The sequence below is a fragment of the Lycorma delicatula genome, chromosome 12 (assembly GCF_047948215.1).
Source record: "Lycorma delicatula isolate Av1 chromosome 12, ASM4794821v1, whole genome shotgun sequence".
NCBI classification, from domain to species: domain Eukaryota; kingdom Metazoa; phylum Arthropoda; class Insecta; order Hemiptera; family Fulgoridae; genus Lycorma; species Lycorma delicatula.
In genome coordinates, this window is record NC_134466.1 from 37,928,880 (window position 1) to 38,190,888 (window position 262,009).

The 262,009-nt window shown below is 28.7% G+C and overlaps 3 protein-coding genes across 8 annotated transcripts in view; 1 reads left to right on the forward strand and 2 right to left on the reverse strand.

The window, feature by feature from the left end:
• Window positions 1–15,619, reverse strand: part of LOC142333262 (protein takeout-like) — a 25,988-nt gene extending 10,369 nt beyond the window's left edge. The window contains exons 1-5 of the mRNA XM_075380269.1: window positions 15,532–15,619; window positions 14,069–14,181; window positions 11,508–11,600; window positions 7,412–7,559; window positions 4,872–5,005 (exon numbers count right to left, since the gene is read on the reverse strand). Of these exons, the coding sequence (XP_075236384.1) occupies window positions 4,872–5,005; window positions 7,412–7,559; window positions 11,508–11,600; window positions 14,069–14,159 (466 nt within the window). The 5' untranslated portion in view covers window positions 14,160–14,181; window positions 15,532–15,619. The remainder of the gene's footprint in view (window positions 1–4,871; window positions 5,006–7,411; window positions 7,560–11,507; window positions 11,601–14,068; window positions 14,182–15,531) is intronic.
• Window positions 15,620–24,506: 8,887 nt separating this feature from the next.
• Window positions 24,507–47,959, reverse strand: LOC142333129 (ran-specific GTPase-activating protein-like). Its single transcript, XM_075380057.1, has 6 exons — window positions 47,827–47,959; window positions 46,439–46,578; window positions 35,306–35,463; window positions 33,435–33,563; window positions 29,722–29,886; window positions 24,507–25,122 (listed from the first exon to the last, which is right to left on the reverse strand). The coding sequence occupies exons 1-6, from the start codon at window positions 47,845–47,847 to the stop codon at window positions 24,929–24,931; spliced, it is 807 nt and encodes a 268-aa protein (XP_075236172.1). The 5' UTR covers window positions 47,848–47,959; the 3' UTR covers window positions 24,507–24,928.
• Window positions 47,960–48,046: 87 nt separating this feature from the next.
• Ctns (lysosomal cystine transporter cystinosin) lies at window positions 48,047–238,476 on the forward strand. 6 transcript variants are annotated; one of them, XM_075379291.1, is made up of 14 exons: window positions 48,047–48,345; window positions 64,072–64,334; window positions 69,434–69,502; window positions 166,001–166,186; window positions 184,541–184,655; window positions 186,002–186,187; window positions 191,800–191,946; window positions 192,703–192,802; window positions 193,320–193,439; window positions 194,951–195,121; window positions 197,900–198,017; window positions 200,919–201,021; window positions 205,349–205,472; window positions 220,088–225,642. In XM_075379291.1, exons 4-13 carry the CDS (start codon window positions 166,129–166,131, stop codon window positions 205,452–205,454), a joined length of 1,224 nt encoding a protein of 407 aa, XP_075235406.1. In that variant the 5' UTR covers window positions 48,047–48,345; window positions 64,072–64,334; window positions 69,434–69,502; window positions 166,001–166,128; the 3' UTR covers window positions 205,455–205,472; window positions 220,088–225,642. The 6 variants fall into 6 exon arrangements, with proteins under 6 accessions (XP_075235406.1, XP_075235405.1, XP_075235409.1 ...); XM_075379290.1 differs by lacking the exon at window positions 64,072–64,334; XM_075379294.1 differs by lacking the exons at window positions 48,047–48,345; window positions 64,072–64,334; window positions 69,434–69,502; window positions 205,349–205,472 and adding exons at window positions 85,764–86,370; window positions 207,487–207,565.
• The last annotated feature ends 23,533 nt before the right edge of the window (window positions 238,477–262,009 follow it).

The window sequence follows — 262,009 nt, forward strand, 5'->3', positions numbered from 1 at the left end:
CTCGGACGATCTTAACCACCATAAGTGCCATTTGCAATTCTTGATGCCAAAATGAGGACCAACAATTCTTTCCAAACCATTTTTGAATTGAAGTCAACAACCCCAGTCAGGCTGCCAACTTGGGCTGCTTGATGGTGAGCCAATACAGTTATTTTATAATGCCATTCAAGATTAAGATTCCTTTGCTGGTGCCAATTCCAGATGCTCACAAACGGAATTGTTTTTGCCACAATTAATCTGATAAGATGGATGAAAGCATGCCTCCAGCACCAGTGCTAATCACCTCATCAGCACTTAAAATTGTTTACGGCCATTAATTTTTAAGATATCTTATCATCCTCAATGTGTATATAACATCAGATATTAAACACATTTTCTGTATATGAATATTTTGCTAGGCTTTTTATTGCATCTGTTTATAAATTAAAAAATAAATGTTTGTTTGAGTAAATGATTATCATTTATTTTGTGTTGTCATATTAGTAAAAATGAACAAAAATTAGCAATGAGAAGGTTTTTGATTAAAACTAATACCTATTCTATTATATCAGACTGGGAGGAACCCTGTTTTTCTCAATTTTTTTCATTCCAAACATCATCTTGAGCAGCAATATGATAATATTGGTGATTTTCTTACCAAAATAATCAATATGAAAATCGAATTAGCAGTTGATAAATCATTGATTTTCAAACTGATATGAATGTGCTCCTTACATCAATGAAATTTTTCATAAATTAACAGTTGCCAAAACAAAACAACAAAAGCAAATTCTACTTTCAATAAGTTGTCTAGTCACCTAGAGCTAACTATTCTTTGCAATACAGGAGGTTAATGTAAACATTTAAATGAAATCATCCTTTATCTGATTACAATATTTTATCAAATACTTTCAGCATCAAATAAATCACTTATTTATCAATTTAAATTAAGATGATTAGCTGGAAGAAATTCATGCAAAAGTTGGACTCAGTATATTTGGATTATGTAGGCATTAATATTTGTGGTGAAAAGTTTGCATATTTGTAGATAATTTAACAGACTTCCCTAGTAATCTATTAGAAGGCCAGACACTTGATGTAGTGGTTTACTATACTAGCTTTTAGATCAGCTATCTTTGGTTCAATTCCCAGCAGGGAAACATCTACCTCATTAAAATGCTTGTCAAAGTTAGTAGTAATAAAAATAAAAATTAACAATTATATAACTAAAAATTATGTTTCCAGTCATCAACAGTGCTGTAATTTTTTTTTTCTAAAATTTGGTAAATAAATGATTTGTTTGATATAGCCTTACTTGCTCCCTCTATGAATCATGAGACCTTGACATTGGTGAGGGAGCTTGAGTGCTCAGTGATCAGAGTTGCTGGACCGAAGATGCAATCATATCAGAGAGGTATCTGTTGAGAGCCAGACTGAGGAATGATTCCTGAAAGAGGGCAGCATGAACATCATTCAGTCCTCTGAGTACTGTGCAGCTGAAAGCAATGGAAAACTACAGCTGCTTTTTTTCCAAGAAAATGTAGCCCTCTGCATTTTCATATAGCAATGATGCTATATATCATCATATATCATATATATGATGATATAGCATATAAGCCTTCCTTAATAAAATATTCTGGAGGTAAACTAGTCCCTTGTTTGGATCTCCAGGTGGGGACTACTAAGGAAGGGGTCACCAGAAAATTAAAAAATAACATTCTACGAGTTGGAGCGTGGAATGTTAGAAGTCTAAAAAAAAAATGGTAAGTTAGAAAATTTAAAGAGGGAAATGGATACGATAAATGTAGATGTAGTAGGAATTAGTGAGGTTCGGTGGGAAGAGAAAACGACTTTTGGTCAGGTGATTTTAGAATGATTAATTCAGCTTCAAATAATGGGCAAGCAGGAGTAGGTTTCATAATGATGAAAATAAGCGATATAATCATTGTAATAAGGATAAAATCTAAACTTAAACCAACAACAATTGTTAACGTTTATATGCCTACAAGCACCCATGTAGATGATGAGGTAGAGTGTGTATACAAAGAAATTGACAAAGCAATTGAACACATAAAAGGAGATGCAAATTTAATAATAGTTGAAGATTGGAATGCAAGCATTGGAAAAGGCAAGGAAGGTAATATAGTGGGTGAATAAAGGGCTGGGCAAAAGGAATGAAAGAGGGGACCAACTTATATAGTTTAGTACGAAGTATAATTTAGTAATTGCCAACACCCATTTTAAAAATCATAATAGAAGAGTATACACATGGAAAAAGCCGAGCGATACTACAAGGTATCAGATAGATTATATCATGGTTAAGTAAAGATTTAGAAATCTTTTCGTCGACTGCAAAACTTACCCTGGAGCAGACATTGATAGCGACCATAATTTGGTGATAATGAAATGTAGATTGGGGTTTAAAAACCTGAAGAAAAGGTGTCAGATGATTCGATGGAATTTAGAGAAGCTTGATGAAGAGGGGGTAAAGAAGATTTTTGAGGAGGACATCGCAAGAGGTCTGAGTAAAAAAGATAAATTAGAAAATGTAGAAGAAGAATGGAAGAATGTTAAAAAGGAAATTCTTAAATCAGCAGAAGCGAACTTAGGCGGAACAAAGAGAACTGGTAGAAAACCTTGGATTTCAGACAATATTTTGTACCTATGGATGAATGTAGAAAATATAAGAATGCTAGTGATGAAGAAAGTAAAAGGAACTATAGACAATTAAGAAATACTATAAACAGGAAGTGCAAACTAGCGAAAGAAGAGTGGATTAAAGAAAAGTGTTCAGAAGTGGAAAGAGAAATGAACATTGGTAAAATAGACGGTGCATACAGAAAAGTTAAGGAAAATTTTGGGGTACATAAATTAAAATCTAATAATGTGTTAAACAAAGATGGTACACTGATTTATAATACGAAAGGCAAAGGCAATAGGTGGGTGGAATATATAGAAGAGTTATACGGAGGAAATGAATTAGAAAATGGTGTTATACAGGAAGAAGAACAAGTCAAAGAGTGAAAGGGGAGAAACAAGAACAAGGAGGGATCTGAATTTAAGAGAGCATTAAAAGATTTGAATTGCAGAAAGGCTCCTGGAATAGACGTAATACCTGTAGAATTACTGCGCAATGCATGTGAGGAAGCGATTGATAGATTATACAAACTGGTGTGTAATATTTATGAAAAAGGGGAAGTTCTGTCAGACTTCAAAAAGAGTGTTATAGTCACGATACCAAAGAAAGCAGGAGCAGATAAATATGAAGAATACAGAACAATTAGCTTAACTAGCCATGCATCAAAAATCTTAACTAGAATTCTGTACAGAAGAATTGAAGGGAGAGTGGAAATATTAGGAGAAGACCAATTTGGTTTCAGAAAAAGTATAGGGACAATGGAAGCAGTTTTAAGCCTCAGATTAATAGTAGAAGGAAGATTAAAGAAAAACAAACCAACATATTTTGCATTTATAGACCTAGAAAAGGCATTCGATAATGTAGACTGGAATAAAATGTTAAGCATTTAAAAAAAAAATTATGATTCATATATAGATAGAAGAACTATTGCTAACGTTTGCAGGAACCAAACAGCAACAGTAATAATTGAAGAACATAAGAAAGAAGCCGTAATAAGAAAGGGAGTCCGACAAGGATGTTCCCTATCCCTGTTACTTTTTAATCTTTACATAGAACTAGCAGTTAATGATGTTAAAGAACAATTTAGATCCAGAGTAACAGTAAAAGGTGAAAAGATAAAGATGCTACGATTTTCTGATGATATATTAATTCTAGCTGAAAGTAAAAAGGATTTAGAAGAAACAATGAACGGCATGGATGAAGTCCTACGCAAGAACTACCACAAGAAAATAAACAAGAACAAAACGAAATTAATGAAATGTAGTAGAAATAATAAAGATGAACCACTGAATGTGAAAAAAGCAAGAGATAAGATTATGGAGGTAGAAGAATTTTGTTATTTGGGAAGTAGAATTACTAAAGATGGACAAAGCAGGAGCAATATAAAATGTCGAATAACACAGGCAAAACCAGCCTTCAGTCAGAAATATAATTTGTTTACATCAAAAATTAATTTAAATGTCAGGAAAAGATTTTTGAAAGTATATGTTTGGAGCGTTGCTTTATATGGAAGTGAAACTTGGATGATCGGAGTACCTGAGAAGAAAGGGTTAGAACCTTTTGAAATGCAGTTAAAATGGAAAATGTTAAAAATCAGATGGGTGGATAAAGTGACAAATGAAGTGATGAAGCAAATCGATGAAGATAGAAGCATTTCAAAAAATACAGTTAAAAGAAGAGACAGACTTATAGGCCACATATTAAGGCATTCTGGGATAGTCGCTTTAATATTAGAGGGTCAGGTAGAAGGAAAAAATTGTGCAGGCAGGCAAGGTTTGGAATATGTAAAACAAATTGTTAGGGATGTAGGATGTAGAGGATATACTGAAATGAAACAACTAGCACTAGATAGGGAATCTTGGAGACCTGCATCAAACCAGTCAAATGACTGAAGACAAAAAAAAGCCTTACTTGGAAACTCTGGCTGATATACTTCTTAACATAAAAGTAAAGATATTAAGAATATGTAGCAATAAAAATTCTTTCTTCTTTGATGAAATACTTTCATGAATCAGAAAAGCTATTCATAAAATGAAACAACTATTGCCAAAACTACGTTTAATAATTATATTACCTGCCAACAATAAGTTTACCAGACCTGTCAAGTTACTGTATAAGGTTATAACATTTGTAGAAATAATTTCTTTAAAAATAAGGAATTTTTATTTTTTAACGCAAAACAAGAAATAATAATACATAGTCCTTAGATTTCATAAAATAAATTAATAAAATTTAGTTTTTATTAAGTACTCACTGAAATCTAACTGGTTGGTTCCACTACCAAATATTGGCAAATTATTAATTGTACCATTAATTTTGTAGTTTCCTTTTATTGATAATGATTGATGTCTGATATTTAATCTATAGTTAAGCAAATCTGGTGAAACACTGAAAATAATTTTAAAAAATCATTAAATTGACTATTTAAATAAGTTATAAATACTTCAATTTTTTTTTTGTATAAAATCATAACTTATAATAATAAAAATGATTATTGGTTGGTGTTCAGTAAAATAGTCTTATACTAAAATGAGTAATGAATAAAATAGCTATGTGTACTCCTTAAAAATTTCATTTCTATTTTCTCCACATTTGTTTACCTAACAGAAAAAGTACCTTATTTACATAAAAGTAGTATGGTACTTCTGTTTACTGTTTTAAACAGTAACATCTCTAGTTTTTATTATATAAAAAAGAAGTACACATCAGTAATAATGGATTAACTTAAACCTTTTGTAATGCTGTAAATTTCTATAAGATGCAACTGAAAGTTAGCTTTTAAAGAATAAATATATTAATGGCATATGACAAATCAGCTTCTGGTGTACTAGCAATCTTAAAGAAAAATAGAACTGATAACAACAGTTAAGAAACCAGACATATTCTATCATGACTTTAATTCCCATGCTTAACATGTAAATGTGTCTTATTTTGGGACATCCTTTCATGTTCAAATATACTAAAGCTTTTTAAAGTACAGAAAAGTAATCAATAGTTACTTATAAATGTAAAAAAATTATTAATGCACATTTTGATATCTTTATTTTAACTAATGTCTTAGAACGTTTATTTTTTAAAGAAAGGAATCAATGCATTAAAATCAGTTAATTTTTTAAAGATTAAATAAAAAATAAACTACACAGGTAGAATTGATTACCTCTTACTATTATTTAGATTCAAAACTAACAGGCTAAGAGGTTTGTTATAAATTAACGTAATAGATAAGATCTTTTTTTTACTGTTGATGTTGATAATGAGAATTTCGCATTAACACAAAACGAAGAAGTATCTGTCGAAATAAGTAGAGAATGCAAATCACCTGATACATTATCTAGTGAATGCCTAACAATCACAAATGGAAACATGAAAGCGGATTGCAAAAGAAGGAAATAGATGAATTATTTACCACTGATGACCCAGCCACGGGGCCAAAAATATTAAATCATGCTACTAGAACATTAATTTTTCAATGTGGTCCACCTTGTGTTTCAATTTCAAATGATTTTCCAAAAGATGCAGACAAGAGATGTTTTCCGCAACAAATTATGTGAGAACAGTGGCAAATGGAGATAAGAAAATATAAGATGGCTTATATATTTCAAATCTTCAGACAAAAGTTGCTTTCCTGTGACGACAATTTTTTAACAGTAAAGGTTTTTCCGATTAGCGGCACGTAAGTGAATAATTAAAATTTCATGAACGAAACATCGTACATAATAAATGCATGCATTCTTGGACACAAATGTTATCCAGTTTAAAGACAAACAATACAGTTGATCAGGCTCTGCAAAAGCTAATAAATCATAAAACAAAGAGATTGCATGTTTTAAAACGAATTGTCGCATCATTAATGTATTTAGCAGAACATAATTTAGTATTTGAGGTAGCAGTGATACGCTGTATACAGGTCATAATAGTAATTTTTTGGCTCTTGTGGAATTAATTGCAGAATTTGATCCAGTTTTGAAAGATGATTTAATACGATGTTCAGAGAAAAAGCTTATGGGTAAAAAATTAAATTCTTACCTAACTCATATGAATCAAAATGAATTGATTGTTGATATGGAACAACACATTCAAAATAATATTGTAGATCTGATATTACATGCTAAATGTTATTTTATTATACTTGACCGTTGTTAGTCATCAAGAACAAATATCGGTCATTTTTAGATTCTTGTGTGAATTTGGAGGAAATATTAAGGCTTATATAAAGTATTAAGTATATCGAAGACATTGGAAAATCGTATTTTATGGCAATTTATTTATAAAGAATTATTTATATTATGACATACTGTCCCAGAGGAATGTACCTTTTAATTTACTAGAATACGTAGTAGCAAATAAATTAATGGATATTTATCCAAGTACAATTATTGCGTTCAAAGTTTTATTAACTAACTCTGTTACGGTTGCATCAGCAGACGGATCACTTTCAAAATTGAAACTGATAAAGAACTTCTTGCAAAACTCTCAAGAACGTCTTTCTTGCTGGCTATAATTTCCATCGAACATCAAATCGCTAAGAAAATAAATTATGACGATGTTATAAATAACTTTATTAATGAGCGAGTTAGATTAAATCTCATTTAAATTGTATTATTCTGTAATTTATTGATTTTAGAATTGTGGAATGGAATATTAACAATTTATATATTGAACCAATTTATAGAAATTACATTAAGTATTAAAAAACATAATGTGTAATTTTTCGAAGTTTCTTTCATATGAGAGAAGGCCCCGCAAAATATAGCGAGGCCCTGTAATCATAGATATATTAAAATGTTTAATTACCTTAAATTTGTAATATTATAACCTGTAAACCCATAAACTTTCTGATTAGTAAATTTTGAATCCAGTGACACATCTCCAGATCCTTTTATTGTTGAAAATTCAGGTATAGCCATTGGTTCTAATGATGGTATGTCTAAACTTTGTATGCCTGTTAAAAAAACAATTTTTTTTAATTTAAATAAATGATTTTCAATAGAAAAAATTATTTTGTGTAAGAGACGTAAAACTCATGTGCTTTAAATTTTTTTCTCAAAATTAAATTAACAGCATTATTCTTTTATTGAGCTATTCATATCTGATAAATGCTCAGAATTTACTGGACTTTAATTTTAATATACAGAGTGATTCAAAGAAACGGGAAATTTTGAAAGTTGTGTTGGTAGCCGTGGGCGATTGGACTACTTGATAAGTGGCACCAGCCTCTCTAATCTACCCACCGGGTTGGTCTAGAGGTTAATACGTCTTCCCAAATCAGCTGATTTGGAAGTCGAGAGTTACAGCGTTCAAGTCCTAGTAAAGCCAGATATTTTTACATGGATTTGAATACTAGATCGTGGATACCGGTGTTCTTTGGTGGTTGGGTTTTCAATTAACCACACATCTCAGGAATGGTCGAATTGAGAATGTACAAGAATACACTCATACATATCATCCTCTGAAGAATTGTCTAAACGGTAGTTACCGGAGGCTAAACAGGAAAAAGAAAGCCTCTCTAACCTAACCTGCGATTTAGTTGTCATGGGTCCTTGGAGTGGTGCGCAACGTGCATTTGCTATCAAAGCGTTTTACAAAAACAATGACAGTGTGGAGGGAGCGCGTAGAGAATTTCGCCATCAATTTAATCTGGGACGGCACGACCGTGTTCCATCAACACATACAATTAAAACATGGATATCTAATTTTGAGGAAAGCGGTTTGGCAATGAAAAAGAAACCTCCAGGCCGTGAGCGGTTCGCTCACGGCCTGGAGGCCGTGAGGCATTCTGTGGTGTACGGACGAACCGTCCGTACACCACAGAATGTTCAAGCTTTACAAGATGCTGTCACACGAAGTCCACATCGGTCAATCCGTCGTCTCTCAGCATCTTTACGATTGCATAGTTCAAGTGTTCGAAGAATGTTAGTGAAGGACTTGCAATTCCATCCATACAAGTTGCAGATCGTCCAGGAAATGAAACCGAACGATGCAATTGTGCGAGCACAATTCTGTAATGTAATGCTTCAGAGGATAAATGACAACGAAGAGTTTGTTCACGAACTGTGGATGTCAGACGAAGCGCATTTCCACCTCAGTGGATTTGTTAACAAGCAAAATTTCAGATACTGGGCAACAGAAAATCCTACGCAGCTACACCAGCGTCCGTTGCACAGCCAGAAAGTGACCGTGTGGTGTGCTACGTCATATTACGGTGTTATAGGCCCTTATTTTTTTGAGGATGACAACGGTCTTGCGATTACAGTGACGTCGGCTCGTTACGTAGCCATGCTTGAAACCTTTGTTGTGGAACAACAAAAGAGATTTCCACCGATTCTTAACACAGTCTGGTTTCAACAAGACGGAGCAACGTCACATACTGCACGAATATCGATGGCAGCTGTACGCCGATTGTTTGGACAACGTGTCATTTTCACGAAATGGTGACATTAGACGGCCTCCCAGATCGCCTGATCTCTCAGCTTGCGATTACTTTTTGTGGGGTCACCTTAAAAGCAAAGTGTTCCACAGTAGACCTGCTACAACGGAAGAACTGAAGGCAAAGATCCGAGAAGCAATTGCGGAAATTCCAGTCGAGATGTTACGTCAAACCATGAACAATTTAACGAAAAGACTTCGTGAGTGTTTACGTAAAAGAGGAAGTCACCTGCAAGATGTCATCTTTAAAAAATAAACTAAAATGTGTGTATCCTAAAATGGCAACATTTGTACAATTACATGAAATAAAATTCATTTTCTACAAAAAATTTTTCATTAACGTTATTTAATTTTTTAAATTTCCCGTTTCTTTGAATCACTTTGTATTTAAATTCTGATTTTCTGATTACATACAACACTAGCAATTTACTGTAATAATAATGCCCACATCCATCAATAACAAGAGATTAAGTAAAAATTAACATAAAAAAGCTGACATACTGGAATACATAAACTTTGCTTCACTTGTGTTACTGAATGTTGTGTATAATAGTTTATCATATTTTTATAACGTAATTTGGGTTTTACTTTTATGAATGATAAAATTTAATTTTGTTATACCATGAAACAGAAAAGAGATAAAATCTACTCCCAATTGAAAAAATATTATGGAAAGAATAGAAAAGAAGTAAACTTTTGATAGATATGCAATAATCAATGAATGGCATCCTGACCCCTGTAGAGGAAGATACCCACCTTGTGATGATCCCAATCGGCACACAACCCCCTTCATTCCTAGCCCTGATGGGCTTTCGCAGAGGTCATCTTTAAGACCCTCTAAACCTGAAAACACATCATAGACAGTATGGCAGTAGCCATTTCTTCAATAACTGTGGAGAAGGAAATGTTTAGAACAGAGTAAATAATAGCAGATTATAATTTCTAACAAGATAGTACTAGAGATTTTTATGTTTATTTAATCAATCATGTTACAGTTTAACCGTTTAAAAATAATTTGGACTTTTTAACTCAGCATTTAGTTAGAAAATTGTTTTTCAATAAAAAAAAAGGTTTTTACTTCTTTCTTAAAACCAAACTGGAAATATATGTTATTAGAAATGTTATTAAATAATTTATAGGAAAAAATGAAGATTATTTCATATACTTCAGTCACACACTCTTTTTTCACATTTTTCTTTATGCAAATTTAAGTTGATTGCATTATAGATTTGGTAGCAATGTACAGATTAAGTCCATGTGCATAGTTAATTTAGTTTAGCATTTTTATTTCTGAATTTATAAATGAAGCATTTTAATTAAAATTTCTACTTCCTTTTAATAATTATTAACAATAGATCTAGATTATAATTTTTTATTTGCCAAACTATTGTTTTGGGTGTATATGTTTTTATATCTAATATTTTAATTATTTAGATGTTGAAAAATAGAAAAGTGTTACTATAAGATTTTATACATTTATAAGATTAATCTTGGATTTAATCTTAATCTTTTAATTTTTTTAATTAAAGTGGATTTAATTTTTGTATTTTATAGCACCATTTGGGATAATAATTTTATTTTAAGAATGTTTGGAGGATACTAGTTATATAAACATAAGCTAGACTAATTTATACTGATTGAATTTTGGTAGTTTAAAAATGTAGGTATAAAATTATTTATCTAAATTGTAATGTAGATACAGTGGTTAAATACATAAGTATTAGTAAATCCAGATATTTTAGGGATGAAATATAATTATGATCCTGTAATCCATGGCTTAAATTAAAATTTTTCATATTTTATTTTTATTTGTTTGTAAAGATTCTGTAAATAAAGGGATTGTTTTTTCGATGTCCTCCTATCACTCCTTGTAGATGTGCCAGCTCTCTAGACCAGAGGACAGAAAAGATGCTTAAACAAGAAGGGAGATAAGGTGCAACAGAATAGTTTCAAGAAAAACCTTTGATTAACTGCATCCTCTGAAATGAGGAAATTTAAAATATATATATATATATATTCTAAAAAAGATTTTGGTGCTACAAATCACAATAAACTTTACTAATGAAAATAGATACACCCACAAAATTTAATAAAATTAAACATAACATATATAAAATCCTTTCACATATACTTCCAAATGTTTGTCAAGAGGAAAGCCATTATAATTACTATTAAAATATGTTTCACCTGAAATCTAAAAATAATAATATGCTCAATAAACACCTTAAAAATATGCTCATGAATATAAAATAGGAGAAATTTTTTCAGAAAATATAAATCTAATATTACAGAATAATTTTATCCCTACGTAATAAGTCCAAATTTTCATAATTTATTGAATAACTGCTAAAATAATTACACTGAATAAAAAAAAAAAATGTCCACAATTCTTTAATGGTCTATAATTGAAATATCAATAAATTTTTAAATTAGCAGTACCCGATACCAAAAAAAGAATACAAACCTGAAGCAAGAGATGGTCTCAGTGACAAAGCATTACTCTTGATACATTCTTGGTAATTTGGATCTGATTTATGACATATGGTAAATAATTCAGCTGAAAATAATATAAAAAGAAGAGACAAAAATATGTTAGTGAAATTAGGATAGTACTTTTAAAAAAATAATAATTAGTATAAGTTTATATATATCTAACACAATTTTTCTTTGGCACTTAACTAACTGAAGATTTACATAAAAATTTTATGTGAACAGAGAATAAATTTTCCATTTGATATTAAAATCTGTGGTAGACTCAGTGCAAGTTGTCTCACAATACATTATGTCCTGATACTTGGGCTAAACTAAAGACTCTGGAGTTCTATTTTCTGTGTTATCTTTTCCATATTTCTCACACCAGTTTTTTCTGCTCTTTTTGCTTTGCATATCTTTCTATTTCCCATTACATCCTACCAATTCTTAACCTCACTGTTATATTTTTTTTTTGCTCTTTATTTGTACAAAAACATTTTTTTTATTATCTAATACTAATTTGGACAGACATTACACATATTCTCCTACAGATTGAAGTAAGACATACTGATACTATATTCAACAACAGAATCACATTTTGTAATTTTCCCTCATAGAAACACATTTCGCATACAAAACTTATAAAATGAGAATTGTATACATACCTTATAAAAACCAAGATCTCAACACATTTGAACAATATGAAACATGCCACTATAAAATCTAATGAAAGTAACAATTAATTATGAGCAAGAGCAACATAGATTGAATGTATCATTCCATAACATATTTAAGGAGTTTTCAAGTGCTTTTTAAGATTACCTATTAACAGTGGTCCCATTAATTTCACTGAAAAAGATGATATTAATTAGACAATAAAAAAATCTTTAAAAAAAAATCTCTGTGGAGCTCTTTTATTTCTTTGCTGAGATTTAATCTTTCTGCACATCAACAGGCATTTTATACTTTGAGAAGTAAAAAATATGAATTTATGTAACTTTATAATTATTTTTAAACACTATTTCTTGTATCATTATACCAATATATGAAATTGTAAAAAAAAATATTTTACAGAGGTATTTTTTTAAATCTAAAACTATGCACAATCTATCCATCAGAGAGTTTTTTTAAAGCAATTTGATGTTTAAAAAAGTTGAAATTTAATTCAGCTGAGCTGTTGTTTTGAAAAAGAAACTGCCAAATAACCTTGATTAATCAAGTATTGAATAATTATATCAGGGAGGTGAAAGGAGTTTTCAATAGCAACAGGTCCTGTAGAAATAAAACAATGCTCTTGATATGGGCATCATTGAAAGATGGAAGAGAAAATTTCAGAATGCCAATCTCAAAATAAAAGAAGGAGAGGAAGACTCAGAACATTATGAAATGTTCATGTTGGAAAGGCCATGAGTTAACATAATTGAATGAAGAAACTTTACAATTTTGTGATTTGGAGAAAAGACAGCTCTGCAGCTGTCCTACTACTTAATACAGTGTTATAAAAAAGGAGTAAATTTGAAATAAAAAAAAATAGCAAACAGCAATCCAAAACAACGATAAATATTTGAATAGGCACAATTCAAATCCAACACAATTTTAATTGTTATTCTAACTTTTCAATACATATTTAAATAAAAATTTGTCTTACTAAAGAAAACCTCAAGCAATAACATCAGCTAAATCACTGAAGATGAATGCCATAAAAGTGTTTGAAAGTATTGTAACATCTTTTAAAAACTCTACACTTAATAACTTTGCTTTAGTTTGTCATTTAATAAAGTGTTACAAAAAAGTCTATTACTGATCACAGTAGCAAAAACATTACATATAATTTAAAAAATTTTAAATACAGTAAAAAATAATTTAAAAGAATTAAAATGTTTCCAGCATGTTTATGGTTTTTATTTAAGTATAAAAATCAAAGTTGTTGGTTCATATTTAATAATGTAAGACAAACATTGATTAAAATCTTTTGTTTTTAATTACTTTTTTAATATATTTTAACTTTTTTAATTACTATAATTTGAATTTCCCTACTGGGCAGAAACAACTGTATAAATGCATTGGATACATAAATTTATTGTTGTACACTATGTTACAGTCTTTCTTATGATAGGTTGCACCTGAGATATCAATGACAATAGTCAGAGTCGTTTTTTTCTACGTGTAAGGTTGAATATAACATGAATTTCAGTGACTTGGTTTGTAGATATCCATCAGTATATTTAAAGTTGCAAAGGAGACAATAGAAAACCAATTCATTCCTTACTTTACTATTATGTCAGTATGAGTGATGTGGGATAATTGTTACTCTTGGGAATGAACATGCAACCTTTTGGTAGTGACATTGTGTCAGGCCCCCTCTACCGTTATGCTAATTCATGGTTATGGTACCAAACATAAATATGATTATTTGGAAGAAAAGTGATTGAATAGAATAGAATCCACTTAACAGCATATTTTGATATTCCAATAGCATTCATTCATTAAATAACTACTATTCATGACTTGAGTAATAAATCTGATATTAATAAAAGAATAATGAGTACTTACATGAATCTAATGCATTTGTAAAAGGAATAATAATATTTAAGATGAATGAAGCAATTAACACAAATTTAAAAATAAATAAATACTGTTTCATGATAAAAACCACAAAAATCCACCTGAAATTATAAAAATACTAGATCAAGTAAAAAAAAAAAAAATTATACATAATATATATATTATTTGTCTATAAATAAGAAGGATAATTTGAGAATGAGAAGTTATGACATCAGAGGTTAGATAAGGCATCATAGAACTGGTATTTTGTAAAAATGGTTAATTTATAGATTAGGAAATTTTATTACTCTCAACTCGTATTATAGAATGTAAGTAATGTGGCAGATAAGCCACAAAAATAAAGAAACTGTTTTTATAAAGCTCTACATCTTATGAAATAACTAACCTACAAATATTCCCTTTCAAAGGTGTTTCTTTGAGGTGCTCCTCATCACCAGATATGTTTTGCTGCCAGTGTTTGTAGCATAGAATAGTTGTCAACTGGGAAAGTGAATTTGCTTTCATCTGATTTATCACAGCTTTATGGAATTTTTTTTTTTTTGGTTTGTTTTACCTCCAGGTCTGTAGTCAAGCAATTCATTGCTTGACTATGCAGAGGATGAGATAAATATTTTGTAGCATGTGTGATGCCTGACCTGGAATTCAAACCCAGGACCTCCAAGTGAAAGGCTGAGACGCTACCACTCGTGCCTCATAGGCTGGCAGCTTTTTGGATTTAACATTCAATTTTTTTTTTTGGAAAAATAATGAAGTCACAAAGATCAGTAAAGAATGGAAGCTACGAACTCTTTGTAGTTGCCTTACTGATAAAATAATTTGCAACAGATATCATATGGCAAAGGATGTTTTTACGGTACAGGACCCATTGGTTGCATTGATTTATAACAAATAAAGAAACATATTCCTGAACCTTCAATAACTTTCATGGTAGAAATGTGACAGTTTGTATTATAGGATTTGGCACATTCTGCTTATGAGCAATCTTTTGACTATCAAAAAAATATTATTGATTTATTTTAAATTTTCTAATTCTTGCTTTCTTGGACGACTGTAAGATGCTTGTATGTTATTCCTAACTTTGATGGTTAGTTTTTGGGATTGTACTTGAAAATTCATTTCTCATTCTTCTGAGAAATTTCCATTGATCTGGGTGTGTTCCAGTAGAATATATACTGAAATTTTTAAATTATGAGGTTATTTTATAGCCCTTTTTGTTCATTCATAACTGATATCTTCCGAGGCCAATAAAAGCTTTCTCTAAAATCTGTATATTAGTGAATCCTTGTCATAAAATATAATTGTAGTCTTTCATTTAAATAATCTACATACCTATAATAAAAGTTTTATAAATACATTATATACAATTTTTACAAAACCAACATTAAAGATGTGATATTAATTATAATTTTTGTATCTGTAAAATTATTTTTAAAAAATCATACACTACTTACCTTTCAAGAAAATAATTATGATTAAATGAAAAGTATAAAATGTTATACACCAGGTAAAAAACCTGTGCTTCAAGTTCTTTTAAAGTTACTCAAATACTGGCTCTTTTATAGAACAGTAGAGGTAAATGAGCAAAGACTTTTTAAAGGATCATCTATCATCATAGAAAAAGATATATGATAAGAAATTATTTACCTTTATATTAATTTATTTTTTTAAGTCACTGCTACCTGTCAATAGAATAAATGTTCAACAAAACATTTATATTTTAAATATTTTTATTTAACTACCATTAAATAAAAAGATACGGATGTATCTTCTGATTTATTCAACATAAGTGTTTTATTTTATTGTTTTTATTTGTATTGCGTAATATAGTTTTGTCTAAAACATGTTACTCTCAATTGAATATGTTAAACATACATCTTTTTTTGTTGTATACAAGGATTCAATTAAATTTATTGAAAATAAATTTTGTAACAATACAGTATAGCAGTTATTTAAAAAAGGCAGAGAAATTATAAATCACCAAGTAAAATTAACAGGCTTCTTCATAAATTAACTGTCAAGCAACCACATGTTTGAAATATAATAACAGCACATACTTTGTAAAGCTAAAAGATTTAAAAACATTTTAGGATACTTAAAATGTCTTTAGATTAATGTATTAAACCCAACAAAACATGCTAGTCCTCAAGGTTGGAGTTGGGTATGAGCAGCTTCACCCTGTAAAAGTAAAAACATTGCTGCATAACCAAACAGTGTGTCTAACAGTTTCAGATGTTTAGCATATGACAAGCCTCACTAATGACCACTTTAAACCGATTTGATACTGTGCCTATTAAGGAAGGTATGATTTTTGTTGTCTTCGAAACCCCATTTTTTCTACCCCTGGGCCAATGGTTGATATATAAAAAAACTTTACTTAGATAAGTTTTAGGTCCTTATCCAAAGAATAGTAGGAACTTTAAAGTAATTCAATATTTTACTTAATAAGCAAGTTATAGTGATATTTTGTTTTTTTGAAAACATCCCCCCATTTCCATCCTGAAGGTCCAATTTTGACCATTAATGAATTCGATCAAGATTTTGGGTTTTTTATACTTTACATATCAATTTGAAAGTGATTGACAAAATTACAGCAGCTATCATGTCCACAAGAAAGTAAAATATATATAAATGTATATATAAACTTTTGAAGTGATAGTGGTAAGGGGGATGTGAAATGCGAAGATAAGTCAAAATTTTCCAGAATTTGAATAATGGTACCCATTACAATAGGTAGCTTTCTTATGAAATCTACCTAAAATGAATGGTCATTATTTTAAAGATGATTGGAACATTAGGCATGCTGAGTATTAGAAATAAGAAAAGTATAAATATAAAATAAGCAGTCAACAGGTACAATAAAGTAATTTATTGAAAGTATAAATTGCTAAACAATAAAATGAACAAAAGAAACAACAAAAAATGTGCTCATTATTATAAACTCATGATACAAAACAATACAATTTTATTTATTTCTTTTAAAATTACACATACTGAAATATAAAATACAATATTAAGTAATATTGATGGTTAAAAAAATCTTTTACTTTTAACTGCATTTTAAATAATACTGTTGTGTTTTTATAAATATTAAGTTTAATATAGAGTTAACACATAGTTCAATATTAAGTGATTTAAATATTAATATTAGTACTTGTATATATTGTCTTCAGTATACACTATTTTTACTTTTGTAAAAAGATTCACTTTTTACAAAAGGCAAAATGTTCAGTTGTTTCCTTGGGTTACAATTTGGCAAAATTAAACTTATGGGAGTGCAAATTGTATTATCTCATCTCATAGTTAACACACAGAACACTACTAATAATTTCTGAATGTAGAAAGATGTGCAAAGTACTGCAAATTATTTCATTTGAATTAGAGTTAAAACATTATAAAGCTATTCAAATAAGAAAATGTAACAATGAAAGATAGAATCTTTTATGATAAATTACTGGATTTAGTGTGTTTGTGCGCTAACGCGTGTGATTTATTGTTTTTTTTTAATAAAATATTATTTCATGCATCATTACACCAAAATATGTAACATGGAATGTGCATCAAAGTAAATATAATTTGGAACTTTTTAGTGATTTATTAACCTAAATAAATTTTATGAATTGAGAAATTTGAGTGCTTGTATCTATTAATGTACTGATGCAATAAGCTTATCCAAAATATGTAACATGGAATGTGCATCAAAGTAAATATAATTTGGAACTTTTTAGTGATTTATTAACCTAAATAAATTTTATGAATTGAGAAATTTGAGTGCTTGTATCTATTAATGTACTGATGCAATAAGCTTATCCCATCTCATCATTATTCTTAATTTTACTTTACTCTCACTTTCTATGTTTTTCTCTGGAGAGAGTGAGAGACTAAATTTAAGTTAGTTCAATTAACCCTACTTATAATTCTGTATTATTGTTTTGGTAATATTTCTAGGCTTTTTTATCATATGTAATCCCCTTCATAATAAAAGATTTTAAAACAAATAAAAGGGGTGAATCGATAAGATCTGGCAGATTCTATTGTCATTCTGGTGTATGTTTTATTTAAAATAGATGTGAAAGTTATTCCTTTTTTGTTTTGTCTTATATATTCATTGTAATATTCTTTGATTATATTTTGTAAAATTTTGAGTTGTTTTCCTAATTTCTTTCTTTTTTTCTGTATTAATGAATATTAAATAGAGAATACTTGTTATTAATGAATTAAATGAATAATTAATTAAAACTAGCTATTAAAAGTTAACAGAAAATGAATAAATGTACAAAAAATAGAAATAAACAACGCAGACTTCTGTTTTTATATGATGGATTATCTGCAATAAAAATCTCTACAATTGTAGATATTTACTGTACCTCTAAAATAATGTATTGGAATTTTGGACAAAGGAGATTTTGTATGAACATTAATACAGGTTGTATTAGTTGTTAAGAGATTTGAGTTTGTTAATATGTAAGTGTTTGATGACAAAAACTCAAGTGATGTGTAATGAAAAATAGATTAGGTGGTTGGTTTTAAATTGATTTAATTTGTTTATTAAAAAATTAGTAAAGACACGTATTGTGCTAGTGAATATGTAAGTTTCCTTTATTCTATTGTATGTATTTCACCTTGTTTCAAACTGAAGATGCATGCAGACCTTCTGATTTGATTACCATATTGTAATGCCTGATTTATTGAGTTGTTCTTTATGTTGTAAATATTTTTTTTAATTGGTGGGCCAATTCCATTTTTCTCGGTCTTGTTTGATTGGCTTTTGTACCTAAACCATTGATTTAGATTATTTCTCCTAGATATTTAAATTTATTGACTTTGCTGATTTTTAGGGTTATGGGGAAATTCTTGATATTGGTTAGGAATTCTGTCAATCTACTGTCCTTGTGATTTCTTTTGTGTGGTTTCCTTGTTTTATTGCAACAATGTGATTCTCTGAGAAAATTGTAATATCTTTGGTAAAAGCTAGGCAGTTAATTCCAATTTCGTTCATCTTCTTTTTTCACTATTACTTTTGTACTAATCTCTTATTATTTTCTCTTGGATTCAGTTAGAGTTGGAAAAAATTTATTGCCTTTATATTTTTCAGTCTTGGTTGGATACAATTGAAAAATTCTTTGCTAATTAAAAACAAATTTTTATTTTCCCAGCTATAGCAATACTATGTATGTTGCTACAGCAGCAGTTACAGCTAGCAGTAACAGAAACATCTATAGATCAATCTAAAAAAATTAGTCTTTTATTTAAGTTTTCTCCCTTAAGGAGATATTAAAAAAATATTTAAATAAATTTTAAATAATCTGCAAAATAAAATTTTTTCCAATATTGCCTAGTTCAAAAACCTTATTTTTGTCACATGGATGTTTGTGGATATGTATGTTATCCTGTATTTAGTCATAACTCTGGACCCTGTTGCCCAACTTTCTTCAAAAATTGGTCAAAAGGTAGACTGATTTTTTGGTTGAACACCAGTCGGTAGGTAGACAGATACTACCTTCAGGGAGAAAGAATGTGTTAATTTTTTGCAAAAATTTGAAAAAGGGTTAGTGGTATTTTGGCTGAAATAAAATTTCAGATCTTTACTGGGAGGGCACTTCAGCAAAATATTTTTCTTACAAAAATTGAAGTTTTTTTACCAATATCAAAAATGTTTATTTAATATCACCCCTTCCCAAAAAATGGCTTTATATTTTTCTTTTTTTAACTACACCTTACTTTGTTAAAGCTGTATCTTTATATTCACTAAACAATTTTTAAAAGTTTTTTTTTTTAAGTTTATTATCAAAAACTAAAAAAATTAATTTTGTCAAAATGCTTACCCTTGAGTAGGAAGCACCCAAAATGGAAAAAAAATTTCACAATTTCAAATTTTTAATGATCAAAATGTAATTTGTTAAATAATAAAATTTTGTTTTTTAATTTATAAATCTTTTAAGGTATTTTTTTTTCAAAAATGAATTGCGTTGCTGGTTTTTTTGCGATATAAAACTGAAAAAATTGCAAATTTCCTTCAGGAACATTTACAAATACAAAAAATATAATAAACAACTATGCAATTATGCTGATCTATTACGAAACAAATATATGCACACACTTATATATGTGCATATGGTACTTTCTAATGTAAAACAATATATGACATTTTCAGAAATTCAGCTGATCAACTACACACTTGAAAAAATGTGAAATTATAAACCAAAAAAAGGTTACACATAACTAAAAAAAAATACTAATCAAAGAATTTAAATATCTCAGAGAATAGATCAGCTGGAATGCCCCTCAAGAAAAAGGCAAAAAAGAGGTTCTTTAAAAAGAAGTGCTGCTTGCAAGAGAAAAATTATTTACCAGAATTAAATTAATTTTTTGTTTGTTAAATGAGAGTGAATGGCTGATTCTTATAGTATTTTTTATACTGATTTCATATATGTTAATTGATGTTTTCTATCGGGCTCAGTTTTTTTGTAATTGAAATTATTTTTGAAACAAAAAATGCATGGTGAAAGTAATATGACAATACATTACATGTACTTTGTACTCACCCAAAATCTATCTTTTGGATTTTCTGCTGTAATTTGTTAAGGTAGAGCCCTCTTTAGAAGCCAACAGTAGTCAGATAAAATGTTTGGTTTCCATTTTCCCTGGTATCATATTTCCATTGTAGATATCACCCGGTGAAAGCATTCTCCATGTTAATCACTGATAGCACCGAAATTGTTAGGGAAAAACTCCAAATGTGAATGTACGAAATGGATTTTGAATGACATGTTAACTCAAATTCTTTGTAATTTTGAAGACATTTACTCACAAGTTGTCTATAATTATTGGCCTTATGATTTCCAAGGAACTTGTTTACCACATTTTGAAATGATTTCCATGCAGCAACTTCTAACTCATTCAAACATCGGATCACTCACAGTTTTCTTATTTGTGACCCAACAAATGTACCTTCTTTATTTTAGCATTGCTTATATTAAGGAATTCGTGTTTTAGATACTGAAACCCAGCACAATTACGTCCATTGCTTTTCCAAAATTTTTGAACAGACCTGGCTTATGTCTACTGGTAGAAGATGAAACTTTTTCTGGTTTTTCTAATGCCTGACCAACAACATTCTTCTCTCCTACAGTCGTAACTCTCTCTCTCTCTGGCCACTGTTCTTTTATGTAATGGTTTTTCCTATTTCTGCTGTCCCACTCATACAAAAAGCAACAAAACTTAGTGTATCCAAGTTGCAGTCCAAGTAAAAACGCTATTACTTTCAGATCTCCACAAATATTCCTTATACTGAATCCTGCTTAATACAAGATTCATAAAACTCCTTCATGTGAACAGCATATGCTGCTAATGGTACTGATGGGTATTTATTTCCAATGTGAAGCAGAACAGCTTTCAAACTAAGCTTTGGTGAGTCAATAAAATGCGCCAATCATCAGGATGGTACTTATGTCCCAAAGGTTCCAGTAAAGAGTCCATATCATTATAATATACTAAGTTTTTGTACGGAGAGAAGAAATGTTCAAATTCTAATTGTCCGTCGTGGAAACCACTTATTTTAGTACTCGGTTGTAAAAGATGCTAGTATTTCTGCTTGATTCTTTGATAAATTTAGATCACAATCAAGATCATTTAATTCTGACTGATTAATTAAATGGGGTTCATTATATCTATTTTCTAAAAGGTTTGGATCTCTTTCATCACCTGATAAGTCAGCACAAGATTCGACATTTTCATCTTCATCTTAGTTCATGTTTCTCGTGGAACTGGAATTGGAAGCTCTTGGCTATGTGGCACTGGCTGCATGGGAGAGGGAATATCACGGTATTTAACAGTACGTCTAGTTTTACCTGTTATCCCAGATATCTTTATTACACAAAAATAACTGTGGTGTGATCCTTTGGTTCTCTCCAAACCATTGGAATTGCAAATGCATGTGATGAGATCCATTTAGCCAATCAGTCAAAAATGTTACAGAAGAAACACAGCAAATATTAGAAGCCCAACATTTGTCCTAATTGCCTAATTTACATCCAAAATACAGTTCATATGACATCTTTATTAGTGGAGTAATATTTCTTTTCAGAGACTTCGTTAGCTCACCACAGATATAGCAGAAATTATCTGGATGATAATTGATTATCTGAAACAACTGCGAGGCATTGTTAATACATTACAATAACTATTATTGTTTAAAAAGAGACATTTTATTAACATACACTCACTTTACTGAACATATTCCCAGAAATATGAAAGCCAGCTACAAAAGTGAATGTTTCACACGATAACTCGCACCTTGAATGAAAATTAAAAATATTTTTCTAGTCTGCACAACAGTTTATAAGTAAATACAATGACAGAAGTAACTGAGTGGTGATATATTTATAGTAAGATGAGAAGAAAAGAATGTTAAAATCACATTCTTGTTCAATTTTAATTAGTGTGTAAATAATTAATATGACTAATGTCTAACAAATCAATGTGACAATTAAGGGACTGTAATAAAAAAACAAAAGCTATTTAGTTGATAATTAAAATAATAAAATACGTTCACAAAATGCTATGCTTATGGAGTTCATGCAAATACTACCTGAAAATAGGTATGGTAGTTACAAAACAACTAAATGTGATAGAAGAATTCTGATTTCATATTTAAAATGAGCAAAACAATATAAGAATCAGTATTCACCGATTTTGTTAACAATAATTTAACAAAATAATTGTTGATCAGGGTTATACCAGAATAATTCAATTTTTATTATAAATTTGTTTCCACAATTAAGTGATTTTTATTAGTATACAGAATGTTTCTAAAATGGTGGGCTGGTTATATTTTTTCTGATTCTACTTGTAAAACTAAAGAAAAAATATCCTAAAAAAAAAAAATGGTGATTTCTACTTCGTTCTCCTCCGTCCGTCATTTTGTTATTTTTATATAAAAAATTTATATCTCAAGTTTGGATAGATGAATTACATTAATATTTGGTAAACATTTTGTAATAAAGTTTTAAAAACAGAAAAAATCAGGAATTTAATACCTTCACAAATTACAAAATGGAGGCCATGTTTATTTTTCAATCTGTTATATCTCTGTAAATATTAGTTCAAAATCAAAATCAATGTTATTTTCTAAAATATTAAGCCTTTTATTTTGAAAAAAATCACATTTTATTTTTTTTAATCTGTTAACAAATAGCCGAGATGGCAGAATAATTTGTAGATGTAATTTTGGGTCTGTTTTTATGTCTGCCATTTTACAGTCAGTTCTATTAAATATTAATAGTTTTTATTTAATTCTAGTATTGTAAATTAGTATCAAGTTTAAATTATTACAATTAAAAAAATTAATAATAAAATTTAAATAATAAATTATTAATTACTTATACTAATTTAATAATAAATTATTATTTAAATTAGTACAAGTTTTAATCTGCATAACCATCATGTTAAGATTAATCTATGTTTATTTCAATTTGTACTTCTCAAAGTACAGCTGATACAATCACTTAACAAATGGTGATTCAGTATATAATTATTCATGAAGAATGTAAAAACCTTCCAGAACAAATTCTACTAGGAAAAATAAAGAAGAAAATACAAATACACATAGGTTTGAAAATGCTTCATTAAGAGTGCACTGGCAAAAGATTTTACCAATTTCAGCACCTGCGGTAAAATTTAGCCAGACTGTAATTCTTGGGACCCAAAAAAATTAGGGGATAAATTTAATGGTTTTATGTGAAATTCTGACCTGAAAAATAGAAAAAATGTCTTTTGAACTTATTTTAGTAGTATTTTCAGTAGTTTTTCAGAAATCTGGAGTGAAACTGCAGATGGGTAACACAACACGAAAATTTTAAATAAAACTTGAAGCAAATATGATTCTCAGTAAAATTGAATCAATTTCCAAAGAAAATAAATACAAAAATAAAAATTTCAAAATTTATTATAAAAAAAAAAAAAAATAAAACCAGTACGTTTACCACTTAATTGGGTCCCAAGAATTACAGTCAGGATTAATTTTACTGAAAGGCAGAAATCAGGGCAATATCTTTCGCCAGCAGACACTCTAATAAAGCATATATCCAAACTGTTTATATGAATGTTTTTTCTTTATTTTCACAACTAGAAAATGTCCTGAAAGTTTGAAACATTATTCATGGATAACCTTATTATTGTAAGGTGATCCATGTATTTCATATACTATTTTACAGTATTTCATACACTATTTTACTAGTGCATTTTGCGATAAAACTGAAAAAAATTTTAAGAGAGAATTTGATTTAACACTATTTGTTATAAGACATATTGGGGACATACCTTTTTCCAATATAAAAATTAGTATAAATCCATATTTCAGTAAGTCAGAAAGAAGGAATAAAATAAATTCAACTAAATTTTATACATCACAATGTCATTTATTTATAATATTATCTGTTTACACATATCTGGAAAAATTTTATTAAAAAATTCTTGTTTATAAAATATACAGCCTTAATAAATTATAAAAAATAACATATAAAAATATTATTTACTTTCTATGAAAAAAATATTTAACAAATATTTCTTTTATTGGAGATATATATATGTAGTTTCTTCAACTATATAAAATTCACTTATGATATTAACTATATATCAATAAAATGAACACATTACTGATGAATATTAAATTACTTTTTTCCCTTTTTTTTACAGACAGCAATACTGCCACTTAACAGGGCATGCACCTTATAAAAATTATGTTTGATAAAAATTTTACATTCATAAAAAAATATCAATAATATGTAAATCTTATCACAACAACAACAACAACATCATTATTAGTAATAATAATAAAAATAACAGTAATATTTAACTGGAAGAACTTTTTGAAGTTAAATTAGATTCATCATTTTGACTTTTGTTATCCAATAAGTTTGAATTATTTTTTGCATAATCCTTTTTATCAAAATTTAAGGATTCCAAAGCAGTGGCAACTGCTTCAACACCTTCACATTTAACAGTATCGATTTCACTTTTAGTCGCATTTTTTTTTATTGTTACTTCTGGAACATACATTAAAAAAATATTACACAATTCAAAATAAACCACAATTAACATAAATGTTTGCTTTTTTAAGATAAATGATGATCTGTCTAATTGCATACAGTAAATGATAATTAATTAATTGCATAAGACAGTGATTCCCGAACTCTGCACTGTGGCCTCTTCACAGGGGCGCCACAAAATGTTGTAAAAGCTTCATAATTAATTGAACCAAGACATTTATAATTATTAATTTCATGTAATTAACTAAAAAAAAGGATGTTAAATAATGAAAATACACGAGTTTTATTTATTTTTATCTCTTATGAGTAATCATACTTTTACTTAGGGTAGGGCATAATACAAAGATTTTAATTGAAAAAAGGCACCGCAACTTGGAAAAGTTTGGTAACCCCTGGCCTACAATCACAGCACATATGTATTGGCAGAGGCATTTTCAAAGAAGTAGCTGAAAAATCAATTAAAACTTGTTCCCGCTATGATAATCCTTCCATTTACACCTCTTAACTAAATAATTACTTCATTATTCTGAACAATTGAGGGATTATAACAACAAAAAAACCTGTTAAAATTTTACAATGATGATAATAACTCCCCCCCCAAAACAGTAATCACTCAGATCTGTGTGATCGGGTTCTTTCAAAAAGCCCAGTTTTTTCTCTACAAACCTGGACCATGCCAGCCAGATCCATGAATTATAACAAGATCACTTAATTTTAATTTTTATTTATTTTTTATTTTTTAGTAATGTGCCACAGATGTGTAGGAAGTTATCGAGGAAACTCTGGAGGGCACAGATTGAAGAGGAGACCAAGGAGGCATTGAATTGAGGTTGGGGAGGTTGGCGGGGATGAACCTGAGAATAGAGATAAGTGAAATGGCATCTTGAAGGAGATCAAGGCCTTACCCAGACTACAGCGCCAAGAAGTAAGCAAGAATTTACAAAAATTACATAATTATGCTAGTTTTTTCCAAAAGATTAATTCATAATACATAATCAAAAGTCTGATAACATTTCTCAACTGGAATGAAAAAATTGATATCTTGTTAATAAAACCTCTATTTGTAATTAATGCAATGGAAATAGAAATAACAAAGAAAAGCTAAAACAAGAAATACACAACTATCAATAGTGGAACCAGAATTATTTAGTTGACAAAAAGGATTATAAAAAAATTGAACTATTGATTAAATTCAGATAGAATGTTTATCAGAAATTTTTGTATGTACTGATGTTAAGAACTATTGCTACTGCAATATTGGACAACCTTTTTTTTATCATACACCCTAAATGTATTTTATCAACTGCCTGAAAAACAAGATGTCTATTTCTTAAATTTGAAAATTTATGCATTTAAAACAACTTTAATAAACGTTCAATTCATTTGATAATTTAGTGCTTGTTGCAAAAGCACTAAATAATCATGTACATCAATATCTTAACCCACATTAAAAACTTTGATTATTCAACCTGTTTTTATTAATTTTATTTTTCTTCCCCTTCAAAAGTAAACTAACAAAAAGTTCCTCATAATTTCCAAAATAGTACATTTTCTCTGTTTTCCTTGTTTTGATTACCGTATTTATTCGAGTACCCCTACACCTTTTTCTTGGAATTGGAGAGAAAAAAAAAGGGTCCGGGGCTTACTTGAAATATAGCCTTTAGCCAGGATAATTTATGTAAAGTAAACGTTTTCTTAGAAGTACCTAAATTCAATCACATAAATATAGTTACATTAGGCTTTCGTTTATCAATACCGGATGCCGTTTATACAGAATACATCCTTAATTATTAACATCCTGTTCATATGATCGATAGGAACGAAGTTATGGTATTTTTATAAAACTGATTCATTCTGTATAGGCTGAATCCGGTTCTAATGACACTACAGTTACAGTATCAATTACCCGTCGTCGTCTATTCGTCATAGTCATTGTACTGTTTGTATATGTGGACGGTTATGTGCATTTTATCTGTTTAGTATATCTTGTAAAGCTTAATATGGTTTTTTATTTTAATTACGGCATTAAAATGAGTACAAAAGGACAGCGTCTACAATCTTTTACAGTTAATGAAAAACTGCGCGTTATAGAAGAGGCTGAAAAAATTGGAAATCGGGCGGCAGGAAGAAAATTTGAGGTAGATGAAAGCTGCATTCGAGACTGGCGTAAGAAGAAACAACTTCTGGTAAAAGGCACTGGTAATAAAAGGGCTTTTCGTGGCTTAAAACCAAAATACACAGACAGTAAAAAAAATTGTATGACTTTGTTATGGAAAAAAGGAAATGCGGTTATGTTGTCACGACAGAAATGTGTCAATCATATGCTCGTGAAATCGCTAAATCATTGAATAAAGTTGATTTTAAAGCAAGCGATGGATGGATCAATGATTTTTTGCACGAAATGATTTGTCAATAAGATGACAGACGACCATCTCTCAACGACTTCCAGACACTTATGAACAAAAAATATTACATTTTCACAAATACATAATAAATCTTAGAAAAGATAAAGGCTATTTGCCTTCTCAAACAGGAAATGCTGATCAAACCCCCCGTATATTTTGAAATGTCATTTTGACAAAACCGTAAACAAAAAAAGTGAAAAAAGTGTTACGATTCGCACTGGTGGTAATGAAAAACAAGTAGTGTAGTGTTATGCTTTGCATTACTTCTGATGGATCAAAATTACCTCCGTACATTGTTTTTAAAAGAAAAACTCTTCCTACCGTACAGGTAAATGGAGTATTATCAGAGCACAGGAATCGGGTTGGATGGACGAAACCTTAATTTTAGATTGCATTACGTGTGTATGGCAAAAGCAATCAGGAGATTTACTTAATAAAAAAAATACCGGTATGCTAGTAATGGGATAGTTATCGGGGGCATACGACTGATAAAGTGAAAGACATTTTAAATAAGGGTATGACAGACCAAGTAATAATTCCAGGCGGATTGACATCTCTATTACAACCACTAGATGTCTGCATTAAAACAATTGTACAGTAAATGGATGGCTGATGAAAATTTCTTTCTCACGCCTACAGGAAGAATCAAACGCCAGATTTGAACCAGATTTGTTTGGATAAAAGATGCTTGGGAAGGTATTTCCATGGAAATAGTAAGGAAAAGTTTTAAAAAATGCGGAATATCTAATGAACTTGATGGTAGTGAAGACGATTACCTTTGGCAGAGTGACTTTGAGACTACCGGTAACTCTTCTACAGACATTGACAGTGACAGTGATTAATTAAAAATAAAATCCCATATTAAAAAGTGTATTGAAATGATCCTTTTCAACATGATATTTCTTTTCGTTTTACTGGCCTACTGATTCTGAACTAAACTAGTACATGCAGTAATTAATTATTAATGTAATATTAATATTATAATTTAAATGAATGAATTAAATGCTTTACTTTCTGAATATTTTCATATTTTTTTATCATATCTGTTGCACTTTAAAATACCGTTATATACTCAATTTTTTTTTTAGATTTTCAGTCCAGAAAATCGAGGTGCGCGGCTTATTCTTGGGCGGGGAGTACTCGAATAAATATGGTAATTTCCATTATTTTTTAATGATGATGAGGGGACAATTTCTTTGCCAGCAAAGAAGTAATAAGTTTTGAATAATTTCTTGTTTAACTAAAGTTTCCTAATTGCCATCCTTATAATCTGTTTTTGTTTTGATATACAAGCCACTCCCTTATTTTAAACTTTACAATTTTGTACAACAGAAAAAATTACCGACTGCAATCTAATTCAATTAACTTTGTTTTCTTCATATCATTCAATGTTTTATTAAAGTATATTATGTAACGCAAAAGAATTTTTCTTTTCTTCCTTTTATTGACTTATATGTACACTTTTTTTTATATTTTAGCACATGACTAGTCTGCTAACAGGTCAATGGCTAAGCATACAAACATGAAGTCATCAAAATTTAAAAAAAAAAGATATTTATTTCTCTTCTATCATAAGTTACTAAAATTTTGCTGTAATTTTTATATTAAAATAATTCTAAGTAATGAAATGATTTTCATATATTTATAAACTGTCTCAGATTAGCATAGCTCCTTATAAAGAGAAGTTGCAACGCTCAAGTAAAATGAAGTTTGTTTTGCATTTAATATTTGCAATATTAAGAAAGTAATAAGTAAAACAATGATAAACTGAATCTTTTTCATTAAGTGGCAGCATTTGCATTTTGTTGGGAAGAGTGTAAACAAGGCCTGTATAAGCTAGAATAATATCATTGTTGCATATTGATGGAAACACCATAGGGACCCCACTGGCCATGACTCAACGGTACCAAAGTATTGTCAAAGCAATAATTCAGTATTTCATTGATTACAATGTTATTGCTAACCTTAATTTTCTTTTAAATTGGTATTTTTAGGAATAATTGACAGCTCTTACACTGAACACTGTATAAATAAATTAATTATGGCACAGTAATGACATGCCATGTGGCTATGATGTCATTCCATCCCATACTGAGTCACGTATATGTTATTCCTAACACTATTCCTACTAGCGCATTTACACTACTTCCTTAAGTACAGCCATTTAACAGAAAAGATCCAATAAACTTACCTAAAACACTGTCAGAACTATTAGATGTATCAGATTCACTGCTAGTATAATCTTCCTGATTACTTTCATCAATTTCATTGTCATCTTGATGTTTTGAATATATTTCACATTTAGTTGCAACAATTTGTTTAGCTTCCTCAAATGTTTCTTTCCACTTCTTTGCATCTAAAAATAAAAATTAGTAAATGAAGTGATAATTTACAATTGCTATATCCTTAAAATCAATGATCGTCAGCGACAACTCTTCTATGACACTATATTGATTACAGTACTAAACAGAAAATTAATGTCTTACTAGTTTTACAAATTCCCTCAGGCTGTAAACATTATTATAAAACGCGTGCTTTTAAAAATAAGGTCTATTTTTAACTTGCCCCCAAAATATGTGATGTAAACATACGTACATACTTGTGTGATTCAGTTATTTCAATCGTCAACTGTTAGCAACAATAGTTTAGTCATTTTGTTGTTTACATTCATCTGTATATAATGAGTACTAAAATTCAAGACCCTGCCGAATGTGAAATAAAAGGAGTAATCAGATTTTTGATGGGTAAAACAATTCTGGTAACAGAAATTCACAGGCAAATTTGTGTCATTATTATAAGTGATGCTAAAGTAAGTTAGTAGTGTCATTCACCCACCGGGTTGGTCTAGTGGTGAACGCGTCTTCCCAAATCAGCTGATTTGGAAGTCGAGAGTTCCAGCGTTCAAGTCCTAGTAAAGCCAGATATTTTTACACGGATTTGAATACTAGATTGTGGATACCGGTGTTCTTTGGTGGTTGGGTTTCAATTAACATATCTCAGGAATAGTCGAACTGAGAATGTACAAGACTAAACTTCATTTACACTCATGCATATCATCCTCATTCATCCTCTGAAGAATTAACGGTAGTTGCCGGAGGCTAAACAGGAAAAAAGAGAGAGTAGTGTCATTCATTTTGAGAAGGTGAGTGAATATTCATGATGAACGTAGCGCTCAGCCATCATAAAATGATACCAAAAATTTTGATAGAAAAAGTTGAAGAAAAAATAAGAAAACCTTCATCATGTCACAATTGTCTCTGAAGTTTCACGATCTTTGATTATGAAGTTTTGACTAAAAAAATTGGACTATAAAAAATTGTGTACTAGATGGATGATGAAGACATTAAGAGACACTCACACACACACACACACACACACACACACACACACACACACACACACACACAAGGAAAAAGGAGCTGCAACCCATAAATTTTAAAGGTGTTTTGAAAGTGAAAATGAACATTGTTTGATCCCATTGTTACCAGAGATGAAACCTGGATTACTTATTTAAATGTCGAAACAAAACAGCATTCAAAGCAATGGCAGCATTTATCATCTACTACACCAAAGATGTACATACAAGAACATTTGATAAAGAAACCTCTAGCTACTGTTTCATAGGACAAAAAGGGAGTCTTTGCTTGTAAAAGTTTGTGATCAAGGAACTATTGAGAATCCTGGTAAGTATTGCAAAGCATTAAAAGTCTTATAAGAGCTACAAAAAACAAATGACGTGGAATGCTATATAACAGGACTTTTCTTTTGCATAAAAATGCCTGGACACAAATTGGAAATCAGTCTGGGACGATTGGGAAAATTTTGTTGGAAAATCTTCAATCATCCACCCTACAGTCCTGATTTAGTTCCCAGTGATTATTTTATTTCTTTACCTTGTTTCTTAAATCACACAAGCTTGATGAAGTCGAGTTGAAAAATGGTGTTGCTGCATGGTTTAAGTCATTTGTGTATGAATTTCTTGAAGAAAAAATGAAGCTAGTGAAATTCTATAAAAAAAATGTGTTGAAGTTGAAGGCAGCTGTGTACAAAAGTAATAAACAAATGTAGTTTTGATAACATGTATAAAATAGATAAGTTTCAAAAAATTTAACCTTGACAAAAATTTATTCAAATCTTTTTATCATTAATACCTCTGTAAATATATGTAAAATATTAGATAAAATACTAAGCCTTTAATGAATAAAATGAGGCTTCCTTTGTTAAAACTGTATTGTAAAAAATTATGCAGTCTTGACAATTTTGTGCCTATTTATTATCAATACTAAAAATTATTATTAATTCAATTAGTGAAGAAAGAGGAAACAGGACACGTGAGCTTTTTTTTACTTTGATGTCCTGAATTATTCTCTTAAGTTTAGCTAACACTTCCCTGAACATCCTATGTGTTTGGTATTATAATTAGTTTTAAAATAGCTTTCAATTTCTTAAATAGCAGGTCATAAAACTTTTGAATTATTTTTTAATAAATTAAGAAGAAAAAACATAAATTATAAAATAAATATAGACATTTATAAGAAAAATGTAACAATAATAATATGCTGAATGTCCCATGGAGAAATTTTCAGGACATGTGTTTGTTGTTTTTCTGTGTGCTCATGCGTGTGGTATGGTGGGGGTTCTCCCACTCCCTTGTTCATGTGTGCTAATCACACAGTTGGGTTCGTGAAGCGGACATGACATCGGTCGGTTATGTTTTATCACAAGTTTTCTTTTCGTGTTCCAGTATTCAATTACGATCAGTGTCCATCTAATACAATAAAGATATAATTTTTAGTTACATTCAAACTGTGTCATTTTATTATACAGTCCACTTAACTGTTTTATAACCAGCATCCAACATTTTCTGCCGGTGAAAATAATAAAACAAATTCATATTAAGACATGTCTGGAAAACTTTGTTTTCAAGTTACAGCTAACAAAAGATTTTGCTCGGATTTCAGCTTTTCTAATAAAACTAAGTATTACTATAATTTTTGGGAGCCAAATTAAGAAATAAAGTTCATGGTTTCTTATGTAATTTGAGCTGGAAAATAAATAAAATAGGTCCCAGAACTGTAATTCCAGTAGTTTTTATATCCAACATAAAACACAAAATTCAGTGTCAAAAAATTTTTTTTTTTAGATTTGTAGTACAACAGCTTTTAAGTGACTAATAAATGTGAAAGATTTACTACCAAAACTTGTAGAGATTTTAATTCTGAGAAAATTAATGTAAATACAACCAATAAAGACTTTCAAAAATCAGTTTTTTATTGAAACAAAACAGATGAATAATAGACAGAAAATTGAAGTATTCTGTAACTAATAAAAATACACTGCCTAAGTAAACATCAATTAATATAAGTAGTTAAATTAGGCAATAAGTGAAAGTTGTATATGAAGCACACCTCTAATTGTTTTTTTTTAGATACTTGCTATAACTGCATACCTAGCACATCAATATATTTCCTGTTTAATTTAATTCCTTGGAAAGCAATTGATAATAAAACTGAAAACAGTGGCTAAAAAACACTACATTAAATCACACAAAGCCATTCATCTAAATTGGGAGTATGTCAATGGAAATCAGCACATTACTATTGCTTGAAGATTCAGCTTTTTCCATCTCCATTAAAGTGCATTTAATCCCATTGGCCAGTTTGTTAATTACAATATACGCAAATCTTACTATAAAAGATAAAAATGATCACTCAAAATGTATTTATAATTAAACATTTTACTACTTCTGGGCTCACGAATGTTAGAAAAAAGAATATATATATATATATATTTCTGTGGGTAATTTTTTATCAATACTCACACTTTAACAACTGGAAAATTAAAATAATTTGTACGTAAGAGAGCACATAACTGTAGAAATTAACATTAATAAAAATTAATTACTTTCAGCATTAGCAAATCTAATTGCAAGAAGTTCAGGTTTTGGTGTCTCATCAGCAAAATCAGCCAAAACTGTCCACACCCAGGCTCTATCAGAACCACAATTAGGTTTCAATTCCATAAAAGGTGTCACTGAAATAGAGAACAATCAATTTATAAAAATTTCAATTAAAAATATTATTAAAATAATTTACAAAATATTACAAACATTTTTAAAAACTTGCTTTATACTTTTTAGTCATACTTTAATGAAATTATTATCATACATTGCACGAGTTTAATTAGTATGTTAATTTTTATTTCAAAAAATTCTTTATACCTGCACCCTTAATTTATCCCTGAACCAGGGAGGATGTTTGCAAAAGTAATGGCGGAATATTGTATTGTCACCCAACCTTAGTAACTGTGCAAAATTTCATCAGTCGGCAATGTCAGGAAGTATGTTAAATTAAAAATGCAAGATTTGAGGATAAACATAAAAATCCCTTTCGGCATGCTGGAAGGTGGAGGTAGATTTCACCGGTGCTAAGTTGGGGATAAAATATATTTCCACCTTAAAGTTAAGAAAAACTTCAATATTACTCAATACACAATGGTTGCAGGTGAAAAAAGTTTCACATGTTTAGCATATGACAGCCCCATCTTACAATTTCAGCAACATTTTGGTCATCGCTTGCTGTAAGGGTTAGTCACATCAAAAATTGTTATAAACAAAAGTTTTAGGTAATGTTAACAGGACTAACGACCACTTTAAACTGATTTGATATACTGCACCTATTAAGGTAGATGTGGTTTTTTGTCTTCTAAACCCTACTTTTTCCATCCCCTGGGCCAATGGTTGGTGATATCAAAAAATTTACTTAAATAAGTTTTAGGCCCTTATCCAAAGAATAGTAGGAACTTTAAAGGAATTTGATATTTTACTTAATAAGCAAGTTATAGTGATATTTTGTTTTTTCGAAACCCCCATAGTTTGAGTTTGCCCATTAACGAACTTGACCAAGATTTTGGGTTGTTATATTTTACATATCAATTTGAAAGTGATTGTCACAAAATTATGGGCAGTTCTCGTGTCCTAAAGAAAGTGAAATATATATAAACTTCTGAAGTGACAGTGGTTTTGCGGTCTGGGGGATGTGAAACTCGAAGATATGTCAAAATCTTTCCAAAAAAGTTGAATAATGGTATCCATTACAATAGGCAGCTTTCTTTTGAAATCTACCTAAAATTACTGGAAAAAAAAAATTGAAAAACCAATGCGAGTTAAAATAAACCAAGTAATGATCACAATTGTAGAAAATTTTTTTGTTCAATAAGTAGATGGTACTAATCTTCTACAATATTATTTTGAATTATCCTCCAAATACTTTTGGAAGCTACAATATAGTATATAATAATAAAGTTACATGTAATTAAAAATTTGAAAAATTTCTATATTTTAAAAATGCAGTCTTCAAATATAATTTTTTGCAACCCTAATATAGTGAAATATTTCAAAACCTCATTGTATGAATACTACAGAAACTTAGTAACATGACTGCTTAGTGTTAAATTTTCCACAAAGAATATCTAAGTCAACTTTCACAAAATTCAAATCTAATAAAAGGATCAGGAATAATATCCATTATTGTTAACTAGGGACTAATCACAACTTTTTTTCATCACACCTAGTTACAAATAATTTTTTATTACACAAAATCTATTATTATAGTTAAGTTTTTTTTTTTTAATTTTATATTTACAGGCTAATAATTGAAAATATTCATTACCTAATGAACATCTATAGAAAATTTGCTCTGCACACACTTTTATATTTATGTAAAGAATCACACTTACAATTATAAATTATAATAATTTTTTTGAAAAGAACTTACCAAAATGGTTAGCACATATTTTTAATGTTTTATCTCTTCTCATAAGAACCCTAACAGAATTTTTTTCTTTGTGCCGTAATAACTTAACATCACCAGTGCCTCTTTCCTTCCATTCAGGAGGAATTTCATTAGTATCAAACCTAAATAACTTGGCTCTCCTGTAAAAATTTAGAAAAATGTACAATAATTACGGTTTAAATACTGATTTAATTACAACATACAATACAATTCTGAGAATATCTGAAGAATTTTGGTTCTGGAAAAACTAATGAACAATCAAAGAACTTAAAATGGTGAAAAGTACATGTACATTAAACAGATATTAAAAGAATCCTGATTTCACCTAACAAAGAGAAAATACAATATTTAAGTGATAAAAAAATGGTGAAATTATTTTATTATGGATGTAAAACAACAGTAATACAACCTCCACATTTTTTTTCCTGAACTTGCCAAGAAACTACCAATTTGGCAGTAACAAAGTTTAAGCTCTATAAAATATACACAACTTTTTTATATTTTGAATTATAAATTTCAAATTGGATTCTAACAACACATTTTTTTAGCTGAATATTTCAATTTCTGAAAAATTCAGAGCGTTAACAGTCAGTACTTTACTACTACTCCTAAGATTAAATGTGACTAGTCACAAATTTTATCTTTATTTTAGTAATATCCTTCAATTTATTACAGCTATAAAGATGTTCTTGTGTTAAATTACTAGGCTGTGAGGAATGTGGTTTACCACATTTTTTTTGTCATCATTAATAACAATTAAATATTACAATTTACCAACCTTTATCAATGTGACTTCATTGAATACTCCTGCACGACCATTTCAAATACAAGAGCATCAAGCAAATTTGAAATAAATAATAATTCAACTATAACAGGGTTCCCACCAAATTTTAAGATTCATCTTACTGACCAATTTAGTAAATACTTCCTGATTTTCATTATGTTATGCTATTGCCATATACTCCACCAAAATATATACATATTTTATTTTTTTGAAGTACCACTAGGATAAAAAATTTTTCAGTGAAGACTGAGAATTTGTTATCTTATTATTTCATTATGCTACTTTCTTTTACTGTGCAAGTCACTGCCTTTCGACCCACATTGTCCAGTCCAAAATGTTTTTGCACATCACAAAAAGCACAATACATATCTCTCTACCTCTTCTCAACTAACTGAATTTTGGGTGTAAGTTTATATCTAACCACTGGTCATTAAAGTCTTTTTAAATGCGATTTAAAACCAATTAATTACCTAAAATACAACAACAAAAAAAGTCGTGGTGGTTTAAGAGACATTCCAAGAAAACAGTTAACAACCTTTAAATTCTTCAATGGTAACTTTTTGTTAAAATTTCACGAGTGATAAAATTAACTACAATTTGGAATATTCCTCCTTTAATATAAAAGAATAATTAGGGAATCAAGTAAGTAAGAACAGGACACATTAGGCTGCTTGATGCACATATTTGCAATGTGCTGAGCGATGGAGTCGCTGGGAAAGTATATAAAATATATTCTGGCATTACTTAAAAAATACTTTATTAATAACATAATCTTAATTTGGTAATAAAAATGCAATTCTCTTAAAGTTTTTGCAATTTTTCCTAACTTTTCCTGATTCTTTCTAAAAATTCCTGCCTGTGAGAACCATGTATTTATCTATACTTTGGTAATAAAACTAAAAACAACAGTGCAAAGAAAATAGCCAGGCTATTGATTAATACCAAAACCCAACTTTTATAATGTAAATAAATAATTGTACAGGTTTCAACTTAAAAGAGACCCCTTAGCTTAGTCTATAAATAATAGTTGATTGGCAAAACCTTGTAAACATGTTTGACCATGTTCCTGGATTCTCCTGTTAGCTGCACCCTGTCTATTTACTGGATTGAATTGGTAATGTTTGTCTTCAATTCCTGCAGGGTATTGATTGCTCCAATAAACAATTCCTTTTAAGTAACCCACAGAAAGAAGTCTGGACTAATCAGTTAAAGGATCTTGGTGGCCACAATCCTTTAGAAATGATTCTTCCACCGAAAAGATCCTGTAGCATGTATGGCATTATACTGTTTGACATTATGACTTATACTGTTTTGGCTTATATTGATAGATAGTATAACAATTGATAGTGAGCATCAACAGGAAATGTAGTATAGAAAAAAACCACATAGTGCATGATGTATAAAAAAAGTTCTTATATTTAAAGTAAACTGTTAATTGTCAATTGTGTATTTATTTAAATCACTCTGCAACAGGTTATAGGCCCAGGCATATAACTGTGAATGGAGTCGTGAAAATTTTGTTGGATCATTGTCAGAGATGTGATCACATGGATAACTCAATATGGAATCACAGCAGTTTATGAAGTTAAACAAAAATGACTGGAATACTTGGAAATTCCAGGTGAGTATGATATACTGATAGCAAAAAATTTCTTCAACATTACTAATGGAGAAAAACAAAAACCAGATGCTTCAAAAGCTGCAGAATTGAAAATGTATGAAATTTATGATGCATGCACACACGAAGTGTTAGTAATGTGCATGGAATTCACGTCTTTGTGGCATGTTTTAGTGTGTAAGACTGCAAATGAATTGTAGACCAAAATGAAAATAATATATGAGCACCAATCAAATGTGTGTACATCAATTACAGCAGAAATATTTTAATTTGAAGTTCGAAAAAGGTGTTATGAACTTTCTATCAAAAATTAAAAATTTAACTGCTACTATTAAGCAGCAGAAGGAAGAAATACCTGAAAAAATGATAATTACAAAAATAATTATGTCGGATCAGTAAAAACACTTTGTGTCTGCTTGGGAATTTGTGGTTAAAAATCAATAAACTCTAAGCAATTTAACAGCTAGATTACTGATTGTAGAAGAGAATTTAAAATTTAGTGAAGATACTGTGGTATTAACTGCTAAACATGTAAGAATTATTAAAGTTTTATGAAAAATAAAAATAAATTTCTTGTGTCATTTTTGTCATAAGAGCCATATATTAAAACATTGTTGGTTCAACACAGAAATTGTCATTTATATTTTGTCAAACAAAATAAATGATTCAGATGAAAGATTAACCTTAACTGGAGTTTCTAAGGTGAATTTGGATACAGAATGATACCTTGATAGTGGAGCATCTGAGCACGAATCATGATCTAAAGATGTTTGGAAAATATGTACAGCTTAATGAACTGAAACAAATAAGAATAATAGGCGATGGTTCAGTAATCACTGCAATTGGTATTGATATTGTTTTTATTAAATTAAATTGTACGATTGTCAAAAGTTCATAAATATGAAGATGAAAACTGTGCTGTATGTACCAGATTTAAGGATGAATCTTTTCTCACAGAGCAAGACTCTGGATAATAGAGTTTTTATTTGAGGTCAGATGCCTATGAAGCACATCTAATTTGCTAGGAAACAAATCAAATTTGTGCATTGGCTATACAATGAAATAAATTTCTTCGCATTATGCTTTGATTGAATAACCACAATTTTGTAAACTAAGGTGACTGTTGTATAGGTGCTGATTTTTGAGTTCACTCATCTGTAGTGAACTCAAAAAATCTAATCTGGTGGCAAGAAAGTTTAGCACATCAAAATTTTAATCATGTGAAAAGCTTTTTTAATAAAATAGCATTATGTGTGAAGATAAAAATGAAAACTTGTTGTTTTCCCTGCAGGCAGGGAAAACCTGCTTTTTATTGAAAGATGACTATTCACATTATAGACAGGTGTATTTTTTAAACATACGTATAACGGATTATGGTAAGCTTCAACTTTTGGTGAACAATGTGAAAATCAAATGGACATAAAATAAAAATATTAAGAACAGATAATGGATAGGAGTATAATTACAATGTGAGAAAACTTCTGACTCTGCAAGGAAAAAATATATCAAACTACTACTTTTATAATCACAAAGAGATTGGTCATACTATGAACAAGAAATGTGTATGATCATTGAGCAGCTAGAACAATGATGATTGCAAAACATCGAAGTAAGTCGTTTTGGGCTGAAGCAGCAAATATAGCTGCGTATCTGAATAACAGAACTGGGACACGTACAGTAAAAGATATAACACCTTATGAATTATGGAATAGTAAGCATAATTTTGATTTAGAAAAATAAAATCACTGTTTGGTACAGAAGTCTGGGTAAATATACCAAAACAGAAGAGAAAGAAGCTTGATCTTAAAAGTAGAATGGAAATCTTTGTAGGTTATGATGAAAGTACAAAAGGGCTGAAAGTTTGTTTTCCAGACATGAATGTAGTAAGGTTAGAAAGAGATGATATTTTTGTTCCATCTTAACTGAATAATTTCTAGTTTTTTTTATTGTAATGTCAACATGAAGAAAAAAGAAAATACATCTGAAGTTTAATATGTTGAAAAAATAATTAAGGATGTAACTGCAAATAAAAATTTAGGAAGATGTTCCCTGAACATAAAACATAAATAGTCCTACTGATAAAACACAGCTTCTTCCTAGGTATCAGCTGCAGCCTCCAGTTAAATATGATTATGAGATTGTCATTGTTAGTGTGACCAACACTAAAGAGCCAATATCAGATGAAGAAGTAAAGAGTTAGTTTTGCTAAGCAGTGGCAAGAGTGCTATGGAGGTTAAGTTAAAGTCATTAACTGAAAATACTAACATGGGACATTACTGATAAGCCAGAAATATATGACATTATTAAAGCAAATGGGTTTACAGAATTAAACGAGATCAAGAATCAAGCCAAGATAATTCAATTTAAATCTAGGCTAGTTGCCAGAGGATTCATGCAGAAAGGGTCAATATATGATGATTATTCTCCTGTTGCCAAATTAAATGTTTAGATTAATGTTAGCTGTTAGCGTAAATTTTGACTGGCCTGTTATGCAAAGTGATGTCTGTAGCACATTTTCTTTGCATGGCAAACTGAAAGAAAATTAATATTTGTTTACCTGATAATTGCAATTTACCAAATTTTAACATGTGCTAACTTAATAGAGCAATTTATTTATGGCTTAAAAAAGTTCTTTCAATGCTGGTATAATAAATTTCATAAATTCATGACATCTGAGAATTTTGTAAGGTCAAACAAGGTATTGTTTGTATTTCAGATTATCTAATGTTTTAAAAATGTATGTACTAATTTATGTTGATGACTTAATAGTTACAGACCCAAATAAGAAAGAAATTACTTATTTTAAGAATGAAATGTTAAGTAAGTTTAAAAAGAAAGATTTGGGTCAAATTTCATACTATTTAGATATTAATGATGAACAAAGTTTAAAAGATTGCTAATAAATTTGAATCAAAGTAATTACCTGGAAAATGTACTAAAACGCTTCAAAATGTTTGACTGTAAAATTGTCTCTACTGCATTGGATAATAATTTTTATTATAATTATTTGCAGAGAAAAAAACCAGAAAATAAGTGTTGAAAATTAATAGGTTTTATTACATATGCAATGTTAGTGATCAGATCAGAGTTGTGTGCAATTATTAATTTTCTAAACAGATTCTAAAGTTGTGCTAGTAATGATTTATTAATATCTAAAAAGAGTATTGCGTTACATTAAAAGAACTCTTGATTTGAAATTAGTTTATATAAAAATTCTACTACTGATATTATCAAAGGTTCTGTAGATGCTGACTGGGGTGGTGACACCACTGGCAGAAAGGCCACCAGTAGACACAGTTATAAAATGTTTAATAGTCCTGTGTCTTGGTGTTCAAAGAAACAAGTCTTGTGTTGCTCTGTGTTCACAGAGACAGAACATGTGGCCCTAGTCAATGTGTCAGTGAGGCTTGTTGATTCAAAATAGTTTAACTGAATTAGATGTGAAGGAAAATTCAAGTGATTAAGATGTACTTTTATTTGAGGACAATTTTTCTGCTATATGAATATTAGTAAATTTTATAAGCAGCCTAGTTAAAGCTACAGTTAATCGACATTAACTATCATTTTATTCAAGAGAAAATTAAGCAAGGCATAATAAATGTACGTAATGTACCATTGGATGTTTAAGTGGTTAACAAACTTGCTATGCCTCTAGGTAGTGTCACTTGAAAGATTAATAAAATTTATGTTAATGAAAAATAAGAAATGATATTTCTTTTATTAATGATTTTTTTACAGTTCATTATGTTTTGTTCATTAGTAAATTTATGGTGTTATTTTACAATACATATCTAATGATATTATAACTGTAAGGTTGTCAGCTGTATCATACATACATATTTTTGTTTTAACGTTTCAACTGAGGAAGTGTTGTAATAAATTGAAATGTTGGTTACTGAACTTATACATTTGGTTTATATTAATCGATAGTATACATATCAAAAGCGAACAAGCGATAGGAAGCATAGTTGTTAAAAACAATGAAGACAGTACATGCTGTATATGTGGGTTCTTATTTGATTTATTAAATTATATTTAAAGTAAACTGCTGGTCGTAAATTGTGTATTTAAAGCACTCTGCAACAGTTGCCTTAAAACAATACACCATATGCCTATTTTTTGTGAGTGTAGAGATTCAATGAAAATATGCGGATTTTCAGTACTCTAGGTTCACTAGTTCTGACTATTAACATATCCACCAAGGTGAAACCACACTTCATCTAAATTGCCAATGTTACCTCTAATGAAATTCTTGAACCAATGACAGCAGAGAAAACTTTTAGCATAACCAGCATTAGTTACCTCATAGAAAACTTGCATTTGATTATGAATTTGATTCACAATCAAATACATATGGATTGCATACCATATTAAACCTTTCAGCATTTTTATCACTGCAGTGTGGGCTGAACCTAGTGAAATGTTCTTTTCCCATCTTAGCCTCCACAAAGATTTATGAAATCTTGCAACTATTGCTTTAATATCCTGAACAACCTGCGTCGGTCACATTTCTGGTCTAAACTAAACCTGTTATAGAAATTGTTTTAATTAACTTCTAAATAACACTTCTTACTGGTATTTCCTTTTCAAATTTCTCCCCGAACTTTCAAAAACACACAACATGAGATTTTGTCTTTAACATGAATACACATTCTTCAACAGTTAAAACACATTTTAACAAACAACAGACAATTACACAATTCCACCTTCTGCAAAAGCCAATGCTTGACACAGACAGGTAACACTCAAATGTGCAGGCAAATAAACATTCCTCCTCACTCCAGCTCCAGTTGTGCCAACATCTTCCACATTATTTTACTCATCTCACACCAATATATGCATTATAACAAAAAAATATTCGGTATTTACGTATTAACGCCACCGCAACTATAGCTTTATTTAAAAACAAAGTAGTCAATCGGATTTCGGTAGAAAATGGGCCAATATAGAGTTTAACATAAATAAATAAAAATTTATTTTATAAATATAATTTAACCAAACTTAACCTACGCTCCCTAACCTTGACTAATTAACACCGTAATTTTTTGAGTATTTATTTAATAAATTCAGTAATTACAATTATTTATTATTTAAATAATCAAATTGCAATAAGTACTGAATTTATTAAATACGCAAAAAATTACGGTGTTAATTAGTCAAGGTTAGCGAGCGAAGCGAGCGTAGGTTAAGTTTGGTTATAAAATAAATAAATACTAATAATCATTTATATTCTGTTTTGAATCTGTTTCGGCCCATTTTCCACCGAAATCTGATTGATAACTTTGTTTTTAAATAAAGCTGTAGCTGCAGTGGCGTTAATACGTAAGTACCAAATATTCATTTAGTATAAACTAATAAATGATGGGGCCTCTTTTAAGTTTAAGCCCCTGTATGTTTTATTTACTGTCCATAAATTGTACTTGTAGGGTGGAATATAGCCAAATAATATACAAAATTTATTAAATGAGGCATAATATAGCATATATAATAATGCTACATAAATCTTATAAACATTTTTAATTAAACAAATATCATTATCAAAGTTGAAATTAAAGCAAAAAAAAATGCAAATTTAATTTTCATATTTTATTTTACACTTCACTTTTAGCAAAATAACATTCACTATTATTAACGACTCATATGTATACACTATAAAAATAAATACAGGTTGATTGAAGTAAAAAATAAAAGTTTTAGATAACTTCATTAGGATTTATTTTTATATTTTCAACTAACAAACAGGGATTATTTTTTTGTGAAAAATTACAATAAAAAAAAAACTGCAATCCTTAAAAAAAATCTAATCCAGCTGTGGTCACACAAAATAAATCCGAAACAAGATTATCTATTTATCACACAACTTTATTGCTGAAGGGTGGTATGATTTGATTCCATAACCTCAATATCATCAAAATATTTTAACCTCTTTAACACTCATCTTTGGCTTCCACATATATAAAGCATCCAACATTCAGAAATAATTGTCAATGATGAAGCAATATTAAAGTACAATAATTTCTATTACACCATTATAGACAGATGGAATCAAAATATAGATACAAAAATTTTACTATAATGTAACATGTAATCAGCAAACAGTATACCTGCAACAGTATATCACAGTCAACATGTACAAATTTGTATGTCATAAATTTGTGTAAATATGTATATTTTTTTAAAAATATTTTATCTTTATAAAAATTGTAACTCATTAGTATGACAATACCTAAAAATGAAAACCTAGTATTACACACTTAAACAAGAGTTGCAAGATATAATGTAAATTAAGGAAACTTAATATTTATTAATAATTTTATGACATTAATTAAGCAACTTGGAGGTAGTTAAAAATTAAAACTGAATCATCTATACATTCACACTCACTGATCACTACATCAAAATTGGGTTATTTTTTAATATTTCTATATCTCATTGTCAAAAAGATCATGAAACAACACCATAATAAAATAAAAAACATTACTGTATGCAGAGTGGCAAAAATAAAGTTTCAACTGCACAAATAAATAACCACTACTGGCAGATAGCAATAATGAGTTCTCCCAGCTTTCTTTATTTCACAGTACTTTTCCAGATAATAGTAAAATGATTATTAATTAAATATTGTAAATAAATAGCTGCATACTAATCAATTCAGTAACCGTAACCCTGCATATGCACTGAACAAAACTTGAAATCATAAACTCTTCAACATACCATCAGACTTTTTTAAAATTATAAATATTGTAGCCAAAGGATTAAGGGTAATATGAATTTCAAGTTAATACAGTTTTTTACAGTTTCAGTTTTACTTACTGGAAATCTATATTAATAAAACATTCAGGCAATTAAAAAAAAAGTACGGTAAATATTTTTACAGATTCAGTTACAAGACATGGTAGCAAAAGGAGTACTGTGTAATTCAGCTTGTAGTATAAAATATGGTACTTACATATTAACGCCACCGCAGCTACAGCTTTATTTAAAAACGAAGTAGTCAATTGGATTTTGGTGGAAAATGGGCCGATATAAAGTTTAACATAGATTCAAAACAGTCTCTTTATCAATTTTAATAAATGGTTATTTATATTTATTTATTTTGTAAATATCATTTAACCAAACTTAACCTATGCTCGCTAACCTTGACTAATTAACAGGAGTGTTTTGATTATTTAAATAATAAATATTTGCAATAATTTTTGAATTTATTATTAAATAAATACTCAAAAAATTACGGTGTTAATTAGTCAAGGTTATCGAGCAAAGCGAGCATAGGTTAAGTTTGGTAATAAAATAAATAAATATAAATAACCATTTATTAAAATTAATAAAGAGACTGTTCATTTTCCACCAAAATCCAATTGACTACTTTATTTTTAAATAAAGCTGTAGCTGCGGTGGCGTTAATACGTAAGTACCTAAAATATAAATAAACTAAATGTAAAATCAGTATCTTGTTGATCGATTTGAAATAATAAAATAGGTTTACATATGCAGTTTCCATTCATATATATGTTTCAGCTGGTTTTGTCCATTGCATGTATATATTGCATGAAATATTTGCAGTAAAACTTAACATCATATTCATTTTAATTATAATTGATATAACAATATCTATAAATATACGAGGTCTGTTCAAAAAGTAAACCTTTTTTCTCCCTCAAAAACTATTAGAATACAAGCAATTTAAGTAAATGAATTGAATTGTATGACAAAATTCTCATTGTTACAATCAACACTTGTTTTGTTGGTATGGAGCTAGTATTTTTGGTGTTTAAAGACCCAAGTAATGACCTGAACCATTGTCTAATTGAAGTCAGATATAGTAAGAGTTTTGTGTGAAACCTTCAGTGTCACATGAAGACGCAGGGATTGGTTAATTTGATAGTTGAGGGTACGTTATGGTAATTTTCGGTAAATTATGGTAGGTAGTCAAGGTTGGAAGAGGCTACACGCAGGCAATAGTAGGCTGTGTAAATACACTCATGGAAATGTCTACTGAGGGATATGCATCAGTGGCATCATGATAAAGGCAAAACTGAAGATGTGTTAATATCAAGTTTAGAGGGTTTAAAAGACGACCTTCAGTAAAGTCCATTAGGGCTAGGAATAGTGGGGGTGGTATGGCAACTGGGATCATAAGTCTTCCCCCACAGGGATCAGTTACTTTCTTAAGACTGTTGATAACCAGTGATGTATCTTGAATGTAAATCCAGAAACCAAAAGCTTAGCTGTCTCACTGGAAACCATATCTTGCCAAAAGCTAAAGAAAAGTGAAAAGTTAAAATTGAGTCAGTTAAGTGAAAATGAGGCCAAATGTTTGTATATAAGTGGCAGATACATCAAGATAACGCATCTACCCATTTGTCACATTTAATTCCCGGGCTTCTTGTTCAAGCATGGAATTTCTTTGGGTTTGGGATCTGGAAATAACAGACACGGCTTCTTGTGATTTCTGGTTGTTCCCTAAGGACAATTCAGCAATTTGAGTGCTAAGCGGGTATTATGATGAATAAGTATGTATAACAAAAAAGGATTACGGAAACTGTTTCCACCAATGGGTTAAGTATGTAGAGTCACACAAGCACTACTTCAAAAGAGACTACAATTGGAAGTTAATAAGCAAGATATTTTTTGCTGGTCTACAGAGCATTACTTTTTGAACAGACTACATATGCAGCACAATATAACTAAATTATTGAAGAAAAAACCGTGCATTTTAATCAGCTCAACTTCTTCCTCTTCTAGAGTAGGTAAACTGACTTCTGGCAGTGATACAATGGGTTCGAAGTGTGGATCATGCTCTTGATCATCATTTACCTCTCCATTTTGATTACTCTCATGGATATTTGTACTCTAAAAAGTAAATAAATGAAAAATCAAAAAAATTAATACGAATAGTAATTACAAGTTAATCATAGTAATTGTACTACAGTATAGTAATTAAGCTATGATATTCATATTTTAGTGATAAATGTAGTGCACCAACCAAGATTTTTTTCTACACTGATAAGACAAAACATTATTTCTATGTTTAATTAAGACTTTTCAGCTGGGTTGGAGCAGTGGTTCCATGTACTGCCTAAAATTCTTGCAATAAAATTATAAATATGTCCATTAAAATGCACACTCTCACAGTTACAAACACTATATTTTAATAATGTCTATAAACATATGATAAAAAACGAACCTTACACTACTTAGTTGAAAAACTGAAAAATAAATTCTACAATTTGAAGACATATCAGCAGAATTATATAAACCTTGAAAACCCCATTACCATTTAGGCATAACAATTACTAATCGTATTTTGGGGCTTACTGAAAGATGGAGGAGTAACAGAATTGGAGAGTGAGGAAGTACATATTATTATTTCAAAGTGACAAATACATACAATTATTTTAAAAACGCATATCTCACTTTACCGTCAATTCACGAATAGTACCTCTTAATACTACATCACATAAAAAATCTACGGATATAAAAAATAATTAACGATTTCAAAAAAAAAGTAACTTCAAAGTTGCTAAAAATTACAAAGAACGGTTAAAAAGTACAACACCAAATCGTGAAAGTACTTAGCAAAATCCTAACAATACATAATTTTGTTCCACAGTAGCAGCATGTCTTTTGCAAAACACATTTTATTTAAAGAAATTGCGTCCTTTTTTCAAATCTGTCAATAAGGTAAGATCACTGGAATAACTGTCAAGAAATATCAAAAGCTAAATATTGCAGCCAAATACAAATTCACCATGATAATTTAAACGGACATGTTTAAATAAACGGTACAGCAACCGGTATTTACAGGTCGCGCAATCACAAGATCAAGGGTTATCGCAACATCACTATGCTGCGAAAAACTTTAGTAGACATGCAAATTAAACTGTTACAATTCAATAACAATTCTAAAAAATTTAACATGAAAAACTTCATAATCGTAGTAATATAAAAAGTTAAATCTAGTGTTGAACAGGAAACGCGTATACAGCACCACAACAATTCCTAAACAACAAAGAACGTAATTGATTGTAAACAACACAGACTATTTGTGAATGAAGGAACTACGAATTAACACTGGGTAATAATAAGACATTCTCTTACCGTTACTTCTGTTTCAGACATAATATATTAGTAACTACAACAGCTATCAACAAATAAAACTTTGCATTAAGTAAGCACAATCACACAAAACCGTCCAACGTCTGTCAGCAATTACAAGAACTTTGCAGGATGGCCAACAGAATCAGTTTAAACTGAACTATACAAAAAAAATCGTAATATAAATTAATATTCAGTGTACAGTGATTAAAAATGTACGACTTTAAAGTAAAATAGTTTATTTGCGTAAGAACAAATTTGTTCAAATGGAACTGGTTTAAATTAATGATTTAATAAAACTGAAACTGTATTAAAGGACAAAGAACACGTGTAATTCATTATATATATTAAAAGAAACGAAAACTTCGTTTGAATTTGAGCAGGAGTAATGTGATGGTAGATAATAGAAAAAGTACCAAGTAGTACGTCGTATGTACGCTGCTTGAACAAAGTAGATTTTATTTACTTCTGTCCAACAAATGAAGCTTAGTTTACTCAAATTAGAAAGGAAACGTTTTGCGGGTGAATAAGTTTAAATTTTTTTAAAGTAACGTTAACTAGCTGATAATTTTATCACAATAATAAAATAAATAATTAACTATATATCGGTAACTGGATTATTTTCCATAATTTATTTTAGTTGTATCTAAAATTTTTGAATCAAAAATTCCAGCAGCTACTGCATTGCATAATTCTTAATCATTCTTAAATTAAAATCTTAATGTGCTATTCTGTTATAACCTTAACAGGTTTTAATTCATAGTAAGTTGTTATGGTTAATACAATAAAAAAATTCCATTTTATGGCTTAAATGACACTTATCAGTTAATTTACTATACTTTTGGTAGCTATTTTTATTAACATTTAAAATCATTTTAAAACCTGCTCACTTTTAGAGTACCAGAAAAAATGCTTCGTTCAGGAATTAAGGGAAATATTGTGGAACTAAGGAATTAGTGGACTTTGGTGCCGTGATGTATATAACCATGATGGTTATAGTTTTTTTTTTTTGTTTTTTTTTAATCTACTCTGCCTACACCAACTCATCCTACAGCTACTTGACATTATACACTGTAAATCATAAACATGCACATTACACGTAAAAACACTTTACCTAACAAAATCATATAACGACTGATGCAAAGCATTTAGAATTTCAATCATAACTCAAGATGCATCGTAGTATTGATACATGAGTGGCTGAAGGTAATGAGTTGGGCACCAAGGTGAATTGAATTGTATAGTGCCAGTCATGATTGGTTTGTTGTTACAAATTTAACTCATTGTGGGTATCCTAAAATGGTCCTGAGGGACCTGGAAGACTACTTCAGTAAAGCAGTTCCATAATGAGACTGATCCTCATAGAAACTGTAATGGCTGATTCTCATAGAAACAAAATTTCTGTTCAAACTAAATCATAGTTGAAAATCAAATCAGGTTGATTGAAGAAACCCAGTTCAAAGTACCTGACCGGAAAAATGATTAATATGATAAGTCCACAGTTCTTGATTATCAGGTAAATAAAAAAATGGAGTTAGTCAAAAAACATCTCTCTCTTATCGATAAAGCTACTGAGATAAAGTATTTAAACTAACTTTGGCTTACAGCTTAAATAGTTAGTGACGAACATACACCATATTGCTGGGTAAGGCAATGAAGCAGAAGTGTGTTGCTAGATGACGTTTCAACTATCAAGATTTCAATTGTACAAAAATGGTATGCAAAAAACTCCAAAGATATTCTAAATGTAGGATAGTTGATTGTAAGACCTTGAGTATGTAGTAGATGAACATAGCTGATCACTGTGCCAATTTTAATGCTACCAAATTTATGAAGCTATTCAACAGCTTCTGCTCTTGTCATTTTCCTCCCATTTGGATCCTTGAATTTATAGTTGCTGTTCCAAGTGGAATTAAATTGAAGTTTCTTTTCCTTAAGCTGAGATATAGGATGGTGAATGTTATTAGCATCTTGGGAAGAGGTTTTCCCTGCTGTCTTCATAATGACTAGCTACCTTAGTTAGTGGTTTGTGTCCCATGAGAGTATTCACTATTTTGTTTCCTGGAATATTTGTATGTAATTCTCCAGTAACTGATTCAATGGAATATTTTGTTGAAAGACCTGCTGCACCTACCAAGGTATGCCAATTCAATATGTTGGAAATACTTAGAAAAACTGCAAATATTGTATCTGCTTCAAGGATATGACAACTGGCTTATTCACTGGTGCTACTGTGTTCCTAGTAATCAGATTATTTATGTCCAATGGACTGCTGTTGCTGATAGGATTACCCAAACCAAAATAATTCTGACTGGGAAAATTTACATTCATTGAAGCAGTATATTAGCATTTTTTATGTATTCTTAAATCAGGTGCTTATCCCTTGCTTTTCATATATCACTAATTTATCCTGCCAATCAGCAACTGGTGGAAAGCAGCATTTCTCACTCTGGTTACTTTTTCTGGTTCTTTTCCAGAAGATTTACCCTCTCCCTTTTGGTCACTAATTAGACAGCTAGGCTGTCATGGTGACAGACATGAAAAATCAGAAATTTTGGGAGTTTCTGTGCTGTATGTTAATGAGATGTATAGGCTTGAGTTGAAATCAGAAGTTATGAATTTGTAATGCTACTCCTGAGCTATTTAACTCAACTACCCTTTATAAATGTAGCATAGAATCCGTTGTGAATGCACCATGAAACACCAGCTGGCTGTTGCTGAGAATAAGTTCATCAGTTAAAGATAATGTAATGCGACATAAATTTTTATTGAGAGTCAAACAAATAAAGAAGTTGCTTTGTTGTCCATCTACATGGAACACAACAATTTAATTCATGGATTCCTTATATCATTTGCTGATGTTCTAGTTTGTCAGTTAACTACTATTTCATTGCTTTTTGTTACTCTTAACTGTATATGGTATGAGACATTGGAGCAGGAATTTTAACTAGTTTATAACATTGGTGGTCCTTTTGTAATGATATTACCAAAATGTATAAACTGTTTAAATCTTCTATTATTTTGTTACATTTGTTTCTGAATTTTAATTAATTTTCAGTTTCTGTCAGTTTTGGTGGAATCCCTATCTATGCCCTTACCAAAAATTATACTCATTTTTCTAAATCTGTATGTCTACTTCAGTTTATTTATTCATTATTATCATTATTCTTAGCTGATTTTTTTAAATATGCATATTTCTCATAAAAGATTGGCTGTGTTTTATTAAAGTATTGCTACTATAACATAAATGTCATAAGAATATATCAAAGCAAAAAACTTCTGTTGAAATGCATTCTGAACAAGTAACTTTAATGCATTTCTCTAAGTTTAGTGGTATGGTGTATTACTTCAGAGGGTGAATGAGGATGATATGTATGAATGTAAATGAAGTGTAGTCTTGTACTGTCTCAGATCGACCATTCCTGAGATGTGTGGCTAATTGAAACCCAACCACTAAAGAACATCGATATCCATGATCTAATATTCAAATATGAATATTAATATCTAATATTCAAACTGCCTTGCGATGAACCAACCTGTTGATAATTTTTAATAACAGTTTTATTTTTCTGTGACATATGCAAAAATTCTCTCTTCTTTTCCTCTACTATAAAATTACTGACACACTTTTTATTGCTCCACAATGTTTTTCTTTTTAGTTTAAATTTTATTGGATTATAATTAATGATATTGCTACCAGAACTTATCTTGTAGTGATTAAAAAATTATTTTGTCAAATATCAAACAAATCTTATTTATTTTAAATTAGATAAAAAATGGTTTAAAAAACAGTATGTGCTGTTTATCAGTATTTAAATAATATTAAATGAAAAAAATATAATTTTTCTCTTTCTTTTATAATGTTTAGAAATAATGTGTACTGAGACAAGCTTTTTTTTTGTTGTTATTCATGGAATAGAACATCTATATGTTCCTTCTGTGTTACAATATATCTATGTGAAATAATGTGTAATTTATATATTTTAATGTGTATTTTTTTCACATGATCAATGTTGTGTTTATTTCTTTAATACTCTGTTTTTATCAAATTTATCCTGCTTATTTCATATTATTGTTCTATAATGTTGACTTCATGACATTTACTAAGTGTATGTAAAATTGAGACATTGTTAATATTCTTGAGTGCTATTTTTTATTAGAATGATAATTTGCAATGATTGATTCAGTTATTTGTATCAATGAGTGTTCAAGCCTACCCATTTGTTAGTAATGGCTAGTATGTACCAAAATTAGTATACTGTTAGCATTCAGTAAATGTATATAAATGTGTCACTATTAACATTTGATAAGTATTTTATTAAGTTTTCTTTCTTCATTACGGTTTTAGCTGACACAAGTATATATAACATCAAAAACATACAAAATATACTTACATCAAAATAAGTCATCTTATATCTAACATTTGTGTAAAAATTACATGTTTTTGTGTGAGAATTTATACTTGTGGTGCAGATAAATGTGTCAATTGTGGCTGGATTTCAAATTTTTTTATGCAAGTATTATTATTGTTTACTATGGATATGGAGAATTCTCAGAAGTTTACATTCTAGAGTTTATTATCTGCATTGATAATTGTAAGGAATTTTTTTGCTTTTGATGGAAACATGATTTTATCCACATGTCGGTATCAGTAATAGAAAACCCATTTTATGAAATATTGATTTGTTTATTATTTTGTTTAATAATATAAAATGATTAGTACTAAACCAGCGCTATAAAAAATTATTATAGAAATATTAAATTACAGGAATACAGGAAAAATTTACTTAACAAAATAAATAATTAATTTTTTTTTTTCTTCTCATACAGAAATAGTGTTTTATATGAACTTTGCAGGATCTCAAGTATTGAGTGTGAGGTTAGCAAATTTAGTCAAAATCCATTCCTGAAACAATGGTTTCAGAAAAAATAAAAATTATTAAGTAAAAACTTATATCACAAACTATCAAGAAGGAAATGATGAAGCAATAAAGTTACCATCAATTCAGTAAATATAAATTCCTGTTATATGATAAGAAAATTTCTTAAAGCTCAGCCAAATGCAGTTTTGAAATATTATCAGCTTGAGTGTCAATTAAATTGCTTAATTTCTTCAAAATAAAAAATTAATATTTTAAGTAAATAAATATGTATGAATGTAAATATTGTACATATATTTATTTGTGAATCATTTGTTTAGTTTTAATGTTTATTAAAATTTTAAAAATAAATACTGTATATAATGGAGCCAGTAAGGTTTTACATTAGCCATTATATTAATACTGCAAAATAGATTTAAATGCAAGCAAGCTTATAACATTTTTTCCTAACACCTATCTAAAGAATTATTTTTTAGTAATAGTTTAAATATAAATTCAGAGTTATTGTGATATATATGCAAATTTGAATTAGTATTTAATATCTCTGTAATAAGAAAGCATGGTGCGTTAATTTGTGCTCACATTTTTAATTTGAATGAAGTGCACTCAATGAAGTGCATTCATTCTTTAGAACGATTTATACTTCTTGATATAAATGATTTATCTAAAATTATATTTGTTTTGATAATAAAAAAAGAAAACATTTTTGGGGTTAGTGCTCTGTTAAAAAATCAAAACTCAAGAAACAGTTAAAAACGTTCAGAATTTTGAAGCTTTTCGTTGTAAAAGTTTTTGTTGTTATTAGTACACTAAATTCATGAACGTTATTTAGTTGCAATTGGCAAAAACATTTAAAAAATTCATTTGCAATAAATATAAACCAACCAAAGATGTAATAAAACATTTTCCCAGTGGGCCATGGGCCCGCCCTTTTTCTAGCATTAAAAACCTGTAATGACTATAAGTGAAATACAGTTTGGATTTTGTAAGCAGTTAAGATTGCAGAAGGTTCTTTCCTCCTTTAATGTATTTATCCAAAGATGGTCAATCAGGATGTATATATTATATATGCTTTGTTGAAAATAATAAGATATTTGACAGTATATGTCATGGCAAACTAAAGTGGCCTTAAAAGAAAGATCTGGATTACCAAGAACTTTCAACCATCTTTAATTTTCATTATAACAAGGTGACAATATGCACTGACAGATAGAGATCAGAAGAGTAAGAATTCATCTACATTATCTCTCTTCAATGCATACTCTCAGGAAACCTCAAAGAAGACATTGAAGGAGAAATAGCAGGAATTAAAGTTAATGACATTAATATTAATAATATGATACACTGTGACACGGTGATTTTAGCAAATTATATAGAGAATCTCCAGAGGTTGCTGTACACAGTGGTTGGTGGTTGAGTGTAATGATGAATATGGACTAATATTGAATATCAGGAAGATCAAATTCATAAAAATCTCAAAGAGACTTAATGATAACAAAACTTATCATAAAGGGAAATAATATTGAACAAATTAAAAAATATGCATAAATCTGAGTGCAGTTATTGATTTTTCTAACAGCTACTCCCCTGAAGTAAAAACACCATTTTTCTTCTCTATAAAACTAAGGCGTTTTCTGAACTCAGCAATCCTTGTAAATCTTCAGACATTTGAAGTGTGGGTTTTGTAGGCAAATTTTAAGAAAATCTTGGACTGACAGGGTTGAAAACATAAAGTTTTGAGAATAATGGAGAAGCAAGCAGAAACTATAGAAAAGCTTAAAGCGGGAAATGATATCTAGGTTATGTAGTTCAAGGGACAAAATTTATTATTCTATCAATGGTACGACAGTGAGATCTGAGGGAGGAGAGGAACAAGAAGAAGAGAAATATGCATAATCTGTAAGAGTGGGTTGGATGTTCAAGTCACCTGTTCTGAATGCTGTTTCTAAAATTAAGAATTCCACAAGGTTGCTTCACCTATCTTTGATGTGGCACTAGAAGAAAAAAAATATTTAAGTCTGATGTCAGTTGAACTCTTTATAATGCAATACATGACAATGTGTAGGCGTGTTTTATATATAGGGATTACAACAGATAGTTTTTGAAAATTACACTTTAATTAAAGACAGCAAGTTGTAGCATTTGGCATCAATATTTACATAATTACAAAATATTTTAAGTTTACATATTCCAGCTGATAGTGGTATTATGTTATTGTAACTTTATGATTACTATATTTTACATCTTCATTTAATTTTTTATTTTTTTGTATAATTGTAGAATTATGTACCAACTGATTATGTGGGATTCTTAGAAAGTTAAGTGTTGGTAGTTTATTAGATTTTTCCTATTACCATGTGTGGTGTTTGTTTTTTACAGTTATTATTTTGAGATTAATTGGCACAATAGTAAGTATGTATTTTAATGAAATATTTGAATTTTCAGAAAAAAAAACAAAAAATATATACATATATTATTTATATTTATTTATTATATAACTATATTTATATATTATATTATTTATATTATATGGTAATGAGTATGTGATGATATACACATTACCTTTTTAATCTTTCCTTATACTCTGAATTTTTGAAGTCAACAAACGCGTGAAGTTACCAACTAAACGCGTAATGTAATTGCCAAAAGTTGTTTTTAATCTGATCTGAATTAAAAAAAAATAAATTTCAAAGAATTGAAGAAGTGTCATTTCTACATCACTGAGCCAATTTAAAAAAAATACTATTTTATTTACATGGTTGTATACTTCTCATACATTTTCAGCTGGGAGTAGTAAAACTTTATTATTCATAATTACAGCCTTTAGGAAGAAACAGCAGTCACAATTTAATATAAAAAGGAGTTTTTTTTTAAATGTTAAGGTTTACCCCAAGATAATTGAAGATTAATTTGTTTTATTCCGTTTCATGTTAGAATATTAATTTAAAAAAAAATATCAATGACACAAGCATGATATAGATTAGAACATGGTAATGTTTTAATCACTGATAGGTATTATAAGGGTATTATGATAGGTAATGGCTGAAAGGTCACTTTTAAATGTAAATAATGGTAGCAGACATCTTTTATACAAATGATGTATATATAAAATGATATATGAATCTACTTCTTTAACACCTGACTTTACTAATGTATTATTTAAGAGTAAATGTAAATAACAGAAATGCACTACCTCTATACATAAATCAGGTTCATTTATAGTTATTCTGAACTAATGTAGCATTAATATTACACTTATTTTTCTATTAAATATACTACTTAACATATCAAATCAAAAAAATTATACTTGTATAACATATTTATTCTTTGATAAATTTCTGACAATCAAACTGTTATGTTATTTTAACATACCAAAATTTTATGATGGTGTTACTAATTTAAAGATTTGTTTAAAAATAATTAAGCAAATAAAAACTCCTTATCTGGAAAATAAAAATTTGTATTGTTGAAAATTTTTAATTTTTGTCTTTAGAAGTCATATTTAGAATATATCAACAAATATTTCTCTAATCAAAGGATAGAGCTTCTGCTTATAATTTCTAATAGCTTTGAAATAATGTTGTTCCAATGAAATTAGGTTGTTCTTTTTCATGATCCATTCTTTTCTTTATTACCAATATCATTATATGCATCCCATTCATGTCCATGTGACATATCACATAATATGCTCTTTATACTTCTCTTATATAAATTATTTTTAGTAACTATAAAAATTCCTTTTAATATCCCATTGCTATTGGCAATGAGATGATTTAATGCTGTTGAAAAGCGCAACGGCAATACTAGTTGTAAAAATTAAATTTTGAACTCCAATTGTCTTTTTCTGTACCCTTATTTATTGTATGAAGCATCTATAAACTACTTTTGACTAGAAAAATTTATATAAATTTAAGAAAATTTAAACTTAAACCAATACAAATATACATTATTACAATTTAAAAAGTATCTTGTTAAAATAGTTTGCAAATTAAAAATTAATGGCATTAATTTTTTTAAGTCAATGTAGACTACTGAGGTATCTTTGCATATGTAGATCATTCCAGTATGGCAACGAAGTTGTGTTACAAATTTTTTGGTTGTTAGGGTTTATGTTTTCTAAATTTTTAAGTTTTTATTTCTTTTTTTTTTTTGTTATTTGTTGATGTAATTGTAGAAATATGTACCAACTGATGATGTGAGATCCTGCGAAAGTCGACCATTGGTATTAGATTTTAGGTTCTATCTTACTTTGTTTGGTGGTTAAACTGTTGTTTTTTGAGTTTAATTGGCACAGCGGTCAGTACGTTGATGAATTATTTGAATTTTCAAAATGTTACATATATATGTTTTAGGTTTCAGCTGCAATAAATCCATCTACTTAAATTATTACATTTATATTTTGAGGTATACTCTATATTGAAAAGAGGATCATAAAAACAATTTTAGAACTAAGGTACTATAAGTAGTATATTTCTGGAAATAATTAATAATATTAATAATTATTCACTTCAGTGTGTGTTTTTAATAAAATATTTTAAATAACAACCATAATATATAACTGAAAATAACAATCTCCATAATTATTACATGCATAAGAAAAAAAATATATAACATGGATCTCACAACATAAATATCAGTGGGAAAGATATTTCAAATCTATTGTAAATGGTCAGTCCTGTTGTATATTAACATTAAAAAATTTTCACATAATGAATTCAGGGTTGTTATAAGGGATTATTTTTTAAACAAAACTCATTACTCTATTTAAAGAGGTTTTAATTCTTCAATTTGTCTGTATTCTGGCAAATCATTAATATTAGTATCAAGTTCATATATATTTATTATTAGTATGTAAAAATTTAATTTTTAATATTAAGATAATGGAAAACCTCTTCACTCTTTAGGATTGGGTATAATTTATTATTTCTGTGCATTTATTCTGTACATTTGTTAACTTAGTACACTAGATGTATTGCAGATTTGTTTTGTGCTCTTAGGGTACCATAATATGACAGTCTTATCTTTATATGTACTGTAATCTTGCACTATGAAGTGCTACTATTTATTATTAAACCGGAATCCAATATTCTCCAATAATAATTATTACAAAGAACTTATCATTAATGAAAAGATATTTTCAATCTATAATCTACAGAATAATTTTGTGAAGTCTTCCATTTACTTGATTAATGATTCATAATTTTATTATCTAAGCTCTTACTTATAATGATTTTAGAATTTTTATCGGAAGTAGTTTCAGTACGAAGGTTTCATTCATTGTATTGTTATTGCAATTGTTCTTATTTTTACATTTTTATTTCTGTATTTTTATTAAAATTTCTTACAATAAACCATTAATTATTTATTATTTCTATTTGAATCAGTCATTTGAGAAATCCCATAAGTCACTATTTTTCCAAAAAATGAGATTGCTGTATTTTTATTATATTCACACATAGTCACACATTCTAGCGAGTAACAACATTAGTCAGTTGCCATTTCTTCCCATTATAATGCATTTAAAATTTTGTTCACAGGAGAAACTACATTAGTCAATTGACTCTTGTGGTTTCTTAAATGAATAAGATGGCAGTTTTGTGGAAAACTGATTTTCTTTGTTATAATATAATATCTCATCAAAGTTTTATTTTTAAAAAAAAGTGTTTCCTGGTGTAATTACTCGTAAATAGAGTAGAAATAAGGTAAAAGTTGGTACAGAATTACGTAAATTTGAGAAGCAACATAAGTCAACGGAAATGGGAAGCCATTTTCCTTTACTAAAATATAAATTTTTATACTTTTTAATGTGGTAGAAATTAACATAAGGTCTAAAATAATTGTGAAATTTTTCCAGTAATTTAGTCTTATCTGTTGAAAAGATAGAAAGTTTTTTTTGATTTTTCGAAAATTATAATTGCACAACTTATGTGGTTTCTCTAATGACTGATTCATTTATAAGTCTCTTTATCATTTTGATTTATATTGTTATTTAACTTAAAGTTGCTTATTATGTGAATTCATTTATTAAATTTCACAATTATGTTTTTTTAATACAAAAAAAAAATAACAAAAATAGTTTTTGTTTTACTTTCTTATAAAACTATCATTAATTAAAAGTGAATAAGAAAATCAAGTTTTAGGTTTATACCAGTACACTAAATACATATAAATGTAAATAAATAAACTACATATGAATTATATAACTACACATAATATAATTAAAGTATGTTGAATTATTTTACATATACCCAGTGTGTATAATATTTCCGAAAAAGGGGAAGTTCCATCACACTACAAAAAGAGTGTTATAGTCATGATACCAAAGAAAGCAGGAGTAGATAAATATGAAGAATACAGAACAATTAGCTTAACTACTCATGAATCAAAAATCTTAACTAGAATTCTGTATAGAAGAATTGCGAGGATAGGGAAAGAAGTGTTAGGAGAAGACCAATTTGGTTTCAGGAAAAGTATAGGGTCAAGGGAAACAATTTTAGCACTCAGATTAATAGTAGAAGGAATATTAAAGAAAAACAAACCAACATGCATGCCATTTATAGATTTAGAAAAGGCATTTGATAACATAGACTAGAATAAAATGTTCTGCATTTAAAAAAAATTATGGTTCAAGTATAGAGATTTCTAACATTTACAGGAACCAAACTGTAACAGTAATAATCAAAGAACATAAGAAAAAAGCCGTAATAAAAAAGGGAGTCGACAAGGATGTTCCCTATCCTTGTTACTTTTATCTTTACATAGAACTAGGGGTTAATGATAAAGAACAATTTAGATCCGGAGTAACAGTGCAAGGTGGAAAGATAAAGATGCTGTGATTTACTGATGATATAGTAATTCTAGTTGGGATTAAAAAATATTTAGAAAAAACAATGATTGGCATGAATGAAGTCCTATGCAAGAACTACCACATGAAAATAAACAAGAACAAAACGAAAGTAATGAAACGTAGTAGAAATAATGTAGATGGACCACTGAATATAAAAATAGAAAGAGAAAAAATTACAGGGGTAGAAGAATTTTGTTATTTGGAAGTAGAATTACTAAAGATGGACAAAGCAGAAGCAATACAAAATGCCGAATAGCACAGGCAAAATGATCTTTCAGTCAGAAATATAATTTGCTTACATTAAAAATTAATTTAAACATCAGGAAAACATTTTTGAAAGTATATGTTTGGAGCATAGCCTTACATGGAAGTCAAATTTGGACAATTGAAGTATCTGAGAAGAAAAGATTAGAAGCTTTTAAAATGTGGTGCTGTAGGAGAATGTTAAAAATCAGATAAGTGGATAAAGTAACAAATGAAGAGGAATTGTGACAAATTGATGAAGAAAGAAGTATTTGGAAAAAATATAGTTAAAAGAAGAGACAGACTTATAGGCCACATATTAAGGCATCCTGGAATAGTTGCTTTGATATTGGAGGGACAGGTAGATGGAAAAAATTATGCAGGTAGGCAGCACTTGGAATATGTAAAACAAATTTTTAGGGATGTAGGATATATGGAGTATACTGAAATGAAACGACTGGCACTAGATAGGGAATCTTGGAGAGCTGCATCAAACCAGTTAAATGACTGAAGACAAAAAAAAAGCACAGTGTCCCATGAAGAAACGGAGAAACTTTCAGAACATCTTCTACGGGTGAAAATAATGAAAAAAGTTAATATAAACATAAGTCTGGAAATACTTTGTTTTTGAGTTATGGTTAACGAAAGATTTTGCAGATTTCTTCTAATAAAAAGAAACCCTACTGTAATTTTTGGGATCCAAATTAAGGAGTAAATATGGTGTTTCTTATTCCTGTTAAAGCTCATCAGAACTATGAACAGGGGGGTTTTGTGGTGATTGGAAGCATCACAAGGTGGGTGTCTTCCCCTACAGGGGGTTGGGATGGTGTTTCTTATGTAATTTGAGCTGGGAAATAGAATAAAATAGGTCCCAGAACTATAACTCCAGTAGTTTCTATATCTAATGTAAAACATAAAATTTGGTGTCGAAAAACAATTTATTTTTAAGTATGTAGTACAATAGCTTTGTAAAATGACTAATAAATTTGAAAGATTTACTAACAAAACTTAATAGAGAATTGAAATCTGAGAAAATTAATGTAAATATAGCCAATAAAAAGTAAATAACTTTTAAAAATCAGTTTTTATTGAAGCAAAGCAGATGAAAAATTGACAGAAGATTGCATTATTCTTTCTGTACCTAATATAAGTTAATAGACATAACAGAAATTATAAGTATCTGTGTCATAGCCCATGAATATCAAGCATAGAAAAATAAGATAAGTAAAGTAGATTGTTTTATGATATATGATGTAAAAAATGTTTCTTTTCTTTTAAAATTTATTCCTTTTTCTACACAATATCATTTTTTTAAAACATGTACAAACAATTATAGTATTTTGGAAAAGCCAAAAATCACGTCTTATAAATAAATTTACTTTTATAGAATTACAAACTAAAAATTTCTGTAATTAAAAGTAACAGATAATTTTTTTATAATAAATGAAGGTTTATCCACATTGATATGAGTAACAAAACTTAGAAATAGAAACTATGTATATTTTTCATTTTTATGAGTCTATAAAAAAGTTTGAATAATGTCCAAACTGTCCAAATTTTGTTGAGAGTGATTTTTTTTTGTATTATTGGTAAAATCTATTTGTTTTCAGGTTTATGTCACATTTATTACAGAATGAGAAATTTTTAAACCAGATATTATTCTACATCACATGTCTACAAAACATGTCACACATTTTTCATGTCTATCAACTAACTGCATTCCTGTTAGCATTACATTACAGGATACTGACACAATAAATCAATTACATTCCTTGATCTCACCATATCCAAAATTGATTATTTTTGTAATCTAAATCTAAAATATTTATCTTTTTTAGATTTAAAGTATGTTAAATGTTAAGAAAACCTTTGCAACCAACATAATTATTCACAACACAGCTAACTACTACCCACACAACTCAAACATGCGTTTTCCTTGCATATTATCTAGCCAAATTACATACATATTTGTTGGCATACTATATTGAAATATATATATATATATATATATATATATATATATATATATATATATGTTCAATAAAATATAACAAATGGTCCTAGGTAATGGCTAACAAAACACACGTATAAAAAGTATTGCTACATAAGATTAAAAAAAAATTTAAGAGACAGATAATACAGAAAAAGATTGTTTTAAAAGACTAACCAACAATCATAAACTGTCAGTTGTTTAAAATCAAAAAACAAAGTACATTAAGGTTACAAAAAACACAAAATAAAAAAAAACACTGACACATTAGTATTTAAATTAAACTGCAATAATTGTATTAAATACAAAATTTGACAAAATGAAGGTAAATTCACCGATCGATACAAAACATAATGGGACTACACAAAATAGAATCAGATTTTGCTAACAATCACAGAAACAGGACACACTTACAAAGACTAAACCTACAAATAAATTTTACACGTAGCATTTAAAATAATGATCTCAAGATACTTCAATTTGTACAAAATTCTTTACAAAAAAAAATAATGTTTCAAATAAATTTGATAAAATACAACACACATTAAGCAAACAAACACAGTTTAGATAAAATATATTGTTCAATTGTACTCTTACGGTGTTCTAAAATTTTAAGATGCGATGCTATTAATAACATTCACTGAAAAAGTCATTAACCATTAGGTTCACTGAAGAAGGAGCTGGTATTAGCTCTAAAATCTTAAGAAGAAAACTTTCTGTTAATAAGAGAAAAGTTTCAAAATATAATTTTGAAACCTGTAAAAACTGTTAAAAGACTTTTAAATCTACTTTTTGAAAGAAAAATACTGGCCAACTAAACAAAGCATATAGAAGTAACAAATACACAACAGTACTCATGAAAAGTGTCAGCATAATAATTTAGGGAATTAATATATATACACATGTCAAACTATGTTATGTTACATTCCATATTTGAAGCCACATCTTGCTACTTTTTTTGAATAAATTTTTCATGTAAATAGGTATGAATAATTAACTAAACAAATCACTACAAAAAGACGTTATCAAAATCTGACTGTTAGTGGAAATTTTTTTAAGATCATACGATGCTGTTAAAATGGGATTAGAGTGGCTAGATGTGTTGTGGATAAGTATATATTATATATATATATATCAGTTGTCAGGGGTTTCATTAATATTTTAATGTGTTTGTCGACTGCTTTAGGTATGTTAACATCAAGAAAAGTAAGTGATTTTTTTGTTTACATTTTATAGGGCTCAGTTAACTTTTTGAATGTTGTTTGATCTTGGTCACTAAAAGGCCAAGAAAATTTACTTATTTAATTTATTTCTATTCAGCTGAAAATTTTAGCTCTTTAATAATATTTCATACTCTTTTATTAACTTGATGTAGCAAAATATTAACATGATAGTATATTATTATTTTGCAGGGATGTTTGTTGTTTTTTATATGCATTTGTTTTATGCATTACAAAAGATTTCAGCTTTCTGGAAATTATCTTATTTCATTCTGGAAAAAGGGAACTCAGTAGAAGGGCATTGAGTTATTTGTAATGTTTGGTTTGATTTTAAAGTAGATTTTAAAGTAATCTTGATTTGAAACAATTTTCTTTTATATTTTATATTAGAGTTTGATTTTTCTGCTGCTGGGATTTTAGCATAGAGGTTTGTTATCTCGAATGATGATAATGCTGTTATGGAATATGTTTTTTTTTTTTTCATTTTGGGCAAGTCTTATGTATTATGCAGTATTATGTTAAATAAATTCAGTTCAGTTTGTCATTAAAAATTAGTAATAATTTTCACTGTTGTTCATCATTGATAAAATCATAGAAAAGGTTTTATATTGTAGTACTTTATTAGAAGGTGATAGTTGTTATGACCAAATTATTATAATTATTCACAGGAAAGAGAGCCAGTAGTTTGTTTTAGATCACAAACCTTATGCCATTAATTAATATCTCTATGGATTTTGTTAAATGTGATATTCACTCTTAACTGATTTTAGTTATAGATTAAACATAACTTAAGTGGAACTTTCAGAAAAATATACCGTTACCTATATAAAAAATGTCAACTTATTTTTGTTTTTCTTTTATTTATTTAATTTTTTATCATCATTGCATGGTACTGGTTTTTTGTAAAGATATATAACCTGAAGAAATTATGATATTCAAATTACTTTCACACAAAAATTCAAAAAAATTAACTGAAAATTATTCCCATATTCTTCACAATCATAGCTCATATTTGAGAGTAATTTCTGTTATTTGTAAAAATAATAATAATTTTTATTTTGGTGGTAGGTGAAGATGCATTTACATACGCATGGAGTGCCAGGCTCCCACTGGTAATCTTATCAGACTGTCATCAGTAGACTACCAGCAAAACTACCCTCTTTCTACCAGGACTAGACTTAGAACCGTTTTACACATTACTTCAAGTTTAGTCCTCCTATCTTAGCCTGAGACGGCTGCTACCTAGTTTCCATCTAGGTCAAGACTATCCAGATCGCTCAGGTCGGAGCAGTAGAGGCAGTCGGGAGACGGCGAATTTCCTATGGCAGGAGGTAAGCGCAGAAGTACCCGTGATCCATTAAAAATTGGGTTACATAGTATTCTACCTCAACATTCCACCGCTCTGTCCACGGTCTGACCAGAGTGATAAGCCTTGCGGTCCATCTTCCTCTGTTCTCGTGGTCCCAGGTCCTTGTCAGGCGAGGAACGTGCGAATCCGTTCCTTCCCGGCGATGGTCTTTCGGCCTTTGCCTGCTCATCGCCTCCTGTAGGCAGCCTGGTGCTACCTTGTCAAAAGAACAATGGATATAACGCCGGCGACCACCAGAATGACAGGCTCGGAAACCGTCCGTAGGATATACGATACGCGGAAGCGACTTGCAAAGTAGTGTGCGTTTCATCTGCGTGAACTGCCGTCGGTTTCTTCCAAATCTTAACGCTTGGGTTCACACTTCCGCCCCTATTACAGGATGGAATGCACCGTGGACATCAGCAGTCGACGTCTATTGCTCTTCGTCTTCCGCCATTCGCCATGAACCGGATGAGAGCGGTTATAGCTCTTGCGGCTTTCTCGGCGGCTCTGCGTATTGGTCAGCCGTGCTGAGTTTCCGGTTGATCATCATACTGATTACTTCGTGGCCAGCTTGTTCTCGACAACCTCATTCCCGACTCGCAAGTGGAGAAGGTTGTCATTACGCTTCTTCGTTAAAACCATAATCTCCGTCATACTGAGGGCTAGGGGCGTCCATGGTCGTCCAGTCAGGCGCTGACCCATCGCTTGACTGAGCCTCAGTTGGGCGCGATCCACGTCGCGGTCTGCAACAAGTAGCGTAACCTCGTCAGCGTACCCAAGCAAGACCGACTCTTCCGGCATCTCCAGCCTCAGCAAGCCGTTGTAGATAGCAGGGCCGAGAATCGAACCCTGCGCCCCTCATGGATCCACGCCGCCCTACCACAGTCTCAAAGATGAGATCGGTTGCTCAGGTATACGTCCACCAATCTGAGGTATAGAGGTATGTAGAACAAATGCTTCAAGGCCCGAAGCATATCGCTCCACCGTGCAAAGTTGAACGCGTTTTTCACGTCCAACATAACGAGAAGGACCACACGGCGGGAAAAATGATTGTAGTCTTCTGCTCGGCTCACTCCCTCAACAATCTTTTGGTCTGCATCTAGGGTCGACCAAACTTGTCGGAAACCGTATTCGTTGGGCGACAGGCCACTTGCCTGATTCATCGTCGCAGCTAGTCTCTATCTTAATAGCTTCTCCAATACTTTGCCAGCTGTATCAAGCACACATAATAGAAGGACAGAAATTCCAGATCTCCTCTGCCCTTGAGGATCAGCACAAGACGTGTGTTCTTCCATCTGGCACTGAAGGCCTCAGTCTCTATGCGTCTGGAGGCTAAAATATTATTAATAATAATAATAGTTTTGTTCTCATTTTTTACAAATACATATTTCTTGTAACTTGGTAACATTCTTGCACACTTAAAATAAAATAAACACTTATATACTCGTAGATATAAGTAAAATATACACACACACACACACACACCCACACACACACACACCCACACACACACACACACACACACACACACACACATATATATATATATATATATATATAAATAAAAGAAGATTACCTAACACATTCTTGATTTATTACGATTTTTGGATTGTTAAAGAATGAGAACTTGGTACCCAAGGAAATTCTTTATGGGAGTTGCCACCTTATAAGTGAACAAATGTGAAAATTAAAATTATTGTTTACTCCAGGTGGTATTATAATATGCAACTTTTCGAAAGAGAGAAAAAAATAGAAATAATAATGGTGTAAAATTATTCATGGTGTGCGCTATGATGATTTGGATTTCTGAATTTGTATTTAGTTACTTTATTAATTTTAATGAATTTACTTTATTGTTTGTTTGTTTGTTTTTTTACGGACATCGACTGCTAGGGTCATTAGCCCTAGCTAATACTTTACTTTACTTTATTATATTTGTCTACCTTATACTTAATTATCATATTTATATTCAGAATATATTTTATTTATACTTATAATACATCTAATTCTTGGTAAATTAGCTTATTTTTGAAAAGAAACTTTCAATAAAATCCTTTTTCAGAAGTCACTTTTTAATGCTGATTTAAATTTTTTAATTACTTGATTGATTACACTGATAAATATAATTTTTGTTTCCTAACCTGTGATACATAATTTAATCTGTTTTTTGATGCTGAAAACGAATATGAACTCAAAATCTTTTTATCACCCACCATTTTTGAAAAATTTTTAAATTTTAATTAAAGGTTTTATTTTCATTTTTCAACGTATATTTAGCATTTTAAGCTCCTATACTGTATTTTGTTAGCTCAGTTTAGTATTGTTTAACTTTGTTAACATAATTTGTAAGCTATAAATAAACAATACTAGATAAAGAATTAAATCATATCATAATCACATATTATGACATCATATCTAATATTCAAGAATGAGCCTTCATGGACAAGATTAATCATGTCTGTGCAGGTCAAAACATGTAGCTGAAAACAATGAGTTTTATTCAGCCTTATTGCTGTCTAAAGTTTGTTAACAGTGCAGTATCATAATGCCTTGAAATTGTGTAAATGATGTGGATGTCTTTTGTTATGTATGTGATGAGTTTACTGTAAAATAAAATAGAAAAAACATTACACCTTTAATTAAAAAAGCATATCATTTGTAATTTCAGTGTAAAATTAGTGATCAAGATTAGACGTGGTCTCCTCATATAGTATGCACTAATTATTCTGTATATTAAAGAGGATGGCTGAAAAGTACACGGAAGGCTTTGACATTTGGTGTACCTATGGTTTGGCGTGAACCAAAGGATCATATGTAACCTATTGTTACTTTTGTTTAACAAGTGTATCTGAAATTTCGAAAAAATCTAAACATACTGTAAAGTATCCTTCATTGTAATCTGCAATCAGGCCTGTACCTCACAGTAAAATTATTCCGGTTCCTGAGCCACCTGTGAATGTATGTTTCGAAAGCAGCGATGAAAAATCAGGCGTATTGAAGAAGACAACAATGATTTTTATTTTGAATTATCTTTCAGTAAGCCACATCTTATATCACAAGGTGAATTAAATGACTTGGTTAGGGAATTAAATTTATCAAAAAATCAAGCTGAAATGTTAGGATCAGGACTGCAAGGTTGGAATCTATTTCAAAAAAATACAAAAAGTTCGGGCTTTTGAGGCCGACAGAAAGAACTTTCTCAGTACTTTATTGATGAAAATAATTTTGTTTATTGCACAAATATTGATGAGCTTATGTTGCACTTAGACAAGTTCATAAACCTGAGAACTGGCGCCTTTTCATAGATTCCTCTAAGTATTGTTTAAAAGTGGTTCTACTACACAACGGTAACAAATATCCTTCGATATTTGTTACCGCTTATGTTATTAATTTTAAATAGACGTACGATGTGATGAAAGACGTTCTTGAAAAAATAAATTATAAAAACATAGTAATGTATGCAAAAAAGCAATTCAAGAAATGGTATCCCACTTAGAGAAACTCTGAAAATTTTTTTTTTTGGTCTATCAGTGTTATTCATTAGACGAATGTTTGTTATTGTTATATATTTTTTTACATATGGTTATTGTTTTATAAATGCAGTGTTTGTTTTTATTGCCTACTCTTATTTAAATAAAAATAAAAACATAAAAATAAAACAAACTATTAAAAAAATAATAAAACCAGTAACATTAGAGTTAAAAAAAAATAAATTTATTAAATTGTACTTTCTAGAGTCGATGCCAAATAAAGCATTAAGTAGTTTTTAATTAGGCTTTGACTACAAATTTAAAGAAGAATGTATATATATGTATATTAGTTGTTTTTAGTAGTTTTAAATCTCTTTAAATATGTTTTACAACGGATAATATTTAACGAAATTCCATTACTGGTGATTTCAAAATTGTCTCCTCCTCATGGTAAAAACGAGAAAAAAAATTATTGGATGATAGTTTTTATAATTTATGAAAGTAATTCATTGCAAAAATTTTAATAACAATAGTAATAAGGGATATTTTTTTATAGCTATGTAAATCAAATTGATTATTATTTCATCATGTTAAACACAAACTGAAGAAAAAATTTATCTGTTCAGTTATGCACTGATTAATCTTTTGTTTTTTGCGATGAACTTTATCCAAGAAGTATGATGTAACAAAAGGCATTTAAATAGACTGATGTAATTTTAGTATGGAGTAGACTAATGTTGAAGTAAAACAACGTTTGTTGTGATATGAAATGATTTTTTTTTTTACTATTTTTAGTTTAAATATACGTGGTCATTTACTTAGATCTGATAGTTTTGTTGTAATTAAATATTTACTATGCTTTTTAATACAGCACTATTGTTTTTATTTTTATCTATACATTACTTTAGTATAACCAATATTATTTTTACTTCCTTGTACAAAGTGAAGGAAGTACTGTCATTGCAAAAAATTTTGGTCTTCAGATTTCTTCGATAATATCCATTTTGTCATCCTTGAATTCATTTTGACTAGTTTCTGCCTGACGACTGTACATAGATGTACGTATGTATGTACATGTACTATCTTGCATAACGCAACAATGATTCGCCGTAGTATGTTGAAATTTTGGATTTAAAACTGTTGTAACATCTAGTTGTGCATCTCCCCTTTTGATTGAAATCTACTGAATTAAAAGTGTCCAAAAAGCCCAAAATCCAAGAAAATTTGGATTTTGGACTTTTTCTTAACTGTAGTAATGCCCTCATTGAGAGTTTTTCAACGATATATCATAAGTGATACTTATTTTCATTGTTTAGAGAGTTATAGCCAAATGAAATCTTAATTAATGAAATATTTGAATCTTAGAAGGCACATCGGTTTGAATCAGACTTCATCTTCTTTTTTATATTTTTAACTTTTTTTAATTTAATTAAAAATTTTTTTTTTTTTTTTTTTATTAAACATATTGATTTATTAATAAATTATTAACCCGTGATTATAAAAAAAAAACTTAAGATAAAAAAAAAATTATTATTGAAATAAAATTAATTTTATGTACTTTTAAAAATGTTAAATGTAATAATTAATTTTGTTTATTTGTTTTTTGTAGGCATTATGTATGGGGCCAGTCTCCGGGGCGCGAGTAGCAGCGTCTCGGCCTTTCATGCGGAGGTCCCAGGTTCGTATACCGGTCAGGCATGACATTTTCACACGCTATAAAAATTGTGTTTCATCTCATACTCTGAAGTATAATACATAACCGTGGTCCTCCAGGACCACCGTTATGGTATATCTATAGGCATTAAATATATGTATATGTAATAGATTTGGTGAAACGTCTGATCTGGTGAATTTATATAATCATATAATTTTTGGATATTTCTATTTAATTGTTTTGGAATTTCTGTTTAATTTTATCTATATTAAAGTTAACTAGAGTAATTGACCCTCACAAGAACAACATATACACTGAGACACACATGCCTGATCTTTAATAAATTGCAATAAAATTCTTATCTTTTAGTTCATTACTCTTCTGATATTGTCGGACAATATTTCTCCCTCAGAGTTGATCATCATTTTGTTTATTTGTATTTTGTTGCTGATCATTTAATCACTCTTTGGTTTGATATAATTCTTCTGATCTTAATTTGTGTACACGTTCTCTAGTTTTCAAATTTTTCTCTCTTTATATTCATCATCCTCTCTTAATTTTTTTATTCTTTCCTTGGTTGTAATATTTTCTTTCTCTTTATATTTATCATCTTCTCTTAATTTTTTTTATTCCTCCCTTGTTCTTAACATTTTCTTCCCCTTCATATTCATCTTCTTGTCGTTTTTTGAGATATATTTCTTCATGTTACCTTTCTTTTTCTGTATGATTGTTTCTTTTTCATTTTTGATTATTCACTAAATAATCTAATAATAAAAACTGAATATTTTATACCGTTAGGTTGAAATTAATATTTGTAATCAGTATACAGGAGTTCGGTAAACAGAATAGTTCAGTAATTATTAACTTTTATTTATACGACATACCAGAAATCTGAAACTTTTGTTAATCAGCAACTCACGAAGATACGAATAAACTCATCAAGTAATATAAGTAATAAATGGACTTTACTCTATCCTAATATTTCATGTAAGATTGTTGTATTTATAATTATATAAATATTTGATGTTAATAAGAACTAATATTTCTGCAATTGTGTAACTGTCCACATTTTTAAAGAACTGGAGGATCATATCTCATTTTCAAATGAATTAAGTTTAAATGAAGTACAACAAAAAATGTGTATATGTAATTTAATAGTTGTACAAGGAAGTCATGTGGTGTCCACATCAGATTTTTATGTTATGCATTACAATGCTTAATACAAAACTTCACAGCCTTCATGGCAAAATGGCAGTGTCTGGCCCTCAAACAAAGTTGTGGATTCAAATCCTCAGTCAGACGTGGCATTTTTCATATAATAAAATCATCCTTCATAACCAGTAATGTATCTGGGTCTACTACCTGCACACCTATTACAAAGAATAAATAATTTTTTCCCCCTGTCTGTTTATATCATAAAATATAGCTCAATTTTTTATAGGAGCTGTGAAGATACATTTTTTATTTCGCGAGAAATTATATGACAGATAAAATATTATTGTTATTAAAACCTATGTGTGTATGTATTTGTTGGAATTCTATATAACTTTATATCTGTATATGTATTATGAAAACCAATATATAATCATGAAATTTAGTTTGATAGTTTGTATATTATAGAGAACTGTTTCTATTAAAAAGAAATTAATTAATTGGAAAAACAATGAATGAAGAAGTGGAAAAATACTAAGAAACTTTTACATTTAAAAAGGGATAGGATTTTACAAAACATTCTATATGTTTATGTTTATTATTTTATAAAAATAATAATAATGAAAATCATGCATTACTTTATTAAACAATTTTGGAAAAAGAAAAATCAATTTCAGCTTGTAAAGAAATGAAAGTTAGACAATTTAAAAGTTGTTTTAAATTATTATTTTTTTCTAAATCATGTATAATCGGAATTGGGAAATGTTCAATATTTATTACAGAGATAAGGGATAAAAAACCTTCCCCCAAAAATACTTTATGTTTTTTTAAAATGTTAATCTTATTTTACGCTGCAGTTTTATTTTTATTTAAGTATGATTAGGTCAACAAAAACTACAACTCAGATATAAAAAATATCACTACACAAACTGTATCTTGATAAAAATGTGTATATGTAACCAAAATTAAAGTGTGATTTAGGGACACAGATAATGAGTTTGAATATTCTGGAATATTACATTATGTACTACTTCTTACACCAACTTTTTTAACTAACTTTCTTAAATTTTCACATGAAAGTATTCTGAATATACGAACAACATCAGGATATCATTTTGTTGTAATAATCTAACATTTATCAATAATGATGTCATAATAACTGATAACTGGAATGGGATCAAGACATGTACGTATCTACATAAACAGCCTATTAATTTGTCATTAATTTTTTAATAAAATTTTTAAAACCAGAAATCAGAATCACTGCAGTCTGAATTAATTCTTTTAACCTTTTTTTTTTTTTTACTTAGAATTTTACAAACTAATTTTTTTCTAAACTCTACAACCAGAGTAAGTTGAACGCATAAGAAAATCAATTTCATTTGGAATAAGCTGTAAATCTTCTTTTGCTTTATGAAGATGATAATTTTTTACCAAATAAACAAAATAAAAACTTAATCAAAACCATCAAAATAGAATTTATTTATGTTTACAAAATTAGAAATAATGTTACAACTTCTGCTACCTTCTGACTATTTTTATCAACCAAATGAAAACTTACATCTAAAAAAATAAGGATGAAAAGAAATTGAAGTTTATGACCAGTGTTCACTCAAGTTCATTGAAAATATATACAGTAAACCTTAAATAAATGACAAGTTATTAGGGTATTTCGAAGAATAAGACCAAAGGCCAGACACAGGAAGTAGAAACATTTGCTGAGACCAAAATTAAATAAAAGTGAGGAAATTCACAATAAAAAGTTATTTTTATTTTACTCAATCATAGGATTATATTAAATTGTTTTTATATTACACATAATTAAAATTATTATTTTTAAGAAAATTGATTAATTATAAAAAAAATATGCGTATAATTATATATACATTTTTAAATTTCAATAGTTAGAGCCAAAAATATCTGTCATTACATACACATAATTAATTTTTTTAGAGTAAATTTCATTTCAACAAATAAAAATTTCCATAAATACATTAACATTTATTCTATATTTTTCAAAATTGTAGCCACATATGGTTATTTGCATTTCCCATCACGGTGAATTTTTTTTTATTTTTGGTTTTTTAGTCAAGTAACCAGAGGCAGGTGCAACCAGTCACGTCGCACATACAAAAACAGTGGCAGTGGTTGTGTTCGTTGAACTGCTGTCATATACCATCACACCCTATAAAAAATCCAAATTAAAAAAAAAAAAAAAAATAGTTTTTAGATATTTATCTGAAGAATATCTGGAAGCCCCAAACTAGTGAATATCTAGCTTAGTATAGTTGGAAGTGAGGAAAATTTGCAGTCATTGTTCAAAATTTGTATCTTTCTTCACCTCTTTCAAGATCAAATTTCAAAAAAATGTTGAGATTGGTTTTTAGATACTTACATATACCAAAAATTTTGGTATATGTACAGTTTTGGTGAAAATTACATACACCAAAAATTAAGTGGATATCTTCATTTGTTACAGAGAAATAAAAAAAAAATTGCTGGATTTAAAAAAAAAATCAAAATCCATTTTAACACTTTCAACTCGGAATTTCAAAAAAATCTAAATAAAAATAAGTTCTTAGATAATCACATGAAGATTACACACACCAAAAATCAAGTTAAAATCTTCATTTGCTTTAGATAAATTTAAAGGAATATTAAATTTCATTGTTACTCTGTTTTAACTCTTTAAACTTGGAATTTCAAAGAATCCTATCTTAGAGTGTACTTACACCTTAAGAAGAAGTTTTATACAATTTTTCATCAGTTTATCTTCAGTAATTTGTGATGGGGATTGCTGAATCAATCAGTCAAGTCAGCACAAGTTGCTTTATAGGTATAGTTAGATTATAAATGAAAAATATTTGAATGCCTAATTTCCAAATATGATTAGGGAAGCTGTAAAACTGATGAAATACATGTTGCAAATTCATTTCATAGTCATATTTCAGACAAAGAGTTATAGCCCGTTTTAAACTGAAATTAATACAAGAGAATTTTTTAGAAATTTGAAAATAAATAAAAAATAAAATTAATTAAGCAGATAAATGTATTATTTTTTAACAATTACTAAATTATGTATTAGTTTGTTTAAAATATTATTTAAATGAAATACTACAAAACCTTGCAGGAAAAATTGTTTGTCCATTCCCAAAAGAATAAGAAGGTACCAATGAACTGAGAATTGTACAATATGCAATAGTTATTAAAAACAATAGTTATAATATGTGCAATAATATATTACAATATGCAATAGTTATAAGTTGTTTATTGTTATTTAACAATATTATCTGAAGCATAAGCATAAAATATCTTTTAAGAGATTATAATAAAGCCATAGATATTACTTATTAAAACTATGATAACAATTATAATTTTACAATTATTTGAAGTTAATTAAATTTGTCCAAGAAGGCTCTAACATTATTAACCTGACTATATGACTGTATGTATTTCCATAAATCTTTTTATAACTTCACTATAATTTTTAATTATCTTTTGATACTCTACTTTGAATTTTATGTTCAATTTAAAAAAAAATTAAAATTAAAAAGAATGAAACAAAAAAATAATACTGCTATCACGATGACATCAGATAATGTGAAGAAAATTAAATTACTACGTTGGTGAAAACAATTGAAGAGGAGATATTGCCAAATAAGAGAGAGAGAATGAAAGAGATGAAAGTTGGACTGTAAGGTTCAGTTTCTATTATATTCATCGACCAAAAACTGCTTCAAGAAAGTAGTATGTGAGCAGTTATATTATCGTGATGGAGAATGAAACTATTTTTCCACAGCTGTGCTCTTTTTTATTCTTTTTATCAGCTTTGTTAAAACTTACTTATAACTACGTTGGTTCACATTTTTCTTTCTGGAACCTATTCTTCCAAAATTACACTCTTGACATTTAAAAAAAAAAACACAGTAAGCATGGCTTTGAATTTTATTTTCCTAATGTATAATTTACACTCTATTCAACTAGTGAACAATATGCAACCCTTTCCACAGTCTAATCAGATGAGGATGAAATGTACGACGTAAAAGAGATGTAGTCTTGAACACACTCAAGCTGACCATTCCTGAGATGTATGGTTAATTGAACCCCAGCTACCAAAGTACACCATCCATTGTCTAGTATTCAAATTCATAAAAACAACTAACTTTTAATAAGATTTGAATATGGAGAACCTTCGACTTTGGTAATTAGCTGTTAAACAATTTGCGATGACGAGTTAACCACTAGACTAGGCTGACTTTCAATTTGAATGTATTTTTTTATCATTCTTGGTTATTATGGTGTTTTCCAGTGTAATGACTATTATTTCATCTCAGGATCATATTGAAAAATTCAGGTTTCTGTACAAGTAGATGGTATTTTTTTGAAAGTTGAGGGTATGCATCAATTTGCTGCAACATATCACTGCAAATCTCCTTTTGGTGTTCTTTTTGTACTATTGTGAGAGCTTTAGGCACCATCTTGGTACATCCATGTTGAGATCCTCATGCAAAATTTTTCATTCACTTGTTTTGTCAATGACTTCAGTTATCATTCAGATATTGAATCAGTGTTCTCAAACGATCTGGCTAATATTTTATTTTTCTCAAAGATCATCCGTTCATTGCCTTCCATGTTCTGATATTCTATACCAGACTATTTGTGTCACTCAAAGACATGTGCACACACAAGACATACGTTTTCCAATAAGCTTCAATATCTATTTGAGAATATTGTGTTCGTGTTTAGTTCAATTTTGGTAAAAATTTCAAATTGACACATTGCTCAATTTAAAAAATTATTTTAATAAAATTATAATTAAATCATTTTAATAAAATTATTCTAATTATTCCAGCACCCAACGTAAAACACAATTACACTAAATTATGACTCATTCAATTAACTGAACAGTCAAGAGTACTGATGTTTATCATGCAGGTTCAAACATATCCAAGGTCTTTTCTGCCAAAGAGTTCATAATCATTTGTTCTCAGTGCTTTCTCCAAAAAGTAGAAGCACAGTCTTCTTATTTAATGACTATTATGTAGTGATTGTACATTAAAACAGAGTAATGAACCTAATTATCAGTCGCTACACAAAATATATCTGAAAAATTGTAGAATTTTTACTGATAATAAGCAGTTTACTCAAATTACTTTTTAAAGTAAATAGTATCTTGTGAATTATTATGAATGATTTTTTTTTTTTGTTGAAAAAATACATAATTATGTTTTATTTATTTTGATTGGAATAATAGACATTCATAAAAGATGATAATTTTCTGATTTAAATAAACAATAGGTTTTTATATTTGTATATATTTTGTTAAATCATATATATATAATTGATATAATTTATAATTAGCTGATATTTTCAAAACCTTTTAATAAGATCATTATTTTTTTTTAGATGAAACATTTAAAAACTAATAGTAATTAGTGAAACAGATTGGAAAAGATGATGAAATTAAATGCAAAAGTTGTTATCAAACAATAAAAATTATTTTTTGAGACAAAAATAACGATTTAATTCTATGATAATGAAAAGATTACTCTTCAATGGTAAAATAATATTAAAAAAAAACTATAATTTTGTTTTAAAGTTTGTCGTAATTAATTTTCAAATGGATTTTATTATCACTTGGCCTCTTTATCAACATTTCGATAACCTTATTTTATCATTAATAATGGAAATTGCAATTATCACAATCTATTATCATATAAATACAAAGTAATAATCTGTATGTGGTACCAGTTTGGTACTACATAGATAAGCAACTAGATCAAACTGAGTATTCTAAAATGTAATTAATTATTTTACGTATGTATCGTAAATATTCTTTTTTAAGAATTGTTTTTATTTTGCTCTTACCAATCAGGATATCACATATATATGAAAATTATTTTAATTAATTTTTTTTGGAGATTGAAGACTCATCAATAAATAAAAAAATAATTTTTATATACAAATATAAATTACACGCTGCAGTTTGGCCCATAATTATCATAATTGCCTACATGGCGGAATTGGTGGCATCTCTTTCAACTAGAATCAGAGTTTCCTAATTTCAAATCTTATAAGCTTATTTTTAGTTAATCTAATTTAGATAGATCAGCCATACAAATTGTCATTAATCAGAATAGAACAATGCTGAAAGTATCAAAAGTATACTGGTAACATTGACTATTTAAATTCAGTCAAAATTAACTCAAAAGTTTGAACAGCATGAAACATGATAACATTTTATACATTACATAGATCACTCTCAACTAAATAGAGCTTTTTCTTTGAAAGGCCTTTTTTGGAGGGAGCACAATATTGAATAATATTAAAGGAGAGAACTTCTTTTACAATGGAGGATCAGGTAGCAATGCTATTCACATCAGTTGTCTTTGAAAGCTTAGGTAACTCCTTTAGTATGTAATTAATTATTATATTCAAATGATATTGAATCTTTTTTTACATATTATTTTTATCAATATAGTGTGTTTTTATATTTTTTTAATGACCAACTGTGTGTTTTTTATATTGATAATGATTTGTATTCATTGTACGTGCAGTTGATCAATAGTTCATCAGATCTCCATGGCCGAAGTGATAATGTTTTAGCTTTCCATCCAGAAGATCTGAAATTTAAATTCACTGACAGATATGGCATTTTTCATTTGCTAGAAAATTCCATATTCAATGTATAATCTTTGAGCTTATATGATGAATTAATCATCAGAAAAACTAAATAAATAAAAAGTATATATATATACACACACACACACTGCAACAATTATATCACAGTTTAATTTTTATAATGGGTTGTTGTGTTTCCTAATGGATTTTTTCTAATTTATTAAATGTTCATGTGCATTAAATTTTTATTTTAAAACCCAACTAATAATCTTCTTTCCTGAAAATGTTATCAATTATATTATATGATTGTTAATCGATCTTTATTATTGTTAAGTATTTTCTCTCTCTAGGTGTATTTTTAAAAATTATTTTATTCTGTATTTTATAGAGATTGCCGTCTATAAATATGTCTAAGGGTTAGGTAAATGTTAAAATGACCAAAGTATTCTATTGGATTGAGTTTTTTTTTACCTGAAGTTATTGGATAACAAAAAAATGTATTAACAAAGAGAAAATGTAACATAAGAAATTCATACAAAAAAGTATTGTTGTTGTTTAGAATGGTCAGATGAGTTGCGGGTAAGTGTGTGCTACTTATAGTAAGTATTCTGTATAGATTTTTTAACTGTGTTTGTTATAAGTTTTGTTTATGTTAGACTAATGAAATTAAGTGATTTGTTTTGTTCATATTATTAAATGAAATGGTAATTTGGGTATAATTTGTTGACAAATGTAAGGAATGTATGAAATTGTAGTTTTTTCTCTTCTTTATAAAAGATGTTTTAAATGTTTTTATTAAAAGTGTTAAATGTTTTTCACTTCTATGGAATTTTGCTATTACAACATGCCAAAAGTAAGCATCCACCCTGCTAAAGGGAAGATATTTATAACATTATTCAACTTTGGTGATGAAGAATCTATTTTTAAATATGGCTTGTCCATTGGTATTTTATTCTTAATTAACACTCCTCTAATTATTCTAGGATGACCTCTAAAATTTATCAGTTGTCATTAGGTTGTATATGTTATAATAGTATATAGTGCACCATTATATAGTATAGTTGTTATAATAGTTGTATAGGTTATAATATACCATTTTTCTCAGGACCCTTTATTCTAAATAGACAGACTATAAATTGATCATTCCTTTTTGTGCTTTATCTCCTTAGTAACTCCATTTGCATCACTCTTCTTCCATTTATATTATAATCATAAATCAGTTGAATGGTTCGAGGCACTTTTCCATTCCATTTCTTTCTGCAATAATATTTTAAATTTAACATATATTATACATTTTAACGTATTTATGAGTTGCTTTATTGGATCACGTTGTGTACACGTTGCATTCGTGCATGGTTTTATGTGTTGTTGATCATGTTATGGTTTTGTGTGTAATTATATATTTGATTTCTCGTTTTTTATTTTATCTTGATCTGATGACAACCTCCAGTGAGTGATTTTCTAGGGATGGAACAGAGTTCCGAAATGAGTTAAAAATAAGTAGATACCATATAGAAAGTTCACACAGACAGATATAAATTAATTATCAGTTGTGACACATTAGTTGACACATTAAGATGAATTTAAAAATATTTATTACATCTTCTTGTTGTTAGGATAATAATTACTATTATCTTTTCTGCTAAGATCACTATAGTTTGTATGTTTAGTACTGCCTACCGTTATTAGCTTCACTTTTTCATCACTTTAGTACAATAAGTTTTCATTATGGAGTGGTTCTGGAATGCATCAACAGATGATAAAAAAATGAAGCTAATAAAGGTAAGCAGTACTAAACATAAAAAAATGTATTACTTCCTTTAATTAACTGCTTTATATATTGTAGCCTTGATTTTCCACTTGAAGGGTTTACCCACTATATTTCTTTAATTTTCTTAATTAACTAATCATGGTCTCCTTAATATATGATCTACTGATGTACTTTTTCTAGTTAGAATTTTCTGCAAGTTTCGTTTTTGTAGATTCATCTTAAATTAACTTTGTTATAAAATTCTGTTAATCTCCTTAGTATCTTTTTAACACTCCAACTTTCAAAAGTTAATAAAAAGGTTAATTCTTTGGTTTTCTGGACCATTTTTTTTTTAGTAATGTTATCATGAAAAATAAATTTAATTTTCTTTCTTATTCCTAAATTTATGTTTTCTTTAAAATTAAGGACAACTCATCTAGTATGCAGTCTTTCCTCATATCTTTTCCATGTAAAATTTTTCCAAAATTTTGTTTGCTATTTCGTATTAAAGATTAACTTCATATTTCCATCAGTCTCTTTCATTTTTAATTTAAAAATTCCTGATTATCTACTAAAAGTATGTTACCAAATGATCTAGCTACAAGCTCAAGCTCATGTTTTTTCTATTTGTAAAGTATTGTTATCTACATTAAATAAAAAAAAACTTTCATACTTCATTAAAACATGCTTTAAAAGTTTTGTTTTGCAACTGTTTTTCTTTAGTTCCTGTATTAGTGGTGTTAATAGTACAATAATTTATTAAAATTTCAATAAAAATTTTTGAAAGCACATTTCTATTTATTTACATTTAATAAGTGATTTGTTTTTTAATCTGTTTTTAAAATGTTCAACAAATGTTTCATGATAATTTACAAATTAATTTTATATTTCCAAGATTTGAATGTTTAGTATAATCCTGTTTCAGTTTTTTATTTTAATTTTAGGCTTATTTTTTCTGGAACTTGATAGAATACCTTCCTGTTACCAACTTATTAGAAGAAATATGCTATAGAAATTTACAGTATGACAAAAATGTCATACCTAGCCTGGATTTGAACCCAAAACCTTTGGATGAAACACACTACCATTTTACTACAGAACTTGACCATGATTTCTTTTTTCTAAAAATTATATTTTTTTGGTATTTCAATTGTTAATTAATTATGGTCATGTGATTAATTTTTTAATTTAGTTATAAATAAATGAATATATCTATATATAATAAGTACATATGAAATAGTCACTAAGATAGTAAATTGAATGTTAACCATTTATTCAGAGAGATTAGATATTTGTAATATTCTAATACCGTCATAAATTTTTGTTATCATTGTCAGTTACTTTTATGGTGTTTAACAAATGGCATTTCATCAGATGATAATAAAAAAATAATAATTATAAGATTTAAAAAATCCTTTTAAATAAATAAGTAAAAAATATAAAATAAAATAAATATATGTATATATATATTTAATTAAAGAGACTGGTGCATCCATTTTCAGTCTAATCACAATGAAAACCAATTTACCAATTACTTATATACCTGGAACACCTCAGGGAGTAATATCCTATAAATTGAACAATATATCGTAAAGCCATGTTTAATTTATCAGTTGGTAATGACAGTAGTTGTCTATACCACAGAAAAAACAAATAATAATGAAAGCAATAAAGAAAATTATACAGCCTTTCTATTTTACATATTTCACGTAATAAAATTAAAACATAAATATTTATAATTACATTCCTACACATGTACAATATATACAAAACATATTACCTTTCTTTAAAGGAGTACTAGTCTTTTTTGATGTTGAACTTCGAGTTTACTGATTTCCTTAAAAAAAGAGTTTGCTCATCATCCGCCTTAAAAAGTCAATTTATTCCTTCTTCCTTTCTAATTTCAGCCTGCCATCTCTTTAGTGATCCATTCCTATCTTTATCTATTCAGAAGAGTCCAGTACATTAATATTTTATTCCATCAACCATTTTCTCTTTTACTCAAATGTAAAGCCTCCTGATAATCTGTACAGTGTGATCCTTTCACAATTTCATTCCTGATTTTATCCCTTCTTTTAATGTTTATCACTTTTTACCAAATGCTTTTTTTCCAAACTTGTATTTTCCTTTCTTGAGTTTTCATAGTGAGCCAAGTTTGACACCTATATGTTAAAACCAAAAAATACAACTGTTAAATACCATACTTTTCCACTTACCTGCTATGTGGTCTTCGTTATTTTTTCAGTAATCATAATCTTTTCCATGAAAGGGCTGCAGATCTTTCAATTTTCTTGGACAGTTTATAAAAAAAAAATAATTTGTTCTAGATATACAATTGTTATAGGCTCCACTTCTTTATCGGCAATAATTTTGATATTTAAGTAATTTAAGACTAAAGCCCACTCTTTATAATCTCTTTCTAATTTCATAATCGTCCTAATTAGTTGCTCTAATGATAATATCATCAGCATTACATCATTTGCAAATTATTAACCCACCTTACATTTATAATAATACATTTTCGATCTCAAGCTAAGCTATGTAAACTTTGTCTAATACAACAATACACACCTTACATTTTTTAAATTCTTTTGTAGAAAAGTAATCAATCCAAAACATGTTAATCATTATACAGAATAAAGGTATTCATAAAAGAATAATTACATGTTGTAATTAACAAATCAAATAAAGTTGGCTAAATCATCATTTATCTAAAAACTAAAATAACCAAATTATCAATTAGTTATTTTTTTTTACTGTTACTTATTTTGGAATTAAACAATACTTGTTTTAGAATTACACAATAATTTCTTTGAAATACTTGGACAGAGCCAAATAAAAATCAGGATAATCTTGAGGGAAACATAAAAATATTATTTAAGATATGTGTTTTCAACTAAATTTAAATGACTTGCTACCAAGTAAAAGAAAAAGAAAAATATAATTAGGACAGATCAGCGATTCTCAGTTGTTTTTTTTTTCACTCATGTGAATTGTGGATCAGAAGTGTACCATAAAATTATTAAATATGTAATGTCATTGGGATAGCAATAAAGTTATATCTCAGAGTGGTAAAGCAATAAAATTACAATATTTTTTTGAAAGTATCTATTTATATTACAAAAAATGTATTACAAGTTTTTTATTTATTAGAAATTTTTTAATCATTTTTTATGAAACATTTAATTTCTTTATAAAGAAATATTTCATTTCATTTACTTACATTACTGATTACAATAATCTTGACCAGACTACAAATTTAGTGAGAAAAATGTAGCTGCATGCTTAAAACAAGTGAAGAGATATCTTTTTTCAGTTGAATGCACTGTAAATCTAGGTCAAAGTTCAGTTTATTCTGAAATTTATTTTTTTACTGTCACTATAGCAGAAAATCTAGTTTTACAAAGATATGTGGTAGAAAAAGAAATTATAAATTACAATGCTTTTCTGGACAGGGATAGATATTAATTTTTAATCTGTAATGAAAATTCACATAACTCTAATTTAGTAAATTCCATTTTCAAACCTCCATAACAAAATAATTCTGTCAAATATTCTGTTTCATTATTAGTTAGGGTTCCAGGGATGATACCCAGTATGAAAGGATTTCATTTCCATAGGAATCAGAATAATCTTCTTTAAAATATTCTTCAAACATTTCAGCAGTCAGTAGGCAATGGCATTTTATATTATTGAAGAGATTATTTTAACACTTCAGTTTTTTGTACCAACACAAGATTTTCCAAATTTGAATAAGCCTATAGGTTTTCATTTGAAACACTATTTCATCACTTGGCATTTTTTGATAAATGCCTTTATTTTGTCTTCTGTTGAAAATCAGTTTTATTTTAACCTTGTGAACTTAAATTTAAGTCAGTATGATGGCTAAAAATATCTCATAAGTAGGCTAGTGTTGAAATTTATATCTCGTTTTTTAATTAATCATGCAGTTCAAAATCAGTATCAACTACGAACACCTGCACCTCTGAGTGAAGCTCACATAATCTGCTTTTTGTTTCTCCTTCAGAAAGCCGTTTCACCTCTGTGTTTAGCAGTGAATATGGTGACTGCCCATTTCAGAACACAGTTTTAAAAATAATCGAGAGTTTAAAACCTAAGATTTAATAAAATTGACCCCCTTGTCAGCCTCCCGAAGAACATGTTTGAATTATTCAAGTTGTTCATTTTACTGCTAAAGCTATTCAAAGGATACTGCAATAAGTGAGGGTACAGTCTTCTGTAACCAATTTTACTTTGGTGGAATACTATATTTTCCTGACATAGCGTGAGCACTGTTGGAATAGAAGCCAATATACTGCTTCCAGTTCAGCCCATTTTCTACAAAAAAGTCATCCACCTCTTTGAATATTTCATCTTGGTAGTTCTTGTTGATAGCTTATCAAAAAATAAATGATCCTCTTTAATTATACTTTCATACTGCATGTAAACCATAAGTCGAACATAGTTTCTCAAAAGTACATTGTGTTCTCATCAAATTGTAAGATAAAAAAATTACTGTTTTTGACTTGGGCTATCATGTTCTTTTTAATGTTTAAAAATCCATGCTTTCAATTATGCGATGCATGGTATCATCCATCAATGGTATCATGTTTAGCTGACAACATTCAGCGTATAATTTTTTTTGGGGCAGGTAACAGCAGAAATTGTATGAGCTTTACCACAGTTTGCTATTCTTAAGATCACCAAGAAAGATACCTTAAATGCTTTTTGAGTACTACCTGTAAAATACATTTTCTTTGTGTATTACATCTTGACAATTTTCAAACAAAAAAATCCTTAGGTTTGTTATCTAATGCTTTGGTTTTAAAGAATTTCAAAGCTGATCAAGGTTGTGGCTTATTGTTTACATCAATGACAGTAAATCCATGTACTCAGGATCATATTTTCTTACAAATTTTGTAGATTTTGACACTGCAAGTTCTGATTCTGAAGTAAAATTTGTTGGTCAGGGTTTTTATCTGACAATGTTTTATCTGTTAATGCTCTATTAAGCCACTTATCCATGTTAATTTATATTTTACGTCAGCTAAACTAACTGAACTAAGCCAAATTAATTGAAGCAATGTACCTAAACAAGTTTATATATATATATATATATATATACATAAGGAAAAAAATCTTTTCGAGATACATATGCCAACATTAACACTTCAATTTTATCAAATGAAAAAGTTGTACAATAACAATATTTTAAAATCAGATTATCAGTGTATGTAAAACACCAGAAGAGACTTTATCTGTCTGTCTGTAGGATAACCACAGTGACCTGCTTAACTGCTGGAGGAAAGTATAACAATCTTTTTACAGTTGTCATTAAAAAACATGTTAATATATGTTGAACATGGTACATTTATGGGACAGACAAATCATTACATGTGTACTAGGGCATGTTTGTACCCAGCGGTGTTGCACTTCATTCTTGCTGGCCAGTTAGTTGATGTTCTTATTGTTGCTATGCACAAATAACTTCCTCAAATTAAAGGAAAAGGAAATTCAAGATATATGCATATATATAATATTTATATTTTTATATTATAATACATCAGAAATGATTGAGAACTTCTGATCAACTGTATTAATAATAGATAAATAGAACTACTAATAATAAATATCTGTTAGACTAATAAGTTTGTTATAATACAAAATTGTTATATTATAATGGCTGTTTTTTGTATTGTTACGTCTGTTTGAATACCAGCTTGACAAGTTCTACATGTCACCAGAGGTAAATGTACCACTGTTTTAGAATTGCTGATAAAGGACATTAATTTATCATTATAATTGCATCTGGTACTTTTGTTTTAGAAAATAAAAAACTAATAATAAATTACAAACATATATTTAAAAAAAAGGTCCATTTTATTTCTTCCAGAACAGTTTATTTATTATTGTTTTTTTACTTCATTTTTAATGAAATTAATTTTGTTTCTCATTACTTTTGTTTAACCACAGAAACCTTTTACTCTGCACTAATATTTAAATTTGAAAATATGTACTGAATACTACAGCCTCAATTACTTGTTTCATCAATTCTATTCTTTGATTTGTTTACTGCTTACAGTTTCTCTGATACCAAATCAACAGGACATAGATATGCCAGATTGATATTTAGTTGTCTTGTTTTCACATCTGAAAGTTAGATGTTGTGAGATGTATTTGAAGTAATTATATTTTAATTGTAATGGCTCAGTAATATTGTAATGATTATTTTTTTTATCTAGAGATGTGGCAAACTAGAACAAATAAGGATTGCTAAGTAGTACTGACAGGCTCTGAATCATCAAAGCTGTAATAGATCATTGAAAACTTCTGGACTTTCATATAAATCATAAAAAAAATAACCTATGTGTTTTAAGATAATGTTCAAGTGTTTTTTGTTCTTTTTGCAATATTTCTATATAATTTTTTGTTCTTCTATGATTCATCTTAAAAGGCTTTTATTTATAATTTTTTAATGAATCATGGATGAAACATTATTGACATTTATTATGTTAGAAAAATATTAAAATTATTAATAATACTTTTCATCCTCATTTATATTATTTAAATATGCTAGTAAAACATATAAAATTTAAAAAAGAAAGCATAAATAAAAAGAAATTAAAATTACTATAAAAATTTAATTTAACATTATTTGACAATCATTTTTATATTATCAATAATGTTTGAACATTTTTTTTGTGCATTAAATATTTTTATTTCTTTTTAACTCCAGTGAAATTAATCCATTCATTAATTATTTGTATAGCAGAGTAACCAGTATTAATACATAGGAAAAATTAAGTAATAAAAAGTCTATTGGTATCTGAATTTTAGTTGAATTTTAAAAATGTACACGGTTTGCTTACCAAGTGCGTACATTTAAAAAAAAAAGAAATAGATGATAACGTGGTGTAGTAAATTTTGTAGTTATAATTTCATATTTCCTTTTACTGATAAAATCTTTTTTTACAATTATGCAAACAAAAATTTTATTAAAGTTACATCATACAATATGCAGCTGAATATCTATACATAGTTTTGCATAAAATCGTTATTGAGTTATATTTTGTATCGTACTACGTACAATATAAAAGACATGAAATTCCCTCCAATCAGTCGGAGTTGCTCAGTTAGTCCATGACTTGACGTGCACGCTATTTCGTGGTTGTTGTCAGAACTAATTCATTCTACCTCTGAGCTGAGAACGAAGAGGGTTACAGTTTATCTTATCTGTGATAATATTTAATTTAAGCTTAATTTAACTGTGATAAATATTGTTTAAATATAAATAATTTAATAATTATTTATATATAATCTTATAATCCAACGGCTCAATTTGAATAATATATTAAACGGTAATTAACAAGTAAGTACAGTATTAGTTATGCTTTTAACTATTGTTTATTTATATTAAAAGTAAAGGTTATGTACTTTTTTTAGACTGTTGTAATAAATACATAATTTAACGTAATAACGAACTTAGAAAAGTAGTACACGTGCTTTTTTGTGTTAATAAAAATAAATAACTGGCACATATTTTTCTATCTAACATGATAGTTTGTAATTTTCATTTAATATTTTTCTAATATTTAGACAACCTAAAATATTACCGCATTATTAATTTAATTTTTAATAATATTAAATTTAAAAAAATTTAATACTTTAATAAATTAAATCAGTCTGTAATGTTTTAATTAAATTTATAAATTGTGTTATTTTTTGTTAAGATAATATTAAATATATTACCCCAACTTCTGAGAATCGTGTAATTTTTTAATTGTATCATGGTAAATTTTAATATACGTACTTACTGCACGATAAATTACTGACTTTGCAAAGAAGGTTATAGAGTTTCTGAAGTCTTGAACGGTTTGTGGCACGGTAACTTGAACGGATTCATCGATTTTCTTATAAAGTATCAATAATATCTTCATTCCAATACCACGATTGAAAATTAAAATATACCAATTAAATAAAAAATACTTTCAAATTTGTGTACCACAGTGAATTAAAATTAAAATAAATCAAATTACTGAGTTACAAAAGAATAAAAACATATTTCTGAAAAAATAAAAATATTATTTAGTTATTAAAATGTTATCGAATTATCAGGGTTTTAAAATAACTATTATTAATAATGCACCTAGATTTTTAGACTAATATTGTGTAAATATTTTAAAATCAGTTTGTATTAAATATTTAGGATTTTTTTAAATATCTTTTAAACTGTGAGTGTACCTTTTCGCCAAAATATTTTGAAAATTTATTTGAAATACATTTTCAATCTGATTCCAAAAACGAGGTCGTTTTTAATTCAACTTAAAGGGTTTTTTTTAGATTCACTTTAAAATAATTATTAAATTTACCAATTTCGAAATTTTGTTTATTTTATTAATGTAAATTGGTTCAAGATAACTTAGTAGGGTTGTTTTAAAAGAAAAACTAGATTGTCTACATAGATAGTTTTGAAGATATTTTTCTGTTACTGCTTAGCATTAGATTTGTATATATAGTTTGATATTCTGATGTAATTATTAATTCATTAATAATTAGTTTTCATGTAGAATTTCAATAAATTTATTTGAAAATACAGAGTAAAGTTTTTTAAACTTATGAATTTTATTCCCGTATGATTTAAATTCGTGCCCGATAGTAGTCTTTACCCGTTTTTTTTTTTCATTTATTTTCTTATTTGACGAAGAATTCTCAAGTTTGCTTTCATAGACTTGATTTCATACCGATGTTTTAAATAAATAAAAAAGTTGTGATTAAAATAAAAATAGTAAACAAGGCCAGATTAAAAAATTGTAATTGATATATGCAAATAATGCTTTTTCAAATTTTTTTAATCTTCATCTTCGCGACAAATTAAAATCAGTAACAACTTAATTTAACCTTAAAAGTTAAAAAATAAAGGTTTTAAAAAATATTGTTTTATAATTCTTACAACTTTTTAAAAATTGGTTTTAATTTTTGTTTGTTTTTATTTATAAAAATATTATTATAGATTTTTGTATAGTTACTGTATTATTCCATATTTATTTTATTTAATATTTCACGCTGAAAAGCATCGGAGATTATGTAGCAAAATTATTCAAAAAAAATAATGTTATTTTTTATATTATTTAAATAGTTATAAAGATTTTTTTTTTTTTTACTGAATCATTTCCGCATCAAGCCGTATTTTTAGATAATCCTATCATGATTTAAACCTAAAATAAATTAAAAAAAAAATTGATTTATTCTGAACCATATCAAGTTTGAATTACTAAGATTCGACCCATTTCACACGTCAAAATAGTTCATTACTATTTTGACATGTACTTTTGAACTAGACATTATCAAAGGGTTAATAGCATTCAAATAACACCAACTGTTTCAACTTGGGAAGTGAAATCTGTAGAGAGATTAGCTCTGAATTTATTTGATAAGATTTTCATGACCGGCTAAATATCCCCTGACCACGACGGATAACGCAAGTAACCAAATAGCGCGGGCGAAGCGGCGACGGGGATGCTCTATTTTTTTTTGGGGGGGGGGGTGCAAATAACCTTAAAATATATACTTAAAAACCATTTTTGAGGTTTATTGAATTTCGATTTTTTTTTAAGGGGCGCGGCAGTTCAACCAACATAGCCACTGTTAACTGTATATGCGATGCTACTGGCTTTACCTTTTCTTTCTTTTTCCTGATTAGGGTCCGGTAATAACCGTAAAGATAATACTTCAGAAGATGATGTGTATGAGTGTAAATGAAGTGTAGTCTTGTACAGTCTCAGTTCGACCATCCTGAGATGTGTGGTTAATTGAAACCTAACCACCAAAGAACTCTGTTATCCACGATCTAGTATTCAAATCCGTGTAAAAATAACTGACCTTACTAGGACCTTGAATTCCAAATCAGCTGATGTGGGAAGAAAAAACAAATTGATTGTGACGAGAAACGCAAGTAAACGTATAGTGCATAACACATTTTTTGCTGCACTTCATTTAAACTTATTTCATTTGAAGTGAGATACGATCGTCCAATTCTTAAATAAAGCGGACAGTTGATAATTGGTAAAATATTAGTTTTTATTAAGATAAAATATTTATACAATTATTAATTCAACAATCATGCACGAAATATTAGGATAGAGTAAAAGTTCCTTTTTCACTCGCATTACTAGATCAGCATTATTCGTAACTTAGTGATAACAAAAATTTTAGATTTCTGGTATGTCGTATAAAAAAAATTAATAATAGTTAAACTATTCCGTTTAGTGAACTCTTGTATACTGGTTACAAATGTTAATTTCGAATTAACGGTTTAAAATATTCAGTTTTTATTATTAAATTATTTGGAGAATAATCAAAAATGAAAAAGAAACAATCATACAGGATAAAGAAAGATAACATGAAGAAATATATCTCAAAAAACGACAAGAAGATGAATATGAAGAGGAAGAAAATGTTAAGAACATGGGAAGAACAAAAAAATTAAAAGAAAATGATAAATATAAAGAGGAAGAAAACGTTAAGACCAAGGTAAGAATAAAAATATTATGAGAAGATGATGAGTATAAAGAGAGAGAAAATTTGAAAAACTAGAGAACGTGTACGTAAATTAACATCAAAGAATTATATCAAAGCAAAGAGGGATTAAATGATTGGCAACAAAAAACAAATAAACGAAACAAAGATCAACACCGACTTAGGGAGAATATTGTCTGGCAATATCAAAGGAGTAATGAACAAAAAGATAAGAATTTTTTTGCAATTTATTTAAGATCGGGCATGTATGCCTTAGTGTATATGTTGTTCTTGTGAGGGTATTCTTCAGTCACACTGTTGTAGTGAATTTTAATATAGATAAAATTAAACAGAAATTCCAGAATAATTAATAAAATGAGATAAAATTGGAAAATCCAAAAATAATAGATTCTAAATTACAATTTTCAATTAATATTAAATAATCAGATGTGTCGTCAACATTATTACATATACACATATGTAATGCCTATTAAATTACATTTACGTATTTTTTAAGGTACATAAAATTTTATTTCACTAATAGTTTTCTGTTTTTTTTTAATTATCTTTGACTTATTATTTATTATAAAACTTTTTTATAATCACGGGTTAATAATTATTAAAACAATTTATTTAGATTAAAAAAAAACAAAACAAAAGGAGATGAAGTCTGATTCGAACCGATGTGTCTTCCATTTACGATCCAAATATTTCATTAATTAAAATTTTAATTTTAATTTCGATTACAATCAAAAAGGGAGGTGCACAACTAGATGTTACAACAGTACTAAATCCAACATTTCAACGATTGGCTAATCGTTTTTGATTTATGCGACATACATACGTACTTACAGTCTTCACGCCGAAACTAGTCAAAATGGATTCAGAGATGGTCAAAATCGATATTTCCGTTGAAATCTGAAAACCGAAAAGTTTCGCGATCACAATACTTGCTTGACATCGTACAAGAAAGTAAAAAAGTTAAAAAAAAGATCCCTTTCGGCACCCCGGAAAACGGAGGTAGATTTCACCGGTGCTAAGTAAGGGATTAAAAAATGTCCACCTTAAAGTTAAGAAAAACTTCAGATTTAATCAATACTACAACGGTTGCATGTGAAAAAGTTTCACATGTTTAGCATGCGACACGCCCAATCTTACAATTCCAGCATTATTTTGCTCATCCCTTGGCGTAAGGGTTGGTCATATCAAAAATTGTGTCAGACAAAGGTTTCAGGTAAACGATCACCTTACACCGATTAGATAGTGCGCCTATTACGGTAGGTATGGTTTCTTTTGTCCTCCAAACCCCATTTTTTCCATCCGCTGGGCCAATGGTTAGTGATGTCAAAATACATTACCTATATAAGTTTTAGACCCTTACCCAAAGAATAGTAGGAATTTTAAACAAATTCGATATTCTACTTAATAACAAAGTTATAGCGATATTTTGTTTTTTCGAAAAAGCCACCCTATTTTCACCCTCATGGACCGATTTTGGCCGTTAACAAACTCGACTGAAATTTTTGGTCGAGTTATTTTTAGAGAACAATTTGAAAGTGATTGGCGCAAAATTACGGCAGTTATCATGTCCACTAGAAAGTGATATATATATATATATATATACATTTTTGAGCTGACGGTGGTTTTGGAAATCTGGGGGATGCGAAACGCGAATATATGTCGAATTTTTCCGGAAATTCGAATCATGGTACCCATTACAATAGGTAGCTTTCTTATGAAATCTACCTAAAAGGAAATGAAATCTGAAGACCGAAATTTTTCGCACACAATACTTCCTTTACTTCGTACAAGGAAGTAAAAATATGGTCCGGAAAAGGGAAATGAAATATAAACCATCTAAAATGGTTAGGAAATGGAAGCGAACAAGAATTCAAAATTTTAGTGGGAAGGATGTGCTTTAGAGCTGATAGTAGTTTGATAATGATAAACGAATTTCCTTCCGCTTAATTAACGAATTTTGTGTTCCTAGTTTCAGCCGAGAAAACAAACCATTACCGTATATTAACATTTTTTGACCTAAAGATGTTTCAATATTCCGAAAACTTTCCTGTTTTGTTTTCTTTTTTTTTCTACTGTTTATTCTATACATAAATTTAAAAGTAATTATATTTTTTATATATATATTTTTTTTGTGCTATACTTTATCGTCACGTTCTACTATAATTGTTTCTAATTATTGTGAACATGTTTATCGGATAAATAATTTTTCCTTTTCTATTTTTTAAATTTATTTTTCTTAAACTATTTTAAAATCCTACATACGTAATATATTTAATTGCAAATTCACGTTTTTAATGTTAATTGATATACCTAAATTCCTTTTGAAAAGAAAGGCCAACATAGAAACACGAATGACGTATAAATTAATGCTGCTTAGATTATTTTATATTTAAATAAAGAACCAAGAAATTAATAAACCACTATTTTCTTCTTCATTTATTTATTATGGATTCATAGTATTTACATACATATATAATAGAACAGGATGTATCCAATTGTAATAGTAGGCGATATAATAGATATTTAAATTATTATTGCCTTTTATTACTCTTTGCTGCTTTTTATTATTATTCGTATGTTTCATTCACTGTAATAGTTGCAAATTTTACAATCTTTTATTAACCTTTAGTAATGGCAATTTGTTAACTGTATGAAGTAAATTATTCATAATATATCAATTATTTTATATCTCTTGTAATACGAGGGTCATTCAATAATAATTAAGGACATAAATAGCTATAGAGGTTAAACAACTGATAAGAAGGTTATGATACTTTCAGAACAGTAAGTTGGTAACTCTGTGATGACTTCTGATCAGCTGTTTGAGTAAAATTATTTTGTTTATAACCTCAAAATCTCATTTTACAAGCATCGTTTTAGATATCCAACTGAAGTTTTAACTTCAGCGCTTGAAACTTTCATAGACATTCTCATCCAAGAAGGTTTTCGGATTACAGTTAATATTGTAGCTGAAAAATGGCAAGAATCGATATACGAGATCTGTAAATAAAGTAATGAGACTGGTTCAGAAAAACTTTTTTTATTTACAATCCACTTATACGTGAACCTTCAAAATAGTTCCTTTGGGAAGCCACGTAACGCTTCAAACGGTTTCCCCACTCTTCATAGCAGCGTTGGAAACTCAGAAACCGGAATATCCTTCGGATGGTCGGTTACATTTTTTTTTAATGTTTTCTACTGTTCAAAAATGGTGTCCTTTGAGGTGTTTTTTTAAAAGTCGGAAACAGGAAAAACTCCCAGGGACTCAAGTCTGGTGAATAAGGGGGTTGAGGAACTACAGGAATTTTTTTTCTTTGCTAAAAACTTATTAATTGAGAGTGAAGTATGACAAGGTGCATTGTCATGATGCAGCATCCAGTTGTCTTTGTTGGCTGCTCTCACCCGGGCAACTCTTTTCCGCAGTCTTTCAAGAATTTCTCGGTAAAGATATTGATTTACATTCTGTCCTGTAGGCAAAAACTCCTTATGGATAATGCCATTACTATAAAGAAACAAATTAGCATAGTTTTGATTTCTGATTTGTTCAATTTTGCTTTTTGGGACGTGGTGAGTTTGAAGTGTGCCACTCCTTGCTCTGGCGTTTTGTTTCTGGGTCGTACTCAATTATCCAAGATTCATCACCAGTAATAACATATTTTTAGAAAATCAGGAACAGTTTATTTCGCCCTAGAAGATCACGGTATACTTCCACCCTGCTGTTTTTTTATTCAACAGTGAGGTTTTTTGGGACCAATTTTACACAAATTTTTTTCATGTCCAATTCGTTTGTCAAAATTTGATGGACTGTGATACGGTTCAAATTCAGTTGTTCTGTAATCATTCTGACAGTTAATCGCCGGTAGTACCGTATCAACTTTGATTCGCTCAACATCGTCGTCACTTTTTGACGTTAACGGTCTTCCAGAGACTGGATCGTCCGCATCTGATTCCCGGCCATCTGAAAAAGCTTCAAACTACCTACAAACTTCGGTTCGTGACAGAGCGTCATCTCTATTTCTTTTCAATTTTGAAAAAGTTTAACACACTGAGTTTAACACAACACTTGATTGCACAACGTTGCTCGTAAGTAGTATTACTAATTTTTGTAACGCACAACAAAAACTAGTTTCACGAAAAGTTTGTTTATGTCTCACGTGATAACAGTAGACTAAAAAATTAATTTCTAATATTAATCAGCTGTTCATATGTTTACTAGTAACTTTACAATGTTGCCACTTTGGCTGCCAAAAAAACCAGTCTCATTACTTTATTTACAGACCTCGTATATCGATTGTTCGTAAATATCAGTTACATTGCTTAATTAGATTAGTGCTAATTTATTTGTGAAAAGGTGGAAATAATATACCAAGCCATAGTCCGGAATTAGGATTATTAATCGATATTGTACTACGAATAAACTTTGCTTGAATTGTAATTTTTTAAAGAAATACTATAGGGCTTTATTCGACCATTTGTAGAATTTAATCTAGATAACCTGTTTTCTGTAGGGTTGTTATGAAATAGCTACTTGTTATTCATAATGACGATAGCGGTACGACACCTGTAAACAATAATTTTCAGAACAGGAAAGGAGGACCAATATTGACTTGAAGCAGACACTCTCGTAGAGCAAGACGTCGTAGATTGATTAGAGACGATATTGTTGATAGTATCAGCGATATCTTGGGGAATGAAGGGGAATCTGACGTTATGGATTTCCAAACAGATATACTATGACAAACTGTACCAACTTTGCGCACGCCAAGGATGACACCAACGGTTTGAATTTAAAAGGAAAGAAACTCTTCCAATTCTCTTTTCTGAGAATCTATTCATTCCGACCGTCAAATAGAGTTGTGGCATTAAAATTACCCATTATAAGTACGGATGGGGAAAGCTGAGCAATTAATCACACTATTTCATCTTCCTTCTAATAAAAATTCGGTAATGCCTGCGGATAGTAATTTGTAGCAGGCGCTTCATTCTGATTGCAATTGTTTGCAGATTTGTGTTTTTTCAACAGTTTTGGTGGTAGTTCTAGACGATGCTGATATGACTACACTTACAACTCTTATGTTTGGCAGTTGTTCTCACCGATAAATATTATATCTTAAGTTAAAACTTTTACCTCGGCTGTAATTGAAAATTGAAATTTTTATCTCGACGGATGTCTGTGGTTAAGTTTGATTCTGTTATCTCACTTATAATTTATTACTCGTTTATTATTTATTATCTCACTTATGATATTATTATCCCACTTATTATTCTTGTTGAACATTTTTATTATTTTTTTAATTTTAGTAATCTATTATTTTATTTATTTGTTTCGTTATCTATCATTGTAGTGGTATACTATAATTGTATCGTTCTTGAGAAATAACGTATATTATTAATGTTTGTACATGACTAGAAGTATCACTGAATAGTCTTATTTTATGATATAATTTTTCAATCGATTTATTTCTAGTTTCAAACTGTATAGGAAATCGATTGTGTTTACGATCGGTTGTGCAGTAGCGCAAAAAAAAAGACTGATATTTTATACGAAGTTTTATGTCATTTTCATTTTTAGTTCGTTATTTAAATATTAGGATATGTTAATTAAGTGGGGAAAGTCGTATAAAAATTAAATTAAAATGTTATTACCTTCTTACAATTTAATATAACTGTAAAATATCGATTTTAATCGACACGTTCATTAGTTTTCATTTTCTAAATTACTAATATCGTTAAGTAAATTATTGATGGATTAACTAATAATACACAGTATTTTTTAAATCCTAATGTTTATCTTATCTAACGCTGTAATAATTATATTTCTACCTGTTTTATAGTTATAATGTTGGCTATGAATTAGTCGATGCATGCAGTTGTTTTAATCCTGCACATTTTTCCTGTACTTTTCATTAATCGTTATTTTCATCTACATGGGTGGGTTTGATTGACTTAATCTGTGAGGAGTCAGATAAACAACATACTGTTCGTTTTTTTATAAGCTGTAGGGATTTAATCCTAGGTTTTGCGAACAGGATCATTAAATATATTTTTCGTTATGCGACAGTAAAGATAAATGCTGTTGTTCAAAGGCGATTTGTCGTAACTCTGCTTGTTTAAGGAGCGGTACTTGTCTCCAATCCAGCAAACTGAAATTGGAAGATGTTGTTTATTTCCTGCACACATGGAATAGTTTTAAGTTTTGTAACAAAGAATTTGCTGTAATCTATTGGAAAAATTTTGTGAGATATATGTGCGGATATGTTTTTCCGTAACTCAGTAATAATAACCTGGAACGGTCTGAACTGGTGGAAATAAATAAATCTCTTTTTTCAAGACCAGGATACAATTTGAGGACTGTTTACTCTCAGCAGTGATTGTTTGCAGAAATTTTCAGAGAAACAAAATAATTTTTCGTATATACGTTTCCCGATCGAACGAAAGATAACTTAGAAATTGTTGATACCGTAACAGACCTGGGGCGAACGTAATTTCTGAATGTTGACAGAGTTACGGGTAATACACGTATTTTACAAGGTTACAAATTTATACATCAAACTGTTAATCGTTCGGTTAATCTCGAGATAAAATTACCGGGGCGCATACAAACGCAGTGGGAAGTCTACGGACAGTGTGAAAAGACTGAATCACAATCTTGCTAAATTCCTATTTATGCGAATTCATGTGGCGCGACGTTCATTGAGAGGGTTCCGTTTGATCAAATTTTGCAGGATATCTCCTTATTTTGGGCTTTACAACAGTTAATATAAGTAAGACTTATTTTTTACTATTACAGTAGGAATTCAGGAAGTGTGTCCGCTCTCGAAAAATAAGATCCTGCAGTTTTCTGGAAAATATGCTCGTGGAAAGATTCAGTGTTTTAAAAATCGTAAAATAGAGATGGAATTAAGCAGAATCAATCGAAAGGATAAACAATATTATAATGTTAAAATTGTTATCTCTGTCAGGCACTAAGTTTTTAGAACCTTATCTTCACTTAGGTGAAGATTACCAAGCAAATCACCAGACCCAGATAGCGTTACAGCGGAAATGATCGAAGCAACGGATTAATTTGGTGTTACCCACCCAATTCTATCCAGATCTGTAAATACCTACGGCTAACCCTGCAAATGACTTGATGAGTGGGTAACCTCAGTGATCATACCCATACATAAAAAGTCTGATGTGGACACTACATAACTTCCTTGTACGCTAATAAATTATAAATATTTTTACTGTTAAAATCTAGTTTTTGTACACGTTTTTTTTAATAAACTTTCGGAACACAGAGACCAATTTATGCTGGGCAAGCATTATTTACACAATATTAATAATAAAAAAAACCATTTATTATAAGGAAGTTGATTACACTCTGTGGACATCAGCAATGGCGGCTCGTAACTAAAATCAGTGGGGGTGCTGCTCCATAAAATTTTTTTTCTGGGCCTTTTCAAGACCATTTAAAGTTTTCTGTAAAATTAAAGATCCGAAAAAATGAATCAAATAGAATAGCTGGAAGCAGGATAATAATCGAATTCTACACTTTATCACATTCAAGAATATGGTACACAGTATGTAAGCACCATATGGTTAAAAACCGTATTCGGTTTAACCGAATAAATAATAAAATTTCAATGCAGATAATATTTATTGGTGTTATTAGATATTAACTTACAATGTCCGCTTAAAAACACTGTAGTCCAATGGTGCTTAATTTAAATTTCTATGTACACAGAAACAAATTCATAATTTGATTTTACCAGTTACCATCACTTTTGCCCTTCCAGCCTCTTTCTGGACAGATTTGGCAGACAAAGAGCCCTTGCTTTTCCCCATCTTCAGATCAGTACTGAAAAAACAACTAAACCGTTTTCATATTCCTTCCATCGACTAAACTAGAAAAGGGAACGAACGTTCCATACACACGCGGAGTAACAAAAACTGTCTTCCACCAGCACTGCGGGAGCGACAGTGCTCTCTCCCACGCAGTCTCGCGTGCAGCTTCCTACGTGCGCATGCGGACAATAGTCAAACACTACGACGCTGGAACTGTGAAGCGCACAGTTCCATACAAAGATTTTTGTATCTTTTTCATAAACCGGCGGGTGGTCGATGATATTAAGCTTAAGGATTATATGTCGTACAAGTATAAAGAAAGAATTAAAGAAAAAAGGACTCGTTAAATATTCTCACGTGGAATAAGGGGTTGTGCAGTTCCACAGTGCTATACGCGAGCCGCCACTGGACATCAATGTATTTAGAATTACTGAACGTAGTAAGAGGTAAAAAAAAGCCAGTAATACAAAAAAGCAAGCTCACATAAAAAAAATTGTTTGAAATATCATTAAATAATTCATGACCTGATGTTTATTACGTTGCTAGAAGTATTTCTTTCAAACTAAACATTTTTTTCTTGTTTACGCTGAATAATTAGCCATTTAAGAGGGCTGCCGTATTTTTTGGGTTGCTGTCTAACACAACTTGGGATTATTTCCCTTTTTGCTTTTCCAACTATTGAAATGGTACTTTCTGAAATACTCCTCACAATTATGTGTGATGTAATATCAATTTGCGAGGTTAAACTTGAGATATAAAATTCCAACCCTTCAGAATTATTTGCTCATCGACGTACCGTTTACTGTTGGGATTAGATACCCGATCTTCTACTAATTGTGGCCCAAATTTAACTGTAGGTTAAATATTGTAGTTTTCAATAATTTAGGCTAAGGAAACTCTCCTGAATGAATTCATATTTTATGTAAATTGATTTTAAGTACTTTACATACTGTAGTCCTATTTGCCAGAGGTGAATTTAATTTCCAGGGCTCATTAAAATTCCCAACGCTTAAAAAATGTATTAAATAGCGTAATTGTTGGCTTTATTATATGCAAAGCGTAGCCATGTTATAAAAATCATAACAGCAGAATGGCAATACCTGCTGAAATGAGATAGATGAAAGGAGTGGTGTAAAGAACTGGGCAGGATACATTTAAGAACATCGCAGTCAGTTACAGCAAGATCCACTGGTATAGTTCATTGAAAAAAGGATATCAGGATGGTTTGATCATGCTGGAAAGGGAAAAAGACTGACGGTTGTAGCGGTGAGGACAGTGGATGAACGTGGAAGGGGAAAATTCAGACTGGAGTAAGATGAATATTACTCGAATATTAATTATCAGAAAATATATTTAGCAGGTAGTAAAAAGATTAGCAATGAACTGAAATATGTTTAAAAAAAAGTGGCTCGAAGGACTCACCGCTGAGACAAAAAAATTACTAGTCTAAAGGATTTCCGGAAGAAAAATTGCAAATTTATTTTATTTATCAAAATATTTGAGGTGAAGTAAGAAGTGTATTTTTTTTTTAACTGTGTTAGGAAAGTAAATTGAAAAATATTTTTTAAAATTATTATTTGTGAAAGTTAAGTTGATAATATAGTAAAATTATTAAGAATTTTCAGTTTAAAATTTTAATTTTATTCCCATAGTTTTCCTTATCGAATTAAATGATAGAAATGTGAATCTATGTAACTTATCTATTTAGGCCACCATAGTATTTTTTTTTTTATTATTTTGTACGCATTAAATATTAGAAGGCTAACCGGTTTGCTGCTTGATCTTGGAATTTTAACAAGTATTACTACTGTGTTGTGTTTTATTACGACTAGTTATAATCATAATACGGTAACTGGATACAAAATTTACAATCACTAAAAAATATAGAAAAAAAACAATGTACTGTATTATTTGTTTTGTAATTTTTACAATCCTGGCAGTTAGAACGAAATGTGTATTAGTAATTAGGAAAAAATATAGTATATGTAGTAAAAAATAATTTTTCCATTTTCTTGGCCAGAGGTACATACATTTTTAAAATTCAAAAAATGGGGAGGATTAGTTTTATTTGTGAATGTATGGGTATATATTGGTATTTATTCGGGTTAATCACTCCTGGTTGAATGGACTAAATATATTTAAATTTGGCATAGTGGGTTCTCGAATAAAATATTGACGTTTTGATTAAAATTTTAAAGGAGTGGGATGATAAAAAGAATTAAGGGATCATATCTCGGGTCATTTACCGGAAACCTTTTCATTGTCGTTATCGATTGTTTTTATAGGTTAAACGGGTCGGTGGTATTTTTACGATTTTATCTCCTTTCTAACGCTAATTTATTAGAGAGACTGTGATCTGGAATTATATAACGTAGAAAAAAATGGCTTCGTGGTGCGATCCCGGAACCTTCCGTCATGAAAGACGTAGGCGATTTCACCTAGCAGTTATGATTTATTAGCAACCAGTTATGATAAATTATATATTTTTTAATACCATGGAGAAATGAATTATTATTTACCTATTTACATATCGATTAAAACTGTCGATAAGTTAACGTAATTCCTTACAAAGATTCTCCAAAAAAATGTACAATATATCGTATGTTGATTAATTGAGAGTAAAATATGATCGCTTCCATTAGAAATTTCTGAATAAATGGATAGTAAATATTGACAAAAACAACCATGAATAGATCTCGTATAACTAGCAAGTGATTGTTATTTTATTAGTCTTGTTACATTTTTACCAATGAGTTTGAAGCTTAATTCGCTTCAAAATAAATTAAAAAAACCAAGATGGTTCTATTTTAATAAGGATTTTCTATGAACCTATGGAAATTCGTAATTTGCAAATAATTTTATTCATAAAAAAACCGTTTTTTTATTCCATTTCAAATTAGAATTTATTTATACGTGTGCAACCAATAAAAGTTTTTTTTTTCAAATACACCATATTTAATTAATCTAACAGTAATTAACTTTTTCTCTTTATTATCGACTAATTTGTACGTTCCAGTTATCAATATTGTTTTTAAAGTTTCATCGGAAAATTTCATCATAGAAGATGTTCCAAAGTAGGGATCCGAGTACAGCCCCTGCGGGACTCCACAGAAGATCTGATGACTTACCACACCATTCACCGTATTAATTTCAGTCTCTCGGATAGATAGCTGGCTGCTTGTGTCACTATGTACTCGCTTACATTCATTCTTTGAAGTGCCCTCAATATAGCTGGCCAAGCTACCGAACCTAAAGCGTTCCTTATATCCAGGAGTATCATTAGTGGGATACGCCTGGTTCTCCAAGTCCCAGCCCTCACCGCAGCAGCCCATGAAACGACTTTGTTGATGGCGTTAATAGTTGACCGCCCCCGCCTAAAGCCAAACTGTTTCTCATGGAGGAGGTTGTTGTTTTCCAGCTCCTCAATTAGTCTATTAGCGATAGGCCTCTCCACGTCTTTGCCCATATTATTAATGAGACTTATAGGGCGATATTCGAGAGCCCCTGGAACTGACTGTTGTTTGGGCAAGAAAACAGTTCTTGAAGCTTTCCAGCAAACAGGAAAAAAGCAATTCTCGACCCCATAACTCGCAATATCTGTCATCTCCCACGGGATGACGGACATCAGACCCTTTATGACTGCAGCTGGCACACCATCGGATCTTGGACAATTTTTGTTTTTTAGTCGTTTAACCGCCACTTCATCCTGGGTGAACCTCCCGCGTTCACCAGGCATTAGCTCCGTGATGCCCGAATCAACCCGCGTGAAAAGCGCTTCCATGTGTCGTGTAGCTTCTATCTTATTAAATACGGGGTCTCCGTCTTAATAAGGTCTTATCTTATTAAGGTCTTCCCAGTCTCTTCATGACTACCTGGTACGCGCGTCCCCAGGGGTCAGCATCTAGTTCACTGCATAGATCCCTCCACTTCTGCCTTTCTGCATGTTTAATCATGAAGTTTAACTGTTTTCTTGCTCGGTATTGTGCAATCGCCGTGTTCAGGTCTCAATCAGCTCCGTATGTTCTCGTTCTAAGTCTCTGCACGCGCCTCTTCATGAATTGCAGAACCCTGCGTTGATCCGCAATATCGGAGGACAACTAATAGACAGGGTGATGTCTGGTAGCTCTTTCAGGGAGCCTGGCCAGCTCAGTAATCATGATCTGTTGTAATGTATCTGGCGTGGCCGGTCTGCCGTCCGTCATTTTTGCAGTAACTTTGCGAACAATGGTCTCTACCTGACGTTCTGAAAGTCTAAAACATAGATGTTTTAGACTAATAAGAATAATGTTTGATTTCTAATAAGAGTCTAAGTATCAAGGATTTCAACAGAAACAGCCAAATGATCACTTGCAGTCTCGACCTGCAAAACCTGCATGCTCACCATGTCTAGTGGAAAGCTACCGTCGATCAATACCAGATCCAGGATAGAGGAATGCCCGCGGGCGTAAAAAGTTGGCGACCCATCATTGATGCACACAAGCCCAGTAGTTCCTAGTGGTTCTTCTAGCGCTAGTTCTCTGTTGTTCGAGGACCCAGCCCGGCCGCTACGGTACGGCAATTGAAGTCACCCACAACAATTGTCCTCTTTGAGGCGTTCATGACCATCCTCTGCAATCCAAGCAGTCTGGCCTCGTACTCCGCGAGCATCACATTCGGGTTTATATAGACCCCAAACAATATAAAGTTACAGAGTTCTATCGCAATGACTCCTGCAGTCCTCAAATATAAGCTATACTCCCAGTTTCCAGTAATTTTCTTGATAGCCACATCCCCAGCAGTATCTGGCACCCATCGAGACCCAGCCGCAGAGTATACGTTAGGCTCAGTGGCAACAACAAAGTTGTATTCTCCAGTGTTAACTGAAGAGTACAACTAACTAGTCATAGGAGAGCAGGCTTCGATGGTTATTTATTAATAAGACTCTAGGCATCGCGCTTCATTCCGCATTCAGCGCAAACGGCATACTCTGCCGTTTACTCTCCTGCTCGTAATGATGGATCCATGTTTCGTCACCAGTGATGATTCTGTCTAAGAAAATGTCCCTTTCGTTACCATAGCGATCCAAATGTTTTTGGCAGATGTCCAAGCGCGTTTGTTTATGCGACTCTGTGAGTTGTTTTGGGACCCATCTTGAACGGACTTTATAAAATCCAAGTCTGTTGTGGATGATTTGGTAGGCAGAATCGTGACTAATTTCCTGACGATGTGCCACTTCATCAATAGTTACTCGTCTGTAAAAGAAAACCATGTCACGTGCACGCTCAATCTTTTCCTTATTTGTGGCGGTAAACGGTCGTCCGGCTCCTTCGTCGTGCGTAACACTAGTGCGACCGTTTTTGAATTTTTTAATTCATTCGTAGACACTCCGTTGCGGCAACACACTGTTCGCCTACTGTACCGAAATTCTTCGATGAATTTCGGCCCTGATACACCCTCCGACCACAAAAAACGGAGCGCTGAACGTTGATTTTCTTTGGTGCAAACAGTAAGCGGAGCAGCCATGGTTAACGTCAGGGCAGCGATAATGGAACTAACCTAGCAGCATCAAACCTTCACAGACATAACAACAATTAAACCACGCATGCGTCATCTACGCAACACGACAGTACTGCCAACATTAACAAAAATATAACTAAATTGCGGATAATAATTGACTTACCCTCGTATACATATATAATTTAATTTTTTTAAATTTTGTCTTTATAAATTAATATTTAAATTAAAAACAAAAAAAAATATTTCCGATTTAATGTAATGATCCTTTCTTTATTTTTCTCAACTTCAAAAATTTAAAGGAGAGAACTTCGAAAACGAAAAGTTTTCGTAGCTTTTGGCTTAGAATTTCATCTTATCCCGAGCCTGTTTGAGCAGGTACGTACGGAGTTTTGGGTAACCAAAAAAGTGCTAAATTTGGAACCGCTTACTGCACAGTACGAATATATAAGATGTTAATAATTATTTTAAAACTGGATTGAAGATTGTTGTCGCTTTTTACAATCCATCTCAAGACATCTCTGTAGAAGTAAGCTGAATGAGACATTTGGATTGGCTCAGGTATGATCGCCACATGCTGTAATTCTCATATCATCAATTCCGTAGAAACTAAAATTATGAAAATAATGACATAAAAAGCATGTTTTTACCTGTCACAGCTGTGACATCTTAGGTATATAAATAGTTGGTATATATATTAGTTATATGGAGTTATGTATATAAAAGTACATAAATTAGGTATATAAAAAATACGAGCGCATTCGAGTGCAACGTTGTGTCAAAATTTTAAAGCAATCTGTGAAGCACTTTCGGAGATTTAAGATTTTGAACAAACGAACATTTACATTTTTATTTATATAGATGAATCCGTAAAATGTTATGAAAACATTAAAAAATTACAAAAACTTATTTTGATTAAATATATATATATATATTGACAGTGTTGTATAAGTAACTGAAATTCTAATTAAATGTAATTGGATGAAGGAGATAAGATGTAAATTTTTGAATTTATAACTAATGTTATTATTGTTATTAAATAATATTATTTAAATTTGTTTCCTGACTCATGTGTATTCTTAATTATGTGTACATGTTTATCTGTAATCTTGAATTTTTGCAAAGACATAATAATATAATTGTGTAACATAATTAAAACACCAGTATTACTCTTATTTTTATGAACTAATAATTATATGAACTAATGACTAATAATTATTATGAATAAATGATTAAATTTTGTGTTCTTAATTTATATTGAAATTTTTAATTTATATTTAATGTATATATTTTTTTTATGTACTATTGTGTAATGTACAAAGGCTATAGGTAGCTGTCCTATTGCACAAAAAATACAAACAAATAAACAAACATTATTATTATTATTCGTTTTTAATTTGTAACCAATAAAAACGGTGTTGTAAAAAATGGTTATTTTAATAAAACAAAAAAAAATAATTTATATCTTATTACATTTTTATTTTACCCACGAAATTAAAGATTAGTTTATTGATTTAGTAATAATAGTATTAAAAAACGTAAGATAATATTGTTTTTTTTTATCTAATATTTTTCTATTAACCGTATATATAATTTCATTTTATTAATGAAATTTTTTCATTTAAAAATTACTCTTTTCAACTAAATTTGAACATATATATATATATATATAAAACTCTGTACATTATATATATATATATATATATATTTTTTATCATAAAATTCAGTATGTGTAACACTGGTGAAATTATACTTGCAACGGATGTTCCTTTTTTTTTTTGTTTACTTTAGAAAGTACCTATATCTTGTTATATAAAATGAAATAAAAGTAGGATAAATCTTTTTTTCAACCATGACCGACTCTACATTTAAAATGCTTAAGCATACCAATGGCCTGCAGCATATAATTATAAAATAGCCAGTGCCTAGATCACGATTTATCGTTCTAAAAGTTAGAATCATTGTCGAGGTTAGCCGATGACCTTGAAATCAAAGTTGTTTCATATTATTCGTCTACCAATGAAACTTGTTTTGTTATTATTGTTGTTTTTTTTTTTTAAATGATAATGATATAAATGATAGCTACAACTAATATACTTGCTTCATTTTCATCGTAAATTAGAACTTGAAAAGTTTACAAAGGGTATTTTTTTAAACTTTTATTAACTTTATAGTGTTTATCAATTATCTATTATTAAATAAAGAAACACGTTTTTTAATATACAGAAAATAATAATGATAGAAATTTACTGTTTATATCTAAAAACCGCATAAACTATCTACTTTTAAATATATTCGTAGATTACTTGACGTTACCATTTTAAATTTAAACAACATAAAAGAAATCAACATTTTAAATACCTAACAATCAAACAAACACACAATACAAACAGACATAAATATATATATGTATAGGGTGATTTAAAAAGGACTTCACAACCTTAAAAGCATATAAAAATTTATTAAGATAACTTACAAATTCGGTTGAGGTCTCATTTCATAGAAAGACATATGCATTTAGTCACCCAACATTCCCTTTCTTTCGATATGACTTCCATTTGTAATGCGACTGCGACATATACATCCTACCTGAAGTCGATTTCGTTTCAGACTGTAGCCAGCAAGTCGGGCGTTACCTATGCAGCTGCAGCCTTTATTTGAAGTTTTATCTTAACAAGATCAGCAGGCAAAGGCGGTACATAAGTTGATCTTTAATGAAACCCCATCAGAAAAAATCGGGCGGGATAAAATCTGGGGAGCTAGGTGGACATGCAATTTGACCTTAACGACCGAACCACTGACCTGGGAATCGAGTATCAATGACCAGAATCTCGGAATTGTAGGCAGTAGTGAGGTGGTGCCCCGTCTTGCTAATAATAATGGCGTCCATCTTGGTTCTCATCATCTAACTGAGGAATAAGAAAATTTTTGAAGCCCGTCCAGATAAGCGATACCATGCCTCCTGGAAGAAGAACAGTTTTTTTTGCACAAAAAACACTGATTTTATGGCTATCACGAATCTGCTGCAAAGTTTCGTGAAGTTATTGGCTACCACATATTCAGCAGTTATGGGTGTTCACCTTGCCGCTAATGTGAAACGTTGACTCATTAAAAATTACATTGTCTAAAAATGTATTGTTGTCTGCAATTCTATCCATAATTTCCACACAAAACTGCAGCCAAGCAATTTTGCCGTCATCTGTAATGTGTTGAACCACGATTAGTTTGTACGGCTTCAAGTGCAATCGTTTACGTAATACGTAAACGATTGCAGTCCTTGTGATTTTGTATGTTTAACAGAACAAGCTGTCTCAACGAAGGTTTGATGCCAAGAGTAAATTATATGCCTACTAGGAGGTTCCCTGCCGTAAATCTCTACGAAAATTACGTTGAACTGCAGCTGCTCTGCAAATAGTGAAATCAGAACATATAACTAGCACGTCCGCATCAGTAAATGTATCCATTTTTAACAACACTGGTGGCCAAAATCGTTACTAATGAATTACGTGAGTCAAATCTTGATGTGTTTTGCTATGAATTGAGACCTCAACCGAATCTAAGTTATCTAAATAAATTTTTATAATCATTTAAAGTTGTAAAATCCTTTTATATATATATATATATATATATATATATAGTGTGTGTGTGGGGGGGGGGCGTGCTTATATATTATAGACTAAATAAAATAAATAACTGTTCATTTGTATAAAATTGATCAAGATATGCCCTACACACGCGCACGCAGTAAAAAAAAACTCGCAAAAACAGACCAGAATTTTGGCGAAACTACTCGTGGGTCCTACACCACGACAATGCGTCCACACACTCAGCTTTGTCAATTCGTCAGTTTTGTGTCAAAAATCAGATGACTGTCTCTCTCAGCCTCAGATAATTAAAATCGATGATGAAAGGACGCCGTTTTGACATTAAAGCAAATTCGTCACGAACGTTAAAGGACATTTCAAATGAAGCTAACAAGAACGCTTTGTGAAGTCGAAACACCGCTGGGAAATGTGTATGAATAGGTGAGGGGGAGAACTTTGAAGTAGAAAAGGACCAATAATAAGTAAAATTATTAATAAAAATTAAAAAAATAAAGTTCGGTTATTTTCTAAACCCGACCTCGTACATAAATTTCCCTGTAATTAAAATCAGAATTTTCTAAAAATTGTATTATTTTTTAGATTATCAAATGCTTTGTCCAGCTTTGTAAAAGCCGTATGAGTTTTAGCTTTATTATTTTTATTAAGCCTACTAAAATTTCCTTTCTAAAATTTTAATCTATATGAAATTGTGAAAATCTTTTACGATAGAGTAATATTTTTTATATGCCACTAAAAAAAAAAGTTCTTTTTTTTAATGCCATAACTCTCTGCAACAACAAAGAGATTTAAATCTCATCAAGATTTAATGGTTCTCTTTAAATTAAATTCAACTGAAAAAAAACACCGAATTTCATGTTTTTAGTATACAAAATCAACCCACTGGGTTGGTCTAGTGGTGAACGCGACTTCCCAAATCAGCTAATTTGGAAGTCGAGAGTTCCAGCGTTCAAGTCCTAGTAAAGTCAGTTATTTTTACAGATTTGAATACCAGCTCGTAGATACCGGTGTTCTTTGGTGGTGGAATTTCAATTAACCACACATCTCAGGAATGGTCGAACTGAGATTGTACAAGACTACACTTCATTTACACTCATACATATATCATCCTCTGAAGTATTATCTGAACGATAATTACCGGCTAAACAAGAAAAAGAAAGAAAGTATAAAAAATTAGTTAAATTGTATATTGTATTTGTTTTAAACTTAATTTATTTTGTTTTCTTAATTACAAAATATTCTGTTTTAATTTTTTATTAATGTAAACATTATTTTACGACTTATATTTTAAAACTACATATTTGCCAAGTATTATGCCATGTATTTAATAAAAATATTTATTTTTTAACTAAGTATCAAAAAAATATAACGGTTTTACATATATTTATAAATGTATATAATATACATATATTTTTTAATTTAAATAATTCAAAACGAAATACTTAATAGTTTTAACTTGTAATAGTTCGCATTGTATAAATTTTTTTATAATTTGTTTGGTTATTTATTTTAGAAATGTGTTAGTGTTCCATTTTGCCAAATCCTACGACGATTTATAGATGACACGTGGATTGTATATTATATATCTTATTGTGTAACGCTGGTTTTCTTAGCTATTTTAGCTCAGCTTGCAAAAAAAAAGTTAAAATCAACTTTTTTTATAATATTTTTAATAAACTACGAAATTTCATGGCTTGAAGTATTTTTATTAAAATGCATCATCGTTAGTTTTTATTTATTTTGCTTATTATTAACATCGTTTTACCAGGCAAATAATATGGAAGTAAAAAATAAACGTTATAATTTACGTTATTATGTTATAATTTTAATTACATTCAGTGTACAAATAATGTTTTTTATAAAAATAATTGTATCTCTTTTCTGTACAATAAAAATTGTATAATTTTCAGCGAATTTTCTTATAAATTTACGTCTAATTTTTTTAATCTTTAAACAATTTTCTGTTTAGCGTAATACCTTTTTAAAATAATTTAAAAAATATATAATTATAGTAACGTAATACTCAGAATCTGGGTTACAGAAATTTATTTTAAAACTTAAAATAAGTTACAATAATTTTAAAATATTAAAAAATAAATTATTTGTAACGATAAATTAACTCAAAAAGGTGGTGTGTATGTATGTATGTATATATAAAAAATGTGTGTGTGTGTGTCTCTGTATTTTTTACCGATGGAATATGGCTAGAATAGCTGTATTAAACTTCAGCAAACATATTCTAATTTCATCCATGAACAATCCTCTCCTCCATTCTTCGATCGTCTATCCGACCTGTTGTTGAGCGAAGCGAAGTCTGGCCACCCTCTCTTGTTGGATAAATAGTGGTTTTTTTGTAGTCACCCGGCTGCTTAATCCGAACTCCATAAGTTTTCTTCTAACTGTTCGGTCAGATATTACGACACGAGTAGCTTCTCGGAATTGTTTATTTAGTTCAACGCTTGTAATTTGACGGTTTTTTTCAAAGTAACATTTTCGTAAAACGATCGCTTCTGCAATCAGTACAGCGCGGACCAACTTGCCCAGCTCTCGTTTTGTGATTACCGGTCTCATTGAATCGTTTCAGAATTCGACTTACAGTTGATCGACATATTCCTAATAACTGAGTAACATATCTCTGACTATAACCTTCATCAAGTAACAGCTTCTATTTCACTTAAATTTTTAGTTCTGTTCTTAATTATGTACCTTACTCGCTGTGAAGTGTGCAAGAAATAGAAATAAAAATCTTCAACAAAGATTAAAGATCAGGCTTGAACTAATAAAACACAAGAAACAGACCGCTGTATGCTGTTAAGAGTACAAATAATGATATATGAAATGTTTTTTGATTTGTATGGCATTTCTCCCGCCACCACCCTATTCGGTCGCCCTAAAGCATAAGACCGAATGTCTGTGCCACAAACGGCTACTGAGCCTCGAATCAGTTTAGCGACCAGTGTCCTAACTAGCTCCTGGAACTAACCTAATTGCGTGAGCAAACTAAGCACGGTACCACACACCACTTGCTTCGTAGCCCACCGCTCACTTGTTATATATTCTAAAATGGGTAGGCGCATCCCGTCAACTACTAAAATATATATGACATTCAATAAATTAAATTTAGCACGTCAAGACAGCAATTCGCTGCCATGCCAGCGAATTGCTGGCAAGCAAGTACCTGTCCACCGATATTAAAGGGCTTGGAGCTTTAATTGTCTGATGGCCAGCCATAACTCTCAGGTAGCTTCCACAGCAGTGAGGTGGGAGTCTTTCCCTTAAATAAACTATTTATGCCGGTTGAACAAGGCAACGGCATCAAGGAATACCCACACGGTCCGACATTGCGGCTCACGCCACATTGCCCGCCGCTTATGAGTGGCCAATTTTCCCCTTAACTTCTAAGTTTCAGGGTGGCCTGAGTTCTGGTCCCCCCAAGAGCTGGGCAGTCGAGCATCATATGTTCGTTCGACTGGACCTCCTCGTAGACTACTTAGATATGAAATGTTTAAATAATTTACATATGAAAAACCATTGTTGTCTAAACAAATCAGCTGATATTATTTTAGAACAGCTGATAGGAGTTAGAAGACTAGTAATACAAAACAATATTACCATTTCACTGGCGATCATAACTAAATTAATGATACACAATTAAAGTTATTTAAAGTAATGCATTAATTTATATATATATATATATATATATATATATATATATATATAAATTAAAAAAAAATATATATATACGAATATGAATGGTACAAGTCGAAAGAAAAGGTTAGCTAATGGTTTATTCTGCACTACTTAAATCTTTCTCACTGGATTGGATTCCTTTTTTAATAAAAATAAATGTTAGAATAATAATAATAATTTTCAATTTGATCACCGGTGTAAAATTTTAAAAAAATTTCAGTTTTTTTTTTTTAATTTAATGGGAATATTCAGCTTATTTTAATGATACTTTAAAATAAATTTGTTAAAAAGATTTTGTAGAGCAGGGAAAAGGTCCAATAGAAAAGGAATAGATGTATAATAGAGTATTAGCGTACGGTGTTGTAGAAAGAAAAAAGTAACATGGCCTGGAAATTCAATCGCGGGTTTATTTAAAAATAGACCGACTAGTAAAAAATACACTTGGACCCGTTGATTATTTTACTACGTATAGTCCATGCAGTGTAGTGGTCTGTTAACCTAGTAATAATATTCTATATTAAATGTTCAGAGTGTCTTAAAAAGAAATGTAATCTTTTATTTTTTTGTTAATTAGAGTAATCGCGTTTATCTTTAATTAGTCGTTTTACACGTTAATGATTTAATTAATTGTAATTGTTTCGTTTTAAAAACATTGTTATTCTCTAATCTACAAGGTAAAAATTACTTTATACCAGCATAGCATACACACTCACACACACACACACACACACATTACTTTTTTATCACATTTCTATTTTACACATGAATAGATTAAAAACCCGTAATAACTGTATGCACTTTATGCATACAGTTATCTGCACTTTATGTATTACTTATGTCAATTTAAATAATTTCCGATCTCCGTGGCGGAGCGGTAGAGTCTCAGCATTTCACCCGGAGAATGCTGGGTTCGAATCCCGATCAGGAATGGAATTTTTTCATACGCTACAAAATTCGATTTCCGTATTCCACGCACAAGCTTTCGAGAGCGTATCTGGCGAAATCGTCAAGGAAAAAAATAAGGAAATTTTGTTGTAATTATCTGTCTGCATTACTTCAACCACGTGGATAATATTTCACGTTGCTTTTCACAAGATCATGAAAGAATTGAGTTCACGAGATCGTGAAAGAGAGAGGTAGAGATGAAAAGAATTTTGTACATGAAAATTATAAAGTAAATTTAACAAATCGATTTAAAAAATAAATAAATACAATAACAGCCACTTAACGTAAAAAAAAAATATTTTGTATTCACTTATTATTTAAATTGTTGATTTAAAAACATATTGAAAAAAAGATATATATATATATATATATATATATATTAACTAGAGATGAAAGTTTAAAAATCGTTTATAAAAGAAAAAAAATCTGAACTTAATTTGTGCATTTCAATTACTAAATAATCATCATCATTATGTAATTGTAGAAATATGTGAATTTATTAAAATTAAATGTAACAAGATAAAAAATTTCGTTACTTACAAACGTTTTCTTATGGAACAGCATCTGCTTTTAAAAAAAAGTTATTAAATTACTTTTAACTAATTGTAGAAATAAACGTGGAAAAATGGACTTGAAAAAATCATTAAAAAGATTTAATAAATTGAATCTTAAAAATTATCAAAAATAATTTTTAGATAATAAATCTCACTACTATATAAAGACAACGTTTTTTTTTTCTCTTTTTCCAATAATTGCGAAAACTGTTCAACCAGTCATTATGAAATTTTAACCACAACTTTCTTGTAATCTCCAGAATATTTCCACATTTCAAAACTCACCAATCTCACTACTATATAAATCATAAATAAAAAAATCTGATGTGGACACATATGACTTCCATGTACGATATTAAATTACATATACATATTTTTTCTGCACTTCATTTAAACTAATTTCATTTGAAAGTGAGATATGATCCTCCAATTCTTTAATAAAGTGGGCAGTTACACAATTGCTGAAACTAGAGAACGCGTACAAAAATTAAGATCAGAAGAATTATATCAAACCAAAGAGCGATTCAATGATCGGTAACAAAAAGCAAATAAACGAAATGATGATCAACTCCAACTAAGGGAAAATATTGACCAACAAAGGAGTATCAAAGGAGTAATGAGTTGAAGATAAAAATTTTTTGCAGTTTATTAAAGATCGGGCATGTATGTCTCAGTGTATATGTTGTTCTTGTGAGGGTCTATTTTCCAGTCACTATGTAGTTAACTTCAATGTAGATAAAATTAAACAGAAATTCCAGAATAATTAAATAAAATTAAACAGAGATTAAACTAGAAAATCCAAAAATAAAACGATTCTAAATTATAATTTTCAATTAATATTAAAAAATCAGGTGTTTCACCAAATCTAATACACATACACATATGTAATAATGTTGATTAAATTACATATACACATTTTTAAAAGTACAAACATTTTATTTCATTAATCACTTCTATCATTTATCTTCTTTTTTTTCTTTTTTTATTGTTATTATTTAATGTAAAACTTTTTTTTTTACAATAACGAGTTAAGAATTATTAATAAATAAATATATTTAAATTAAAAAGTTAAAAAAAAATAAATTAAAAAAAAAGAAAAGGAGAGAGAAGTCTGATTCGAACCGATGCGATGTGCATTTCCTTGTAAGATCCAAATATTTCATTAATTAAAATTTTATTTGGCTATAACTCTGGAACCAATGAAAATAAGTACCACTTATGATATATTATTGAAAAGTTCTGATTGACGGCTTATTACTGCAGTTAAGAAAAATACCAAAATCCAAATATTTTAGACTTTTTTGGTTCAATCGATTGCAATCAAAAAGGGAGGTGCACAACTAGATTTTACAACAATCCTAAACCCAAAATTTCAACATCCTACGGATAGTCGTTTTTGAGTTATACGAGATACGTACGTACAAGGCGAAAGATTTATTCGTAATGAAGCGAGACCAAGTATCGTACGTATAGACGTCACGCCGAAACTAGTCAAAATGGATTCAGGGATGGTCAAAATGGATATTTCCGTTGAAATCTGTAAAAACGAAATTTTTCGCGATCACAATACTTCTTTTACTTCGTACAATGAAGTAAAAACGTGTAAATAAATAACTTTTTTTTTTCAATTTAATGTCATTGTCTATATCGATAAATATCCTCTATATCGATTGTCATTGTGTATAAAGATCGTTATCTATGTCAACATCCATTTCTTCAGACAGTTATTATGTGATTTACTAAATTTAATGTTATTGTCTATAAAAGACCAATTTGTATGTATCATTATAGTTTATGTAAAAACAGATTAGCTTGGTAATAAAACTAAACGTAATGACTATATATATATATATATATATATATATATATATATATATATATATATATATATATTATTAATATATATTAACAAAGTGTTGATGATTTGAAGATTACTGAGTTTCAATATCGACCTTTTCAGAAAATTATTATGTGTTAATGTTATTTTCTAATCTGTTGGTATGCGAGAACTCATTCTCATGCGAGCAAAGAAGCACTCTGTAGATTTGTATGTCCTGTACTAAGAAGTTTCATCAAGATATGCCTTTGCACGTAATTGGCATAGTTTCGGCTTTCAATTTGGTATTAATATTTTCATAACACCTAGGTCGGCGAGGTTACAGATAGGAAGAACTGCTAAGGATAATGGAATTTATGTTCGTAGACAGTGTGAATCTACACCAGAACGTTCTTAATATCTAAGATCCGAGAGAATCTCGGTTCAAGATCGAGTTTGAAATATATGTAGCTCTCAAATCAGTTTTTTATTAACAATATGAAATTGAGTGAATTCTGAAATTGAAATATGTTCAAATAAATAAGATGATTAAAATATGTAACCATTGCAGTGCCAAAAATGGAATCATGAAACTTCTGGATTTTACGTTTATTTGGAAAATTAGTTTTTGTAAAACTTCAATATTTTTTCAGATTTCATTAAAAATTTGTTTTTGGGAATTCATCCTTTATCTAAACATTTTAATTTATCTGGTAAGTTGTGAGTAATCATAACTCTGAGAACAACATCCCAAACATAATTATCAAAAACATTATTTCCAATTTTTGGAGTTATACGCATATAGTGCGTGTCGGAGGATCCTGGTTATTAAAATAAAATAAAACCGATTTTAAAAGCAAAAAAAAAATTTTTCAGTTCTTCTTTAGATTTTTACTTTTAAAAGCCGGAAGAAAGTTTAAAATAAAAAATTACCACTTTATTAACACTTTGAAATTAATTTTTAAAAAGTGAGGGAGTTTTTAATTCTACCCCTTATATTATTTTTTTTTTAAAGTATGCTCAAACCTTACTCTTTACCAAACGGTCTTATTTTGTATTAGATAATTCATTTACAATATATGATTGAAGATTTTACGTAGGAAGATGGAGTGGATAATGGAAAACGTTTTAGCGTATGAAAAAATACATTTGACCGGAATTTTGAACCCGAGATATTTCGGATAAAAAGTGATAAAAGGGAATTTTCGATAAAACCGTATTCTTCTTTCGCATTAACTATTACTGTTCAATTTCCTTTAGAGACCATTTTTCAGCCACATTTCACCAGCCCATTTTTCACCAGTTTTCAGCCATTCTGAAGAACCATCGAAAAATGCTTGGCCTTTTGTGTGTGAAGGTTTCATCTACGTATATAATTGGACGATTTTCTTCTCTGAACCGCGTTATGGAACGCAGATAATGAAATCCTAATCTCGTATATTATGATATACGAGACATGTTAGAACTAACAGAAAAATTTTGATCTAGAATTATGATTCTAGATCAAAATTTTTCTGTTGTGTTCAGCTCTTTTCAACCGGAAGCCTAAATTTTTCACGACTACATGAAGAGTTCAAAATCCCCCTTCAAACGTTATTTGCTCTTTTTCTAATGGCAAATGTTTCCTCAGAAGCGGCATTTTCCATACCTAAAGTAAAACTTATTCACCGACCTCCGAATAACACCTTTGTTGAAATCGTCCAGATCAGTTTTCAACTTCTTCCTTGGTCTCTTTTTACGAATAGTGAATTCACTCCCATTAGTTTCGTGTTGTTCTCGTTTATTTAAAATGCTCTGAAGCAATCTAACGGATACACGGTCGCGTTAGAAACTCGAGTTTGAATTTGTTTAAAATTGTTTTTGTCTTTCTTCGGCTTCTTTTTTCATAAAATTATAAATGTTGAGAATAACAACTGCTCGAGTCTGACTTTTGATAATCTTTCTCCCAATTTTACCGGTTTTTGCAGACATTGTGAGTTTATGTTTACAATACAATAAATTAAATTTACTAACGATTCAAATAAAGTTAATTAAAAAAAAAAAGACTTTTCTTTAAGGACAGTAATATAAAGTTATTATAACAAATAACAGCTCCGAACAAAGGTCGATTATGAAAGTATTAAATCCAGTTATTGTTTTTAAAAAACGTGTACAATGTTTTCAGAAAAGTAAGTAAACACGACGTTTTACGCTTGGATTTCTGATCTCAACTGACATCTTGTTTCCCCCCTACCTCAAATTATTGCTGCGATGCTACGGAGCATCTAATTTCTTTTCGCCACCACTGAACAAATAAGCTGTAATAGTAACGTAGATATCATACAACGCTTCCAAACCAAAGAAACGAGAACAGTTGCAGAGGCGCCATGGTTCACACGGACGATGAAATTCACGAATATCTGTCGCTTCCGATGGTTTGTGAGGTTGAGAGACAGCACGTGTTAAAATAACAACAACGTTTAGAAAGTTATGTCAACCATTTACCTATCAACTTGCTTGATAACAGCGGGGACGTCCGAAGGTAGAAACATCTCGATATGCTCGACCTAGGGGCTACGGAATGATAATTTTCAGTTGCTATCACCAAATCTAGTGATGTTATTTTTGTTTGCTTCTTTACTTTTTTGTCTATAGCTACATGTTGTTTTGTTCTGGTCAATCTCTACATTGATACAGATCTATGGACTCGCTGTCGGTTGATTATTTTTTTTAGTTTTTATGGGCTATTTATTTGTTGAGCGTTTGTTTTTGTGGACTACGAAGTGACGGCAGATATCGTTTACTAATGAAATTTAAGAACATTGCTGCTTACTGATAATTTTTGTTATGGATTGACTTATTAAGGGAGTTCTTTAATAATCCTTATCATATGCTTATTTTCAAAAGATTTACTTATGATTCCACTTAAGGAGTAGATTGTAAATATACTAGAGAATAAAAATAAAACATTCTAAAATACACTTAAATATTTTGAATTTTTAGTTTATAAATTCATATTTTCTTTTTTCCTGTCAAATTTTCTTTCACATTTCTCTGATTTATTTTAATTCTATATTTTATTACTTTTAGTGATTATCCTTTTACTTTTAATGACTATGTTTAACAATCGAAATGCTACTTAGTTTTAGATTTTTAATTGTCTCTTAACGTTTTTAATTTTTCATGTTTTTACGAATTTATTATCATTATTGTTCAGCATATCTTGTTATTTAACCTTCAGTAGATTTAAAGAAATTAATATTTTACATATGTTATCATCATCATTTGCATATTGGTTATCTACCCTGAGGTAGCTCCCTAGCGTTTTATCCTTCACCATTTTCCTTCATTTGCAAAATCAGAAAATCTATGTAATAATATCTTCTTGCTGTGTACCATTTTGTTATATTATAATGTAGTTTATAAAAATTACACAAATTGCCTTTACTCATGAATTATTTTCCAGAGTTAAGTGGTTGGGGATTACGAAAAGAATGGTTTAATTGAAACGTAGTTGCCTGACTGCAATAACGTTTTTACTCAACTTCTTGTTTACTCACATAGTAAGAAAAAGTATAGAACGGGTTTCTAGTGATTAGCTTAGACAGTTGTGGCAAGTAAAAGCTGCGCATGCGCGACGATTTGGCAACGTTACGCTCGGTTGAATAGAGTGGTGGCTTTTTATGAATACAGCCAATACCTATGGAAACCACCGGGTTTAGGGGTCTAGTAGTTAACGCGTCTTCCCAAATCAGCTGATTTGGAAGTCGAGAGTTACAGCGTTCAAGTCCTAGTAAAGCCAGTTATTTTTACATGGATTTGAATACTAGATTGTGGATACCGGTGTTCTTTGGTGGTTGGGTTTCGTAACAACACTTCTCAGGAATGGTCGAACTGAGAATGTACAAGATTACACTTCATTCATCCTCTGAAAACGGTAGTTATCGGAGGCTAAACAGGAAAAAGAAAGGCAATACCTGTGAGGAAACGAGGTTATCTCCCACCAGACTCTAACGTTGAATTCTGAGAAGTACAGCAGTAGTAATTCTATACTATAAGCCAGTTTTGATGTATAACGAAAAAGGTATGATGTGTCCAATTGAATCTTTAGCGATCTAGTCAGTATTATACCATTTTACAAGCTCAATAACATTATATCGACAAATCTTTAAATAATTTTAATTTAAAAAACATTAAAATTTTTTGCATCTTCATAGAAAGTGTAAAAATAATTTAAATCAACGCCTTCTAAATTGTTACTTTTTGTACTTTTTTTATTTTTTCGAATACTAACGTGTTTATTTTATTAGTGCTCCATGTACTGACAATTTTTTATATATTTCTATTAACAGTAAGTAATTTTTAAAAAAATATTGCACATTAATGCCCTGTTTTGTTTATGTATGCATATATATATATATATATATATATATATATATATATATATATATATATTTACATTTTTTTTATTAGGTTTTACTACAGTTTCTTTTGTCTTGACGGGACAAATTATGGGCAAAATTCATTTTAATTTTTTTCAGAGCTGCGCGCATCAGTTGTAACAAAAATATATTCATAAATCAATTTGTGAAATTTTTTTTGTATTATTATATACATGTGTATTAATTATACAATATATTCATATATGTGTACATATTTAAACGAAAACAATTAGGTGATAACTTGTTTTGTTTTAGATTAATAGTATTTTTTTTTTTTTTTACTTTTTATAATCTGTCTTTCATAGAAATCCATTCTTTGTAAATTTAATTTGTATTTACTTCTTGACCGTTGGTTAAACGTAATTTAATTCTCATAAGGTTAGTCAGGTGTCCATTTTCGAGTCTGTTTCGGTATTTTGTTTTTATGGAATTCATAACAGAAAATCCACGTTCGCAGCCTGCGCTGAATGCTTGAAAAGTTACCATAATGTTATATAAAAAGGAAAGGTTAGAAAATTCAGGGTTAGTTTGGACAAACGTATCGCTAAAAGTCTTGAACAAATCTAATTTAGTTTTTCCAGAATTATAAATTTCATTTCTGAGTATACGTCTCATATTTTATCTATATCAACGTTTTTATTTGTCATAAATTCTATATATTATTTTTTTGAAAGCTGTATTATATCTTGCTTTCTGAAATGACATTTTTTTCTGAATCAATAATAATTTCATTATCAAATGCTTGCCAATCTTTTAATTCTTCATCTGGAAATCTGCTCTCTAAGTGAACATACACGTTCAATAAATCGAATTATAGCTATGTATCGATATCATTTTGACGTTCCGATAATATTTCTTTTACATTGTCACTCCAAAAGATTTCGTATCCCAAGTATTGGGTTGTTAGTTTAATTGTAATTTTTACAAATCGATGAACATCAATAATTGTTAGATCACCTTTATGTGTTTGCACAATGATGTAAGCTTGTCTAATACATCTTTCAGAGCAAATATTGCTACCCGGTATTGTGAATTAGTCAGAATTTTTTCACAATATTTACAAATGGGGTAATTGCGGTCTGCTATCTGACTTCTATCTAACACTCAATTAATGTATCGTAATTATTTAGTAAAGCACCAACTGCGAAATGCCTAGATAACCGTCTTTATACATTTTAATGGTTTATATAACATCATGCTCTAACACTTCAGCTAATTCTTAAAATTTTTCTTTTTGATGCTAGATCGATGAAACATCGTATACACAGTTCTAATGAAATTTTCTATATCCTGCGTAATAGGTACATTTTTCCATGCATCATTGAATCTAAAATGTTCCTTGTGTGGTACACAGTGTTGTTCACTTAAATGTAATATTTATTTTTTGAGAATTGCTGCTAGCCCATTTTTTTTCCAGAGCATAACGCAGGCTCCATTACTCGTAAATATTACAATTTTTTGTGTGATGAACTGCCGATAACTGAATAGAATGTTTTTATTGTAAATAGTAGTTATAAAATTTCGTTAGAAAATCACGGTGTATGCTACTCTGTAGTCTCAAATAAACGCGTCATTGAGTACAACTTACGTATTTAAATCAGCTGATTGTAGATGCACGGGGAATAAATTTCTGTGTGCAATTTATTGCAATATATCTAAAATCATTGCGCGGCCGTAGGCACCGGCGCAGCTTAGAGGGAACTTCAGTTTTGGGCTTATTTCTACTAGTGAATAACCACAATTACCATTTCCGAAATATATACTTTCTTTTAACTATTTTATTACGGGGCGTTTTTCTGTAAAGAACTATATATATTTTTTTTAAATTTAATCCCATTAGTTAATTGCATTTTATGCCGGTTTTTCCAGATTTTATTGCATCTCTTTAATTTATTTGCTTCTGTTGTAAGATAAATAGAACTTTTAATCTTTTCTAGATATTGCTTAAATTTTTTATTTATTTTATTGATTTTTTATTTATTTAATTTTTTTTTTTAATTTTAAAAACCAACTATATATTAAGTAAATTTAGATAGATCATAACAGCATTGCATTAAACGGATTTGAATACTAGATCGTGGATACCGGTGTTCTTTGGTGGTTGGGTTTCAATTAACCACACATCTCAGGAATGGTCGAACTGAGAATGTACAAGACTACACTTCATTTACACTCATACATATCATCCTCATTCACACTCTGAAGAATTATCTAAACGGTAGTTACCGGAGGCTAAATAGGAGAAAAAAAAACAGGGGAAAGAGAGAGCATTGCATTAAAGGTAAGCCTTAAGTGTGTACAACAAATCTTGAGAGTTTTTATGGTTTCGCATTAATTTATCCAAAACGGTCTTTCCATTTCAACAAAAAATCAATACAGAAGTTCAGATGACGAGTGCATTTTGTTATATGCAGAGTACTTAAAGATAAGTAAAAATATATACTTAAGTAAAAACACTTAATTTTGCTTAGATAAAAGTTAATTTCTTTTAGAAAATTGTGTTTTTAAAAACGTTATTATTTTAAATAATTAATTAATAAATTAATTCAATTAAATTACCAAACCATCTTTAGACTCGTGTGTGTGTGTGTGTGTGTGTGTGTGTGTGTGTGTGCGCGCGCGCGTGTGTGCGCGCGCACACACACACACACACGTACATTTAAAACTAAATAATACTTTTTTTTAATTCTTCTATAGATTTCGATTTTTTGAACTAGGAGCCTAATTAATTCGCTACCAAATTAAAATTTTTTTACATTTAAAGAAAAATTTTAAAGTAGTATTTTTTGTTTTTTTGTTTTGGGTGGATTTTTTTTATTATGATTTTTTTTAAAGTTAATTTTTTTTTTTTTTTTATCTGGAATTTTACGGGCATCGACTGCTAAGGTCATTAGCCCTCGTCACAATCTTTAAAAGAAATTACTATCACCATCTGGATCGTCATATGTAAGGGTGTAAAGGGCCCTTACATTTTATTTAAAAGCACAAACTACACAAAACATTTAAGACATAAAAGACAAGGACAATCAAAAACATCTACGGGGTGTAAAGGGCCCCGATATTAAAATTTGAGATAAGGATCTCAAAAGACCATGAAATTAAAATTAAACTTATCAATACATATATATATATATATATATATATATATATATATATATATATATAAACTACCGCTTAGAGTATCTTTTACCACAGCTTTAAACTTTCATTTTATAGACTTTTAACAAGTCTACTGGCGTGTAGAAATGCAACTATATTTTCTTCATTTCCATTATCCAGATCAGCACTAATATTATTTGTAAGACGGAACCTCTTTCTGAGGTCCTCATATATAGTACACTCTTCTATTAGATGCTTGATTGTCAGTGTTTTATTACAAACACCGCACATTGGTCTCACTTCGCCGGTTAACAAATATAAATTTGTTAATCGCGTGTGACCGATTCTAAGTCTGGTCACCGCTACTTGTTCACGGCGAGTCAACTTAAAGTCGCTTTTCCATTTATAAGGAGAAGTTTTTACTGAGTTTAATTTTGTATTTAAACTCCTCCATTCAGCGTTCCACTTGTTTCTTACTATGTTTGTTAGACGGTTTTTAACATCTGCTACTCTTACAGGAAATGCATCCAAATCATCGCAGACTGTTGCCTTTCTGGCAGCTTCGTCTGCGATTTCATTGCCTGTATACCAGCATGCCCCGGAGTCCATACAAATACGCATCGCTGTCTCCTCGTTGTTTTAGAACGTATAAAATGGACAGGATGTTTGCAATTAGGACATCCTTAATGTTTTTGTTCCGAATTGCGACAAGTGCACTTAATGAATCGGAACATATTAGCACTCTCTCTTCGCAATAGTGTTCAGTGTAGCGAAGAGCTTGCTGAATTGCAGTGAGTTCTGCCGTGTAGACACTGGCCACATCTGGCAGTTTCCAAAAGTGGGCTTCTTCATTTACATATATTGAGCATCCAACACCATGTTCGGTTTTAGAACCGTCAGTATAAATTCTAATATGTTCTTCGTAGCTACTGACGGTTGCCAAAAATTCCTGCTGGATGATCACTGCTGGTTTCTTTTTTATTTCTCCTTGAGAGAGATCCAAACTTGTATTTACCGCTGGCAAGAGCCATGGCGGTATTTCTCTAGTAAAAATTGCAATTTCTACTAGAGAAATGGCAATTTCATATTTATTTCTTAATTCTTGGTACCTAATTCCGGCTGGTCTGGAATAGGTAGCACGACGTTCGTATAATGCAGCCATGGGATGATTCGTAAACAATTTATTATTTATATGAGCAGGATAAGCCCATATATTTGCTGCGTATCTTAACAAGAGGATCTCCCTTCTATAATGTAGTGGCATTATTCCGGCTTCAGACATCAGACTAGCCGCCGGACTTGTGCGGAAAGCGCCTGTTGCATATCTTATTCCGCTATTATGAACTACGTTTAACTTTTTTAAATGCGACTTTCTAGCGGATGAATATACGATACATCCGTAGTCTAGTTTAGATTGAACCAATGCTTTATACAATCTCAATAATGTCTCTTTGTCTGAGCCCCAATTTAAGTTCGATAAACATTTTATAATGTTTAGGGCTCTTTTGCATCTATCACTCAAGTCCTGTATATGTAATCCCCATGTAAGGGATTTATCCAATACTAGTCCTAAATATCTTACGCTGTCTTTATATTGTATTGGATTATCATCAATTGTCAACGCAGGACTTTGATGAGGAATTCTCTTCCTACAAAAGTGTACACAGCACGTTTTTTCTGGTGAGAATTGGACTCCGTTACTCTTTGCAACTTCATTTAGAGCATTGATCGCTCGTTGCAATTTGTACCTCACCATAGCAGTCTTGTTGCTGGCATACACAATTGCCAGATCATCAACATAGACGCTTTTTCTGATTTCTGCTGGAATGGCTAATATCAATTTATTGATGGCAATGGTAAACAAGGTACCGCTCAACGGCGAACCTTGTGGTATGCCATTTTCCAAATTTCTTACAGATGAATATTCGCTACTGACTCGTACTTGGAAAGTACGGTCATTCATATAGTTGCTGAGCAGTATAGGCAGATTGCCACGAATTCCCCATTCATGTATCTGGAGCATTATACCATGACGCCAGGTCATATCGAAAGCCTTCTGAAGATCAAAGAAGACTCCGACACAATGTTTCCTTTTAATGAAGCTGTTATATATAACGTCCTCTAAGCTTATCATTTGATCATTTTAAAGTTAATATCTTATTTTTTTATTAATATGGATAGGATTAGAAAAAGGCAAATTTTATTAAAAAAAAGTCATTCAAAGTTAACTCGTAGGAAAAGAACCAATATTTTGTTTAAAGGAATGATTATGAACACCGCATTTTTTTAAAAGTTCTTTTTTTTAAATGGAGATGAAGTCTGATTCGAACCGATTTGCCTTCCCCTTATAAGATATTAATATTTCATTAATGTAAATTTAATTTGGCTATAACTCTGGAATCAATGAAAATAAGTACCATTTATGATATATCGATGAAAAGCACTCATTGACGGCTTATTACTGCAGTTAAGAAAACGTCAAAAATCCCAATATTTTGTACTTTTTTGGACAATTTTGGTTTAGTCGATTGCAATCAAAAGGGGAGGTGCACAACTAGATGTTACAACAGTCCTAAATCCAAAATTTTAACATCTAATCGTTTTTGAGTTATGCGAGATACGTACGTAAAGACGTCACGTCAAACTAGTCAAAATGGATTCAGGGATGGTCAAAATGGATATTTCCGTTGAAATCTGAAAACCGAAATTTTTCGCGATCATAATACTTCCTTTACTTCGTACAAGGAAGTAAAAATGAGACCGGGTAATTCACTACATTATATTGATTACATTAATTTCAATTTTCAATTATTTGGTTTTTTTTCTTTATATCGTCAAATAAGCTTGAAACTTGTCCGTGGAATATGGAAGTGGAATTTTTTAGCATATGAGAACTGCCATGCCTGATTGGGATTTGTACCCGGGACCTCCAGATGAATGGCCGAGGCGCTAACACTCCGCCACGGAGATCGACAGTGTATATTATTATTTAAATATTAATATTACACTATACTTCGATTTTTTGTTAAAAATTAAACCAATTAAATTAACTTAAACGATTACAGAATAAATTTCTTAATTCGTAATAAATCATAAAACAATTTAATTTCTCATTATTATTGTAATCACTGTCAAAAATTAATTAAACTAAATAATCAGTTATTTAATACAACAAGTCGTTTATTCTCGATGATGACTACCGTAACAGTTTTTATCTTTTATATGTTTTATTGTATATAATAATGTTTATTTTTATGTATAAACCAAAATTATCGATTAGTTATGCATTATTATGCTGCATTATTTATTACCTTTTTTTAAATCAATAAAATTTATAGAAGTTGTTGAATATACACGCGCGCATACACAGTTCTATATTTATATAAAATTGTAAATCATAATTAAAAGTTAATAAGTGAACCGTGCAAGGATTTATTCATTAAATACAATACGACTAACGAATGAAGCCTGTCAATATAATCAGAAATTTATGTCATAACTTTTCTCAGATTTATTTTATCCATATTTTAGATTGCATACCTTTTACATTACATTTGTGTAGCAATTATTTGAATTAATCCAAAAATATTACCGAACGAAACGTTTCAACAAAAAAAAAAAAAATTAAATTAATATTTTACTCTTTTAAAAACTACATTGTTTTAAAAGTAAAAAATGTTCAAAAGAAAAAATTTAACTATATTCTATTTAACATGAAAAGAAATAGCTGATAAAGGTCACAAACACTGCTACTCTTTCCATAATGGACATTCTCATCAATAGCTTTTAACTCAATTAATTGAAATCAGTTGTAATAATTTTCATCAAAATAATATAGTTTATTTTTTATGCAATACAAATTAAATGTTTGATTTATTATTAGTTTTTCTTTTAAAAATATCACTTTTTTTACAACCTACGTATTTCAAAATTATTAAAAGAGATATTTAATTTGTTTTACGACAAGTGTAAATGCTCTTTATGAAGGTAATTTCTTATTAATTGCTTCACTATAAGGTGAATGAGGTATTCATTCAAGCTCTTCATTCCCTTTAAAATAATAACGGTAAATAGTAATGTTATATACAGAGTGATCACGAAGTTCTCCCTAGACTTAACCTATTCTACTCGTGAAAATAATGGAAAAAGTTCATATAAACATATGTCCTAAAATGCTTCGTTTGTGAGCTACGGCTAGTGAAATATTTCGCTCGGATTTCAGCTACTCTGGTGAAATGAGATCGTACTGAAATTTTTAGGATGTTAATTAAGAGAGATAAATAGTGATTCCTTATGGTTTTTGATCTGAAAAATTGAATAAAATAGGTCCCAGAAATGTATCTGCAGTAGGTTTTGAGAAATCTGGGGTGAAAACAAATAAATTGTGGTAAAAAATCTTCTAAAATCTAAATAAATCTTCTAAAATCTAAATCTTCTAAAATAGCGAATTTTATTTGAAACTGTATAATTCTTGGCACGCTTCTATAATACTTTTGTTGCTATTTTTAGTTCTTAAGGGTTATCCTTAAGTTCCTGAGCCACATACATAGTGCGGAAATTAATTCCTCACGAGAATGTATTTTTGTTTTGTATACAATATTTTTCATCCATCCTGAGAAATAAAAATCTAAACTTGTTAGATCAGGTGATCTTAGTGGCCAGGTATGTGGATCTCCATGTCCGATGCATTTCTCAGGAAAATGATGATTTAAATGACTAGAAAAGGCAAAAGAGAAGTGGGGAGGCGTCCCATCGTGCTGGAAATATACTTGGAATGTCAGCGCTAGAGGAACATCTTTCAAGCAGCTGCGGTAATTCTTAAAAAAAAGTGCAAGTAAACCTTAGCATTTATGCCGCCTGATAATATGAACGATCCAAACATCTGATTTTAAAGAAGGACGCAGCACCATACATTGACGCAGTTTCTTGGGTTGGACGGTCTTTCATTGGTCTCTTCACGAACTGCTAAGAAAAATTTGCAAAAACCTTTGTCTTTTTTGAATAGCTCCATTCATCCTTGTTACGGTTCGGCTAGGTGTTAACATTCAGTACTACTTATGAAATCATTTAAAAATCATTTTTTATTTCATCAAGTAAAGGAAGTATTGTGATCACGAAAAATTTCGGTTTTCAGATTTCAACGGAAATATCCATTTTAACCATCCCTAAATCCAATTTGGTTAGTTCGGGGTGACATCTGTACATACGTATGTATCTCAAATAACTCAAAAACGATGAGTCGTAGGATGTTGAAATTTTGGATTTAGAAGTGTTGTAACATCTAGTTGTGCACCTCTCCTTTTGATTGCAATCGACTGAACCAAAAGTGTTTAAAAAAGCCAAAAATCCAAAATATTTGGATTTTGGACTTTTCCTTAATTGCAGTAATAAGCTCTCATTGAGAGATTTTCAACGGTATACTTATTTTCAATAGTTCCAGAGTTATAGCCAAATGAAATTTTAAGTAATGAAATATTGAGATCTTATAAGGAGAAGGCATATCGGTTCGAATCAGACTTCATCTCCTTTTTTTTAACGGGTTTTTTTAAAAATATATTAATTTATTAATAATTATTAATCCGGGATTTTAAAAAGATTTTACAATAAATAATTATTCAATTAAAACAATAAATATATATATATATATATATATGAAAAAAAATCAGAAGTTATTCGTGAAATAACATTTTATGCACATTTAAAAATGTGTATATGTAATTATTACATATGTGTATATGTAATAGATTTGGTGAAACTTTCTGATTATGTAATATTAACTGAAAATTATAATTTAGAATCGTATTATTTTTGGATTTTCTAGTTTAATTTTATTTATTTATTTATTTTGGAATTTCTGTTTAATTTTATCGTAAACAGATTGACATTAAAAAGTAACATTAAAGGTAACTACAGAGTGACTGAAGAATACCCTCACAAGAACAACATATACACTAAGGCATACATGCCCGATCTTAAATAAATTGCAAAAAATTCTTATCTTTTTGTTCATTACTCCTTTGATACTGCCAGACAATATTCTCCTAAGTCAGAGTTCATCATCATGTCGTTATTTGTTTTTTGTTGCCAATCATTTAATCGCTCTTTGGTTTGATATAATTCTTCTGATTTTGTGTATACGTTCTCTAGTTTTCAAATTTTCTCTCTTTTTATATTTATCATCCTCTCTTAATCTTTTATTCTTTCCTTGGTCTTACCGTTTTCTTCCTCTTTATATTTATCATCTTCTTTTAATCTTTTTATTCTTTCTTTGCGTTTAATATTTTCTTCCTTTTTATTATTTTTTTTATTTTAACATTTTCTGATCTAGTAATATGAGTAATAAACGGACTCTTACTCTCTCCTAATATTTCATGTAAGATTGTTGAATTAATAATTGTTAAAATATTTGATATTAATAAAAACTAATATTTCAACAATCGTGTATCTGTCCACTTTATTAAAGAATTGGAAGACGTATCTAACTTTTAAATGATATATGTTTAAATGGAAGTGCAACAAAGAATGTGTGTATGTAATTTAATAGGCTTGCTTACAAGGAAGTTATGTGGTGTTCACATCAGATTTTTTATTATTATTGTAATATTTTAGCATAGTATTGCTATTTTATTTATTTTTTAATCATTTAATGACTGTATATTTTATTTAAATAACTTTCTATTTAATGTTTTCTTTTATAAGCGTAACTGAGATAAAAAGTAGTTTTATCAGTTTGACTTACCATTTGAATCATTTTTACCGTTGTAATGAATCATTCTTTATTAGATAAACAAAATTCCAACTGCTCAGTAATATTGTTATTATTTCTTAGATTGGTTAATGTTCATTTACCCGACAGATGGTTCATTTACTCATCAGATGACACGTGCCGCTTTGTATCTATTTTCTTTCTCCCCCAATTATTTATTCTCTTCTCATTCCTCCCTGACTTATTAAAAAAGTTACATGATGCTTTAAGATTCAATTAAAAACTTAATTAAATATACTGTTGTTTTAGAATGCGATTGGTATTTAGATATTTGGAATTTAATTAATATCACAGTAAATTTATCTTTCATTTTTTTTACCACCCTTAAATTAACTCGCTTTTGGACTACGTATGTAACATTCATGGTATGGAACCTTTCAGTCAAATTTTGAAGCACTTTCGCTTATCCATTCGCTCTGAAATTTTGCATACAGGTTTGCTCCTGATGACAACACATTTTAACATCATTTTCAAGTAGCTAAGATGCATTAACTAGTGAAAAAAATGCCCCTTAATAAAGTGAAAAGGTTGTCCCTTGAACCTACGCAACCTCGTCTACATGCATATTTTTTTATTGAAAAAATTATTCATTTTTGTGATATTTAAGTTTCAATTAATTAAATTGAACGAAAGTATTTTTTTCTACGGCTGAGGCAAAAATTCAAATTTCATGTAACCGTTACATTCATATGTATGTCTGATGATTCATGATACTTATGAGCTACTAAATAAAAGTCATTACTCCTCTTCGATCATAAGTGATAAGTGTGCATTTTCCCCCACGTAGATTACAAACTAAGATCAAAATAACCTTAAAATTGCAACAAAAAAATCAGAAGATGAAAAAAGTACAAAAAATCAAAAAAGTAATTTTACTGCCGACAGAACTTGAATACGCGACTGCGCACACACGGTGAAAAAAATTTCCCGCAACTTTTGTTAAACTATGGCTGAAGTTTGGAAATCCGGAATTTCCTTTAGTGTATTGAGTGACATTACTGACTGGTTCAGTGTATGAATGCATGAGAAATTGTAATATGTGAGACTAAAGACCTTAGATTTGTGCTGTTTGTGATGCTTGAAGTGTATGATATATACAGTAATATTTTAAGAAATATGAACTTTTAAAGCTGCGTATACTCTTGTCTGCGGTATTGGAAATTGGAGACTTGAAAACTTAGAAAGATCGCTCAAACCTGTGCGCAAGCGAAGCTGTAAAGTATAAACTTATGCAGACTAAAATGTAGAAAATATATAAAAAAGACTTTTTAAAAAGCACTCTTATGTTAAATGCATAAAAAATTACAGAATAAAAAATATGTAAAAAAAAAAAACATTTTAAACACCACTCTTAGATTAAACGCAATAAAAGATAAAAAATAATTTTACGACGGTTTCTCAGAATGGATTTGACAACACTTTAGTTGTGGTATGTAAGGTTATATGAAAGTTATAGCCTCAAATTAGAGAATGGCTTAAAGAATTGGGGGCTCATGTCAAAGTACAAATCGTTGCTCCCAACGTGAATTGTAGACCATTCATCACGCATATGAAAAAATTGGCGAAAAGATCAAATTTTAATTTGAAGCTATAACTTTCACATAATCTTGCTTATCATCATCAAAGCTTGTTTTCAAATCCATTCTCAGATACCGTCCTAAAATTATTTTTTATCTTTTAGTCCATTTAATTTAAGAGTGGTGTTTAAAATTTTTTTTACATATTTTTTATTGATATGTCAACCGACATAATTGTTAGTGAAGAGTTAAGTTTTCCGCCAATCATGCCGCGTTTACTTTTCGGTATTCCCACTACTGTAACTGAAGTCAGTTTTCGTCCCCCCCCCCCCCCACCACGCATCAAAATATATATTGTTTTCAATTATTCATGTTCAAATAATGAGAATATTAGGATGGTAGATCTATTTGTATCTCCCTAGTTCCAGTACTATTGAACCGATTTTCATGAAATATAGGTTGATTCAGGAGAAAAGGGAAGAAATAATTTGGGAAATAATTGTAGAGCTTAAAATGAGTAAAGAAGTTTATATAAACATATTTGCAAAAACGCTTTGTTGTAAAGTTACGGCTAGCGAAAAATTTCACTCGGATTTCAGTTACCCCCGTGAGATGAGGTCATACTGAAATTTTTAAGGAGTAAACTTGGTTTCTTATGTTTATTGACTTGAGAAATCTAATAAAATAGGTCTCAGAACTGTATCTCCCGTAGTTCTCATGAAATCTAACGTAAAACAGGTTTTTTTTTAGATTCGAAATACGTAAAAATATACAAATAAATGCAAATAATAAATACAAATAAATGAGTAAATTTTATTATCGAAAGTTATAAAGAATTTATTTCTGTCTAGAAAATTTTAAGTTTTGTTCAGTTTTGTTTTTAATAAGAATTTTTTTTTTTATAGAGTTTATTACATAAGTTTTCTCAGAATTAAATTCTCTACAAGTTTTTATAATGGTAATTTAACAAGTTAGTGCACTTCAGACTAAAAAAAAACCTGTTTTTCATGACCGAATGTTTTTGTTTTACGTTGATTTCATGAGAACTACAGGAGATACAGTTCTGGGATCTATTTTATTCGATTTTTCAGGTCAATAAACATAAGAAACTATCAAGTTTACCCCTTACATAAAGCCTTAAAATTGCAGTATGACTTTATTTCACCGGGGGAACTGAAATCCAGGAGAAATTATTCGCTTGCCGTAACTCAATACAAAGCATTTTCGGACATTTGTTTTTATGAGCTATTTTTTTTTTTTTGTTTCAAGCTATAGAATCAGATCCTAAATTATTCCCTTTCCTCCCGAATCGCTTTGAATAAAACGATTCTTTTTTTAGTTGTGTGAGAATAAGACCTATGACTGTATGAAAAAATGGTGGATTATTTTCTATATGAAAAATTAATTCAATGAATTAAAAAAAATATTATTTTCTTTACTAATAGCTTTACATTTTTTCCCTTGATGTGTTTAAACCTTAATTACGTACTTAATAATAATGATTTTTTAAGTGTTACAACTATGTTTTAAGTGTATTTAATTTATCCGTGACGTAGTAATTTTTACCCCTATTACTGTAAACACTTTTTAGTTTATCAAGACGAACTCAAAAACTTTTATTTATTACCGATTTATTTAAAAATATACATGTTATTGAATTTAATTTTTTCTAAAAGAAATTGTAGCCAATAAAAAAACATATTCGTTGTGATATTGGCGGGTAACGCTGTGTAGCCTGTAAAATACCTTTTACCCGTCCTTCGTACGGCTAACCGGCTATAAATACTAGTTTTAGATGGGGGCCGACTTTTCTGAAACCTGTATACTTCAGAACACTCAAAGTTTCGAGTCTATTTCTGGTAAACTGTTGCTTTGAAGAAATTACAATACACTGATAGATTTTACAAATTGAGCAGGCTTTAATATTAATATTATTCTCACAAGCATGTGAATAATGAGAACAGTGAGGGTCTAAGGGGCGCAGCCCCTGACCAGTCAGGAAGGGCTAGCGAAACGAGCCCTGACCAGCTAGTAAATTAAAAAAAATATATTATTTCCTGGCATCATAGTTCTAGAACTACGCTACAAGAATTAAACTATAGTAATCAATCAGAAAATAGGGTATAGGTTTTTTTTACATTTTTTTGACGTTTATTGACCCAGGGACGCCAAAAAATAAGAAAAAGATAGGAGGTAATGTTCATTCGTACATACGTATGTATTTGTATTTAAATTCTAATAACGTTTGACTGGATAAACCGATTTTGATAAAAATGTAGCATAAAAACTCGTGTAAATGGGAAAATTTATTGGTAAAAGTTTGGGGTCAGTATTTCCAAGGAGTGGTGGTAGATAGTTTCTTTAGGAGTTGATTTTCTCAAAACTTTGCAAACATAACCCCACTTTATATTAAGATCAGTATATGCGTTTCTTACCATTAAAAAAAAAATTTCCCGCTAATTCTTTCCCTTCGTCCAAAATCGAAAAAAGCTCTTTATTGTACATTTTTTAACCGAATTTTTTTTTTGTCTTCTTAAGCATAGTAGTAGTGCAAACGATCAAAAAAATACTTTGGGGTCATTGGTATGGTAGGAAAGCCAATCAAAGTTAAAAAATATTGATTTTTAATAATTTTTTTTTATTTATTTAAACTTTTAATAATATTACAAAAAAATTTAATCTTTATTCACTCCCAAAATAGAAATTTTAGGTAAATTTTTATTGGCTGACATTTTTCAGTGGATTTTTTTTTTAGTTTAGAAAATAAAAACAAATAAAAAAAAAATTTGCATGGTAGACAAATCAAAAAAATTGTTGGTTGTGATTTTTTGGGTGGGAAGCAGAAAAAAGTAAACAATATCTACTTTTTAATTTTTATTAAATTTTTTTCATGTATCATTATTTTTCCATTATATAAAAATAAATAACCAATACCAGGAAACTTTAAACAAATTTGTTGTTAGTTTTTTAATCGTTTGTGCCGTTATTAAGAAATGAATTATTAGCTCTAAACTAATTGGTAAAGATATAATGCAACTAGAATAGTTAAAACTATCTTTAGTCATTAACACTGATAAAACCATTTGTAAATAATCACGACAATAATAAAAATATATTTTTTTAAATAATTACTTTTAAATGCATATTTTATTAATTTTGGATTTAAGTAAAATTTTATTTTTATAATATTAGTTATATAATTAGTTTATTTATTTTGTCAGTTGTATAATTTCGCTTGATTACTTCTTTTTTATTTCCAAAGTCCCGATTTTTATGGTAGCATCCGAAGCATCCTTTCATCCGAAGGGTTCTGGGTTCGAGTTACGAATAAATATTTTTATTCTCTATATAATTCGTACATCATAAAGTAATTGTAATTAGGAGTTACTTAACAAATAATTAATGAGTTTTCTTTTTATATTTTTACTTCTAATTTCCCTGTTGTCTAACTATTTCAAGTAAATTTTCAGTCATTACGTAACCATTTTAATTCTACGAGTATCCTCCGCTGGACTTCCCCAGTACTATATTCATATTGAATTTACAAAATTGGAAATAGATTTTTAGTAATTATGTGTGAGCTGTTGCTGTCAGAGTTATCGCTATTCCCAAACTAATCGGATAAAATACAATATTTCGATAAAGGATGTCTTCTCAAAATCAAATTTTTAATGAAATCAGGAGGATATTGAAGTTGTTAAAAAACTGATAAAAAAAATAGCACAGCAGTTTCATAATTTAATTTTTTGGCATTTCAGTGATTACATATTTCAGTCATTTTACTTATTTGAATAACTTTCAAATTCAGTTACAACAAATTTTAGGATGATAATCAAAAGCTGATTTGAGAGCTAACATATTTCTCCAAGGTTGAACTCGATTTTGAACCGAGTATATACGTTGTTCCTCAAGTCTTTCAGAATCCTCTGGCGTTGATTGAAGTTGTCTGCTATCATAAATTCTTGATTTAGGATGACGTTCTTCTTCCGCTCTGTGACTGACTCGTCTACCTAGTCTTTATGAAAATATTAATACCGAATTAAAAGTCGAATCTATGCCAATTATGTGTATGGATTACCCTGATAGAACTTCTCATCAGGGTATTCTACCCGAAATTTCTCGAAAACTACTAACAATACAGTTCTTAAATTTTTTGAAACCTTTTTCAAGCCTTATTTCATACAGGGCGTTAAAATAAGAGGGCCATACAGGGTGTTAAAGCTTAAAAGAGGCTACATCCCTTAGATTAGTCTGTAAATAATAGTATATAGGGAAAAACCTAAATAATAATTTACAAAAAGTGTTGAAAAATGTGTCGATTCACTTGTATGCACTTGTCAACTCGTTTGACCGTGTTCCTGGCTGCTCTTGTTAGCTGTCTGTTTCCTGGATAGCATTGGTAATGTTTGTTTTCAATTTCTGCAGGATGTGTTAATTGCTCCTATAAAAAATTTATTTTAAGTAACCCCAGAGAAGGAAGCTTGGACTAGTCAGATCAGAGGTTCTTGGTGACCACAATCCTTTAGAAATGATTGTTCCATCAAAAAACTCCTCGAGTATCTCCACAGTAGAGCGACCTGTATGGCAAATGGTGCTGTCCTGTTGCAATCAGCAGTCACGCTCTTGCAGAAGGCTATGAATTTTTGGATAATTTCTTGATTGACAGCATCATCCACAGTTTTTTTTTTTACAAAAAACAAGGGTTCTATTATTCGTCGGCTTTAAACCGCACACCACGCGCCTATTTTTTGTGGGTATAGGGGAGATTCAAAGAAGATGTGCGGGTTTTCAGTACCACAGGTCCGGTAATTCTAACTACTAACATATCATCTAAGGTAAAACCACGGTTCATCTGTGAAAAAACACTTTATGTAAAACGCCAATGTTTCCTCTAATGAAGTTCTTGAATCGTGGACAGTAGTAAACTCTTTTAGCATAATCAGCATTACTTAGCTCATGGAAAACCTGCATTCGATACGGATAATATTTCTTCATTATTCTCCTCACTGCAGTATGATCTGAATCTAATGAAATGTTCTTTTCCCAGCTTTGTTTTCGCAAAGATTTACTAGGAGATCTTGTAACTGCCGTTTTAATGTCCTGTACGACCTGCATCGTTAAAACTTACCTGTTTGGGCATGCTCCGGTCTATCGCCGAACCTATCTCAAGAAACATTTTACGTAACATCTGAAAAATACTTTTCACTGTGCTTCCTTTCCAAATTTTTCTCTAAATTTTTGTCGACACACAACATGAGATTTCGTCTCGAAATAATTTTCCATCACGAATACACGATCTTCAACAGTTAACCGCATTTTAACAAACAACACACGATTACGAAGTTTTATTTAACTCGATACACACTGGCAATACTCAAATGTGCATGCAATGAACAGTCCTCCCCATTCCAGCTCCAGTCGTGCCAACATCTTTCACATTATTTTACCCATATCACACCAATATATGAATTTTAACAAAAATATGCATTTAGTATAAATTATTTAATGATGGGGGCCTCTTTTAAGCTGAACACTCTGTATAAAACCACTAAATTTACCACTTAATTAGGATTTGAAAAATTATAGTCTGGCTTAATTTCACAGAAGGCACAGAAATCAGAGCGAAATCTTTCACCAGCCGACACTCGATAACAAAACGATTCCAAACTTAAACTTTCTTTTTTATTTTCATAAGTAGAACTTGTCCTGAAAGTTTGTTACATACTTCGTGAATTCTTTATGTACGAGGGCAAGTCAATTATTATCCGCAATGTAGTTTATAAATTTTATTACAATACAAATAGGAAACTTACATGGTACATCATTTTTCAACATAGTCTCCCTGCATTTCAACGCACTTGGTCCATCGTTGCACAAGCTTCCTGATGCTCTCATAAAAGAAGGTTTTCGGTTGAGCTGCGAGCCAGGAATGCACCGATTCTTTCACCGTTTCATCCGAGGTAAATCGGCGGCCCCTTAATGCCTATTTGAGTGGACCAAACAAGTGGTAGTCAGAAGGGGCAAGAACAGGACTATACGGAGTATGAGCCAGTACTTCAAAATTGAGTTTCTAGAGCGTTTCAGAAGTGCGGGCAGCAGTATGTGGACGGGCATTGTCGTGTAACAACACAACACCTTTCGACAGCAGTCCACGGCGTTTGCTTCAAATTGCAGGCTTCAGCTTGGCAGTAAGCATATCACTGTAGCGCACTGTTTATTGTCGTGCTCCTTTTCTAATAATGTTCCAGTACTGGGCCTTGTGAGTCCCAAAAAACCGTAAGCATCAGTTTTCCTGCGGACAGTTGGATTTTGAACTTTTTTTTTGCAGGACGAATTTGGATTTTTCCATTCCGTACTCTGCCGTTTACTCTCCTGCTCGTAATGATGGATCCATGTTTCATCACCAGTGATGATTCTGTCTAAGAAGATGTCCCTTTCGTTACCATAGCGATCCAAATGTTTTTGACAGATGTCCAAGCGCGTTTGTTTATGCGACTGTGTGAGTTGTTTTGGGACCCATCTTGCACGGACTTTATGAAACCCAAGTCTGTTGTGGATGATTTGGTAGGCAGAATCGTGACTAATTTCCTGACGATGTGCCACTTCATCAGTAGTTACTCGTCTGTCTAAGAAAACCATGTCACGTGCACGCTCAATGTTTTCCTCCTTTGTGGCGGTAAACGGTCGTCCGGCTCCTTTGTCGTGCGTAATACTAGTGCGATCATTTTTGAAGTTTTCAATCCATTCGTAGACACTCCGTTGTGGCAACACACTGTTCCCGTACTGTACCGAAATTCTTCGATGAATTTCGGCCCCTGATACACTTTCCGACCACAAAAAACGGATCGCTGAACGTTGATTTTCTTTGGTGCAAACTGAAAGCGGAGCAGCCATGCTTAACGGCAGGGCAGCGATAATGGAACTAACCTAGCAGCATCAAACCTGGACAGACATAACAACAATTAAACCACGCAAGTGTCATCTACATAACACGACAGTACTACCAATATAAACAAAAATATAACTAAATTGCGGATAATAATTGACTTACCCTCGTATATATAGATTCTACATACTTTTTGAATGGTGAAACTTTTCGTAAATTTATTCATTAATTAAATTATTATTTTTTAATTAATTATATAATAATTTTCACTTACCAACAGTTTTTATTATTATGTCCGAGCACTTTCGGATATGAAACCGCCATCAAGAACATTTACGTGTTATGCATTATAATTATTTCCTTCACAAATTAATATATTAAATGAATTTCTCAATTGTTATCAACAACAATTGAGAACTTCATACTGCCATGACGGACAATGTCGACATTATTTTTATCTTTTGACGATGAATTGTTGTATTTATAATTTTTGTTTTTAAAATGCAAAATTCATTTAATATATAAATTTGTGAAGGAAATAATTATAATGCATATCATGTAAATGTCCCTGATGATAGATTAATATTCGAAAGCGCTCGGACATAATAATAAAAATTGTTGGTAAGTGGAAATTATTATATAATTAATTTATATCAATACAAACGGGCCACGATTAATAATAAAATTATTATTTTGTAATTATCACGTTCGAAGAAAGTAATTTAATTTTTCTTAATAAGTCGTTCAAATTAAACTGTTTAAACTTTTTAAAATGGCGTGCTGTTATATCGTTGAAGGTCTCTAATGATGAGTCAACTTTGCAATTTTAATTAGAGGTGAATATCGTTAATATGTCGCTCTCTTTATTTAGGGATAGAATTTAAATTTCTGATATATTACTTTTCAATATAAAGAGTTATAAAACCTTGAAACTCGTTTCTTGTACACAATAATATTATAATTAACTTGTAAATGAATTTAGCTCACTATTATTATTTGTGTTTATCACTGTTACCACAGAATAATGTATCGGGCTGCAAGTAAGGAAGTAATTACCATTCAATTGCTGTTTTTAATTAATTATCTAATTATTTAATAAAGAATCGTTCAAGAATGTATTTATTATTAAATTAAACGATTTACTGTAAAACAGTTATTAGTTTATGGGGTTTTAAATAATATCCTTTTGTATAAATTAATTGAAATATATTATTTTAATTTCAGTAATACCAGGTGAGCAACTTAATACTCACCTTACCAGGTGAGTAATACCAATGTCGCAACTCAGCTGCGACATTTTATGAAAAAATTAAAACGTAAAATAAATTAAATTCTGTATTTACATTGTTTAAAGTTTACATATTTAGCATACTTTCACAAAAGATGTTCGAAGTAAGCGTTCTGCGCAGCAGTGCACTTTTGTACTAGTCATATTAAGAGTTAAACACCAAACGCAAAACGTCGTTGTCAATATCGTCAATTTCTTGTTAAATATTCGCTTTCAGTACATCGATAGTTTGGAGATTTGATTTATAAACTCTCTCATTCAAGTAGTCCCAAACAAAAAAAGACACAACTAGGCAAATCTAACGAACACGTAGGCCAACGCTTTCTGCTGATAGTTCATTCTTTTGTAAAAGCCGCATTAATGCGTGTACAACTTATTTCCCTATCCTTCCTTCATGTTAAAATTAATATTTAGGCAACCGCCTATGGACACCCGGCGCCAACCAACTTTACGCCATTTTTTAACCAAATCGTATATGCAACTCTTTGCTGGGATACTGGCATTCGGACAATTTTGCGAGGATATTTGATGCGTTTCTTGAAAGGATCCAGAACACATGTAAACTTTCACGAAAACAAGCCTTTCGTCTATCGAATAATATATAATTTTTGTATAACTGTAAAGAGTGAAAATATACTGCAATGAAGTATGAACAATTTCCAACTGGCAACAAAGGACGAGAGAAATAATCTACACTATTAATAGTGTGTTAAAGGTGGCCTCAAATAACCGGCTCTTTTAAGTTGCTCACCGTGTATTTGAAAGCGATTTCTTCTTGAAGAATGACTTTAATGTAGATAGAACATTTATCGTAATTACAATTTTTAAAATACGTTATTTTTTTTGTTTTAATTACACCGGGTATCCAAAAAATAACTCCGCAGTTTTAAATGAAATTTATTTTATTAGATTTAGAATTACTATGTGTTTTATTACAAGAAAGAACAAACTTCTTTTCATCTGTTGATATATAACTCAATATGAGTGAGCAACACTGCTTACAGCCCTGCAGAATTCAAACCACCGGGTTGGTCTAGTGGTGAGCGCGTCTTCCCAAATCAGCTGATTTGGAAGCCGAGAGTTCCAGCGTTCAAGTCCTAGTAAAGCCAGTTATTTTTACATGGATTTGAATGCTAGATTGTGGATACCGGTGTTCTTTGGTGGTTGGGTTTCAATTAACCACACATCTCAGGATTGGTCGAACTGAGAATGTACAAGACTATACTTCATTTACACTCATACATATCATCCTCATTCATCCTCTGAAGTATTATCTAAACGGTAGTTACCGGAGGCTAAATAGGAAAAAGAAAGAAAAGCCCTGCAGAATTCAAACCGAAAAATCCAACACATTCCACACTCAGGCGAGCGTGTTTGCAGAAATCGCTTCCACGGCTGCTGTTATTCTTTGGCAGATAGTCAAGTCAAATGATTGGATTTTTCTTTGACTTCTACGTAGCCCAAAAAGAAGAAATCCATCGGAATCAAATCTGGATTTCGCGATGGACAAGCGATGAGAGTTTCTCTGCTTATCCGGCCTTCTGGGAAACCTGACAAGTTGAGCACAATTCGGCCAACTTCTGCGTGATGTGTAGGAACTCCATCCTGATGGAAAATTAGACCCTTCATAACTTAAATCTGCAGTAACATGAAGTTCTTTAACATGTTCGAGTACACTATGCCCATAATAGTCTGCTCATGGAAAAACATACAAAAGTAGTAATACACATAACCAAAATTGATGCTAATAATAACAGTGGCCATAGCAGCGTTAAAATTGAGCCCAAATAACTAAGTTCGTACTTAGTTTTTATATTTACATAAATATTAATTGTTAAATTTGTTAAATACTTTGTGAAACATTCATTTGTACAACACGTTGTTTTGATCAATGTTTTAACCATAGTTTTCCTTCATCCATCCAGATAAATTCCATGGGCATTTTCTATCTTTTTACCAGTGAAATAGTAGCGACGTCTTAAATAATATTACAACAATTAATTCAAAATGTCAAGTAATCCAGAATATTTGAAAATGTATCTTTCGGCAGCAGGAATATATAGGTAAATTGTTTATACCATTGGTAACACTGAATTTTTTTCTTAACAGTAACACGTCCTCTTAAAACACATACTTAATTTGCAATGATTTTTGTTATAAAGTTATATTCATAAATGAGTTTATCAACGAAACAACAAGGTATTTTTTTAAATTTAAAACAATTAATTGTTAATTAATTAAGACAATTAATTTGTCTATTCTTCCGAATAGACAAATTATTTCAACATTTATATGTTTATTATCGTAGGTAGATGTGTATTATCTTTTGACTAGACCGAATATTAAATGTTTTTTAACATTTAATAAAAAAACTGTAGGAAGTAAAACTCTTGGTTAGGTCATCTTTCTGTGTTAAAAGGTCGAACTTGTTGACATTAAAAAAATTCTCCTATAAAATTATTGCGTAAAGATCTTTCAGGTCAAAATACCAAAAAATTATAATGTTACAAAATGAGTGTTAAAAAACAGATAAAATCTGAATGGAATAATTACTGCGAGTTTTTCCAATCGTTTATTAAAATACATACTATATATATACAGTATTAGGCAGTTTTTATTTCTGCTATAAAACGTGGTTTAACATACAGCTAATCAGTTTAAATTAGTGTAAAACCGCAAATACTTCACGAATTGTCTTTATCAGAGGGGAAAATTACTTTGTGCTGGATGTATTATTTCGCTGAAGAAACTATTGAACTGTTTTTTTTTCTTTTTTAATTACGCTACAGATATAAATTCGCTACTAAGATATAACTATATTTATTATTGTTTTTACAGCTTTAAAAAATATATAATTACTTTTAAAAAAATAAGTGCTGTATTACATCAGTCGTAGCCAATGATGTTTTGAAAAAAAATTTTGTTGTTTGCCTTATTTCAATAAGATTTACAGTACCGTTTTTACTTTATGAGAGATTTTAAAATTACTACAATGTCCTATAAATATTATATAGAAGTCCATTAGTCCGGTATCCAACAGTCCGGAATGCCCGATAGTCCGGCATCGCTCCGGAAAATTGTAAAAAGTTTGGTTTTCTCCAAAAGTGTGTCTTTAAAGCAAATAAAAACGCTCGAGAGCTATTCGGAAGTTTTCAGGGTAGTTCGGGATCATTCGGAAGCGCTCGGTATTGTTCGCAAACAATTAGCGGCCGGCTAGTCTCAGCTGTCACAACAAATTCAGGTGCAGTGCAGCTCCGTTAATCAATCGCGAAGCGTCTTCGCCATTTTTTTGTGCGTTGTTGTTTTGTGTCCTTTTACATCGCAGTAAACGTAACTTTTCAAACTGTTTATAAAAAAAGTGATTTTCGTTCTAACTGTATAGTGACCATGTTTTCAAAACCTAAGCCTTCGAGTTCAAAAGGAGAGAAACGAAAACACGTAACACTGACTCTCAATTAGAAACTAGAAATCATCAAACGGCTAGAAAAAGGCGAGAATAGAAATGTTTTAATGAATGAGTTTAATATTGGCTCATCAACTATTTATGACATTAAAAAACAAAAAGATGAACTAATGAAGTTTGCTTCTCAATCGGTAACAACTGAAAAATTGGCTTCTAGACAAACATTAAAAAAACCAAAACTTGAACAGCTAGATAGTGTATTGTTCAAATAGTTTAGTGCAGTACGTTCTGAAGGAAAGCCGGTAACAGGGCCAATGATTGTAGAAAAGGCAAAGAAATTCGGCCAAGATTTAGGAGTTGCTGAAAGTGAATGTAATTATTCTGATGGTTGGCTCAGAAACTTTAAGTTTCGGCATGGAATTCGAAGACTTGATGTAACTGGAGAAACACTTTCAGCAAACCAAAACTCTGCAGAAAAATACAAAGACGAGTTTGAGAAAATCGTGGCTGATAATGATTTAACAACGCCAAACGCTAAACGCCAAAAGTCAGGAAAACAAAAAGACATTCGTAACTTTTTTAAATCTAAGTGAAATATGTTTTACAGTACGTGTACATACATTATATGAAATGTAAAATAAACTTTGTTGTATGTATTTGCATACTGTATTTGTAGTTTAATTATTAACCTAATTGTTCTTATAATTACCGCCCGGTAGACCGGAATTTTCGGTAGTCCGGCACCGAGCCGGTCCCGAACGTGCCGGATTATCGGACTTCTACTGTACTATCCTAAAAAATGTTTTATTACTACACTATCCTACAATAACTATAAAAGAGTTGTAGTTCAATATAAAAAAGCTGACAAGTGTGGGTTGTTTCTGATACACGCCTTACACACACTCACCTTAATTTAAAATATTTATCATTTTATATAGATGTAATACTTTTTCGTTTATTTAATTCAATGATTCTAACTAAAGCGCGCGTGCATACCGTATTTAATTCTCGCGGATGTGGCGATACAAATTTTACAACTTACATAGTACAAATTTCGCTTGTGCGGTCGACAGACACGTGTAGCCGCAAGGCTTAATGCGCCGAGTCAATCGAGCGATCGAGTTCGAAATTTAGCCAGACGCGCAACTTTTGTTACACTTTAAATATTATTAATTTATTTAATTCTACCGCTCACCTGTGACGTCACAACATAGTAGACGACTACAACAGTTTTTTTTTTGGGGGGTGTGCGATTTTTCAATTTTTTTCGCAAATATTTTTATTTTTTAATTTTTAACAAATATACTTAAGAAAAATATAACCTTACTTATGCGAAATTTCGAGATACTGAGGGTGATCTTACTCTACAGCCTCACCCCATTGACCTTTTTAAGTTGAAAATTTAATGGCATCAATGCACCATATAAAGATGTAATCTGACAAAGTTTGTTCAAAATTGGTCCAGTAGTTCTGGATATATAACTTGATTTAGAGGCCAACACCGAAGCTATATATACAGCTAGAGGGATAGCTCTGCTGTAGCGCTATCTAGACGATAAAGTAAAACATGCGCTAAACTGCGAAAGGTATCCACAAGTATGATTAAAAGGAAAAGCTTGTATTGGGGTTGGTAGTACCAACCATTATACAACCGTTTCCTTTATTTACTTTTAAAATAAACTACATTAAATACATTTAAAATAATAGAGGTCCCAGGTTCAAATCCTCCGGTCAGGCATGGCATTTCTCGTACGCTACAATTTTCCATTTTCATATTCCCATGTACAAGCTTCTGTAGTGAATTAATTCAGTCCAAAAAAAAAACATTTTATTGTATTAAATAAATTTTATATTAAATACTTTGGCCTTTCATCCGGAGGTCTCGAGTTCGAATACCGATTAAAGGTGGCATTTTTCTTACGTTAAAAATGTCTATATTCCCACATATAAGTTTCGCAAGCTTCGTGAATTAATTCATCAGGCAAAAATATATTGTATTTATATTTATTTCATTTTTTTTTTTTTTTGCTAGCATGACTTTTAGATAAGTATTTAAACCATCTGAAAATAATGATTGTTTATTTGTCATTAAACCAATTAATGTAAACTAATATAATTTAATAGTAAAAATATTTTCAGTTGATTAATCTTTGCGTTTTATGGAACATTTTTTTAATGGTAAATTCATCTATAACAGTGTTTACATCTGGCACCTAAATCAAACCGGTCTCGGATTTGATTCTTGGGAAGAGACTGTAATTCTTTTAACTGTTTAAATTATCATTTAAATCATTCTCAGAAAAAAGTTGTTTGTTCAAGGTCGTATTAACATGAATAAAATATACTAATTATTATTACTGTTCTGTTCAGTATATTTTGTCAGAATATTTTGTCGTCGCTTGATAATAGCCTTGAACATTTGGTTTCCGTTTATTTTTTTATTATTTTTTTTTTTTTGGATGATATCTCTGTTTTCTTCATTTTTTTTTTTAATACTTTCATTTATAGTCGCATCAACAATTAAAGTCATTAGCGACTTATTAGTGTAATGTAATTGTACCGGTAAATTTGTAATCTTGAACAAACTCAGGTCGACTACTCCTTTAACCCACCGGGTTGGTGTAGTGGTTAACGCGTCTTCCCAAATCAGCTGATTTGGAAGTCGAGAGTTACAGCGTTCAAGTCCTAGTAAAGCCAGTTATTTTTACAAGGATTTGAATACTAGATCGTGGATACCGGTGTTCTTTGTGGTTGGGTTTCAATTAATCACACATCTCAGGAACGGTCGAACTGAGAATGTACAAGACTACACTTCATTTACACTCATACATATCATCCTCATTCATCCTCTGAAGAATTATCTAAACGTTAGTTACCGGAGGCTAAACAGGAAAAAAAAGAGAGGTCGACTACTCCTGAGACTACTAAATAACACCGGTTTCTGCGATCTTGTATTCAAATCCGTTACTTTTATTCGGATTTGAACCTGTGAACTTCGATTATGAAATCAGCTGATTTACAACGACGAGTTTACCACTAGACCAACCCGGTGGGTTAATTATTTATTTTATTATAGCTATATATATTATTTTAAAAGACTATTTTTACGTTTAATTATTTTGTTTAGTTATTATTATATAGAAAGTTAAATAGCTTTTATGTTAAATTATCAGCATATAAAATCCGATTTAAAAAAAAAAATTAAAACACAAAGAAACGCTATACGCATTAAAATGTAATAAAGATATCTGTCTTTTCTTCACTTTATTATTTACTTTTATTTCCATTATTTGTTTTTTAGTTGATTTTGAGTACCGTTGGATCTCGCGGAAGAACTGTTATTTTTTATCTCTTCATTTTTCTTCCTCCAGGATTTTTCACTAAATTTTTTTATTTATTTCTTTTGATCAGATTTATTTTATCTTTTTCTTATTTACGTCTTAAACTTTTATTTTTTTTCTCAAAGTATTTTTTTAATATTTTTAAGTTATTATTTTTCATAATGTGTTATTTTAATATCCACTTCTTGTATGTTTCTTTTTTATTCAATTGCTATTATTTCAAGATTATAGTTGATCAATGTTTTTTTCAAGTTTTTTTTTTTTTTAATGAACTTTGATATTCTCACATTTGTATTTAATATCTCTGGACTTTATTACTGCCATTTAACTCAAAAACAAATTTACTGAAAGTTTTCTTTAGAACTATTATGTGTAAATTAATCTCTAATAAAGTTATTTAAGCAAAACGTAAAATAGTATGTTTTTCGAACGCATTTTTTTTTCTTAAATCTCGAATTTCTCGAAAACTACTGAAAGTACAGTTTTGGGACCAATTTTTTTCAAATTTTCAGATTGTATTTAATATAAAAGCAATAAATTTATTTGTTAATTTAATAACAAATACAGTTTGCCATAATTTTAACGAAGGCACAGAAATCAGGGCGAAAACTTTCGTTAGCTGAAACTCGCTAACGAACGTCCAAACTATATTTACATGAATTTTATTTTCATTTTCACCAGTATAACTTAACCCGAAAATTGTTTAAATCTTGAGTCATTTTGACAAATGTAGTAATGTCTAAATAAAATCCGAATTTTGCTAACTTTTCTTTGTTTTATTCAATTTATCTTACACCACTTTCTTTAGAATTAAATTCTGTACAACTTTTTTATAAAAGTTTTATATATTTATTAACCATTTAATAAAGTTATCTCAATTTATTAGTTTTCACCACAGATTTATCAAAAACTACATTGCAGACACGGTTCTGGGACCTATTTTATCAATTTTTAGATCAAAGCTATAAGAAACCACTAATTTGCGTCTTAATTAACGTCCTAGAAATTTTAGTAAGACCTCTTTTAAGTGGGATAGCTGAAATCCGGGCGAAATATTTCACTAGCCGTACTTACGAACGAAGCATTTTAGGATATATGTTTATATGATGAACTTTTTCCATTATTTTCACCAGTAGATTAGGTTATGAAAGTGCCTGGAAAACTTAGTGTACACTCTGTATACTTACTGAGAAAGAATTAAATTTTATTGTAATTAACATAATCCTGTATTTAATTACCGATTAATATCTTAGATATGATAAATATCATCCTTCTTTCTTTGTAGAGAATTCAGATAAAAAAAAGAAAGACTGAAATTGTATTATCAGTAGCAAAAGAAAGATCGTGAAATTTATAAAATAACAGTGAAAAATAACAATAAAATTGCCCATCACACTTGTTTATTAGTTTCTTTTTTATTGGTGTAGAAAATCGTTATTATTATTTTTATTAGTTAACAATTACTACAAAAAAAACAACTATAACCTTAATTCAAGGTTCTACCTCAGAATATTCGTTTGCTCTACGTTTAAGTTAGGTGTATTTTTAATATATATAACCTATGTTCATATTAAGAAAGCTTTTATTCATTTATCTCCTAGAAGATTTCGTAAAAATTCTTAATCCCCAATAATAATAATAGTTTGTAATTTGTAAAAGGAGGAGGGGAAAGTGTAGTCTATTTTAATTTTACTCAACTGTACATTTACATTTAAAAAGATATATTTTATTAATTTACATAATACCTCTTAACTAAATTCAATGAGAATAATTATTACCTTGAGTGTTTGTTATATGAATTACATTTAATAATAAACAAGTATTAAAGAAGTCTAATGAAGTACTTAATTTTTTTTTTTGTCTTCAGTCATTTGACTTGTTTGATGCATCTATCCAAAGATTCCCTATCTAGTGCCAGTCGTTTCATTTCAGTTACCCCATACATCCTATATCCCTAACAATTTGTTATACCTATTCCAAACGTTGCCTGCCTGCACAATTTATCTCATCTCCCTGTTCCTCCAATATCAAAGCAACTATTCCAGGATGCCTTAAGATGTGGCGTATAAGTCTGTCTATTCTTTTCGTTATATTTTTCCAAATGTTTCTTTCTTCATCGATTTGCCGCAACACCTCTTCGTTTGTCATTTTATCCACCCATCTAATTTTTAACATTCTCCTATACTACCGCATTTCAAAAGGTTCTAACCTTTTCTTCTCAGGTACTCCGATCGTCCAAGTTTCACTTCCATATAAAGCTACACTCCAAACATATACTTTTAAAAATGTTCAAAAATGTTTTCCTGATGTTTAAATTAATTTTTGGTGTAAGTTATACTTCCCACTTAAAGCTTGTTTCGCCTGTGTTATTCGTCACTTTATATCGCTTCTGCTTTGTCCATCTTTCGTAATTCTACTTCCCATATACGAAAATTCTTCTACCTCCATAGTCTTTTATCGTCTTATTTTTATATTTAGCAATCTATCAACCTTATTTCTACTACATTTCATTACTTTCGTTCTGTTCTTGTTTATTTTCATGCGGGAGTTCTTGCGTAGGATTTTATCCATGCATTGTTTCTTCTAATTTATTTTTACATTCGACTAGAATTACTACACCATCAGCAAATCGTAGCATCTTTATCTTTTCACCTTGCACTTTTACTCCGTATCTAAAGAGTTCTTTAACATCAAGTGCTAGTTTTATGTAAAGATTAAAAAGCAACGGGGATAGGAAACATCCTTGTCTGACTCCTTTTATTATTACTGCCTCTTTCTTATGCTCTTTAATTATTACTGTTACAGTTTGGTTCCTGTAAATGTTAGCAATTGTTCTTCTATCTCTATACTTGATCCCTTAATTTTTAAAAATGCTGATCATTTTATTGCAGTCTACGTTATCAAATGCCTTTTTATAAGTCTATAATTGCCATTTTTGTCAGTTTGTTTTTTTTTAATCTTCCTTCTACTATTAATCTGAGCGCTAAAATTTGTTCCCTTGTCCCTATACTTTTGCTGAAACCAAATTGGTCTTCTCCTATCAGTTCTTCCGCTCTCCTCTCAATTTTTTGTACAGAATTCTAGTTAAAATTTTTGATGCACGAGTAGTTAAGGTAATTGTTCTTATTCTTTACATTTATCTGCTCCTGCTTTCCTTGGTATTACGACAATAACATTCTTACGTCTGATGGAACTTCCCCTTTTTCGTAAATATTACACACCAGTTTGTATTATCTATCTATCGCTTTCTCACCTGTACTACGCAGTAATTCTGTACATATAAAATTTGACGTGAAAAAATAATAGTAATTTTTCATGATCATTATTTTAGAAACTAATTTTTTTTTTCAAAATTTCAACAAAATTTTATGGACTTATAACACCGATTTCTTAAGAAATTTTGTAAATATTTGAAAGATTTTTTCATAAAATAAATTGCATCCGCCTTACTGTTACATAAAGAGAAAGTATTTTTCGTTTGTTCCCGATAATCACAATAACTATTGAACCAGTTATTACGCCGGATTATTATTATTTTTTTGTTTTTTAAGGATGAAATGAAGTGGTAATTTTGTTGCGTGTGAAAATGTCATGTCTGACCGGGGATTAAACGCCGAGACGCTACCATTCGCGACAGCACCGTCGGAATATTTACCACAGTTCAAATCTCACTGCTATATAAATCATAAATAAAAAATAAAAACGTATGTGGAATGAAATACTTAGAATGACTTTTACTAAATTAAATGTCGTCGTCTTTAATTATCGTTATTTACATCAATATCGACTTCTTCAGATAGTTACTATGTGATTTACTAAATTAAATGTTGTTATCTTTAAAAGGTAAATTTCTATAATTATCATAATATCCATAAAAAACAAAAATTAGTTTGATAATAAAATTAAAGGAAACGATGACTGTTTACACACTTAAAAAATTGTTAATGGTTTGAGAAATATTGAATTTCGATATCAAAATCAACTTCGAAAGTTTATTTTTTGTTTTACTAAATTTAATGCCATTGTTTAATCAAGAGGCGATCAGCGACAACTCATCCTTACGCGAGCAAAATCTCTGTTGATTTTTGTATTCTGAACTAAGAATTTCCATCAGGGCAAGTTATGAACATAACTGCCATATATTCTACTAACAGTTTGGTATTATTATTTATATAACACCTAGATCGGTGAGGTCACAGATTGAAAACAAAACTTCGCAAAAAAGATGCTAGTCGTAAATAAAATAGGTCATTTACTCACAGAATATATTTAAGCAATAACAATCTTCTTCATCACACACCACATAAAGAAGTGATATCTTTCATTAAGAAATATAATAATAATGGATATTTAATATTAAAATAAAACGTGGGCCAGATAAATTAAAAAAAAATTTATATGAAAGAAAATTCTTTATTTCTCCCAAAAATAAGTTCCGAAACAGCGTTCCGGCACCAGTCCACCCCTTATTATACGTTATCCTTCAAACTAACTCTTTCTTTTCGTGACTTTTCAAATTGTTTTACTCATCTAGTACACCTATCGCTCTTCGGCAGACTTACAAAGTATTCATATAATTTATTTTGTAATTCATATTATTAATTTTACATAGTTTGTATATTTAAATGTTTATATAATATTTCAATGATAAAGCAAGGTCAAACCTTTCCTATATCTGTATAAGGTCGCACGAGATATATGAGGAATTATTACTGTGCGCAATTGTCGCATGAATATTTTTTCTTTACTTTGAATTTACTTGTATTGGTTACAGATTTTTTTTTTTAAAGTAACATTTCGAAAACTATATAAATAGTGTAATTTTCCAGCTTATCTCCCATATTTTTTTATATCCGCTTATTTCCCCCCCCCTCCTACTTTTTAGCCACAATTCTATTTATTTATTTTTTTCAAATAAAACCGTATTTCATAAAGTATAGTGACAATAATATGATTACAAAAAAATCGTTTCCTACCTGATTGAATTTATGTTGTAAAAATACAATTAATTTGTGCTGATACCCTTTTATCAAATAATAAACAATACTGTAAAATTTACGTTTTCTAAGAAAATATATGCATATTAAAATTGATTTAGTAGAATAAATGTAATATTTTTACGTTAAGTAAATTAATGTAATAAAACGTTAAAACAAAAAAAAATTAATGTGAACACCACATGACTTCCTTGTACATCTATTAAATTACATATACAAATTTTTTGCTGCACTTCATTAAAACTTATTTAATTTAAAAGTGAGATACGATCCTCCAATTCTTTAATGAAGTGGACAGTTTCACAATTCCTAAAATATTAGTTTTTATTAACATCAAGTATTTATATAATTATTGATTCAACAATCTTACCTGAAATATTAGAATAGAGTAAAAGTCCCTTTATTACTCTTTAAATAAATTTAAGTCTTATATCTACCTAATACTATGGTTTTCTTTTTTTTTAATTATTATGATGTAACCAACAACAAAATAAAAAATAAAATCAAATAATCAAATGTTTCACCAAATCTGACAGCACATCTTACTTGTACGCCTATTATATAATTACATATACAGAATAACTAATTATATAGTTATAATATGTAATTATAACTATATAATTACATATACAGATTCTTTTAAAATGAAAAGTACATAAAATTTTATTTCATTAATAACTTCTGATATTTTATCATATATTTTTTTTTATTGCTATTATTGAATAATTATTTATTGTACATTTTTTTTTCACAGTGGTTAATAATTATTATTAAATCAATATATTTAAATTAAAGAAAAAGGGAGATGAAGTCTGATTCGAACCGATGTGCCTTCCCCTTATAAGATCCAAATATTTAATTAATTAAAATTTTATTTGGCTATAACTCTGGAACCAATGGAAATAAGTACCACCTATGTGGTACTTATATCGTTGAAAAACTCTCAATGAGTGCTTATTATTGCAGTTAAGAAAAAGTACAAAATTCAATTTTTTTTGTTGAATTTGGTCTTTTTTGGACGCTTTTGGTTCAGTCGATTGCTATCAAAAGGGGAGGTTCACAATTAGTTGTTTCAACAGTCCAAAATCCAAAATTTCAACATACTAATCGTTTTTGAGTTATACGAAATACGTGCATACAGACGTCACGCCGAAACTAGTCAAAATGGATTCAGGGATGGTCAAGATGGATATTTCCGTTGAAATCTGAAAACCGAAATTTTTCGCGATCACAATACTTTCTTTACTTCGTAAAAGAAAGTAAAAAGAAATATAAGGAGGTTAAAAAAATTGTTTAAGTTAATTTCAATTATTTATTAGTTTTAAACACGATTAATTTATAACATAAGCTTGACGTTTGAAACATGCTAATATTGTATGGGAATTTTATAGTAACTTGGATCTTTCGGGTAGAAAGTTACTATCAATTAGTCACGAAAGATGACGTCAAAAAATTAATTAATGAAATGAAAATTAAATTTTATTGCAAATCTTTAAACGCCAGATAAATCCGAGCAAGAGTTAATGGCATACACTCGGAACTTTTTGAAATCCAAAACGTTCTGCAGGGAAGTATCATAAGCGTCACTGCATTCCTTCTTGCAATAAATGACATTATAAAATTATTTTCAGCGCCTATCAGGTAATTATACTTCGATGACTGTAACTTAATGCTAGCAAGATGAAATATTAAAACAACCCATACAATACTTCGAAAAGCCCTTAACGCACTCCAGATTTTCAGTAATAAGACAAGTTTAAAAATATCTACAACTAAAAGACCTTAGTTTTTAGAGCACAAAGGAAAAATGAGAATTTCAACTAAAAAAACGTGCTTTAACGGAAAAAATCCTAATTTTTGTTCGAAGTATTTTCAGGAATTTTTATCCCGGTTTTCCATTTTTATTTATTTTTCCTTTTAGAGTTAATTGATCAAATAAATCAAAATCGATAACTCAAGATTATCGGTGCAATTTATGTACTTTAGAAAAGAATTTAACGAGTGAAGGTCACTTACTGGTATATTTATATCTGCATAAATATATAGTTACATATACAGAAACAACATCTCACTTAAAACTTAAAATTACTGATTGATGATAATGAATTTTGTAGCATGCGAAAAATGCCATGCCTGATCTATGGATTGGAACCCGGGACCTCCAGACGAAAGGCCGAAATGCTACCACTCCTGCTACTAGGATCGACTTTATTGGTTTTTAACTGATGAACTTAATTGTTTTTAACACAACTTATTGTTCAAGATATTTTCATTATATTAACATTTATCATTACTTTCCCGTCTAGATAGAGCTATGCTCTAGAAAAGAAAGTATTGTAATCGGTCCAATTTGAACGTATGCGGTTTTCTTGATGTTTTGACACCTAAGGAACCCAAAAAACCGGATGGAAATTTTCCACATGGAAAATGTTCGTATGTAGCTGTGTGTTCGGTGTTGGCCTCTAAATCATCTTATATCTCCAGGACTACTGGACCGATTTTGACCAAACTTGGTCAGATTACTTCTATATACGAGGCATTGATGCCATTACATTTTCAACTTAAAAAGGTCAAGGGAGTGAGTCTGTAGAGCAAGGTCACCCATCCTCAGTATCTCGAGATTTCACCTAATTAAGGTTATATTTTTCTTAGATACATTTGTTAACAATCAAAAAATAACAGTATTTGTTGCAAAAAGGCATTTTTTTCAAAATCGAACATCCACCCTGTAAAATGCTATTGTAGTCGTCTACTATGTTGTGACGTCACAGGTGAGCGGTAGAATTAAATAAATAAATAATAATAATTAAAGTGTAAAAGGTAACTGGCTAGATCTCTTAACTCGATCGCCCGGTTGACTCGGTATCTGGTATCCTCAATTCTGGTGAATTGCCGACCGTACAAGTTAAACTTGTTCTATGTAAGTTGTTAAATTACATTAGTTTAGTTAGTACCGACCGTCGCCGCTACCGCCCCACCCGCGCGAATTAAATACGATATGCACGCGCGCTTTAGATAGAATCACTTTCTTTTTCCTGTTTAGCCTCCGGTAACTACCGTTTAGACAATTCTTCAGAGGATGATATGTATGAGTGTAAATGAAGTGTACATTCTCAGTTCGACCATTCCTGAGATGTGTGGTTAATCGAAACCCAACCACCAAAGAACACCGGTATCCACGATCTAGTATTCAAATCCGTGTAAAAAATAACTGGCTTTACTAAGACTTGAACGCTGGAACTCTCGTCTTTTCAAATCAGCTGATTTGGAAAGACGCGTTAACCACTAGACCAACCCGGTGGGTTTAGATAGAATCACTAAATTAAATAAACGAAAAAATATTATCCATAATAAATGTTAAATATTTTTAATTAAGTTGTGCGTATATGTGTGTGTAAGCTCTACATCAGAAACGTGTTAGCGTTTTTTTCTTTATTCAATTCATATAACGTGTATAATTTTAACTGTCAATTTTGAATTTTTTTTCTATTTGAAACTTTAAAGTTGTTAAACTCTGATTATTTTATATATCAATCACACATTTTTTAAAAAAAGATTTTTTTAAATGTAATCTTTATCTCTTTGTTTTTGTTATTTTTTTGTAATTTTTGTTGATAAAGATGGAGTATTTGTGATATTTACAGATTTATAAAACACCGTTCGAGATGAATTGAAATAACAATCGAGTGTGATATGTTTAGAGATATGAATTTTTACATCTACCACAGTTAAAAATTTTACGATAATTAATATTTAATAATAAGTTTATCGAATTTTAGATCATATTTTCAAATGATAAAGAAGTTATTTGAATTATTATTGTAACCTAATACGGATTATTTATTGTATGTTATATTACCGTTTAATTCTTCATAAAAAAAAGATTCTTTCTAGTTAAACAAAAACGATAACATTTTATTTTCATCTTTAAAATAACAAACCCGCTAAGTTAAAAATTGTAGAATCTAATTGCATTATAAAATAAATAAATTTCGTAGCTTTTAAATGCTTATATGTCTTGGCTTATAAATATATTATTCGAACCAATGTCTTCGTAAAAATAGTGATTAAATTTACAGATATTTCATAATCTATGTAATAAACGTAAATTGAATATATATATTATTATTGTGTGAAGCAAATCTGGTTTTAGGGCAGTCGTTACTGCCTATCCTTTGCTATGTTAATTTTAGCTGCAGTAAAACTTTGTTATAACGAGAATCAAGGGGCCGATCAAAAATGTTCGTTACATCCGAGTTGCCACCTCGTAACCGTGAATTTTTACGCCCTCATTATCTATTATAATAAAAAAAAATATACTGTATACCTAAGAAGAAGCTGTTTTAAAACAAAATATCGATGTTTTGTTTTATAGACTAACAAATAACGACGCTAATACGTTTTGTTTTTAACCAAAGCTGTTAGCGTTCAATGAATTAACAAAAAAAAAAAAAATGGTATTAAGTGTGCAGTAAAACTTAACAAAATCATTGAGGAAAGCAACAAATGAACACCACGCAAAACTTTCTGTCATACGTCTTTACGTACAAACTATTTATTAAATCTAAAAAAATCATTCTAATCTATTTTTTCTTCATTGTAACAGAATACGTTAAAACTTAATTGCGTATATAAACTAATTAGCCTTAAAATAATCGTTTATTTTTATTTATTAATCTTATACCTGTAATCATCAAAACAGTTGTGTATTTTATTAAAGTACAACTAAACTCTGTTGATTTTTTAAAACATTATTTGGTGTCAATCATTGATACGACTGGGAGAATAGTAGATTCATCTTCGTTTTCAGCTTCAGCTTTGCTATCACCTAAATGACTACGAGTTACCTCAGTAATAATGTCTTCATCAATCGGAATTTCTGTAGTATGTACGTCGTCATCGGTTGCTGCGTGTCATCTATTGATTATTCTTGAACATTCGATTTTTTTTATCGAGTTAAAAATTTGAATCCACTCTGAGAGTTCTATATCGTCTTCATCATGGTAATCTTCCGTCGAAATATGACGTGGATTGAGACCGGATCTTTTAAATTTTTTTCAAATTGTAGCTTGTGATACGTTACACCAAGCCCGCTTCATAAATCTAATAAAACCGTCATTTGGAATTCTTTTTTTCGTCCATGTTCTCAAAAATTGTAAAAGCATTAACTGCCTGTAATGAACTTTAAAACTGTAAATAACTCGTTGATTCATCGGCTGCAGTTTTTCTGTGGTATTAAGCGGTAAAACAAAAACACAAGATTTATATTCTGTAAGATGAGTAGTGACGGATGAGCGGGGTAATAATAAAATTTTTCTGTTTTTTTGCAATTCCAAATCCCATTTATGAATTTCTTGTTCGAAGATCATTGAAGTCATCCATTCTTTAGAATTAGAGACGTAATCGACGGGATGTTTTCTTTTTACATTCTTAAAACATCTTGGATTTCTTGATTTCCTTATTAGTAAAAGTTTTCGTTTTTCTGTCCCAGTCGAATTTGAGCATAACAAAATCGTTAGCCTGACCTTTGACTCTTTTCCACCAATAAATTAAAAAGTTTTATCGGGAGTTAATTTATAAAACAAATCGGTTTAGTCGGCATTAAAAATGTCCTCTTCCCGATTTAATAATAAATTATCATTCACGCAATTGAACTGTCTTTCGCTGTTGGCTTCCCCATTAATTTTTTAAAAAACAATCTGATGTCTGTTTTTTAAAACGGTCTAATCATCCGTTGCTACAAACGAAATCTGCGTAGCCGAGATTTATAGCGAATTTTTTAGCCTGCATTTCTAAAATTGTATCACTGATAGGTACATTTTCACTACTTTTCACTTTAAACCACGATAAGAGGACGCTATCTAAGTCGTCTTTGTCACATAGCATGAGTCATTTTGCTAGCGTGTGATTTTTTTCAAACGTACTCGTAAGTTTCTTGCGACTCTTCCATACTGTTGAAAGTGTGGTTGAAGAAAGTCCATGTTTTTTGCAAACATCTGAATTTGATAGGCCTCGTTCCAGTTCTTGGATTATTTGGATTTTATCATTCACGGACAGTTTTTCCTTTTAACGCCCGACATTTTTCATTAGAAATGAACCGGAGTTGATAGAGTACACTTTTTTAAAATACACTGTACATTTTTTTTATCAAGAAACACTTAAATGAAAACGCATTCGCTGAGGAGACTACAATATTACTGTACTGTATTTGGCTACTGAGTACCCGATCGATCACTTTAACGCAATACTGTTTGTTTAACTGATTCTATGGTACAGTACTGTATTCTTAAACTGAACCGGTGGTGGTAGGACAGGTAAAATTTATCTTTAACCACGACTCTCTTCAGACTCACTTAAATCGTTTAAAATGTGCTATAGAATTCTATGAACCTGTTTGGGTGGTTTTGACGGATCATTGTTTGGTCCCAATCTTTCCTGGAATTTTGAAAACAGGAAAGCCCATGTAATTAAAATAACTACTAGCCTTTGTAATACCGCAATGGAACTTGTATTGTACGTACTGAACAACGTCCTGTTACAAACCTTTTGTTCACCCTTCAGACCTCACATGAACAAGCCTAAGATAAAATATCAGTCTTTACGTATAAATCGTAAATGTATATTTCGTAAATGAAGAAATGGAATTTCCCTTGCGTTGAGATTATATGGTTGTTATTTAACTTTTTTGAATTGCATTATTTAAAAAAAAAGAAAATTCTCTTAATAACTAAGTTTATGATGCGTCGATACCTTGCTAAAATCAAGTTAATTTATCATTGATAAGATAGAAAACCAAACAAATCCCGGAAAGTTGCAAATGAGCTCGATATTCGCGGGTTCCTCTGTATATTGAAGACCCATTATCTCAGAAAATATTAATGTTACAGACTTCGGATTTTTTCTGGATACTTGATACTCTAAGTAGATTAGATGCATCTAGAATTATAACTATAAACCACTTCCCTAATGAAATATAAATTAATTATGTTAATAATTTTTCTTTTTCATTTTTAGGAATTGTTATTTTTTTAATGGATAATTGTTCACATATCTTCATAATTTTAGATGTGTTGAAAGATTGAAAGATATATACATATACAATAATAATATATACATTTTTATACATATAAAGAAATTCAAGTTGTTATCTTCCTGTTCCTAAGATAATGGGTCATAAATATAGAAAAATATTTTTCTGGAAGACAGGATTTAAAAATTAATAAACAAGTTTTTTTTTAAGTTACCTGTTTTAAAACTGCCCAACTTCATAATCCGGGTAATCCTTCGTGATATTTTAGGTTTAACTTTTTATTTCTGCTTCTGTCTTTCTGCTTTCTGTTGCCTTTTTCTTGCAGAAAAAGGCAACTTTGAACTGTTTTTCCGCCTCGGTTACCCATTCCTCGTCAGTCTTTTTTACATTTTTTTTACAGTATTAAGACTCGGATTGATTCCAAGATGCTGCAGAACTTCACACTTGCTAATGTTTCCATTATTAAATGTTAACATGCATTAAGTACTCGAAAGTAAATTGTTTCCTTTTCCATAATAATAAATTTTGGCGGCCGGTTCAAAATTATATCATTGAGAGACTCGTTGGAGTTCTGCGTCTGTCCATGGAGACATTTTTTCAACAAATCCTCATTAGATAAACTTTTAAATATTGGATTCATAGCTTGAAAAACTGACAGATATTGGGAGAGAAGTTTTGTGCGAGTAAGAATAGTTTTTACTAGTAAATTTGCCAGTTTTACTGACAAATAAAAAATGAATCGTGTATAACCAGTTATGAATCATATATCAAATGAATCAAAATATTTTGAAAAATAAACTGAGAAGAAATTCTAAAAAAAAAACAATTTTTTTACTCCTTACCGATTACGATTGCCCTTTTAAACTGTACTTGGAGGAATCAATGAAAAGGCTTTTATTTATTATTGGAAAAATAGTAGTGGTTAAGAAATCGTATGGGGGTTACTAAAGACCGGATTATATGCATTTGCATATTAAGCCCATTCTCATCGGATATTGCTTATTTTCCTTAAAATCTAGTGATGATGCATATTTTCGCTATACTTACAATATTTTTCGGTAGGTACCTAGTTAATAAATGAAATCTTACGTTGTAGCCGGCCAAACCTATTAGCCGCATGGCTCTTAGGCGCACTTAGCAGCTGCGCGTCTATGGTTTTGATAGGATAATATTACGAGGTCAAATAAAACACAGATGCACGCGAGATAAAGACAGACGATACCGTTCTGCATCACGCACGCCTACTGCAGCACTCCTCCCTCTAGGCGATTAAATTACGTAAGTTACTGTTGACGCGCTCATTGAATTAGTTTAGTTTTTTATTTAATTGAGCAAAGTTTAGTGTGTACCATGCCTCCCGAAAAAAAGTGCCTCTTCGTAGATAGCTGACTATAGCTGACTATGGAACATTTACATACGACGGAAATTTTTATATTGTCGAGTTTGCGAGAAAAATATTTCGTGCACAAAAAAGTTTCAAATAAACCAGCATGTCAAGACGTCTTCATATCGCAGGATTGCAAAAGAAAGGCTCACGAGAACAACTTATAATAGCAACAAGTCGCAGTGATTTTCACTTCCAAAGGTAAACAAAAAAACTACTTTAGCATGGATTTATGTGAAGCATTGCTTACAAGTAATATTCCTCTTCACAAACTTACAAATCCTACCTTCAAAGATTTTCTGCGAAAATGTTGCTTGAATCAAAATATACCAGATGATTCAACATTGCGTAAAGATTACATACCGACAATTTACTTACATATTCTGGAAGAAATACGCAATGAACTTAAAGATAGCTATTATTTGGATTTCAGCTGACGAAACTACCGATAGTTGTGTCCGTTACATTGCGAATTTAACTGTCGGTGCATTAAAACTATAACCTTATTCTTCCTATCTGGTGGCCTACAAAGACCTTGAAAAGATAAGTCATTCTACGATCGCCAGATTTGTGAATGAACGTATTAAAAAAATATTTCCTGAATCTTCTGCAGATGAAAGAGTGTTTATATTTCTCTCAGATGTTGCTCCCTATATTATCAAGGCAGCCAAAGCCCTCCCAAGTATTTTATTCCAATTTGATTAATGTGACGTGCTTTGCTCACAGAGTGCATCGATTCACTGAAGAAGTACGATCAACTTTTGGGAAAGTAAATAAATTGATTTCATCAACAAAGAAAGTGTTTCTTAAGGCACCTGCTCGCAATAAGGCCTATAAAGAAAAACTGCCAAATGTGTCTTTGCCTCCGGAACCAGTCATATCTTGATGGGAAACGTGGATTGAAGCTGTACTGATTTACAGTGAACATTTTGAAGCCATCAAAGGTGTAGTAAACGACTTCGATAGTGCAGAGGCTATGGCAGTTTGTCTGTCCAAGGAAGCATTTAACGATTCTAGTATAAAAAAAACATAGCTGTGATTAGCACTCATTTTTCCCACGTACCTGCGAGTATTAAAAAACTTGAAACTCAAGGTTTGGCGTTGATTGAATCTATTCAGTTAATGAATAAAATCCGCCAAATGAGCTCCACATTGCCAGAGGTATTCCCGGGTAAACTTAAAGAAAAATTTGAAAATACTTTGAACAATAACCCAGGCTTTGAACCTTTGTGTCAAATTGATAGTTTCATTAATGGGATGGATGAGCTTTTGCCAGAAACAATAAATGCTAACATAGTACCCAAATTCAAATACTGCCCAGTTACCTCGGTGGATGTGGAACGATCCTTTTCCACTTATAAAAATAATTTGAATGATCAAAGACACAATCTTACTACCAAACATTTGGAATAGTACCTGATTGTTTATATTTACAAAAGTAAAAAACTGTTAAATAATTGTAAATTATCGAATTTATCGATATATTGTTCAACTACTTACTAATTTTATCCTGATTTTTTGAAATAAAAAAAATCTAAAAATTACTACTTTTTTATTATTTAAAGTTACATATTTTGACACTTTTCATGCATATTTTAAGCATTCTTCATACATATTTCAAGCTTTTATGTTGCATATAATCCGCTCTCTAGAGATTACACTCTTTCTATTTAGATTATTCAGTATATGAGATTTTCTATTCAATGTATTAATTTTTAAGATGAAATTACGTAATAGTATGTTGTAAGATAATAAAAACACTAATAATATCTGTTAAAAACAAACACCTAAAAATGACGTTTTGTTTAAGATAAATCTTAATTATCCTAATTATATGATTATGTGTAAAATGTAATATATTTTGGCATGTTCTCATTTAAAAAAAAAAAAACAAAAAAAAATAATAATATGTATTTATTAAAGAATTAAACAAAGCGAAAGCAAGGTCTTAATATAATATTATTGTAAAATAAGTTTTTTTTTTTTGTTTATCAAGTTACATTGGTGCGAGTGATTAAAATGATTGCGTAGATAAACCAGTATTTTATTTTAAATTGTTGTAGTATAAATAAGACTAATTTTGTTTAGATAGTTTATCTATAAATGTTTTTTTTTTTTTTTTTTTAATTAACTAGTTGTCCTTTTTTTAATGTATAATATTTTTTAACAGTACTGCCAATTATTATTATTTTTTGGAAGAATAGTTCGTTCTTTATCATTTTAATAGTTCACAGAGCAAAAAAAAATATCTGACTTCACTGGTTCTAATATGAAATATTTAATGAGAGAAATTCTATAGATTATGTAAAAAAAACGTAATTGTTATTAATTAACGATTATATAATAATTGTGAATTATGTATTATTGTAAAAAATAGAAATAAACAATAGATAAGAAGTAAAACAATGAAAAATGTAAATAATTTTTTTTTTTTTTAATTTACCTGTAACAAATAGTTAAATAATCATAGCACAGATATAACAAGTAAGCTCAATGTCATAAATATTTAAGTTATGCACGCAAATTTAATATGAATTAAACATTCACAGTGAATTGTACTAACATTATTTATGTATATGATATTTCCTTTTAAAAAGTATATCTTTTATTGTCTTTATACAGAGTGTATTAAAAATGTCATCCGATGTTTTAATTGAATAATATGTTTCGTTAAAATCGAGTTAAGAAAAAAATATTTACACACAAATAGAATGTAAAACGCTTATTTCTTCATCTATTAATTTTTAAATAAAAACTTTAATTAAAGAAAGGACTATATAAATTTAATAAAATTGGTACACATATTTAAAATAATATGATCTGAAGGAAATAATTAACTAAAACATAATAATCTTATCTTCTTTTTTTTAATACTTTTATTTATAACCGCATCAACAATTAAAAGTCATTAGCGACAAAAGGCATCAGTATAATGTAATTGCACCGGTAAAAGTGTAGTTTTGAACAAATTCAGGCCAACCATTCCTGAGTCGTGTAGTTAATTGAAACCCAACCATAAAGGACACCGATATCCACGATCCAATATTCAAATCCGGATTAAATCCACTACCTTTATTAGAATTTGAACCTGAGAACTTCGACTTCCAAATCAGCTTATTTAGAACGACGTGTTTACCACTAGATCAACCCATATACGTATAGAAAACAAAAGAGACAGATTTAGTTTTGAGTAAGGAAGAAACAATAAGTGAACTAAAAGAAAAGTTTTCTGCCGAAGTAACGAACCAAACAAAAAAATTACGATTTCCTGATAATGTTATTGTTTCCGTTGAAATTATGGAGTAAATGATATTTAATGGTAGGTTGATACATAATTAAATACCGTTAAAATAAATTTCTCACAATTAACTGAGGTCGTACTTGTCATCTTATGTATTACTTTGAAAGTATTATTATAATCAGGACCGAAATTAACGAATAGATAAATCTTCAGGGCTTGTAATTCGGAGAGTCCCGGCTTCAATATAGAAAAAAATAATAAATTTAAAAATAAATAATAATAAATTATTTTTAATAATATAGAAGAATATTATGTTATTATTTTGTAATAAAATATTTAATGTCAATAAAGTAATAAAAACGGATTAGTGCCATTGGCGGATCCAACGGGTGCCATAGATCATACTTGAAGGTTAACATGGTAGATTTTTTAAAAAGATAAAAAAATAATAAGAAATACCTTCGAAATTTTATAAAAATTCGAAAATGATTTTTTTTTATTTTTAAAAATCAAATATAAATATGATAATTTTGTTTTTTCCTGATGTTGAAAAGGGAATTTCTCAATTACCGTTCAACCTTTGTTTGAAGTTATCCGCAACTAAATAAATAGACCCCCAAATTAAAATTTTGATTAGGGCCCGGTAGAGGCTTATCCAAAATAAAAGTTTGTTTGTCCCGTATGCGTTCCTATACCATTCATCCGATTGCGATACCAAAGTTGTGCGCACGCCCTCGAAGATTTCTGATTTAGTTTGGATCCACTAGGACCACCTAGTGGTCCTAGTTGACCCCAGCTGGGGTCGAGATATTTAGAAAAATTATATTTATGAACCGATTTGGCTCATATACAGAATAAACATTAGTTACGTGAAAATAATTTTTTTTGCAAAAACTAAACCTGCTAGGTGCGCCGGTGTCGAAATATTTAAGAAACAAACAAACAAATATACAAACAGACTTTCTTCTTCTATTTATACGAGTATAAAAGGAAATGGCCTTATGTAAGTCCGCTATAGACTAAAAACTGCTGAACCGATTTACGTGCGGGGGAAAAGTGAAAATGGAAAAAGGAAAAACTCGGAAAAAGGAAATAGGGGAAAATCGAAGAAGGGGAAAAAGGAGAAAAGGGAAAGGGAAGAAGGGGAAAGGAGTGATAGGATAAAAGGGATAAAGTGAAAGGTTAAATTTTGTGAAGTTCCGTAATGTTCATTTTTTCTAATATTTTGTCAAACTTTCACAATTGTGTCATTTAATCTAAATATATACTGAAATCTAGCAATAGCATTGCCAGGTCTGCTAGTTATAAATAATTAGACTTGAATAAAAATAATTTGAATACATTACTATTATTATTATTATTATTTATTAAATTATTATATATTAAAAAAATTGGGTTGAAAACCTATTTTCATTCCGTCTGGGTTTCTACTAGACGGATTTTTTTTTTAGGTCATTCTGCTCGGAATGACTTAAAGATATGCCATCAAGCGTCATCGGATCCCAAACTTGAATCTCCTTTCTCAAAAGAAATTCTCAAAATACCTTTATTTATTCCTTAATTGAGGAATTTTTGAATTGGGTGGTGAGACGTATTATAAATGGAAGGGGTTTTTAGCCAAATTTTTTTAAATTAAAGGTACTAGGTAACTTTTAAAAAAAGTTTTTTTTTAAAAATCATTTAAAATCTTGTGAAATTTGAAAAAATATAATATTTTGAACATTTAAAAAATTCAATTCTGAGATATTTTCCTCGCTTATTACAAAAAGGAATGAAAAATCTTCTTCCTCTTTTATTATTTTTATCTTGTTTTGGATAAAAAAAGAGAAGAAAAAACCTTTCTTTTTATCCATGAAGTAGTAATAAAATTTATTAACTGCCTTCTTGTTACGCGTAATACGTGAGAAAAGTTAACCTTTAATCTTCCTGCTGTATCATAACATTCGTGTCTGTAAAGAACTACAATAAGTTTAGCAATATAAATTGTTTACTTTTCTGGTATCTAATATATAAATATATATATATAGTAATCATTAGTATCATAATGTTTAATAATCATAGTTTTTCTAGGAATGATTGGTAATAAGTCAAAAAATGGTGTATGTAATTTTGTTGGCTTTTGACTGGATAAACCGATTTTGATAAAATTTTATACAGAGATTCGTTTATAAGGAGCAATTTGTTGGTAAAATTTTGGAGTCAGTATCTCCAAAAGGAGAATATTTTGGGGGTCAATTTTCTCAAAATTTTGCAAGCAGAACCCCACTTTATATTAAGCTCAGTACATGCGTGTATCTTACTATTTTTAAAAAAAGTTTGCCTCAAAATTCCCCCTTCCCCAAAATTCGAAAAAAGTATTTTATATATTTTTTAAACCAATTTTTTTTCAATTTCTTCCAAGGCATAATAGTAGTTTAAGCGACCCCCAAAGAAATACTTTGGGGCAGTATTGGGGGGGGGGGGGAGCCAATCAAAGTTTAAAAATATCAATTTTTTAAATTAAAACATTTTTTTTAATTATTTAAACTTTTAATATTGTTAAAATTCTTAATAATAAACTTTTAGTAATAATATTACAATAAAATTTCATCATAATTCACCCCCAGATTCAGTGAAATTTTTGTTAGTTTTCTCTATTTAACGCAGTAAACGTAGAAATATCCAAAAATTTTCTGAAAGTGATTTTGGAGACGAGGAAGCAGAAAAAATAAAAGAAATACTGATTTTTTGAATCTTTAAAACTTTTTTTGGTTTATTTAAACATACAATGATAATTTTACAATAAAACTTCATCATAAATTGCCCCCACCCCAAAAAAGAGATCGTAGATAACTTTTTTCACGTATAATTATATTTTCATTTTATAAAAATAACCAAAGCCAGGAAAGTAATGCTTTACTGAAGAAAAACTTGACAACAATTTTTTTAATGATTTCAGACATTTAGGTTATTGCGTTGTATACGTCTAGTATTTAGTATAACATTATCTATTTGACGCGTACGTACGATAAAAAATTCCATTGAATTTTATTTACGTAGTTATGAATCAGCCTGAAATGTCTATTATTCTATTACATTATCATTATAAAGGGATTAAAATTAAGTCAGTAATTATTAAATTTAGTGGCGTGATATTGAAAAATATTAATTATAAAATTATTTTATTTTTTTAATAACAAAAAATTAAAAAAAGAAAAAATTAATAATTGATTTATTATATATATTTTTAACGATTTCTTATCTAATCTGTATAAAATATGTTTTAATCCAAGTAAAAGTATAAAAGAGACATGTAAAGTTTGTTAGTTACCATTTTGGTATTATTCAATATATAGTACGTTTCTTTATTGCAAAAAAAAATAATAAAAATAAGTAAAATTAATTTATTTATTTATTAAATTAACATTACATGTGTTGTTTTTAAATGCATATAAATTAACAACAAAAAGTATTTCATTTGATTTTATCATAGTAAAAAACATTTGCTGTTGCTAAACGTTAAATCTTTATTTTTTTATTCTTTATTTATAAATTTTTATTATTTTATTAAATGAATTACATGTAATGTTAAATTAATAGCAATAAAATTTATAATTATTATTTTATTTATTTAAAGAATAAATATTTTAATAAAGATCACAAAAAAATTAACATACCTTACCTAACCTAACATGATTTTTTTTTAATAATTTTTTTATATTATTTACTAATTACGATGATTTATGTTGTTTTTTTTTTTTTTTTTTTTTTAATTATTTGTTTAGGGTTTCCATTGCTTAATTATAGAAAAAAAGATTTAAATATTTATTTCAAAATTAAAAATTAAAAAATATTATTAAATATATATATATAAAACATAATTCTTAATAAATAAAGTATATTAATTTTTAATTAATTCTTAAATAGTACTAATGTAATAAATTTTAATTTTTATTCAAAAATAATTATGATTTTGAATGTTTATATATAATTATATAAACTTTAAAATATAATTTCTTTTATTAATAATAAGTAAAAATATACAGTTGTATATTATTTTTTGGAAAATAATAAAGAATTATAATTTTTTTTTTAGACTTATTTTTCGTTAGATTTTTTTTTTGGAAATGCAATTTTAGAATATAAAAATAACTATTTCAGTAAAATGTACCTGTTAAAGAAGAAAAAAACAATCAGTTATTCACTTTTAATATTTTTATTTAGGTGTAATGAGCAATTTTTTAATATAATTTAATTGTAGTTTTTTTTTGTTTTTTTTTAAAAAAAGCATTAATAAATTTTAAAAAGTTATGAATCATTAAATAATGAATTTACATAGGCCTGTATGATATATGTATAATAATGATACTAATAAAAATAGATTTTGGTTAATAATAATAATAATAAATGAAAATATTATTCATTTTAATTTTATTAATTTATTATTATTTGAAAGAAACAATTAAATATTATTTTTTTATAAATAATTATATAATTCATTAATACACAGAAATAAATGATCAATTATTAAATAATGCATTAAAATCAGTAAATTTAAGGTTAAAATAAAAATAAAAAATTTAATTATAGACTAATTCTCTTTTTTTATTAAATTTTTATTTATGCTTTTTTTTACAAAGCATATTTTATTATTATTTTTATTAATGCTAGATGTTATAAAGAACCCTCTCTCTCTCTCTCTCTCTGTATTTCTCTCTCTCTCTCTCTCTCTTGCTCTCTCTCTCTCTCTCGCTCTCTCTCTCTCTCTCTCTCTCTCTATACCCATACTCCTCACCTAAAATATTTTATTATTTATATATTTTATAATTATATATCATCTAATACTTTCCATTATATATTATCATTAAAAAATTTAAATAACCTAACTTAGAACACTTATTGTTAAATTGTTAGGGCATAACATAAGCACACCCACATGTGAAGGATGAATTTTTTTCATATTAAAAATTTAATACATTCATATATATGAGTGTATTAAATTTATATATATATATATACATAAAATAAAATATATGATAAAAATTAAACAAATTCAATTTTATATTTAATTTTATTAATATTTATTTTATTTATTTTTGAAACCTAATAAAATAAATGTAATTATTGTAATTAATAACATAAAATATATATTTACATATATTTTTTTTTATTTTATTACAGGAATACGACTTCTACAGCTACTAGGTTTTTGAAGTGCTAATAGATCTTATACAAAAATATTTTATACATTTTTAACTATTCATCAATATTAATTTATAAATAATAATAACAGTAGTTATAAGATAAACATGTGCCAGTGCGTGAAAACATTGTCAGCAAAATTTATATTTGTACTCTACTGTATTGGTGAGTTTTTATTTATTTAATTTAAAAAAATTTTTTTTTTTAATATTTGAGATTAATCATCAGTATTACTAAATGGGTATCTGCAATTGAGCTGATTCCCTTATATTAGAAATCTTCTCCCTTCTTTTCTATCTTTCTAGCTAAATTTATGAAATTACTAATATATCTTAGAACTCTCGTTCTTGTTAAGATTATTTATAATTTTCATTATATATTGGCCTATCCATCATTTAATGATCATTATAGGAATTTTTCAGTCAATCTCTCCTTCTCGTGATGTCTTCTAGTCTGTTGGTATTTCTATTTTAAAATTTTCTGTTAAGAAACCAAATTTTTAAATCATCTTCTTAATCTTTTTATACATCATCTTCTTTCATTAGCACACTTAAGCACAACTTATTTTGGTATTGGTACATTTATTGTCATCCTATAAAATATGTTTTTTCTTTGATATATTTATGCCCATGATGAAATTTATTTAAAAGAATCAACTTAATTTTTAACAAACTAATAAATTATCAGCTTTGTTAAATGACTAACTAAATTAAATGTACGATATATATTGTTTTTGAATCGCATGCTATCAATTGCATACTTATAGCCATCTTTATAGGCACACAAGATAATCGTAACTGCAACTGAAAGTACTAAAACATAAAGTGTTAAAATCTTATCTAATCAATTTGCTTTGGTTTGTCACTTAAGTCGTCAATAATTCTAGAAAATGGTTTTTGATATTTTCAATACACAAATAAATAAAGTTGGAGATAAGGAGCGATTTTGCTCTATTTTTCCTCCTACATCAAACCATCATCTGGTACATCTTTATTTTCATAGTTTTTTTTTTTGTTTCAGTACAATTCTTTAATTAATGTTACATCTTTTAATCTATCTTTTTTTTTTTTACTAATATCTTCTTTAACTTATCCCACTCAAATGTATTTTCCAAAACACACATTCACACATTATTGCTTACCTCTCTCTATATATATCTCCCACAAATAATTTGTTTTAATCCAATTGCATCACTTGTACTTCTTGTTTATCTTAATCCAGTGTTCTTTTGTAGCCAGTTGCTCTCTTATTTAGGATAGAGGAGAGGAAATTCAGGAATATTCCATTGAATTTTTATGATAGAATTTTCTTCTTTTTTTTGTAATATCTTAAAGAGAGGCATCTCTTACTCAATAGAAATGATATATATATAATGCATTGTTCCCCTCAGAAAAGTGTACATAAGTTTATTGTTACATTATGTTACACAGTATTTCATATTCACTGACTGTGATTCTTATAAATCATTTGAGGTACAAGCAATATTAATCAGTGTTGCTTTTTTTGAGAGTAATGATATTGATTATATAGCCCATCTGAACAAAGTGAAGGTATTTGATCAGTGAAGAAACGTTCATCAGGAATGCACATCACTTTTTGCTTTTTTAGTAAACCTGATATGGAATGCTTTGTTATTTTAGTTTATGATATTTGGTTTTCAAGAATGACTTATGATTCAAATCATCTCCAACATTATGGATGTAGGAATTAACATATACATAAAGAAGTATGAAAATTTCAGCTGCCATATTTTGAAAAACTTAATCTGTTAATTAGAATGACTTTCTTTAAAAACTTGTTACTGCATTTTTTACTGATTGTAATTAGAAATATCTTAATGATCCATTTATCTTTAATTTTAATGATTAATGTAAATGATGATTAATCATTAATGATAAATTATCTAAAAAAACAGATAAATGATTAATCTAAGATATTCATATATCATAGATAGCATTCCAGCCATTTTAACTCAAAATTGTTATAAACAATTTTATCTGATATTTATCTATTGATTTTTTATTATGTATCATAATGGCACAAATTATTAGATTTGCTTTTCCATATGGGAGATTATAGGGCAAGGTTAAATCAACAATATTTTAACACCTCACAGCCAACAATTTGGTTTTGAGGTATAACTAACAACATCTGGTGATCACATTATATGACAAATTATAGTTAAATGTAATATACAAAATGGGCATAGTTCCTATGATTCCAAATACAGTTGCAGTATATGTATCTATATAAGTGGGAGATTTCTGGAATATGATACAAATCAATCAGCCAATCCTAATTTTTCTATGACTCAGTCATTTGTTTGACCGGTTTGATGTTATTCTCCATTCCTTTCTGCTCTATGCTAAAATTTTAACCCTAATGTAATTTCTACACCCTATGACCTCAGCTATATATTTTTTAATTAAATTTTGTTTCTATTTACAATTTGTACTCTACACACTTTGTTTTATCAATTAGTTAACCTAACTTGTTGACTAAATGCTCCTTCGATCTAGTTTGTCTCTTTAGAAGAATTTGCCTCAAATTTCTTTCCGCTCCTGCTCATCTTATAACCTCTTTATATCAAACTTTTTCTGCTCACCTAATTTTTAGCATCGCTGTGACAACAGATAGTACTTTGTCAAAAAGGCAAGTATTCAACATGTTATCAAGACCTTTATGACCAATGCCAATTTTTTAATTATTCAGTACTATAGATTGTTTTTCTATGCATGTTTTTTACCATTCTTTGTTTTTTACCTTTTTTTAATATGTTGAAAATTAATTTTTAACTTTCTATGGCAGTACTTTTTTTTTATTTTGTAAAGACTGTTTGTTAGTAGCCAGTTAGCTATATGGTTTTAGAAAACATGACGTGAAACAAAGTCACTCCCTAAAATAACACATCCATTCTCAAGAATAACAAGTATCCCATGCTAGATCTACTTCAAAAATTGAAGAATAAGGTAGTTTTCTTTCGCTTTCTCATTGAGCAGAATTTACTATTATAATCATCATGCAAAGCACCCAAAAAGTGCAGGAGATATTCAGTTTTATCTATAAACACCTTTATTCTGTTTACCACAGGGACTATGCATCATTACTTACAGAGAAAGCAGAACCTTTTATATTTCAAGCACTTTATTTGCATTTCATTTATAAGAATTAGTGAAATAGATGGTTCGAAATAGTAGATGCATATTACAATGTACCTCTTTCAATTAGGACAATTCATTTTACATATACTAAAAACAGATTTTTTAGTAAGTAGAGGAACAGGAACATTAAGTTGTTTAACGTTATTCAATAATATGAGAATCGTTTTTATAGTATGCTTATTCATTTAATCTTATAGTTCTTCAAAATTTATCAAATCATTACCAGACTTGAATTTAAGCAAAGTATGTAAATTTATTCAATTTTAGTTATCTTCCCTATGCCATCTTTGCCTGGGGTTGTGCTTCTCATGCCATTCTGTTATTTAAAAAACAAAGGAAATCTGTATGTGTAATAGCTTCATTGGATTTGCAAGCTGACGGTAGATGTAAATTTATAGAATTATGGATATTGACTTTGCCTTGTATACCCTCTCGTATATATATATATATATAAATTATAGTCAATAATGTATGTTTATGATCACCCTGATAAGTTTATTGCAAATCTTGATATCCATTCTCATAACACTAGAAGTAATGGTCTGTTACAAATTACGTTCAACACTGTAGTTCGACAAAAACTCTACTTATTACTGGGCTATAAAATTCTATAACAAGATTGATGGTAGTATTAAGAGACTATCCCAGAGGGAATTTAAAAGCCAAATTAAGTCTGAACTTGTTACAACAGCCTTTAATCTTCTGAAGAGGTTTTAGTGTTCTAAGAAAATTTTTGTTTAAATTGAAATATAATGCCATTACCACTGTTGTTGTTTCTATTCTTAGTGTGACTTATTATATTATGAAATTTATATTATTTTATAGATTTATTATTACTGTTTTATTTTATTATGCAGTAACAGTTTTATGAATGATGTTATGTCAATTGTAATGCCTGTTATATGATAAATACAAATAACATATTATATCACAACAAGAATTTATACAAGTACATTAATTTATTGTTTTATACTATGTATCCCATTCTTTTCTATTAGTCTTATTACATTATCTCAGTTTGATACTTCCAAAGCATCTGAGGTATGATACCAATCAGAGTTTTATTCTTTAGAATAAAGATGTATATTATTATGTAGCTAGCTCTTGTGGTGAACAAATGAAGGTGTTACTAGTAGAGAACATTACCCACCGGTTGGTCTAGTGGTGAACTCATCATCGCAAATCAGCTGATTTTAAAATCAAGAGTTCTAAGGTTCAAATCTTAGTATAGACAGTTACTTTTATATGGATTTGAATTCTAGATCATAGATACCGGTTTCTTTGATGGTTGGGTTTCAGTTAACCACACATCTCAGGAATGTTCGACCAGAGACTATACAAGACTACACTTCATTTGCATTCATACATATCATCCTCTGAAGTAATACCATATGGTGGTTCTGGGGGCTAAACAGAAAAAGAAAAGAGCTGAATATCACTTGCATTTTGATCATCTTGGCATGATGATGCATTAATATATTTAGCAAAAAAAAGAAAGCAACTAGAAATTATTTCACTTCTCTCTTTTCTATAACAACCCTAGTATAAGTTGCTTTTTATTATTGAAAATGTTTACAAACTTTTTTGTTAATGGATTTTCAATCTCTTTTAACCTCTTGTATTGTATACTGGTGTAAACTTAAAAATTCAGAACACTGTAGAATGGACTTTCAATTTATCCAGAATGGTTGATGGAGATCATAAGAAATTTCTAATAACAAAGAATTTGAAGAAAAATAAAAAAAATTGTGAAGATAATCCCTGTATAATTACTAAACATCCAGTTTAATTATTGAACCCCTATTATGTATTACTGAACAGAGGGTAATTCGTTTTCAGTAAACAACTTATTTATTCAAACATAAAGTACTTGCTGTAATTTTTGTGACAAGTAAGTACTTGTCACATTGCTGTAATTTAGTCAAAGGTGTTTTAACATGAGAACTTTAACTTCAGTTTATTTTTTTATTACAATTGTATACTAAACAAACAAATAATATTAAAAGTTTGAGTAAGTTTTGTTTATTTATAATTAAAATCGATAAGATATTAAAGTTAAATTCTGGTTAATTTAGTCTTGCATTGATTTCATTCAGATACATGGATCAAGTACTTTGTCAAGAACAAACTATTAGCTTTTTATTTAAAAACTATCCCTTAATAATAAACCCTTGTAACTTTAACTCACTATATAGCAGAAAAATCCAATACATCTTACCTCCACAGTCAAGTGGTAATGTCTTTTGGTAATTAGGGTCTGGTTTTAAATCCCGATCAAGCTAGGAATTTTTTCATACACTACAAAATTCATCTCTTACCCCCAAAAAAAAAAAATATAGAAAGTTGGGTGCCACCTGTAATTGGGACCATACATAAATATCTATTTAATAACTGGATACTTTTATTTGTCAATCACATTATTAATTCTGATATTATTAACCAGATAGTAAAAGTTCAAGTGGATGATGTAATCATTATATAAAGATTTTAGATAATTATAATGGATGTTTGAAAATCCACAACATAACCTGTCAGAGAGGTTTAGTTCAGTAGCTTATAATTTAAGAAAGTTGTCTAACATTTAAATAATAATTTTCTGCAGTTTTATTTTATTAAATAATTTAAAATTTTTTTCTTGACACAAAATTTCAACAGGAATTCTTTTGATCCCATAAGATTCAAATTAATAAACATCTATTACTTATTGCTAGTGTTTATTTTTCTATGCATATATTTTAATAATACGCAAAACAAAATAATTCTGAATTAAAATTAGGTGATATAACACATTAAAATAACTGTCTTGTCTGACTGAATGGAGATTATAACCTAGAAAATAAAGTTATTGAAATTTCGTTTTAGTAAAATTATTTTTAGATTTTTTTTTCTTGCATGAAGAAAGAGTTTCTTCAAAGTCATCTGATGGAACATGAAGTGTACACTGCATAGCTGTCTTTAAATGAAAGTTTCATGTATTTATTACATGAATGACAGTATTGAAATTCTTGTATTTTTTATAGGTACTGCTCTTCACTACATTTATAACAATAGCCTCCACCAATGACTGTTTACCTCTTTTTTTTTCTTTATTCATTATTGTAATTTATGTTCAAAATGGAGTCCATACAGACAACAATATATTTCTAAAATCTATTTGTCTTTGTTTTCCTACTTTAGACAGTAGTCTGTTACTTTACTATTTTTTATTTTATTTCATTTCATTCTAAATAAAAATTTATAATTTATTAAATATTATAACTGAAAAGTTCTTTGGAATTGATAATTAATACTTCTTTCAAAAAATACATCTTAAAGAATGTAAAAAAAAGCCATAATAATTCCTAAAATTTTAGTAAGGTGAGGCTCCTTCAAGCCTCACCTTTTTAGCTCTGAATTAGTTAAAAATAATTGATTTTGCCTTTATTTTAGTACTACCCAGAAAACTTCTTTATAATTGACAATTGGCTGAAAAATTAATTTCCCAAAAGAATGAGCAAAAAAAAAAAAAATAAGTGATTGAAAACTCCTTCTTTTAGGAATTGAAGGATTAAAAAAACCTTTATATTACATTTTGATACAGATCAAAACATTTGGTAGCTGTATGCCTTTTTCAGGAATAATTGTCTCACTTCAGGTCATATACAACAGTTTGATTATGGCAAATAGTATATACGAGCACATATATACATAAATAAAATTTTCAATTTCTTAAACATTCCAACCTTTCATTGAATATTTTAAAATAATAATCGTAATTTTTATATTTAATATTAGTAAACTTACTGAAATAAAATAAAAATATTATTACATTTAGTAAGAATATGTAAAGATAATCTTGTGAAAGTTTTACTCATTTGTTAAATGATCTTTAAGTTGTGTTATTGAATATTATTCTTTAATATAATATAAAAAAAGATTATTTATTTTAAATAATAAACCAAAATTTTAATTCTATTAGTTATAACTAAAGAAATAATAAATAATAAGATTTAATACAATGACTGAACTGGATTGTGTTTTTTAAATTTTATTTTATATTTACAGTTTAATTTGTATGTCAACAGTACTGCTTTTTTATAGACACGAGAAAGTTGTTTTTTTACTTACTACAAAATCAAGTTTCCAATGTTTATAGATCTTGTTTACAAACAAAAAAAAAAATAAAAAAAGTTTGTAAACTTGTTTATAATAATGAAATGTTATTGTAATAGTTATATAATACAATATCATCTAGTGCTATTTTTTTCATACGCTCAAAATTCAATTTCCATATTTCCACACAGCTTCTCTGAAATCTTCTGTGGTGAATTAGAATATCAAAAATATATATATATATATTTTGTCTAAAAATCAAAACAAGGTACCTATAATCTATTAAGTAACAAAAAAGAAAGAAATCTAATATATTGGATTAAATTACCCAATATATTGATCCATTTATGTAGATCTCTTACGAAAAGAGATCCTAACTCAGTGGTCTTGTCTCAGTACATTTTACAAATGCTGACTAGGCTTTGTATAAAACTTTTTTATGAAGATTAAATTTTAGTTTTGAAGTTGCTTCCCCAAATTTAATTATAAATAATATGTAAAATAATTTTTTTCTGTTAGCAAATATTGTGATTTTAAAATTGGACAATGGATAAAAAAAATACAGCCAATTTATATAAAACTGGATACTACACTACACACATTGGATATTGGTTTTATAATTTTTTTCTGTGTTTGGTGATAGTTTTAGTGTTGTGTTTTTATTCTTATGGACTGTATTAGTGTGTAAAAATTTACTTTTTGTATAAATACAATAATAAATTTTTAGAAAATAAAGATAGTATGATATATTTGTGTTAAATAAAACTATTTTATGTTTTTGTGATTTTAAAGTTAATATGTAATGTGGTTTGTGATTTATTTATATTTTTCTCATGGACTGTTTTTTTTTTGTTGTTAATTTTTTTAGTTAATTTTAATATTAATTATTTTCATTTATTTCTGGTGATGTGTCGTAATATTTTAAGATAATTAGTTATACAAGAATCTCTTAAGTTGTCAAGAAGCAAGAAGAATTACAGTTTTACTTGAATAACATTATATATTAATAGTTTTTTTATTATTATGGACTGTACCGTGTGAAGTGTTAATAACTGTGTTTCATGTGACAGAAAATTAGTGTTTATTTATTTGAAGATGTAACTGAAAACTAGAAGCAAGAATGAAGAAAAACCAGTTTTGTAAACATCTGTCAGCCGATTATTGCAATGAAATTGTTGCTACCTTAAGAAACATCTCTTCAACAACAAAAACGTAAAACACTAGTCAGTATTAATTATTATGCATTTCAATTTTTTTAAATAATTTCTTTTGATTTATTATTTTTTTCTGCCTTTAACAAATAGTTTCTATATATATAATTTACAAATTATATTCATAGAGAAGCTCTCACTCACTCATTTATTACTAATTATTTCACTTGCCATTTAGAAAGAAAATTGAAATTTGATAAAGTTATTTCAAAGGAAACCTTTAAGAAAAATAAATAAAAATTATTTTTTTTATTTATAAGCCTAAAGAGCTAAATTAAAACGGGCTGCCAAGACTAGAAAATGGCCGTCAAGACAGGAAGAGATACTGTCAGCTAGTTACCATTTTAATTTGAATACTAGATCATGGATATTGGTGTTCTTTGGTGGTTGGGTTTCAATTAACCACACACCTCAGGAATGGTCAAACTGAGACTACACTTCATTTACACTCAAACATCAACCTCATTCATCCTCTGAATACCTGAATGGTAATTCCCAGAGTCTAAACAGGAAAAAGAGAGTTACCATTTCAAAGTATTAAATTTGTTAAACCACTTTATCTTACTAGATTATAAATTCTCACTGGATAATCAAATTGATTTCATCTGCACCATAGTCTGCAACTATGTACTGTTTTTCTTGTTTATATATTGTTTTCTTTGAATTGTAGTAGCTTGTCATCATTATTAAATATTTACCATGAGCAGGTATTATCCAATTTGAAATATAATCTATCAGCTCTTTCAAAAAATTTGAAAACAAATTTTCAAGGTATCAAAAACTAGCTTACTCAGATAATTAGTTTATATTCATAAATATGAATTATATAAATTGATATTTAGTTATAAAAATAATCTAACTTTGCAATTCATCTAAATTTAGGAATGTGCTACCTTTTTTGTAAAGAAAAAGAAGTTGTTTCTTATTTTTAAAGAGTAACCCCTTTATTAAAAAACTAGCTCCCCATTGCAGCTTTGCCCAAACTATACGGTTACTTGCGTTTCCAGTAGCAGTCAATCTTTTTATTTTATGTTTTTTACTCAAGTAACCGGAGGCAGATGCAGCAGTCACACATAGAATAATGGTGGGAGTGGCTTTGTTAGTTAAGCCACAGTACAGTATACCTTTGCACAAAACCTTTGCAAAAGAGGTCCCGGGTCGAATTCCAGTTAGGCAAGGCATTTTTTACATACTACAAAATTCCATTTCCACATCCCACAGACAAGCTTCAAGCCTATGTAGCGAGATCAGCAAGCAAAACAAAATTAAAAAAAGTTCTTTCCACCAATTTACTTACATTTAAAATTAAAAGGTTTATTTACAGAACCAATATTACTTGATCAATGAATTTCTAACGTTTCATAATACAAATTTTTTTTAAATTTATAAATGAGAAATCTTGAATTTTCTGCTTATTTGTTACACAGGTGTATATAATAAGATATTCTCAAATAATTTTTTAGTAATGGCTAATACATTTTCTCTCCTATTATTTTTCTGTACATTTTCGCCTTATGTTTATTTTTTTTTAAGTATCAATATAAATCTTAACTGCTTTGTTATTTTTATTAATTGTGTGTTATGTGATGCTATTTTGATTAACGGTTTTGTGTCAGTTTCCCACGATTCATCCAGACAAATGTCGGGCTGTTCATTTTTCTATCTGTAAAGTAACATATCCATTCCTGATGTGATCTATTTAATGTATTATATTCTGATTAAAAAAAAAAAAACATTTATTTATTTAACTAATTAACTTCTATTGTACACTTATAAATATATATATATATATGTGTGTGTTTTTAAAAATAATTTTTTAAAAATTTTAAATTGTTTTCTGAATTCAGTAGTATCCATAAAAGCAAACTGTTTTTGTGTAATATATATTAACAAAGAAACTTTATCCTAAGATAGAATAATGTAGATAAAGGTATGGAAACAATGTATTGCATCAGCTTAAACATATCTGACATGTCTAGTGATAAATCACATTATTTATTCATTACACATGCACGCACGTGCACACACACACTCTCTCTCTCTCTTTCTCTCATACACACATGCATGCACACACACACACACACGCACACTTGAATAAATAAATTCAGCTGTTTTTACAATAATGTTTTTTCAACACAATGTACAATACTATTATCTAGTGCATTTATTTGAAGAAAAAAAAACAGCTTTAATCATATTTAAAATATAATAAATATTTAAATAATTTAATCTCTTCAAATTCACTTTTACGTTTTTGAAATGAGGATATTATATCACATGTTCTATAAAATATATATTGCATTAATTGATATAAATAATCTGCATTTAATAAAAATTTAAATATTTGATGTAAAAATCTAACATAAATCCATTTGTTTATACAGTTATTTAAACTCATTTAATGTATTTCATATTTAAAAATAACTTTTGAGAAATTTTTTTTGTTCTTAATTCTTTCACTGACTAATTTGTAGGAAATTACATTTTTTCATCAGTTTCAGTCCTATGATCTTTTTCTGTTTATCAGCACTTTCAAATCGTAATCCTTTAATTTTTATTTTATCTTTTAGAATAGAACAAATCCCAGGAGGAAAAAATCTAAATATTAGGCAAAATGAGCAACTGTTGAGCTGTCAAAAACTTCTCCATAAAAAGGATTGCGTGTTTTAGTTGTTGAAATTGTGAAATTTCTAGTTTTTGATATTATTTATTTTCACATCATTTCTATCTCAAAACCTTCTGTAACCAGCTTAGAATTTTGATTTAGATATTTTTGTTAATTACCTGGCCCCTTATGATTCTTAAAAACATCCTGTTGGAATTCTGGTCATATTTGCAGGCATCAAGCTGTTGGAATAATAATTTGAATGTTTGATCAATATGCAAATACCTTAAAATTAGTTTTGACATCATAATAACCGAGTCATTGCCATATAATTAGGTATTCTACAAGTTTCCAATGTTTTTTTTTTTTTTATAAATTAAGTGTTGGTTAATACATACTTAAAAACTTGTGTTTCTTTTAATAATTGTTTAAAAATGCAAAAATTATTGTAGGAATAATCACAGTAATCCAAGAGAATTTATTAATCATGAGAAATTCAGGAAAAAATATTACTTGGCAAATTGGCTATCAGATAATGTGTACTTCTTTAGAAAACAAAGTAAGATAGAACTTATCACCAGTTTCTCCAGTCCAAAAGAAATATATGAGTTTTTTTTGTTAATATCTAAAATAGTGATTTATTGAAACCTCACTGTCAAAAAATAAAAGTAAAGAGAGTGATATGAAACTAAGCATTATCACTCATGAGTTAATATTTCGGATCTAATTCACCCTTAACATTTTTAATTTTGAAACTAGTGATGCTAATTCAAATTTTTTGTTTTCTTGACTACTTCTTCAGTTCTTATATTCTTGTTGTATGAGTAATAAATAATTTTTAATCATTCTTTATATTCAATGCAGAATATCATCAACAGCCTCTGCTAATTTCATTTGTCACAGATTTTATTTTATGGAATTTGATGATTATACTTCTTTACAGAATTTATTTATCGAAAATGACCAATTACACTTTACAGTTGAATACAAATATTGTTTATTCTGTACTTAAACAGATTGAAGAAATGTCTTTCATCAGGATTTATTATTCCAAAAGAATGAAAAAAAAAATTATTTTCAAGGAAAAAGAAAAGAAAAAAACAGCTTATTGGTTATTTTTATAAATACATGATGAACATTCTAGAAGAAAAGGTGGAAAATTAAAGAGGAAGAGGTAGGCCAAGGACACAATTACTTGGCATATATTAAAGAAATTGTAGGAGCACATTCATCCAAGGAAATGAAGAGATCGACTGAATCCAGCGAAGTTTGAAGAAAGATTGATGCAAACCTTATCTTCAAATAGAAAAAAGTATATTATAATAATAGTTCCAACAGATAAGGGATATTTTTAAAATATGTTGAAAATTAAAACTTTTAAATTGAAATTTGATATTCTTAACTATTACAATATAAATATATTTTAATATAATTTAAAAATATTATTTTATCATCTATAGATATCACAGATATATATATTTTTTTCAATTTATTGATAAATTCATTATAATATATAAACTATGTTGTCTTTTGTAAATGTTCCTTTTCAATGCATATTTATTGCAAACAGTTAAATAATATTTATTTCATAACATCATAAGGTTTAAAATTTGTTAAACTTTTTGACAGAATTTTTAAGTTAGGAAAATAGTTATTTTTCATTTATTCTTTGAATTTTTTAATTTAGTTGCCATATTTTATTTTATTCATTTTTTAAAAATAATTCTACTTTTAATTCTTAAATGAAAAAAATTGTTTAAAAAAAGAAAACTAATTTCTGCTAATTTCTTTTCTTTTGTTTTTGCCTTCTTACATCAGAAATCTCTGTAACAAATTATATTATTTAAACTGTATATAATATTATGTTTATTTATTCATACTGAAGTGTTCAGGCTGTTGCTAAAATACAGTTAGTTGTTTTTTTTCTTTTTTTATTGTGACAGATGAATTACATTGTTTTTAACTCATAAAAACCACTAAACCAAACCAAGATTTGAACTTAGATCCTTTTGAGTAAATCCATACCACCACTCAGCCATGGAAATAAATTAATATGAATAACGATTTTTTATATTTTAAAAGTAGTCACGGATAGGTATATCATTATAATGTTGTTAGTACTTGACCAAATGAAGAAAAGTGGTATTTTTAATTGAACTTTAAGGAAGTCATTAGTTTATATATTTGTTACGGTTATGACCAAACAAGTTTTCCAGTTTTTATAAAATTTTATAATAAATTTCCTTGCTGTTTGTTGGAAAGACATATGAAGAATTTTCTTAAAATTATAATTTCAAAATGGTAGCTGTCATCTTTTGTAGGCAATGATCAATTAGGAGGAAGGATAGAGGGAAAGTTTTGATCATCAAATCATTACTACTAAACAGAATATGTGGTCTACTTGATACTCCAAACATAACGAACTACTTTACTTTGTCTAAACCAAATACACATAAGTTAATTCTTTATTAACTTATGTTTTTTCTCTATCCTAACATTTGCCTCTGAGATGATTCTTTTGCTACTATACGTTACCATGCTTTTCTCAGTACACTTTTAAATTGCCTTTCATCTGGAAGGTCCAAATTCAAAGAATCCCAATGAGTTTTGGCATTTTTCACGTGTTACAAAATTTCTATCTAATATCCATATTTATTGCCGGCCTCCGTGGCGCGAGTGGTAGCGTCTCAGCCTTTCACCCGGAGGTCCTGGGTTCGAATCCCGGTCTGGCATGGCATTTTTCACACACGTTACAAAACATTCATCTCATCCTCTGCGGAATGAATTGCTTGAGTGCGGACCCGGAGGTAAAACAAACCAAAAAAAAAAAAAAAATATCCATATTTATTAGCTTGTGTTGGATTTTGATAATTTTGTTTTGGAAATGTGGAAGTATCTCCTAAATAGTCTTAAATAATGTTCAGTAAGTATCCCTTTTAAAGGTAATTATAATATTTTTCATAGTAATATTAATTTGACCCCTTCCTAAAACTTCCCTTAATTTGTTATGATTGGCATTTTGTACTTAATTTTTATGTTATTTAGTTTCATTGAATTAGTTAAATTTAATATAAAATGAATAATAAACTACTAATATTGATAGATAAATTGTCAAAATGCTCATAATATACCTTAACAATACATTGCTGAAGGTAAAATTTAGTAAACTTTTAGATCTATTTGAACTTTCTTGTACATTTATAAAGTATACGGGTTAATAGTTTGCTTCATCTCAATGTTATCTTAAAAAAAAAAAATTGTTGCTGCTTATGCCCCTATTTTTCTTATTAAACCTTTTCATTCAGCGACTATGTTTAATTTTCACAAAGATTGAGTTATACATCACAGGAAAATCTTTTAAAAGATTCTGACAATTAAAAACATGCGAGTTAATCAGTAATGTTAATTGCCTGCCAATTAGCATAATGTTGTCTTTAATATCAATAAGTATCTCCTGACTGTTGTATATCATCATACACAGAGTATTATTATTATTTTTTTTTTTGTTAATATGGTCTTTATTTCATGTCACGATCACATTATCATCAGTTTTTTCACATCAAGAAATGTTTAGAACTCTTTAGATATTTTACAAGTTCAGTTATAAATTATTAAAGATATATATTGATTAAGCATGCAGTAAATTAAATATAAATCTTATTTTAAAATATGCTTGTGACAATTGTAATGATTAAAAAATGATTTAATGAAACATTTATAGATTAATAATGCATAATTCAAATTTTATTACCATAAAAAACTGAACTACTCTGAGATATTTAAACTAAGAACTATGCTTCCAGATGTCAGAGTCAATCTAAAAGAAATTTTCCTGTATCACTCAGATATTCATTAAAAATATATATATACATACAGTTAATAGTTTAAAGTTCATTCTGAGATGCTCTATTTTAATAATTATAGTACTATCTTAAAAAAATATTGCACACAAGCGTGCGTGTTCACGCATGTGTGTGTGTTCATGTATGTGTGTGTGTGTGTGTGTGTGTGTGTGTGTGTGTCTTATTTTGGGAATAATGACTTTGCATAACATATCAGACAACTTTAGATTCATTACATTAATATGTAATATAAATATAAATATATTATTACATAATATTTTTAGTTATTCATTGAATGTGGCTTCATGCATGAGATCAATGTTTAATAAATAAACATTCCTAATTTGAAGGTTAAATTACGGGTTCAATTTATTATCATTATCACTATTGCTGTCTTTTTTTAATTTTATGTTATCTTTTATTTATATTGTCCAGCTACAAAAGAAAAATAAATAAATAAATATCCTTTGTTTAAAATAATACTGAAAATGTTTAAAAATTGAACCCAAAATTATACTTTTTTAAAGAAAATAACTGTTCATATTAATTTACAATTACATTGTTTTGCATTGTCTGACCCAGTTTTTCTTGTATCTGAAACACCTGTAAATGAAGATGCTGTCAGCATTGTTTCCTGTATTAATATATTATTAATGATGTGTTGCTCTAGATTGTTTGTTTTATATCTGGTCATAGTGAAGTTATTAATAAGACTAAATTTCTGCATTTGGGTGGGTTTGACATGGTATCTACTAGTATTTTTGGCTTAATGAAGAAGGAAATGAAAAACAATAACAATTTTCATTTGCTTAGTAAGGGTAGCATGAAGTGATTGTTGCATTGAAATTAGCTATGCCAATTTCACAATGTTTTTACCAACTTGTTTATATCTCATGTCGAGTTGTTTACAACCTTTTTGGTTACAACAATTAACATATGCATAACATTATTTACCCTTATTTTATCTAAACAGTATAATTTTTCCTTAATTATTAATAAATATTAATGTAAACAATATTTCAATACTTTTCTGTAATCAAAAATTCCTTCTTGTACATTAGTCAGTTATTCAGTATCTTCATGTGCTGATTTATATTATTTTTATATCTATTTCAGAATTTTTATTTACTTATATTACGTACTATTATATTCATATATTCAGGTATAATCTACACAAATTCAAGTAAAACTGTAATAATACATAAAATTATTATATAAGAATATTTTGTTATCAGTATAAACTATTTGAATATGTTTTTCATTTTTCTTTAACTTCTTTGATGAGTTATTTTAATATAAGTTGTATTCTCTATTTTCTTATGACTTTATACCTTCATTACCCTTAATTTATCTAACATTATTATCCTTTTTATTGCTCCAAATTAACTCACTCATGGTAAAATTAGGTCCTGGTCAAGGATTCACTGGTGTCAGAATGTTGTACTTGTACTGTTTTTTGGGAGAAATAAAAAATTGTTATTTCATATAAAATTTGTTTCAACTTAAAATGTCTAGCCTACATTTTAATTTAACATAAAAAATATAATGTAAATTATAAAAATCAAATTACATGAAAAAGATCCCTGATTCTGGATATCTGTAGGCAAATGGTGACAAACCCACCGGGTTGGCCTGTTGGTGAATTCGATATCACAAATCAGCTGATTTTGAAGTCAATAATTCTGATTCAAATTTTAGTAAAGACAGTTTCTTTTAAATGGATTTGAATACTAGATTGAGAATAATGAGGTTCTTTGGTTGTTGGGTTTCAATTAATCATACATCTCAGGAATGGTTGACCTGAGACTATACAAGGCTACACCATTTATAATCGTACATATCATTCTTATTCAACCTCTGAAGTAATTCCTTATGGTGATTCTGCAGGCTAAACAGAAAAGAGAGGTAAAGTGTAACAAAAGAAGTTGATAAAAATCTAATTCATTAAAAAAAGTTAAACATTTGACATGAAAAAGATCAGTCTTGCTTCTTATCAATGTAAATATTGAAATAAATGTACGTTTTTCATAACATTGTTATGAAGTCAGTCGCCTGTGGCTGTGGACCATATTCTTCTGATCTGCTATAAAACAAAATCAATTATTCCTATATGGGAAATTATGAGTGCATTCCTGGTCGTTATAATCATATAACATTATCAATAATTTTTTATTTATTTTTTTATTCTTATATTTTGTTTTAAGGAAAGACAAAACTGTTAATATAACTCTTTAATAACACGGTCTGTTCAGTTGTGCACTGCTGAAAATTACCAAATATTTTTTTCAATAATTTATATTTTATTGGTTTTTTAAAAAAATAATTTAGAAATTTAAATTTTGTTCCATTTTTTTTTCTCATTGACTGATCAGAATAATGAAAAATAAATTCATATACAGTTTTGAATTAATTTTTTTTATGATCTATATTTAAATATAACTATTATTTTTTTTTTTGAAATTTTAGGATAAATTATAATTCTTTGAATTTTATAGGTTGATAAAATAAAATTCAAAATTTAAGAGAAATAATTCTCTTAATTAAACAAGCTTAATTAATTTGGTTACAACAAAAACTTTCAGTGTTTATTATATCATTCATCCTTTGCAGTTTGATTGTCTACATAAAAAAAAACCTTGTATATTGCGTTTCCTTATCTTAATATTTTACTTACAAGGAAGAAATTCAAACATGATTATTAATATTAACAAGGAAATCATAAAATAATGTGCTTAAACATTTGAGTCACTATCTGATTAACATAGCCTACAAAGATTATTCTTTATTTCTCTAGTAAAATTAAATTGTTAACTCGGTTAAAAAAACAAAAAAATATAAATATTTCAGTCATTTATATAAAGTAAAAGTCAAAGGAATATTGTTTCCACATAAGTGGAACACACATAAGTATAGTCATCTTGCGTATCACTGACATATCAGCAGTCCAGTACATTGAATTATGATTTTAAAAAGGTTAATTAATGTGTCACAAAATTCATTTAAACTGATGAAACTTTTTTGTTGATTGATGTTCTTGTATATTTCAGTATACTTAATTGAATCCTAGATAAAAATTTTCATTTTATCATGAAAAAGTTAATACATGTTAGTTGTTTTTACGTTATCTTATGCTCAAGTAATAAAAGTCCCTCTATATTGTTTAATAAAAAATGATATTGTTTTGAAGAATATGTATATATAAACTGTTATGAAGAATTTAGTTGAATTGGATATGACTTGATAACATTGATTTTCAAATCTTTCAGTTCTGGAGATAAGAAAAATTGTTTCATATACATTTATACTTTTTAATAAATAAATAAATCCATTTCTGTTTCAATTTAGTTAAATATCTTGTTAATGAATGTTTAGACTGTCTAAGACAGAAAAATTAATCTTTTGCATATTGTGTGATTGCACTACTAACACACTAAAAAAACTATGCCACTTTGAAAGGCATACTTATTATTGTTATTTTATTTTTACTAATTTTCTTTTACTTCAAACATACATTCATCTACACTGTTACATTATTCAAGTGACTAATTTTCCTATGAATTTAACTCGTGAAAAATTTATTTATAATATACAATTCATTTTTGTTTCAGGTGTGCAAAATATTTACGCAACTGAACTAATAGATAATCAAGCTTCTTTATATATTGACAGTCATGACATATCAATTCTTATTAATGAGACAAAAGAAGTGATCTTGGAATTAAGGTACTTTATTTTATTCATGTACATACTAAAGTACTTACTGTAATTGTTAATATATGTTCATGTTTGTACATAAATTTGTTATAGTTAGTAATATTTACGTGACTGTTGGGTGTTTTGTACTGAAAATGAATGAGGCAGATATACAGCTTTGTTTTACACAACAAATTTGTTTATCAGTTTGAAGAGAATCACTATGTTTTGATAAAACATAATATAATTATCAAATTTGTCAGTTGCAGAAATTATGAAATTAAAAATTACAAATAAATTATTGTTTGTTTAATGCCATCTAGTTAAAGTTTACTCCTCTTTTTTGTCAATTAGTTTGATAAATTTTTCAAATTCTTTTCAGTTCTTGATAATGTTTTAATGCAACAAATTCGCTGAATCATGTATGTTTAGTTCGCTGAATCATGTGTCTAATTATTAACTTTGTTTTATATAATTCTTTATGTATTTTAGACCTTTAAGTAGACACCTTCTACATTCTTTCCATATGTAAGTTAACATACATTAATACGTAACAGAATTGTTTTTGTAATGAAAATCTGTCATTTATTTTGTTTTTGCAAATTAATTTTTTAATTTTCTACAGAAATTACTACAAAACAATAATTATTCCTTATATATTTGTTTTTATTTCCTCATTACTCATATTTCACTGTTGCAATCTCTTTATTTCAAAAATATAAGTAACAAAATTGTTTTTTAATTTGTTAATGTATGTTGTTAACAAGTAGTTTTTTTTTTGTATGCTGTTGTCATACTTAAGGTAACTTACTTTCAGAGTTTATTATATCATTCATCGTTTGCATTTTGATTGTCTACATAAAAAAAAAACCTTGTATATTACATTTTCTTATGTTTATACTTCACTTGTCACTCATTACCTTTCTGACAAATCTCATTCCAATTTTTTTTTTTTTTAATTTTATTTTAAATATGCAGTCATTAATAGCTGTCAGCAAGAATATTTCATCTAGTATTTTTTAATTTGCGTGATCTATTTAGAACTAATTTATTGATCACAGCTTTAGTACATAGCATTTCAGTCTTCAGATCTAGCTATTTTCTGAGGTTATGCAGATGTTTAGGAACCAGCATGTTAGGAGATACAATCTATTAGTTTGTGTTACTTAGAGAATTTTCAATGTTGTTGAATGAAAAGTGGAAGCTAGTTAAAATTCTTTCTTTTGCTGTTTCAAAGTCTGCTTTAATGTCTGCTAAGATATGTCTTCAATGTCTTCAGTGATATAAATGATATAAATATAAATGATATATGTCTTCAATGTCTGCTAATATATAAATTTAGTTCATTTTAATACATTTTTGTGTGTTTTTTTAAGGGGTAAACCTGAAAGAGAAACAGATATTACATTTGAAGTTCAGCATAATGAATTATTGACTATTTATCCAAATACATTAAAGATTATCCCAAGTGATAAAAGTGATAAAAAATGGACGCTTTATATTATGGGCCATGAACCAGGCCACACAATTGTTGCTGCTTACAATAAAACACTTGCCGATGGGTAAGTTTATATTTACTGCAATAAAACAATGATAATTTTTAATAAATATATTTATATATATCTTATTATTTTAGCCACATAATAAACAAAAAAAATAAATAAATACTAAGATTAAGATTGTATTTTTTTTATTCTTTCCAGTACTGTAAAGTTTTTTAAACCTTGTAGTGTGATAGGCAAATCATTCTCCATATTAACCATAATTGAAAACATTTTTGAGAAGTGGACTATATAATATACAATTATTACAAATTATATTTAGATACTTCATTCCTGCATGGCGAACAAAAATTTTGGCAGTCACAAAAATTTTCAGTTAGAAAAAATAAACAAAGATTAGAGTAAAACAAAATTATAAACAATTTTGAGTCAGCAGTCACCATGTTTAATGAATCTCATAACTAGAGACTGGATTATATGCAACATAAAAATTTTGACATGTGCATGAAAAATATCAGAATATGCAACTTTAAATAATAAAAATACAGTAATTTTTAGTTAGCACAATTAGTAAATACTTGAATAACATATTGATAAATTTGATAATTAACAATTATTTAACATTTTGTTACTTTTGTAAACGTAAACAATCAGGTACTGTTCCAAAAGTTTGGTAGTAAGATTGTGTCTTTGATCAATCAAAATATTTTTATAAGTGGAAAAGAATCGTTCCACATCCACTGAGGGCAGTATTTGAATTTGGGTGCTATGTTAGCATTTATTGTTTCTTGCAAAAGTTCACCCGTCCCAGTAATAAAACTATCTATTTGATACAAAGATTCAAAGCTGAGTTAGTGTTAAAAATATTTTAAAATTTATTTTTAAGTTGATACAGTAATACCTCTGCCAATGCGAAGTTCATTTGGCGGATTTATTCATTAACTTTTTTTTGTTTGTTTTTTTAACCTCCGGGTCCATAGTCAAGCAATTCTTTCCACAAAGGATGAGATGAGTGTTTTGTAGCATGTGTGAAAAATGCCATGCCTGACCGGGATTCGAACCCAGGACCTCCGGGTGAAGGCCAAGATGCTACCACTTGTGTCACGGAGGCTGGCGATTTATTTATTAACTGAATAGATTCAGTCAACACCAAACCTTGAGTTTGATGCTTTTTAATACTCACAGATATGTGGGAAAAATGAATGCTAATCATAGCTAGATTTTTTTGTACTAGAATCGTTAAATGCCACCTTGGACTAACAAACTGCCATAACATTTGCACTCTCTAAGTCATTTACTGTACCTTTGGTGGCTTAGAAATGTTCATTGTAAAAGAGTACAGCTTCAGTCCACGTTCTCCATTGAGTTGTCACTGGTTCGGGAGGTAAAGGCACATTTGGCAGTTTTTCTTTATAGGCCTTATTGTGAGCAGGTGGCTTAAGAAACCCTTTCTTTGTTGATGAAATCCGTTTATTTATATTTCCAAACGTGTATCATACTTCTTCAGTGAGTCGATGTATTCCGTGAGTAAAGCACATCACATGAATCAAACTGGGATAAAATACACAGCAAACTTTGTTTCTCGTTTGATGACTAAAAAGCAGTAAGAACATCGAGAGGACGTGCAACTTCTTGAACAAGCCGATGACGATGAAACATTCTTGCAAAGAATCATAACATGAAACAAAAGCTGGGTTTACAACTGCAACATTGAGATAAAAGTTTAATCATCATAATGGGTTGTCAAAGAATCTCCATGACGCTAGAAAGCACAGAAGTCTCGATCCATTGTCATAGTGATGCACTCTGTTTTTTCAATTTTAATGGAAGTATGCATTTTGAATTCTTGCCTCGAGGTGAAACAGTTAACCATGCCTATCAAGGCATTTTACAACAGTTACATGAAAAAATCCACAAGAAGAGACCAGAGTTGTGGTGAGACAACTTATGATACCTTCACCACAACAATGCACCTGCACACTCAGCTTAGTCACTTCATCAGTTCTGTGCCAAAAATCAAATGACTGTCCTCCCTCAGCCTCCCTACTCGCCACATCTGGCTCCTTGTGATTTTTTCTGATTTCTGAAATTAAAATCAGAGGTGAAAGGATGCCGCTTTGAGACTACTGATGACATTAAAGCAAATTTCTCATGTACCTTTCTATTTCAAATGAAAATTTATCCAGGACTGCTTCACTAAATGGAAAAGTGTATGAATAGAGGAGTACTTTGAATGGGACAAGGACTAATAATAATCTCTAAAATTAATAATAAATATTAAAAAAATAAAGTTTGGTTAGTTTCTGAATAGATGTCGTACTTAATCAGAATCCTGGTTTGACAGTTGAGGAGTATAACAAGCTGGTACACTGACTACTTGAATGAGGGATGCAGCTATGGGATGAGGGATGCTGAATAAGGGATATAGCTCCCAATTTATTAATTCTGCACAAGTTAGTTTGGAGACTTTGTAGTTATACAAATCATTCAATGAAAAACTCTTATACATGAAAATAATCTGACTACAATGAGCTCCTACTGAACCATATATGTTTCATAACAATAAATTTTAAAAATCATTCTAAAAGATATGTTCATTCAATTCATTATTTGATTTATAACACTGAATTCAATACAATGTATCTATCTATGAATAGCTGTTTTGAAAAGAACGCTTATTGATAAAAATGAAAAATTATAAAATTTAATAATTTGAGATTTAATGGATCAATTTAAAATATTATAATGAATAATGCTTTAAAATTTAAAACAGTCTCATATTGGATTTCTCAAATTATTATAACCAGCCAAAATAATACCTTTGAAATTACAGTTATAACAATAGTTCTTCTTTTCAAATTTACCAATAATCCCCTCTCAGTTAAGGTACCTGAAAGATATTTAAAGCCACTAAACAACAGTTAGATTGAAATGGTTAAATTTTTATGTATTGATTATTAAAATCTGATAGCCCATTTCAAAGGTATTTATTGTCCAACTAGATCACATATAATATTTAACTAGATTATAGTATAAATTAATCTTAAAAATTAACTAAACTAGGGCAAAATAAAAAAAGATTAATTAGGACATAATAGATAAAAAGAAAAAATGTAATTATAATTTATTATGTAGGATTATAGGTTATTAAAAATCACATAAATTAAAGTTAAATACAATTGTGTTTCTATGTAAAACTTATTAAACAATGTTAATACAATTAATTCAAATCCAATCCTTTTACACAATATTTCATGCAGTTTTAATGATTAATGTTATCTCTGACAAACATAATTTTTGTTTCCTAATATGCGATACATGATTTTAATCTGTTATTTTATGCTGAAAATGAATATGAACTCAGAATATTTCTATCACCCACCATTTTTGAAAAAATTTTAAATTTTAATTAAAGGATTTTTTCATTTTTCAACATAAAGTTAGCATTTTAAGCTCCTATATTATATTTTGTTAGCTCATTTTTTATCGTTTAACATAATTTGTAAGCCATAAATAAACAATATTAGACAAAGAATTAAATCATATTATAGTCACATATTATGACATCATACTAATACTGAAGAGTGAACCTTCATGAACAAGATTAATCATGTATGTGAAGGTTAAAACATGTAGCTGAAAACACAGCTGTGTTGTTTAGGAATTTATAGGATTTAGGAATGAATTAATTTTGTTCAGCCTTATTGTATATAAAATTTGTTAACAGTACAGTGTCATAAAGCCTTGAAATTGTGTAAATGATGTGGATCTCTTTTTAATTTATGTGGTGAGTTTACCATAAAATCAAACAGAAAAAACATTACACCTTTAATTAAAAAAAAAAGCTTGTCATTTGTACGTTCAATGTAAAATTGGTGATCAGGATAAGACATGGGTCCTCATACAGTTTGCACTAATAGTTCTGTATATTAAAGAGGATGGCTGAAAGGTACATGGAAGGCTTTGACATTTGGTGTACCTGTGGTTTGGCGTGAACCAAAGGATCATGTAACATTGTTACTTTTGTTTAACAAGTGTGTCTGGAATTTCAAAAAATCTAAAGATACTGCAAAACACATTTCATCCAGTAACATCTGGATTTTTTCCCGGACAACCTCAGAGACGTAAGTAACGAACATGGTGAACATTTCCACCAAGACATTTCGGTGATGGAAAGTCGCTATAAAGGGAAATGGAATAGTAACATGCTAGCTAATTACTGTTGGACATAAATTCGTGATGTGCCTGATGCTATGTTTGACAGAAAAGCACCAGCGAAATTATTCTAACACAGGTATGGCCATGCAAAATTATAAATTTTACAGATTTTAACTATATTTTCCCTTAATTTTTTTTTAAGCATAATTTAGTTAAAACTAAGGGTGTCAGAAAAATTGTATTTATAGATATGTAATGTATGCAAAAAAGCAGTTCAAGAAATGGTATCACACTTAAAGAAACGTTACAATTTTGTTTTTTGTCTATCAGTATATCTTAGTAATAAATGAATCATAATGATATACATTTTAATCAAAATTACCTGTTGATTGGAAGAGTGATTTGGTAGTTATATTTCTTTTGTTGTATTATGTTTGCTTATGTACACATTGTTAATTTAAACATCATCATTCTCTCAAGTTTCTCCTACAATCCCAGTGTTGTAAGCATCACTTTATATTTCAGTAGTGCTTGTTTAATTTTTATTTTTATTTTGCAAGCTGCACGCGTGCATGCACATCTCTATTACAGTTTTAATCTCTGTATACATGACCTTGACTGATGATTCTGTTGAAAATTCACCTCCTCAAATCATGCCATGCACTTCGTGGTTGATGAAGTCAACAGTGATAGAAAAAAAATTTTATGCCAGTTTAAAAAAAGAATATTATTTTAAAACAGTATTGACCTGAAATTCCGAAAAACAATTTCTACTCATTTTAATCCGTATATGTATAATATTTATTTTTGTAAGAGTGAACTGGTCTCAGAACAGAGTGAACTGGTCTGCTTTTTGGGAGAAATAAAAAATTGCCCTTTCACATAAAATCTATTTTTACTTAGGTCTGGCCTATGTTTTTTTTAACATTAAGTATTCATTATTATCATATTTCTTAATGAAGATTATTATCATTTCCTTAAATGCTGTGTGATGAATTTGTGTAATGAATGTTCATATATTAAATTTTTTTGTAAATATTAAAATTGTTTGGTTTGATAAATAGTCCTCACTTCACTTTTATTTTTATTAATGTGTTATTAACAAACTAAGAGGCAATAAAAAAATCAGACCACATAAAAATGGTCCTTGCTTTTGGATATCTTTAGGCGAAGAGTGACAAGTCGCTAAATGTGAAAAAGATAAGTTCTGCTTCTTATTAATGTAAACATTGAAATGAATGTACATTTTCATTAATACTGTCGTGCAGCCAACCACTTGTAGCTTTGGACCATATTCTTGTTGTCTGCTACAATATAAAATCAAACATTGCAGTACTGGAAAATTTACGAGTACACCCTTGATATAATAAAATATTTTTTTAACAAACAATTACAACAAAGAAATCTATTACTAATATTCCACAAACAATGAATTAAACTTACAAAATACAATTCTAAATGAATATTATTAATTTTACTTATATATATATTTTTTTTTTTATTATTATTTACAGATTAGATCTGTTAAATGCATTTATTCGTGTAACGATTCAACATAGTTATTTATTAGAATACATCAGCACAATTGTCGGCTGGACATATTTTTTTGCATGGTCTGTTTCATTTTATCCTCAAATATATCAGAATTGGAAACGTAAAAGGTATGTACTTATTTCATAAATAAAATAATATAAGTCATATTATAAGCGTTAAAATATTATATACAAAAATTGTAATTGCATAGTACATGTAGATTGTTGAATGATTATAATATAATGAAAAGAAAGTAAATCTCATAACAGGAAAACTATTGAGTAATATTTTTAACCCTTTAAAACTGTCAGAATACTTAAAGAAGTTTCTATGATCTGCAATGACAATGATAGTTCATCATTATCATTATGCTAATCATTTTAAGGGCATCTTTATTTGATATCATCCAATGATTCCTGACTTCGCTTTACTTTTTTTTTCATCTGTTCCTTCATAGAAATTTTTTTTATATCCTCATCCTCTTTGTTATTCATTATTAGATGCATTGATTGCTTTTTTAGCTGGAATCATTCAAATATAGTGTACTAAACAGATACTTTTCATTAGATGGTGAAAGTAGTTGAATAGTTGAAGCTTAACAATGGGCTTTTCATGCCTTTATGCAACAGTATATTTGGCTCAGTAAAGAAGACAACAGAAAATTACTTCACTCCTCACTTTCCCTGGTAATCCTGGCGTCAGGTCTTGTCATTCTTGGGGGTCGCTATTTCAACATCAGAAATCACTCATATAAAGTTGCTCATCGTCATTGTGGTTATGGTACTAAACATATAAACCAAGTAATTATTTTTTACTGATGAATATCCATAATTAATGTCAACATCATTTGAATTACTACAATTAATTACTGTTATTATTTTCAGTGTTGTGGGACTAAACTTTGATTTTCTTTCACTGAATATTTTGGGATTTTCTCTTTATGGAATATTTAACATTGGTTTATATTATATTCCTGAAATACAGGTAAGTAAATTTATCTTTACTCATTATACTATACATTTATTTTACTAAAATCCATATCTTAAATATAGTTAATTTGAAGTGGAAGATTTTCTGTATTTTAACAATAACATCTTTAGTGATTCTTACAATTTGTAACCTTAGTTAAATTTGCAAAATATAAAAAACTTCTTGATTTTTCCATCAACTGATCTTAAATTATATTTTCTGCAATAGTCTGTAGTTCTGCAATAGTCTATTTGGAATATTTTGATAAAAAAAGGCTAATTATAAAGACTTTCCCTGTTAAAAAATGAGAAATTTGAATTTGATTTAAACACATTTTTGGCTTACATGTATTATAGAATACTATAACTAGAGAAGTATTAATATAAAATACACACAAAATTCTTTTGCATGTATTGCAGCCAAGTAATTTTTAAGAAAATTTTAAATTATATTTACTATGTTCCTTTAAATGAGATTGATTAACATAATAACCTGTATGTAATATTAATAAATTATCACTTATCTATTACAGGAAATGTATTTTGAAAGACATCCACGAGGAACTAATCCAGTCCAACTGAATGATGTTGTTTTTGCTGTGCATGCCGCATTTGCTACAGCTATTACAATTTTACAGTGCTATTGCTATGAGGTATATTGTTACTTTTCTATATTTTATTTTACTCTTGCTTACTTTGATTTTTTTCTACCAATCTTTTTAATTTGATGATATGCTTACTACATTCTACGTCCCCAGTTACCTCTTTTATTTATTTAAACCTATGTCTTCTTCCATAGTTTTTATCTTTTTTGCACCAAATTAACTAAACTTTTATGTGTTAATTGCCTATGAATATAGTTTGTCTCTTTACAAGATTCAGCCACAAATTTCTTCCTTCTCATAATCACCAGACATCTTCATTTTGAACTTTATCTACTCGCCTTTCTTTTTCCTGCTTAGCCTCCAATAATTACCATTCAGGTCATACTTCAGAGGGTGAATGAGGATGATGATATGTATGAGTGTAAATGAAGTGTAGTCTTGTCCATTCCTGAAATGTGTTATTAATTGAAACCCAACCACCAAAGAACACCGGTATTTATCTACTCACCTAATTTTCAGCATCTTCACCTTAATGGTTTTTTCTGATTTTTCTGTAGTCCATATTTCACTATCATAAAGCAACACACTTCACTTTTTTTTTGGGGGGGGGAGTAGTTGATTATTATTAATTCACCAAATAATCTCAAAGTTTAATCTATGGAAATGGGAATATAGAATAGAAATTTTTATAGTATAGAAAGAATCCCATATTCTAAGCTCAGACTTATCTTCTAATTTTTGAATTTATATTAGTTACTGAAGATGTCTTTTCTGCATAAAAGCACTTCTTGCTTTACCAGTTTGATTTTGCTCTCTACTTGATTTCATTCATGTTTTTTCATAATTTTACAATCTAAATAATGAAATTCAGGAGTTTCTGATGTATTACGTTTCCCTGTTTTAATATTTAATTCTTCATTTTCCTCCTTTCTATCACATTTCACTACCTTTATTTTACTCATATCTTTAATTTCTAATAATGACTAGCTATACAGTATACTATCTAAGAGAAAATATGCTGATTAGTTCCAATTTTGCATGCTGGGATTTTTGTGTATTAAATAAATATAATTGTTCTTATATAGATTTTTTTTTCTATTTATTTTAAAATATTTGTTTTTTGTCAAGTTTGAAACCATTGCAGAATCATGGTACTCTAAAAATGTATAAAAATGGACTGACCAGATTTTTAATTGTCTATTTAAAAATAAACATTTTTCAATGTAAGTATATTTTTTAAATAGGTTTTTTACAGTGTTTTATATATAAACAAAAATTTATGGCCTTTTTACTACATCTTTGATATTATGTTTTTTTGTAACTTGTTTAAATTATATTACTAACTAACAATCATCTATTCTCTTAGTCATTGCTATCTGTCTTAGCAAGAAAGAAGTGCATATCAGTGGTACGAAATGTATATTATTTTTGTGGAACAAAGGCACTAACTGTTCAGATATTTTTATGAATTGAACTGTAGACATTTTACTTTATTCTTATCTAGTAATAAAATAAGAGTTCTGTGTTTTTATAATAATAATTTCATTTTTGTTTTTCAGTCTGGCACTCAAAGGGTTTCAACTATTGCAAGATCACTTTTGTGCTTATTCTTTTTAATTATAATGACTGTGCTAGGATTATCATTGTTTAATTATATCACTTGGTTAGATTTTCTGTACTACTGTTCAACAATTAAACTTACAATCACTCTTATTAAATATATTCCACAGGTATGATGTATTTATGTATATATTTTTCTTTTATAACATTAACAATGTAATATATATATATATATATATATATATATATATAAACAATTAATTACTATTTTAAATAATAGATGAATTAAGAATTGAGTAAGACTACAAACTTCATTTCCTTACTACCACATAATTTCACAAACTTGGAATGTGTAAGGCTACTGCAAAAATGGAAGATTTGAAGTTATGAAGGCCATTATTATGTTCAATGAATCAATTCTCATACATAATCAAAGTAAAGAATTTTGAGTTTAGTCCAATACTCATCATTCTTAGTTTTTTTTTTTTTTTTTACTAAATAAAATATCAGTTTTTTTAATGATGATAATCATTAAATCAGTGTAATATTAAAAAGGAAAAATTGTGAAGAGATTAATTTGTCATGGATGCCTACCAAAAAAAAAAGATTTTCTCTGTCTCTTACACACACATCCCGTTTAGTCTGATTATTCTGCAAAACCTGAAATTTTGCAGAGATATTCTAGATACTATCCTCTTAATTAAAAGATGTGATATAAGGATAAACTGCTATGGTTGTTGCTGTGTTAAATTAATTCCTGTTGATGGTAATCTAAAAACAAAGTCTAAAATATATTAAAGAAAAAATAATATTAATATAAATTTAAATCATTTTTATAATTTAAAGATTATTGTATCTAAATTTTTAATATTAATTTTTAAACAGTGCAGTATGATTTTTCGTTTATTTTTTTGAGGTTTACTGTCATGGCTTTTATTTTGGTTGATTAATTTCCCCATACACAAGCCTGTGCATGGGAATATGAAATGGAAATTTTTTGCTTATACAAAATGTTATGCCTGACTGGGGATTTGAAATCGGGACCCATGGATGAAAAGCTGAGATACTACCACTCCAAAAAATCAGAAAAGTTGATACAAGTTAAATAAATTCATGAATTGTTATTTTTATGCTAATAGCCATACTGTTCTTATTTTTATATTCACTTTTTTACTTTACATGTATATATATATATTTTTTTTTTTTTTAAATTCAAATACTTTTTAAACATATTAATCGTTGTGTTAATTGATGTAATACAGAGTGAGCAACATAAAACTGAACCCATAACATAACCATTGCAGAATCGGTAGGTTATGTTGGAATGAAATTTTATGAATGATACGGTTAAATTAAATAAGAAAAACATTAAACATAATTTAAATGTTGCATTATTTAGCTTATTGTTACAAGAGATGTTCAAAATGACCACCCTGGGTATTGATGCACTTTGGTGCTCAACTGATCTGAATTGAGAGTAATCTGATGCAAAACGTTGTTATCAATTTTGTTGATTTCTCGTTGAATTCACCTTCAGTTCATCAATATTTGGGGAGTAGATGCATAAACTTCTCTCCTTTAAGCAGCCCCAAACGAAAAAATAGTAATAGCAAATAGACAACTCTGGGGAACATGGAGGCCACTGTCCTCTGCTGACAGCTCGTTGTCTGTCTCCTTCAGTTGTTGCACAGCTGTAAGATGGTATGGTTTCAATTTTAATTCATGAAGAATTTTGCAACAAGATGTGTATTTAACACAGATTGTTGGGATAACTTGCGTAGTGATTTTTTTGTCCTGGCAGTAATTCTTTCAATATCATCAATGGCCTGTGGGATCCTAACGGAAGGTTTCCTATTTCATTTTGCATTTGAAACCAATTACACGCCATTATTTAACTAATTCATGTATGCTACTCATCACTGGGATACAGGCATTTGGAAATTTTTCTATGAATACTTGACATGATTCTTCATACAATCCAGAAAAATATAGACCTTAATTGTAGATATCGTCTCCTGGATAGAATAAGGTTTTTTTTTTCTTAACCCTGCCTCCTGGAACCAGACCCCAATTAAGCATGAACAGTTCTGGGAGGTGCCTTTGCCTCTAATCGCCAGGCCCAGCCTCTATCACCCAGTCCTTCTTTGTGCTTTGCCTCTAATGGGAACATGGGAACATGGGAATCTCACGGGTATCGCAATCCGTTGAGGGCCCCATTGTACATGATATTCCATAGATGGGGATTCAAAATGGAGCTCTGGGGCACCCCACATTTGGATCAGAACCAGAGATCAGCATCATCAAGCTTGTATACCAGCTTCCTATCATTAAGATAGTCTTGAATAAGGCATTTTACACAAACACAACCGCACTCACAATACTGCACTCAAAACCACCAAAACATATACTGCACTGACACATAACCACCTGACAAATGACAGCAACAATCAGTAGTAATATATACATCTACTAGTCACGCTAGTTGTGTGAGCGTCTTTCATAAATAGTTTTAGGTAGCAGTTTCATTATGGGTTTGGTTTTATGTTACCCACTCTGTATTATAAATTAAATAAACACCAAAACACACTTATAGAATCAATTTATTAAATTTCCAGAAATACTTCCCCAAGTTTTATAAATTTTATACTTTTTGCATTTATTGTTATTAAAATTGTCTATTCTTTGAATATATTACATTCTGGTCTTTAAACTGTTTAACGTTTATTAATTTATTTCAATCATGACATTTTGAAGAACACATTAATTGTGACTGATGAAATATGGGATGGTTGATATATTAAGTTGTACCTATTGTTGATAGTATTTAAGTATTTTCAAAAAATATTTTTACAATAAGTAAAGATTAAAAAAAAATAAAAATTGTTTTATGCATAAATATTTTAATGCCCTATTTCATAATTGTAATATATTTTCATTTTTAATTTTAGGCATATATGAATTATCAACGGAAGAGCACAATAGGATGGAGTATTGGCAATGTTTTTCTTGATTTTACTGGAGGTACATTGAGCATGGCCCAAATGATAATTAATGCTTACAACTATGGTATGTAGAATTTTATAGAAAATATTAATTAAGTTATGATTTTATTTTTTTAGATGAATGGATCTGAAAAATTGTAGCCAGAATGAATTGAATTTACTCATAGGTAAATATTTCTGTAATTTTTCTGTTGCATAGATCCATCAAAAAACAAACTGGACTTCAACATGACTAAACAAATTCTTTGTGTTTATAAAAATTTTGGAGATCAACTGATGAAATCATATATCTGCTAAAGAGATTAATTGGTTATATGCAGAATAATATCATTGGTTCATAATTTTTATTTTATAAGTGAAATTTCTTTTTTATAATTAACTGAAGTGTATGTAAGTGAACTATGCAATGCGTCAGACAAAGCAATCAGTTTTCATGTCTGCCAAAAAAATTCATAGTAATATCATCATCTCTAAATATAAAAAAAGACAGTAGCATTAATTTCTCAAATCTCATATATATAAAATGTGTACAAACATATATCTTTTAAACTACAGAAAATTTGCTACAACTTACATACATAATTCTTGCAAATAACATAAATTTTCATCACACAGAACCATGCTACACATTCTATGTGAGTATGTGAAGCTATTACTTGTAACAGAAAATTAATAGCAAATTTCAAAATAAAAAACAGAATGAGAGAAACAATGAAAAATTCATAACATTCATTTGCATTAACAAACACACCTAAAGAAGTGTACATAAAATCAAAAAATGCTACAATATCACACACAGAAGGATTTGTGAAATAAAATACATATTACCATATATAAACTTAAAATAAGGGAGTTAATAAATTTAACAACTTAACTGTAATGAGTGTTACATAGAAAAATAGGATACAGCTTTTCATACAATTCAAAAAACATGTAAAATTGCTTCATTTTTCTATTACGTCCACTTTTCTCAAACCTCTTCATTGTAACTAGTCACACATGCATAAATATCAATAAAATAAAGTTGTACGAATAAATACAAAGCCTAAAACTAGATACATATAAGCATTCTAAACTACACCAAATTTATTTTCTAAATGAATGAACAAAATTTAAATTAAATGTACTGTTTGTATTTATCTCAAAAAAGCCTAATCCAAACACCAGCATCATGTCCAACAAAACTAAAACATTCTGTGCTCCCAGTGGTAGACTCTGAAGAAATTTGATTTGTAGAAAAAGATAATTCAAGTAAAATCAGGTAAAGATTTTTCATCTTAAATTATTGTGTACTGTATACAATTTAAAAATCTTTTATGGATCTGAATATCTTAGTAAGAGGATCACCAATATAATTCTTTCTCCTGCTAAGTCATCTTATATCCTATATTTTTTTCATCTTTTATGACCGCATAGGATCACTTTAGTTAGTCCATTATTCAAGTCTCTTCAAAGAGACTGTTAGGGCCTTGCAGTCCTCCCAGTACTTTTTCGTACATTCCAATCTCTGTGCGTTTTCTGGTGTTGAAAATATTTATGATTTGAGTTTCTTTCTTGTGAGTGTAAAGAGAGTGTTTTTGTTTTTCATTTAATTTTATCTTGTCTGTTGTGTCTTGTGGGATAAGGCCACTTTCCTCCAGATCCTCTGTTAGTTCTCTGATCCAGCTGCATTTTGCCTTGGTGTTTCCTATCAACTGTTTCAGAAGTCTTGCATCCTCATGATGTATCCAGTCTCCTCTTACGCATATCAGTTATGGGTTCTAACTCTTTGTTCACAACTTTGTTGGGCACGATGCACCACTACCCATCTTTCTGGTGCTTTTTGTTGATCCAGGTTCTTTCAATTTTCTGGAGTCAGTCTGTTTTTGATTGTTCGTTTAGGTGGAAGAGTGTTTCTGCTGCATGTTTGGCTTCTGGTTTTATAACTATGTTGTAGTACCTATTTTTGCATTTATGGATAAACATTTTTTACTGGTGATGTACCAGGTTAATCTTCATGCTTTAGCTAGTTTGTTTTTTCTTGTCTGGATTGAAGTTCTTTTGTTTAGGTTGTTTTTATTTCTTCGAGGTATTAAAATTGGGTTACTATTTTAATTTTATTACAGTTTATGTTACTTTTTTTAATTGTGTAGGTTTTTAAGGCATAATTTTTTTCTTTTTGAATGATATTTTGAGGCCAATTTTATTTGCAATATTTTGAAGTTCTAATATCTGTGTTTTATCTTTGTTGATGTCATTTGCTAGCAGTGCCAAGTTGTCAGCAAAACCAAGCCAGTTTGTTTTAATTTTTGGGCCTATCTTTATTTTGGGGGAATGTTTTGACCCTCATTACAATTACCAGTGCCATTTTATCATTTTCTGGTAATTATCATTACCAGCAGTGGTGAGAATCCATTGCCTTGGCGTAGTCCTGTTTTGATCTCAAACGGTTCCAAGACTTCGCCTCTGAATTTTAATTTTGACTTAGTGTTTGTGAGAGTCAGTTTATCATGTTTATTAATTTGGAATGTAGTCTGAGGTGTCTTACAATTTTTAGTAGTGATTTACATCCTCTTTATTATAAACTATATGAACACTCATTTTTCAGCATTCTCCAATAAGACTGCAGTTCAAAAGAAGTATTATTTTCATTTCTCATTTTCCTACTGATAATGTTTTACTGTTATTAAAAGTGGCATTAAGAGTGTTTCACTATCTCTAAAAATAATGTAAAAGTTTTATAATTCCTTGATATACATTAGATAATAGTTCACTTCTGCTATCAGCAAAAGTTTGAAATAATAGAAAAAAGCTGGACCCTAGGAAATCAAACCTTAGTTGTTGATAAGTTTTATTCCATATCATGTATACTAATCTTACCTATGTATCATTTGTACCACCCCAACCCAACAGTAATAAATATATTATTACTTTAAATGTGTTTTGTATTTTATTTGTGGTTTTTTTCTAATTTTGTTTCTTGTAGATGATTGGGAATCTATATTTGGAGATACAACAAAGTTTGGATTAGGATTATTTTCAGTTTTTTTCGATATATTTTTCATCGTACAGCATTACATCCTGTACAGGTATGTTAAATTTACATTTTTTTATTATAATAATAGTTCATTATTTAAATTTTATATTTATATTTTCTACAACTTTTCACCTTACAGTTTTAAAATATAATATATTTTTTAAATTTTTTAAGGAAATTTTTAATATTATATTGTGATATAAATTTTGTACTGATACTTTAACATATTTCAGTGGATTCATCATCACCCAAGATTTATTTAGCATTATGCTCAGACCATTTAATTTTGTAAATTACAGACATTAATTATAAAGTGAAATAAATACAACAAATTAATTGAGTAATATATGTTTAATTAAATGAATCAAAATTGAAATTAAATTTAAAGTAAATTCTAAACATGCAATCTTTAATCTTTCGATACATCTAAACTTAATAGTCAATGTAATGATATAAAACTTAAACGTTGTATCACATCGTTTTACACTATGGTAATTACTTATAAAATAAGGAAATGAAAAAAAAGGTTTTTTTAAGTATCAATAAAAACAGTAATAAAATAAAATTTATAATGAAAGGTATAATAAATTTTTTTGTTGGTATGAAAAAATAAAGTTTATTGCAAGACATAAAGGACACAAAGCAGTTGTGTTGTATTATTACATTTATTCCAATTGTGTGGTAATTTAAAACAGTACAAATATAAATTTTGAATAATGGAAAATGCCTTCAATGTAATACAAAGAAAAAACTTGTATAATAAAAATGAATGTTAAATTGAAAAATTGTAAATATTTCAGTTAAATTCTCATTTAAGATATTATAAATTAACAAATTCGGGTTGAAAATGATATTTTACAGTTAAGATTACCTCTGCTATCTATTATTTATTTGTAATTCATACAACAATTTTTACATATTCATATTCTGGTGGTATCTTTCTCAAAAGTTAAAATTAGCTTGTATGTGGAAGTTTTATGTCACCTCCAAAACAAATAATTTTCATGTGTATTTGTATATTTTTATATCATTATATAAATGTTTTCTCCGCTGTTTTGATTAAATATCTCATATATATGAGTAATGTTTGCATAATTGATCGATACTTGATACTTTTCAATTTTACTTCTATTATGTATTGATTTTTCATTTTAACCAGTAAGTTAGTGTAATATTTATTATTTGTTAGGTTATGTCTATCTACATGAATACACATCCATAGAAATAAAACTATATATGGTGTATTTTTATAGCAATAAGAATAATAATTTCCATTGAAAACATTCATTTTTAATTTTTTTCTTAAACTCTAGTCTTTTTCTATTTTTAATCTTTATTTTGAAATTATGTTTTTGATGGTGAATCCACTAAAATTCTATTAAATGTAACCCATTAATATAAAATTTTAACAACTTTATAAGTGTGTTTTTTGTTTTTGTTAATTTTATTTTAATTAATATCTTTTAAATTTTTATTTATTTACAATGTTTTGTTCATGATAGTTGTAAATGAAAATTTGTTAAATTATTTATTTTTTTAATGAAACTGATTGAAATTGAAATTTATTTAATATAATCTTTTAATAAATTTATCATTATGTTTTCAGTCGTCATTTCTACGAAATAATTTCAATCAATCACTGGATTAACAATATGATCGAGTTTCTAAAATTTTATATTAAATAAATTTAATTTTGATTGTTATAAAAAAATTTATTGTTTTCTGTAGTTTTCAAGATTTGTATATTATTTTTAAATGCATATGAATTATGGTGTATGTAATTTTTTTAATTTGTAAAGTATTTATAAATATGTAATTTATTCATTAATAATAACGGATAAATTTCATTTGGTGTTGGTTAAATGTTATTAGGCCTTGTAGATTTTTATATTATGTAATATACATATGCCCTACTTAATGCATTGGATTATTAACTGTTATTGGTGGTAGGTGGCTACTCTTTAGTTTTTTTATAAAATTATGGTACTGGTTAAACACTGCTGCTGTATTGTACTGATTAAAATGTTTAATTCTAACTATCCTGTTGTGTTGCTCTAGTAATATACATGTATGCACCGTATCTAGAGTACATATAAAAGAACTGTGTTAAGATATTGCAAGTACTTTTCATTATACAGTTGCAAGTTGTCATTTGTAAAAATCTTGTCATAAAGAATATAATTGTCAACTTTGATTTAATACTTTATTCGCTGTAAATAAACGAATTAAAATGAAAAGTGCTTTGTGTAATATATTACAGTACAAGTTGTTGGTAACATCTATATAAAAATATTGTATTTGTTATCAGTGTGTATTTTATTATGTGTAGTATTTATGTTGTTAATTTATTAACTTTAAAATTAGTAACAATGTGCTTTTTTAACATATACATACATGTGTACAGTTAAAATAATTTAAAGTTAATTCAATTCAGTTGATAAATATATTATTGAATATAATAGCATTTGTAACATGCTGTTTAATATCAGTATTCAGACCATTAGATTGAAGAATCATTTGAAAATCTCAATTCTCTAATAGGAAGCACATATAATTAAATACCACCACTATAAATTATGCACAAAGAAAAAAGTAAATTTTGAACGGAATAAAATCCAAATAGAAAATTTTGCAAGGATGTGTTATGATTGAATAACAGCTGTCGTTCTGCTCACATAGTTGTGTAAATGTCTCTTAAAACTTAATTCATTGTTTATCAGCTATTTTTGTCAACCTGTTTCTGAGTAAATTTCTTCTTTTTTTTGTTATTGAATAGTAAAAATAATTTGAATGAAGAAATTTTTTCATTAATTCATTCTTTATATTCCTTTAGGAATGAATTCGTAGTAAATAATTTCTTTGTTATTATAGTAATAATTAATGCTTGTTGTTTGAAATGATTTTTCTTACACTTCAGTAATTTTTTTTTTTTTTTGAAGAGGTAAAAAAGACTCACATTATCATTGCCCACCTCAATAATGGTGACTTCTATTCAGTGTTTTAATGTTTAGTTTTAAGGATTACATAAAAATACAAGTTTCTTCCCCTGCCTCAGATATATTCAAGAATATATTTCTGAAGCAGTTTTTTTTTTGTGACTGCACACAGTCTTTACTTTGTTCAATAAAAGTAATATGGCACAAACTGTAATTCCCTTCTTCATTCCCAAATCTTCCATTAAGATCTAGTGAGTTGTTTTTCAATTAATAATACAAAAATCATGAGCAATCATGTTCATAGATGCATAACACTCTTCTTAAAACCATTCCCTTATTTTGCAAAACATTTCTTACTGCATATAGAAGCCTATATGCTTACTGCATATTCAGTCCTATCTTCTTTAAAGATTTCCATAACACTTTTGAATTGTGAGCAACTTCTGTGGATGAGGTAAAAACTTGTATCACTGTATACCTGTCTTTTTAACTGTACAGTATTAAATGTACTTTTCTTGAGTATATAAAACAGAATTTGATATATATTCTTTTTTACAGCACTTATTTGACAATGTTTTCACATTATTTTACATTGTCTACACATCATGTCTGTCTTTCCCATCATACTTAACTTGAAGCTATATGACATAGCAAGATTGCAAATTACAGAATAAACAGTTACTAAGTAGATGGTTATTGAGTATTAAGATTTAGTTATTATAAAATTTATCTCTGTACACACAAAACGTTTTAGCCTTGAATGGGATTTCAATGTTTCAGATGTAACCATCCAATTAATTTTTGGGTGGAAGTAAGTTTTAATTAAAATTTTATTTTAGTCATAAATGGCTGATAGATAAGCTTTAAGAAACATTAATTATTAATTTTAATTTAGCAAGAGTTGGTGATTAATGAGCAGGCATCAGTCTTACTTTACTTATTAATGTTATTAGGAATAGAAGTGGAAAATATTGAAGATTTACTCTTTCCTAGCCCTCTCCCATTGTAAAAATATCATGCTTGTTGATCATATAAGCAGTTGTTTGGCAAATTTAAAAATAAATATTTTTATAAGTTTGTTACAACATAAGATTTTATTTTTGAAATAAATCAGTTCAATTTTTATAAACCACTTGTAGTATTAAATTTTTTTATTTTTTATGACTATAGATATTTTAAAATATAAAACTAAAAGTTTTAAGTTATAGATTATAAGCAAACCATTACATAAGCTAGCAATTTTGAAAATAATGTTAATTATCCATGTTTGCCATGGTTTTTCTATTTATTTTTCATTGAAGCACTTGTTATAGCAATCTAATAATTCTTTTTAACATATATATATGCATAAATGAAAATAAAAACTATTTAAATCGCTAGCGGTAAAAAAATATGTAAGAAAAATTTTCTAAATATGGATAAATAATTCATTCCAAAATTCAGGTCATCACCATTTGACTACTCTCGTGATATGAAAAGAGATGTTAGTGATCCAGTCTTGGCATATGAGGAAAAAGCGAAGATGTTGAAAACTGATAGTCCAGCCTGAAACGAGTTTCATACTCGAGTGAGTTGTGTCTCGTAACTCTGATTGTTAATAACATTTTTTTTTTTTTGTTCGTCTTGTGTTGTCCATTTGTCTGTCTTGTTTTGTTTTGTACTGTCTTTATTTCATCTAATATTATATATTTTTGTTATTTTTAATAATCATAACATTATTATGATTTTGGTGGAATAATGCATGAAAAAATATATATTTTAAAATTAATTTTTTTATTATAATATTTTTGTATAAGTAATAGGATAATAATATATTTATTTATAACTAAATTATATTTATACATTATTAAAATGTAAATGATTTATATAATACAAATATTACTTTAAAAGTGATGCTTCCCTCACACCTAAAATTCTGTTTAATAGATTAAAAAATAAATGTAAGGCTCATTTCACATAGAGGTGATTACCATTTACTCCATTTTTTTATATACAGCATTCTTTATTTTTATACATTGTAAATCTATTGTCACTATTAGTTTACCAGAGCTTACTTGTATTAGACTTACTTAATTAAACTGGCTTGTAGATTTTTTACAATTTACAAAGCTTTCTGACTATTTAAAAGTTTGGAAATTCAAAAATCATCTATTAATACTGTTTCATGAACAGACAGGGATGGAATAAAATGTAGCTTGTCAATTAATACTATTAATTTATTTGTTGGCATTATCTTATTTACTTGTACTTATCTGTTGGAATGCAGTATATTATGTCATTGATGGTCTGCCTTTGTGAAGTAGGTCTGAATGAATTTAAATTTGAATTTTTTTTTAGTTTTTATTCTTTTATTAATTAATTTTTTTAATTTGAAAAAAGAAAACATAATTAATTTTTCTGCTTATTAGAATGAAAAAGAAACAGTAATTTTTCCTAAATATATGATATTATAATATGCTTAAAAAGAAGGTATATGTGAGTAAATAACATTGTTACATAGATATTAATTTAAAGAAAAGCTGCTTCATCAGTATGCATAATAAGATTGATAGCAATTAAATGTATATAACAAATCAAAGCTGTGCTTACTATTTCTATTTATATTTGCTAACATTTTGAAGACATATCTCATGAAACTTTTCTTTTCAGACATCATATTGTTTTTTAGAAACTTCTTTCAACATTTGAATGGTTAAAATATTTATCATACAGCTTTTATTAACTATTTAACTAACAGCAGATATATTTTTATTTCATAAATAAAATAAAGATTAGTAACAATAACTTACAAAACTAAACCCTGTATACTGCCCATCCCCCAATAGATAACACTATGGATGTAATCAAATTCATAGCAGAATCTGATCTATGTTGTCAAAACCTGAAACTAGGAAAAAGAATAAGGAAAAGAGTGAATAGTAAGAAAATAATATTTATAAATAGAGGAAATGTAGTACAACACAAACATTCTCATCCAAACAAAAGTAGTTCAAGGCCTTCTCAAAGCAGCAGGAGCCCACCATCCTTTGGAAGGTGGAAATATTTTCATTAATTAATTCCAACATATGTTAAATACATACATCAACAAAAATTGTTATCCCTCTAGAAATTAAACAGCCACTAGTGTATGATTTTGGAAGAAACATTCTTGCTCATTTCTGGAACTGTATGATGTCTGGAACTATCCTAAATGGACTACAATCTGTTCAACCAGATCCTTTAGGAGATTAGCACTTATATTAAAGTTCATGTTTTCTTTAAATTATTTACTTAAAAACACATTTTAAGTGTAAAATATGCTTATACACAATTATGTTTTCACAATTGGGTTTTATTATTATGATGAATTTTGTTGTTATTAATAACAAATTAAGGTAAGCAATTAAGTGATAAAAATTAAATAATTTTATATTAATTAATTAATATTTACTTTTATAAATTTTTGCTGTAAAATAAGCATACTGTACAATACACCGATTTTATATTTTAATTAATGGTCAAATTTATGCTTGTAATGTAAAAATAATACAATACGATAGGTATTATTATGGTATATAGTAATAATTTTGTATACTATTTAGGTCTGCATCAGAATGGATAACACTAAATTAATGCTTTTAGTAGCATTCATTAATTTTTAGCAGTTCTTACATTAAATTGGTAAGGGAAAGTTTAAATAGTGATTTTTTTTTAATGTGTGATTCTATGCTGTGATAACATAGTTTGATTTTATTTTAATAAAAATCAGTACTAAAATGTTATATTTATTTCATTAATTATTAATTTAATTATTCACATATATATATATGTATATACATTATCAAAAGCATTTCCAATTAAAGAGATTTATGTGTTTGATTATCTTTAGGTATTTGATTTACCAACAGTTTGTCAAAAATGTCACATGAGTACCAAAATAAGTCACAAAAACAATACCATTAAATAGCAATGTGTTTTTATGTTGTGCTAATAAAGTAGCATTCATCTAAAATAAAATTACTATTTTCAGATTTTAGAAAAATAATTTTTAATGAAAACAGCTATCATCACTGTTAAAGTAAATCTGAAATTATTAATATTTACAAACTGATAATTTCTTATCTTTTATAGCTGTTCCCTGCTCCAGGATATCCCAGATTGGGCAGCCAACAATAAATCTCTTTTACCTTTTCCAGAGAAAAAAATCTACTTCTCAGAAACACTCAACCATTGTCATGTCATCTACCTAACTCATCCTTATCTTAATCCATTTGTTGTTTCCATGGTCGCCTTCTTATTCTAACTCCGATTTCATACTGTAACTATACTTTCCATACTATTTTTTTCCTCATCTGATGTAGGTGTCAAAACTATTTTAATTTCTAGACTAAACAACTTCTAGCAAATTATATATGCTCACATCTCTAATCTCTTCATTTCTTACTTCCAGTCACTTTACTCAAAAATGTTATCTCTGCTCCTTATAGTTTGTTTATGATATTCTTATTACTATATTATTTATTATATTCATATTATTGTTTATAATATAGTTTGTTTCTTTATTTTTTAAATATCACACTCTGATGCATATGCTACGAAAGAAGTTTTCCCATAATGTTTAAAAATAGAATATGGCTGTCTACTCAAGCCCCTGGTAAGTCATCCATTACTACACATCAATAAGAATTTTTCATAAATAATGTAAACATTCGTGAAAAAGGTCATCAGGATTTAAAGAATTACTTCTTTTTTTTCTTTAATAACCCTCTAATCTCTTGTAAATATTTAGATTATCCAAATAGTCATAATCAACTGATTTTAGTGATCAAAAAATTCAGTAACTAATCCAATCTGATTCCAAACAGTTCATTATTTAACATAGTTTGATAATGTTTATGAAATGAGCTGAAGCCCCAGTAGAATTCATTTCTAGAACAATAACTTGCAGGATAACATTATGAATGTTATTCTGTGTCATAACTATGAATTTTATATTATGTTAGGTACCATAACAAAATGTATAAAGGCAATTTAAGAGATGCAGTCATGGCCTTTTTTAAGACAAGCTTTTCCTTTTGCCAAGTTTACTGGAGAAATTGAGGAATAAAGTTTCTCATTTGCTTTGTCCCCTGTATAAAAATATAATATTTGATATCAGCATTACATTCTCATTGAAGTATAGATGATATATAGTAATACATAGTGATAACATCTCTCTTTTCACAACTGGGATTGGCTGTGTAGTAAATATTATTGTTTTGGAAAGCGACACTAATGTAATTTGTCCCTCTTGGTACTTTACTTATGAAGTCTATTCAGAAAATAACCAGACTTTTTCTTTTTAATCTTTATAATTAATTTTACAGATTATTGGTCCTTTACCAATAAAAAGGACATATGTCCTTTTTGCTGTTTGGTCATCAAACTAGGAACAAACTGCTGTGACTCGATGCATTTTCAATTTTTCAGTCAAAATGCCGTAGCATGATCCAATCTAGATGCTAACCTCTCTGCAAGTTCTCTGATAGTCAATCAGTGATTTGCTTGCATCAGATCATTGGTTTTCTGAACGTGGGTGTCATCAGTTGAATTCAAAGGCCTTTCTGGTCGAGGCTCATCTTCAATTGACTGACGACCACTTTTAAGTTATAAAAACCATTCATAATACTGCGTATGACCCAGAACACCATCTCCGTAAGCTTGTTTCAAAAGTTGAAACATTTCTGTGAAAGTTTTCCCCACTTTTACACAAAATGTTACATTGTATTGTTGAACCCAAAAATCACACATCACAGAAATTGCTATGAACGCTTAGTAATGTTGCACTAAAATATATACAATACGAATACTAAACAGGTTATTTTCTGAATAGACCTTGTGCATATAAAGTAGGAGATGCCTCATACATTTATGAGGCAAAAAAAAGACTAGGGCATATTTGTGAAGCAGTAATGAAATACATTCGTTTCTAATGCCTTATATTCCCAATGTTTCCATTCAATAAAAAAAATTGTGATTTAATGCATTTAAATATATTTTATTCATTGTGCTGCTGTTAGATATGATAAATGAAATCATAACAAAAACTGATGATTCTGAGTGATTAAAGATTTTTTAAGAGATTAAAATACACTAATCACACTAAAACTTTATTATGAAAAATAATTTTTTTGTTTTTATGTAAAAGCCAAAAGGTTGATGTTTTTTGGCTTGTTTTGATGTCCATTCAAAATTTCAACCAAACTTGTCAATAAACAAAATACTTTACCTACAGCCAATCAAATTTAATAAACCTCTTTGTTGGATATTCTATATAAAAAATTGAAATATTCTCTCCAAGTGCTCAAACTGAACTTTTTCTAAAATTTTTACATTTAATACAAATAGTAAATCAAACTAGTAAATTTTTTTGTTTACTTGCTCATGTATATAACATATTGAAATTTTAATAACGAGAAAGCCAAACCAAAATTCAAATCAACAGAACAGATATTGAATTTTTTTTTTGATATTTAATTTAAAAAAACAACTACACCTTAATTACTTGAATCGTAGTTAAAAATATATAATCAATTACATTGTCATTGTTATAAATATTTACTTTTTTTTATTCTTGTTGAAATCTTATGTTAACAATTTCAACTGAATTTACGTATGATAAACAGTCTTATGCTTTCTTTATTAGTATTTTGATAATCATTTAATAAAATAATTTTTTCTTGATTTTTCTATTTAGTACTGATAATTGTGCTTTTTTTTGTGGGGCTAACTAATGCTTACTGTCACTAACTTAACTAATGCTAAGTACTAAAAAAAATTAGAATTAAAAACATATTTAAGGTTTTAACTTTTATTATACTGTCATTACGTTCGAGAAATTACATGAATCCACAAATCATACAATAAAACATTATTTTTTTTTAAATGCATGTATCTTGGATGCTGAATAGATTAATAAACTTTCAAAATTATAAATTTTCCTTTCATTATAGTTTTACAGAGTTGAATACAAGTAGTAAGGATTCTAGTTTAATAAATTTTTTTTAACAGTCAACATAAAATAATGGCAGACCGTTTCACTTACTTTGTTTTATAGAAGAATCTATAAAATATTAGCCATTTAATTTTTTTAAACTTTAATGCATTTTTAAACAACTTCAAAAAAAGAAAGTGGTTTTTGCTTCAACACATTTGTTATTTCTATTTTTATCTTCTATTTTTATCTTCTATTTTTTAATCTGTTCAAGGCTTACTCTTTAACAGCCTTTGATGATTCTCATTTTTTGAAATTATTTAGAGGAAATTATTCTGTTGAAATTAAATCACTTTTTATAAAAGGTGTATTCTTGAGGAGTAGAATTTAGAGAAAATTTTAAATTTTATTTTGATACTTTAATTTCAAAATCAGATAAACTGCTCTCATTATATCAGAATGTATTTAATAGAAAATTGTATTTTAATTAAGTTTTCCATCTATCTATGATTTTTTTTAGTATGGTAAACCATGTAGTTGTTCATAGAGTATGCGGTCTATTTAATATATATGTAATTAAAGTTAACTCTGTCAATAATATTTACTGGGCACAATAACAACACTTTGTTGTGTGCCCAAAAAAAAAAAAAATAAATTATTACTAAGATGCATTTTACTTTAATGTTATCTTTACATTTCATAAAAAAATATAACAGGGGTTTTTCTATCATTAGTTTTATTTACCTAAATGTGTGCCCAATTTATATATGTATAACTATTTATTTGTAAAAAGTCTTTTAATGTAACTTGAAGAATGAACTCGTGAGAATATTTTAACTACATAATTTAAATTCTAGTAAATTTCACCTGTTTCTGAAAAAAAAAAATAGTTTTGGAATTTAATGATTAAGAGAGGACTTTCAGAAATAATAACGTAAAAAAGATTATTCCTGCTTTTTCTTTTGGTAAAACATTTTTTTAAATTTATTTATTCAGGATGCAGGTTAGTCAGTTATTCAGACAATCAAAATTAAAACAAATTCAATTGCATATAATTCTAACAGAAATGTTATTAAAATTTTAAGTAGTTTTTTCAATATGTTTGGAAATAGTTTTTTTGTGATTTATGTGATATTTACAAGTTCGTTTTTTCATGAATTTTTAGTAAAAGATGTCAATGGAAAAAAAATTAAATAAAAATGAAATTTAAATAATTTTTGTTTGGAAAATTTATTGAAATTTTGACTGTTAGTTAACCTTTTAGGTAATAAGATATGGTACAAAAAAACCAGGCAGTTCAGTTTGCCAGGTACATCACCAAAATTTAAAAGTTTTTTTAATACTCGTGATTTTTACAATCCACCTTATTTTGAATATAATTTCTGATTATTTCATATTGAATTATTATATTTGTATGTTATATAATTTATTCAAATTTTATAAAAGATTTTTTTTTTTATTTACTACTGCTATCTTTTTCATGTTTTCTTATACATGATTTATTTTTTAATTAACAGTAAAATTATGATTTTTTTTATTAAAATTCTAACAGTACAATCATATCAATCATCTTTACTTACAGTGCATGTGAAAATTTGATCATATTAATTTATATTACTTGTTATATAACCAAATTAATTTTATAACTTTTCTGTATCGTTATCTTACACGCCATTGAAAGATGTATGATCATCATTTTTTAATCTAATAAATTTCTTTTAGATTTTTTAAACAATCTTTTTCATTGATGATTATACTTACAGGAAATGTAAAAAAAGTATGCAAGCTTGAGATTATTTAAACTAGACAAATTGCTACTACTATAGTACTATTAAACTGCTAAATTAAAAACATTTACCACCCTCCACGTGTTAGGAGATATATTATTATAAGTAACTCATTTTATGGTATTATTTTTCTACTTATCAAAATAATCTGGTCTACACATTTTCACTGAATAAAAAGTAAACAAAGTAGAATTTTCATTATCTTAAATTTAGGAAAAACAACAGATCTTCAATTTATAGAAATAAATTTCTGTATTTAATTCAGTTGATCTTCCTTTTCTTCTTCTTGAATTGGCCACCTTAGGACCACAATAAATATCTTAATCATTTTTTTGACATCCTTTCTTCCCAATAATTCTTCATTCTTTCTCGATCTCTTTACCCCTTCTCTCTTCACTCCATCTGTAGTCATATTTCTTATTTGGTTTTTTCTGGAAACCCTTGTTTTCTAAAATAATATTTCCAAATTTATTTCTGTTTAAGATTATTTCTTCAGTTGATATTTAGTTCTCTCATATTCTTTAAAGCTTCATTAAACCAAGTATTTTTAGATTTTTGATTTCTTTTAATCTGTCTTTTTTCTTCCAGTCTGAAAAGATATCCAAAAAAAATCAGTCTTCGTTTCCTTATAACATCTGAAAGTCTGCCTTAAAATCTATAAATCTCTTCATTTTTTATAATCCTCAAACTATTTTCTTCAATTTTAACTGGTCCTAATATTTTTCTTAATATTTTCTTCTCTTTCTTCCTTAGCCCTTCAATTTCGTCTATGTTATTCATACATAAACACTCAGAGGCAGACAAACATTCAAGTATTATAACTGTATACTATAATGCCTAATCTTTTTTTGTAAATTGATTTTTTATTGTACAAATGCTTTGTGGAGTAACATGCAAGATCCATTTTACTAGCTGTTAGTTTTATTTGATTCTTTAGCTAAAGCATTAGGTTTAATTATTTCAACTAGATATTTGCCAGCCTCTGTGGTGCGAGTAGTAGCATCTCGGCCTTTCATCCAGAGGTCCCAGTTATGAATCCAAGTCAGGTATGGTAATTTCACAGAGGCTACAAGTCATTCATCTCATCCTCTGAAGCAATACTTAACAGTGGTCCCAGAGGTTAAACAAAAAAAATTGATATTTAAGTTTATTAATTTTTCCATATTCAGTTTTAAAGTGTTTTGAGCATTTTTAATATTTGTCATAAATTCAATTTTTTGAAAAGAGATTTATAAACCTGTTTTTCAGCTAAAACTTTTAAAAGATTAATTTGAATTTCTGCAGTTTTAATATCCAGGGACAAAATTCCCAGATCATCTACAAAGACCAAACAATTGATTTTGAGATTCTTACCCTTATTTCGTAGTTTCACATTTTCTAACTTTAAAATTTCCATCTGTTTGTTCCATTCCCTAGTTGTTTTTTCTGAAATCACATTAAACAATAAGGGTGATAGACAGCCTTGCCTCACACCTGTTTTTATTTCGAAAGGTTCAGAGCTTAGTCCTTGAAATTTTATTTTTGAGAAAGTATTTGTAAGGACGTTTACATTCAACATTTTATTGTCTGCTCCAAATTCCTGTAATATTTTGAACAAAGCTTTACTCTCTATTGAATCATAGGCCTTTTTAAAATCCATAAAAGTGATTATAATATTTTTACCCCTTTTGCAGTAATCTCGAATAATTGTTTTTAAACTAAAGATTTGCTCTGAATAAGACTGTCCCTTTCTGAAACCTCCCTGGAATTCTCCAATTTGGGGTTCTAATTGTTCTTCCATAATATTTAAAAAACTTTTGAAAAAATTCTGTAAGTTACAGGTTGAGAAGATACAGAAGGTTGATAGACTGAAGTTCAGCTAAACCAGTCTTTTAAATGCGAATAGCTCCTCAATATTGCCCTTGGCCACCATATTGTTGTTCGGTTCTGATTATCAACACATCTTGAGCTGATGATCTAAAGATCTAAAGATATATACTTTTTATTTGAAAAAATACTACATAACTTAAGATTTCCAGCATATCATATGAATCAGTATTAATATTCAAGAATAAGCTTTTAAATTCAATTTGACAGTGGCATATTATTTTATTTTGAGGGAAGAAATTTTCAAACTTCTGGAGAACTCTTGTAAGAATTGAAAGGAGCTTACTAGATTTTGTGCCATAAGTATAGGGAATCTGGCTTAAAAGTTTTATGTCCAGTTAGATACTTAACATTCACTACACAGTTCTGGAGATGTGCAATAATTTTCCTTTTTAAGTCTTATTCACATTCTAGAATAGCTCATTAATTCATGGAAGAAAATTAACTTTTTTTCTGCATTTATAAAGCTAGTTGTATGAAAAATCATTCATCTATTCTTGATAAATAAATTCTGATCTTCTCAGGGATTATGCAAACGACAAATACCTGTCAGTGTGCTCAGTTATCCTGCAAGTAGGGTTGTTTCTCTTGTTCTGTGGTTCACTCATAGGTATATCATTATTTCTCACCATCTATACCTTTTTTTTTTATTCTAGATTCTTCTCTTCCTCATTTTTTATTGTATGGGTTTAGATTAAACTCTCCTAGGTCTATATTAAGCTTGTTGAGACTAGCTGAATTAGTAGATACTCAGCATGATTTATTTATGGGGACTACCATTTTACCAATCTGAAGGTTCTTGTCCAGTGACTTCACAATAGGTTTTATGCCTGAAGTGCCTGTAAGTTATAATAAGGTCTTATAATTTTATTTTTAAATATACAATAATGCATCTAGGGCTCAAATATCTGTTTTTTAATTATTACTTTATTATGTAATATAGTTATTATTTATCTGATGATTATAATAATATGACCTTGTCAAATAAATTTAATGATGTAGTGGCCAAGTTTTTATTCTGTTTCATATATTCTCTAACATTAAAAAAAAATTAAAGGACATATTGGTAGTACAGAAATACTTTTCAGCATGACAGGAAATTCTAGTAAAGAGACAATGTAATAAATATGTTAATTGTATTTATTATTGTTATAATTATTATTATTATTTCTTTTTACATTTATTCTTTCAGTTTTGTGCATTGTGTTTGTTTTTTATGTGTCGGGGAATTCATCATCAGATTATTTAGAATATTTGTTTTTATTATTATTATTATTAGTTTAATGCATTGCTTGAATAACGTGCTTTATTTCTGTTTTATTTTAACTATTTTTCTTATTTTACTGACATATTCCTTGTTGTTGTTAAATAAAATGTTAAATAATATTATAAATTTACTTAATGAAATAATTTTATTTTTATTAATAATTGTTATTTATCATATCTTTATCAAAGTAATTATCTCAAATTATTATATGGTGTGCACATTTTTTTCTGTATGTGCTATTGTTATTTTTATTATTATTTTATTATTTTTTTTGCTTGTTTTTTACAAGCAAAAAACAGTTTTCAACTGTTAAGGTCATTAGCCCTCGTCACATTCTTTAAAAGAAATTAGTATCACCATCAGGATCATCATATGTAAGGGTGTAAAGGGCCCATAGATTTTATTTAAAAGCACAAATTACACAAAAACATTAAGACACAAATAACAAAGACCAACACAAACACAACACTTACGGGGTGTAAAGGGCCCCGATCTTAAAATTTAAGATAAAGTTCTCAAAGAACATGAACATGAAATTAAAAAATACAAGTTATCAATACCATTATCTTCTTCTACCTGTCTTGATTATTTATTAGTTTAGCACCCTCGGGGCAACCAGAACCGCCGTTAAGCAGTATATCAGTCGCGCCAGGATGCCGTCGCAGTTGACTCCCCCTATATACAGGCTACAGGCATCCACTGCGTTTACCCATAGTCTCGCGCCTCAGTCCACCCTTGAGGGTCCCCCATGCCATCATTGGACACATCCCGACTCACTGCTCTTGAATGCAGAGGAGCCAGGGTGGCCTAGGCAAGAGGGCTACCTACCGTCACTATTTACGCTTCGAGACTCCCATACATATAAAAATTCCTCTTATAGATTCTTTATCACAGCTTTAAATTTTCATTTTTATAGACTTTTAAGAAGTCCACTGGCATGTAAATATGCAACTATTTTTCTTTCATTTCCATTAGCTAAATCAGCAGTAATATCATTTCTTAGCAGGAACCTCTTTCTGAGGTCCTCATATACGGTACACTCTTCTATTAGATGCTTAATTGTAAGTGCTTTATTACAAACACCGCACATTGGTCTCTCTTCGTCAGTTAACAAATATGAATTTGTTAATCGCATGTGACCGATTCTAAGTCTGGTCAATGCTACTTGTTCACGGCGAGTCAACTTCACATCGCTTTTCCATTTATATGGAGAAGTTTTCACTGAGTTTAATTTGGTATTTAAACTCCTCCATTCAGTATTCCACTTGTTTTTTACTATGTTTGTTAGACGGTTTTTAACATCTGCCACTCTTACAGGAAATGCATCCAAATCATCGCAGACTGTTGCCTTTCTGGCAGCTTCGTCTGCACTTTCATTACCTGTAATATCAGCATGCCCAGGAGTCCATACAAATACGCATCGCTGTCCTTGTTGATTTAGAACGTATAAAATTGACAGGATGTTTGCAATTAGGACATCCTTAATGTTCTTGTTCCGAATTGCAACAAGTGCACTTAAAGAATCGGAACATATTAGCACTCCCTCTTCGCAATAGTGTTCTGTGTAGCGAAGAGCTTGCTGAATGGCAGTAAGTTCTGCCGTATAAACACTGGCCATATCTGGCAGTTTCCAAAAGTGGGCCTCTCCATTTACATATATGGAGCATCCAACACCATGTTCAGTTTTAGAACCATCAATATAAATTCTAATATATTCTTCGTAACTACTGACGGTTGTCAAAAATTTCTGTTGGATGATAACTGCTGGCTTCTTTTTTATTTCTCCCTGAGAGAGATCCAACCTTTATTTACCGCTGTCAAGAGCCACGGCGGTATTTCTCTTGTGGAAATTGCTAGTGTCTCTGGAATACTAATTTCGTATTTTCTTCTTAATTCGTGGTACCTAATTCTGGCTGGTCTGGAATAGGTAGCACGATGTTCGTATAATGCAGCCATAGGATGATTGTTAAAAAGTTTGTTATTTATATGGGCAGGAAAAGCCCATATATTTGCTGCATATCTTAGCAAAAGGATCTCTCTTCTATAATGTAGTGACAGTATTCCGGTTTCAGACATTAGACTAGTCGCCGGACTTGTGCAGAAAACACCTGTCAAATATCTTATTCCGCTATTATGAATTACGTCTAACTTTCTTAAATGCGACTTCCTAGCGAATGAATATACAATACATCCGTAGTCTAGTTTTGATTGAACCAATGCCTTATACAATCTCAATAATATCTCTTTGTCTGAGCCCCAATTAATGTTCGATAAACATTTTATAATGTTTAGGGCTTTTTTGCATCTAACACTCAAGTCCTGTATGTGTAATCCCCACATGCTACACTCAAACAATTTTTAAATTTATAATACCGAAATCTATGTTTGATATCACTAAGTTTCATTAATACTCTCCTTTTTTTGTGTTAGAATTACTTTAATATCTTCCTTAGAATTGCTCATTTTTGTCACTTTACTACCAAAATTACAAAAAAATTTTGTAATTTAATCAAACCTTTTGAAATTTTTTAAAAAGTTTGAAACAGTTTTTTTTTTTTTTAATAAACACCTTTATAATGTATGTTTATATTTTTAATGTTAAAATAATTCCTATCAGAAAAAATACATTTACTCCAACTCATTTTTTATCTTCAAAACATTTCTGAACTGTAATTTCCTTTATAGCTTTTAATTCTCTCAGCAATTCTTGTTTAATGTCTTAAATAATTAGAAAATGTTAACCTTCATTGAGTTTTTATTATTCTCAGAAAGGAAAGTCATAGGAGGCTTTAGCTGGTAAATATAGTTGTTATAGTCATGATAGCCTTATTTTAGGCTAAAAATTGTAAATCAAGTAATTACATATGAATTGGTAGATTATTTTGGTGTAATTTTCATGAATTGTATTCCACAAATCTGACTATATTATACTATATCTTAAGATGGCTTAATGCAAATGATGTAAAATGCCCAAATAGTTTCTTCCATTGATTGTAATATATCTTTTGGTGAAAATACATAGAATATAATTTCATGGAAAACATAAAAAAATATTCAAAGAAAACATTAATAAAAACTTCAATGTTTGATTGAACTTGATGAGGTTTTTTGTCTTTGCTCAATTGGAAGCTTCTATCAAGATAATGTAGCTTGGTTTAAATCACATATGTTAGCCATTCATCCATGCTTTGATTCATTGAAGCAAAGTTGGATCACGATTAGGTTTTTTTATCACTTTTTCATTAATTTTTTAATAGTGCAATCTTTTATAAAAATTTAATAACCGGAACAAATTTTGTTGCTACTCCCACTGTAATGCCCAAAATCAATCAAATTTATCTTATACAAAACATATAAGATACCAAACTATTTGGAAAACGTAGCAACACAATGAGGATGAAGTTGAATTTCCAACTTCATCATCATATGCAGCTGATTTATGACTATTTTTAAAATATTTGAATCATCGCATACATTTCTACTTATTACTTACTAAAAGTCTTTAGCTAAATTTCACCAAATTAGAACACAAGGTATGTCTTATTTGACTATTTTGAGCAGTTTTTTTTTACCATATTTGTGAGAATTTAATCAAATCAGTTACATGAAATTTATTGTAAACATTTCATCAGTAATTAAATAACATATTACAAATTTCCTTACACAACATAATGTGGTTATTAAATTTAAACTATGCTACCAATATGGTTACAAGTGCTTTTTTTATAGCTGTTTTTTTTCTCTGTTCTTTGTGATTTGTAAATATTTAAGATTAGTCTTTACAAACTTACTTTTGTTGATAACTTTTTCTAAGTCAGATGAATTTAATGTCCTGTTTATTTCCATTCTTCTCTGCAGGATCTATCATAAAATCACTATTGCTTCTCTGGTTCCTTTTTTGCTCTAAAACCAGAATGATCCAGATTTTTCTTGTCAATCTGAATTTTATTATATTATGTATGATTTTTGCTGTGTGTGTGTGTGTGTGTAGAATAATAAACATATAGTTGTTTATTATTCTAATCAAATGAAAAAGTACAAAAATGTTTAATATAATAAAAGAAAATTATGCATTTGCATGTTGTTTATCCATATGGAATGCCGTATTTGATGTTTTTTATTGTGTTGAATGGTCTTAATTGTAAATAGAATGTTCCTTCTTACTGTAAATTTTCCTTGAATTAATATATATGTAAATATTAATACTACATTATACAACAAGGAATATAGTTTATTATAATTTATTTTTTTATTAGTTAACTTCTATTTTTCTTCTAAAATCTATTCTTTTTTATGTCTTTTTTTTACAGAAATGATTCATCATATGATTTAACTTTCCGTGTATAACATCGAGGATTGTATAGATCTAAATTGATCTAATCATGATACACTTGGGGTACTGTATTGCTGTCTGAAAAATTAGTGTTTGTAAATCATAATGTAAGATAAAAATGAATAGAATTTATTAATTGACTTCATAATATGATTATATATATATATATTAATATTCATTGTACCAGTATTTTAAAAAAAAAAGTTTTTTTATTGTTTGTAAAACATAAGCAATCAAAAGCAATCAATTTATGAAGTACCTGTTTAATATTAAGGATATATTATAAAATAGTTATACATTGTAATATTAATGTTAATAGTGTATTAGTATATGAAAGGAAAACTAAAATTTCATTTTCTATTGTTTTTTTAAATATTTAATAGTGTTATTATTACATTTAGTTTTTATCTATTAATATAAGTAATAAAATGCATTTATGTTAGATGGTAACCGATTATTTAAATAAAAAGTACAATGTAAAAGTACCAGGACTGAAATAGTTATAATAATTCACGTCACAAAGCTTTTAAATTAATAGAATTTAAAAAACTAATTTAAAACAAACTTAACCAATTTAAAATTTAAAAACTAATATTAACCGAAACAAAGTTTTCAGTAATTGTTACTTTTATTTCTTTTTGTCTTCTACATTTAATGTAATTCATAGAAGAATAAAAAGATAAAGATTACAGTAGTAATTGGTGAGGACAGTATGGTTGGAACCACTATTGATCACATTTAATTTCCCATTTTTTTTTTAATACAGGTATCTGGTACATGTGTTTAGAGTAGAAAAAAATTTGAATTGTTTTAATTATATTATGCAATTTTTTTCACGTTTTTAAATTTTATAGCATTTGAATTTATATATTTTTATTTATTGTATGAAAATTGTACATTTTCTCTAATGAAGTAGTAAACTGAACAAAACTTCTGAACATATTTATTTTTTTCTTTTAACAGTTCACTTTCTTACTCATGAAAACATAAATCCATAAGATTATTTCATAAAAAAAAATTATATATTGGTTAATGTATAAATCTAGCTAAGTCTTTTTTCCTCTTCAAGCATTGTATATAATATATATATATATATATGTGGACTTTTCGTGACAGAAAGGGATACATTATTTATATTGATAATATTTTATATTAATACAATGGTGTTTTATATTTTATCTCTTTGTTACTATTATGGCTGTGACACACATGAAGGTGCACTAGTCAGAGTTACTTTCTTTGAAATTAATGATCTTCTCTTTTTAGCTACTTAAGTAAAGGTGTTCCGCATGTGGATGAATATCACTTGTATTTTGATATACTGAGATTAGCTTACTACTATACTGCAGTATATTTACCAAAAAAAAAAGGCAATAGGAAACCACTTTACTCCTTATTTCTCTTTATAAGCTAGTTACGGGAGATTTTTTATTCGTAGAAAAGACAATAAAATTTTTAGAAGTGGTTTGTCATGACAAGTTGCTTATAGTTTAATGTAGATCACTGTGGCATCTTATTCAACAAATTTTTTTTTAGATAGTTATTTCTTTTAAGACAGCTATTTTTTAGAATTATTTTTTAATTATTCTTTTTTTATGGTTTAATCACTTAGTGGTAGCCTCATACACTTATTCAAGCTGAATTTTAAGGAAAATAAAAAATAGAACGGTTTTTGAAATTATTTTTTCAATAATTAGATAATATTACATGGTAGGGAAAGTAAAATGATGATTCATTTCAACCAGTAACCTAGTGAATTTCTCTATCCATTTGATTATTATGATAACTAAAATATCTAGTTCATAGTCACCAATTCTAGGGCAAGCTTCAAGCAATGAATCATCATAGATTAATTTCTTTTTTAATTCAGGTATAAAACTATTACTATTATATATTTTTTTAATGTTTTAGAATTTGTTAATAATTATGTTTTATTTATAAAAATGCTTATTAAATTATTGTTTATAAATGACACATGTTATAAATGTTTAAATGTGTTGAGTTTTACTTTAATTATGTATAATTTAAAAGTTTTATGTCTAGGTTGTTATTTTTATTTATAATAATTAAAAATAATATTTAATGTAAAATTATGTTGATTAATTTTGTTTATTTAAAAATATTAATAATTTTATTACTTTTTTGTAATTATTAATCAATAACAATTTTATATACATAATATTCGCTTATCCCTGCATTTAATTAATGACTAGATTTAATTAGCATTTTCAAAGGAGCTCTATGAGAAGAACAAGAGAAGTTATAGCACTCAACAAGAATAACTTTTGTATTTTGTATTCTTCATAAAGGAATTTTATAAATTACTCTTATCAACAGTACTTGTAGATATAAATTAAATACTTTCATGTTTAAGACATAACTTCCTTTTAAATTTACAATTCACAATTTTTCAGTAATTAAAACAGGTATTCTAGTAATTTACATATATTTTTTTTTGTTAATTACTTGTTTTTCTTGTGATTTTTAATAAAAATTATATACAGAATATTAAAAAATACTACAAAAATTAAATTATTCTTTTACATAAACAATGTTCATGTCATTTACCTTTCAAAATTTTCTGACAGTGATGGGCATCCCTTTACAACATCTGTGTTATTTTACTTGCAATTTATTCCTTATGTTACACTTTTCAAAGTTTCTTGAGTGTAACTGCTTCTTTTTTGTTTCATCCTAGTACTATATTATTTTGTATATAACATTTTCAAATTATATTTAGTTTTTATACCTTTTCTGGTTCATCTTTAAAAAAAGATTTATGGAAAAAATTATAGTATTAATTCATAATTTTAATACTTATTCTTAAAAACTCCTGAAATAAAATTTGTGTTACATTTTATTGTTATAAGTTTTTATTACTTGTAAGACATTGGTGTTGCTTAAGTGTTCATTCATCCAATTTATGAATGATTTTCACACATGTAATATGTACTTTCAAAATAAATTATTAGACAACCAATCTGTGTTGGTGGCATAAAAGAAATAAGTTTTTTTTAAATATTTAACAATAAAGTGCTGATCCCCAGGGGGGATTGCTTGTATCTCGGCCTTTCATCTGGAGGTCCTGGGTTCGAATCCCGGTCAGACATGGCATTTTTCTTACTCTACAAAATTTCCATATTCCCACACAAGCTTCTCTGTAAGTTTCTGTGGTGAATAATTTATCAAGTAAAAAAAGTCCTCGCCTTTGCCACTCCCTTGATCTCCATAGGAGAGATAATTTCTCTACCTTTCAGTTGTAGAGAAATAAATGGATGGAGATGTTTGTTATTTCCTTACTATATAATTGTATGGTTCTGGATTAAATTTTGAAATTTGAATATCCACCCTATTGGCATTTTTCACGCATTAAAAAATTCATTTCTTATGTCTAAAAAATAAAATTAGGGTGTTGTTTTGGTAGTTGCCAGAAAGAATAAATAATTCAAAATGTTATTAATTCATATTAAAGTTGGTTTTCATTAGTCTGAATTTGAGTGGTTCTTTATTTAATTGTTAAAGCTTGGATAATTTTAGAGTAAAAAATATTATTAGTGTTTTCATGATAGTTAATGGTAGATTCAGCTCCTTTCCTTAAAAGAAAAATATTCAATTTTTTTTTTTTTTACCTCGGTCACTATATAGGTATTGTGTGTTTTTAAACTAGATACTATAACTTAGATGTTATTATATTTTAAAATCATTTTTCCATCTATTAAAGTTATAATAGGTTTAAGTTTAAGTTAATAAAGTAGATAGGTTACAAAATATTGCAGTTTTCTAGATGATATGTCAGGCTTTAATTAATTAAACATTATAATAATTAATTCTGTTTATTCTGGAAAAATTATAAATGAATTAAAAAATAAATCTTAAAGAAATGTTTTCATAAAATGATATGTTTAGATGTATAGAATAAACAGCATGAAACGTTAATAAAATTTTTATTTTTATATATAAATTGAACTGTGATTTTTGAGGTTGTTTGTTTAAATATGTGATTTTTTTTATTATGCTATTAATTAATGACTTTAATGGAACTGTTTATTTATATACAATTAATTCTTGATTATCAGCAGTAATATTTTAGAGAAGACACATCATAGCTCTTTTTTCAGGTAAATGTTCTAGTATTTTTTCTTTCTAAAAAATATTGAGGTTCTAACCATGTTAACAGTTAAAGCAAAACATTTTTTTTTTTTAAATATACTGTAACAAAACTGTATTTTTTTTTAATTAACTTTTTTGTTTTTAATTTTATGCTAGATATGATTGCTCAATGAATCATCATAGTTAAGTTACAAAATAGATAAACCAATTACTCTAATCAAGAGTTAGATCTATATCTGTCATTCCTAAATTTGCACATTTAACATTTTATATAAGTAGAAAGTGGTATTAAAATCAGTTTTCCATTATTTATCTCATATATCATTATATTAGTTAGAACTGTTCTATAAACCCTTCAATAGTGTATGTATAAATAATATTGTATGAAAAAATCAAGTAACATTACAAAGCATTTGTTAAATAACCATATATCACATATCTGCATATAGCATTGAATTATTAAATAGATTTCATCAATAATGGTGTATGCTACTTCTTGGTATGCTGTCTTAGGATTTATGTTGATATATCAAAGAAACCCATGATGAAATCGTTATCAAAGAAGCAGAAAAAAATATAAAATTTTATTTACATATATGTATACAGAAGATGTTAAAATCTAAAAAAATATATAAAAAAAATAATAAGCCTATAAATAATTTTAATCTTATATATGTAAAGATAATAAACAAATAAATCTAATTTTTTTTTTTAATTTATCAGTAATTATAAATGAAATACTTTATTCATAATTAAATTATGTTTGACCAGGTAAACTGATTTTTGTTACTATTTTTGTGTACTTATATAATTATCTTTAAAATAAATAATTGTTTGATTATTGTACAAAATGTTAAATAACTACTTCATGTAAAAATTATGTTTTATTACACAGCTTGTTTTGTTTGAGTAAAAATTTATATTATATATTTATGTTAATTTTTTGTAAAATTTATATAAAACTATTTTTTATTGTAAAATTAATTAAATAATAGTAAATAAAACTTTATTTATTTTGTGTATGTGGATATTATATTGTTATTTATTTAAATATAAGTTAGGGGTCTTTTTTTTAATTTGGAAGTTATAAAATAAGATAAATAGATATTCAGTTCAGTATTGTGTTTTATTTATATATATCACTAGGATAATTCTGTAGAGGTTGTTATTTTGTAGCTTCAGAATTTATTTATGATTTTTTTCTTTATCACTGATAAACAATTGTAAAAAAAAAGACGATTAACTTTCATAACCTCTAATTTTTTTTTTTCACCAGTACTGCGTTAAGTTTAAATATAATTTTATAAAATGTTAATACATAAAAATAATGATAATATTACTTACAGGGTTATCATATTGTTTAATAATGTATAATTACTTGTATATGATTTTTGTAAATAATAAAGTATATATATTTGTTTATTGTTATTGTTATATTATTTTTATTGTGTTAATAATGATTATTATTTACAATATTATTAACTTTTGTATAGACATTTTGAATTTTTTCTATTTAACAGAGAAAAATGTTTAATTTTTGTAAATATTTGAACACACGGCTCTTTTATCTATAACTACTGCAAGGCATTTCCACTCTGCTAATTTTTTTTTTTTTTTAATTTTTACTTCCATTCTGCTGTCTTTGATTTTTTAAATAAAATAATATGTATTGCAGTAGTAAAATGGGGCTTAGACGAACATATGATTAAATCTTAACTCGTTGAATATATATGACATATGATTGAATTTAATTTTTTTTTTTAAATCGAATGTTAGTAATAAAAAAAAGGTTTTGTGAAATTACAAACAAAACAAAAAAATGTGTAATTCATACTGATGGTTGTTCTGTTGAATCTTGTATGATATATTATTATAAGATTTCCACAAAAAGGTATTCTTAATGTTTTCATTTAAAATAAAATTGAAATTATGTTTTTGTTTTTTTATAACATCAGGTATTAATAGGTTGTCACATATTGGCCTTTTTCATACCTTCATAGATCTGGTATCTAATGAATTTTGTGTCAAGATTTTTTAATATATCATAAGTTTTTTTATTAACAAGGGCAAGTAATCCATTTACAATGGAGTTTATCAATGCCCTTTTTCTGGGTAGTAGAAGGAAGAGCCCCTACTTTAAACCTAAAATGGCTCCTCCTAACTTGGCTGCCATTTCCAAGTAAATTTCATTTTAAGATTTTGAATGGTTCAAGCAGGTTATTTGTAACTAGTCATAGCAATGCAGCAACCAAGTGGCAAGTATTCAAGTCTCATTATTGAGAGGTCTTGGTTATTATTCAAGTTTTATTATCATTTTTTTAATATTGTTTTTCCTTATATATATATATATATATATATATATATATATATATTCACAAAGCAGATCGTTTTTTATTAAATAGTATTTTTAATAATAATTATCAAATATATAAGAATCTGGATACGAAACTATATGAACTTCATGTTTACTGTTTATTTTATTTGAATACTAGCGGGTCCGGGCTTGCTTCATTTGCCCTTCCTGTCTAGCCAGAGAGCACCTTCCCCTAGACTCCTATTGTGTTCATTTTCCTCATACTTGTGAGAATAATACTGATAAATAACAATTAAAGCTTGTTCATTTTATAAAAACTATCAGTGTATTAAACTTCTTCAGAGCAACAGTTTGGTCAACACAGGACTAGAAACTTTGAGTGATCTGAAGTATGCGATTTCAGAATAGGTGACCATACTTTGCTTCTCATACTTAGTCAGTGACTGGAGATGCAGCAGGCAGTTGCATCACACACACATTAACAGTGGCAGTGGCTATGTTGGTTGAGCCACCACACCATACACCTACAGACTTTTAAAGCTACTTTTCTCAATTACCATAAGTTGTATTGAATTTGATTTGACCAATGGTTTGGCCATAGTAAGGTTGAATATCAACAAGGAACTTGATCTGGCTGTTACCACAAGCCATTAAAATAGCCACCATCTTGAAATTGTAAAACATTTTATAACAGCAGTAGTCCTACGTTCTTTCCAGGTTATAAAAAATATGTTCACACAAAATTTCAGTTCAATTGGTTGAATATTTTTTATATAAAAGAGTAATAGACTCTAAACAAAATTAATTGAAACCACAAATTTATATTAATTTACTAAAATCAATTCTTTCTTTTTTGGTGTCCGTATCTTCCTCTGTACTAATTATATTTAGACTAAAGTAAAGCTCAGCAATCAACCACAGTACAAAATCTAATAATATTTCTTACCTTATTATTACTTCTTCATTTTTACATCAAAAGCGCTTTCAAGGATTTTCCCTCGTCAGTTGATCAAAAAATTAAAAACTTTAAAAATATACATTAAAAAATTGTACATTAAGAAATTAAAGTCATCGCATATGTAGCGTAAAATATGCAGTCAAAAATTAAAATTAAACATTCTTAATAATATCAAATGTTTTTACATTTTTTATTTTTTTAAATTTCCTATACATACCTGTGGTGGCCGGCCACTGCATACAGTAATGTTGTTTTAAAATAATTAGAAACATTTGATGTTATTAAGAATGTTTAATTTTTAATATTTTATTTTAATTTTCGACTGCTTATTTTACACTATACATGTGATAATTTTAATTTCTTAATGTATAATTTTTTAATGTGTAATTTTAAACTTTTTAATTTTTTGATCAACTGATGATGAGTGAAAATCCTCAAAAGCGCTTTTGATGTAATAAGGTAAGAAATATTATTAGATTCTGTACTGTGGTGGATTGCCGAGTTTTACTTTTAGTCTTTCACAAATTAATTATAAAACAAACAAATTTTGTTTTATAAATCTTGAAAAAATTGAAGGAAATAAATTGATTTTAATTTTCAATCCAGAACAGTAAAAGAATATTTTTTCCAATTGTTACCAGTAATACGAAAATTAGAATTTAATTTGTTTAAGTTTTATAAAACAAAATCTGTTGTCTATTTTTTGATCCTCTATTCCCCATGTGATCCCTGTTTCCACGATTTCATAAAGGTTTGTTAGTTATTAACATTCTCATTAGTAATATAGTAACCAACTATCAGGACCCTCTGTGCTGAATTAATTTTAAAAATATTTCAAGTTTTATAATTAAAAACAACTAGAATTTAAAGAACATAAAATATTTTTTTAATCCAAAATCTGTGCACACCCCACACTTTTTAATAATAGAATATGATGAAATTTAATTATTTCAAGAATTTCTGTACTCATGTACATGTATGTACTCATCTTGCATTTCCATTGATAATGAATAGTCTGCATTAAAATCCTAGATCCAATTCTTTGTAATCTTAATGCTCACAAAAAAAGTCCTGTAATGCCTCAAAGAAAAAAAAAAACTTGAAAATTTTTTATAATAACAAAATAGTAATTTCAGTAATATTAACTGAAAAATTAAATCAGTCATCATACATACTTGATTTTATAAATTAGGCAGTTACGTAAAATGCCAGCTTGCACCTGCATATTTAACAAACTTTCCTATAAACAAAATTTGTTAAATCATCCTGCAATGATTTCAAATTGAAAAGTAAATGTGAAAATCATCAGTTGTACTTTAATTGGTTTTTACTAACTAATTAAAAGCAGCCAACATTCATATTGTTTTTTAATTCGGATGAATAAAACAACCTTATTATGTGTTACATTTCGCTTATAATAATTGGTTATACTTTCTATAATTCTTACTGAGAAGTAAAAATAACTAACCGTAATGTTACATCTAGTTAATAAAAATGTTTTAATTATAATGTTACGTTCCTTGTGGATCAGCTTACCTACCCTGTAACCTTAATAAATAGGTATACTTTAAGAATGAGTAATAATAATTTAAAAAAAAAACCAATAAATGTAGTAATCGATTTTGGTTTAAATGATTAAAATCATTAATTCACTTTTAAATTAATGGAAATTGTTCGTTAAGAGTTAATTACTAGCACCTAAATTTTAATAAAACCTCACCATTTTGTGAAGTTTTTAGTAATAGCAGTGTTGTTAATGGCATATGTCTTAAAATTATTTTTGATGAACAGGTTTCATTAATTTGAAAGTGGATAATTCTTAATTTTTATTAATTTTTACATTATCACACCTTGTTTTACTATCCAGCAAGTTTTCAAGTATAATTGATTTTATGATCTATATTCAGTTTTTATTATTTTCATTTATGTAAATAAAATTAACCCTTGTTAAAAGATAAGTTGTATGGTCATCTATTAAAACTACACTTATCACAACGATACAGAAACTACATTATTGGGTGAAGTTTTTCTTATCAAGCTTTACGATAAAAATTTATCTATAAATTTTTATTGTAAAGTATAATTTTTATATATACAACAGTTTTTTTTCTTTTTTCATTCTACACTATTACATAAAGAGGAAGACGGATTTTGTTTGAGATAAACAAAAAACTTCTTGATCGGTTGCAACCAAATTTTTACTCATGTTTCTTGGCATAACTGAGAAGGTTTTTAGATATACTTCACCTCAAAAAATAAATATATACATATGTTTGTAGTATTAGATATTTTCTGGTGAAAGCACAAACTTTAATGAATTGTGAAGTGTGAGTCTATCACTGTATGAGCTGGGTTTGAACTGAATGATTCAAATCAATCAAATAAATTATATTAGAAAAATAATAGAATTAATTTACATTAAATAAAATAATATTAAATAAATAAAAAAAATTTTTGTTTAACAATAATGGGCTTCCCGTGGGGACTGCATGTGAGGCTAGAATGGTGAGTTATGCAAGCACCTCATGGAAAGCTAGACCAATCATCACCATCAACTGGTAACAAATGGGGTTCTCCTGGGACGTTGTTTTGGGAGGTGCAATGGGGTGCTCTTATAATATCTCTGCAAAGAATTGTTCAATTTTCAAAATTCAAATGGTTATTTGTTAGTAGGTTGAAGGCTAACTTGTGCATGCATCAGATACACTCTCGAGCTAGCAAATCATGGTTATTCAGAAATATATATAAAGTTTGTATGTTTGTTTATTACTTATCGCATCACACGAGAACCAACCAAGGCAATCAGTTGCTTTCAAATTTGCAAGATACATTCATATTATCCCACGGAAGGTTGTATAAGCTGTTGACCAAGGCCATAGCCCCCTTGAAGGTTAAATATTAAAAATATTCATTATTTCTTCATTCCCAAGAAGGGTGAAATTGTAAATTAAAGATATTCATTAAGGAAAAAGTAGATTAATCCTTTTACTTCATTATTATATTTCTACCACCATGGCAAAGAAAAAGTTATGAATTTTTCCTCATGAAAGGTGTGTGTACTTTAGTTTCTGTAGTTACTACTATTCTGTCTTTTGTAATTTAGTTTCTTTTTCAGGTTACTATAAAACCTGAATACTATAATTATTATTTATCAGTATTATTCTCACAATCATGAGGATAACGTACAGTGCAGGGGTCCAGGAAGTGGAACCCTCTGGGTATATGGGAATGGCAACAGAAGCAACCTCTGCAGATGACCAAGGCGCCATCCATTTGCAACATGGGAATGGCAAGCAAAACAAGTTCTGCAGCTCTGGGGTAGGCCCTTAGGTCCTGGGATGCCCCAAGGAGCCCCTGAGTTGGCTCCGTGGTTCGCCTAAGGGTCAAGATTCTGGCTAGATGGGCCGGCTAGTTTATTATATTTATTTATTCATATAATTAATTTTTAAATTATTCACTTCCTGCAATTAATATTTGTATAATATAATCTTTCAATAGTGTTTCACTTCCATTTACAACAAAATCAAACCATATTATTTACCTTTGAAGCTTCTTATTAGAACAGTTCCTGCATCAAGTTTAACATCATTTTTTGGGCTTCCGTCAAAAAGTCACATCAAGTTTTTATGATATATAGATGGGATGTCAGATAATTGTTTGGTGGCCATAAATATGAACCAATATTTAGTAACTTAAAAATGTTAACTTTTCTACATGTTTATATTTACAAATGAGCAATCTTTTTACTAAAAAAAAAAATCACTCATTTTTAAAAAAATAACAATATCCACCAATAGCAAACTAGTTGTGAAACTCAACACAACATATTACTTCTGCTTACAGGAAAGGGCCTTACTATACTTTCAATGCCGTTTTTAATAAATTACTGAACCATTTAAAAGTTTTTCCCACCAATTTATTTCAAATAATATTAGATAATTTCATTTTACAGAAACAATATTACTCTGTCGATGAATTTTATAATACTAATTAAAAAATTAAATAACCCTAAATTTTCTGATCTCTGTTCAATGTTTACATAAATATATGCTCACATAATTTTCAATAACGCTTTCTAACAGTGATTTATTAGTATTTAATTTATGTATTTAGTTTCTTCATGTATTTACTGTAATGTTATTTCATATATTTATATTTTAAATAATCAATATAGATTTATATTTTATTTTATAAATTTTGCATTTTGTAATTTTACATTGATGAATATTTTAATATGGTCTTCCTTGTTTCATCTAGCCAAGTGCTGGAACAGTTCCTTTTTTTATCAGTGGAATTGTGATCTATACATTCCTGATGTAATCGATATAATATATTATTATGTACTAATCAGAATAAAATATTTGTTTACTTAATTTGACTGCGATTCGTGAATATTATTTATCTTGTTAATTTTCTGCATATGGATACAGGCAAAAGGATAATGAAATAAATAATTTTTGTGTATTATATTAAAATCTTTGCAGATCTTTATAATTCTAAACTTAGTAATATTCATCTTATCTTGTTTTATAGATTTTTATTCCTATTTTTTTAATGTACAAAATTCAGTTATTTTATATATATATATATATTAGATAGATTTTTTCATTGAAATCTATCCTTTGCTGCCACTATCGTCCAACATCTCTCCTAAGAGCAAAATGCAAGGTATTAGAGAGAGTAATTGTAGAATTAATGATCCAAACATTAATACAGGCTTTAGTGAAGACTTTATCCTTAACATTATTTATTATCTGTCACTGAAAATATATTTTATAAACTGAAGAACGGGATTAAACTTTGTGGAAATCTCCATAACCTAAGATAATATTTATCACAATCCCTGCCTTTATTACAATCCCTATAAATGCAAAAATATTTTGTAATATTTCTAGGGATCATTTTGTTGATGTTTTTGTTAAATTAAAAGGAAATAGTTGTAGAAGAACCAACCATGGTTTTTAAAATCAGAAAAAAGGAAAAGTTTCAATGTCACCTTCATGAGACAGTTTTAATTATATTTCATTTAGACAACCAAAATATGCTGTACCAGTAACTGAATTTAGAAACTTACGACTTGTGTATGACAGTCCAGTAAATACTCACTAAACATAAACATTACATTGGATATGACTTTCTCCTTCTGGAGCTAACTTCACTGAAACTTAAAACAAACTATAACAGTATCGTTAGAACTTCACCTTTAGTACTAGTCTCCATTGACTGGCAAATAAGGTAATGCTGGGTGGAGAAAAATGCACATTTATGGATTTCCAATGCTCAGCAACATTCTACCACTCAGATCTAAAGAATGAGTGAATTATACATATTTTGATTGACCCATTGTATACCAAACCAAGATATAACAGCCTAAACTTACTGGCCTCATTCAAGAAAACTATTGTGGCAGCTACTTGTGCAAGATTTCCATTTTCAATGTGAAAAAATTGTGAAAGGATCAAATACAGCTTACAAATCAAATAACCCAATTTCATTCTGTTGGCTTTGAACTACCAAGTGTGTAACATTATTGGTTATTTGAATTTAGTAATTGTATGTTTTAGAAAAGTAACGACCTATTTTAATATTAAGAACAGAGTCCCACTGACTTTTTTTATCAAACTATAAAGCATTTGTAACATTTTACATTTTACATTTACAACAGCTTTTATTTTTGGCACTTATCATGAACCATTTTATTAAAATAAAATGAGCTAGATAAAAAATTTTATCTTAAAAAATTGTAGATCATTTCTGAGCGTTCATCTTAGATTATTCACATCATTTTTTTTTTTTTTTTTTAATAATTCCATTATAACTTATATTGATTACTGGATGTACCATCATCAATAATTCTTAATGGATTAGATTTAATATGATACAATCAAGGCATTTTGATTTAGAATAGGAATTCAAAAGAAAAAAAATGTTTATTACCAGTAACTGGAAATATTATCTTCAAACCTGGTAAATTATATGGTAAAGAAATTGTACTAGACAATAGTCTTATATTCTTCAAATAAACTTACAAAAATAGTGCTTACACAGGGAAAATTTCCTTCTTAACACCCTTTGCTTTTATTAGTTTATCCATATTTTCAGTAGGGATTTTATATTTATAAAAATAAAAATCTTATGTGGGTACTACATGACTTCCTAGTATGCCTATTAAATTACATATACATATTTTTTTAAATGAAAAATACATAAAATTTTAATTCATTAATAACTTCTGATATTTTTTCATGTTTTTTTAAAATGATTATTATTGAATTATTATTCACCGTAAAATTTTTTTTGCAATGAGAGGTTAATAAATCAATATATACAAATAAATTAATAAATCAATATATTTAAATTAAAGAAAAAAAAAGATATGACTCCTTTATGTATAATATATATATATATATATGTATTTTTTTCCTAAATATAATTTAACAGTACAGAGGAATAATATGAATCTTAAAATGATTAATCTTAATGAAATTATTATTCATATATATTAATTTAGATTTTATTAAAATAAACCACCTTATACAGAATATTGAGGTAAGACATATCTTAACTTAGTTTTTCATAAAAGTTCTTTGCGGAATCTCTCATACTAGTAACTGAAATAACTCTGTTATTCCATAATAAAAATTTAAAAATAAAACTAATGAAAATTGCGTATTAATTTATATTATGCTGCTATCTGTGGCAGTTTTTATAAGACCATCTCCCTCAAACATTGTAGGTAAATTTTTACCTGCAATCTCTTAACCTTGGTCTAGTAAAATTAATACTTATACAAATGCGATTAATAGAGCATTCAAATACACACATAATAACAAAGAAAAGTTAAATAGTGAAATAAACATCATAAAACATGTAGTAGCTGAAAATGGATATGATATTACTTTAATTAAAATTATTTATAAATGACGACTACCAAAACGCAGTAACAAAATAATTACCTTGCAACCAAAACATAATAACACACGAAAAGTGAAAACACATATATAAAGTATTTATACTAATAATACCATGGAAAGCATTACTAAAGCTTATAATAAAGGGATATAATATAATTTAACTGAAGTTAATATAATTTAAAGGAATATTTACATATAACTTAACAGTACAAAGGAATAATATGAATCTTAAAAAGATTAATTTCAGTTTTAATAATTTCATATGTGTCTTCTTTTCTGCAGGAAATTAATAATTATTAGTAAACATCATGTAGCTAGATTGTTTTATCACATACATTCAGGTTTTTATCTTCTGATTTATTTTGTCTGTATATTGTATTCAATGAAAATCTTTTTACCAATATTTATTTTCCTAATGCGTACGTTGCATTCTATTAGAGAACAATAAGGAACCGCTTCCTACAGCCCAATGCAGTGAGATGATATTTATGACATATAAATGAGGTGTAGTCTTGTACAAACTCAGGCTGACCATTCCTGAGACATGTGGATAATTGAACCCCAACTATCAAAGTACACCAGTATCCACTGTCTAGTATTCAAATACTTATAAAAGCAACTACATTTTACAAAGATTTGAACCTCATTTTTACCTATGTGACACATTTTAATTTATTTATATAATACAATATCAATATGATTTTTAAAAAAAAATAAATTAATATTTTTATTTGTTTCAAAAAATTTGATGTAACTGTAAAACAAAGATAATTACATAACAGGGTTAAAAAAATTTTTAAACATTTTACTTCATAGATATAAAAATTCAAACATTTATTCTAGTTGTATGTATTGAGAGTGGAATACACAAAATAATATCAAAATGAAAAAGCAATTTAGGCAGAGAAAAAATGTGTGAGAAAGTTGGATGTTTTTGTTGTGTGATGTAACTAGATTTGGTGTGGATAACTGTATCAACTGTAAAGAGTTTTCTATATATTTTAAAAATATGCTTGTTATATTCAAGAATAAATATTATTATTATTCTTCAAAGTAATTTACTGAACTCACATTCTTCATTGATTTAAAAATTGCAGTATAATTTATTGATGTGTATGAGAAATGTATTGAGTTATATTAACGTAATATGTGTCTACAAAAATATTTTGTAATTAACATATTGGTATCAATATGAAAAGACTGGATGCACATTCATCCATAGCTGCACATACACAAAGGTTGAAACAAACAGAATCAACCTTTATAAATCACCTCTTAAGAACAGAATACAAAACATAACAACTACATTTAACTTTTTTAAATTAAAATCTTGTTAAAACTACATTTCATTTAATATGACATTGTGTTTATTTATGGTTACTGTAAATTAAATATTTTATCCATTTTTTTAGTATTGAATAAAATATTTTTTTAATATTAATTATTTTTTTTTTACAGAGGTCAAAGTTATGAAATAATGGAGGGTGTAAATACAGCATCTTCATGATGAATAAAGAGTTTCTGACTGTTATTACTAGAAAAAGAACTTTTCCGTATTTATTTGTTGAATAAGCAGAAGTTTATTATAAAAACTTATAGAATATTGATTATTGAATTAGACATTATTTACTTGTATTATTATGATAATGTAACCACTAATACTTTATCATACAGTATTTCTGATGATCTGTTTAACTATTGTATATGGTATGGTAATTCTATATCTTTACTGAGTTAACAAAAAAAAAAAAATAGTTCTTAATATTTAAGGTTAGAAATAGTGTATTATAATTTATACTTCTTTGAAGTGATACAATGTTACTTAATTAGTATATAAATATATTTATTGCCTTCAGCTGATACAGGCTGGAGTCCAACCACAGAGTTTCCGCCCTTCTCTGTGATTTTTTTTTACAAGAAATAGATTTTATGCATAAAAAATTCAAAGGCTGACCAGCATTTGAACCCAGAACCTTTTTGACAGAATACTAAAAATTTCTGTTAAATTTTAAAATGTTTAAAATGTTAAAATGTTTAAAATGTTTTGCTCAATATATTCTAAATTATTATTTAAAGGAAAAGTTATAATTAACATTAACAAAAGTTGATCTAAAGTATGATGGAAAGCATTTATCTAGAAAAATTAAAAAAAAAAACTCCAAAATAACTGACTGGGAATTCTTGAATTCATCTACAGGTAATCCCCTTAGTGAATACCAAGGATGGCTCTTTAGGTCTTGGCATCCTTGATATGGACAACCAAACAGGGTTAGACCTACATGTACAGAACTGATGACAGGAAGTGATAAGGATAAAGAAAAAGATTGGGTGATAAAAAAAGTTTGATCTGTCCTTTTAGCATAATAATTTTATTGTAAAAGAACCAGATATGCTTTCTCATCTCAAAGTCACCAGCCTGACTGGCAAAATGGAAGCAAACTGCACACAACACACGACTACCAATCTTTACAGAAAACGTTACTCACAACACATGGAATATAATCCCTCAACATTTAATTGTGTTTATTTAGGTGTATAATTTTGAACATAGTTTTCTTTGTAAGAACTCCACTAGATGTTTCATATCTTCATTCTTTTCTACCAATCACTTCAGTAATATTATGTAAACTTTAGGAATGTATATATATATATATATATATATATATATATCATCGGCAAACATATATAATTCAGATTGTTTAATCCTATAGTCCATGTCATTAGTATGTAACATAAGTAGAAGTAAACCCAACATATTTCCTGTTGTACATAAAATTGTACATCTCTCAATCTCTGTAGCGAGTGGTAGCAAGAATCTACCACTCTGAAAGGCTACTAGGCCTTTCATCTGAAGGTCCCGCGTTCAAATCCAGTCAATTATGGCATTTTTCATACAGTACAAATTACATTTTCATATTCCTACCTAACAAAGAAAAATAAGCTTCTGTGGTGAATTATTTCATCAGTCAAAAAAAACATTCATTCATTAAATCCAGATTGGAATGGCTTAATGGTGTTATATTTTGGTTGTAACATGTTTCTACAACTTCTCAACAAATGCTCTTAATTACTTTAGATATTTAGATTTTTTACTTTGACTTTAGATATTTTGATATACAAAACTTCTAGTTTGTATGTATGTTTGTGAGTCTATCACAAACATTGCTGTACAATAAATATACTGTTGTTTGTAACGTTAATTAACAATGGTCAAGGTACTCAAAATTTCCTTTCCAAGCAATGTTACAAAAACTTAAAACATTTTTCTGTGAAAAAACCAGTTTTTTGAGATTTTCTGCATTAATCAGTGAAAATTACATAAGGATCTATAAATCACTGACAATATTAAAAGAATTATTAGTCAATTAATTTTACTGTACCTTTAATGCTGTCCCTATACACTATGTTTAATATATGTATATTATATTTCATCAAATTTCCCCTTTTTTACTTTTTTCTCATTTTACTAGTTTTACAGTTTCAAATTACTGGTATTTTTAGATGTAAATAATTTAAATATTTAATTTTTAAACATACCTGTTTTCTCAATCTAGGCACAGTATTCAATATATTAATTATTAATATTACTTAATTAGGATTAATTAATTAGCACACTATTTATTAGCAGTAAGTACAAAAAGTACTAATTTTTGTATAAAATGTAAGCTAATTGAATTTACATCCAAAAGTTTTGGTATGCTTATTTTACAGGACCACAAAAGAAATGAGATACTAATTATTTATTTACTAAGCTTAAAATAAAAATAATAATTTATTTTAAATAATATTAATATTTTTTGAAAGAATTTTATATAGTTGATTAATCTATTTTGTTTAAGATGTACTTATTATGAAGTTAACAGTGTGTATTTAAAATTCTTCAAAGGTTACTTCATCTCACTTGCTGAAAGTAAGTTTCAGTATGTTCTGAAGAAACTTATATTTTTAGTTCAGTAAAAAAGTTTAAATTGAAATTACTATCATAACTAATAATTTGAGAATAATTTTTTAGGGACTGAAAGTCCATAAAAAAAAATATTTGAGTTTTATAACCTTAAAGTGGAAAAATGTGTGCTAAAGTAGTTGAAATATATATTTATTTTTTCCTTGTAACTCTATTCATGAACTTTAAATGTACATGAATGTTGTAACATTCATACCTTATCACTGTTTGTAAATTCTAAATAATTAAAGTGTGTAATATCTATAATTTAATAACAATTGTATTAAATGTTTCTTTTTATTTTATAACCAAAGTGTTTTTATTAAAAATTCATCTTATCATAAACTTAGATAATCTAATGTATATTTTTTAAATTATAAATCATAAAATGATACATACAACATACCAAAATAATAAAAAATTAAATATTTTATACAACATAATAAAACTATAATATAAACAAATTTTGTTAAATATTTCTTTTTAAACAAATTATCTTAAATATGTATTTACATAAAAAAAAGTACAATGTATTTACAAATAAAATATTTACTAATAACTTAATTAATGTTTCATTTTAATAATGTAAAAATGTTACTATTACTATTATTATTTTATTTTTTTTTATAAATTTTTTTTCATCATTACCTTTTATGCCACATATCAAGTTTTTTTATTTTTATGTGATAAGATTTTTACTGTTGATGAAATTTTGCTGTACATCAAATCAAACAAAAAGTTATTCCTTCTAATAGTTTTTTCAGAAATTATTAATAAGAATCTTTATTTATTTATTTTTCATGAAGAAAAATATAGTCAGAAAGTAAATACATTAGATCTGAGTTGTATCAGTTCATTTAGTATTTTAATGAAAAGTATTATTTATATATAAATGAATTTTTGATTATTCTGATATTATTTTTCTCGAGTTCATGTTTATTTGTATCTTTAATGTATTAATTTATATATTAAGTAATTTTGTTTTAGTAGTTCTACTGTAAAATTTGTCAATAGTTCGCTTTCTTGTATACGTGTAAACCAGAAGAGTACAAAAGCCTAACTGGAATTTCTTAGATTTATAATTTGAGGTTACCTGTATATCTTCTGTTGTTAACGATTCGCCTATTTTTTAAACCAATTGCTAAATTGTGCATGTGCTGTAATTATTATTATTTTTTTTAAATGCACTGTGTTTTTAACATGCATGCTTTATAATATTTAAAGATTTTTTTTCTTGAATGTCATTAAACTCTTATTTTTTCCTCTATTATATATTTTATTTTACTTAGCAGACTATTAGGTATGATTATTTATTACTAATGTAAAAAAAATTGAATTTCTATACTGAAAAAATTTATTGCATAGTAATATAAAATTAATATGTATTCTTCTACGTATCTTTTATCTTCTGAAAATATTGATGCTTGTTGTACATTGTAGTTTCTTATAACTATCATAATTCCATTTAAGCCATATCAAATTATTTACTGAAATGTTCTTTTTGTGCTTACATATAAAATTTAATAAATGAATCAAGTTAAAATGTTTACAGTCTCAGATATGCAGCAAATAAACAATTTACAGTAAAAAAATTTGTTGCAGTATGTTTGTTAACCTACTTCAGCTGAAAAGAGTCAACTTTTTAATCTCAATTTTCACTAATCAAATATTTATAAACACATAATAAATTATTAAAAACTTTTAAATGCAAACTGCATGAGAAGCATTCACTTAATTTATTAATTACTTCACTTTAATTTTATTAAAGTGCTTATAACATGCCATGTAGATGTAATGTTCAGGATCGGATTTTTTAATTTTTCTCCAAAATAACAACTTTAACAAAAGTCAGATCATCTCCACAAGGTGCTCCACGTGGTATGCCTGCATATATCTGGAACAAATAAGAGAAATCTGTCGGGTGAACTGAATCTAAACAAACTTCATCTACCATCAAGTCACACTCCATTATCATCTCACTAGATCACATCTAGAGTTGTAACTCAGGACTATTTCCACCCCTTGACAGTCAACCATGAAAGGTCTTTTAAGGAATACTCCACTAGCTGAACCAAGCAACACCAGTGTTTGGAGAAAGCAGCACTCAGATACAGTGGGCTGCCACTTAGAAGATAACACGCAATCGGAAGCACTGAAATATCCTAATACCACACACTTGAACAAAAACTATATAAAATTCAAAATCAAACTGAAGCGAATCACCTATATTTCCACACACAAATTTGCACACATGTAAATTCACTTGTGCAGACTGGTAAACTAAAAATAATAACCAACCTAATGGACCAACACAAAATTCTCATCATGGGACTGCAGGAAATGAAACACCAACCCGAACACCATTAAATCTCAAGGATATAGCCTCTACAAAGGTATACCTGAGAAGAGAGTGAGAAAAGTGGTCTCACAGTTTGGAACAGGCTTTTGGTCAGCCTCAAAATAATAAACTCTCTGCAAGAATTCAAGCCACAATCCCCAAGAATCTCAACACTCACCCAAAGGCATCTAATATAGTCTATACCATAATAAATCCCCATGCCCCCACTAATAATAAAAACAAATTTTCAAAGACTGTAAAGAAACAGAAAAGTTCTGGGACTTACCAGACTAACTGTAAATAACATCCCCAAAAATCACCTCAAACAATTAATTGGAGACTTCAATGCTCAACTAGGCAGAGAAAGAAGATACTGTGAAACTGTCGGAAAATGGCCCGCTCAAAAGAGAACAAATGATAATGGACAGAGACTCATTAACCTCTGCAGAAACTACAACCTAATTGGAATATATGAAAAAGTACTGGGAGGACTGCAAGGTCCTAACAGCCCCTTCAAAGAGACTTGGATAATGGACTGACTAAATGATACTATGCAGTCAGATGGGAAAAAAAAAAACATGCAGGGTTAATATATATGTGTGTGTGTATATGTTTGTGTGTGAGCACGCACGCGCGCGTGGGTAATTGAAGCTGAAAATACTACATTGGTTACTATAAAGTTGGTATCAAATAGCAGAAAATGTATATAGTTAAAAATCATGGGGTAGTTTTGATCTTAATTTTACATTCAAAGTGTATGATGACTATTTTGTTTTTCAAAACTGATAAAATTTTGACATTTATCTTGATAAAATGTTCTTTGTTTCATATTTGAGAAACTATAGTTTACTTTTACAAGTCTTTGAACGAAAACATTTTTAATTATGTTGTTCCTGTTTGAATTCTTACTTTAAATAACTGCATTCATAAAATAAAACAAGTACAGAATATATTATTGTATTTATTTTCATAGGTTTAGATTTTTGTCCTTTGATAACTAATGGATTAAGACAAATGTTTGGGGTTTTGTCCTTGAATGTTTCATTCTTGTTCAATGATTGTTTTACTGTGTCTAATTATTGATTTATCATGTCAATTGTCATCTTATATTGGTTTATACCTTCAAATAATATAAAAGATCCCTGTTCTTCATTTCCAAGTAAACATCACATACATAACTACTTCCATGATTCAGAAATCTTCACTTTTGCCATGTTTGTTGTACAGTTCCTAATGTATTTTGTGACGTCTTGAAATGTAAATATTTTAACTTTTAAGCTAAATCAAATTTTGGTTTTGGTGTGCTATCTTTAAATTTGTTAGATTATTAATATTAATTTTTAGTTATAAAAATTGTTACCATTAATTGTCTATCATTAAGTAAATATTGTATTTCTTACTGCCATTAAATTTTTTTATGATTTTATTTGTGATCTGAGTTTAAAAAATAGGCTTTGGTAAATAATCTGCCAGTTTCCTTGATAAAAAGGTAAAGTTGATAAAAATAATACATACATCTGTACGTATTAAGATTTATATAGTATTTTACTTATTAATCTGTTACAAAAAAAAAATTATCAAGAAAGTTTTTTTGAGTTTACTTTTAACTAATATAAAAAAATTACTTGCTGGCTACATTGGGCTGTTATTTGATAAAGGTGATTTAAAGGTATTTGATAAATGTATTATGTAACTTGTTTAATAGTAAAAAATTCAAAGTAGTATTAATGATATTATGCAGTTAAATATTATTTTTTAATGTGTACTGTATGAATTTAAAAATAAATGTGTATGCATATAAATATTAGTATTTTTTATTACATGGTGTGCATTGTAGTAAACATGAATGGTTTCTGAATCATCTTTATACTTATAAAAACATATACATCCATAAACTGTCTGATGTATGAAAAAAATATTTAGTATACTTTACTTTGTGATAATTAAAAATAACAATAATAAGGAATGAATAGAAAAATTATGTATATTTAAATTTTTATTGTTAAATGCAGTTGTTTTACTGCAGCTTACTCCACTACTATAAAACTATAATATTTGTTATTTTAGTGGGCTCAAGTAAGAACATTTTAATTTTAGTTGATTTTTTACCTGCATGTTTTTGTAATATTTTGGAATACACAGATTTTTTGATAATGGTATGATCTCTTTGTTGTATATTTGATACAAAAAACACTCACGTGTTAACACTCAAGTTAAATTATATAAAGTAATATACAGAGATGTATCATATAACTGAAAATTTAAGATAGCCCAATGTTCTTAATAAGGCTGATTTACTTATTGTTTTAATTTTTATCTACTGTAAGTTTAAAGGGTGATAATAAACAGTGTAACAAATCATTATTAGTGTGTGGATTCTGCATTGCATTATAAAAACTTAGAAAATCAGATGCAGCTGATAAGTTATTTTAATGATGAGTTGTTGATCACATACAAGTAATACATATGATGTTTTCTTAGCTATCTTTATGATGAAGCTATTTATTATCCTGCAGATCAGGTTGTCAGTGATCATCACTAATTTCACCATATTTAACTTTGATAATTCTATTACCCACAGCAAGTCAACTTTTAAGATCTTAAGATATCTATTAGGTCTCTAATTTTAACTTGCTATTGGCCCTGTTAGTATTCAGCTTAATCAGTGAGAGTCGAGGCTTCACCCTTGAATCAGTGGCTTGAATCAGTAGTTGAGACTTCAGCTTGAGTCAGTGATAGGATTGGGATTTATCACTACAATCTACCTCAGAGCTATGGTCCAACAACTTGTAATCAAAGAACTACTGTAGCAGTTGAGATTCTACTGATTCTTTGCAGTGAATTGTAATGTGACCAAGTAATTAATTGCTTTGTTATTCCTATTTTCATTGCTAATGTTCTGCTCGTTTCAGTGAAACATCATAGCATGTGATCTGTAGATTCAGTTTGAAGTTTCACAACTAAATTTGATTCTAATGCCTTCTAGTGATATGCTTAGCTGGTTCATTCAATGCCAAGGTGGGGATCTCTAAAGTCAAAGCACACTGGGAAGATTTTACCAATCAGAGTGAAGCTTTCAACTACCTCAGCTGAACTCTGATTCATAAATCATCTTTTGTCTATAAATCACTTTCAGCCAAAATCTTGATTTGTGAGAAGTATTTTTTCTTCAGTCATTTGACTGGTTTGATGCAGCTCTCCAAGTATTTTAATATGATTATTAACAAATGGTGCATTCTGGGGTTGAGTGACTCAGGTTCAGCTTAGTTTTATTGATAATAATCTTTCCATACCTGCTGCAGAATGTATTCCAGTTAAGAGGTTCCTTATCTGTGCACTTCTATAGCTGTGCTGGCTCCCAAACTTCTTGTATGGTAACATTATTTTCCCACTGTATCATCTAACAAGTTTCTTCATACTGAATCTGATTTTGATTTTAAGTTTTCTGTAGTGAATAGTTTGTGTGGCTTTTTCAGTGGTCTTAAGTACTGAGTTATTTTCAGTTCCATTAGACTGGTCATTGTACCAAATCAAATCTTTAGGATGAATCTGTTGGAGAATGCACAAAAACGTTTCCCATAGAACAGAAAATATATCATCAGCATTACGCAGAGATCATGTATCTTATATATAAGCTGGAAAATGTGAGAATCAATTGGATATGTATGTATCATAGTAATTCCCTTTGGGATAGTTAAAATTTTGTCTATGGTATCTCTTTTGAGATATCTTTCTTGAGGATTAGCATCACTTTAACTTTATACCTGAAGAATTTGTTACTCAGAAATTCTTGATAAAAGAATCTGAATTTTACTCAGTTCATTCACCCCTGCCTTTAATTGGTGCACCTTTGCAGCTTGATCTAGAGGTCTCTGATAGGATGATTAAGGTCTCTCTTGCCAGTGGCTCTGCATCTGGATGGTTTTTCAGTGAAATATTCGAATTCCAATTACTCTCGGAACATTACTTTTCAATCCCATCATATGTTCTAGCAGCTTCTATTGATTTTGATGAATTTTTTAATCACTATGAAGTCTCTTTCTGAGTTATTGGCTAATTTAGAGTCTATTTTTATGTTTTTACAGCATCTACACAAGATTTTCTTTACTCATCTACTGTCAGCATTTAAAGTTTTTAAAATGTTGATAGCATTAATAAAGTTCTTTGAATGCATTTAAAGTCCAGAGTTGTTTTAAAATAGATGTATCATCCATCTAATCCATGTAATCATCATCCATCATCTAATCATCATCATCCATGTAATCATGTGTTCTATTTATCATTACTTGTTAGGTCGGTTTATGGTGTTCTACTTCTTTTTAATCCCATCATAGACATTTTTTAAATTCATCCTAGACATAGTTGTTAGTAATCAACTTTTAGCATTAGACAAACAAATCCATATCCTGTCTGAATCTGGCTTTTAATTTTTCGAATTATGGCAGTTTATATCTTCATCTCAACAGAGCCATTCTTGATCTGTAGCAACCAGGACAGGATTTGTTTTTTCTTCTATGTATCCAAGCTCCATTGAGTGTTATATTCAAAGGCAAAGAAGTGAATTATTGGAATGCTGAATTTCATGAGTGTGTTTTAGAGCTACAACTTAAGAAAAGCTAGTCAGTAGATATATTTATCAAATACTTACATTTGTTCTTCAGCTTTGGTGACTCATAACTAAGTATAATTCAGTATACACTTAGATGAATCTTTTCCTAGAATAGAACATGTAGGAAATCTGTAGAACTTCTTGTATTCCTTGTTATTCTCCTACCATATTATTGTTCTGTACATTATTCAGCACCATTTGACTCATGGCAATAACATAAACCAGTATAATTGCTTTCTTGGGTTATTGCTCATGTGCTTCATTAGTAGGAATATCAAGCAAAAAGAAAAAAAAGTACTTCTGTAAGCATTCTCAAATGTCATTACTTGTTACGGGATTATGGTTTAGGCATAAATCAATATTATATCAAAAATAAGTCACACAAATAATGAAACAACTTTCTTTTACTGCTTGAAACAAAAGTTGTTTTTACTTTTTATTTATTTTTTTTTATGTGAACTTTACACTTTTTCTGAATTGTTTAATTAAAAGGCACATTATCCCTTCCTTACTCATGCATTTGAAAAATTGGAATCATTGGTAAATATTGTAAATACTTATTGCAGAAAAACTAAAACTGGAACTCAGGAGACAAGACAAATAAAGTATGCTGATCTCTTTAAACTATCTACTTGATTAGTTAGTTTGGACCGTAACTTAATTTTGGAGATTATAGAAATTTAATTTTTTTAAACAGAATGTCCTAACTATGCTGTTTTACAATGTTCTAATAGTACCAAATGTTAGTTTTGATTTTCCTGATCAAAAAAGAAAAATGTCCATTTTCTTATCTAGATCTGCTAAATAAATGATGCAGATTCTTCTTGTGTATCTAATTAAATTTTTTTCTCTTAGGTTTTAAATTTTTCCTTTGTTCTGAGTGTTTACAGTTAAGTTTTGTTTTGAATGTGAAAATCAATTATCCTTTAAAGATCAACTGTTTTTTTTTTTTGTTTTTCAAAACCATTAGCATGTTGGCACATCTCTCCACTATACTAAAAAACAGCTTTATATCAACTCGCGCAGTGAATAATTCATATTATTTTTTTTAATATATTATTGAAATTTTTTTTAAAAGCAAACATATTTTTTTCATTTACAACTAGATCTATTAATCTTATACATTTTTAGCATCATCATCAACATTATGGGTAGACCATACATCCTGTTCCACTGCTGTAGAATCAACCACTCAATCTCACATCTGCTCCCTCATCTCTTCCTCAGTCGTCCTGTTTTCCTCATATCAACTACTCTATATTTTCACATAATCCTTGGAATCCTATTTCCATCCATCCTGTCCTATATGACTCATCTACTGCTACCTACTTTTTTCAATCATGCTTCCAACACAGTCAACTCCTAATTGCTGATTTATCACACCACTAGTAGATTTACAGCTGATAGATTACAGATTGCAGCCAATAGATTATAGACGTAAATTTACAGCACAAGTTATAAAATCATAATGCAAAATGTGTCATTTTTATATTATTATAACTTGCATGTTTAAAATTAATATTGTTATAAAATAAATTAAATAACAAATTCATTAATTCTTATCTCAGACTCACAAAAATGAAAGGATATACTTAAAATTAGAAGGTATATTTGTTTAATAGATTTTCTGTATTATTATAAACCACTTTTCCTAGAACATAATCCTTATGTAAATCTGGGAACGATTATAGCTTTGATTGGTGGGGGATGTTTTTGGTGCCATTTTTGTTGTATAAATTTTCCATTTAATTTTTAAACCTGAAAAACTAAGGTTCACCTCATAATTTTAAAAAATATTGTTGATGCAATTATTGCATTTTATTTGTTAATTATTGTTATTGTTATTTAAATTATATTATTAATGTAGTATTATTTGGTTATTAAAATACATAATTATAGGTTGGCTTGTTTTAATTTCTAATACATTTTGTTAACATATTTTTATCATTTTGTAATAAATTTTATGTTTATAAAATATAAAATGCATTACTTATAAATGTTTTGAACTTTATTTTATCCTCTTATCCCTGCTGTAATATAATCTCTCTACATCTCTATATTAAAATAACTTTAAAATATATGAACTGAATGATGATATATGTACACTATATTTGTGAACACCAGGATTTTCTGCTACTAATAAGTCTAAATTTAACACAATATTCATTTTCAGCAGCCCAAGAACCACATAATTATAATATCTATTTATATTACTTTTTTGAGTTTATCTAAAAAATAGTAATATATAATCAAAAGATTCCTGTACATTAGAGCGTAGGAAACAGAAGAAATTGAAATCAAAGTATAAATTTAATACTAGCTGCACAGGTTCCCCATTATTATTTAACAACTACTTTGAGTAGCTGATACCTTTACTGTATTTATAACAGTAGATACTTCCAAAACATTTATGGTTAAATTATAACCGCTTAACATAATAAACAACAAAAACCAAAGTATTCAATCACTTTTACTACCATACCATTTTACAGTATACTATCACATCCATTCTAGTAACAGTTGTGATGTAACTGAGCAAACTAATAAAATCAGACTTATCCAAGTTGAGTTACATTATTTCATGTTGATATTATACAAATTATGCACATACTAGTCCTCTATTATTTTTATAGCAAACATTTATAACCCTCATTGAAGGAATGAATGATCTGAGTTGCTGCTTTTGTTTGTAAAGTTTGAAATTACATCCTTTTGGTATACATATGTTTTCTTTGTAAGCTAATTAAAAAAAAGTGGTAATTTAGGAACTGTAGTTGATTATAAGTTATATATGATTATATCAGCTAGAAATACTTCTTTCCTGAAATCCCCAGTACCATAATAATCCTTGTATAGGAAAACTTTTCTGATTTTTAATGCCTTCTATCATCAGATCTTTCAATAATGTAGTCATTTAATAAATAATAAAAAAATCAGTTAAAAAATTATTTTTGACAACTCATGTTGAAAGTGTTAATGCTCTTTTTGAAGTATTAATACAATTTATTACACTGATAAACCAAAAAAAATTTCTTTAATGTTTCTCTAAGTGTGATACGATTTCTTGAATTGTTTTTTTGCATACATTACAGTAATCTGTAAATACAATTTTACTATCACCATTAGTTTTAAATGAATTACACTTAAAAAAACATTAAGGAAAAATATAGTTAAAATCTGTAAAATTTATAATTTTGCATAGCCATACCTGTGTAAGAATGATTTTTCTGATGTTTTTCTTTTATAAATAGCCTCAGGCACATCCCGAATTAATGTCCAACAGTAATCGGCTAGCTTGTTAGTATTCCATTTCCTTTTATAGTGGCTTTCCATTACTGAAATGTCTTGGTGGAAATGTTTACCGTGTTCATCACTTATTTCTCTGAGGTTGTCCGGGAAAAAATCCAGATGTGAATGGATAAAATGTATTTTCAAAGATACATTACATCCCATAGCTCTGTATGAAGTAAGAAGTTGATTAAGACGGAAGAAGGATAGTCCTGGATTTTTGTTTGCCGAGAAAACATTTGTAAACGTCTTTAAATGAAGCCCAAGCTGCACTGTCTACATTATTTAACACTGAGTTAAATACATCACTTTTGACCAACTCTCTTATTTGAGGACCAACAAATATTTCTTCTTTAATTTTTCCTTCACTTACATTCGAAAATTTCTGCTTGATGTACAAAAATCCGGGACTATCCTTCTTCAGAGCTTTTACAAAATTTTTCATTAGTCCTATCTTCAATGGAGAGGGGGTAACAAAATTTTTTTGGATTCAACTAAGGGCTCATGAATAATATTTTTCCCATTTGGAGTTAAGTTGTCTCGTTTCGTCCACTCTTTGGTAACATAATGTTTATCCCTAACTCGTCTGTCCCATTCGCAAAGAAAACACATGTACTTAGTATAGCCAAACCACATGCCTAACAAAATAGTTATAACATCCAAATCATCAAATATGTTCCAGCTATGTTTTGTATAATTTATTTTTTCAAAAACATCTTTCATCACATCGTATGTCTCTTTCAAATTAATACCATAAGAGATTGGTATCAAATGATGTTTGTTACTGTTGTGTAGTAGAACCACATTTAAACTATACTTGAATGAATCTATGATATGGTGCCAGTACTCAGGTTTATGAACTTGTCCTAAGTGCAACACAAGCTCATCAGTATTTGTGCAATAAACCAAATTATTTTCATCAATAAAGTACTGAGAAAGTTCTTTTTGTCGGCTGCAAAAGCTCAAAATATTTGTATTTTTTTAAGTAAATTTCAATCTTGCAGTCTTGATCTTAACAATTCAGCTTGATTTTTTGATAAATTTAAATCCCTAACCAAATCATTTAATTCACCTTGTGATATAAGATGTGGCGTATTGGAGGATAATTCAAAATCAAAATCATTATTGTCTTCATCAGTAGTGCTTTCTTTGGTATTTGACATGAGGTAAATCCAGATTGGGGCTAAATTTAAAATTTAGACCCAATTCATGGTGTTAAAATCCTTTTTAAAGGTGTTTGTGAGGCATTTATGTTGTATGCCACACCTGTATGGGCGGATAGGCTAAAATATAAAGCTTATAGGGATATTTAACAAAAGGCCTGATGCCTCTTGCTGTTAACAGTAATAGGGGGTTATCGCACTATCTCTCGTGATTGCTGGAGTGTAGTCCATTGATGTTCTCGTGGTTGAACGTCAACAGTATTATTTTGGAAAAATGTCGGGTGAATTGACCTCTGCAAAAATTAGAGAGATTGAGAATAATAGATTTCAATTGTGGCAAAAGAGATGGGATGAGACAACTAATGGGCTTTATATGCATGGTCTCTTTCCTGATGTGAAAAGTTTATGGGGTGCCCCTTGGGTGTCTGCTAATAAATATCCCACATTGTTTCTTTTGAGGCATGATGCTTTTAGGGATAAATTGGATTGTTTCAGCCTGGCTAATTCATATCTGTGTCCAAGTTGTGGTATAATGGACTATGCTTTTCATGTTTATGTATGTGTCTTCGTTATGAGGACAGACGATTAGAGGTTTTGTAACAGCTCGGAAATCTTACTTGGATTTGACTGTCAATTGGAAATGCCAGGCCAAATGGGTTATAATAGAGTTTTATGAAATGTTTGGTTATTTAGTGAGTTCAGGAGGGCATATAGAAATGGATGTTCGTATAACATGGGCGGCTAGGGTCATTTGGACATTTTAGTTGCCATGATAGGCATTTTTGAATTTTTTTTTGGTGTTAATTGTTTTTGTTTTGTTATTTTGTGGTGTTGTTCATTTAATTTTCTTCTGTTGTAGGGCATTTATTTTTAGCTGAAAATTTATAATTCTTTCTTTTTCCTGTTTAGCCTCCAGTAATTACCATTCAGATAATACTTCAGAGGATGAATGAGGATGATATGTATGAGGGTAAATTAAGTGTAGTCTTGAAACCCAAACACCAAAGAACACCGTGTTGTGCGCGCGTGCACGCATGCATGCGCGCACATGTGTGTGTGTGTGTGTATGTGGTCAAAAAACAGATTATTTATTTTAAGCAATATACATACATTTAAATTAAATTACAAATTTACATTTTGAAAAGAATTTAAAGTGAGAAATGTGATTGCATTTCTTTAATAATATTGGAAAAATCTGGTTTGATGACTTCTGTTAATGTAATTTGAAGATCTGGTTGTAACTCTTAATTTATCTTTGTATTTGGTATTAATTGTTATCATTATAGAAAACGCTACTTCACACAGGTATGTAGAACCAAATGGTAAGATTGCATTCGTTGCTGTACTTCCTAAATCTGGACATTCGGTTTTCAATCCCATCCACTAATTACGAAGAGATTTTCTTTAAACTCTGATTGTAATGTTCTTTCTCTCATGTCAATTAACTCTTCTTGAGCAGCAATAGAAAAATGACCTATTTTGACATTTTCAGCAAATGGGTTCATGACCCGTTGAAACTGTTTTACTGCTAGAAAGATCTGTAAATAGGATACAAAATTTTGTCTAAAAATTTTTTTAATGTGTAGATATAAGACTTTTAATTTGTCCTACATTTACTATAATTTTCAAAAGCAAAATCACACAATGATGGAAACTTTTTTTTCTAAAGATCCATTTTCTAAATTGTCCCTCCACATAACGATTTTATTTCAAAATACAGTTACTTTCTCAGTCATTATTAAAACGTCACCTTTTCCTTGGAAACAAATTGAGCATGTTTACTTTTTCAAAAATATTAGCTAGGTAACATACTATCAACAGCCACTATCGTCACTGAAAAAGAAAAAGAAGAATTCATTTTTCTGTTCAACAACTCATTTTAGCAATTTCGCACAAGAAAACTGATGAACTTCTGTTTGGTATAAGAGATTTTCGTGGCTACTGCTCATTTTGTTGCATATTATCAAAAATATTCTACTATTCAAGGGTGTTGGTTTTACAAAATTAATTACACTAATAACATCGTGCAGCAGATGATGTATCTCTGGCACCAATTTCTTTGCTGCAATAGCTTTCCGATGGATAATACAGTGTACAAATTTCATGTGGGATGCTATTTCAATTGTCTTTGCCTTGAATCCTTTTTTTTCTTCCAGTTAAAGCAGCTACTCCGTCCCTGGTTACACTTGCATAGTTTTACCATAAAATGTTATTTGGAACAAAGAAATTATTTACTGTTGAAAACATGTACATGGAAAGCCCTGTACATCTTTTTTAAGTGGCTCACAAAAAAATAGTTCTTCGTGCAGCTATTGATCATAAATATATCTAATAAATACCATTAACTGAACAAAGCTGGCCACAGACATCTGTGCTTTCATCTGGTTGTATAGCAAATTTTCAACATTGAGTAATTTGTTTTAATAATTATTTCTTTTAATTATAAGCAATAATTTCTATACGCCTAGAAACGATATTTGCTGACTAGGGAATACATTTTAGTTTCTCAGCATATTCTACCCCGTAAATTATTTGCACCATTTTTATTGCAGCAGAAAGAACAAGGGTTTCGTCAATGGTGTGTGGTTTTTTTATTTTTTGCTGTTAAGAAAAAACCTCAAGAGAGGCTTCTAAATGTTTATCATTAAATGTAACAATTTTTTTTAAATGACTAGTATTGCAAACTTTTAAACATTCAAAAACTTGTAGCGATATTTGTGTTCATGTTCGGAAAGTTTAGTTTTTACGTCTTGTGTTTAACGCCTCACTAACATTGATGGCTTCATATAAGCATTAGATAGATCTCATAATGTAATACACTGTAGGATGAGTTTCATTGGTGACTATCTTTGATGTAAACCCAAATTTTAAGTAGTCTGCTTGGTAATTTCGAGTTTTCTGGTTCAATTTTTGTACATGCCAAATCGTTAATATTTTTATCTCTTGGCATAATTGCTAATGAACTTGAACAGTTATCAGTATCAACACTAGTATTTACTTCTTGTGCACCAGAAGTAGAAACACTATCAGAAATAATTTTCAACCCGCAGTTTCTTTGGGAACAAATTTTTTAACCACTTATCCATTTTATAAGTGGTTTAAAACCAATAGCGTTTAAGAGTCAACTAATCACTGTTATTATAATACACATTGCTATCTATATTAGTTCCATGCACTTCATAAAATTCTCTCGATGATGATACAGATACACGACCTACTATCCGCTTACACAATGGTGCACTGAGCGAAACGTGAAACCAGACACTAGCATTTGGCGAGCTCAACATTACAAATGCATCGGCTTTAAAGTGCATGCGCACGAAGATAGCAGTTTCTTGTTGAACGTTCAGCAGTATCTTCTCTCCAAAGACAGAACGCATTGCTTCCTATAAACCTTTGTGAACACGCGCTTTAAAGTCAATGTATTTATGATGTTGAGCTTCCTAGACGACTAATGAGACCAGACCATAGTGACCTGTCACAGAGAGTGCAAACCTCGCACTCTCATAATACACGATCATATGCTCGCAAGTGTTCATGAGCCTACTTCTTTGGCATAATCTTTTTTGTCTGGTTCCTAACTTGACAAAATTAAATTAAAAGCAAACCAAACAATATTAAAAGATTTAACTTTCAAAAGCTAAACTTAAAAGAAGAAACTATTAAAAGATTTAAAAATAAATTTTCTGGGACCAACAATAAAGATTGGAATACATTTAAAAACAAATTATAGTTGGCAAAAGAGACTTTCTTCAAAGTTAAAAAGAAAAAAGCATGTTTGGTGGAATAATGTCTGTGAAGATGTTCTTCAAAACAGAGAAAAAATATTGAAAAATTCTAATTCTAATCCTACAAAAGAAACACTACAATATGGATAAAATCAAAAAAAGAAACTTCTAAAATCATTAGAAATCAAAAAAGAGATTATGAAAATAGCAATATAAAACTTTAGAAAAACTTTTGCTAAAAATAATATGAGAAATTTCTACCAAATTCTTAAATCAAAATTATCAGGCATCAACCCAATTTTTACAGACTGTAGAAATGAAAAAGGGAACCAAAAAATGAATAATCAAAAAAATCAAATACAATCAGCTAAATATTTTGAAAACCTGCTGAATTAACTTGATCCTAAAGAAACGTTTAACTTCCAGAAAAATAATTGAAATTCCCAAATTTCCCAACCTACAAAGAAAATAATAGAGGAAGGAAATAGAGAACAGAGGAATAATAAAATCACTAAAAATAACACTGATAAACGTAATTTTTGTTCCTTTACATGCAATACATGATTTTAATCTGTTTTTTAAGCTGAAAACAAATACGAACTCAAAATCTTTCTATCACCCACCATTTTTGAAAAATTTTTAAATTTTAATTAAAGAATTTTTTTTTGTTTTTCAACACATAGTTAGCACTTTAAACTCCTATATTGTATTTTGTTAGCTCATTTTTTATTGTTTAACTATGTTAACAAAATTTGTAAGTTATAAATAAACAATACTAGACAAAAAATTAACTCATATCAGTCAAATATTATGACATCATACCTAATACAGAAGAGTGAAACTTCATGGACAAGATTAATCATGTCCGTGCAGGTCAAAACATGTAGCTGAAAGCACAGCTGTGTTGTTTGTATTAAGCACTGGATTTAGTAATGAATTAATTTTTTTCAGTCTTAAGTTTGTTAATAGTGCAGTGTCATAATGCCTCGAAATTGTGTAAATGATATGGATGCCTTTTATTACGTATGTGGTGAGTTTACCGTAAAATCAAATAGAAAAAACATTATACCTTTAGTTAAAAAAACATATCATTTGTACTTTCAGTGTAAAATTAGTAATCAGTATAAGACATGGGCTCCTCATATAGTATGCACTGATTGTTCTATATATTTAAGAGGATGGCTGAAAGGTACATGGAGGGCTTTGCCATTTAGTGTACCAAAGGGTAACTGATTGTTACTTTTGTTTAACAATGTGTCTGGAATTTCTAAAAATTCTAAAGATACTGTAAAATATCCTTCATTGCAATCTGCAGTCAGGCCTGTACCTCACAGTAAAATTATTCCAGTTCCTGAGTCACCTGTGAATGTATGTTTCGAAAGCAGCGATGAAGAAGACAACAATGATTTTGATTTTGAATTATCTTCCAATAAGCCACATCTTATAACACAAGGTGAATTAAATAACTTGGTTTGGGATTTCAATTTATCAAAAAATCAAGCTGAATTATTAAGATCAAGACTGCAAGGTTGGAATTTACTTTAAAAAAATACAAAAATGTTGGGCTTTTGAAGCCAACAAAAAGAACTTTCTCAGTACTTTATTGATGAAAATAATTTGGTTTATTGCACAAATATTGATGAGCTTGTGTTGCACTTAGGACAAATTCATAAACCTGAGGACAGGCACCTTATCATAGATTCATCCAAGTATAGTTTAAATGTGGTTCTACTACACAACAGTAACAAACATCATTTGATACCAATCGCTTATGGTATTAATTTGAAAGAGACATACGATGTGATGAAAGATGTTTTTGAAAAAATAAATTATACAAAACATAGCTGGAACATATTTGATGATTTGAAAGTTATAACTATTTTGTTAGGCATGTGGTTTGGCTATACTAAGCACATGTGTTTTCTTTGCGAATGGGACAGCCGAGCTAGGGATAAACATTATGTTACCAAAGAATGGAAGAAACGAGACAACTTAACTCCAAATGGGAAAAATATTATTCATGAGCCCTTAGTTGAATCCAAAAAAATTTTGTTACCCCCACTCCATTGAAGATAGGACTAATGAAAAATTTTGTAAACGCTCTGAAGAAGGATAATCCCGGATTTTTGTACATCAAGCAGAAATTTTCGAATGTAAGTGAAGGAAAAATTAAAGAAGGAATATTTGTTAGTCCTCAAATAAGAGAGTTGGTCAAAAGTGATGTATTTAACTCAGTGTTAAATAATGTAGACAGTGCAGCTTGGGCTTCATTTAAAGACGTTTACAAAAGTTTTCTCGGCAAACAAAAATTCGACAATTACCGAGATATTGTTAATCAACTTCTTACATCATGCAGGGTTATGGAATGTAATATATCTTTGAAAATACATTTCCTCCACTCACATCTGAATTTTTTCCCAGACAAACTCGGAGACATAAGTGATGAATACAGTGAACATTTCCACCAAGGCATTTCAGTGATGGGAAGCCACTATAAAAGGAAATGGAATACTAACATGCAAATTCGGGATGTGCATGAGGCTATTTATAAAAGAAAAGCATCAGCGAGATCATTCTAACACAGGTATAGCCATGTAAAATTATAAATTTTACAGATTTTAACTATAATTTAGCGTAATTTATTTAAAATTAAGGGTGACAGAAAAATTATACTTATAGATCTGTAATGGACACAAAAAATAAATTCAAGAAACAGTATCACAGTTAGAGAACATTAAACATTTTTTTTTGTCTATCAGTGTAATAAAAGATGTGAAGATAGTATAGTAGCAGAAATATGCCAACAATGGACTGAATGAAAAAGTGGAAAGAATCTTTAAAGAAATCTGAGAAACAGAAAGAATTCCAGAACATTGGAAAATGCTTTAAAAATACATTCCCTCCAAAAAAAAAGGAAATAAAACAAACATCAACTACATAAGAATTTCACTGTTGTCAGTCTCATACAAAGTTTTGTCCAAAATATTGTTAAATAAAATACAACCGAAAATAGAAAAAGAAATCGAAGAATATCAAGGTGGATTTAGACCTGGAAGAAATTGTGCAAAGCAAATCTTTCATCTAAAACACATTTTACTATGCCTAAAAATTAAAAACCAAAATTAGTTACAATTTTTATAGATGTTAAAAAGCCTATGACTCCAACCACAGGGAATCTCTAGTTATAATCCTTGAAGAATTTAACATAGTTACCAAGACAATAAACATTATAAAAGAAATATTAACAAACACAAAATCAAAAGTAAAATTCTTAGTGAAACTTTCAAAAACATTTGAAATTAAAACTGGTGTAAGGCAAGGAGATGGACTGTGTCTGATCCTCTTTAATTGTGTCCTTGAAAAAGATATAAGAGAATGGTAGAAAGAACTTAAAATTTAAACACAGATGAAAACACAAAAATGGCATTTAAGATTAAATTCATGAATACAAACATTCTGGCCTTCCCAGACAAAATTGTAATTTTTGCAGGTGATATAGATGAGAATAAAATCAAAATTCAGAAACTAAGTGAATGCACAAGCAAAATTGGTTTTCAAATTTCTTGTGAAAAAACTAACTGGTTTTCCAATGACAAATAGAACAGAGCTCAAATCCTTAAAATTTCCGACAAGAGAGAGTTAAAAAATTTAAATATTTGAAAGAAATCATAACATCGAGTATAATTGAAAAAAAAATTGGATGAAGAATAGAGTACAAAAAATGGAAACTACCTATCATCTCACAAAGAACATTTACATTAAAAAATCCCTATCATTTAACTCCAAATTGAGGTACTATAAAACTGTAATCCTATCAGAAGCACTGTATATGGGGTAGAATGTCTGTAATTTTTTTCAGAACAAGAAGTAGCAAAAGTGGAAAAAAGAATTTTAAGAGAAATGTATGAACCAAAATATGAAAATGGAATTTTCAAATTGAAAAGTGAAAAAGAAATTTACAAGTGTACAGAAAAAAAGGGGAATTAATCCGGAAAAGAAGATTACACTTTTATGGACATTCAAGCAGCATGAACAACCAAAGACTTACAAAACAAATATTTAATTTCTACATAAACAAGCCACAAAGACCAACTGGTTTAAAGAAATAGAAACAGATCTAAAAACATTTCTAAGGATCTGTATAAAGACAGAAATAAATTTAGAAAAGTGATTTGAGAATCTAAGTTTCCAGAAAAAAAGAAAAAGAAGGGTATAAACCTGAATAGATGGATGGAAGAAAGGCGTCATCCACAGAGCAAAAGAATACAACCTTTTGGGAAAACAGAAAGAAGTCAGAACTACGTAAACATGAACCATACTGGTCAGAACAAAAAATAAATGTATATTTTCACATTATAAAAGAATTTGGGGAAGATTAACAACCTGAAAAGTTAAATTTATGGAAAATTTTTAAAATTGGAATTGCAGTTAGTTAAGGAGATGGACTACCTCCATTTCTTTTCAATTGTTCTTTAGAGAAATTCATTAGAGAATGGGAAAAGCTTGAAGGGCACAGTGTCAATAAATATATAAAACTGGGAAAACTAAAGAATCTGTAGACTGTCTAGCTTTTATAAATTATGCAGATTATTATTATTATTACAATATTATTATTATTTTTATAATACATCTAGACTTTGAAAACACTAAAATGAGATTAGAACTTCTACAGGAAACAGTAGAAAAAGTAGGTAAACAAATTTAACTGTAAAAGATAGAATATATGTTCTATGATAAAAATAAACCAGAAGTATTTAAAACAAGTTAAAGAAACATTAAGAAAACTGATAACTTTAATTACCTTGGAAAAAATCTATGTCGAAAATGAAAAGTAGGCAGTTGATATGAAGTGAAAAAATTACTTTTATGAAAATTAAAGGAGTTAATGCACCAAAAAAATGTTTGTTTAAATAAGTTAAATTAATACATTGCAATGCAGTATAAAAGCTGGTCTCCGTGGCACGAGTGTTAGCATCTCAGCCTTTCATCCAGAGGTCCCAGGTTCGAATCTGGTCAGGCATGGCATTTTCACACACGCGACAAATCATTCATCTCATCCATTGAAGCGATACCTAATGATAATCATGGAGGTTAAAAAAAGCAGAATAAAAAGGAGAAAGTCTTTGTGGCTCAGAAACATTATTTTTAATTGGATGAAAAGCTACAACAGAAGATTTAGAAAAGAAAAAGAATTCTAAGGAAAATATTGGGTATAATCATTAAAGAAGATAGGAAATATGAAATAAGAATATACCATTCAACTCTAAACTGTACAACTCTTGGTCAAAATAACAGATGAAATTAGGAAAAGAAGAGTTACTTTTTATGGCTACTTTCAGAGAATGGTTGAAATAAGATTAAGTAATAAAATACATAACTTTTTTGAAAATAGGAAAACTGGCCAAGATTAAGGTTGAGAAGGACAAACTAGAAAAAATCTAGAAGAAACAGGAATTAAACAAGAATTAATATTTGACAGAAACAACTTCAGAAAGAAAATTAAAGAATTTAAAGGTTTCCACAAAGAAAAATCCCTAAGAGCAGCTAAAGAGAATAAATGGTCTGAAGAAAGAAAAAAGGCCTTCTCTGACCATATGAGCGAACACTGGGAAAAAATTGAAGAGGAGCAAAGAAAAAGCAATAAACAAATCTGCTCTACAAATATGTAATGTAGAATATATTTCATTCATAATTATTATTAACTACTTGAACAAGTTTCATTAAAATTAGTAACTCTGCTCTGTTTATGTAATGAGAAATTAATTAATTTTTCAAAATGGGATATGTATGAATCAGTTAATGGATATGTTAGCATCAGTTATTTTTAAAAATTAAGATATGAAAACATTATATTGTCCAGAATTTGTAGACAAAATAACTCCATATTAAACTTTACAGCAGTAATTCATTTTTATAAATATTACTTTTAAACTAATTGCAAAGCCTATCAGATTCTTTTGTAAATATAGAAACCTGAGAAACCAAAAAGGCTCTTCAACATCATTGAATTTTAAATACCTGAAAAGCGATTACAAATCGTTTGACTACATCAGATTTTTACACCTTCAAAATAGAACTTGTTTTGTAAATAAACTTTGAATATCATAGAATTTCAATATTTTGTAAATAAAGGACATTTGACATATCTGAAAGGATAATGAAGCTCAAACTCTTGTTATAATAAAATAATTTATTAGCCATACTTTAAAACTAATTAATCTAATCTAAAATACTAGTGACATCAGTACATGTCCCTAAATTTAGAACTTGTTTTGAAAAAAAATGGTAGATTAGAATGTTTTAATTTTTCAGTTTTTATTAATTTAAGGAGGATGGGGATGTAGATGCTTTGGAGTGCTAGGGAAGACAAACTTTATGACACCATTAGGTTTTCATTTAACCCGCAAAGTAGAATAACTTTTTAAAATCAACTGCTTAGATTTAGTAGTATACTTTTTTATGATGCCTATTAGGACTAGGTGGTTAGAGTATAGGCAAATGAATCTAATTTCTTTTTACACCATTAAGTTTATTTACTAATTCATGAAAATCGAGCACATTCTGAAAAATAATAATTATTCACTTATCACAATATTTAAATTTTTTTCTTATCTTTAAGGGGTTGCAAGAAATTAGGATTGTGATGGTGCAATAAAACTCCATTCTCTCTATCATTCACAGCCTTTAGAAGTAAAACTTGTTTTTAAAAGTAATAGTATGTATACATCAAATTTTAATTTTTATCTGAGAATATGTGAGGCTAGACTGGTTGGACTGCCCACATGATTGAACCTTTGGTCAACATTAAGTTTTTACTTTCCTCTAAAAATAAAACTAGTTGGGAAAAAATACAGATTAAATTGATGCTGATCAATTGATGATATTAAAATTTCTTAATTAAGAGGAGCCAGGATTTTAGTGTGTCTTGAGATATAGAAGTCCAGAACTCTATGATATTTTTTTCGAATTACAGGATAAAACTGTTTTATAAAATGAAAGATGGCAATTTTCCAATATCAGAATTGGTCAATAAGAATTTTTTCTTGAGGAAATACTAAAACAATGCCTTGCATAGACTTTTAATGGAAAGTAATGTTAAATTAATCAAACCTTGATTTTTTTTTAAGATTAGATAAAGCTGAATAATAAATAAAAAATTGGAAAAGAATGGTAAATAATAAATAATAGCGGGAAATTGAACAACTGAGTCCAAGAGTGTCAAGACACACGAGAAGTAGATCAAATGAACTAAACTCAAAGCGATGGCATAACCTGGTGATCTGAGGTCACATTCGTGATCATCAGCTCCACATCAAGTTTATACGATCTAGGCTTCCCATACATATTTGTAACGTTAATTTATTTATTAAAAAATATAATATTCAAGAAATGTCACCTAGTATGAAATTTTATAATTGTTTACCCAAAATCGTCAAAAGATCTCTATGGCCGTTACTCATTGTTTTCTTATAAACAAATACTTCATGCACGGAAAATTATTAATCCTTAATACGTAAATTTTTATATGATAAGTTAATTTCTTATAAATAACTAACTGCACTTGTGCAGTAAGTAGCCTGATATTAGTAAAATTAATTAGATTAGAAACACCGGATTAGTGAATTGTAAAACGATCAATAGCGACACTATGGGAGAAGGCACGAAACACGATTGCTTTTACGTAAGTTGTTATTGCTAAACGAAGTATAATTTTTAAATTAGCATTTGTACAATTATTTTTATTTATATTAGTATTTAAAACAAATTTATTTTATTAAAAACATTTAATAATTCTTTTAATTCAGCCGATTTTAACCTCGGGAAGGTAGAAGATAAGTGTTATGGTGTAAACCTCAGATAGAAGATAAGTTAAGAGAAAAATTTATTTTTTAAATACCAATGCAGGGAGTTTTTGTGATACGGTTGTTTCAAATTGTCGTTTATTTAATTGCAAATTACTCCCATAAGCTAATTGGATTTCGACACAATATATTCTACTGTTATTTATCTGTACTGTAGGACACTACTGACATTTGCTTTTGTATGATTCAAAATATATAAAATACCTTTTAGTTTATTTTTTTCATTTGGTCAGTCTCAGTATAAAGATACAATTAAGGAAGAAAACATTTTTCATTACAGAATACTGTTTCAATCGTATTTCGCAATTTATTTCTCTTAGATGACATAAATACATTCTAAAATACTAGATTTATTTTAATTTTCTCTTATAAATTTTTACATCAAATGAGTGTATTGGTGACAACAAATGACAATTATTAAACTAGTTACTAAACAAATGTTTTATAGTGAATATTTTATTTAGTAGTAATTAATATACTGTTTTCCATAGGTATATAGAAATATATTTTATACTTTAGTAAGGCAAATATGTATATTTTATATAAATGCACTATTTTTCATATAGTTTATGCTCGCTTTTTAATACTTCATTCCATTACACCCTAACGTAGTTTCACGATAGCTTCTGTGACTAAGCTAGTCGTTTTTTAACGACTCACTAATAACATTTT

Coding starts and splice junctions, on each gene's coding strand:
- LOC142333129 (XM_075380057.1), bottom strand. CDS start 47,847: ATGTCTGAAACAGAAGTAACG. Junction 46,579..47,826: donor TGTCTGAAACAGAAGTAACG/GTAAGAGAATGT, acceptor TTTACTTTTTAG/AGTACAAATATCCATGAGAG. Junction 25,123..29,721: donor TAGTTCTGACAGTGTTTTAG/GTAAGTTTATTG, acceptor TGTATGTTCCAG/AAGTAACAATAAAAAAAAAT.
- Ctns (XM_075379291.1), top strand. CDS start 166,129: ATGTGCCAGTGCGTGAAAACATTGTCAGCAAAATTTATATTTGTACTC. Junction 166,187..184,540: donor ATTTGTACTCTACTGTATTG/GTGAGTTTTTAT, acceptor TTTTTGTTTCAG/GTGTGCAAAATATTTACGCA. Junction 184,656..186,001: donor GAAGTGATCTTGGAATTAAG/GTACTTTATTTT, acceptor TGTTTTTTTAAG/GGGTAAACCTGAAAGAGAAA.